This window comes from Panthera leo, chromosome A1 (genome assembly GCF_018350215.1).
Source record: "Panthera leo isolate Ple1 chromosome A1, P.leo_Ple1_pat1.1, whole genome shotgun sequence".
NCBI classification, from domain to species: domain Eukaryota; kingdom Metazoa; phylum Chordata; class Mammalia; order Carnivora; family Felidae; genus Panthera; species Panthera leo.
Window position 1 is genome coordinate 19174084 of NC_056679.1, and position 279721 is coordinate 19453804.

General features: G+C 43.5%; 5 protein-coding genes and 2 long non-coding RNA genes across 20 annotated transcripts; 5 read left to right on the forward strand and 2 right to left on the reverse strand.

The window, feature by feature from the left end:
- The first annotated feature begins 1851 nt into the window (after window positions 1–1851).
- On the forward strand, window positions 1852–18431 carry CKAP2 (cytoskeleton associated protein 2). Of its 2 annotated transcripts, none has more exons than XM_042907373.1 (9): window positions 1852–2007; window positions 2950–3031; window positions 9305–9383; window positions 9495–10357; window positions 10805–11009; window positions 12246–12416; window positions 14595–14664; window positions 16176–16428; window positions 16921–18431. In XM_042907373.1, exons 1-9 carry the CDS (start codon window positions 1938–1940, stop codon window positions 17174–17176), a joined length of 2049 nt encoding a protein of 682 aa, XP_042763307.1. In that variant the 5' UTR covers window positions 1852–1937; the 3' UTR covers window positions 17177–18431. The 2 variants fall into 2 exon arrangements, with proteins under 2 accessions (XP_042763307.1, XP_042763342.1); XM_042907408.1 differs by having other exon boundaries at window positions 9308–9383.
- A 4634-nt stretch (window positions 18432–23065) lies between these two features.
- Window positions 23066–48173, forward strand: NEK3 (NIMA related kinase 3). Of its 2 annotated transcripts, none has more exons than XM_042907553.1 (17): window positions 23066–23160; window positions 25974–26145; window positions 28375–28468; window positions 28556–28653; window positions 30419–30502; window positions 31075–31142; window positions 31227–31313; window positions 33378–33432; window positions 36265–36465; window positions 37110–37182; window positions 40142–40188; window positions 43535–43634; window positions 44157–44297; window positions 44552–44686; window positions 47050–47176; window positions 47610–47690; window positions 47800–48173. In XM_042907553.1, exons 2-17 carry the CDS (start codon window positions 26029–26031, stop codon window positions 47825–47827), a joined length of 1536 nt encoding a protein of 511 aa, XP_042763487.1. In that variant the 5' UTR covers window positions 23066–23160; window positions 25974–26028; the 3' UTR covers window positions 47828–48173. The 2 variants fall into 2 exon arrangements, with proteins under 2 accessions (XP_042763487.1, XP_042763399.1); XM_042907465.1 differs by having other exon boundaries at window positions 23068–23160; window positions 40139–40188.
- Window positions 48174–52640: 4467 nt separating this feature from the next.
- Window positions 52641–116222, forward strand: NEK5 (NIMA related kinase 5). The gene is made up of 24 exons (XM_042907666.1): window positions 52641–52715; window positions 52825–52963; window positions 60781–60877; window positions 67874–67971; window positions 69633–69716; window positions 69807–69877; window positions 70971–71057; window positions 73018–73072; window positions 74975–75175; window positions 75255–75336; window positions 77195–77328; window positions 79747–79931; window positions 80750–80816; window positions 82089–82205; window positions 83206–83292; window positions 84894–84986; window positions 87312–87392; window positions 87624–87692; window positions 89437–89545; window positions 94875–95024; window positions 96071–96208; window positions 102287–102392; window positions 109987–110242; window positions 116180–116222. Exons 2-24 carry the CDS (start codon window positions 52847–52849, stop codon window positions 116183–116185), a joined length of 2490 nt encoding a protein of 829 aa, XP_042763600.1. The 5' UTR covers window positions 52641–52715; window positions 52825–52846; the 3' UTR covers window positions 116186–116222.
- LOC122201916 lies at window positions 86855–96160 on the reverse strand. Its single transcript, XR_006194377.1, has 3 exons — window positions 95940–96160; window positions 88797–88926; window positions 86855–86988 (listed from the first exon to the last, which is right to left on the reverse strand). It is a non-coding gene; the product is annotated as an uncharacterized LOC122201916 (long non-coding RNA).
- ALG11 (ALG11 alpha-1,2-mannosyltransferase) lies at window positions 96167–129906 on the reverse strand. 4 transcript variants are annotated; one of them, XR_006194368.1, is made up of 5 exons: window positions 129712–129906; window positions 123565–123795; window positions 118966–119897; window positions 116131–116459; window positions 96167–96187 (listed from the first exon to the last, which is right to left on the reverse strand). XR_006194368.1 is itself a non-coding variant. In XM_042907785.1 (4 exons), exons 1-4 carry the CDS (start codon window positions 129753–129755, stop codon window positions 116188–116190), a joined length of 1479 nt encoding a protein of 492 aa, XP_042763719.1. In that variant the 5' UTR covers window positions 129756–129906; the 3' UTR covers window positions 116127–116187. The 4 variants fall into 4 exon arrangements, 1 of the variants encoding a protein (XP_042763719.1); XR_006194358.1 differs by lacking the exon at window positions 96167–96187 and adding an exon at window positions 96413–97816; XR_006194343.1 differs by lacking the exon at window positions 96167–96187 and adding an exon at window positions 111232–111438.
- Window positions 129907–130079: 173 nt separating this feature from the next.
- ATP7B (ATPase copper transporting beta) lies at window positions 130080–211179 on the forward strand. 9 transcript variants are annotated; one of them, XR_006194414.1, is made up of 25 exons: window positions 130144–130376; window positions 130690–130794; window positions 163085–164339; window positions 171262–171519; window positions 173572–173735; window positions 175537–175698; window positions 177865–177941; window positions 179683–179857; window positions 181520–181753; window positions 182454–182545; window positions 189862–189989; window positions 190104–190258; window positions 190477–190611; window positions 193498–193692; window positions 195610–195792; window positions 197055–197223; window positions 198863–199006; window positions 200295–200437; window positions 202085–202288; window positions 202388–202505; window positions 202970–203072; window positions 203680–203818; window positions 209121–209301; window positions 209817–209965; window positions 210953–211179. XR_006194414.1 is itself a non-coding variant. In XM_042908122.1 (23 exons), the coding sequence occupies exons 2-23, from the start codon at window positions 130744–130746 to the stop codon at window positions 209211–209213; spliced, it is 4377 nt and encodes a 1458-aa protein (XP_042764056.1). In that variant the 5' UTR covers window positions 130144–130376; window positions 130690–130743; the 3' UTR covers window positions 209214–209329. The 9 variants fall into 9 exon arrangements, 7 of the variants coding, with proteins under 7 accessions (XP_042764285.1, XP_042764056.1, XP_042764441.1 ...); XM_042908122.1 differs by lacking the exons at window positions 209817–209965; window positions 210953–211179 and having other exon boundaries at window positions 209121–209329; XR_006194399.1 differs by lacking the exons at window positions 209121–209301; window positions 209817–209965; window positions 210953–211179 and adding an exon at window positions 208013–208303 and having other exon boundaries at window positions 130145–130376; window positions 203680–204759.
- Window positions 211180–219709: 8530 nt separating this feature from the next.
- LOC122202303 lies at window positions 219710–227374 on the forward strand. The gene is made up of 3 exons (XR_006194597.1): window positions 219710–219839; window positions 220392–220537; window positions 226922–227374. It is a non-coding gene; the product is annotated as an uncharacterized LOC122202303 (long non-coding RNA).
- Window positions 227375–279721: the final 52347 nt, after the last annotated feature.

A 279721-nucleotide genomic window follows, 5' to 3' on the forward strand; every position in this document is an offset into this window, starting at 1 on the left:
TTAGGGTTTCTTTAATTTCTCTCAGCAATATTTTGTACTTGTCTGCAGAATGCTTTTGCCAGAACTTCCTAGCTTCTGAATCCAATGGTTCCTTTCAGTCTCAATCCTACTAGACCTCATCAGTGCCCAACGCTGGACTATTACCTCTTTCTTTAGCCACCTTCCTCCTTGGACTTTGTGTCGTAGCCCTGCCTTTGTCTTCCTTCTATCCTTTGGATGGTCCTATCCTGTTCTCCCATAGGGGCTCTCCTTGTTTCACAGGAGGATGGTCAGAGATACTCCAGGTGGCTGCAGTTAAATGGTCAGCTGTGTTGTTGAAAAATTGTTCTGAAAGGACTTCTTCTCTTGGATCTTTTTAGAGAATGGTCTGCCTTTCCCGCAACAATTGTAGGATGACGATATTTTTAGAAAAGTGTCTTTAAAGAGATACCACTCTTGGAGTGGGTAAGTCTGGAGACTGTGGGGAAAGTGCCATGTTGGAAAACCTAGCAGTTTTGCAGGATTTCCAACCTGCCATCTCAGCCTCTTGAGCTCTTCAGGGTTTTGTTTGGGTCACTGTTTTTAACCATGCCCCACACACATACACACACACTTTAGTTTACATAACATAAAATTACCATTTTAAAGGGAACAGCTCAGTGATCTCTCCCTATTCCCCCCTACCCCTAACCCCTGGCAACCACCAATCTGTCTCATTTCTCTATGAATTTATCTATTATGGATATTTCATATGGAATCATACCATATATGTGACCTTTTGCAGCTGGTTTTCACTTAGCATAATGGGTTAAAGGTTCTTGAGTCACTCTTTTTACTGTTGTATTTTGTTAAACTGTTCTCTGTCACTTAATCCCTGGCTACCCAGCCTGTCCCATGAAACTTTAGTACATAACTGACAATATTAACAGTAATATACAAACAGCAGTAATGTCTGAGGGATGGTGATGCGTGCTGTTTGGCTGTTAGTTCTTCCAGAACTGGCCTCAAGTGCAGGCAAAGTTACACAATGTTACACTTAACATTTCATCAAGAAAAAGCAGCAACAGAATATAAAATCCCAAACTTCATTAGCAAGATGCTACCATATGATGCTTTCAGGAAAAAAAGCAGAGAAAGACGGCAAGAACTGGCAGTTGAGAGCCAGCTCGGGAGCCTCTCAGACCCGCGCCAGGGATACAAAAATTGTATCCTCCAGTCTCTGTCTCCATGCTTAAAACCCGGCTGGAACAGTTACGTAGAGTGGCACCTTCTGTGGGCCTGTCAGCTCTACTGCTTAGCTAAAGTGTCTCCTTCTGTGCGCCACTTTCGTGACGATCAGAACAAGCCATCCTGCATTGTGGTCAGGGCATACATGAACCTTCAGGGGTCCTGGAACACGGATCCGGAGGGAAGTCATTGCAGGAGCATAAACAGGATGGACTGCCAGAGGAGTCCATGTTGTCAGGGGTCCTACAATCCCACTCCCAGTCGTCCTATGGCAACGAAGTAATGTTTGTGAAAGGGAAATACACATGCTTTTGTACAGCAGTAGATGCTTACAGCCTCCTCAGCAAACACGCCCTGTTTAATAAGTGCAACCTATAGACAATTTTCTAGTCTGCCTTCCTCCACGCACTATGGGCGTCCAAAGACAAGTCCCATCTGCCACACAGCAAGGACTTTGCAGGCCCACCCCCCCAGGTCGCAAGTCAAACACGGAAACAGCTGATCAGGTTTGCCAGCCCGGGGACTCAGCTGAGCAGCTCTAACTGAACCCAGGGGAGGCAAGACCCGCCCCAGCAACCGCGGCCCAGGCTCCGCCCCCTGCGCCCATTGGTTCATTCAATTCACGCCGCGCCTCCTGCAGCGGGGCAGGCGGCGTGTTCAGTTTGCCGCTGCCTTGGCTTGAGCAGTGCGGGACTGTCAGGGCCGAGACGCGTCCTCCGCCCGCAGTAGCCATGAGCACCCCAGCAGTGCCCCGGGAGCTACAACTGCCCCCGAGCCAGAGGGCCCAGCCCGAGTTCAGAGGTGAGGGCCGCGGTGGCGGGAGCGGCGCGACCTGCAGGAGCCCGGGTTTGTCCGAGAGGGTGGGGACGCGGACGACCGTGGGGGAGGGGGTGGCTCGGACTCAGCGGCCGAGGCCTCGGGTCCCCCGGCTTCAGTCCTGACCAGTTGTGTGAGAAGCCTGGACAGATCGCTCGGCCTCTCGCAGCCGCATCCTCGGCATTTTCGAAATGGACAAACCAGAGCGGTTCCCGGTCCGTGGTGTCACTGTGCGGGCTAAGCGCCTCCCGTGCGGTCGTTACTGGCCGGGCGTGACCCACTGGCGGCGAGGATGGGCCTGCAGTGAAGACGTCCGTTTAGCGAGGGAGCGTGCGTGACACTCCAGCCGGCCCCTGCGTTCGGGACGCGGGACCCGCGGGGGCGGGGCCGCGCCCGGACCGAGAGCCCACTGCGCTTGCGCAGGCCTCTCCCTCTTCCTGAGCGCGAGTATTTGGAGAGGTGGGCTGCCTCATCTGATGCTTCAAATTAAAGACAATCAATCAACTTTGTGTAAATCCAGGGTTGGCTGGGTCTTCAGAAATAATGTTAATTCTTTGTCCTCCACATGGGAAAGTAGAGGAAAGAAACTCTCACCCAACCCAGTACTGGTAAATTAGAGCTTAGAGTCTGGTGTCTCTTATCTGCTATTTAGTTTCCTAAAGCTTGGCTTTCAGTAACCGTGTATTGAAAATAATTTTCTCCAGATTTTTCACTTAAAGACAGAGGAAAAGGTGATTCTTGTGCAGTAGTTGTGGGCACCATTTACGGTAACAATTTCTTAGAAATGGGATTATTTCTGAATTGAGAAATTTTCTGTTGTATACAAGATGTGATCTCTAGTAGAACATTTTTTGAAGATCTGCATTTAGTGAATATTTGATGTTATCGTTGTAACCAATGTTGACTTGTCGCCTTTTTGTTATTTAGAACAAAGAAGACAGAAACTCAAGGAACATATGTTAAAAAGAAAAACGTTTTTTGCATACAAGGAGGAAAATCACATATCCAGGTGAGGTCAAATTTTCTGATTTCAGGTCTGTAAAATTAGAGCTGTCTAATAAAAATGTAATGGGAGCCTCAATTGTACTGTAATTTAAAACTTTTTAGTAGCCACATTTTTTAAAGGTGAATTCTAATAACATTTAATCCAATATATCCCGTGTTATCATTTCAACATGTAATTCTTAAAAGTTATTAAGATAATTTGCATTCCTTTTTGGTAGTGAGTTTTCAAAGTCTGGTGTGTATTTTACACTTTCACAAGTCAGTTTGGACTAGCCACTTTTCAAGTGCTCAGTAGCCATACCTTCTTGGATAGCACAGCATTAGGTCATCGCTTCCTGTGTAAATTAATTCACACTCTATGATGAAACAATTTTAAAGCAAAGTGTTTGTATATATCAAAATACTGACTGTGGTCTATACAGTGCTACAAAGGTCGGTCTTTCTTAATTTAGCAAAGTTTTTACTGTGTATGTGTCAGAGAGAGAGCATTCCCCCCAAATATTTGAAGCACATTCATTATATTCTCAGTTCTCCATAGAAATATCTTGGTGTTATTTTGTTAAAATTTTAAAAATAGTACATGGTTGTGGCTAAAACAAAAACCCGTGAAAGTATATAAGGCGGAAAATCAAAAGGTCTCCTCCAGAGAGAACTGCTAGTAACATCCTTTAGGCTCTTTCTGTGCAATCGAAGAGCATTGGCTTTAGAGTGATTAGGACTGGAATCTGTAAGTCTGCCATTACAACTACGTAACCTCTGGAGAGTTACCTGGCCTCTTTGAGTCTGTTTACTTTATTAAAATGGGATAGTAATATGTGTTTCTTGGGGATTAATTGAGCTAGTAAATGCATTGTACTATGCCTGGTATATAGCGAGAGTGCAATAAGTGATGGCTATTATTTCATGATCTCTCAGTGGCTTTCCACACAGACGATTGGTTCATGAGTTATTCTATTCTCCTGATTTCTCTAGTTTCTTCCAACAGTTATTGATATATTTTGTCTCTGTGAATGCTTCATACCCTTCCTCATGGTTGAGTGGTCCGGTTGTGTTTATATTTGGGAGGTAGAGATGACAGGACTTGGTGATGGAAGGGTATGAGATGTGAAAGAAAGCAAGGAGTTTAAGATGACTCTGAATGTTCCAGATTAAGAGATACCATTCAATCCAATACCTGACCCTTGTACCCGATTGTGAAAGGGGAAATGTTATAAAGGACATTATTATGTCAGTTTTCAGCTAGAATATAAATAGTAGATTAAGGGGTATATCAAGTTGAATTTATTAACTTGATAACCGTGTTACAGTTATGTAAGAGAAAAATCACCACTTGTAGGAAATGAACATTGAAGCATTTAGGGGTAAAGAGCAATTGTGTATATATCTTAACTTGAAAGGTTCAGTTAGAAAACATTGTATATACTCCACACATACACATGTTCAGAAACAGTGCAAATTATAATACATATGGAATAAAAGGCTGTCACTAAACAAATCTGGGAAAACAGTATACGGATATTCTTTGAACTATTTATAATTTTGCAAGTTGATGTAAGTTTGGCATTAATTCCAAACTTTTAATAATCTTTTTAATTTTACATTAGTGTTACTTTACTTGAAATGTTTTACATTTACATGTAAATGGTTATACATTTTCTTTCACAAATTCCTCGTTTCTTCATTTAAGACAAAAAGATGATCCTAGATTTTTTATTTGAATAACTGAGTGGCTAGTGATACCATATATCGAGATGGGGAAGACTAAGGGAGGGATGGGGTAATCAGGAGCTCTGTTTTGGCCATGCTAAATCTGAGGCACCAACAAGACATCCAAGTGGAAAGGCCAAAGAGTTACACATCTGAAGGGCTGGCTTGAGATTGGGATCAGAGATATAAACATGGGAATTGCCAGTTGGTAGGTGATATATTTTTAAAACCTTGAGGGGGAATAAGATTACTAGAGAGTAAGCAAAGAGAATATTAACTCAAGTAAGACAGAGCATGACTCTCAACTACTAACTTAAATAAGGAATCTAACTGGGTCATGGGGTTTATAATACTCTTATACACAATGGGAAGAAAAGAAAATTCTGAAATTCTTCTGGCTTTACAAGAAATCTCACAAGTACTATATTCCTTTCAGAAAACAGATGTCAATTTAAATATTACTTGAGCAACAAATTGTTAAATAGACAGCCAATCAGAGTCGCAGCTTTTCAAAATTAAATCATTCTATTTTACAATCTCTAGCATGGGTACTTTAAGATTCCTATGTGTAGATAAGGCTTGTGAGGACAGTTTTATCATCACAAGGTAGAATAGCATTATATATATATATATATTCAGATGTATTTTCATATAACTCCATACTGGACGGGTGAATAAGGTGGATTCTCCTTATCCTGATGTGTTGTTTTTTTTTTTTTTAGCTAGCAGTTAAAAAGGCCAGCAATTTCAAGACCAAGCGCTAGGATTCTGTTAGCACAGACAGAAATAGAGGAGTCCCTGAGAAGTATAAAACTAAAATAAAAAGGCAAAAGAAAAGTTTAAAATTTGAATGCAGCTTTGAGCCCCAGCGAGGTCAGGAAGAAGGGAGACAGACTTGAAAGAAGCGGACCACCGAGGTAGGAGGAAAGGAGGAGTTGGTGATCCGGCAGCAGAGTGAAGAGAGTGTTGAAAGAAAGAATGACTACCTGTCAGGTGCTGTTGAAAGGTGCAGTAAGGTGAAAACAGAATTGATCCCTGAGTTGTAGAAAGACAGAAGGAGATGACACTAGGAGCCTCCAGTAGAGTGGTGAGGACACATTCCCAATGGATATGGGCTGGAGAGAGAATGTAATACGACAACATGGGGACAGTGTGTTTAGATACATACTTTTGAGGAGTTTTGCTATAAAGCTGAAAGGGAATGTGGGGTTTAAGGCTTTTAAGATGAGATATAATATATAGTGTTTATATGCGGATGGGAATGATGTAGCAGAGGGGTAATTAATGATGCAGAAGAATGAATAAAAACAAGAACAAAGATCCTCAGTGCTCAAGCGAGACAGCACAAATGGAGAGTTTGCCCATAGGTCAGCATGGTGTCAGTTTATCTGCCAAGGAAGGCGGAATGTATGGGTACAGAGGCACATAGGCTGGCAGTCTTTGGTGGAGGAAGGAAGGGCTATTTCTTGTTAAGATTGCTTCCGATGTTCTCCATGAGATAACATCACAGTATACTGTAAGCCCAGAAGTAATTGAGGGTCTGATTAGTTAAGGTACCACATTGGGAGCACCTGACAGACTGACCGTGAGCATCGTCTCCCACCCCGCACCGGACTACAGGCCAGTGAATAACAAGAGGAGTATTTACCATCAGGCAGTGAATGCAGGGGTTTAAACTGGGGAGACATTGCTGTGTTCACTGATGCATCTTGACTCTTTGCCATCATTCAAAATGTGTAGTACAAATGGAGTATTACTTGGCAATCAAAAAGAATGAAATCTTGCCATTTGCAACTACTGGAGGGATGGATGGAACTGGAGGGTGTTATGCTAAGTGAAATTAGTCAGAGAAAGACAAATACATGACTTCACTCATATGAGGAATTTTAAGATACAAAACAGATGAGCATAAGGGAAGGGAAGTAAAAATAATATAAAAACAGGGAGGGGGACAAAACATAAAAGACTTAAATATAGAGAACAAACAGAGGGTTGCTGGAGGGGATGTGGGAGGGGGGGATGGTCTAAATGGGTAAGGGGCATTAAGGAATCTACTCCTGAAATCATTGTTGTACCTTATGCGAACTAACTTGGATGTAAATTAAATCATAAAATTTTTAAAAATGTGTAGTACAAGCTATGTCAAAGATCTGCCCCTTGTCCGAGCAGACTAAGCAAAAAGATGCGAGAGGCAACGTAACCCAAATTATCAACTATAGGGGTAACAAGTTTTGTTGATTCTAAAATGTACCCTTTTTTTACATTTTAGCATCTCTGAACTTGGGAACTGTCTTAGAATCAATGGGATGTCTAATTGATCCTCTTTTTTCTTTTCTTTACGGAATGCAAATTGTTATAATGACTTGCTAAGAGAATCTCATGGCCTGTACTAACCAGTCTGTATCTGTTAAAAGGAGTGTAGGTTAAATTCTTGAGGAAGCATTTGTTTTAGATAACATATTCTAAATGCATTGCTATCTAGAAACTGAAGTCCATATTTATAATGAATTGGGCTGTGTGTGTATGGAAAATTTTGGATTTCTTTTGGGAGGGCTATTTTTTTTCTTTCCCTTTTTTCTTTTCTTCTTTTTAATCAAAGTATAATTGACATATTAGTTTTAGGTATACATCATAGTGATTTGGCAGTTGAATACATTAAATGCTTACCATGGAAAGTGTAGTTACTTTCTGTCACCATAAAAAGTTACTATAATATTATTGACTATATTTCCTATACTATACTTTTCTTTATTTACTTTATACTTATTTTCCCATATATATATATACTTATTTACCCTTTACCTATTTTCATCCATCTCCCACCACCCTCCTCTTAGGCGGTCTGTATTTGAGTCTGTTTCTATTTTTTGTTTGTTGTTTGTTTTTGTTTTGTATTTGTAGATTCCACATATAAGTGAAATCGTATGGTATTTGTCTTTCTCCAACTGCCTTATTTCACTTGGCGGAATACCCTCAAGGTCTATCCATTTTGTCACAAATGGCAAGATTTTCTTTTCTTTTCTTTTCTTTTTAAATATTTATTTATTTTTGAGAGAGAGAGAGACAGAGAGTGTTGGGGGGGGGGAGGGGGCAGAGAGAGAGAGAGAAAGAGAGAGAGACACAGAATCTGAAGCAGGCTCCAGGCCCTGAACTGTCAGCACAGAGCCCGATGTGGGGCTCAAACTCACAAACTGTGAGATTATGACCTGAGCTGAACTTGGATGCTTAACTGACTGAGCCACCCAGGTACCCCAAGATTTTCTTTTTTATGGCTGAGTAATATTCCAGTGTATATATATGCCACATCTTCCTTGTCCATTCATTTATTGATGGACACTTAGGTTGCTTCTATCAGGGATATTGTGAATAATGCTGCAGTAAACCCCGGGGGTGCATGTATCTTTTTGAACTAGTGTTTTCATATACTCTTCAGGTAAATACCCAGAAGTAGAATTACTGGATCATCTGGTATTTCTATTTATGAATTTTTTGAGGAAACTTCATGCTGTTTTCCATTGGCTGCACCAATTTATATTTTCATTGCACAAGGTCTCCCTTTTTTCCACATCCTTTCCAACACTTGTTATCTTTTGTCTTTTTGTCAGTAGCCATTCTGACAGGTGTGAAGTAATATCTCGTTGTGGTTTTGATTTGCATTTCCCTGATGACGAGTGATGTTGAGCACCTTTTCACGGGTTTGTTGACCATCTGTATGTTTTTGGAAAAATGTCTGCTCGGGTCCTCTGTGCATTTTTTAATTGAGTTTTCTTCATGTTGAGCTGTAGGAATTCTTTATAAATTTTGGAAATTAACCCCTGATTTATCAGATATATCCCATGTAAATAACTTCTCTCACTTAGTAGATTGCCTTTTTGTTTTGTTGATGGTTTGATACTGTGCAGAGGCTTTTTAGTTTGATGAACTTTCCATTATTTTTACTTTTGTTTCCCTTGCCTGAGGGGACACAATACATCCCACAAAATATGGCTAGGGCCCGTGTCCAGGACTTTCCTACCTCTGTTTCCTTTTAGGAGCTTTATGGTTTCAGGTCTCAGGTTTAGGTCTTTGATGCATTTTGAGTTCATCTTTGTGTATGGTGTAAGAAAGTGGTCTAGTTTCATTCTTTTGCATGTGGCTGTCCAGTTTTCCCAGCACCATTTATTTGAAGAGGGGCTATTTTTAATTTTTTTTTTCAATGTAAATCTGTTACTAAGTACTGAAAACTAACCAAAGGAAGTGTGGCTTAATAAAGGTTTTTGAGGATTTGTTTGAGTGACTAAGAAGAGTGGTTTGGAATGAGGTTATCAAATGTGTTTACCTATTCTGTATGGAGAGGGTGTTAAGACTTTTAAGAAAATATCCAAATTCTCCAGCCATCTTGTTTACACTATTAAGTCACCCTATAATAAAGAAAGAAGAGTTTTGCTTCATAAATAAATCTCGGCTCAGTTCTTGCCTTAATTTAAAATTACAAAGTCAGATGATTGTTGATATCCTCCCATTCCTCCTGCCAAAGACAAAACTCACTTGGTCTGTGGTTAAACTTTTTTCCCTTTTTTTTTTTTTAAAGTAGTAGAGACCAGAAAGTGATGACCTCTGAGGGCCAGGTCCATGAAGAGACAAAAGTTCTGAAATTTAAAACAAAAATGGTAAGATATGGACATAGCCCTCATAAACTGTCCCTTTTCCCCCTTTCCCTTTCCTAAGCTCTTAAAGAGATGAATTCTGAAATACCAATTTGTCATAAATCACTCTTCTAGGCTGGTAAAGAAAATGTCAGTAGACCTCCCGGGAGCAAAAATAATATAACAATGGAAAAAAATTGTATTCCTTTAAGGCCTTCTAATGAGCTAACCAATTCAACTACAGCAATTGATACACCTAATTCTGAGGATAATAATCAAACTGGGCAGTTGGTACCAATTAAAGGTGACCCTCCAGGTCAACACATGACATTAAGCCAAGTGTTTCATCTTAAAAACAACAATAAAAAGAAACAAATAATGACAGAAAAACCAAAGCAAGATGCTAACATGTCCAAGAAGCTTGTGCTTGGATCTTACCGTGGCCAAATTGTTCAGTCTAAGATTAATTCATTTAGAAAGCCTCTACAAATCAGAGATGAGAGTTCTGCAGCAATAAAGAAACTTTCGACTACAGTCCCTAAAGCTACAGAGCCTCTGGGCACAAACAGCAGCAGTGTGACAGCGAAAAGGGATAGAGCCTCTAATGTGACGACTACCACTAAACTTGTGAGCACTACAATTCAGAACAGACAGCTTCTGCGACCTCCTATTAGAAGTCACCGCGACAATGCTCAGGACGCTGTGAGACCAGGCATCGGTAGAAGCTCGGCCAATGTTACGATTCGGAAAGGGCCTCTCGAGAAAGAGTTAGTGCAATTAAACACAGTTTCATCTAGTGCCAAAACCGGTTCTCAGGATATAGAAAGAAAGAAGACACTAACAAGAAGCGTGAAGTCTGAAATCGTAGCCAGGCCTGTTTCGTCTTCTAACACCAAACTGATAGAAAAGTCGAAAAACGTTGACCCTCGCAGGCATACAATAGCAAAAGCAACTATTGATAGATCAGCTCAGCCCAAAGAAACAGCAGAAGAGAGAAAGTAAGTAAATGTAATTTTATTAGCTTAATTTTCAGCAGAGTAGCTCTTGTGGTTTGGCTTATCTCCTTGAATGTATTAGAATTTGTGTGCAAGTGTAGATTCTCTTCTGTCGTGTGCAAATTTAAGCAAATTTATGTTGTGGAACAGCATGACCTAAGTTCTTGTGCTTGAGTGTCTTTCATTAGGTCTGATGTAATCTAAGTTATAATGCTTAATACAATTGGGAAATATTTTATAACCTCTCCATTTAAAAATGCATTCTCAGGGTCTTTGAGCATATAATTAACATTGATATGTTCCATATTCCTCTTTCTTTGAACTTGTGAACTTATGTATGTGCCACTAGCATGGAGCTACTTCAAGACCTGAGCTATTTTTTAACTTCTCCTCTGAGAGAATTCTATCATCAATATCACGGTAATGCTTGTATCCTGCTTCTAACTGTAGAGCTCGTCTGAGTGAGTGGAAAGCTGGCAAAAGGAAAGTCCTGAAAAGGCCTCCTAGCTCAGGAGTTACCCAGCCTGAGCCTGAAGGGCAACACGAAAACCCAGTTGGGTCCTTTTGGACCACCATGGTAGAAGAAGACGAACAGAGATTATTTACCGAAAAAGTGAACAAGACATTTTCTGAATGCCTAAACCTGATTAGTGAGGTACAGTCCTTATATTAGTATAGTAGTTTATAGTTTGTAAATTATCTTATAAATGTTATCTCACCAAATTACCTTGTCACTCTTTGACCATGTAATGTGTTAGTGGTGTTATGTAGATTTAATGTTAATTATGAGATTGTTTATCTTTAGCCTTTAATGGACTGCATTTTCATTGAGTTCATATAAATAGATCAAAGGGATAATTAGGTTTTTACTGGATTTTTTTTTTTACTTATAAATATTATGTTTCTGTAAGATGTTAATATAAAATGGGCTGAGGGTGGATATTCACTCTGATACTTCTGTTTTTTCCATTCCTTCAGCATGTTTTCATATTATTTTTTCCACTCATTACATATTTTACCAAAGACTAGCTACATAAATTAGTCATTATCTCACATGAAATTCAAGTTAGCTAAAATATTTCAAACAAAATTCCATTAATCTAAACCAACATCATCATGGTCTTGAACTTATTGTAGAGTTTCACTATTTGGACCAAAATCCTACAGAGTATAATAACTCTAGAATGTTTCCTTTATTTCCTGAATACTTTTTAATCTTGCTTTGGTTACCCACGGTGTCCAAGATCCACAGCAAGACTGAATCTATGAGTATGATTTCAAACCTTACTCTGGTCTTCAGGAGCATCTTTAGACTTTTTGTGATTCTGAGGACCAGTAAAAATTAGACTCGGAGTTTCTCTGGTTATATTCTTAATTCTGCTTAGCTAGGGTTTGTCATTGAAACTGTGGAGTTTTTCTGCCCTACTATATGTGTCTAGCCCTTAAGTACATACATCGTAACAGATTCATTTTAGCCTTAATATCAAGACCTGATAAAGACAATTTTTAAAACCAGAAGCTGTTCTCCCCCATAAACATTTCGTAGATGCAAAAATTCCCACTCAAATATTGAATGGAATCCCACAATATGTAAAAGGATAAGGATAAGGAAAAGGATCAAGACCATGTAGAGTGTTGGTCATTTTTGACTTAATGTTTTTCTCAACTTAATTTCATTTTTTCCCTGCTTTGTATTCATGACTAATATGCTTCTTGTTAGCCATTCAGAATAAGTTTGGAGTAAGGAAGAGAACAGTGAATATTCTTATGAATAATATTCTATCAGTTTTTTCTCTCATTATCATTGATCTTGATTATAGATCAAGCTTACTTAATTGTTCATAATTTGGAGGCTAAATGAGATCACTCATTTCACTTCTTGCTATTTTAGGGATGCCCAAAAGAAGAAATATTGGTCATACTTAATGACCTGATTAAAAATATTCCAGATGCCAAAAAGCTTGTTAAATATTGGATATGCCTTGCACGTATTGAACCACTCACAAGTCCTATTGAAAACATTATCACAATCTATGAGAAAGCCATTCTGGCAGGCGCTCAGGTAAGATTAAAACTTAATAATCTTTATTATTACAGTGTAAAAGATTCAGATTTATTTTGGAGCACATTACAAAATAACTTGATAAAAGTGTGGTTATATATGTAGTAGTAATGAATGTTTAAAGGCCACAATGATTGCATATTATAAAAGCTGTTTCTTAACCTTCTAAAACTTGCTTGTGAACTAGGGATAATTGGACTTAGAAGATGAATATAAGCTGAAATGTAAATTTCGTGAAAAATGCTGTGAGAAATATTTTAGTACAACATGTCATTTTACACATTTCCTAGTTAAGACATCTGGGATATTGAATTTTTAATATTAAAATGTATTTAACGAATATAAAGTAAGTAGAATTAACATCTAAATGTTAGCGGGTTCTGTGGCTTTGTGAGAGAACCCGATTGCTTTAAGAGCGTTTCTTAATGTACTTATATTTTTATGCCCCGTGTTTGGTCCTGCCCACACATAGAAAATGGCAGTCACCTAGTTTCTCTGACACATAACCACCATAGTGATTTGATACCATACCTCTTGCCTCTTCCTGGTCTATTGCTACAAAGGCCCTGGCTCTAGAATAAGTTGTATCTCCAGTTTTTTTATTTGACTGGGATTTTGTTTTTATGGGCAAATATTTCTAAAATGCATTTCCCTTTGACCAAGTTTCTCAACATGCATTTTTAGAGATTATTTATAAAGAGGGTTTTTTAAAAAAATGTTTTTCTTCAGTCTTTCTTTAAGAAAGGTCTACTCACTTTATTCTCAGCAAAGCCAGCGGATACTATTTGACCTTTCACCTGAATCAAAAATCAAATATTCAGCAGATATTCTCTCAATGGCTATTACGTATAAAGCGCTTTGCTGACGGGAAATTGTATTTGACAGAATCCCACCTGGAAGGGAGTGTTAGGTTCCTACTGCGCTGAACCAGAAGGGGCGTTACTTAAAGTGGCTTAAGGCAGATTAGCTGGATGCATAACCGGGGCCAAAGGTTCACATAGAAAGCAGTGTGTAAAGAGGAAGATGTGACACTGGAGCAGAAAGTGGAAAAACAAGGATTAAAATTTGCAAAAGAAAAGTGAAAGCAGGATGAGTGAGTAGGTAAGGACTATGTGCTAGAACTAAGAATATGAGCCAGAACTTCCTTTTTGTATAATGTCTTGAATATGTTGCATTAGCAGTCAGGGCAGTTCAAAGGAACATAGTAAGTACTTATATGTTCTAGAATATCATGGACACTTAGTGAACTGTGGAATTTGAATGAGTGAAATGTTAGGCTGATCAACCTTGAGCTCTTCAGAGATGCATTTAATAGCCTGTGGAAAAAATATATAACCATGGACATAGGAGAAAAGGTGTAAATCTCATATTAAATTTACTGTATATTATTAGCTCTTTAATAGAGATTAGTGTTACTTGTTACTTGTCCATGAATTTTGTTTATATCCAGACAAGCAGTCTTAAGAAAAATTGTGGGGAAAAGTTTTAATCTGATAATTCTACCCTTTAAATTGGAAAAGAGCTGGGGCGCCTCAGTGGCTCAGTCAGTTAAGGGTCCGACTTCAGCTCAGGTTATGATCTCGCGGTCCGTAAGTTGGAGCCCTGTGTCACGCTCTGTGCTGACAGCTCAGAGCCTGGAGCCTGTTTCAGATTCTGTGTCTCCCTCTCTTTCTGCACCTCCCCCACTCTCACTCTGTCTGAAAAATAAACATTAAAAAAATTTTTTTTTTAATTTTTTTTTTTTTAATTTTTTAAAGTTTATTTTTGACAGAGACAGAATGCGAGTATGAGCTGAGGAGGGGCAGAGAGAGAGACAGGGAGACACAGAATCCAAAGCAGGCTCCAGGCTCTGAGCTGTCAGCACAGAGCCCAACATGAGGCCTGAACCCACAAACTGTGAGACCATGATCTGGGCCGAAGTGAGACGCTTAACCGACTGAGCCACCCAGGCGCCCTCCCCAACCCCGAAAAAATTTTTTTTAAATGGCAAAGACATTTTTAAAAATTTGAGTGGCCAAAATAAGTATTTTGAGAAAAGAGACATGGTCTAAGAACCACTGCTTTGTTTTATTAATTGAAGTATGAAATGTAATCACTGTTTAAAATATTTTTGACTTGGACAATCTCGTTAATGTCTGAGAATATAAAACTTTTATTTCCCTCACTAAAACAATTAAGCCTATTGAAGAGATGCGACATACCATTGCAGATATTCTGACAATGAAGAGTCAAGAAAAAGTTAAATATGGTAAGTTTTTTATTTTCTTCAAGTGAATTGTGATTTTATTAAAATTCATTGAATTATTTTTCTTTTATCTTTTTAAACTTGTTAAATTTGTCAGTTGTTTCTCTCCTCTTACATCTATTGGCATACCTCCCTCCAAGATTCAGTGGCTTTATGTAGTGTAAAGAATTTTTAATTAGGAGATCTGGTTCAAAACTCAAATTTGTCATTGAGTGTCTGTGAAAGTTACCTTACCTCTCTAGGCCTCAGTTTCCTGTGTTAAAAGTGAGGCAATTTGATTAGATCATCTCTAAAATTTTACCTGTGAAATTCTGTCATCTGTTCTGTGCTCTAGAGAAGCTCTTCAAGAATTCTCTTTGCTAGGGATAGGAGATAGAGGTAAGAGATTCATTAGCTGTCAGGTTTATGAAATGTAAACATTTTCTAGATTCAGATGTATCATATAACTGAAACACCTCTTACTAAAAATCTCTAATAATTTCCTACTCGTCAAATCTAGAGGTCGTCTCGGCTTGATGGATTTACCAGGACGTCTCCAGTGTTTCACATCTAGCATGTTTTATTTTGGACTCATTGTTGTCCCTCATTGCTTCCCCATACCATCATCTCTTCCTCCCAAAAAAGAAAATCCTCTGTGGTTAAAGAGGCCTATGCAAGAAATTTTGGAAGAGATGCCCCCACTATACCTGCACACTCATTCAGACACGCACATGCATCCATTTGTTAAGTCCTAACTTAGAAATAACTCTTAAATCGAGCCCTTCCTCCTCACTGCCTACCTCTCTGCCACCTTGCTTAAGACAACCATAGCTTTGTCTTCTTATCATCACAGATCATTCCTTTTCATTCCTTGCCATTCTAAACCATCTGTTGTAGTGATCAAACCTTATTGTATCTCTGTCGCTCCAGTAGAGATTTTTTTACCAAACTTCTAGCATGTAGAGGTCATTACAGTCCAGCCCTTCATACCTATCTGAACCCATCACCTCTTCCCCACATTCCCACCTTGCTTCTTACCGTGTATTCTAAGCACTCTGGCCCTTTAATGTTGTCTTAATAGGTCATTTTCTTTTAAGCTTCATACCAAGATTGTCTTCCTAGGTCTTGTCGAGTACTCTTTTCTCAAGCCCCAGCCTAAGCGTCACTTGAAAGCTTTCCATAGCCATCTCGCTGTCTCTCACACAAAGGTAGTTATTCCATTTCATAGGTTCCTATGACCCCTTATTCTTACCTCAGTTATATGGCATTTTTCTCATTTTATAATTATTTTCAACTTCTTAAAGGACAGGAATGGTTTCATTCTTATATTTGTATCTACAACCCCTGACCCACAGGCGACAGTAAATATTTGTCAATAGTTGTCAGCAGTATTGGCTTAGGAAACGAAATGGTTAGGAGATGGCAGTTTGTTTCGTTGATTTTGAAAATCTGACCAACTATGAATAACTTTAATGCCTTCTGATTTTGCTCTTTCAATTTGGCCCAAAGCTTAATCTAGAAATGTATTTCTATAGGAGAAAATATTGAGGAGGCTTGTGCAACCAAGGAATACATCCATGAAGTCAGCACTGAAGATAGAGGGGTTAATCTAGAGTCAGGAAAACCAGAAATGGAAAAGAAAACTAGAAATGTGGTATTTCAAGATGATGAAAAAGAGCAAGATGACAAAACAAAAGATTCAACCAATGATGTTAAAACCCCCAGTACAGAAACCAGGGGGAGTTGCTTAATTAAATATAATGTGTCTACTACACCATACCTACAAAGGTAAGCTTTCAAAATGTACTGTGCTGTGATTTGTTTTTATGTTTAGGAATAATAAATATGGTATCTAAAAATATTTCACTTTCGATTAGAACTATCATTTATTAATAGGTAAAGGTTTCAAGCAAATCAATATCATTGGGACATTTCACCCTTTAAATACTGGATTTGCTTTGCTTTTCCCTAAGTATTGCCATTTTGTGAAAGAAAACTTTGATATTTTACTTTAATGTCTGTAAGCTATTGATAATAGTAGGTTTTGGAATTGAGCAAATAGCCAATTGTACAGATTTTCAAGAATCTGTTGTATATGTGCTGTGACAACAAATACAGAAAGGAATAAGTTCCTAACTACAAGGAGCTTTGGTAACTTTTTTCTGTAAGACAGCCAATCACACGGTTGTCACATACAAGTTATAGTAAGATAAATGGCATAAAAGAACAAGTAAAAATGTTAATGTTTTTTAACTCTGGGAATAATTTTTGTCTTTTTAGTGTAAAAAAGAAGATACAGTTTGACAATACAGATTCTACATTTAAAGAGCTAAAGTTTCTAACACCAGTGAGACGTTCTCGACGTATTCAAGAGAAGACTTCTAAATTGCCAGATATGTTAAAAGACCATTATCCTTGTGTGTCTTCATTGGAACAATTAACAGAGTTGGGAGGTGAAACCGATGCTTTCGTATGCCGTCCCAATTCAGCACTATGCCCAATGTTCTCAGAGCCTGGAACAGCAGAAGAGAAATAAAGTGATGATGAGAAATGGGTTTTTTTATTGTTCCTGGGGTATTTTGTTTGCTTGTTGTGGCTTTGTGTGTCTCTTAGGAGTGGGCCAAGTACCTAAGTATTCATGGCAGTAAGCTCTCTTACTGATGTTCAATACCTTATAGCAGGTATTGCCTTCTGGGCAGCAGAGAGCTAATCCTACCTTTTCGATCTTAGCAGAGGGAGTTTCTAAGATGGTAAATTTGTCAAGTAGTTTACTATATTCCTTGGCTATAAACAGGTTTCATCATAATGTCGACTTGTTCACTTTTAATCGTCTTAAGTTAGAGATAAATTTTTAGTCATTAAATATAAGTACAGTAATGCTGCATCATCAGAAAAGGTGTTCTAGATAAAATTGATGTATTTGCATAGGCTTGTTCTTGAAATGTGTAATATACATGACAGCCTTTAAACAGAATGCTGACTTTTCATTGCCTTTCCTTGATTCTATAGATCAGTCGAAAAGTCGGTAATTGTAATGTGTAGAGTGACTCCATTCAAATGTGAAGACGTGGAAGATTTAGCTTGCTTTTCCACCCAGTTGTTGTTACCCAGACTGCTGTGGTCTGTTGTGCTTTGGCTCTTCACTATCGCTTTCCATCAGTGCTAGTGAGTCTGTGGTCTCTGTTGGCTTCTTTCTTTTTTATTGTAGCTGAGGTCACCAGGAAGGGTAATTAACTGAATACCCCATGTCTAAGAGCAGATACTTTGTACTAAGAAAGAAAAGGTGTGGAACTCAGTGGGTATTTGAAACTTTCAATCTGAGTTTCTTTAGTTCCTTTTGTAACTTGACTATCTAAAATGCTACAATTTTAAATTTTATCATTTCACTTGATATAGTTGGAATTAGAGCAGGAATATATAATGTTATTCTAATGTAGGTAGAATTTCTAAAATAACTAATAGTTTCTTATAAAAACTTTCTTGTTAAGTCATGTCCCTTGAAACGTGATAGTTATATGCGATAAACAGTTTCTTCTCCCCACACATAAATATCACCAATAAAATTGTTTTGTAAGTCTCTGAACTAATTCTTTAATACATCGCCTACCAATTCTACAGGTTCAAAGATATGTTAGTTTTAAAACTGTGTGTAATATAAATGTGCTTAAGAATCACATAGTCTTATGTTCACTCATTCCATTTGTATAATAGCACCTATCTTTGTTCTATAATAGTTTTGTGTCCTAGAGAGGATTTTTAGTCTTTTATAAACTGTGTACTAATATTTATAAATAAATATATCTGTATTTCGATGTTTCAGTGACATTTATTTCAACAAATATGAAATGCAGTTTAACCACAGTCAATGAATTTAAATTTCGCTTTTGAAACACATTATAGTGAGATCTGACTTGGAGTTTTTAATACTTAAATATGTGTTTAATGGTGTATTTCTTTTTGAAAAATTATCAGTCTATCTAAAGGTTTACCTTAATTTTTACCATATTTTTTTTCATACTTTGTATGAATGGTGCAAAATATGCCATTTTGAAATAAACTTCAAGCTGGCCTGTACTCCTAGCTTTATAATAAGCATACCATATGGTTCACTTAGCCATATAACATAGCTTCAGATACCTCAGTGATAGGGAGCTTGAGATAAGTTGTTCTATGTTTGGACAAGTTTCATAGAGTGCTTTTTCCCTCCCTTTCCTCCCTTAACTGCAGGAAAATCTGTCTCTTTAAATAGTCCTGGTGCTAACCTTTCCAGACGTAGGTAATTGCTCCTTTTCAGGTGCTCAAGGACGGTTATCATGGCTGATCTCAGTTTGTTCCAAGATAAATATCTCCAAGCATATGATATATGGTGCATAAGCTTTAAAGTCCAATGGATCTACATTCAAAATCTCAGCTCCTACCTTCCCCTAAAAGTTATGTGATCATGGAGAAGTTTACCTAGTTGAATCTCATCTTTCTAAGGGGTAAAGTGGAGATCATTCCCTTTGTCATTTTTGTGCTATGTATTATCTGGCTGTCCCCCTGGTTGATTAACCAGAATGGGTACCTGACCCAATCTGGACTGTCAGGTTCCTTTCCATAGGTATTTGGAATCAGGACTGAGAGTCAGTCTTTTCTATGTAGTTATACCTGAAATATGTAAATATGAGGCACTGAGTGACCAAATGAAGTTTGGGGAGCAAAGGTCACCAGTAAACAGAATGATTGAAGTAACTACAAAGCAGACAGAGACTCCTTTTTTTTTTTTTTTAATTTGTTTATTTTGAGAGAGACAGGGTGCGCACAGGGGAGGGGCAGAAAGAGGGAGACAAAGAATCCGAAGCAGGCCCCAGGCTCTGAGATGTCCGTGAAGAGCCTGATGCGGGACCCAAACTGAACCCAGGAACCGTGAGATCATGATCTGAGCGGAAGCCAGACGCTTAACCAACTGAGCCACCCAGGTGCCCCACACCACCCTTCTTAAATGTTGCTAGTTTTAGTAACCTTCCAAATTTTTTCTGTGTATTTAACATATACACAGACTTGTACACCTATAGACACGTGTATGTGTGGATTTTGTAGGTTTTGTTTTGCTTTGTTCATAAACGGTACCATACTTCATATATGGTTTTACAACTTGCTTTTTCTCTAATTTACTAAGTCATAAGGAATTTTTCATTGACCTAGATCAATGTAACATTAAGACTACATGGGAACTTTGTAACTCAGCTTTTGACACTGTTTACGGCTGCAAGCAACATCTAACACTGAAAGGATCATGGTTAAGAATCAGACTTGAGGGGCACCCGGGTGGCTCACTTGATTAAACGTCTGACTCTTGATTTCAGCTCCCGTCATGATCTCACAGTTCGTGAGTTTGAGCCCCGCATCAGGCTCTGTGCTGACAGTGCAGAGCCTGCTTGGAATTCTCTCTCTTTCACTGTCTCTCTCTCTCTGTCCCTCCCTGCTTGCGTGTGTGTATGTATGCTCTCTCTCCAAATAAATAAACTTTAAAGAGAAAAGAGTCAGACTTGAGTCATACCATACCGCTGGGGTTCTAATTCCAGTTTTACCACTTACTAGCTATGGGACCTGAGACAAAAAACCTCTCTGTGCTCCAGAGATAATAATTGTAACTTTAGGGGTGTTTTGGAGATTAAAATGAGTTGATAGCTGACACTTAGCGTTATCTAGTCCTATTCTAAACACTTTACATGTATTGATTCACTTAAAACAATGCCTAGTACCTTGTATATGTTACCTATAGCAACATTTTATTTCCAATCACTACCCAGTTCAGAAGCTCCCCTGCCTGGGAGCCATAGTTTGGCAACAGCTATAGAGAAAAGGGGTCAGATCTGTTCTATTTCCTCTTCCCCATGCTCACTAGTCTCTGCTTGCTGCTTGTTACAGATTGAATTATATCACACCAAAAAAGTTATGTTGGAGTTTTAGCCCCCAGGACTTCAGAATGTGACCTTATTTGGAAATAGGGTCATTGCAGATGTAATTAATATGAGATAAGACTGGACTAGGGTTGGCTCCTAGTCTAATATGACTGGGAAGGTGATATGAAGACACAGGGAAGAGACAGCATTTTACAAGCCAGAGAGGCCCAGAACAGGTCCCTCTCTGAGTCCTCAGCAAGAATCCTGCTGACACCTTTATTTTGGACACATAGGCTCCAGAACTGTAACAGGATACACTTTTGTGGTTTAAGCCACTCAGTTTGTGACACTTTGTTTTTGTTAGGGCAGCCCTAGAAAACTAATACATTCATGGAACAAGATAAAAGAGTCCCTTTCATGACTATTGACACAGGGCAAGAAAGAAAAGAGTTGGGCGGTTTTATGACTTTTGCCCCAGCGCTGTCAGGAATATAAAGTGGTTGAAGTCTGTGCCTGCGGCTTGAACAGCATGAGCATTAATTAGTTCATGGAAACTAGTAGCATTCTGGGCATAGACATGTATAGTAGTTTTGTTTTTGTTTCTTTAATTGAAACCAACCAATGCAGATGTTGCAAATGTTGACCATTCAGAAAGAACATTATACTCCAGAGACCCTGCTCTTATCTCTACATTATAGAATGATAGCATATTAACGCTGCCATATTATGGTGAACACGTTCGGCACAGACAAGTACAGACAGAAGTTGTTCTAATATGTATATATTCTAATACAGTGAAACCTTTGTTTGCAAGCATAATTCGTTCCAGAAACATGCTTGTAATCCAAAGCACTTGTATATCAAAATGAATTTCCCATAAGAAATCATGGAAACTCAGATGGTTCGTTCCACAACCCAAAAATATTCATGTAAAAATGATAACAATACTGGGGGACCTGGGTGGCTCAGTTGGTTAACCATCTGACTTTGGCTCAGGTCATGATCTCGCCGTTCATGAGTTCAAGCCCCACTTTGGGCTCTGTGCTGACAGCTCAGAGCCTGGAGCCTAATTCAGAGTCTGTGTCATCCTCTTTCTCTCTGCTCCTCCCCCGCTCACTCTCTGTTTCTCTCTCAAAAAAATAAAAAAAAATTTTAATGATAACAAGATTGTAATATAATACAAAATAATAAAGAAAATACAAAATATAAAGAAAAATTAACTGCACCTACCTTTGAAAACCTTCATGGCTGATGTGGGGAGACAACAAGAGAGGAGGGTTATTGTGTAGGACGATTTTCAATATCACTAACAGAATCACGGCTGTCTCTTGGCTCAATGGAATCTTTTTCTTTTTGTGCACCTTTAACAAGGAACCCATCCAATGACCTAGAATGAAGCAAAGTGTTCCTAAGCTTACTCTTGTATGGAAAAGCAAAGGACTGTCCATTGGTGCTTTGAAGTGACAAAAAATACACCAGTGCCAGTTGTGGGCACCTTCCAACATTCTGAAAAATCACTGATTTCTGCCAAACACAATGGCCTGAGACCCAGCATCGGAGCATGGGAGACATCACCCACAATCCCAGAGAGAGAGAGAGAGAGAGAGAGAGAGAGAGAGAAGAATCTTTGGCTCAGTTGTGATCATGTGACTTTCAGCATCATGTACTACTCGTATTACAAGACTTAGCTCCTTTATCAAGTTAAAATTTATTAGAAATGTTTGCTCGTCTTGCAGAACACTCACAGAACAAGTTACTCGCAATCCAAGGTTTTACCATATACCCATTTTGATTTTCACACTACTCCTATGAGGCAGGTCCTATACTCATACACAGAGAGGTTTAATGACTTGCTGTATGAGTTTTCTAGACTTGCCCTTATAACAAATCACCACACAGTGGCTTAAAACAACACAAATGTATTCTCTTCTGCAAGTCAGAAGTCTGGATTAGATCTCACTGCACTAAAAACAAAGTATAGACAGGATTGTGTTTCTTCTGGAAGTTCAAGGGGGCAATTTGTTTCCTGGCCTTTTCCAGCTTCTTGAGTCCTCCTGCATCCCTTGGCTGATGGCCCCGACCTCCATCTTCAGATCTCTCTGACCACTACTCTGCCCCTGTCTTCCACTTGCAGGGGCCCTTGTGATCACCCTGGGCCTGCCTGGAGAATCCAGTCATCTCCATATTTTAGAGTTAGTTGGTTAGCAACCTTAATTCCACCTGCAATCTTAACTGCCTTTACCATGGAACCTAACATCCACAACTTCCATGGAGAAGGATATGGACATGGGGGTTGGGGGGACTGTTTCCCTCTCCACACTTGCCCAATGTCACTCAGCTAGTAAGGGGAATGCTGGGCCCAAGAAACTGGTCTACATGAGCCGTTCGCTTAAATTGGAGGCAAAACTCACGTTGCTGGAAGATTCTTTCCCCTCAATGTTACTGGCATTGTTCTAGAGCAACGTGGATCAACAATTTTTAAAACGCGCCCTTAGTAGGCCCGGCTACTCCGATAACAGCGCCTCCCGCCCAACCCGGGGACCTTCCTTCACCGGCAACCCGAGAGACGACCTGCTGGGCCCGCCCAGCGGAAACGCGCGGACGCAGAAGCCGGCTCGGGTCGCCGGGGAAGCTGGTAAGCGGTGCCACCGCCGGGCACGGAGACTCTGGAAGAATGAGCGCGACCGCAGTGGCGGCCTGGGGCCCCTGGAGTGGGCGATGCCCTCGCGCGGCGGGGGCGAGCGGGAGACCGGCTCTCGGCGCTCGAGGATCCACACCCCAGCTCCGCCCCGGGCCTGGGCCGCTCGCCCGCAGGTCCCCTCCCCCCTCTCCCTCGCAGCCTCGGGTCCTTTGGGCGCCCGGCGCCGCGCAGGTGCACCGCAGGTGCAGGTGGAGGACTGCGAGGTGGCGCGGCTTCTCCCGGAGGAAGGATTTGGGCGCGGCTGGCCTCCCGCACGCGACACCTTCTAAGCTTGAATGCCAAGGTTTTGCACCCGTGCTCCCATTTCTGGCCATTTGCAAATCACTTTTACTAGTTTTTGATTGGGAGAGGCATGCAAAGGGACTTTGTGACGCTCAGAGTATACACAGGTCTTTTACCGAAATATGGGTGTTAATATTGAGTAATGGGCAAATAGGGCAGAAAGGACCAAATAAATGCTGGTTTTCAGTTAAGAAAAATCAGTGATCGCCCTTCCTCATCGGTTACTGTCCATTACATAAAATAAAGACCCTGAAGAATAAAAGAATAGGAACATGGGAAAACTTGGCCCCCTTGTTAAATCGGGTAGTACCAAGAGTCAACTAGAATAGTGGCAAAGAACTTTTCTTTCAGATCCCTGAATATACTGAAAACCTGAATGTTCCTGAAAAGAATTGGTTTTGAACACAATGCATCTAAGTTAGTCAATATGCAGAAATTTCTAGAGTTTCCTGGCCCTTCTATGACACGCATGAATATAAATGGCATTTTACAGGTCCCTGTACTATGTAGATTTTGGTTTGTGAGTTTTGCTTTACCTACGGAGCTCTCCGTGCCTCATAATTCTTTGTGGTGTGATTTTATTTTATTTTATTTTATTTATTTATTTATTTTTTTTTTTGTGGTGTGATTTTAAAACAAAAACAAAACTACAAGTAAGCTTTCTAAAAGCTAAGGTAATTCATTCTAGTGAGTTTTTTTTTCCTACAGTGAAAAAAATCGCATCATCTTTCTAAAATTGTAATAATAATAATAATAGCTGCCATTTATCCAGGGTCTCCTCTGTACCAGGCAGAGTGTTAGGAACTTTATATTCATTCTCTTTTACCTGTGATCCATCCAGCTAACTGCTTCATCCTAGAAATACAGAAAGGGACACTGAAGTTCAAAGGCTCTACGTATCTCTTCTTCTTCTTTTTTTAATGTTTCTTTAATTTTGAGAGAGAGAGAGAGATGGAGCGAGCAAGGGAGGGGCAGAGAGAGAGGGGGTGCATAGAGGGAGGGAAACACAGAATCCGACACAGGCTGACAGCTCAACACAGAGCCCCACTCAGGGCTCGAACTCACCAGCCGAGAGATCATGACCTAAATCAGAGGCTTAACTGACTGAGCCACCCAGCTGCCCCAGTATTTATCTTTCTTAATCCCAGGCATCTCCAACTCAACGTGTCTTAAAATGAACATGTCTCCCTTCACCATGCCTTTCCCCGCCCCTGCCACACTCTCACTGCCAGAAACATACACACACACGTACACACACTACCACCACCACCATTGTGGTTTTCCTTTCTTTCAGGGAATGATGTCATTCACCCAGTTTATACCAGAAACCTGGGAGTCTACCTTGTCCCCTTCTCCCAGCTTGTTCCCCATAAATGTATTGCTAAAACCCTTGCCAATTCTTTCTACATATTTCCTTCTTGTTTCTTCATCGCCATTGCCACCACCCTCTTCTACTCCATCATCATTTTTTTGCCTTTTTTATTGTTGGAGTCCCACTCCAGCCCTCAGGCGCCCTCCCCTCTGCGATCCATTCGCTCTGCAGCCAGAGTGAGTGAGTTTTCTAATATGCTCTCTTGATTAAAATCCTTCAGAGACAGCACATTAATTACCCCAAAGAGAAAATCCAGCCACCTGAGCTTGACGTACAGTAGCTTTCATACAAGGCCCTGTCTGCCTCACCAGCCTGTTACAGTTTTTTCACTTCCTTGAACTGAACAGTCTCTTTTGCTCTTAAAATATGCCAGCCCCTCTGCCTACATCACTCTTCTCTCTTTCCCTGGCCAACTTCCATTCATCCTTCAGACTTCAGTTAAATACCATTTTCCTAACTCCTCTGGATATTTCTGCCGTGTGCCAGCGTAACTCTGTGAGACTCACCACCCTGCATTTGTTGAGGTCGGAGGTCTCTGCTTTGGGGCACGTGCGATGGCAGGGACCATGCGAGATCAAAGTGCAGTGTTGTCAAACTGCATCTAGCACTGAAGTATACAAACCACGCTTGACCCTTGAACAACACGAGTTTGAACTGCTTAAGTTCACTTATGCATGGATGTTTTGATAAATGCAGTACAGTTCTGTAAATGTATCTTTAAGGTTTATTTATTTATTTATTTAGAGAGAGCAAGCATGATTGAAGGAGGAACAGAGAGAGGGAGAGAGAGAATCCCAAGCATGCTGTCGGTGTGGAGCCCAATGTGGGGCTCCATGCAGGGCTCGAACTCAGGAACTGTGAGATCATGACTGGAACCGAAATCAAGTTGCTTAGCTGCCTGAGCCACCCAGGTGCCCCTGTAAATGGGGTTTTTATTCGGGATTATAAAAGCTGGCGTGAGTGTTCAGTGTCTACCTGTTTAACGGTAGACAAGGAATAAATTGCTGTCGTCCTATTAGGGTGATTAGAGCTACTTTGAATTGATTCTGCCTTTTGAAAATACATTTGTCAACATTTCTGTTTTTGAATACAGGTTGGGAGAGGCTGTGGTGACGGTGCGAGTGGAGGAGGGCTGTGGGGTGCCCAGCATGGATGGCTACTCGGTCCTAAGAGTAATTGGAGAGGGCTCCTTCGGCAGAGCCCTTTTGGTTCAGCAAGAGAACAGTAACCAGACGTTTGCCATGAAGGAAATAAGGCTTCCCAAGGTACCTCCTGAAGCAATTAGCTCATGTCGAAAGTGTACATGCAATTTGGCCAGGGAAATAAGTTCTTGAGATTTAACATGGAATTGCTTTTGTGAGCAAAAGATGTAATGAGTTTATTCATTAGCTTTACAAGGTCTTGATATATCTATATATCATATATATATGATATATACATATATATACATATATATGTACACACATATATATATGTACATATATATATGTACATATATATATGTGTGTACATATATATATATTTTTTTAAGTTACATTTGCTTAATACAACTTATTAAATGTCTACACCCAATGCGGGGCTCAAACTCATGACCCCAAGATCAAGCGTCAGATGCTCTTTTGACTGAGCCAGCATGTCTTGATATATTTTATATGAATTTTTGGATATTGTAATTAACAATAAGGGAGAAAAATAGTCCAGGAGGCAATTGCTGTTGCTTTTATCTCAAGGAATAATTTGTAATAATTTCCAATTTTGCGTACCTAAGAGGGTAAGAATCTTTGCCAACAGCAGCTCAGGTGTCATATTAATGAAAATGGAGCATAAAAATGCCATGAAGAGCAAAAACCTAAAGTGCCAACCTTCGGTCTCAGGGAACGTATTCTGTGGCTCAGTTTTGTGTTTTATTTCCTTGTAAGATGAGGAAGGTGCTGACTTATCAGTGTTTATCATAGTTGTCATAGAAACAATGTGTCATAGAAAAGAATGTGCCATGGAGGCAGCTTGATAATGTCTTGATCAAGTTTTTAAAAATACATTTTAATAAAATTCTCAGAATTGTATTTCCCCACTGCATTCTTGACCTCGTTTAGTGATTCTCAGGTGGGCTTCAGAGTCATCTGGAGGTGAAAACACAGATGGCTGCCCCCCCTTCTGGTTGAGTAGGTCCAGGCGGGCCTGTGAATTTGCATTTTTAAGGAGTTCCCAGATGGTGGCGGTGCTGCTCTGAGAACCCTTATGCTAGTATGTAGTCAATGGCAGTTTCTTAATTGAAAGATAAGTCATTCAGGATTTCGTCCTCAGAGAATAAGTGAGGGGACAAACAGCTTTGGAAGCTTCTTTTGTAAATCATCTCCTTCCATCCTTACCACAGTAACGCATCAGTCTCCTTTTTCATCTGGGCCAGTGGTCTGGAAAACCAAATGCAGACAGTAAAACATGACAGCCCCAGGTTTTCTTTAAGGATAACTATTGTTAATGGCATCTTGGCTCCCCCAAAAATTTATGCTCAGGCTCATGTTAAAAAAAATGTTTTAGGGGCACCTGGGTGGTTCAGTCAGTTGAGCGTCCGACTTTGGCTCAGGTCATGATCTCACAGTTTGTGGGTTCGAGCCCCACACTGGGCTCTGTGCTGCCAGCTTAGAGCCTGGAGCCTGCTTCGGATTCTGTGTCTCCCTCTCTCTCTCTGCCCCTCCCCCACATGTCTCTCATGTTTTTATTTATTTTTGACAGAGAGAGAGAGACAGAGCAAGGGCAAGTGGGGGAGGGGCAGAGAGAGAGGGAGACACAGAATCCGAAGCAGGCCCCAGGCTCTGTGCCGTCAGCATAGAGCCCTAGGAGGACTTGAACCCATCAACTGTGAGGTCATGACTTGAGCAGAAGTCAGATCCTTAACCGACGGAGCCACCCAAGCACCCCTCTTAGACTGTATTAAAACTGGTTTATATTCTATGTTTGTAAGGATATAAGGGGTCAGCTTAAGCATAATACAGCCATAATTAAAAAATCACCACATTTTCTCTTAAGAGTTTGATAAACATAAGTTGGGTCAAAGTGCAGTGCTTTAAAACTGCATCTAGCATTGAAGTATACAAAGCACACCTGACCCTTGAACAACACAGGTTTGAACTGCATGGGTCCACTTATATGAGTATTTTTTTGATAAACGCAGTATAGTAGTATAAATGTATTTTTTCTCCCTTGTGATTTTCTTAATAACATTTTCTTTTCTTTAGCTTACTTTATTGTAAGAATACAGTATATAATACATAAAACATACAACATGTGTGACAACTGACTGTGCATGTTATTGGCAAGGCTATTAGTAGCTACATTTTTGGGGAGTCACGTATCACATGTGGATTTTCAATTGCACGGGGGCCATTGCCCCTGACCCCCGTGTGGTTCAGAGGTCAACTGTATACTGTATTGTTGTAAAGCTATCTATTTTAAAATGAAGTATTACATTTATGCTGTTTAAAATCTTTTTCTAGTCTTTCTCTGGTACACGGAATTCTAGGAAGGAGGCTGTTCTGTTAGCCAAAATGAAACACCCCAATATTGTTGCCTTTAAAGAATCATTTGAAGGTAAATATGAATTCCCCCAAATACATGCAATGTAGAATTTGATTTGTGGCCACCAGGCTTTCCTAAAGAGTCTTCTTTTTGTTTTAGCTGAGGGACACCTGTATATTGTGATGGAGTATTGTGACGGAGGGGACCTCATGCAAAAGATTAAGCATCAGAAAGGAAAGTTGTTTCCTGAAGATATGGTAAGAGACTGACTTATATAGTTTCTCTCAAGGTTTGGAAGCAAACTTTCCTTGTAAAATTTGTAGAAGTTCAAATAAAGGCATTGTACCTGTGATTACCTGATACACTTGTTAGATTCACACTTGTTAGAAACAACTCATTTCCGTTATCAGTGCTACAGCTTTGTGTTCAAGATCTGGCTGCCTGAGATATCTTTAGGAAGTTAAATAGATATGTTGATAAAATATCAACATTAAAAATTTTTTTTTTTTTAATTTTAAAGAGGGAGAGTGCAAGCGAGGGAGGGGCAGAGAAAGAGAGAGAGAATCCTTGGCAGGCTCCACACCCATCACAGAGGCCAACACAGGGCTTGAAGCCACAACCGAAATCAAGACCTGAGCTGAAATCAAGAGTTGGGTGCTCAACAGACTGAGCTCCCCAGGCACCCCTGTTTATAAAATATCAAGGAATAAAACTTATGTGTTTAGAAGAATTTCAAAATTGTCTGATTCATATATTGCCCTATATATTTAAAATTCACAAGTGTGTTGTATTGAAATTTCAGAAGGTGGATGGATTTATTTTGCATTAAGGATCATCCAAAGAATGAAGCGTAAATTCCTTTTTCTTGACAGTATATATTCTCACTCTTTTTCCTTTTACAGATTAGCACATTCCCTTAAGTCTAGTACTTCCTGCCTTTTTAATGGAAAAGTATTTAATATGTATTAAATTAAATTAAATTAATTTATTAATTGTAAATTAATTGTATTAATTAAAAGTATTTAATGTGTATTAAATACTATTAAAATGAATTGACTAAGGAAAATATTTAAATAAACAACCTTAATGAGATTTAGTTTGATTTAGGGAATAATGCATGTTATGAAAGTATATTGGTATAAATATTTTTCATTTAGAAGTTGTGGTATTAAAAATATGGGTTCCAGAGAAGGAAGTCAACCTTGACTTCAAAGGAATGAATCTCCATAGCAAAAAAGAAAAAAAATCGGGGCGCCTTGGTGGCTCAGTCGGTTAAGCATCTGACTTCCGCTCGGGTCATGATCTCACAGCTGGTGAGTTTGAGCCCCATGTCAGGCTCTGTGCTGACAGGTCGGAGCCTGGAGCCTGCTTTGGATTCTGTGTCTCCTTCTCTCTTTCTGTCCTTCCCCCCAGTCTCACTCTGTCTCTCTCTCTCTCAAAAATAAACATTTAAAAAACATTTTATTTTTTAAAAATTAAAAAAAGAAAAAAGAAAAAGAAATCAGTTTGACATTTAAACATAGGCTCCCTAGGCACCTGGAAATTCTGAGTACTATTGACTGGGGATTTATGAGCAGAAAATGCTGACCTCACAGGATTGTTGACAACAGAATGAAATCCTTTAATGTTAACATATGAACATTCTGACAAAGTAAATGAAAATCTGACATAATGATTACAAAAAGGAGTAGTGTATTTATTCCTTAGTGGTGAACTATCTTTATATACATATTTAAGAAATACTTTTATTTGGTTGAATTCAAGAAAACCATAGCAAGAGTTTTATTGAACTAAGTTGTTATTTAGATCATATGTAAGATGATGAAACATGGGCTTCACGGTTTTTCTGAATTTCTCCAGGCAACATTGAATCTTAGTTGAACTATGTAATTTTTAGGAGTTCTGTATTTACATTATGGAAAACCCAGGTCAACTAAGGCCTAGAGACGATTCTTTGGGATTTGGGGTTAACACAAACCAGTTATTGCCTTCCTGCAATTATTGCCTCCTTTTTCCTTCCAGATACTTAATTGGTTTACACAAATGTGTCTTGGAGTAAATCACATTCACAAGAAACGCGTGTTACACAGAGATATCAAGTCCAAGGTAAGTGGAATACCTTGTGGGGCCTAAAAGCAAAAACAGAAACAAAAACTGTTCCACTCGGTCTTTTTTCTGTGTTATTCTGTTTCCTTTGGGGACATTTTTATTTAGCTTAGAAATATTTGTCATCCTAATATTTATACAAGCCAGATAAGGTACTACCTGAAAAAGATCATTAAATCTCTTTAGTAGTATATGTTAATATGATCCACACCCTCTTTGCGACTGCTTACTGTGACCATATGATCTCTGATGGAAAATGGTCAAGACCTAGACCAGCCACACGGAGGCATCATGCTGACACAGGCTCCCAGGCGGTCCATCAGGCTCTGCTGATACAATCTTAAGCTCACTTGTTTGATTTCTAAGCAGGGATCCTGAATTTCCAAGCAGGGGAATATGTAGCTGTCAAGAGGGTATCTTGTCCTTTTGTGTTCCACTCAGGGACTCAGCTGTCAGCATCTCTCCCCTTAATCTCTGTCATCAGTGGGCTTTGAAAGACAGCTTCTCCGGAAATCTCTGCCTTATGTGTGAATGATGGAAGACATAATCTGAGGTCTTCTTTTTTAACGCAGAATATCTTCCTCACCCAAAATGGAAGAGTAAAACTGGGAGATTTTGGATCTGCCCGTCTTCTCTCCAGGTATGTACTTCTGTTCTGTAGCAATCAAAACCTCCATTCTTCAGGAATGCTCTATAATCATTCTTTGCCTTTTTATGGTTTCAGTCCTATGGCGTTTGCTTGTACATATGTGGGAACACCTTATTATGTGCCCCCAGAAATTTGGGAAAACATGCCTTATAACAATAAAAGGTAAGTAATGTATTTAATTCGATGCAAGCATGACCGCTTGGCGACAGGCACTGCAGCCTTCAAGTGAAGTTTGATCTTTAAAATTACATATTTGAAAGCAATGTAGAATGCCCAGGCTTCTAAATGAAAGTCACAGTTTCCCAACTGTTTTAATCAGAGCTGAAAGGAGCCAAAGGTAAATGCTGAAGGAAAGGCTAGTCATGTCTAGGGACAGTGTGAATGATAACACTGCTTCTCACACTCTGCCGCTCCCACTTTTGAAAATCCCAAGGCACAGGTTACAGCTCTGCCCTTTACATCAGAATGTCTGGGGGTGGGAAGCAGGCATCGGTAATTTCCAGGATCCCCAAATGATTCCAATGTGCAGCAGAATTCGGGGACCACTGGGTTATGTCAATGAGTTAACATTATAGGACTGGATAATGAGCACTTAACCGATAGGTTAATTAAATATAAGGAGAGAATATTAAGGCCTTATGGTTTAAAAAATAATATTTTTCTGAATACAAGTAATACGTGCGCATTGATGGAGTGGATGAGCAGGGAGAATTTTGGAAATAGAGAGATATATAAGAAAGGATATGACTGTCACTTTTTCCCTGCTATTAATAACATTTTGGTGTTTTTTCCATCCATTCACTTCCCCCCCAAACCTAGTTTATGTACTCTATATGCAAGTTGGCTTCCTGCTTTTTTTTTACTTTACATTATATCATATTCATTTCACCATGCATTTAAACTCTTCATAAATAGTGTTGTTGATCTAATGATATATTTCCAATTTTCAGCATCACAAACAGTATTGTAATTAATATACCTGTTGTGTCTAAACATAGGTCATTATTTTCTACACATTCCTGGCATGAATTCTTAGAAGTAGAAACACCTAAAGGCTCTTGTTACCTTTTGTCGAGTTGATTTATGGAAAGGCATGATAATCCATACTGAATAGGTTCCTTTAAGAGTAAAATTGAGTGAAATGGGAATAGAACAGCTGTCCAGGAACTTATGAGGACAATTGGGGAAATTTGAGTTTGGACAAATATTCAATAATATTACTGAATTAAGGTTACATTTCTTGGACGTGATCATGGTTTTGTGTTTATGAGGAAGAGTGTTCCTTGTTCTTAGGAGATACGTATCGACATGTTAGGGGTGAAGGCTTTGCTGTCTGCAGTCTTATTTTCAAGAGGTTCAGATTTATATGGAAGAGGGCAATAGCCTGCAAACGTGGCAAATGTTAACATTGGGGAGTCTAAGAAAGAGCATGCGGGCATTTACTTTTCTGTAGGTTTGAAATTAAAAACAAAATAAAAAGTTGGGGGAAACGGTTGCTTAAAGCCATTAGCTAAAATGCAAAGAACATCACATAGAAAAAGTCTGGGGCATGGCAACCAGGCGGTGAGAGCGATGGAGGAAAAGGGGATGCTTCGTATGCAGAAGGGTGGGCGTGTGGAGCAAACTAGAGAAGTCAGTTTTCTGATTTTTGAAGAACTGTTTTGTGGAGGGATGAGTAGGCTTATTCTCTTTGTTTAGGTATGTGGAGCTAACACGGGGTGGTGAGGGTTCCCAAGAGACACATTTTAGCTTCTGATAAGGAAGACGGCCAGCCCACAGAGCCAGCCAGCAGGGGCGTGGGCCCCACCCGAGGTTGAGCGCTGTTCATCAGGGCCTGGGGCTGTACACGGGTCTGAGTGGGAGCTGCGCTGCATGACTTCTAAAGTCCTTCCAACTACGCTAGTCTGAGTCCACAGATACACCCTCTTGTACCACATGCTGCTGAAATCATACCGGAACCACCCTGATTTGGGAGGGTAGGGGCTGGGGAACACAGAGTTGTATTGTGAACATTCCTGTTAGTAAATATCTAAGTGTTAGACCAAACTTACCATATAGTTTATTTTATCTTTTTTATTATTTTATCATATGTTTTATTGTAATGGCTAGGAATTACTTATGACACCTATTCTTATTAAAGGTAATATTTCTTTTTGTTTTTTTTTTTATATTCCACATATTCACTCATAACCCATTTGTCATTACGTTGCTTCTTTATGCTTCCAGTGACATCTGGTCCTTGGGATGCATTCTGTATGAACTCTGTACCCTTAAGCATCCAGTAAGTATGGTGTGCAAAATGGAAAAGGCAGCCTCTTGTAATGTCTGGCTATGTCCTCAGGAATGTACCAGATTCCACTTGGCAGTTGGCTTTCCTGGGTTAATGTAGGAGTGCTGACCGCATAGACTCCATCTTTGGCCTTCCGTCTTGTTCTTCCCTCTGGCTCACAGCTGGCACCACTTTAGATAACTGCCTTGTGGCCTCACCACCATGCCCCTCACTCCATAAAAGCTGGGGGTTAAGTCAGCATAGCTGGGGAGAAGGGGTGAAGAATGGGGACAGAGAATAGTTGTGTAGTGCCTGGATCCGCCTCCTGCCTCACCCGCCCGCCCATCACCCCCCTCTGTAAGTTACCCTGCATAAAACTCGGTGTAAATGGTACCGACTTGCTTCGTTTTTCAGTACTAAAGTACCTTGTCAGTCTGGAGGATACATTACCCTCCTCCAGCTTCTCGCTGATGAGTTCATACACAAGTTTTCATTCCATTGGTATCACTTTTGCCTTGAGCCCCTTTTGTAGCATATACTAATAGGAAATTTCCAAGATTTAGTTTTTGTAGTTGTATATTTAGCTTGCCTGCTTGACTGCCTTCTTTCCTTCCTTCCCTCCTTCTTTCCTTCCCTTTTTCCGCTATTCTCAATTTTTTTTATGTTGGTAAAATATATATAACATAAGATTTACCATGTTAACCATTTTAAGTGGCACCGATTACTTCACAATATTGTGCAGTCATTACTACTACCTATCTGCAGAACTTTTCCATGGCTCCAAACAGGAAACTCCGTACCCATTAAACGATAACTTCTCATCCCTGTCCCTCCCCGCCAGCCCCTGGTGACCTTTAATCCGCTTTTTGTCTCTGTGAATTTGCATATTCCAGATATTTCATGTAAGTGGTATTACACAGTACTTTTCCTTTTGGGTCAGAATTTCATACCTTTCTGTACTGAATATTCCATTGTGTGTTTATACCACGTTTTGTTTATCCATTTATCTGTCGTTGGACATTTGGGTTATTTTCACCTTTTGGCTATTGTGGAAAAAATTGTTTTTATATTTATTTTTTCAAGATATTTTAAGAAATAATGTAGCAAAGAAGAGGCTAAATGACTTGCCCTGCTTATTGAGCACTTGTTTATTAACACAGAACTAACAATACGAGTCCCTGTTAGGTCTTAGCCTTGCGTAGTAATAAATTCTGTTCTTTGGGCACAGATTGAAACTTGGCTCTAACCAAGCATTTTTTTAATTTTTGATTTTTAAAATTGTAATTGAAATATGGTTGACATAGAGTCTTATATTAGTTTCAGGTGTACAACATAGTGATTCAACTGTTCTATACAATGGAAAATGCTCACCGTAAGTGTAGTTACCCTCTGTCATCACACAAAGTTATTACAATATTATCGACTATATGCCCTATGCTGTACTCTTCATCCCTGTGACTTATTTATTTCATACCTGGAAGTCTGTGCCTCTTAATCCCCTTCACCTATTTCACCCATCCCCATCCCCCTCTACCAAGCATCTTTACAGACGTGCTTGAGAACATATGAGAGTGAATGAAGGAGAAAAAGCCTTCACCACCATTAGGTGAAAGGAACTCACAGTGAAGGCACATGAGGGTAAGAGGCTGTCTTCCTTGAATATGTGTGGTTTATAACGCCAGCTGCATGATTAGAACAATTTGGGAAACCTTAAAAAATGGTGACGTCTGGGCCTATGCCAGACTAATCGAATTAAAATCCCTGATTGTGTCTTGGATGGTAGTGGTTCTAAAACAGTTAATTCTAATGTGTAGCTCAAGTGGAAAACCACTGTTGTATACAAATAATTTTTAAAATTCCAGTATCTTATTTAGGATTATATTCTTTATTCCCCTGATTTTGTCTTTTTTTTTTTTTTTGTAGACTTTCATATACCTGTTCGTATTTTTTTCTAGCAAGAATAAGAATTCAGGAGTGTAGGGCCTCGATGTTCGGCACACCGTCTGTTCTCTCATCTGCTTTGAGGCAAAAGTAGTTCTCCAACCTTTAGGAAATGCAGAAACCTGGCATAATGGTTCCAAAGCAGATTCACGCTTATGTTTCACTACCTGAATTTTTCTCTTGTAATGTGTTGATTTTTTTCCTTTTTCATATCTTCACCTGTATATTTCATCCATAGCGTAGCGCCCTTCCAAGGCAGAATGCCAACATGTTCTTACTTGAGTATTACCGGGGCTAACCAACATCTAATCTTCATTCCAGTGTCTATTATGCAGTAGAGATTTTTTTAATGTTATTCTGGATTGTCATTTTGTATCCCATTCTATTGCTTATCAAATTTTAAAAGCTACTTTGATGACATGAAAGGTAAAAGGGATTTGGCAGTAGAGGTCTAAAGCTGGAAAAGTCTGGAGTACGCATCACAGGGGGGCAGGCCTGGGAGATTTTGAGGTTCCAAGGGATGTTACGCTTATCATAAGGCTGTTAGTACCGTTGAGTTCTTAAAAAGCTACATGTATGTGTTACTTTGATTTTTAAAATATGTTAAAAATGTGTATCTGCAAACACATTGATTATGAATGAGAGTGTACCCAAAGCTGGCACTGATGCTAAGACTTTCTCTAGGTGGGGAAGTTTTGCACTTTTTATGCTTACCTTTCTTCTGAACCCAATGTAAGATTTCAAATAGTACCTTAAGGAACCCCCTCCCCCAGGAAGAAAAATGACCAGGCAGCAGATACATTTATAAAATTAAAATGATTCATGAGAATTCAGTTGAGCTGGTAATTTCTTACTTCTCCTCTCCCCTTGTATCTGCTCTTACAGTTCGGTTTTACCTTTTAGTTTCAGGCAAATAGCTGGAAAAGTCTTATTCTCAAAATATGTCAGGGGTCCCTGAGGCCACTGCCTTCTCAGTACTCCTGTGAGCTGCAGCATCTGATCAAGCAGATGTTTAAGAGGAACCCCTCACATCGCCCTTCTGCTACAACACTTCTCTCTAGAAGTTCCTTGGCTCGACTTGTCCGCCAGTGCTTACCCCCAGAGGTATGATACGTGTTGGATCCGCTGTGAGCAGTTTTCGAGTGTGGTAAAGTGATTTGTTATCTTTTAAACACTGACATGTTGTACATGCTTATAAAGATGCAAATAATGCAGAACTGTATTAAAAAAATACACACTTCCTTTCCTTTCTTCTCTCCCTTCCGCAATGCTATTCCCTGAGAATAGAATAGAATCACAGAATCTGTCTGTGTAAGCTTTCAGATATTTTTCTAGACCTACAGAAACATCTACTTGTGTGCCTAAATGATATGTATTTTCTAAATGGCATTTTTACTTCCCTTTTTTTAATTAGAAAAGTTTTTTTAATGTTTATTTATTTTTGACATAGAGAAAGAGAGACAGAGTGAGTGGGGGAGGGCAGAGAGAGACACAGAATCTGAAGCAGGCTCCAGGCTCTGAGCTGTCAGCAGAGCCCGACGCGGGGCTCAAACTCACAAACTGTGAGATCATGACCTCAGCCAAAGTCAGATGCTCAAAATGACTGAGCCACCCAGGCACCCCAGTATTTTTACTTTTCAACTGTAAATATGATTGTGGGGAAGAATGTTGATAATTAAATGACATTATGGCAATGTCTATAGAAAAGCCTATTCCACATCTTTAAATTCTCTGCTTTAAATTTTCAGATCATCACAGAATATGGTGAACAGGTATTAGAAGAAACCAAAAATTCCAAGAATAGTACACCAAGAAAAAAAAGTAAGAATTTTGGACAGCTTATTTTTTGCTCAGTGTTCTTTTAAAATGTAGTATAACAAAAAATAAAAATATGATTTTCAAGTTACTGGAGACAATTTCAGAGATACTCCTAAAAGTCAAATTTTTCTTATTGCTATTTCTGATGTAATTCTGTACTGACTCTTGTATATTTAGTCTGCTAGGAATCAAAAAGCCTAGTTTGGAGATTTTAGGGGTGTGAAGATTGTTCTCTGTTTCATTATTAGTACCATGTTTACTTTGGTCAGGTAGAAGGCTTCTGTGGGCTAGCCTAGGAATACAACCATGAAAATGCAATGTTAATCTAGGAAGTTATCCCCAAGTTTCCAAAGAATCATCTGGTAAACAAAATTTTAAAAACAGCCTTTTCGGAAGTTGGAACTGTCCACATAATGGCTGCACAGAATTTCCATACATGTTTAGTCAATCCTGAACAAATTTCAAATGTAATTTATTGTCTCTTTGGAAATTGTCATCTCTTAATTTTTTCAAAGCTATTATTGTCCCTTTTATTTAAAAAAAAATTTTTTTTTAAGTAAACTCCATGCTCAACGTGAGGCTCGAACTTACGACTCTGAGATCAAGACTTGTTGTATGCTGTGCCCACTAAGCCAGTCAGGTGCCCCTGTTTTGTTCCTTTTTATTTATCATCAGTGACTCAGACCTTCCATCTGATGAGATCCAACGAAGATGGTAGCTATGACCAGAATAAGAGAGGACAGAAATAGAAATAGATCATCCAGTCACTGTAGGGACATGTTGCAAAACCTCCATTGTTTGGTTCTCACTGTCTTCGCGTTGGATACTCCAAAAGAAACACTCAAAAACTGTACTGCTTTCTGAAAGTTAAATTTTAAATGTTATTTTTGTAAGAATGTAATGTGAGCCCTTTGGTCTTGTAATTCAGCCTTTTCTCCATTCCTTCAGGGGTGGCCAGTTCCCTTTGTTTCAGCAGTTTGCTTTAGTGTTAATTGTACTTTACATACTATTTTGTGGCTTTTGTCCGCATCCCAGGGGAGTGGCAAATAGTTTTAAAATGCTGAGCAACAACAATAAAAAAGTCTTAAGATAAGTTTCAAGATAGTTTGGCTAAGTGTAGTTTTACAACTTTCTTTCTTTCTTTCTTTCTTTCTTTCTTTCTTTCTTTCTTTCTTTCTTTCTTTCTTTCTTTCTTTCTTTCTTTCTTTTTTACTTACCTTGATAGAGAGAGTGAGCAGGGGAGGGGCAGAGAGACACGGAGACAGAATCCCAAGCAGACTCTGCACTGCCATCAGGGAGGCCGACGTGGGGCTCGTACTCATGAACCTTGAGATCATGACCTGAGCCAAAATCAAGAGCTGGACGCTCAACCGACTGAGCCACCCAAGCGCCCCTAGTTTTACAGTTTCTAAAAAGAGGAATAAAGCAGTGGAGAAGTGCTACCATGTCAGACCGTGTGTCTGGTGGCATCTCCACCCGATCAAGGGTCAGTGGCAGCAGAACAGTGAACGCTATGTGAGGGCGGGGACTGGGTCTGATTTACTCACTGTCGTATCCTCGGCACCTGTCATCACAGATGCTCAATAGCAATTTTTTAAAATGTTGAATGAATGAGGAACATGGATGGCAGGGCTCTGCCAGGGAAAATCAGCCACTCTTACCAAAGGGACCTGGTGCCAGCTCCCTGATGGCTGCTAGTGCCTTGTGACGGAATAAGCAGCTCAATTTATTTTTCTCCAAATTTTAACTTAAATTCTAGTTAGTTAACATACAGTGTAATATTTGTTTCAGGAGTAGAATTTAGTGATTCATCACTTACATACAGCACCCAGTGCTCATCACAACAAGTGCCTGCCTTAATACCCATCACCTCTTTTGCCCATCCCCCACCCACCTCCCTCCATCAACCCTCTGTTCTCTATAGTTAAGAGTCTCTCTCTTTTTAAAAAGAATTTTTTTTTCGTTAAAAATTTTTTTAATGTTTATTTTTGAGAGAGAGAGAGAGAGCATGAGCAGGGGAGGGGCAGAGAGAGAGAGAGACACAGAATCTGAAGCCGGCTCCAGGCTCTGAGCTGTCAGCACAGAGACCGAGCGGGGCTCGAACCCACGAACCACAGATCATGACCTGAGCTGAAGTCAGATGCTCCTCACTGTCAGCACAGAGCCCGATGTGGGGCTTGTACTCACTAACTGCGAGATCATGAGCTGAGCTGAAATCAACAGTCAGACGCTTAACCCACTGAGCCACCAAAGTGTTCCAGTTAAGAGTCTCTTATGGTTTGCCTCTCTCTCTTTTTCTTTTCCCTTCCCATATGTTCATCTGTTTTGTTTCCTAAATTCTACATATGAATGTAATCATATGGTATTTGTCTCTGTCTGACTGACTTATTTAGCTTAGCATAATACTCTCTAGCTCCATCCGTGCCATTGCAAATGGCAAGATTTCATTCTTTTTGATGGCTGAGTAATATTCCATTGTATATGTATGCCAAATCTTCTTTATCCATTCATCAATTGATGGACACTTGTGGGCTCTTTACATAGCTTGGCTATTGTAGGTAAGGAAGCAGCTCATTTCTTATGAGGGATACCTATTCCAGCTGCTATAATAGCAGGGAGAGCACAGACTGCATAGCTAGCCTGAGCTGAAGATGATAATGACCTTCCAGGTATGCAGAGTGTTTTACCTCCTAGTGCCTATATGGGCTGGCATAAGTGTGTACTGATGCCTTACCTTTAAGATGTTAACATTAGGAGTAAAACAGCAGAAATAGCCTCTTTTCTAATTACTAGGTGACTAAATCTTGATATCCCTATTCAGGCTAATGCTTTGGCCCTTTGACTTTAAAAACTTCATTTATCTTCACTTGTCTTTCAAGCTTTGTGCAAATCACATTAGGAACTTAATAATGTGAGCCTGTACATGCTTTCTCTTCCTACCTTCTCTTTTCTTTTTTAGCAGACTCCAGCAGAATCAGGATAGCTTTGGAAAATGAGGCAACCACAATGGTAAGTGCTTTAAAATTACGTTTGTGAAACACCTGTCTGCTGGGTACCATCCAGTGCCATGAGATGTTTATAAGACTGGGACCTGGTCCGTCCTGGCCGGTAGTTTTTCATCCTTTGGCACATGAAGTAATTGGTGGCTGTTGTCCTGCACCGCCAGCTGAGCCACTTTAGGACATCAATCGCTGGTTCATTTACTTTGCTTTTTCTCTTTTCTTTGTTTCTTCTTTCTTCCTTCCTTCCTTCCTTCCTTTTTTCTTTCTTTCTTTCTTTCTTTCTTCCTTTCTTTCTCTTTCTTTCTCTTTCTTTCTTCCTTTCTCTTTCTTTCTTTCTTTCTCTTTCTTCCTTCCTTTCTTTCTCTTTCTTTCTTCCTTCCTTTCTTTCTTTCTTTCTTTCTCTCTCTCTCTCTTTCTTTTCTTTTCTTTCTCTTTCTCTTTCTCTTTCTCTTTCTCTTTCTCTTTCTCTTTCTCTTTCTCTTTCTCTTTCTCTTTCTCTTTCTCTTTTTCTCTTTCTCTTTCTCTTTCTCTTTCTCCTTTTTCTGCCCCAAACCCGTTTTTTTCATTTGTATTCTTGATGACAAGTGGTTTCAATATAGATGTGAGAGAACTTTGTTCTGCTTTCCGCCATGAAAATTTTGTTTTAGTCTGGCTGTGGTTTGTTTTTCATTGTGGCAAAACATGTATGACATAGGATTTTACCATTCTAGCCATTTTTAAGCATGCGATTCAGCAGCATCAATTATAGTCACAATGTTGTACAACCAGCAGCACACTCTGTTTCCAGGACCTTTTCATCCCCATTACAGAAACTCTGCCCACTGTCCAATAACTCCCCATTCCTCCCCGCCCTGCACAGCCACCCCAGCTCCTAGTGACCTCCATTCTACTTTCTGTCTCTATAAATGTGGCTGGTCTAGATACTTCCTAGGTGCGGAATCATACAATATTTGTCCTTTGTGTCTGGCTTCTTTTGCTTAGCATAGTGTTTTTAAAGTCCATCCATGTTATAGCCTGTATCAGAATATTTTCCTTTTTATGGCTAAATAATACTTACATCTCTGTTTTGATCTTGACATTTTTCTGTTCAGGAACTCTTAGTGCCTCCCCATTATCTGAGAAAGCAAGCTGACACTTTTCAGCCTGGCATTCAGGGTTCCGTTTGTCTTGTTTTGCCCTGGGTGGCTGGGAGCTCTTTGATACTAAAACTGCAGTCAAGTCCTGAATAGGAACAGTGGGTCCGCTTCCTAGTGTTACCATGCCCAACTCAGTAACTTGTGTCACACTGATGATTTTTTTCTTTCTTCAACATTTTAATCAACCTTTTAATTCCAAAAAGAAAAAAAATTTGCGCTAACAGCAAAATTTTCTGTTTATGGAATGGACTACTAATTAAACTTGGAAATTTTTGGAATGGAGATTTGGCTGTAAATAAATAACAGCATCCACCATTATGTGGCCAAATGGAATAGATCCTGCCCCTGTACTTTGTTTTTTAATTTTGTGGGCATATCTATTTTTTTTCCCCAGCTTGATTGAGGCATGATTTATAGACAATAAAATTTACCCATTAGTATAGAGTTTGATGAATTTGGAAATTTTATACAGTCCTATGACCACCACCACAATCAAGATCTAGAAATCCCAGCCACCTAAAAAGTTTTCTCTGGGCCCCTTGCAGACAATCCTGACTCCTGCTGTAGGTGACCACCACTGTCTATTTTATTTTATTTTGTTTTTTTTTTTTGTTTTATTTTATTTTGTTTTGTTTCATTTTTTTTTTTTTTAGTTTATTTATTTTGAGAGAGAGAGAGAGCGCACGCACAAGTTCGGGAGGGGCAGAGAGAGAGAGAGAGGGAGAAAGAGAATCCCAAACATTGGTGTGGAGCCCAATGTGGGGCTCGAACCCACAAACTGTGAAATCATGACCTGAGCTAAAGTCAGACGCTTAACTAACTCAGACACCAAGGCACCCCCACCACTGTCATGTTAATACCTACCTATAGTGGACATGTCCATGTGTTCTCGCAAGATGAAAAGGGAGCAAAATGTATGCAGATTGAAGAAAGAGCCAGAAAGTAAGCCGGCAAGATATGATGGCAGGAGGGCAGAGCTGAGTGGTGTGGAGCCACGAATGGTGTCGGAGGCTGCTGTCTGTGGAGCAGTGACTGTTAATGGGAATGGAACATCGGAATCCCCTCAAGGCTTTGTTTTTTAAATATTTTTTTAAGTTTATTTATTTATTGAGGGGGGAGGGGCAGAGTGAGGGAGAGAGAGAATCTCAAGCAGGCTCCACACTGGCAGCACAGAGCCCAATGTGGGGCTCGAACTCAGTAAACCGCCTGAGCCAAAACCAAGAGTCCCATGCTTAACTGACTGAGCCACCCAGGCGTCCCCCTCTCAAGGCTTTTAAAACTGCTCATCACCACTACCCAGCCGAGATTCTGACTTCTTTGTCTATTGTGGGTCCTTCACCATATGGGGAGAGAAGTTTGAGAACCACTGTATAGAAATAAGGAACAGTGTCCAGCTACAGCCTACTGTTTATTTATTCAACAAATCATTGAGAACCTATATGCTGGAAACCGTCGAGGCACAGGATATGTATTCCTTCTCAAATATATTCAGATTTAGTGGCATCTAGACAGTGTGTTGCTATACTTCATGAAATCAGAAGCTTAGATGATTTGGAAAAATACTGAAAAGTGGGAAAATTTAATTTTTTTTTTAATGTTTATTTATTGTTGAGACAGAGAGAGACAGAGCATGAACAGGGGAGGGTCAGAGAGAGGGAGACACAGAATCTGAAACAGGCTCCAGGCTCTGAGCTGTCAGCACAGAGCCCGACGCGGGGCTCGAACTCACGGACCGCGAGATCATGACCTGAGCCGAAGTCGGCCGCTCCACTGACTGAGCCACCCAGGCACCCCGAAAAGTGGGAACGTTTTGAGTATATATAGCAACTTTATAAAAGATCTCACTTTGATATTCCAGCATGAAAAGCCCAATACAGCAAACCGTATTGAAAATTTTCATTCCTCATTGCTTCTGTGAAGGCCTCTCAAAGACGTCTGTCGTTTTATATATCCTCTTCATAGTTGCAACGATCAATATTAATGATTAGTAATGTGTATGACTTTAATATACATAAATAGGTATGTATGTGTTTTTTAACTTACATATGTATGATGTATATGGCTTCTACATACAGTTATATATGGGGTCCTATAGTTATTAATGTTTTTTTAATTCATTAATCTTTATTTAAAATTTAGGTAGCTGACTTTGCACACTTTACCTTGTTTATAGCAATTCAAGCATTGCTTCATCTTTATTTTTAATCTCTTTTCAAGCAAGGGGAAGAACAAGGTAGAAAGTACAGCGACACTGATTTAGAAAGCATTCATAAAAATTCAATCGAAAGTGCACTGAGGAGAGTAAATGAAGAGAAAGGTAAGTTATTCAAATTTGAGTCACTGTGTAAGTGAGGAACTGGGAAATATGGAAGGAATACTAACTTTCACCTTACTTGGTTGTAGGTATCGTGAGCAAGTGGGCTGGCAGATTTTTGTTTGCTTATCTAGTGATTTATTTCATGGTACAGGAATATTTTATCACTCACAAAAAAAGAGAATAGTGTTGATCAGTAAGAGCCTTTAGAAAAAACAGTATTTGTTGCACTATCTACCATAGAAACCATGTCCAGAAATATACACCCTCTCAGGGCTTCATTCTTTGTACATTGTATAGTATATAAATATTTTTAAAAATTCACTTTAATGATTAGCTTTACTTTTTCATTTGGAGGTTTTTTTTTTTTTTTTCCATTCCCTTTACTACTTAGAAGAACATCGTTGTGAGTGGAGGTGAGTTTAAAGAGAAAAGAAAGACTTCCGTATAGTTGTTCAAGCATATATGTGCATATAGATGAATAAATAATATGCTTAGCAGTCCTTTTTAACATTTTGAAATCAGATAAATCAGTCCATCCGAAGAAAGCCAGTTCACCAAGTCCTCTCAGGCGACAGTGGGAGAAAAATGTACCCAACACAGCTCTCACGGCTTTGGAAAATGCAGCCATCCTCGCCTCCAGTTTAGGGGCCGGGGATGATAGAGGTCAGTAGTCCGATCGAACAGTGTTATTAGAGAACATTTTCTAATGGTTGTTTAATGGGCTAGACGTCATTCTTGTTGTTTTTATTATCACTCTGTGAAAGATCTTAGGTGTCATGCATGAGAGCAGTGCTCATGGAGACAAGTGAAATAGATTTTAGTAGAGAGTAAAATATAATTAGCCTAAAATATGGTCTGGAAGATATATGCTGAACATCTCTTTTACGTGGCACTAACAGTTACCTTTTCACAACTAGGTGGTTCTGTAATAAAGTACAGTGAAAATAGCACCCGTAAGCAGTGGCTCAAAGAGACTCCAGAAACTTTGATGAACATCCTCAAGAATGCTGATCTCAGCCTGGCGTTTCAAACATACACAATATATAGACCAGGTGACTCAAGTCTATTACGTAACCGTGGAAACACTTTGATTTTTTTTTTAAAGTGTGGTAAAATATGCATAAACTAAAATTTACCATGTAAGCCATTTTTAGGTGTGCAGTTCAGGGGCATTAAATACATATATGTTGTGCAGCCATCATCACCATCCATCTCTAGAATTTTTCCCATCTTCCGAATCTGAAATTACGTACCCATTAAATAATTCCCTATTTGTCCCTCCCAGAAACTTTGATTTTAAAGTTGTAAATGATTTTATAAAAAAAAAAATTTTTTTAATCTTTATTTTTGAGAGAGAGAGAGACAGAGTGTGAGTGGGGGAGGAACAGAGAGAGAGGGAGATACAGAATCCAAAGCAGGCTCCAGCCTCTGAGCTGTCAGCACAGAGCCCAACTTGGGGCTCCAACCCGTGAACCAGGAGTTCGTGACCTGAGTCGAAGGCAGACGCTTAACCGGCTCAGCCACCCAGATGCCCCAGAAGTTATAACTGATTTTAAAGTTATGAAATGATTCAGAACATTGTATTTTTTAGGTTTTCTTGAGTTTTTTTTTAGCCAGTCTTGAGCTATAATTAAGATTTCCCATGGAGCTTCATTACTTTTATTTGGTTTTTATTTATTTTTTAAATGTTTGTTTTTGAGAGAGAGAGAGTGTGTGTGATAGCGGGGAAGGGCAAAGAGAGAGGGGGGCAGAGAATCTGAAGCAAGCTCCTCACACAGCACAGAGCCCGATGCAGGGCTCCAGCCCACAAACCATGAGATCATGATCTGAGCCGAAGTCGGATGCTTAAACTTGGACTAAGCCACCTAGGCGCCCCTTCATTACTTTTTATTGTTTACTTGTTTGTTGGTTTTAACAAGGGTGGGACTACTTTGGAGGGTAGTCCGTTTTTTTTTTTTTTTTTAACGTTTTTATTTATTTTTGAGACAGAGACAGAGCATGAATGGGGGAGGGGCAGAGAGAGAGGGAGACACAGGATCAGAAGCAGGCTCCAGGCTCTGAGCCATCAGCCCAGAGCCCGACGTGGGGCTCGAACTCACAGACTGTGAGATCGTGACCTGAGCCGCTTAACCGACTGAGCCACCCAGGCGCCCCTGAGGGTAGTCCGTTTTTACCATGCAGAATACACCACTGCTTTACTGACTTTAGTTCAGACTCCATCATAGTAAACTTGGAGGAACTTCAAGATTTCTTTTGCTCTGTGCTTGAATTCTGCCGAATTGAATAGAGCTCAAGAAAGAGAAATCATTAGGATTTGATTTTTTTATTGTTTCTACAGACATTTTCACTAAAACTGCACGACATCACCTTTTGTAATACTCTTTTTAGGAATCCAGGCCGAAGCAGTGCATTAAGGGTGTCTACATGTGTGTACATGTGTGTATAAGTTTGATCATTCAATTATTAAGCCATCTTGCTAGGTTAAGATCTAAGACAGATTATGCCAAGTAAAGCATGTAATGCTGTGGCAAGTCTCAACTGTGTTTACTGTAACAGATTTAGTTGTATTTGTTTATTTGGTTAGTGTTTATTGAGTGCCTAACTTATGCTAGGTTAAGATTTAAAAAAGAAGAAGGAAGAATAAAACACAGTTCCTCCCCTGAAAGAGTGTGGGGGGAACGTGGCCCTCACGTCAGAGGTTTAGAGGAGTGTAGGTGAATTGTGGAGATGTGTCCTGATAGAACCGCCCCGCTGTGTCACAGGAACCCTGGGCGCAGGTGGATACACGGGACGGAGTGTTCAGGAAGGTTAACGGTTGTGAATTTTGTTTTAGCGATTGTAGGTCCTGGGGTTTGTTTTTGGTCCAATGATAAAGGTTTTGTCGTTTCAGGAAAGTCACTGTTCAGAAACTCTGCCATAGCTCTGTTTTGAAGGGTTTTATAAAGATTTAGCCCACATTTTTGTGTTAGGTTATTGTTGCGTGAGCAAAAAATAAAGCGATTGCCATCTGGAAAATTTCTTGAAGGGACGCTTGTGGTTGCCATTCCCTAATGTTCTTCTCCACCACTGGAAAAAGTTGGGGGTGGGGAGCTTAAAGGAAAAACAACTGTAATACAACCATCCAAAGGTAACTTTAATATAGGTTCTTATATTTGGAGGTTTTAAGTGTACTTTTCTGCATTCTTCTTTTGAAGAAAGTTCTGCTTATAAATTTAATAGCGATACTGATGCTTCATGGGCCTGTTTTATGCCAGAAATCATGCTGTGTAATGTGGGGAGGCGCTACAGAAGAAATACAGGGCCTGGCATTGTCCTCAGTTAGCCAGCTGTCTTCTGGAGGATTTTAGTCCTATGTTCACTAAATAAGTAAATGCTGTTAAAATTGGCATAATTTCTGTTATTATTCCTCTTGAAGGCTCAGAAGAGTTCTTGAAGGGCCCCCTCTCTGAAGAAACAGAAGCATCAGACAGTGTGGATGGAGGCCACGATTCTGTCACTTTGGACCCAGAGAGACTGGAGCCTAGATTGGATGCAGAGGACACGTATGTTGGGATATACCTAGATGGTGTTAGTCGGTGTGCATGATGTCAATTATACCTTAATTTCAGGTTTAGCAGGAACTGGTTATATTACTTGACATCACAAATGAATGTTTATATCTTGATCTTTTGTCTGGGATGGGTAATGTGTTACAGTATTATTACAGAATTCCTGACTGAGCCGTATTTTATGATCGTTTAGCTTGGACTTACTATTTTTTAATATGTTGGATTTTATTTGCAAATGTTGTAGAAACATGAAAGAAGCAATCCTGTGGAAGGGATAACAATGTTTTCCCTCCGTTCGGTTGCCTTATGGAGCTCGTTTTCCAAAAATGTGAATATTGTGATGGTGGCGTTCTGTTTTGAGCCATCAAAAAAAATACTTGCTGTGCCCCTAATATGGAGGCTTAGTATCCAAATTGTTTCTTCACAGGGATTTTGAGGAGGACGACGACAGCCTTGACTGGGTGTCAGAACTGAAGCTGCGAGCTGGCTGGCCAGGAATGTCTGATGGGTAACGCCCAAGAAGTGCTCTGTCGTTAATATCGCGTAGATGTTTAAAGTGAGGAATTAATGTTTGGATGGTATCAGCTCACAGGATGTGTATTTTTCTTTGGACACAGAATGAAGAGGGGGAAACTGAATATTTAAAACTGTTCCTGATCAGTGTCACAAGGTTTAAAATATCTGTAACTCTCGTTTTTGAACTCAAAGAGAAGGCGTGGACGAATGGCTCTGAGCTTCAGGCTTGCAGTCAGAACAGAAATGGGATGCTGCTGCTTACATTTTGTGTGATTGTGGGAGATTATTTAACCTCTTGGAGCCCCAGTGTCCACAACTCTAAAACGAGGATAATAATGCCTTCCTCATAGGGACGCTGAACATAGACCATGGCAATGGCCCATAATGTTATTTCTGCGATTGTTATGATTTGTGTTTAATTGCTGCACAGCTCTTTTTACATTTCCTAAAGGTTTGAGGATCAAAATAAATTTAATTAGACCATAATGATGTTGTCCAGTTTTCCAGTAAGACTTATTTCTGGTAGTGATCCATGATCTTCAGTGATCTTCACCAACAATTCCCCATCCTTAAATATGGCCCTTCATGGCACCCAGGTCAGCGGATCAGCTGTGGGACGGGGTGAGGGGGCTACAGATCTTGTCTGCAGTTGGCAGTCCTGGGCAGGAGAAAGAAACAGGCCAGAGGCGGGACGTATTGGACACTAGAGTGTGCCGTGGAACTAATGGGATGCCAGTATGTGTGGGGCATGACACACACGTGCTGGGGTCCCGTCAGTCCATTGTCATTCCATCGTGGGATGCTGTTGTGAGGTGAGATGTTTTACTATAGAAGAAAGAGGCTTCTCCCAGGGGATCTCCCCGAGCGAGTGTGCAAACAGCAGAAGCCCGAGGCAGTACGGGGAGCAGTGCTCCAGTGAAGAATGGGAAAGCAGTTGAATCTACAGCAGGATGGTTACTGAGCATCTCCTGAAAATGTGGAATACATGCATCTTGTAGATGTAAACCATTTTTTTTTTTTAATTTTCAGGAACAAAAACCATGGTATAGCCCTTCACCCCACACATTTTATTTACCCTTAGACATCTAGTCAACCTGATTTGTTACTGCTGCTGTTAGCTTTGATTGCTTGATGAAGGTGATGTCTGCTACAAGGTTAAACTGTAAGGTTACTGGTTTTCGATTTCTGGGTCCTGTTCATTGCAAGTGAGTCACCAAGTCCAGCCCATACTCAGGTGCTGAGAAATTAAGCTGTACCTCCTGAAGGGGGCTGTAATCCAGAGCTAAGTCATTTGTATTTTTGCTTAAACTGTTCCAGCTTTGGCCATTGGGAGTTTTTTAGGTTACCTCTATGTTCCTTTGACATGCCCTCATTCTTTTGTGTTTTGGGAACACTTTCTGGTACTTTCTGGTACTACAAGAAGACGGTCTAGGCTCATCTTGAAGCGTCTCTGTCCCAGCTTCAGAATCAGCCATTTCTCCAAGGAGCCTTGGTTCCTGTCATGGTTTCAAAACCAGGATCCGGGTGCTGGGTGTGCTTGTTGCTACTGAAGTGTCACTGCTCCTAGGCCCTCCGAGCAGACAGAGCTAGGAAATCCATCTGTGTTTACTGTCCTGTGCACATGCACACAACTATAGTCGTTCTGTATCTCTCCATCTGTATGTATATTAAGCTAAGGGTGAGTTCATACTGATGTCCTGGAGTCTGATTTAGTACCAAAGGTTCACCCTGGCCTTTCCCCTCGCTCTTCTGTAGCTTCTCTCTCTGATAGTGAGAAACCTGGCCCGAACCATCCACTATCCACTTAACTGCTCAACCCCAGGATACAAATGTAAAGCAGTTTCCAAATAATTAGCCCATACTCCCGTGAGAAACAAATTTCCCAACTAGAGTACAGCATTTATGTGTTGTTCCTAGTGCTTTTAACCTTAGGGTTCCAGTTAAAACACCATTTCCCAGAGTTACTTAGGTTAGCTCCTTTTTAGCCGCTCTCTTGAAGACTTTTCAAGAATTAAGGTAGGCGGGGGTCACTTTAAGGATAGTTCCGGATACTCAGCTTCCATAAATAACAGTATTGGGTACCTCTTAGTCATCTCAAATTTTAGCATTGCCCCAGGGTGTAAATATTTCCAAACCACCAAACAAAGGGAACTTGGAATTATGTATAGTTATTGAGAGACTGAATCTTGATTAGATGACAAATCCTTTCAAAAGTCAGATGGTTTGCAGAGTTTGCTTTTATTATTTAAATTTTTTTTTTTTATTTTTGGGAGAGAGCAGGGGAGGGGCAAAGAGAGAGGGGGACAGAGGATCTGAAGTGGGCTCTGTGCTGATAGCAATCATCCCTGTGTGGGGCCTGAACTCATTAACTATGAGATCATGACCTGAGCCAAAGTCTGGACACTAACCGACTGAGCCACCCAGGTGCCCCCAACAGAGTTTTGCTTTTGAGGTACACTTTTAACAAAACTTCCTATTATTTATTTAAATGAATGAGATTTCTTAATACTTACAGCTGGGAGGAAGGAAGGAAGGAAGGAAAGAAAGGAAAGAAAAAAGGACGGAGGGAAAGAAAAAAGGAAGGAAGGGAGGGATGAAAGAAAAGCAAGAGAATCATTGTTGAACCTTGTCGATTCTAGCAAAAAGTTAGCATTCATCTGTGGATACTAATTGGGAGGAAGAGAAAAATCCATTGACATCTTTAAGAGATGAATTTCCATAACAAATTTACTTTTTATGTTTAATGATTATTTATCAGTGTGATTCATTTTATTTTTACCAGTTATATACTACTAGTAATGTTAATAATTCAATAAAAAAATAAAAGCCTATGATCAGGAAATGTAAATTTCCATTTATATGATAAGGTGATCAATATAACTTTGAAGCAGAAAAACATTACCTATGGGGATACGAGTTTAAGGAGAGAAAGAAATGATGTACGCTTTGTGATTCTCAAAAGAAGCTTAAAAAAAGAGAATGATTGTTGGTTTCAAATTGCTGCAGTTTTTAGATTCCTTTGGATATGTCTTACTTGTGTCAATATTTATAATTGCTGGAAATTACATCCTTTTCAGCTACTTAGACAGGTAATGAAACGTTTTAGACAGCAGCTTGGTGTGCAATGGGGAGTGGGGAATGGGGAGGAGGAGGAGGGGGCCTGTTCGCAGGCCTCAGGGCGGCATCCAGTTTTGTAAAAGAACCCCCATGGAGGCCGCCAGCTGTAGACAAAACAGTCTCCAACCCTTGACAGTATTTGAGACCTTGCACAAAAAACTCTCCTTGACTGGGAGACCACAACCTTGCTGGGTTGTTGCAAACAGAGATAAATATCAAAAACCGCAAACCATCTGGTACGCAAGAAAGAGGCGCGGTGTGCTTGTGTGCTGGGATAGGCGCTGGAGTCCCGACCTACGACAAAGTAACTCCAAACTCCCTGGCCCTGGACCCAACTTCTGGGTGGACTGCGTAGACCCCTCCTCTCGCAGCTTGCTCCCGGAGCCCCGCCTGCGTTTTCCCGGGCGGCTCCGCCCCGGCGGTCCGGAAGCGGGGCGGTCCGGGGACCCAGATTCCCCCGGGACGCTTCCCAACCTGCGGAGTCGTCTGAACAGGTATGCTGCGGGCGGGACGCCCCGGATCCTAATCCCGAGCTGTCCCCGGAGCTCCGGGAGCCGCGGGGAAAGGGACGAGCCCCTGCGGGGTAGATAGGGTCTGCAGGGGAGCCGTCCGAAGTCCTGGGCCCGCGTCATTCTCCGTGGCAACGTGCGACACGCCGCGCTCCCGCCAGCGCGCAAACTCGGCGCAAGCTCGGCCGCCCACCCGGCGGCCGCCTCCCGGGGTGCTTCTAAGGGAGAAGGCTTGTCCGAGAGCTGGGGGCTTCCACCCACTGGTGTTGTCTGGGCGGTGGGTCGCCGTCTCTCAGGTACGGGGCTGGTGCCCTCGAGTTCCGATTCCCCAGCCACCTTACTCAAAACCCGATCCTCGGGTGTCTCGGGCCTCCCCTGGCAGCGGGGCTGGTTCCCCCATGCCACCCACGCAGTTGTCCCCCTTCCTACCCTGACACAAATTATCGAAAACATAACCTGCCTGCTCACGCAAGTTTTAAAAGTGGGCATGATGCCCTAATTGCAGTATAAAGAGGAAACGCAAGGGAACCGTTTACAACAAAGTCTGCATTTCAGTCTGCAAATGCTTGGTTAGTCCACACTTGAAGACGTCGTGAAGTAGCCAAGTGCCCGCACCTGGGCAGGGAGGCACCTGACGGTGACCGCCGCCCGCTGTTAGGTTTCGGCTACCAGGAGCAGCGCGGCCAGCGGGGGCGTGATTTTCCACACCGGTGCACGGTTCTTGGTAATTTTCTAAACAAAAAGTGCGGTCAAGCCTTGATTTACATGCAGTTGCATTCCTCGAAAATTCAATGTTCGTTAAAACTGCAAAAAAAAAAAAAAAAAAATCTGTATTTACATGTAAAATGGAATTTGGTTCTAGCCGCAGGTAATTATAAACGGATTTTTCCACGCACCTGAATGTGTGTGGGGATTTGCTAAGGTTGTAAGGCCGCAGGATAATCCTTTATCTTCAGGACTGTTCCTCGCATCGCAGGACATTAGTATCTGAGGCCCAAGCCACTTCTAAATGCCAGAGTGCTTCTCCAACTCTGCCGAGAACAGGAAAACATCCACAAATTCCCAAGGTGTCCCCTAGGGGGCAGCACGTCCCCGGTGAGAAGGGCCGAACTGTAAAACTGCGCGAGCCTTAAAGACATTCCTGCTTTATAGAGATGCCAAGACCCGAGGTGGTGTATCTTTGATTCTCAGAACAATCTTGCACATATGGGAATTGTTATTTCCATTTTAGGAATTGGGAAAGTGAAGTTTTCAGAGATTAAGTGACTTCCCCAAGATCACAACACTACAGTGTATCAAAGCTGAGTCTGACCTGAGATTCTACCAAAAAGCAGTTTCACTTTGGTTGTCTCCTGTGGCCACAAGGAAAGTTATTTGACTGTCTTGGTGAGGTTGGTAGGAAAATTTTAGCAAAATAAGTTCTTTTACGTTGTAGTGATCAATTTTGTGACTTTATGTTTATGAACAGTGTGTGATAAAATTTCATCGCTCTGATTTCAGGAGCCACCGTGCATTCGAGACCATGGATAAATATGATGTGATTAAGGCCATTGGGGAAGGTGCCTTCGGGAAAGCATTCTTGGCTAAAAGGACATCGGATAGCAAGCACTGTGTTATAAAGGAGATTGATTTTGCAAAGGTAAATTGAAGAAGTTCACATTCCTGTTCATTTTCAGTATTACATTCAACTGGCTTTTAATTAGGTATGAAAAGGAAACACATTTTTTTTTTTTGCTTGTTTGTTTTCATAGTATGAAGTTTAAGCTTCAGTTAACTGGTTTACTCAAACTCCTAAGTCCGTGGTCCAAACAGCAACCAATGATTTTATTAGAAAAAGGAAAGGAGAGGAGAGGAGAGGGGAGGGGAGGGAAAACGAGGAAAAGAAAAATAAGATTATAGCATCTGGCTCCTGTGGCACTTGAGGGTGGCCTGCAAGGTCTGTGAGATTTCTTCTGCTCTATTGCTTGACTTTTCTGTTTGGCCACAGGGTGGTCCTCTTCCTCTGGCTGTATCTCCATCATCGGGTCCCCTCCACAAAGACTCTTTCTCTAAACGTGAGAAACTGAGGTAGCAACACACCCTCAATCACTCCTTATTGCACTGCCCCATTTTCTGAATGGCATTTATAATCAGGAATTACTTTGCTCACTTATTTCTTCATGCGTTTCTTGTCTGTCTCCTTCAGCATGTAGGACAGTGCCTGGCACGTGATAGGCGCTCAAAAACATTTATTGAATGCATTGAATGAATGGAGGAAAACAATGTACTTCTGTTAGCTTAACGATTTTGGAGACTAATGAAATATATTTCATTGAAAAGGAATCATTTTTGTGGAATTCCTCTCAGCATTTGTGTCACCCTCTCTAGTGATGTGTGCGTTTCAAATGTTGGGACAACAATGCCCATCGCATGCTAGAATTAATTTTAAGGCAAGTGTTGTTGGTTGTCTTCTGGAGGATTTATGATTGAGGGTAGCAGAAGACCTTCCATACAAAATGTCTGCAAAATGGGGCTTCTGGCTGGCTCAGTTGCTCAATCGGTAAAGCATGTGACTGTTATAAGTTCGAGCCCCACGTTGGGTGTAGAGATTACTTAAAAATAAAATCTTAAAAAAAAAAACAAAAGCAAAATCCCCAGATGTGTGCAAAATGGACTTCATAAGTTGCAGCGTGAGCGTACTTAATGCCACTGAATTTCTCATTTAAAATGGTATATATTTATGTTCTATATACTTTACCACAATTCTTAAAAGTTGCAAAGAAAAAAGGACTTCCCAAACTTATGTGAAAGCTCAGATGTAAGTTTGCTGTATAAAACTCAGGGGCACCTGAGTGGCTCAGTCAGTTAAGCATCTGACTTCGGCTCAGGTCACGATCTCACGGTTAGTGGGTTTGAGCTCTGCGTTGACAGTGTGGAGCCTGCTTGGGATTCTCTCCCCCTCTCTCTGCCTCTCCTTGACTCATGCTTTCTCTCTCTCTCTCAAAATAAATAAACAAACAAAAGAAAGCAAGCTCTGGTGTAGATGGTTAGCCTCAGGGAGAATGCTTTATTTACCAATATAAGTCCCTTTTCATGGCTCCGGTGGCATACTTCTACAAGTGTCCTATTATTCTAGCGGCCTGTCAGAGCTTCCTTCTGCAACATTGTTCTGCTCACACTCTCTCGTTTATCTGACTGCTCTTTCTCAGGCCTCCCTGTTTCCTCATCCTCTATCTGTCCCAACCATCTGTTCTTGGCTGACACTCTTCTCTTTCCCTGGGCCATCGCCTCACTGCAGACCTCACCAGGTCGCAGGCCACACTTACAACTCTGTCTCCAATGATGATACCTTCCAGCACCCTGGTTCTTCATTTCATCTGCTCTGTGCCACACCATGCTCGTGACATTAGTGTCCTTGTGATACCGAGGCTCAAGACTGAGGAGTCATCTCTGAGTTTTTTCTCTCTCCACATCCAATTACTTGCTAAATACCGTTGGCTCTTTCTCTCCCTCGAGTTTGTCTTACTCCTTTCACCAATTCCCTGGGTTACCCAGTAGCTTTGTCACGGCTCCAGCAAAATTTTGGTAATGCTCCAGTCATGTCCACAGACCTTCCCGTAGACAGAAGTCATAAAGGAAAAGATGGCTAGATGCATTGTCATCTTTGACTGCATAAAAACATCAAACTTCTGTATGACAAAACCCACCACGAATAAATTCAAAGTTGACAGAATGCCAAAAATATTTGCCAAGTATTGACCTAACGGTGCTAGCCTTTTGTAAATGAATAAAAAGAAAAAAACCCGTAACTGAAGAAGTAATCATACTTACTCCTTAGTAAACTAAGAAATAGAAGTCAAACAATTTCACTTTTTGCGTACGCATTTGGGAAGGATTAGAAGGAGTATGAAAGTGGAGGAAGTGGGCACTGTCTCCCTCTACTGGGAGGAAGGTAAATTGGTATCACAATGAAGAGAACTCTGTGTATCAAAGCCTTGGAAGGATCCATGCTGTGTTTGTATTATAGGTCCGCAATATGTTGTGATGATGAAAACAAAATCAGGCCACCAGCACTTGTGTGTATGTGTGTGTGCGTGTATGTACTGTTAATGTTACACACACACACACTAACTGATTATTGCTGAGTGATGGGATTTCACCTCCACCATTCCTTTCTGCCGTGTCAGAATTTTAAAAATTTTTTAACGTTTATTTGTTTTTGAGAGGGGAGGGGCATGCGTGGGGGAGGGGCAGAGAGAGAGAGGGAGACACAGAATCCGAAACAGGCTCCAGGCTCTGAGCTGTCAGCATAGAGCCCAACACAGGGCTCGAACTTGGTTGGGAACAGGGAGATCATGACCTAGGCTGAAGTCAGATGCTCAACCGACTGAGCCACCCAGGTGCCCCATGAGTTGTATTATTTGTATAAGCAGGAAAGCTGTCTTCATTTTGAATTTTTTTAATGTTATTTATTTTTGAGAGGGAGAGAGAGAGACAGAGTATGAGCAGGGGAGGGGCAGAGAGGAAGATGAAGACACAGAATCTGAATCAGGCTTCAGGCTCTGAGCTCTCAGCATAGAACCCGGCATGGGGCTCAAACTCACAGGCCATGAGATCATGACCTAAGCCAAAGTCGGTTGCTTAACCTACTGAGCCACCTGGGCGTCCTTCAAAAAGGAAAGGAAAAAAGTATACATCCTAGGATCTAGTACATCTGTTTCTGGGGGTTTATTCAAAGGGAAATCTTCAGAGATGTACAGTTAGAAAGCAACTTAAATGCCCAACAGCTGGGGATTGGTTACATAATTTATGAAAAACAAAGCAGTTCTTAGAAATCATGTTGTAGGTGAAATATTGACATGAGAAATGTCATGGCTTCTGCAAATTGGGAAAACAGTATGTGCACAATGAGGCAATCTTTGTAAAAATACATATTATCTCTCTCTCCGTCTCAGTATTTATACACACACACATATATTCACATTCGTCAAAGGAAGATGTCCTAGATTGCTATAATGTAGGTGGAATGTGGGATTATACTGTACTTTTATATTCTTTCACTCTTTAGATTAGTTTTGACACTCTCGCTGATTTGTTCCCACATTCCATGTCCAGCATCCCTCCCCCGCATGCAAACCCTTTGCACCCTAGCCTCGGTGCTCACCCATGGGGCTCTTTCTTTCAAGAAAGTCTTTGCCCATCTCTAAGCATCAAGATCCCACTTGTTTAGGGCTGAGCTCCAGGAAACCTTCCAGGACCTTCCGACTCAAAATAATCTCTCTCTGTAAACTCCATAGCTTTTTATCCATCATGTTGTTATGTGCTGATTGCCTTCTAGTCTGATGTGCTTTGGCTGGTTTGTGTGTGCGTCTATGCCTTCTCCCCCTTATTAGACTGTGTTTTCTGTGCAGGCAGAATCCAGGCTTTACTCATCTTGGTATTCCACACAGCACTGGTAGGTGTTCAGTACGTTGTTATTGCATAAATAATTCAATTGATAGATACCTTCAGGCCTTCTAATTCTGTTAAGCTGGTACATACTTAGGGATTATAACACCATTTTAATTCTAAGTAAAGAAGAAACTATTTGGGAGGTGAACCCTCTTTAACAATGTATATTAATGCAGTTCATAACGTCTCTCCCATTCTTTAGTATAGATAATAAAAAATTGACCATATTTTTCTAATACAGCACTGATTTTCTTTCATCCTTTTTCTCATGAACCACTCCGGTATCCATGCCATCACTAAGGAGAATGTTATGTTAGGCCTCGTCCTTCTTGCTTTTTCGTATGTCTTTCTGTTATTAAATTTGCCTAGCAATGCCTGTGTCCCAGTATTAACATGTATTACTCTTTCTCCCTTTTCTACCCTAATGTAGTTTTTCATCACTTCTCAGCTAAAGAAATCTATGTTTCTTTTCACATCTCCAATGCCTCTCCTCGTAGTAAACTCTAAACGCCAGAACGTGAATTGCTCATTTTTTTATAGGTACCAAAATTTTTTTCTCTTATCATCCTACTATTACCAAGCATATTATTTTGATTCTTTTTTTTTTTTTTTAAAGTAAGCTCTATACCCAAGGTGGGGCTTGAACTCCTGAGATCAAGAGTTGCATGCTATATTAACTGAGCTGGCCAGCCGCATTATTCTTTTGATTCTTGCTTCCAAATATGTGTTGTATATTTTCTTGATTATAAAATAAAAATGTTCATTGTAGAAATTTTTGAAAAGAAGCAAAGGGGAAATTAAGACCATTTAGGGGAAAATAAAAATCATTTATAACCTTTCTCTTAATCACTATTAACATTATGGTGAATTTCTCTCCAAGCTATTTTAATTTTTTTTTTAGAGATTATTTATTTTGAGAGAGGGAGCACGTGTGAGCTGGGGGAGACAGAAGGAAAGAGAGAATCCCAAGCAGCCTCTGAGCTGTCAGCGCACAGCCTGATGCAGGGCTCAAACTCACAAACCCAGAGACCATGTCCTGAGCTGAAATCAAAAGTTGGACGCCTAACCAACTGAGCCACCCAGGCACCCCATCTCTGGGCTATTTTTTTTTTATTTTTAAAAATGTTTTTATTTATTTTTGAGAGACAGAGAGCACAAGTAGGGGGATGGGGTACAGAGAGAGAGGGAGACACACAGTGCGAAGAAAGCTCCAGGTTCCAAGCTGTCAGCACAGAACCTGATGCGGGGCTCAAACCCACAAACCGTGAGCTCATGACCTGTGCCAAAATCAAGAGTCACGCACTTATCTGACTGAGCCACCCAGGCTCCCCTAATATGAGTCATTTTTATTAAACAGACTATGTATGTGTGTTTACCTATATGTGCATTAAATAAAAAGGTTTAGCCTGGGTGGCTCAGTCAGTTAAGTGTCTGGCTCTTGGTTTCTGCTCAGGTCATGATGTCACAGTTCATGAGTTCAAGTCCTGCATCAGGCTCTGCACTGATGTTGTGGAGCCTGCCTGGGATATTCTCTCTCTCTCTCTCTCTCTCTCTCTCTCTCTCTCTCTCTCTCCTGTGTACTCTGTCAAAATAAATAAATAAACTTAAAGAAATAAAATTAAAAGATTTATAGAAAGGTTTAGCAATTAACAGCAATTACTCCTACGGCATAAGAATTCGTGGAATGAGTGGGGTTGTGGACAAGGGGAAGTTTCATTTCCATTGTGCTCGCTTCTGTCTGGCTTCAGATATTTTTTAAAATCACAAGTGTGTATTATGATAGTAATTAAAACACTAATAATAAGAGTGCCTGCTCAGTCAGTTGGGAGTTGGACTCTTGGTTTCGGCTCAGGTTATGATCTTGTGGTTTTGTGGGTTCAAGCCCCTCATCGGGCTCTGTGCTGACAGTGCAGAGCCTGCCTGGGATTCTCTCTCTCTCTCTTGCTCTCTCTGCCCCTCCCCCACTCGCACTATCTCTGTCTCTCTCAAAATAAACAAAATCAACTTAAAAACTAAAATTAAAGAAATAAAAAACTAATAGTAAAACATGGTGATGAAGGTTGTCATAGGAGAGTGCTGAAGCACGTTTCTGATTATTTTCTTTGGATAAATTTCTGGAAGAATTACTAAGTCAGATCCTGGAGCATTTTTAAAGTTTCTTAGTACGTCTTATAACACCTCCTTCCCAGAAAAATTTTACCAGTTCATATACTTAACACCAGAAGTCTACGAGTGCTGTTTTGCTGCTGTTTGGATAACCCTGTGTACTAAAATTCTTTTTGTCTTTGACCATGTTTTTGATGAGACATGCATGCTATCAAGTTTTGTTTTCATCCTTGCTCTTTTGATTATTGAGTGAGGTTGAATATTTTCTTTTCTCTTTATCAGTCATTTTTGTTTAGTTTTTGTGAGTTGCCCATTCGTGTATTTTGCCCTATTTCTATTGGCAGATTTGCCTTTCTTTGCTTGTTAATTTGCCGGGACTCCTTTATATATTGTAAATACAGAACTATTTGTCACATACATTGCCAATATTTTTACCTAACCATCAAAATGCAGTGACCTACCTGCATTTGCCTTTTGATTTTGTGTATAATGTTCTTTTGAAAAATAGCAGTTAAAGTGGTTGAGTAGCCAAGTCTATCAACCTGGTAAGAATACTTCAGTTTCTTTTTTTTTTTTTATGTTTATTTATTTTGGAGGGGGAGAGAGAGAGAGAGAGAGCAAGCGGGAAAGGGGCAGAGAGAGAGGGTGAGAGAGAATCCCAAGCAGGCTTCACGCTGTCAGTGCAGAGCCCAACACGGGGCTCAAACCCACGAACCACGGGATTACCTGTGCTGAATTCGGATGCTTAACCGACTGAGCCACCCAGGTGCCCCAGTTCCTTTTGGTTTTGAAGCTCATTTGCACCAGCTGTGCAGTTTAATGGGGTGGAAGGAACTGAAGCTTCAAAGCTTCAAAGGCCTTGCTGAAGGGCACACAGGTAGGAGGCAGTCAGGCTGGGATTGAGAACGTTAATTTTTACAAAATCCTTAAATCTCAATGAGGATGAGAAATTTGGGAACTCCCACATCAAGTGTGGGCCAGTGTCGAAGAACATTACAGAGGGAGCAGTGGAGAGGAACCGGGGACCTGCAGAGGCCAGAAGCCAGGGTGGAAATGACAGGGTGGAAATGATGGCAAAAGGTTGAGAAGGAGGAAGTAGAGGTGAAAGCGAAGGGTGGCCGCTGCCGCTGCCACCAACACCATCGAAAAATACTGGGCAGTAGATGATATATTGAATAGTAAGAAAGTACATCAAATCAGAAATGAAGTCACAAGAGACAGTTTTTATTTGCAAGTGAAAAATGTTGTCATCTTAACATAGAATTTTACTGGTCTGATTGATGTGATATATGACCTTCTTCTTAAGATTTCATTTGATTCTTCTCAGTAGCGATTGCTGCTGGAACATTGCATTTTTATAAAGAATGTCATTGCTGCTGAAAGATAAATATTCCAATAAGTTTCCTCTAGATGCCTGAATAATTAACACAATGCCACCAATGCAACTGAACCTTTTTTTTTTTAATGTTTATTTATTTTTGAGATGGAAAGAGACAGAGCACAAGCAGGGGAGGGGCAGAGAGAGAGGGAAACACAGAACCTGAAGCAGGCTCCAGGCTCTGAGCGGTCAGCACTGAGCCCGACGTGGGGTTCGAACCCATGAACCGTGGGATCATGACCTGAGCTGAAGTAGGACTCTCAACCGACTTAGCCTCTCAGGCGCCCCACAACTGAACCTTTAAGACAGCACACCTTCACCAGAAATATTTATTTTCTTGTTTACAATTGTCATAAACCATTGGTTAGATACAGATCTGCTCTGCTAATTCTAGGGATGTCATTTCCTGCCACTGTAGATCAGTTTCAGAAGTGGCATTAGGAGCCAGTGAAATTCTGAAGAATTTCAGATGACAGTGAGCAGAACGCATGTTCTCGAAAGCAAGTTATCTTTACAGACTATCCTCTCTTAATATACTTTAGATGCCCACCCAAGAAAAAGAAGCATCAACGAAAGAAGTAGTTCTCCTGGCAAAGATGAAGCATCCCAACATCGTAACCTTCTTCAGTTCGTTTCAAGGTTTGACTTTCTAATGTGCTTCCAGGGTTTTAATAAAGTGTAGTCACGTAGACATCTATAAGGGATACGTTCCTGGGAACTGTGCATAAATTAGGTTTCGTAAACAGACTCGTTTTCCCGTTTACTTAAATGGTCATTTGAGACATTAACTTTACTTCTCTAGTGAGTTTTCGTAGACGACTTTTCCAAGTTTGCTCAAGTTTTCCTACGTGTCCTTAATTCTTACCATCTCAGATAGTTAATGATTGGTATGCTAATAACTCCTAGATTGTGGCCTCCAGTAATACACATGTATGTCTCACAATGCACGTTGGCTGTGAGTGGGCAGGGTCTTAAGTCTGGGCCCCAGGTGATGGAGCCGCCCAGGTACGGAGCACGCTGTTCTCCTGAGCCAGAGAAAAGGGCGAGACACAGGGTCCACCACGCCATCACCGTCGGAGCCCTGCTAGGATGTGGCCTGTTTCTCACGATCGTTCTGAGCTCACGGTCTTGTTGGCACAGCAGTCCCAATAACATGGTGACGAGGAGGGGATATCCTGCCTCTGAGAGTCCTTGCATGCGCTGGGGCAACAGGTGGGCTGTCCAGTCCTCTTACAGAGAGGCGGCGAACAGCCACGCACCGTGGCCAAGCAAACAGCCAAAGCAGAGGGGGAGAAGCTTTAAGGAAGCAATTCCCTTCCTGTGGATGCCTGAATACAACATCTCTTCTGCCTTCATCCACCACTTGGCTCCAGGGGTAAAAATACAAAACAAAACACGAAAGGAGCATTGGTCAAAGACCATTCACTCACTTAACAAAGTTTTATTGAGTGCCCTCGATGCCAGGCGTTGTTCTGAGAGCCAGGAATATAACAGTGAACAAAACAGGCACAAGGTCCTGTCCTCATGGGGCCTCCATTCTAGGGGGAAGAGACAGACAATAAACACATATCCTGTATGTCAGGTGTGTGTAAGGCTGCACACGGTTCACTGTGGAGCATCCCCGTGCCAGCCCCCAGCACTGGGGTGGGTGCTTCAGTTCACACGTGCTGAGTAGTTAATGGAGCAGGAATGTTACCTAGATGCCTTCAAGCACCCTCAGGGGGTGTAAACATCAGTAAATAAATATACATAGCCCCTACTGTTTGAGCTTTTACACTGTGTAGGGCACTGTGTTTCTTACAATTTTTTAAATATTTATTATTTTTAAAGGGGGGGAGGGCAGAGAGAGAGGGAGACACAGAATCTGAAGCAGGCTCCAGGCTCTGAGCTTGTCAGCACAGACCCTGATGCGGGGCCCGAACTACGAACCGTGAGATCATGACCTGAGCGGAAGTCGGACGCTCAACTGACTTAGCCACCCAGGTGCCCCATGTTTCTCACAAATTAAAACCTCTGCATTCAGTGTGGCCCTCTTCAACTCCTGGGTATGAACAGGGTTCTTCTGAGGTCTACTTGGGACTTGAGCAGTACATCTGAGCAGGGAGTTGGGTTATTTTGAACAACTTCTAAGGGGCAGCCACTGAGTAAGGGCCCTACATTTCTATTCATCGATTCCTAACAAGCCAGAAGACAATCTTTTCCTTATTCCTCGGGTTATTGCTATTAATCCCTCTGTCTGGCTAAAGCTCACGCTCAGGCTTTCTCCGAGATCCCAGTTCCCGTCAGAGCCCCCTTCCTGACCTTGCACCGCACCTCTGCACTTTGTGTGTGTGTGTGTGTGTGTGTGTGTGTGTGTGTGTGTGTGTGTGTGTGTGTGTTTACAGGTATGAATTGGTGTAAGATAGTCCCTGTAAGACAGTAGATCTATTGAATCCTTTTCTCAGCACTGGATCCTCAGCATCTAACACATAGTAGGTGCTTAATATACAATTGCTGAATGAGTACATGGACTGGACCACTTTCACAGAGTGGAATATGTCTTTATGCAAGGTAAATATTTGAGGACCGTTGACATAGATACTGTTTTAAAATCAGAGGTCATTTGTACAGCAGAAATGACCTCTACTGAGTCTGTTTATATTGTAAGCTTAAACTTTCTTATGGCAGCTTTATTTTTTGTTTTTGAAGTGTGTGTTTAGGAAAACTAGAGCAATGAGGACAATGGGTTTGCCTGCAGGTTGTTGGGACTTGAAACATGGAGCTTATCTGAAAGCCACAGAACCCTTTGTAGCCCGGGACAGCTCAGAGTCAAGATAAAGCCTTTGTTTACCCTCAACAGCTTGTCTCTGAACAGAACCATGGCTCTAGTTCAGTAAATGTTTATCTATAAAAAGTATGAAGTTTTTGTAAGTTTGAAACAACATATGAATAATAAGGCGATGTAGTGAGATTTTTCCTGAAGCTAAGTTAATTCCATTTAAATTCTTTCAGTAAATATTTATCGAGTGCCTGTTATATGCTAGGCATGTTCTAAGTTTTAGGGATCATCGGTGAACAAAATTGGCCAGTGTCCCCCACACTGTTGTTTTCTGTTGCTGTGTAACAAGTGACCACAAATTCAGTGGCTTGAACCAACACCCATTTATCTTTTCCTAACCTCTCTAGATCACAGGTCTGGGTTTGGTTCTCTGGATTCTCCGCTCAGGGTCTTTCTCTCCACTGGGTCTGCTGTCTCATCAGAGGCTCAGCATTGTCTTCCATGCTTATTCACAGTGCTGGCAGAATTCATCTACTTCACTAGGGTGGGTATGGGCTTCCAGAGGCCAGCTGCCCTTTTGTAGGCCTTCTCTCCCTTGGAATCTCTCACTTCCTCTGTCTCTGACCTCTAGACTTAGATTTGGATGGATGCTGTGTTTAGGTCAAGCCCACCGGTAAAATCTCCTTTTCTATTAACTCAAAGTCAACTGACTTCAGTTATATCAGCAAGATCCCCTTCGCTGTATGACATGACATAACCATGGGAGTGATAGCCCATCGTATTTACAGGTTGTACCCTCACTCTGGGGGAGGGAGTCCATAAGGTGTGTGCACTGGGGCCATCTTAGAATTCTGCCTGCTATCGACTGTGGAGTTTTATAGGCCCAGAGGAAAGGGTGGGGAGGGTTGGACAATAAATGTTAACTTAATTAATAAGCATATTGTGTCGTATACTAGAAGGTGATAAGTGCTGTGGCAAAATAAAATAGGGTGAGGCAGGAGTGAGGAAACAAGTTAGAATAGGGCAGTCATTTGAGCAAAGACTTGAAGAGCCATGCTAAACTCTGGGGAAGAGTTTCCTAGGACAGAGCAACAGCCACTGCAAAGGCAGGAGGCAAGAGCAGGCCTGATGGGTTAAAGGATTGGCCAGGAGGCTTTGGGGAGAGGCAATCTGCTGTGGGCCCTGAGCATCTCACACGCGCTTGCTGGGTGTGCCAGGAACGCAGAGCCCTGACCGCTGTCTACCCAGCTACATATTGTGTTTGTAGTGAGCGACACTGACGGATGAGACATTTCCCCCAAGGCGGAGCTGGCTTGTTCACTGCTCACTAAAATGCAGCAGATTCCTCAAGGTCAGTGTTCCTTTCCTGTAACGTGGCCCACTGCAGTGCATATGGTTGTCTAGGCTCACATGTTGTACCTCCGTGGAGTTGGGGGGACACAGAGAACGAGCGCTAACGTGAAGCTCTGACTCCTGCTTTTGCCAAGAGTAATAAAGTCCTTTGCCTCTGGCCCAGGAGTCGCATGTCCTGGCATCCGTGAAATAGTCACAGGCTTGTAAATAGTACAGAATCTCATACCTGGCACAGAGCGCACTGGGAAGTCAGTGTGAGTAGAGTACAATGAGCAAGGGAGAATAGCAGGAGGTATTTTTATTCTTTAGGCCGATTCTGTGTCCCTCCTTGATGTGGGGTGCTAAAATGCTTTTATTTATCGAATGATGGTGGTAATGGATGATATTTCATCAAATCTAGAGGCCATTAGTTACAAGATACACCATTCTGTGCTAATTACAAGAAACAATACTGTCAATTAGACCCTAACACAGTGCTTTTTTTTTATCACAATTTTGTATTTAATGTGTACCAAAAGAGCCTTTGTAGACTTATTTACTTTCTATTACTCTTGTGCATACATAAAAAGGCAACTATAAGCAAATTAAATTGGTTAAGGTGTAAAAGTTATGCAGGCGGTATAATAACACCAAGACTGCTGGGCCCCCAGCAACCGATTAGAAGATGCCAATGTCTGTAAGATGCAATCCTAACTTTTTAAAAGTGCAGTTTAGAATGAATTAATTACAGCAGTTGTTTTTTAAGTGTTCGAATTTGACAACAGAAAAGTTGCTTAATGTCAGTCCCTACTGTTAGTGTCCCTAAATAGTTTTGAAAGGTCAATGACCCATGAGCTCTATAGTTCCAGAAGTTGCTGCCCTACGATGTGTCTTGTACTTCCTTTTTAGAGAGCATCCTTTTCCTCTTCTCTTCATTTTCAAATATTCTTTAAGATTAAATACAGTCTTAATATTTGCAGAAAGGGACCTCTGTCACCTCTGCTCTGAGCACCTCCAAACCCTTGCTCATGTGGCATATAATCTACTGTATTATTGTGCCAGTGTATTGCATTCTTTATTTCCATCAATGGGATTGGAGGCCGTGAGAACAAAATTCTTTCTCATACCTCTTCCCCCTCCTACGGTGCTTATTCTTCTTAAACAGATGGAAAATTTGAGAACATAAATGATATTTCCAGACAGTTCTAACCCCATTTAAATATGAAATTAACAGTAGCTGGTGGGGAGGCAATGGATATTTAGAGCCAAATGGTGCTCATTGACCCAAATAGTTTTTTTTTTAACGTTTATTTATTTTTGAGACAGAGAGAGAGCATGAACAGGGGAGGGGCAGAGAGAGAGGGAGACACAGAATCCGAAACAGGCTCCAAGCTGTCAGCACAGAGCCTGACGCGGGGCTCGAACTCACGAACTGTGAGATCATGACCTGAGCTGAAGTCAGACGCTTAACCGACCAAGCCACCCAGGCGCCCCCCAAATAGTTTTTTTAAGATGGCTCAGCCATGATTACTTCTGAACCAGCCAATTAATCTCTTTCACGGAAAGCCAGTGTAAGGCTGAGTGAATTGTAGGTTGGTGGAAAGTGAGTAAAATGGAACCCTTTGTCCTTAGCTTTCCTGACTTTGACTGTTCCGTGGTTTTGAGATTGTCATCCCTTCATCACTATGGCAGCCCTTTCAATGACTCAGCTATGAGAAACAGTAGGTCTCCTAAAAGTAATATGTTCCTGAAAATAACTGATCCCTAGGTGATTAGGGTGTGTCAGGAAATACCTTCTTAAGACCCTCGTAGACTCCCCAAGTCTGTCCTCGACTGGCTCTTGTCCCCTTTGCCCTCCAGGGCACAGACTTCCACTTAGCTCTTCTCACGTGTACTCACTGATTTGCCAACTCTACGGTCCACGCCTTGTGCAGGAAGGATGGCTTATTTACCTTTTATTCCCAGCACCACATTCCTTGGCATGTCCTCGGTAAAAGTCTGTGGATGAATGAATGGATCTGTCCCATTTGAGGAGGGAGGTGGACATTGAAGTGTTATGTGAAAGGAGCACTGAGTTTGTGAATTAGATGCAACCACAACCGAGGGCAGATGCTGTCAGGATGCTCGCGGCCACTTTAAAGTTGGTTTGAGCTACTTGAAAGAGAGAGGTAGCAAATGATAGCTATTTGGCAAGAGATTCTGGCATTTAGCGGATGTTCAGTCACTACAGGGCAAAACACTAGGGAGATTCACCCCTGATTTTGTGCCATGTTTTTGTGTTCCTTACATGTTTTATGAAACCACTTAACCAAACTTGATTAAGCCCCTTCCATGTGCCTTCTACTGTGCTAGGTGCAGGGAATACAGAAGAGCAAAGTGTGGGCTCTGTCTGCAGGGAACCCATAAAATAGCAGGAGACGTGAATAAGTGAGTAGGAGCCATTTCCTAACAGGAGCCCCACTGGCAGCTGGCTGGTTAAGGGGAAAGGCTGGTTAAGCAGGAAATCATACAAACGTGTTTAATTTTCATCTATAAATGCACAATCACTTGCCAAACTTTTGACATAAGACCGAAGCCTCATCTTTGATTATGCGTTCATTGCATAGAGTTCTGAATATTCTTACATAGGCGACTCTCCTCCATTTCTTTTTAGAGCTTTTTAAAGCTTTCTTTTTAAAGCTCCAATCTTTTTAAAGCTTTCTTGGTTATTTTCCACTTGTCTTATCCAACGTTTAGGTCGATGGCATTTTTTTTTTAAAGCTATTCGCTTTTATTGAGTTCTCCACAGTATTCAACATAGGTTTTGTAGAAATAATCACATCTCTCTTTTTCCATTCGTATTTCATCAGTTCATGCAATAATTGTAATAACAAGTATAATTGGCCTAAGCAGATTTGGGAATGCACACGATGATCTTGGTGAGAATTAGTGGGAACAGAGGTAGCTGAGCAGGCTAGAGAGGCCAGTAGCCACGAGTGGAAACCCTGAGTGGGCAGCAGGAATGGAGAATGCGCATTACTCTAGGAAGTAGGTCAGGCAGAGGTCAGTTGAGAAGAGTGCGTATTGTTCTCAACAACATAGCTGAGTACGTGCCATATAAATAAAAGGTTATACTCAAGTTCAAAGGTCTATTAATTCTTCCTGGGGTTTTGGTTAAGATTCCCGGCTGCTATTTTACAGCAGATTTCTCACATCTTGCAGGAATGTGTTAATAACAATTGTTAACATTGATGGAACTCTTCTTTATATGCAGGCATTGTTCTAAGCATCTGACATGGATTAACTTGTTTAACCTTTATGACACTCCTGAGAGGAGTTTCTATATTATGATCTCCACCTTACAGATGAGATAATGATGCACAGAGAAATTTAAATAACTTGCCCGCAGTCACAGAGCTAAGAAATGTTAAGTGGTGAAGTGGGATGAGAACCCAGTCCATCATGATTCTACAGCCAGAGTTTTTAACAATTGCATACTGCATTTTTCTGTTATATTCTCCATCTTCGGGAACATGAAAGGTAATGAATGATGCCTTTTCTTACAGAGAACAATAGGCTGTTTATTGTGATGGAGTATTGTGATGGAGGGGATCTCATGAAAAGGATCCATAGACAACGGGGAGTGTTATTTAGCGAAGATCAGGTAAAAACACCTCCATTTTGCCTTTTAATTTGTATGAGGGGCAATTAGATTTATAGTGCTGTAAGTAATAGACCATATTTATATACAGCATGATTGCTGGTAGAGAAAATTTAAATCATAAAACAGTGTATCAATATTCTTGATAGATTTAGTCCAGAACATGTTTGCAATTGAACTGAAATTGAATCTCTTTTTGAGAGTGAACTTTGAGAAACGATAGTGTATTTTTGGACAATCTCATGTAGGATGCCCTTGAGATAAATCTTCCTGGCTAAAAAAATGTGAATGTGGATGTTCCTCAGCCATTTCAAATGTGACATATTTATAGCTTTACTCTTCTTCCTTTTACCATTTAGTATGCTGTTTTAAAATAGCTATCCCACTTTGCTAGGGAGCATGGAAGGCCTTCGTGGCAATTGGCTATTTAGTTTCATTGATTATGAAGAAAGAGGAGAGAAAAGGTGAAGAATAATGGCCGCAATTCCCATTCCCTCTTTGCACAAACACATTTTTCTTCCATACTCGGAGCTTCCTCTGGAACCCTCCTGGGAGCTGTACTCATGAAGGAGACAGCAAGTATGTGTGTGTAGAAGGGATTCTGAATCGGGCCTGTGTGATGGATAAGGCAGGCCACTGCCTGGAGCCGTGCACAGGAATGGCCTGCCATCTTTCTTTCGGCCATTTGTTTCTTTGTTCTGTTCTACCATGTAAGAGCCTCATGCCTATATCATTTTCTACGGCACACAATAGAATAGTTTGAATAGACAGATGATTCAGGAATCAGGATCTCTACAAAGTTTGCAAATTTAATCACGCATTCTTCCTATGTTCATTTACATTTTATATTAAATTCCATATTTGTAGAAACCCTCCTTTCTTCCTATCCAGGTATTATTTTGCTTCATTTAATAAAAATACTTTTCTCTACAAAATTTTGAGTTACATTTACCTCTGTTGGAAAAGAATGAAAATTATAACAATCTTAGCATCTGGAGTATAGGTTTTTTCCTTGTGTTTTTCTTTTTCTGTGTAACCTGGCATCCAAAGAACCAATGAAATTTTAGAATAGTTTAAGGAAATCTTTACAGGCCTAGAACACATTTTTAAAAAGAGGCTCATGGCCAGCTACGAGAAAATAAAATCAAGACTAAGAAAGGAAATTAAGTTTTAAAAGTAAGATATTTGTTGTTTTTATATTAGATACATATTGATAATTCATTAAAATTGTTAACAACCTCATAGATTCTCTGCCTCTTCTGCTTTCCCTCTCTGCCCTGGGCACCCTCTTTCCACTGAAAAGGAAACCCTCATGGCACCAGGGTTATCAGGAAATGCTGCTTATCTACTGTCCTAGAGCAGTTAGCAGACCAGCGTTAAGAAAAAAGAAAATCATGAACTGCCTCCCTCTCTCCCCTGCTTCTACTTATCTTTTTCTGTACTTTTTCTGTACTTTGATACCAGTGCATTCAAATTGCCTTTTGCAACCTCCATTTTTCTAGCTATAAAAAGAGAATAATGTGATAAGATGGTATTTCCAGTAGTTTCATTCATATAAGTTCGGACACACAAATGTGTCATTTCTCTCTTTTTGTACATTATCATGAAGACATTTCAGTGACCACCAGACCACTGACCGGTTTCGTTTAATGTTCCCTCTACAGATTCTGAGTTGGTTTGTACAGATTTCTCTAGGACTAAAATATATTCACGACAGGAAGATCTTACACAGGGACATAAAAGCACAGGTAGGAGTTCAGAGAGAAGATCAAGACAGGAAACGATCTTGTTGTTTTCTTGAAATATCTCCCACAACATAGCATTCTCTCTATTTATAGAACATTTTTCTTAGCAAGAATGGAATGGTTGCAAAGCTCGGGGACTTCGGGATAGCAAGAGTTCTGAACAAGTAAGTGCTTTTAAAAATCCTTTTTCTTTCTATTCATAACAGCCAAAATATGTATTTTTAGGTATCATGAATTAAGATATTAAAAGCTTGGTTTCCAGATAGTTTGAGATAACTATTTCTATAAATGCCTTAAGTCATTCAGATGATACTTGGTCTGAGAGTAAAATTTCCAAGATAAATCTCGGTATAATACAATGATGGTGGCAGTATTGTGTAGTGTGAGATAAGCTTATCACAGGAGCTGTGACTGAATACGCACAAAGCTAGTGCATTTAGTGAAACAGGCAAATTCACACATGCTCCGGGGAATGTATCGATGCAACTGCTTTGGAAGACAATTTAGTGGTAATAAGTATCAAGAGATTTTTAATCATTCTATTCCTGGGAATTTGTTCTCAGGGAATAGTTTGAAATTTGGAATAATTTAAATGCCTTATAATTGGGAAATAGGTAAATTTTATAAAACACGGCATAAGCGTGGACCTGAATATTATGTAGCCATTTATATTTATGATTTTGAAGACTTCTTGATGACATGGGAACAAACTTTGTCATATGAAGGCAAAAAATGGAATTCTGAATTTTAAATACTCCGTGATCACAGTCATATGAAAAATATGCCTGGAAAAAAGATGAGAAGGAAATATATCCAAATTTTAAATAATAGCTGTTTTGGGGTAGTGAGATTCTGGGTAATTTTTTTCTTCTTTATTCACTTTCGTGTTTTCCAAATTTTAAGCCGTGAGATTGCATTACTTTGGTAATTGGAAAGGGAGAATTCTTTCTGCATCTAAGAGTTTTATAATATAACAATTGTACTTCTTTGTGGAGTCTTTGAGCCATAAATTTGTTTTATGTGTTGATTTTGGGGAGGTAAATTATAAACTTAAAAATCAACTAACTTTAAAAAAAATCAACTAACTTTATTATTCTTGTTGTTAGTATGCAATATGTTTGCTTTATTTCAGTATGTGCATTCATCAAATTTTGTGTTATCCATTTTTATACTTTTTTTCTTGCATGTCTGTGTCTTAAGCCTTTTCTTACTCCAGTAATAAACTGTGTTGTTTTATTATTTAATATGATTTGCTAGTTCCATGGAACTTGCTAGAACTTGTATTGGAACACCTTACTACCTGTCCCCAGAGATCTGTCAGAATAAACCCTACAACAATAAAACGTGAGTTACCGACTATTGGTTTGAAAGTCTCAGTACTGACGCTGGTAGGTTCTCTTTTTCTTATGGTACTTATGTAATTGCATTTTCTTCATGTGTGAAATGGGGACCCCAGTGACTATCTTGGCCACTTCACTTAAAAATACAGGTGATAAAAGGAATATTGAAAATTGCAGTCACTGTGATGTCCATCTTTCTATTTGCTCTTCATACCTTCTGAACGCTATTTAGCCAAATACGGGAAAGTGTTGTGGATGGGTCAGATAGAAGGCAGGGAGGTCTGGTGGCAGAGCCCCGTCACCAACTCGACCAAGTCGGTTAACCTCTGTGGGCCTCAGTTCCCCTAGCAGGAACAGAGAGTGTGGGCCAGGTAATTGTTAAGGTATCTTCCAGCTTTAAAACCCAGCTAGTTTTATGAATACGATACTAAGCCCACTGTTCAGGAGTAATATTGATATACGCAGTAGGAAAAGGTGAACATGAGGTAGTTTTTACTTCTATGTAAGAAGGGGAAAAAAAAATCCACTTTTCAAAGCTGGCTGCCAGATGAACTTGTTGGCTTATCAGGAAGACTGAGTTCCTTCTGGGAGTTAATTTTCCATTTGTTTAGGAAAATCCCCAAGAGATGTTTGGCTGTTTGACTTTGCAAGAGATAAGTGGAGGGCAAAGCCCAGATGGCAGAGATTTCTAAAAAAGAATAGTAAACATTTCTCTGCATAGAAAAACAGGCTTTTTTTTTTTTTTTTTAATAGCCTCTAATACCAAGAGGGGGTTTGGCCTCAAGTTAAGCAGCAAGGCAGCTGGTGCAACCTGGGTGGGAGGGCAGACTGTCCAGAGAAGAGCCCTGGGTCAGCAGCATTGTTTTGTTTCCTTGTACTGCTTTTTAAGAATTTGAATCAACATTTAAGTAAACTGATTTGGTGTTTCTGATAATTGGAAATCTTAGCAAAAATCAGCTGGGTACCCCGCTTGAGCTCAGAAAACCAGTCCCTGGTTCACCATAGTCCGCACCACAAACAGGGTGGTGTAAGACTTGTACATGTTCCCATCCGGCCCGGTGGCTGCATTCCCTGTTGGACCACCCTGGCTATAGGGGGCGCTCTGGGACAGGGGAGGGGACCTACAGATGACCCGGTGAAGACAAAATTCTGTGTGATCGTAGGAAGTGGGGCCAGTGAGTTTCTAGAAACTCTTAGAAAAATGCTAGGAAACAGCTGGAAGTTGTTTCCTACCTGTTCTATAATCATCACCCTTCATTTCCTCAAGCCTTTAGGATGTCTTTCTCGGCTCCTGCTGCACACAGAGGAAGTATTGCGAAGCAGTGGAACCCTTTTCCTCACTGTACTGAATCCTTGTTTTCACTTTTTTTTCACTTCTCATTATGTTTTCTTCAGTTTTTTTAGATTTAATGATGCTTTTTGTTCTATAAAGTAGCTCCTTATTAAACCAGTCATATATAAGTACTAAAGAGCAAGTCTCCAGTCATGTATTGTTAGCACATTTTTCAGTTTATGGAGTGCCAACTGCTATGTCCTTACTTAGTAGAACTTTGGTTCTGTCAATAGCCTGGAGTAGAATATACCTTTGTAAATCAACCCGATTTTCCCCTTTGAATCAAAACAAATCTGTGTTTGAGTCCTGCCTTCTTCCTCTGAATTGTTCAAAATCCCATACATACACACATTTTCTTTGAGCACATGAAGCTGAAGTAAACCCTGAGCCCTCAGATTGTAGCAGAGTTTGTGTATCTTTTCTCTGCTGGGATTCTGACAAACTACATATTGTTTTAATTGTATCTCTTAGGACTAAGAATAGATGACGTATCTGAACTCATTTGTAAAAAAAAAAAAGCTGGTCAACCTATAAAATTGTAAAGATACACAAATACAGAGCACTGTAAGGATAAAGGCTTTAATTCGGAATTATGGATATTTCTTGGCATGTGAACTCTTGTCTTCCCCAGGGATATTTGGTCTCTTGGCTGTGTCTTATATGAGCTTTGCACACTCAAGCATCCGGTAAGTATATTAATTGTCAAATTAATCTTGAATTATTGAAACTGTGTAAGTGAAATTAACTTTTGAGAGGAACAAGGTTAATGTTTGGAGTTATTAGATTGTTAAAAATTATATGGACAAGATATTAAGACGAATGGTCGACCTATATATACTGACATGGAAAGATGTCCAACTTAAATATCCAGGTTAGAGAATAGTATACATAGAATATTTTCATTAAAAATAAATCATGTGAGGGACACTTGGGTGGCTCATTTGATTAAGTGTCCGACTCTTGATTTCAGCTCCGGTCATGATCTCACGGTTTGTGAGTCTGAGCCCCACATGGGGCTCTGTGCTGGCAGTGTGCAGTCGGCTTGGGATTCTCCCTCTCCCTCTCTCTGCCCCTCCCCTGCTCACCTGAGCGTGCGCTCTCTCTCTCAAAATAAATCAACATAAAAAGTTAATTGTTAAAAAAATAAAAATAAATACACTGTGTGCAAATATAATCAGCAAAGGGGAAAGGTGCATGGGGTGAAGTCTATAGGAAACCAAGCACAAGCTTCTAAGAGCCTCTCCCAATGGAGTCACACAGGATACGCTAATTTCTCCAGCAACATGTTGTGACAGCACATGTGACATGTTAGCAACCAGAGAAGCTCTTTAGAGACCCAGTGCCCAAGGTTTTTATGTGGCACTCGTCATGTAGGCACCCTATATTTGGCATATACTAAGCTTCCAGAGTCCCAGGAAGAAGGCAGGTGATCAGCGTAAACCATATTATTTGCACAAGTGGTATAGGCAAAGAAAGCCACTCTGAATATTTAGAGAGTGGTGGGAACTCTCCTGCAATGTGAGTTCCCAGATGCCAGCCAAGGTGCAATATAGTTAGCAGGTTCTTCTAAGGAGAGCAGTCCTTAACCTGCTGTGTTAACTCTTTTCTGCTGTTATTACTGTTATTATTAATTATTACTATTATTGTCAATGGCCACACAGCTAGTAAGGGCCTGATCAAAACGGGATCTTTACAGCCACCCCAGGCTGCTGAGCATTATTATTATGTGTAAATAACCAATGACTTCACAAAATGGAAGGTTTTCTGGTTCATGAGGAATTTTTGAGGAAATGTTTATGTCATATTAATTTAGAAAGCAAGATGTAAAATTTCATGTTATTATGACCTCAACTCTGTAAACATTATTTTACTTTTTCTTTCTTTCTTTTTTTTTTTTTAACGTAAGCTCTATGCCCAACATGGGGCTTGAACTCATAACCCTGCACTGAGCCAGGCAGGCACCCCAATAAACATTATTTTGAAAAAGACTAGAAGGAAATATACCGCTGGCCGGGAAAATCATATGTACTTGCCCTCTTTGTAGCTTCCTATACCTTCTCGTTTTTTAGAATGAATACATATTATTTTGATAATAAGGAAAAATTAAAACTAAAAAAACCTTGTTTTACGTAACATGACATCACATTGGGTAACTACCTATAATACCTACTCATGAAGTATTAGTTGATGGCAGCAATTTAGGGGGACTATGGTGCTTCCAAATGAAGCTTTAAAACATTGTTTTTTGTTTTTGCATTTTTTTTTTTTTTTGAGATTCAAATTCCACTTTGTTTATTTAAAAAGTCCGGATTGGGCAAAGGCAAAGGGACTGCTTTCACAAGGGTCCCTCAGCCGGAAAAGGGAAGGGCGGTCAGTTCTAGCACCCCCAGTTCTGGAGTGCAGGAATCTGAGGGCGACAGGCAGAGGGCCCCACCCCAAGTGTGAGAGTGTGTCCCTGCAGCGTGCCCGCCGATGGGGGCACAGGTGGTGAGCACCTGCTGGAAACTCTGTTTTGTTTCTTATTATTACTTTACATGCAAGTACTGAATTCTTCTCTGACTTAGGATCATTATTCCTTGTCCTTCCAGTTTGAGGGTAACAACTTACACCAGCTGGTTCTGAAGATTTGTCAAGCACATTTTGCCCCAATATCCCCGAGGTTTTCCCATGACCTGCAGGCCTTGATATCTCAGCTCTTCGAAGTCTCTCCCCGAGATCGGCCATCTATTAATTCCATTTTGAAAAGGCCATTTTTAGAGAATCTTATTGCCAGATACTTGACTCCTGAGGTGAGCTCTGAGGTGATTCTGTGTGGATTTTGACAGAGATTTTGGTTAGCAAGTCCTTGACACATGTGTTTCATCTTAGGTCATGCACGAGGAATTCAATCACAGCATCACTCATAAAGCAAGATCATTGGCTTCTCAACCTCCAGGGAAGGGGATCCAAGGTAAGAACGATTTGACCGTGTGATCAAAACACCTGTCTTATGTGCATCTCACACAGTGAGTTGGGATATATGGCTGGCAACATTAGGATGGAAATTCCACCAAATGCACCGAATATGGATGTTTAAAGAATATGAGTAGTGGAAGCAGGAGAAAAATCATCTTGTTGAATGGTGACTAATGGTGGTGCCTGTATATCTAGCCGACGCATGATCTGGATAACTTATGTCCTCTCTTCTCATTAGTTAGGGAACTTCAAGAAGCAGTGGATTTACGAATAAAGAGACACTTGAAGAAGTAGAATCCTGGGGTGCCTGGGAGGTGCAGTCAGTTAAGCGTCTGATTCTTGACCTTGGCTTACGTCATGATCTCACAGTTTGTGAGTTCAAACCCCACACTGGGCTGTATGCTGATGGTGTAAAGCCTGCTTGAGATTCTGTCTCTCCTCCTTTCTGCCCCTCCCCAGCATATTCTCTCTCTCTCTCTCAAAATAAATAAATAAGTTTAAAAAAATTAAAAAAAAAAAAAAAAGAAATAGAATCCTAACCTAACTTTTGCATAGGAAAGAGACAGTAAGAGAAGGTTCACAGACAGGCCTGGGACAATGAGATGAAGCTTATTTTTTAAAAACAGAGAGGATAGACTGGCGATTCGGAATTCTCTTGCAAAGACCCCTTAGAGCTGAAGTTAGTACCTCAGACATAATTGGTAATAGTGTGATCTTTATTATATGACCCCTGAAGGAAGCAGGTAATACTTTATGGTCATGATCAATAGAAAAACAATTTTAGTGGTGGTTTCAGGAGTCAGCTGATGATGTGCTCTGTGCGTGTGTGTGTGTATGTGTGTGTGTGTGTGAGAGAGAGAGAGAGAGAGAGAGTCATTAAAGGAGACAAAATTACCAATGTCATTGATGTTGTGAAATAAGAGCAGCATAGACTTAGTCATAACCAAATGTCTGAACTGAAAGGGTGAAGAGGAGGAGAAAATCTCCCCAATGAGTCAGGGAAATCTATCTACTGTGATAGAGAAACTGAACTTGAGGAAAGTTGTCAAGGGAAGAAGAGTGAATGAGTCCCTCTGCCATGTGTAATTTGGTCTGGTGTAGTTATGTGTGGGCCTAGATTGAGGACATTTCAAAAGTGGATAAGTGGAGGGTGAGAAAAAGCATGCTGTCCACATTTCTAATATAAGAAAGAAAGGAAAACAGGAAAAAAGCCTGATGGTGACAAACACAGACATGTTAGAAACCTGCTCATACACTGAAAACAACAATGTGGCATGAGTGATGTGGCCTATAACCCAAGCTGTGATGACTATATGTAATTACTTGTACATGTCTGATTATTGTACATATCTGGTTATTACTTGTACATATCTGATGCATGCTGTCTCTGTAAATGTTAGCATTAATCCCTAATTTTTTAAAAGTAGTGTTATATATTACTAGAAATATGTGAAGGAACCCTGGATAGAACGGTTTTCTCTGTTCAAAGAAAAAGCATGGTGTGGGGCGCCTGGGTGGCTCAGTCACTTAAGCGTCCAACTCTTAATCTGGGCTCAGGTCGTGATCTCACAGTTCGTGGGATCGAGCCCCGCGTCGGGCTCTGCACTGACAGTGTGGAGCCTGCTTGGGATCCTCTCTCCCTTTCTGTGCCTCTCTCTCTCAAAATAAATAAGCATTTTTTTAAATGCATGGCGGTTTTCCATCAGCACTTGTCCCACTGGGTCTAAATATCTCTGGCTAAAGTGAGCTTACTGTGTTACGATATGTCCCTTATGTTTATACTCTCACAAGCATCGATACTAAAATGCGAACATTTTAAAGAAATTGAAGTTGTTTTATTTTGGTTAAATAAGATTCTAAAATACAGAAAGCAAGATTCCAGGGAAAGTGCCTACCAAGATCAAGGATATCAGTGCCTGTTAAAAGGAAGGAAATATTACATAGAAATGAATGGAGACCACCAGCTGGAGCCCAGAAGCCCATAGCCGTAAGTTGTACTAAACCCTTTCTCTAGTTTGTTAGCAGGTAGCGTGTTCTATGGATCTACTTGCACATGTTCGTGAAGTACAAGCTCATTACTTTGGAGTCTCCTTATTTTGTACTTTCAGTAAAATCATTCTGTGATGAGCATTCAAGTGGTATCTCATTAGATAACTTCTAGTTATTATATTTTTAAAAACAATGCTGTAATTTCTTATAAGTAGTCTATGTACTAGTTTTAGTTTTCCTTTTACAACTCAAAAATCTTTAATTTATTTAAAGAAATAACATTTTTCTATATAAAACAAGTGAGTAGCATAACTGCAGAAAACATTATGCTTTTTTTTTTTTAAAGTAGGCTCCATGCCTGCGTGGAGCCCAGTGCAGGGCTTGAACTCATGACCCTGAGATCAAGACCTGACCTGAGATCAAGAGTCAGATGCATTACCAACTGAGCCACCCAGGAGTCCCAGACATATGCATTTCGTTCTCTTAATTCTAACGTGTTATGTATAATTGAGAAACTTTTATTATATAATCAGTGATTTTTTTCCTAGAGATTCTTTATGCTTATTTATCTGAATCCACATTAGCAGAGCATTGAATCTCTTAGTTGATGCTAGTGAAATGCTTCTGGTATATAAATGATTAAATGGCTATTGTCTTTTAGTTGAAGAATTGTATTTTTAAAGAAGGCTTATGGTATAATTAGAGGACCATTTGGAAATACGTTTACTCAGGTTTACTTGCTATATAGACATTTTAGAAAATGTGTGGTTTATAGATAGATTTTGAAACTATTTATTAAATTATTGTTCTTCATTTGATAGACCATGGTTTAACTTTGTTAAAGAAATTTAAAAGTCAGGGCACCTGGCCGTCTCAGTCGGAAAAACACGTGACTCTTGATCTCAGAGTAATGAGTTCAAGCCCCACGTTGGGTGTGGAGATTACTACAAAAATAAACAAATAAACTTAAAAAAAGAAATTTAAAAGTATGTTGTGATTTAGAATACTCTGTAGCAGACTCCTAGGAGAGAGAAAACATCTAAAAGATTCAAGGATGGATTAAGTTAGGAGAACAAGTTGATGTTTTTCTAATCAATCCATTGAAGGTTTCTGCTAATGCAATGGAATGAGTGGGTCTCCACAGGGACCACCTGTGGTGTTCTCATTACCATTTGGGGTTTTAGACAAAACCCTAAAGAAGCTGTTAATTTTCTTCAATACTTGTCTCTATTTCTAGACACTTTTCAACAAGTCATCAGTAGGACCTTGTTTGGGGTTATATATAGGTAAAATTGCAAAACTAAGAAACGTAAGTCATACTTTAAAAGATTTTTAAAATGAATACATAATTTATGTTTAGACTAATAAACCAGATTTTATACACTTATTTTAATATCTAAATAAAACCATATGAAGTTGCCATTTTTTGTAAGTTAAAAATCGTCCAATATCTACAATTCGATGTGGTTCAATTACCATATATATGAACCACAGAGCATTAAGAAGAACAGAGGAGATAGTGTGTTACTTCTTCACAGCGAGGAAATTTCAGTTTAAACCATTTGTTTGGGTATTTATATTTCCAGCTACCAGTTCTAGTCCTTTCCAATGGTTTGAACTTCTTTTACTCTTTTGTTATCATCTGTTCAGTGGGCAGAATTGTCCTGGTTAACGTTAAATTGACCCTAGTTTGCTGTTCAGCAACAGGGTCCTGACTGGTTTTCATGTGTTAATTTGGCCTTGTTCTTGTCTTATAGCTCGGTGGCCTTACTTAACTCCAAGACAAACACTTGTTTCTGGTTCTCCTACCATTCTATTTTGTTTGGGAAGGGTGGTGAGATGTAGCTTGGGGTGATAATATGCCTGTGGCAGCTGTTACATGACTTTCCTTGTGTTTCCTTGGGAAGAAGGACTGAATGATTCAACATTTTCTTTCCTTCAAGTCATGATGACATTTTGTATTTAGTCAATTTATCAGAACCTAAAAATGTTGCGAATCCCCAAATTTGTGGGTGGCACAATACCATTTGTTCTCCCATAAAGTACAGCAAGATGTAAATAAGCTTATGAAAATATAAAGTAATAATTCTGAGTTTAGTTTCAGATCTTGGGTTGACTAGGCATACTCACTAGCTAAGTATTTTTGGTAGACCAATCATGAAGTATGCAAGATTCCTATTCATACCTTAATAAAATGATAAACTACTGTGCTATAGTACTTAGACTTCTCAAGTATTTTCCATTTCCAGGATTTGGGGATTCTAAGATTATTTACCTCTGAAAACCAGTCTAGAGCAAAAAAACAAAAACATACCTTCAGTGCCTTGTCCTAGCTATGGTCACCATCAAACTGTCAATTATTAGAGATTTTAATTATGTGTCTTCAAAATCTTTCCTCTTCTTTTTGATCCTTCAGATAAAAATGGTAGAAAGGCCCAAACTTCCTGCACTCTGTGGTCATTATGATTATTATTATGCTCAACTTGACGTGTTGCGGAAGAGAACTCATGAACCAAGTTACCACTGTGTTCCTCCAAAAGATTCTGGAGTGGAGGAGAATTATAAACAGGAAGAAAGCCACAGTCCATCACCAGGTCAATGGTAATGTCAGAATCTTAGTTAAGCTTTGGTCCTCTGAAAGTATCTTGATATATCAACATTTATTCTGAAGCCCTTCCAAATTTTCCTAAAACAAATAACCCAAGAGGCACTTCCAAACTCTTCATCTTGAATACTCGAGTCAGAGTTTCTTTTGCTCTTTTTCATCTCAATCTGATGTAGCTTGTCTTCTTTATCATGGAACCATGAACATGTATGTATGTTATTTTCCAAAGAAATTATTAATATTAATCAATAACAATTGAATTGTAATCAGATTATCATTTGAGACATTAAAAAGACATACTGAAAATTCAGCATGTATTTTCCTGGGATCTTTCATTTGTGTGCCAGCATGAAGAGCCTCTAGAGGTACAGGAATGGCACACAACCATGGCGTCGTGGAGCTCAGAGTGTAGTGCAGGAAATGGACAGGCAACTGGCAGTCAAATCAGGGGTGCAAGGCCATCAGTCAGATGCCTGCCCAAAGCGTGAGAATATCATGGTATGGATTTTTCTTTTTCCCTCCAACATATTGTAGACCATGGATGGACTGATCCTGTCCTGAAGAAAAGTCACTGCATCAGAATATGTTTCTGTTTTATCCTCTCCTGTATCCCCAATTGGTACAGTTCTCTTTGCTTCCTTTTCTTCCTGAGTCCACAGAATGCATTCTGTAACTCTGAACCACTTCTTGAACTCAGAACTTTAAGCCACAGGTGAACTGTGAATCGCATTCCTGAATTGAAAATCCACTCCTCAAATTGGTGCCTAAGACTAGTAAAAGTTTCTACTCAAGCTGAACATTTTTATTTTCTAAGGCCTGCTGAATACCTTCAGAGGAGATTTGAAGCTCAACAGTATAAGCTGAAAGTGGAAGAGCAGTTGGTAAGTAAAATACCGATCGTCAGAGGCAATCAGGAACTTCCTGTTCACAGATATTCATGGGTCCTTATGTCCAAGTGCATTCTGCATAGAAGATCAAGACTACTCTCCACCTTCTCCAATTTTTATTTTTCTTTTCTTTTTTTTACTTTAGAGAGAGAGAGAGAGAGAGAGAGAGAGAGCCAGCAGGGGCAGAGGGAGAGAGAAAGAGGATCTTACACAGGCGCCATGCTCAGCATGGAGCCCTATGTGGGGCTTGATCCCACGACCCTGGGATCATGACCTGAGCTGAAATCAAGAGTTGGACTCTCAACTGACTGAGCCAACCAGGTGCCCCTTAATAGCTAAAGAAGAATAATGGGAATAGGCTTGAATCAGAGTTTGGGCGGCCTGGTTTCTTTCCTGGCTCTGTCCCTTGCTGTGTGACCTTAGGCAGGTCATACAACCTCTCTGAGCTTCAGTTTCCTTTTTATAAGTGACAGTTTGGGAGTAGATGAGCTTTGAGGTCCCTTTCAGTGCTACAATTCTTTGATTCTATTTTATTAGAATACTACACATCTTTTAAAAAGTGACTATTGTATTTTATTTGAAATGAAAGTTAGCTTTTTAAAGTTTAACCTTTATTCTTTAGTGTCAGAGTTCCTGGGTGGAGGCTGGATATGCATTCTATTTCTATTACTCTTACTTTGAACTACTCAAAAGCTCTAGTTCTGTTCCCCTACCTAACCTGATGCTCCAGTGATGGCTCAACTTTTACAGAACTTTAATTTCGCAATCATAGTTTACTAGTTCAGAAAATGAATCTGGGTGTCTCACATGGTAGCATAAAATATTGATTGCTTAGGATAACAACATAAGTGGCTTTATTAAATTTCTTTACTTTTTAAGTATTTCATATTTAAATTAAGAAAATTCTGCTCATCCCAAATAGTGAGTTTTATTCACAATATAATTCTTGTTTAAAGAAAAAGGTCAAATGAGAAGATGTTTCTAAGATGCAAATATGCTTTAAAATTATTTCATTTGAGGGGCACCTGGGTGGCTCAGTCGGTTAAGCGTCCGACTTCAGCTCAGGTCATGATATCACGGTCCGTGAGTTCGAGCCCCGCGTCGGGCTCTGTGCTGACAGCTCAGAGCCTGGAGCCTGTTTCAGATTCTGTGTTTCCCTCTCTCTCTGACCCTCCCCCATTCATGCTCTGTCTCTCTCTGTCTCAAAAATAAATAAATGTTAAAAAAATTTTTTTAGTAAATAAAATTATTTCATTCGATTGATAGGGTCTTCGTCCATCTTCTGCTGAGCCAAATCACAACCAGAGACAAGAGCTAAGAAGTAATGGAGAAGAGTCTAGATTCCAGGAGCTGCAGATCAGGAGAAACAAAATGAAGGAACAGGTTAGAAGCAATCTAATTCCCGGGCTCCCACTGTACTTGCCATTGTCTTTTGTGCTGTTCTGTATATTACTTTTAGTGTTCCAACAGTACACCTGAAAGGCGGAGCTCCCTTGCCCAGTACTTGTTGGACACACTCGTGTGAACCTCCATGCTGGGAGTTCGAGGGGTTACCGAGATACATATTTCACCTCCTTGGAGAATGTGATGTGGTGAACTTCATAAGGCTTTTTACCTTGGATTGATAAAGTAACCACCCATCATTAACATTTTTGAAATATGTATTCGCTTTCTGGGGCTGCCTTCACAAAGTACAACAAACTGGATGGTGTAACACAACAGACATGTATTGTCTCCCAGTTCCGGAAGCTGGAAGTCCACAGTCAAGATGGCGGCAGGGCCATGCTCCCTCTGAAAGCTGTAGGGGAATCCTTTGCTTCTTGCCCACTTCTGGTGGCTTGTCAGCAATCTTTGACATTCCTTGGCCTGCAGCCGCATGACTCATTCTCTGCCGTCAACACATGGCATTCTCTCTCAGTGTCTCTGCCTTCACGTGGCTTTCTTCTTAAAAGCCCACCCCCCCCCCCCATGTTGGGTTAGGGATCCGCTCTACTCCAGTATGACCACATCTTCGCTTAACCAGCTATATCCGCAGTGACACTATTTCCAAATAAGGTCACATTCTGAGGTACTGGAGGTTAGGACCCAAAATAGCTTTTCTAGGCGGGTAAAACTCAACCCATAAAAGTGGATATATGAAGTAATTGTATGTCATGAGCACAGTTAGGGTTATATATAAAAGTGAGATCACCCCAAGCCACCCCATCGAAGTAACAGGGAGGGAAGTACCACAGCTAAGACATAGATTATCATCTTTAGGAACAATGGGTTTTCTGATTCTTACTGTTTGTCACACATTCTTTAAATCGTAGGCTGTATAAGAGATTACTTTGTTCAATTGTTCACCAACATTTCAACCTTTTGAATTGGGATTGCTTTCCAGGAATATTGGAAGCAGCTAGAGGAAATACGCCAACAGTACCACAATGACATGAAGGAAATTAGAAAGAAGATGGGGAGTGAACTAGAGGTGAATACATTTTTCTCCCGAAGGAAATATGGTACTACTGATTTCGATCTACCTAAAGTGAGCAGGGTTTCAAAAGCAGCGTTCTCCTCATGGCAATTAGAAAATATTATCATGCAACCTTTTAATGGGAAAGCTAACAGATCTAACTGAAACTTTTAATATGGTTTACTTGCGACTACACACGATGGCGAGGGTATCTGAGATTCTGTTAGGACCGGCCATCCTTAAAAATACCTGTTCGTTGTCTGCCTCGTGAATTAGTCAATACTGATTGACTTTACACCAGAACTAGGTCAGAAGCAGAAGGTTAGTCCAGGCCCATAAGATAGGAAAAAAGATGAGCACTTATTGAATTCAGCAATGCTGGAATAGCCTCATATGCAGGGGTGAGGTTTGAAAGCCTGTATCGGGCCACATTTGAGTGCAGTCAAGATGATTCTTGAAAATCTCTTAAAGGCGCCACTTTGGATCTCTCAGATCTCTGAGAGAGAGAGATCCATCTCTCAGATCTTCCATCTCTCAGATCACTGCTTTTTCAGTAGAGCTCCAGATGAGGTAGCTAGCCTGTGTTTGTAGACCATGTCGCATGAAAAACACACGGATGTTTAACCAGTGAACCACCCTCACTGCCCTGGAGTGCTACTCCTGTGAGAGGCCTGAGGTTCTGAGGCCGGCTGAGGATACAGCTGGCCCCCGGCTCATGCTCATGAGCGGAACTGGCCACACTACTGGACTTGGTTTCTTTTTCCCCTCTTCCCCACCCCCGAGTGCATATAGATGAATTAATACAAATGAAGTGAGCATGTGGTACAATTCAGTTATACGTACGGACTTCTGAACTAGTCTTCACACACTTTATCTCATTTTACTCCCCATAATAGAGAAGTTAAATAACTCACCCAAAGTCACTTAGATATTACCAGGCAGACTAAATATCTGATTCTGAAACCTCTACTCTTCTAACATACGTACTTCTCCTCAAAAGAGTTGGAAAGATACGGCATGTATGAGCAGTGATCGAGTAAGACTGAATATAGTTAAGCCTTGTGCACAGGAGTAGATGAGCCCCGTGAGAGTTTTCATGGAAGAACGGAGGTGGGATCTAATCTGCTCTGAGAAGAAGAACAGAGTTTGGAGAGACAGGGCTGAGGGGGAGGGCATTCTGCAGGAACCACAAAGAGGTTCACGCAAGACTGGGGGAGCTGGAGCGGGGAGGGTTGGAGATGGTTCTTTCTAGAGCAGAGGCTTGGTTAACGGTGGGGAGTTTTGAGTCATCATCTGCCTTGTTTTTAAGGCAGGTCTGTGATGGGAAACCTGAGTCCAGGAAGACAGAGAGCAGACTTTTCTAGAAAGACCAGGAAAGATGCGTGTGGGGAAAGATGTTGGTGGGGGATGCTGAGGCGCCACCGGGTGGGGGGATGGAGGAAGGGGGAAGGAGCGGGAAGGAGAGCGCTGTGCAGCCATTCCCGCCGATGGCACCTGCGCAGTGGGAGTGGAGCGTTTCCTCACTAGATCCCGCTCAAAACGCCGCGATTCACAATGTGGACCTCAGAACTGACTGAGAACCACTCCTGTTGACTGTGTGTAATTTGTATTTTTAGGAGGACTCAAAAATAAGTTATAAAACCTATTTAGTGAAGAAAAGTGACCTGCCCGTCCCCCAAGAAGCACCTCAGGAAGAAGCTCCTGTACAGGTGATGGTTATTAGTAGGTGATAATGTGTTTCCCAGTGAGGTGGCTCTAGCCTGGGTGGTCTTTTTTTTTTTTTTTTTTTTAAGTTTATTTAATTTTGAGAGAGAGAGACAGAGCATGTGTGGGGGAAGGGCACAGAGAGATGGAGACACAGAATCCGGAGCAGCCTCCAGGCCCCGATTTGGGGCTCTAACCCACGAACCATGAGATCATGAACTGAGCCAAAACCAAGAGTCAGTGCTCAACTGACTGAGCCACCCAGGTGCTCCTCTAGGCCGGAAGTTCTTACCCCTCACTGTGCAGGAGAGCTGTGTGCAGAAGTTCTTAAAAACTCAACACCTAGGCTCTACCCCCAGATGGTCTGGGGTGGGGCCCAGGCATCCTGTTTTCAGAAGCCGGCTGGGTGATTTAGTGTGCAGCCATGTGTGAGAAGGACTCTCGTGTGTGTGTATAAGAGTTTAGCTTTCTGGATGGTGTTCGAATCAGTGTCTCAGACACCTTGGTCAGAAAGCTGATGGTTAATGTCTTTACTTCAACCTTACGTTTTTGGTGGGAGGAGGGAACTGGGCAGAGATGAATTATCAAATGGCTCCCAAGAAGGTTTTTTTTTTTTCTTTCTGGGAGGTCTTTCACCTTTATCTTCAAGGTGCCACGAGGGCTTGGTTAAGGGTGGGTGAGGGGGGCCAATGTTGGTGAAGACTGAAAGGCTCCCCGAGTGTTTTGCTTGGGACCTTCCACGACGTGATGCCAGGAACTTTAACGTGAACCAACTTGGGGGGATGGGGCTCGGGAGTCTAAGATGGTTGTATTTTAAGGAAAATAAAGCCATAGGACACTTCTTGTACAAATGAGACAACCAGACCCCACAATCAAATCTAGACAGGCAGCTTCACAAAATCAGTAAGATACAAAAGTCACAGTCCTGTTTCAGAGTTCGTAATATTGCAAGGCAGAAACGTGCCCTTCCCAGGGCTGCAGGGGAAGCAGGGATTAATGATTCAAACTAACACCTGCTGTATGCAATGTACCTACAGATGAGGCAGCACTGAATTCTAAGGGAGAGATGATAGAGACCTCCTGTAACATGGCGGAGAGAAGAGAGCATTAAAACACACACACACACACACACACACACACACACACACACTGAAAAGACGAAAAGACTCCTGTGTTTCTGGCTTAAAAGTAAATATCATTTACTAAGATGGGGAAGAGTGGGGAGCAAGGTTGTGGGGCGGGGGGTTGTACTCTGGACATACTGAGTTGGAGAAAATCTGAGGGACTCCATGCCTGCTTCAGGGCTCCCCACACACGGAACATGCTTTCCCCAGACCTTCATATATGCAAGGTGCAACATCGTTCCAGGGATTCCATCACATGCCAGGACAGGCTTTTCCTGCATTACTCTCCTCCTCTCCTCTTTTTCTGTGCTGTCACCCTGTTTGATTTCCTTCATAGCACATAGCACTTTCTGCAACGAGTTGCTAATTGAACTCATTTAGTATCTATGTTATTGCAGTAAAATGGAAGTTCCATGTCAGCAGGGATCTTTGGTCACATTCACCGCACTAACCCAATGTGTAGGACTGTGTCCGGCACATGGTGGGTTCTCTGTGTGAATGTGTGGAATGAACGTCAAGGTGAAGATGATGCTAAGTAGGCAGTTAAGTAGGTGAGCCTGCCGCTCAGAGGGGAGGAAAGAGCATCCCTGGAGGTGCACACTTCAGGGTCCTTGCATAAGGACCCTTAAATCCATAGCAACTGCTAACACCCTGCACTGAGGAAGAGAGGGGCAGAGGGCCCCGGACTGCATCCCAAGAAAGCCCAGTACTTACAGTTCACCTCTCACCTGTTCCTTCGACAGTCTCGTCATCTACTTTCACAGTCATCTTCTCTTCTTTGAAATTGCCCAGCAATTTTTAGAGCCCTCTCCTTCCTTTTTACTATTGTGAGCAGTGCACTTGTTTTCCTGGTTACAATCGTAAGCCTCTTAAGGGAGGGATCCTGTAGCCAAAATTATATTCTTGAATTAGATTAGTTGTACTGGACCAGAGTGATAAGCATTGCCACATTATGGAATTTTTGCCATTGCAATGCCAGCGTCCAATGTATTGCTATTTCAAGTTAATGGATGTTGTGTCCAAGTTTTTAGTGAATTATTATTAATTTTCCTTTACAAAGGCATGTTTTGATGCTCAAATTAATCATTGGATTCAATCCAGAAGTCAAGTAATGTAAACAGACCATGCTGTGAATTCAGGGGTTGTGAAACTATCATTGTTTGATCAATGTTAAATGCTAGATTTAATTTTTCTCTAAACTTGCAGGATATTGAAAGAGACTTGAAACAAATTAGAGTTCAGACCATAAAGGAAAGTAACATTCCAGAACAGAACTGTAAAGCTAAGGTAATAAACATTTGATCTTGTGGGTCATATTAAACAGCTCGCTGTGGCGGGGGGGCACACCTTGCAATCTGGGTTGCCTATAAGACTTTTCCCCCTACTATTTTATGGAATTGCCTTATTTTGTGATGTTCAGCTAACGGTTTTAAGTATCTGTAATGTCAAATAGGAGTTGTAATTTTAACACTTTTATTAGATTGCTAAACTAACATTATTTTCCTTGCTTTCTTCTAGAGAGGAGTGAAATTTGAAATTAGTTTAAACCAATGTATTTCTGATGAAAAAACCCTCCAAGAGGAAGAGGTATGCCATTAAGTATTTATTTCCATTAATAGGTATGAGAAAAATGAGTGTCTCAATAGCACATTTAATGAAGTTTTTCAATAGGCCATAGGGAGAATTTTCTTAAGTCTTCCTAGAAGGAACTCTGGTGTTCAAATGAGTCTTCCAAAAGGCTTTTTATCTTACCATTCTTTTTTTCATTGAGATTATTCCCTTAGATGGATTATTCCAATCTAATTTACTTTTCTCTTGTAAAGGAATTATTTTCTCATGATATGACCTGTTTGTCCTTGCCAAATTGAAATAGAAGACTTAATTATAGTCAACAACTAATATACTTACCTAAAACATTGAGCAGATATCCTGAAACAGTGCACATTTCTCTTAGGTCTTAATTAGTTATTGATAAGTTTCTGCTGATCTTTGGATAAATCTCAGTTATGCACTTGGGCTCTCATTGACATAGTGACAAATGCACGGATGCGATAAACTCAAACTTCATTTCATTACTTGTGTTCAACATCTTTTTTAATCCCACTTTTTACCAGACCTGTTCACAAAAATCAGAATCAACTGATTTGTGTCTCCATTTCACCTTCACTAACTCTGCCTTTTAAATTTACCAAAAGTTACGTGTAAACACATAGGAGCTATATCACGTCTGATACTTAATTTCTTTCATTCATGTTCTTCATTAGCTGCAAAATTTTTAATGCTATCATTTCTTTTAGATTTTTTTGTTTTGAACAGACTTCATGTGTTAGAGCGTTTTTGGGTCCATGGCAAAAATGAACAGAAGGTACAGAGATTTCCCATCCATTCCTGGTTCCACACATGCACAGCCTACCCCCCTCCCCGCCCCGGGGTGGAACATTTGTTATACCTGATAAACCTAGATGGGCACATCATAATCACCCAAAGTCCCTGGTTCACATTAGGGTTCACTCTTGGTTCTGTACATTCTGTGGGTTTTGTCAGACATATAGCGACACGTATCCATCATTATGGTACCATACGGAATAGTTTCCCTGCCCTAAAAATCCTCTGTGCTCCAATTACCTTTCAGATTTTTATTAGCATTTTGCCACATAGAGACTTCTTAGAGTGGTGATAGTTAATACTCACTTCTCTTTAACCACTAGGTGTCTTAGCGTCCCAGCCCTATGGGGACCAGAGGGGGCAGATCCGGGGACCTATTTCAGGGCTGGAGTGGTACATCCACGGCACTTCTATGAAGACAGGTGCCAAAGCTGGCCTGTTAGTATAAAGGAAGAGAGTAAAAAAAAAGTGTTATCTGTCAGGGTTCTTCACCCTTTGTTACTCGATGCTTTGATGTGCTTAAAACAGAGTGATCATTTTAGTATTGTTTGTGGAGTATTAGGAGCAGTTTTAGGGACCTGATTGGGAACATTGTGCACTTAAAGCAGGGCGTGGATGAGATAACCTTGAGAGTTCTATAGAATGGAACTGCAGGAGGATAGAATTCAAGGCAGGAAGTCTGGATAAAATCAAGTTGCCCTATGATTGGTGCTTGTCGCTGTTGAGAAAGGAGGAGAAGAAACAAAAACATTCCTGTTTCTATCTTGTTCCAACATAGTTCCAGTTTTAAAATGCTACTAACTTATTTGTTTAATATACATATGTTGAATACTTCTCACATGCCTTGGTAAATGTTGTTACTGAGAACACACACAAAAAATTTTCAACGTATTTCTTTCCAAAAAATATGGCTTATTTGTCATGAAACACTGTGGAATTGCTTTAGGTAACGGATGTGCGAAATGAAACTTTGACCTTTGAGGATGACATGAAGCTTAAGGAGTATGAAGATTATACAGACAAAGCATTTGAAAAACTCTGTTGTCCAGAAGCAGGTACGTGTTGTGGCTCTTGAAAGCCGTAGATGAGAAAGAACGTTTTGTTGGCGATCCATCACAGTCCCTCTCCTCGCTCACCTGCAACTCCGTGTCACCTGCCCTGCTCCATGGGCCCTAGCTGGCAGAGCCCTGGCTCCTCTGCCCCCAGGGACCCAGCCCTTTGCACCTGCTCTGTGCTGTCTCCTTGGGCACCTGCCCCCAGCCGGCAGCTCCACACCACCCACGTTCTCATTGTCTGCTGGACTGTTCCTTGGACAAGTCCCACTAGCCTCTCGGATTCATCAGTTGTCACTTGAATTTTGGAGCTCTTCCTTCCCAGCCATCCTTTATTGTGGGGACTGCCAGCATCAGGCTGACCGTTCCTGCTGCACACCGCGCTGGGTTCTCCTCTGAGACGTCTCTGGAGTTTTCCTCTTCCTTCAGCCCCTCGGCCACCGGTTTAGGGCCCGGTCGTCTCTCAGCAGTGTGGCGAGATAGTGAATGCGTGGAGTTTGGATCCGAGCTGCCACTGCCACTTTCTGACTGTGTGACCTTTCACAAATGACTACAGTGCTCTGAACCTCAGCTTCCTCCTAGGAACGGGGATAATAGTACTTGCCACACAGGCTTACTGTGAGGACAAAAGTGAAATGTGATATATCGAGTACCTGGCACATAGTAGGTGCTTCATAAATGCTGTTTCTAACTTGTCTTTTTCCTGTGCCTCACTGCCCTGCCCTATTCTCTTATGTGTCCTTCTTTTCTCTAGTATTTTCCCCTTCGTTCTCGAAATAGCTGCCGGAGTTATCTTGCTATATGACTCTTCTACTTAAACTTTTTCTGGATAATGCTTACAGGATTCCTCACAGCCCATTCCACATAGTATCCTGTTTAACATTGTGGGACCTGAGCCTGTGCTCACCCACCTTTCCTGCCCCAGCACCCCTCTTTCCTACCGCTGATGATGGGATGCATGCAGCCTCCTGGAGCACCCCTCTTCCCTTACAGCTGTGTGAGCATTTACGTGCCTTCGCTTGGCTTGGGGTCTTCTTCCTAGAATAATACACTTCACCTCATGTCCAGGTGATTCCAGAAAATAAACCTTTATTCAGTTCAGCAGGCATCTTCCTGAGAATCTCCATGTGCACAGACCGTGTGAGGTGGTAAGGATCTCAGCGATGAATGAAAACGGAGTCTGCCCTCGACATCTCAGTAGCATCGAGCCAAAGAGAGGGGGGACAAAACATGTTTTCTGAGCCCAAATACTAATCATCATTACAGTGCCAGCTGGCTGGAGAGTCAGGGAGGTACCCGCTCCTACAGAGCTTGGCATGCTAAAGAGCTTGGGCTTTTCCTGTATGGTGACCTTCAACCAAAGGGAATTAAGTGCTCTTTGTGATGGAGAAAGACCAGGCTGGCTGCAGTGTAAGGATGGTGTGCATATAAGTGGCCAGACTGCAGGCAGGAGACAAATAGCTCAGGTGTGAAATGACAGGTGCACAGGCCAGAGCGGTGCGGTGACAATAGACACCGAAGTGTGAACCCCTGAGTGTGGTGGCTGAGGAAGAGAAGGAGGTCAAGGATCCTCCCAGTTTTCCAATTCAGGTGGATGAGGCTGTTACCAGCCAAATAGGCACACACATCGCGCTGAGGGAGGTGAGCGGACATAGTATCACGCTCTAGATTTGGGACACATTGAGGTTTAGGTCTTTCTGAGCCTCGGCTGGAGATGCTTAGAAGACGCTAGCTGTGGAAGACTGAAGCTCTTGGACAAGTCAGAGTCTCCATAGTATACACACGGTATTATCATAATCACCTTAACGATGGTCGAAAATACCTAGGCAGAGGGACTAGAGTGAGAAGGAAATAGAGCTTGGGACAGACCCTAACGATGTTTAGACAAGTTTTGGAAAAATACAGAGAGAGTGAAGCCAAAAGAGGAAAGTTCTAGAAGGAGGTGCAGGGTTGGCAGCATCAACTGGAAAGGCTAAGTGAAGTGGGTTGAATAAGAACCTATAGGTTTGGCCGTCAGGATCTTATAGTGGCCTGAGCGAAAGTTGCAGAGGAAGGGACAAATTCCAAGGTTATTCTTTGCATTGCATAAATTTTCTGGAAAGAGGAGACTGTAAGTTGTAGGTCTCACAAGATGTAGCTGCCTTTTTTTTTAGATTAAAGAGATTTCAGTTGGGTACAGAAAATGGTCTTTAAACTTCTCTGCATTCCTGTAATTATAATTCAGGTTGAAAATTTTTTCCCATATGTTTTGATCATCCATATTTCTCTTGTGAATTATGTGCTTTCATCTTTCATTCATTTATCCACTGAAAATGGCATTTATTTTTCGCTTTATAAGACTCTTGAAGTTAAAGCGTTACCTATAATATGTATCGCAAGTATTTTTCTCATTTAGTTTTCAGATCTCATTTCCAGTAACAACAGCAAGTGTGTGTGTGTGTACACATATATAATTTAGGAATAAACTTTATAAGGGTTTTGCAGAGCATGTGAAGAACATTATAAAACCTTACTGAGGTAGTTATAGTTAAAGATCACTTGAGTAAATGGGGAGAAATAACACTGTTCTATATTAGAAATATTCTTTCCAAATATATATATGGATTTTGTCAGTTTCAATCAAAACCACAAAAAGACGAGAACATCTTGGCAGTTTGGAGAATGTTGGAGATTCGAAGGGGCACATATGGCTTTCAAATGTCAAAATATATTCTATAAATTATAGTCATTGAAAGAATATGATACTAGCATCAGAATAGATAAAGCAGTGAAAAGAAGAAATAGTTTAGAAACAAATCTGAGTGTGGATAATAACTTAGCATATGCTGAAAGTTATATCACAAGTTAGTGGGAAAGAAAGGCTCAATCAAATAAATGTTGCTAGGCCGATCAGTTAACAATTTGGGGGAAAGTTGTGAAGTCAGACCCTATATAATGATACAACAAAATGAAAATAAAAATTTAAAAAGCCAAAGAATTTATATGTAAAAAATGAAGATATATATTAGAAAGTTAATTAAATGAACAATTGAAGCTAAAGGAAAGCTATGGAATAGAGAAGATGTTTGCAAATAACATACCCGATAAAGGGTTAGTATCTGAAACATATAAAGAACTTATAAAACTCAGTACCCCAAAAATGAATAATCCAATTAAAAAATGGCAGAAGACATGAATAGACATTTTCCCAAAGAAGACAGACAGATGTCCAACAGACAAAGATGCTCAACATCACTGATCATCAGGGAAAAGCAAACCAAAACCACAATGAGATGTCACCTCACACCTGTCAGAACGGCTGGAATCAACAATACAAGAAACAACAGATGTTGGCGAGGATGTGAAAGAAAGGGGAACCCTTTGGTGGGAATGCAAACTGGTGCAGCCATTCTGGAAAACAGTATGGAGATTCCTCAAAAAGTGAAAAACAGATCTAGTCCTATTAGATAGAAATATCCCAGCAATTGCACTACTAGGTATTTACCCAAAGAATACAAAAATACTAATTCAAAGAGAGATATGCATCCCACTATTTATAGCAGCATTTTCTACAATAGCCAAACTATGGAAACAGCCCAAGTGTTCATCAACTGATGAATGGGTAAAGAAGATGTCACACACACACACACACACACACACACACACACACACACACACACAGTGGAATTTTACTCAGCCATCAAACAGAATGAAATCTTGCCATTTGCAACAACATGAATAGAGCTAGAGAATATTATCCTAAGTGAAATAAATCAGAGAAAAACCAATATACGATTTCACTCATATGTGGAATTTAAGAAACAAATGAGCACTGGGAAAGTGAGAGAGAGAAAGGCAAACCATGAAGCAGACTCTTAACTATAGAGAACAAACTGATGGTTACCAGAGGTGAGGGGGCTGGGGGGAAGGGTTAAGTAGGTGACGGGGATTAAAGAGTGCACTTGTGATGGGCACTGGGTGATGTATGGAAGTGTTGAATCACTACATTGTATACCTGAAACTAATATTACACTGTAAACTAACTAGAATTTAAAACAACAACAAAAAAAGAAAAAGAAGTAAGAGAAAATATAGGTGTTTTTCTTTTTGGTTAGGGAAAACTATTCAAAATACATGGAAAACAATCATGAACAAATTAGTAATAGAGTCCACGTTAGCAGTGAAAAGCTTTGGTAAAGCAAATAATCTAGCTCCTAGAATTGTCATCTTCTGTAGTTTTTCTAGGGTAAATAATCATGAATGTCCACAAACATTTAGCTACGATGATCTCATTATAGTATTATTTATAAAAGTGAAAACTTACTAGCAAACTAAACATCCAATTACAAAGAATTCTAATACATCCGCAAAACAATACTATATTTGCTTTAAAATGGGCATATAGAAGAGTAGCTAATAAACTGACTATGATATGTTACTCATTGAAAAGAGTAAGTTCTGAAGGTTACGCATAGTGTGAGGCCCGTTTTTGTTTCAAAACACAGAATCTATATTCAAGGAGAAATTTTTAAATTTTTAATAGTCTCTAGATGGTGAGATTATGGGTAACTTTTATTTTCTTCTACTTATCTGATTTTCATATTTCCTATAGTGAAACATAGTAGTAAATAAAAAGATTTTTAAATTAAGATAACAGAACTGAATGCATTTCCATGGAAACCGACTGAAGTAAAATGCTCAGAAGTACCTCAAGGAATTTGTCCATTCTTGTCACTAATATTTACTAACATTTGGATATATTGGCTAGTCAATCAAATATTACTAATAAAAATGGAACAGCTCGTAAACCTGTTTAAAATTTCAGTCTTGTAAGTTATGATGTATGCCTTAGTCTGTTTGGGCTGCTATAACAAAATGCCATTAACTCAGTGGCTTATAAACAACATTTATTTCTCACAGTTCTGGAAGCTGGAAAGTCCAAGATCTTGGTGCTGGCAGAGTTGGTGTCTGGTGAGGGCCCAGTGCCATGTTTTCACTGTGTCCTCACTTAGCAGAAAGGGTGAAGAGCTCTGCGGGGTCTCTTTTATAAGAGCACTAATCCCATTCATGAGGGCTCCACCCTCATGACCTCATCATTCCCCCCGCCCCCGCCCTGGAAAACCCCACCTCCCAATATCATCACATTGGGCATTAGGTTTCCACATAGGAATCTGGGGTGGAGACTGGGCACAAGCATTCAGTCTGTAACAATCTGTGTTCGAATGAGGTGGTCATTTCTCTGTTTTTGAGTGTACCAGCTGATGGACTGCCTCCAGGGTTCCTGAGTACTCTTTGGTACAATTAGTTGCACTTTGACTGCTTTTAAAATAACGAGTCATTTTCTCATACTCAGAGTTGTTCATTCAAGATACTGGTGCTGCTGCAGAGAACAGGAGACAGTGGGACGCACGAGCTCCTCAGACTCTCCTGGCGATGATGGCAGCCGGTGACATGACCTCCACCTGTTCCACTCTGCTGGGCGGGGAATCTACACTCGTTCAGTGTAAGTTGCCAGCAGGGGGAGACAAAGCCGCAGCTGCAGCTTTGTTGCTGGTGCTCAGCTTGATGCCACAGTCCTTTTAGTACAATCCCTATACATTTGGTATCAAATATATTTCAAAGACATTGTTCTGGTATCTGCCCCACCTCCTGAGAAACTTGCTTGCTAATTATGCTAGACAACTGATGACTCCAGTTCATGAGAATAGAAAGGAGGAAAGATCCAGAATCCCCTTTCCTTGTGGGGAGGGAGATTGTCTAAGGAAGGACAGTTGGCTTGACTTGCCTTCCCTTGCTAGCCCCATTACTTCCTTGGAATTTCTTGCAGGGGTTGTTTTTTTTCCATCAATAAAATCTGAATTAAGATGATGGCTATCCACAAAGGTTAGAGTTAGCAGTACAAAAATACATATAAAATTACTTTGTAAACCAGTGTGCTATTGAAATGTTAGGAGTGTTTAGAATATGATATTTCCAACCTAAATTCCTTCATTTACATCTGAGCTTCCGTCATAGTCTTTCCATAGGAGGTGTTCACAGCAAAGTCTGGGTGTTATTTTTACAGGTGGTGAAGGTTTTTCTTACTTCCTATGTTCCTCTTGATAACATAGGGTTGGAGGAGAGCTGAACTTTATACCCATTTCATAACTTGAAATGTGTAACTATATCACAGACATTTATAAATGTGTGAGTTGACTTACATTTATACCATTAAAAAACACTAAAGTCCTCAAACTTGCAAGAGGGGGCTTGCAAACATAATACAATTTCATCTGTTTGAAGCCAATGAGATGATAAGAAGGAAAACCTAGTTTAAAATAAACAAGTGGAATAGAAATTTTAACATACCAGTGTGGCTAGTTTACAAAGCACAAAAGTGACTCTCCTACCCATCAGCCATGTGTCATAAGTCACTAACCTTTTCTGTATCTCCGTTTTCTTGCTGGTAACATGAGGGGTGGGATTAGGTCACCTTCTAACATTCCGTGATTTTATAAGAAGTCAAATGAAGAAACATTTTTATTTTCAGTAACACAGTTTCCTCTTCAGGTGGCCAAGGGATTGTGACCGAAGGCGTTCCAGAAAATAGGAAACAGTGGCGGCACGAAGTGCCAGGAGCTTTAATGAACGCTTTGGCTGCAGCACGTCTAACAAGTAGCTCGTTTTCTGCCAACGAAAGAGAATTGGGTATGCAGTTTATTTTTAAAAATATAACCAGTCGCCTGAGGCACTTTGTCAGAGACCTGTAAATGTAGAAAGGGGATAAAAATACCTTCAGCCCGGAGAGAGAACGGTAAAGGTCTCAGCCTTTGCAGAAGTTGATTTGCTTTGTCCGAGCCCATTCCAAATGCTGCTAACAAAAGACTCGAGCTTCTGAGAAAAGTGGGGTAATTTTCTTTAATCAGTTGACAACTGGTGAAAATAAGTAAGTAGGGCAAGTGGCTTTGTAGATGATCAGCTGGTCTTGCTTAGCTCTACCTGACAGTATATTTCTGACAGCTATTCAGTAGACAAATTATTATCCTATAGGCAATGAAAATGCATCATAATAGAGTTTCTTGGCTTTGGGAAGGTTTTTTTATTTTGCCTCTGATTTTTAGCAAGATTGTGTTTGTGTTTACCTTATGGAAAGCCAACCATCATTTTCAAAAGTTTGAGGCAATTCCTATTTTGGGATTTTGTCTTTGCTCAGGTGTGCAATGCTACAAGGAAGTCGCCATAGGCAGGCAGGTGCCTCGGCACAGATGCGAGGTTAGGGACCCTGTGTTTCAGGGTGAGATTGAGGTGGTAAGGAGGCATAGATACAAGCTAGGTATAACAGAGGCTGATAAAGAACGATGCAAAAATGTGTACAACCTTGAGAATAATGTAAGATAGGCACCTTCCTACCCAAGAGTGAGTCGGCCAGTTTGTGAAGCCTAAACTTCACAAACTTTGTGAAATCTTCGTGAAAGTTGAGTCTTCAAGAATGTAGAGAAGAAAGAACGTATCAGGTGGGAAGGACATACAGGTACACGAGTCTGTGTCAGGCCCTGAGAAAAGCAGTTTGACTAAAATCTAGAAGAAGTAGAGGGGTCCAGAGTCCCTGAGTGTAAGAAGTCCTTCGAAATCCTTCGCTCTTACTACTTCTGTCAGTTGACACACTGTTACTTAAAACTTAAGAGGAGAGAGAGGGAGAAAGGGAGAAACTGCCTTTAAGACTCTCTTTCCAGTACTTTCAAATTATAAAAAGTGATGTAATTGCCTGTTTGTTTGCTCCCTTCCCTTCTGTGCTGGGCTAAAAGCGTTGTCCCTGAGGATGGGACTGGAGGCGGTAAGGAGGAAGCTTTGGGCTGACCTGGTTTGGCCTGGAAGCCAAGGGCTGGGACCCCAGGCCAGGTAGGAAGGATGGTGTTCCTCTTTCAAGACACTGAGGTGGGGACATACTTGGTGGCTATGATGCCTCTGCTTCCATTTGTGCCTGTGATTCTTAGAGAGAGTCATAGAAAACCTTCATTTGGTCTGTCATGCCTAATTAATTAATTAGTTCATGAACTTCATGTATTTTTACACAGATGGCTTTACATTGGGCATGTATGAACAATTGATCTATCAAGTGAGATTGGAAATAGGAATTTGGCTCCACAGGTGCATTCAAAGCAGAGTGCAGATGTTTTCTTTTGCAACCTGCTCAGGACGTTGACATGCCTCCTGCCCCAGCTGTGCTGAGTGCTTGTGGCCTCTTGACTTCCTGTCTCTGGTCATCTTTTCTTCCTTCAGCTCAACCCTTTGCACTCCTGCCTGATAATCCTCCTCCTTAAAAAGACCAAATCTCTTTTCAGCTTAAAATCCTGCACAAGATTCTCTCTTACCCCCAGAATAAAATCCAGTCTCTTTGTGGATTCTAAGCACCTTAAAGATCAGGTCGGCCTGTTGCAATGCCAAGGTTTGCTTGCATTTCTTCACCATCATATATTCCTCCCTTGGTTTGGAATGCCTGCCTCTTTGATCAGAATTATACCTCCTGCAAGATTTCCCTCTGATGAACCTCCTACCATTTCTGTTAGTATGTTTCATCAGCAGTTACCCTTCTCTTCCTTCTTTTCCCTATAGTACCCAATGGGGCTTTTTGTAAAGGGGTCTGAAATAAAGTCAAACCTTGAATGCTCTTTTGCATGAGTGAGTGGAAGACCCTGTATCTATATTAATATGTTTCTCTTTAATCCAAAAAATTCTAGGAAGTCCTCAAGTTTGTCTACAGTCTCCCCACCTTTTCTCTTAGCTGCTTCTGACAATTTCACATTCATTCGGTCTGACACTTAAATTCATTCACGCTCAAATTATTTGTTAAACGCATGCAATATTGACCTTTCATCATTATATTTATTGTTTGAATTCATGTCATAAAAAAGATGCTGTCGTGAATTTATTTGCATTTTTATGATTGCTATGAAAAACCTGGGTCTCAAACTACTGCCTGGGTCCCACTGACGGGGAGCCACTGCTTTAAATGATTGAGAAAATATCTAAGCATGTTTCCCTTGCCTGCCTCTAGGTTTGGCTTCCCCGCTTAATACCCCAAGAGACACTATAATTGTCTGATCATGAAACTAAAGTTCACTTTAATTTCTTATTCTTACTATCTTCCTCCCTAGACTATAAGCTTATGAGAGCTTTGTCTTGATTACCACTCTGCTTTGTCTCTCTATCCCTAGTGCCTAGAACTTAGTAGATGGCCATAGTCTTTGTGAATGAACATAAAACCACAGCACAGCTTTAGTATAACTTTATGCAAGAGCATGTAATTACCAATATTTGTATGGCCGTCAAGTTGGAGAGGGAAATTACAATGTGAGAAATAATTCTTATGGCTGTATAGAATCTTCATGAAGGCTTTCTGAATGTGTAAGTTTTACTAACTTTGATTGCAGGTATAATAGACACAGTTTATAAAGGCTTGTAAGGATTAGCTATTGGTCATACATTTAAGCATTTTTCATATACCCTTCATCAGTCTTTAGCTTAAACTTCCAATTTCTTTCATGCTTCTAGCCCTGCATTCCATTAAAAAATGAAACTATCAACTACGTGTTTAATTTATCCTCACTTTGAGATAGCAAGACTTTCATAAAATCCTTTTCAATGACTCTTACTAATAAAAGCTACACTCTTTAGATGAGGACAAGTACTTTTTTTTTTTTTTTACATGTGCATAATTAATTCAGGTCAGTAATTTTGTTTATCATTTAACCACTCCAAGGGGATCCTTGGTGGGAAGGTAACCTCCATGTTTCTTGTGTAAATTTTCAGGCCACAGAGTTGCCTTGGTAACATCATGGTTGCACATCCTGATAACAGCTGATTTACATTTCTACAGTTAGCTATAGTCATTCTTTCTTCTCTCTTGTTAAACAAAAAATAAAAGCCTGCTAAAATTGTCTTCCTAAAACAGGAAACCAAAAACTATGAATCCCATACCAAGTGGAATATTCAGGCTGCTATTAATCAGCCAGACAACCTCATAGATGATATGTATCAATCAGTTCATTTATTTTATAGTGCACTTTAGGAAACAATATAAGCTATGATTTGGGATGAAACATATTGATTAAAAATAGGTAAATATTTTATTACAGTGTGGTGAAATTTCTACTTGTAGTTATGTACGTGAATAGTTTACCAGAGAGAAAAAGCCACACTTTGTTTTTAATTTCACCTTTGGAGAAAAGTTACTATTTCTAATCCCACTTGTTAGCAGTGGGTGGGATTTTTTCCTGGAGACTAACGTGAAACACTGTTTAGACCCCTAGGAACCAGATGGTTGCAGAGGACATGTGGGAGACGTAGGTTATGGTGGGCTCCCAAAATGGGCATAGTCCTTCACTCTTCCCTGTATCTGTGCCCTTTTCAATATGACTTTGCAGCTTCTCCATCATTAAATGGCTTTTTTTTTCTTTCCCCTTAAATATCAATTGGCCTTTGTAATTTGCTTACGTGGGTAGGATGAGTAGAAGTGGTGGTGTGCCAAATCTGAGTATTCAAGGCACTGCTGCTCTTTTTTTTTTTTTTTTTTTGGAACTCTGTCTATCTCTCAACTCCCTCCAGTTGGCCTGCTGGAAAATGAAGAGACCATGTGGAAAAGAGAGGCAAGCCACCCAAGAGAGGCCACAGTAGGCCAGCCAGCCTCCAGCTGGCCTGGCAAGTGACCGCACATGCATGATTGGGCTCAACCAAGACCAGAAGAGCCAGCCAGCGAAGCCCAGTCCGAGCTGCCTAATGGCAGGGTAGTGACCTAAATAAATGGTTACTGTTTTAAACCACTAAGTTACGTGGTAGTTTATTCTGGAAAAGCTAACTAATGTAGACATGTATAACAAAATTCCCAAAGTGGGAGTCAAACGGAGGCTAAGCCTTTATAGTTTTAAAGCCAGCTTAGGAAGCCAGCATTTTAAATTTTTTTGTAAACCCTTTTAGTGTTTTAGATTTTAAGAAAATATGTCTCAACATTGCTATTGATCGCACCAAGGTTGAAGTTATGCAGGAAAAAAGCCTAGACATCAATGATAAGCATATGAAAAGATGCTCAACATCACTCATCATCAGGGAAATTCAAATAAAAACCACACAGAGATATCATTTCACATCTGTTAGGATGACTGCTAGCCAAACAACAACAACAACAAAAACAACAACAATAACAAAAAACAAAACAGAAAATAAGCGTTGATGCGAAATAATTAGAGCCCTTATGCACTATTGGTGAGATTGTAAGATAGTGCAGCCATAATAAAAAGCATATGGAGGTTCCTAAACAAAATTTAAATAGATTTTCCATATAATGCAGCAAGTCCTCTTGTGGGTGTATGTCCAAAAGAACGAAGAGATATTTTTGCACATCCATGTTCATTGTAGCAGTATTCACTATAGTCAAGATGTGGGAGCAACCTGGAATGTCCATCACTGGATGAATGGGTAAGGAGAATGAGGCATATTCATAGCATAGAATATTATTCAGCCATGAAAAGGAAAGAAAGAAATCACGTCGTATGCTACAACATGGGTGAAACTTGAGGACAGTACGTAAGTGAAATAAGCCAGTCACAAAAAGACAAACACTGAATGAGTCCACTTGTGTGAGGTATTTAGAGAAGTCAGACTCTTAGAAACAAAGTAGAATCGTGATTTCCAGGGGCAGGGGAGAGTGAGAATGGGGTCTTCTTTAGAGTTTCAGCCATGCAAGATGAAAAAGTTCTAGAAATCTCTTATACAGCAGTGTGCATATAGTTAACAATACTGTACACTTAAAACTTGTTAAGAGGGTAAATTTATGTTACGTGCTTCTTATCATAATTTAGAAAACACAGACATTAATGAAAGAATAATTCAGAATATCTTAATTGTCTCCTAAATCATTTTATTATGGTATCTCTGAATCAGGATCCAAAAATTTTGATTGATAATATAAAAAAATAATTCAGAGGAGTAATACTCTGAATGTGAGGCATTTTAATTATATGTTATTCAATTTGTTTAACTTATATTTTCCTTTTTAGGAATATACAAGACTGATACAATATTTAAAATGTATGCTTAGAAAGGACTAAAAGTTCTTATAATAGTTTATGTTTATAAAATATAAATTCTAAGGGCTAAGGAATCATTTTGTCAGTAACATTTTCTTTGCTATTGGTGTGTAAAATAATAATGCATCTTATAATCAGTGGATGAAGAATAGTGTGATCCAATAAAAATGGCAAATCTTAAGTTTTTACAATAGAAGATTTTCTTAAATTTTCTATACAATCAAAGCATCTATCCCCAAAGTGGGAGTATTTTGTCTTTTCATCTCTCTCTCTTTTTTAAGTTTATTTATTTTGAGAGAGGAGGGGAAGTGGGACAGAGAGAGAGGAAGAAAGAGAATCCCAAGCAGGCTCCGAGCTGTCAGGGAAGAGTTGGACATGGGGTTCAACCCCACAACCGTGGTATCACAACCTGAGCCGAAATCAAGAGTTGGACACTTAACTGACTGAGCCACCCAGGCGCCCCTTGTCTCTTCATCTCTGATCCTGATTCCTCTCACTTCTCTTTCTGGTCTTGTGTTGCCTACCACCTTCAGACAATGTGCGATTGTTGGGATGTCACTTGTCATTCCTGTCATATTCTCTGATTTAATGGAAATGATTCAAAGGCTTTACCTTTATGGTTGATGTTCAATACAGGATTTGGGTATACCCCTCATTGGGTATATAGGCTGGGATGTTTTAATCTCTCTTATTTCTTTAACAGTGGGAACATTAAAACAGTGGCTTCCTAGAGAAGATGAGGGAAATGTGGGAATGGCCCCTGGCATTGAAGTAGATGAGGAACAACCAAGATCGGACGATGATGATACGTAAGTAGGTCCTATCCAGATGCCTGAGTGAAGCGCTGGTAGAAAGTGAAAATGCTGTTGTTGAGACTTGAACAATAGTCTCAGAGACCTAGCTAAGGAGACCAAGTTTTACTACACATGTGGGTTTGTTTCCAGGCTCTCTGTTCTTTTCCAATGGCATTGTTTCCTATCTCTGCAGGAGTGATGTTCTGTCTTAAATTACTGTGCATTTACCATATCTCTTGGTATGTGGTAGGACTAGTTTCATACCTTCTTGTCTCCATATCTTTTTCTTCAAAGTTATCTTAGCTATTGTTGCCTTAAGATATACTTAACACATACATCTTTGCATTTTATTGTAAAGTGTCATGAAAAGCTTTGTTGGGATTTTGATGACAATGACATTACATTTGTTGAGTAGTTTATAGGATTTGACATCTTTATGATCATAAATCTGAACATCCATGAATATAGTATAGCTTGCATCTCTTTATGTCTTTTCATAAAATATCCTTCAGCATTTTTGTAGTCTTATTCACAACATATAGGTACCACCTAACTTTTTTTGTTGTTGCTGTTGTCATTATTAAGGGGGTCATTTTTCTTTTACTATGTTTCACCTTGGCTACCATGAGTGCATAGAACACTACTGATGTTGTATCCTGTAACCTTACTGAATTCTCTTATTAGTTCTAAAACTTGGAGTCTTTTGAATTAAAAAAATTTTATCATGTACTTTTTAAAAAATGTTTTAATTTTTTAAAATTTACATAGGTAATATAGTCACATGGCTCCAAATTCAGAGGTTAAACTTTGTCATAGTCTTCCTGCTATGACAATTCCTCTTCCCAGAGGCATTAAATATGCCTCATGTGCACACCTCCCCTGAGGAATTGCATTAAACTGTAAGCCAATATGTGTATCTTGTGTATGTGTGTATTCTTTTTCTTTTTTGTACGAAGTTTCATAGTGCACATACTCTCTTGCAGCTTCCTTTTATCACTTAACACTGTAGCTTGAATACGTATCATAATGTACAAATAGTAATTTACATACTATTTGTATGTACATTTGTAATTGAATATTGTCAGATTGCCCTTCACAGAGGTTAACACCTATGAACACTTCCACTGACAGAGTACAAAAGTGCCTGTGACCTTGTACATTTTCTTGTTTAGCGTGTTACCAAACTTAAGGACGATTGCACAACTGATAGGTTAAAAAGTGACATTTAAGGTTACGTTTAATTAGCATTTCTTTTCTGAGTAAGGTTGTCTTTCCAAATGCTTAAGAACCATCTTTATTTCCTCATTGGAGACAATTATTCATAGCCTTAGCCATTTAAAAAATTAGGCTACTAGGGGTGCCTGGGTGGCTTGGTCGGTTAAGCGTCCGACTTTGGCTCAGGTCACGATCTCGCGGTCCGTGAGTTCAAGCCCCGCGTCGGGCTCTGTGCTGACTGCTCAGAGCCTGGAGCCTGTTTCAGATTCTGTGTCTCCCTCTCTCTCTGCTCCTCCCCTGTTCATGCTCTGTCTCTCTCTGTCTCAAAAATAAATAAACGTTAAAAAAAAAAAATTAGGCTACTAACATTGTATTGATTTGGGGAACCTTGTGTATTTTAAGGAGATTAATGTTTTATCTATAATATGGCTCTAGAATATTTTCCCGTTTTTTGTTTGCATTTTGATTTTATTTATAGTGGCTCATGATGTAGAAATTTCTTATTTTTTATCTAACTAGGTTTATCAATTATTTCATAAGAAGTGATACCAGAATTTTTAAGTACTTTTATGATTTAATTTTGTTTAGTTAAATATTTTAATCCTCTTGGATTTCACTCATATTACACTGCAAAGTGTGTCTCTAACTTTATTTTTTTCCAAATAACTCCTTCCTTACTCCAACACCATTTATCGAAAATCTTTATTTTTGCTACCAATTTAAAATGTCACTTCTATGACGTGCTACATTTTTATATGTGCTTGCATCCAATTCTTATTCTTGCCAGTCTAATTATTATATTATAAACATATTCATAATATGAATTATTATTTTGGAGCGCTAGTTCCCTTAAATACTTTGCTTTTGTCAGTATTTTTCTATCTAGTTTTGCTTGTTTATTTTTCCATACGAACATTAGAATCAACCTGTCTAGCAAGTAAAGGAGGGCAGGAAGGAAGGGAGGAGAGAATTTTCTCAGCCTGCTTCCTGGCAGTAGAATTTTAGAGTCCAGCCATTTCTTTCCAATTAGGATTGTCTGTGTCCCTTTTGGTTCAACCTGGCTATGTTTCTGCGTATATATTTCTTTCGAAAATCATGTAGGTTTCTGCAAATCTTACTGGGATTCACTTCATTAGACAAAAGCCAGTTCCACAGATCTTTTTTACATAAGTGCTTCCCTGTCTTGAGCTTTTGCTTAGATTCTGAGGGACAACACCCTGAGGCTCTGTGGAAACCCTTCCGTTTGAGAATGATTTTGAGATTCTTCCACATTGACATGTGTATCAATTAGCCACTTCTTTTTATTGCTAGGTACTATTCCATTATATAGAATATATATAATTCTATATATTATATAGAATTATATATATATAATATATATAATATATATTATATATATTATATATTACATATATAATATATATAAAATATATAATATAAAATATATAATATATATATTACCACAATTTAGTAATACATTCACCTAACCATTGATGTTTGGATTATTTCTAGTTTTGGGCTATTATAAATAAAGCTGCTATGAATATTTATGTACATGTCTTTGCGTGGACATAAATTCCATTTCTCATGAGTAAAACTGTAGGAGTGGAATGACTGAGTTGTTTGGTAGGTGAATGTTTAACTTCTTAAAAAACTGCCAAACTATTTTCCAAAGTGGTTGTGCCATTTTACATCCCCCTGTTGAATGGTGTATAAGATTTCTAGTTGCTCTACATCTTTACCAACACTTGGCATGATCAATTTTTAAAAATTAACCAATCTTGGGGCGCCTGGGTGGCCTAGTCGGTTGAGTGTCCGACTCTTGGTTTCGGCTCAGGTCGTGATCTTGTGTGTTTGTGTGTTCCAGCCCCGTGTCGGGCTCTGTGCTGGTAGCCTGAGGCTTGCTTGGGATTCTCTCTCTCCCTCTCTCTCTGCCCCTCCCTCCCTCACACTGTCTCTGTCTCTCTCAAATAAGTAAATAAACTTTAAAAATAATAAAAATAAATAAAAGTAAGATAAAAATAAAAATTTAACCAATCTAATGGGTATGTGTGGTGTCTATGTAGTTTCTGAGTTACAGGCATTATTTAGATAGCCTTGCCACCAGTTCTTTGTTAGATATATATATTTTGCCAATATATATTGGCCAGTATTTTGCCAAGATTTCTGTCTGGGATTTCTTGTTATGGTATGATTCAGGTTTGAAGTTTCTGACTAATGCATTTTTTAATCACTTTCAAAAATCAGAGTTTCCAATTTATTTGCATTTTGGACAGAGACCATCATCTGAGTTTTAGTGGTTTGGAAAAGTTTATTGGGACTCCCTTTGCTATTCAGTGCGGTGTTAATTTTATGACAGTTATATATGTACTTGAAAAAAATGCATATTCTTACTTTTCTGGGGGTACATATGTTCTATATAATTATCAAGCTTAAAACATTTTTTTGTTAAACTACTCTATGGATTTTATTTCCTTTATCACTTCTAGATAGAAGTACATTAAAATCTTCCTCTGTGTTTGTGGCTTTGATAATTTCTCCTCATATTTCTATCTCCTTTCAATGTACTTTAAATATATAGAAGCTGTGTTCTAATTTATGATTGTAATATCAGTTTGATAGAGTATCCCCCCCTTTTTACATTATGTATTGTAATTTTTGTCCCTATTAAAGCTGTTTGCCTTAAATTCTGTTTTGTCGGACACTGACATTGCTATTCCAACTTTTAAGTTATTTTATTTAACTTTTAAGTATTTTTCTGACATGAATTTTATTTTTATAATTTCCATATGGTTTCATTATAATGTGTTTCTTTTTTAAAAAAAAATTTTTTTAAGTTTGTTTATTTTTGAGACAGAGAGAGACAGAGCATGAACGGGGGAGGGTCAGAGAGAGTGGGAGACACAGAATCAGAAGCAGGCTCCAGGCTCTGAGCCTTCAGCCCAGAGCCTGACGTGGGGCTCGAACTCACGGACCGCGAGATCGTGACCTGAGCCGAAGTCGGACGCTTAACCGACTGAGCCACCCAGGCGCCCCATTATAATGTGTTTCTTACAAAATGCATGTAGTTGGTTGATTTGCTTCTTGTCCTGTAATAACCTCTGTCTCTTAATTAATTTAATATAATAAAATCATTAGCATTATTGACATATTTGGGGTTCACTCTATATTTTAAGCTTGATTTTGTATTTTCTGTTCGTTATCATTTGTCATTTCCTTCCCCTCCTGTTTTCTAACCTTATGTTACAATCACAAACTTTTCTGTATTACTCCTGTTTTCTCTGTACTAGTTTTAAAGATACAGATTATATTTCTATTCTTTTAATAGCTAGCTTTTATGTACTTCCTACAGATTTATCTAACAAATTCAGAAGTTGTTCAGTTATCTTTTTTCTTCCCAAATATGATGAACACCTTTAACCGCTAACACTTCCATTCTAATATTGTTATCTAGGGTTACAATTTTACTTAAAAAACATTTTTTTTTTTTTATTGTGGAAAACTTCAAACATAGTGAAAGTATGGAGAACAGCATAATGAACCCTCTTGTATTCACCATCTTTACTGCCTGCCCCCTGTACCCCTACACTTTTTTTTTAAGGTTTGGAACATTTTAAGTCTGAGACATCAAATCATGTAATCCAATTTTACCCTTTTTTTTTTTGATGAAATATATATATTTTACTCTCAAACCTAACTCAGTTTGCCATTATAGTTTATCATTCTTTGAATTTGCCATGGTTTTTTCTAGTCTGTGCTTTTCTTCCTATTTCAGTTTTCTTCTTGCTGATGTATATTCTCCAATAATTCTTTAAGATAATATTATCTAATAATTTGGTGGGTGGTAAATTTTGGATATGTTTGCATATCCAAAATTATTTTATTGCTTTATTTATAATTCAGCTGGGTATACAATTTTAGGTTGACAATGGTTTTTCTCTTGATCTTTATTATTGTTGATGAGAAATATGCTGATTGTTTTTCCTTTATAGATATGCTCACTTTCTCCCCAGCATGTTCATAATTTTCTTTTTATCTTTGTGTTCTTATGTTTCACTGTTATATGTCTGGGTCTGGATTTCTCTTTTATCCTGCTTGGCTCACTTTCTTGTGAGGACCTATGACTGTCTTTAGTTCTGGAACATTTTTACTTATTACTTTTCCAAATGTTTTTCTTATTCCCTCCATTGTGGCCCTCAAAACAGATATGTTTTGGAGCTTCTCAATCTGTCCCCAGTAACATCTAATTGTACTTTTGTATTTTTTATTCATCTCTGTTCCATTCTGGGTGAATTCTTGAATACTATTTTCAAACCTATCTGGGTATCATCTATTAAGTTTTTTTTTAGTTTATTTATTTTGAGAGAGAGAGAGCATGAGCAGGGAAGGGGCAGGGAGAGAGGGAGAGAGAATCCCAAGCAGGCTCCATACTGTTGGCACAGAGCCTGATGTGGGGCTCAAACTCATGGACCATGAGATCATGACCTGAGTCAAAACAAAGAGTTGGACACTTAAACAACTGAGCCACCCAGGTGCCCCATCATCTATTAAGTTTTTAATTTAAATGATTATGTATCTCTAAGATTCATAATTGTTTATATATTTATGTGTTGTTTAATTATTGCATAATTATTTCCCCTAATTTGAAAACATTTTAAAATGGATGCTGTGCTTTAATTTATCTTTTTGAGCATACTTAAGAGCATTATAAAAATCCTCCATAAAAGTAATAAATCTGGACTTAACCCCTGCTCCAACTTTAAATAAAATTTCTCGCCTATCTTTCTTACCATTAGATTTATTCATGTGTTTTGGAATTTTAGTTTATAGGCTTATTTTGTTTTAGAAGTTTCATTTTGAAGTTTTGTTTTTTAAATTTTCTTTCTTCCCTTTCTGTCTCTGTGCTCCTCCTGTGTATCTGCCCTGCACGCTCTCCCACCATCCACCTCACTGTTGTCATGTGACCATGCCTCCTACCTCACAGAGATAGCATGTGGTTTGTAAGCAGAACGGTCTTGATTGTCTAGTTCCATAACTGCTCTGTCCACAGAAGTCCTCATTGCCTTCTCTCTCCCTATCTTCCTTCTCAGACAAAAAAATTGTCTCCCTTCCTGCTGAAAGCACATCCTGGTATGGGTACTCTGAATCCCAGCTTTTTTCAGAGAACTTGTTCCTGTCTGTTATCTGTCTCTTTTTTTTTTTTTTTTTTTTTAGAGAGAGAGAGAGAGACAGATTGTGAGTGGGGCAGGGGCAGAGGCAGAGTGGGGGAGAGAGAGAATATTAAGCAGGCTCCATGGTCAGCATGGAGTCCAATGCAGGGCTCTATCCCATGACCCTGGGAACATGACCTGAGCCAAAATTAAGAGTTGGGTGCTCAACTGACTGAGCCACACAGATGCCCCTCTCCGTTATTTTTAATGTCTCTCTATTCCCTACTTTCTCTCAGCATATAAACATGCCCAAATCTCTCCCATCTTGAGAAACACCAAAAAATCACTGCCTTCATGTTCTCAAGTTAACACTGTCCTTTCAGAGCCAGGCTCCCCTCAGAGGAGTTTAAGCTCCTTGTTGTCACTTGCTTACCTCCTACTGCTTTCTTGATCCACTGTAGAATCACTCCTGCCACACAGCAGGCCAGAAATGTTCTTGCAAAGGTCATCTATTACCTTGAAATTGCCAGGTCCAACTGTCATTTCTGTCTTCCTCTTACTTGGCTGCTCCCTATCTGGAAATTCTCTCTTCCTTGGCTTCCATGATGAACACTTTCTTGGCTCTTACCAGATCTTTCTCAGCCTCTTTACTTGCCATGTAGATATCTGGGATTGTTGACATGGTTTTCTTGGTCTCTTGCCTTCTTCCCTTCTAAAAATATCAGTGTTGAGGTCTTAGATATAATTTCAGTTCCTCGTCCTACTAATTAGTATCTGTGAGACCTTGGGCAAGTTTTATTAACCTCTGAGCCCAGATTCTTAATAAATTGATGGTGAATATGTCTACCTCAAATTGTTGCTAGTATTAGATGAAATACAGTTATGTAAGTGCTCGAGGGCAGTCACTGGTATATAATAAGGGCTCACTATATGGCAGCTGTTTTTTATTCTTTTATTATTTTTTCTCTTCTTCACTTTTTAAACATAAGAGTAGATGGGTATTAATAAATATAATTAAAATTGTCAAACACAAGTCCAACTAAATAGAATACTGATTATCCCAACATTGGTTTTTTGTCATTCTTAGGAAAACCAGACGGATATAATAAATAATGCATTACGTAGGGGAAAATGCATCTATTAAATTGCTCAAGTGGGAGTGGGAAATGAGAAGGGAAACTACCTTTCATATGCATTTTTAATTATTTTGATATCATAAAGTTAATTTTTAACTCTTATTTCAGAAATTTTGAAGAATCTGAAGATGAGTTGAGAAATGAAGTAATAGAATCCCTAGAAAAACTTGCTACTTCTAAAGAGGAAGAAAACAGAGAAGAGTCTCCTGGTTTTTCTAAGGGTGCTGGAAAGTTAGGAGGAGAGGAGATAAGCATACAGAAATATGCAGAATTCAGTGAAGGTTTAGAGAATATTTCTACTCGATCTAATGACAAAGTATGCATTGCTGATGAAAACCAAGAAACATCAACAACCCATCAAAATGTACAAGTATGATTATTGTACTTTTTCTTAAGTGATAAGTTAGTATCTATTAGGTATAGTGTCTGGGCACAAGTCATTAATATTCATTCTGTAAGAGTTTTCCAGTCATCCCAGGGGTTTATTAATTTTTCTCCCAATTTAGACAGTAAGGCTGACTAATTTGAGTATAGAAATTAGTATTTTTACTTTAAAATTTCTATCAAGAAATCTTTCAGACAGTAGATGTGATAGGCAGAGTAATGAGTCTCTCTTCCTGCCACCCTGCAGCACACCCAGTGATGTGAATATATTGTCACATGGTAAAGGGGAATTAAGGTTGCAGGTGGAAGTAAGGCTGCTACTCAGCTGACCTTCAAATAGGGGAGGGTGTTTTTGATTACCCAGGTGGGCCCAATATAATCAAAGGGTGTTTAACAGCGGAAGGAGGCAGAAGAGAGAACCAGAGAGATGTCAGGGTGAGCGGGGATGAGCCTGGTGCTGCCGCCTTTGAAGATGGAGGAACATGCCATATGCCAAGGAATACAGGCAGCTTCTAGAATCTGGGAAAGGCCAGGCCATGGACTTTCCCCAGAAGCCCGCAGAGGGAACACAGTCTTGCTGACATCTTGATTTTGGCTTCTGGAAATCCACTTTAGACTTCTGACCTACAGAATTGTAAGATAATAAATTTGTGTTGTTTTAACTAAATTTGGTAAGTTTAAATTTGATAAATTTAAATTTGTTAAGACAATGGTAGAAAACTAATACAATGTACAAACAAATTCATTTAGAATAATCTGCCATTGTAGAAAACTGTGATTTGGGGATTTCTGAAGTCATACTGAATACACTTTTTTGAAGCTGATGTTGACACTTAAGAGAGTAGGGTAATTGAGCAAAGAGAGGATCAAGGCCCATCATGTTAATTACGCACCAAATATTCATTTTATTATGTTTTATTGAATTAATTTCTGATAGCTTCAAATGTAGAGATTATAAGCTTCTTGAAGGCAAGAAGCCTTCATCTTACTTACATCTGATATCTTACTTACATCGTACGCTGATCTTTTTATATATATGGTGCTTAGCAGAGAACAATCCCAGTGTTGAACATGTGCCTGGAGTTTAATAGATATTTGTTGATTTATTGTGTTGCTTCTATGAAGGACAGAGGGGTTATAATTCTAAGTGGTAGAATTCTCCCTGAAATAGATGCTCTGGAATAAAAATAAAACTGAAATTACACATTAATACATTGCTAAGCCAATGAAACAAGGATGAGGAGGGGTTGGCCAGAATATTTCTAAGGTCTGCTTAGTATTTACATTTGATATAATTTTATTAAATGTGGGGAAAGTATCAAGATTCCCCTAACTGTCGGATGCATCCTGTATTTTCCTTGGTGAAAGTTCCTTTCAGCTTGGTGTATAGGGTTTCAAGCTGCTCTTTAAGGGAGATGGCTCAGTATGGTCACATCATGAGGCTGAGAATATTTAAAAATTTCTTACCACTGTTAATTTCAACCATGGTAACACATGACCCCGAAAGATTAAAGCATCATTAATCCTACTGACTCTTACTGGTCAGCGTATACGTGTTTTACTTTTGGAACATTCTGTGGTTAAGGCATAATAAATCTGTTAATATGCTTCATTTAATCCTCATTCTAGATAGTAATTGAATGCATGGAGAATGAAACTTGGTTCCTGAAAATTCCAAAGATCCAAAGACCAGTCAGTTATATGCAGAGAAAAAGGAAAAAAAGAATGAATGTTTAGGGTCAATGTTTAAGGGGCACGTGGGTGGCTCAGTCGGTTAAGTGTCCGACTTCAGCTCAGGTCATGATCTCCCAGTTTGTGGGTTCAAGCCCCGTATCGGGCTCTGTGCTGACAGCTGAGCCTGGAGCCTGCTTTGGATTCTGTGTTTCCCTCTCTCTCTGCCCCTCCCTAGCTCACGCTCTCTCTCTCTCTCTCTCTCTGTCTCAAATAAACATTAAAAAAAAACTTTTTTTAAAAAGGTCAATGTTTAAGAATAAGCCTATCAAGTTTGCTCCAATGACAAGATGTGTGGCTAAAGTCTCCTTTAGCTAACAGCCACCAACCCTTATTCACTGTAAGATTTTAAAATCTTTGCTGTAAAGTAGGAGGTATTCATTGTGATAAGTATACATATCTTCAAGGTTTTTCAACCTACGTCAGCTCCTAATTCACCTTACCCATCTTACGTACACTGTTATCTAAATCATGTTCTTGAGGCACAATTGATTACTTTATTCTGGGTTTAGACGTAGCTGCATTTGTTAAGTTGAAACTATTGATTACACCTGCATGTGTTTTTAGAATAAATTTTATTAAAAATTATGCATGTTAGTAACTATGTATCCTAGCTATCAAACTGATCATTCTTTAAATGTGTACAAACTTTTAACTTCCCTTTTAAGTATTTTGTAACATGTATAGTCCAAGTGAGCACGTAGCACTCGAATATTAGAACTGATGCTTCTTTGAAGCCAAGGGTGGCCTTAGATTTAGGATGGGGACAGAGGAAAAACAATTAGCTGAGGAACAGTGGGAGAGGTAGGGGAAATTACAGGGGCATAATGTGATTCTAGTAATTTGCAGAATTGCTTCTCATGGTTAACTTTTTTGTTGTACCCACTGAAAGATTTAGCACAGACACCCTATTCATATTAGAGTCCTGGAGTCTAGGGTACATTCACATAATTAAACACAAATACTCTGAAAGCACTGATAATTACAGGGGCTACTCTCTCAGAATTTTGTCTATGACTTTGTAAAAAAGAAACCCCAAAATTATTAAAACATATGAAGTTCTGCAGTGTTTGGTAGGTCCGAAATATTCATTAAAAGGAAAAAGTCTATTAAACCTGACAACCTATTCTTCTTGGGTACTAGAGGCGAGACAATTTTAGTTTATCTTTAAATTTTTCATTTTTATTTTTTAAATTCTTGGCATGTGGAGCTTAGAAGTACTGGTAGTAGATAACAAATAATTCCGAATTGAGAGCCTGCATGAGGGGACAAATACACCACATGCGGAAAAGTATCCAAGAGACTGAAAACCACTTCCGATCATACTTAGAGACAAACAGATTTTGTATCTATTAAAGTCATATTTAGATACAAGTAGATATACAAAGAACAGGTATTTTGTTATGCACAACTGAAATAAGAATGTGCATCCCCACTGCTGTGGGTTCAAAATATACTGTGTTTGGACCACTCAAAAACAATGTTTTACAGGAATAGTCACTCAAGAGTTCTTCAGACAGCAGACATATTGCTTTGATGCTTTCCATGGTTATCAGTCCTTCCAAAAAAAAAAAAAAGACATGTCCTATCACATTAGGAACAGGGAAGATGAACATATATGCAAATTATGTTTCCAGTGATGTTTGTGACAAATGAAAAAATAATTTTGAAGAAACAAGATTAAGAAATGCTTTATGGGATTTCAGAAACCTTCCTTCCTTTACTTCTTAGTCCCTTTCAATTTCTTTATCTTTATTCTCATGATTTTCTATGGGCTGATGGGTAAACTCAGGGGGCGGTGGTATGGATCTTACCACAAAAGACCAGCTGTAAGATAAGACAGTGAACTGGGCTGGAGTCAGAAGTCCCAGGTTATAATCCCAATTTTTGTCCTTAAACAGCTTTGTGAAATGGAGTCTTTAGGTCTTTAAATTATTCTTGTCTGTAAAGTTGAAAGGAAGAAAACTGGATTAGAGGATTTGTAGGGTTCCTTCCAACTCCAATGTCCACTAGTCTTCTTTTTCTTTTTAAATGTTTATTTTTTTTTTTAAGAGAGAAAGAGCACAAACAGGGGAGGGCAGAGAGGGTGACAGAGGATCCAAAGCAGGCTCTGCGCTGACAGCAGAGAACCTGATGTGGGGGACTCGAACTCATGAACTGCGAGATTATGACCTGAGCCAAAGTTGGATGCTTAACTGACTGAGCCACCCAGACACCCCCATCTTTCTTTTCTAAACTGAATCATCTCCACCCAAAGCTATGTTGGTGTGTAATATCATCCTGGGCCTCTGTTTTGCTGCTTTTTGACCTGATGACAGAAGGTGGCCTGTAGATGAGTCAACGACTGGAAGTAGACGATGAAGCTGGCCAGGTCGGTGACTGGATGAGAGGAGTTTGGAAGTGAAAAACATACCTCTTTCACATGCTCCTAACACAAAAATGTATCAGATTGACAGAGAAAGACAGATACATGATTTCACTCATGTGGAATTTGAGAAACTAGATGACCATAGGGGAAGGGAAGGAAAAATAAAATCCAGAGAGGGAGGCAAACCATAAGAGACTCTAAATACAGAGAACAAACTGAGGGTTGATGGTCATGGGTGGTTGGGGGGGCGGGGAATTTGGGTGATGGGCTTTGAGGAGGGCACTTGTAGGGATGAGCACTGGGTGTTGTATGTAAGTGATGAATCACAGGAATCTACTCCTGAAGCCAAGACTACACTGTATGTTAACGAACTTGACAATAAATTAAAAAAAAAAAAAAAAATATATATATATATTTATATATATATATATATATAAATATATATATATATGTATCAGACTGTGCAGGAGGTGGATTCCCTGAACTAGAAGGAGCTAATCATGTGTGCAGAAAATGCCAAATGCTGTAGTTCTCTGTAACTGCATCTGCACAGCCACATACTTTTCGTGCTAGTTATTCAGCACAGAAGTCCCATTAAATGTGTACTGATTCGTAGCTACTGACTTAGTAACCACTCGCCTACACTGAACCCTAATGCGTTAATAAGGAGGATTACGAAAGACATATACTATAAATTGTTATCTTTAAAGTACTTTATAAAGGTACCTTTAAAAAACTTGGATAATTATCCAGGTATTTTTCACATACTTTCCATCTCAGAATCACTAGGAGGTAGTGAGGACAGGTATTAGCATCTCCAGATTATAGATGTAGAATGTAAGTTTCAAAAAGATTAAGCAGCGGCTTAAGTATTAAGAGATCAGATGTTTGCAAATGATGACACAGGGATCAGGCCCAGGTGTTTTGGTGCTCTTTTCAAAATGCCACCTCATCATCTTACAAGGCATGATGCTGATAACGGAGACTGGGTGGTTGGATCTGGCTACTCTATCATGGCTATCAGAAAAACAACTTATCAAAGCCATCTCACTCAGACCTTCTGAACAACTTAAAGCTAGCTTCCAGCCTCCTGCGATGTGGAAATGTGAAGGGATGATGAGAGTATCCTTATCAAATGTACTGATAGCACCAAACAAAAACCTAATTTCACAAATATGGAGCTGTGGGAAGGATCGCTGGAGGCCTCCTGGCCCCTGCGAGCCGACACATGCCCACAGGGCGGTCCCAGTCCCTGCCTTTTCACTACAAGCTTTCAGAACATGATTAAGCCTGCCAAAAGTCTCTTTTCTCTTTTAAGAGAATCTTTAGATATATCCAAGAAGGCCATCCACAATTACTATTTAGGATTTAAATGGACTAGAATTTTTCTGTGTTCCCAAGATAGCAGAACATTTCTAAAGTACCAAACTATTAATTATCAGTCTTCCATTTTCCTTTCGACATTTCCTTTTTTTCTAAAGGTAAATTCTCTTTCCTGGGTTCTAAAGTACAGTGATTTGACAAATAGGACTTGAAAAATGTGAATTAGACCAAAATTAAGATGGTTGGTTCATTTTTTTCTTTCAGATCCATATTTTTCAGAATTTGAGACAAAATCCTAATCTAAAATTTTTTCATTCAAACAATTTAGGTAATTTTGACCTTTGTCATTTTCACTGAAATAAATATCCTGTCTATATACATACTGCTGAGAGCACTGCTTAGGTGACTTTATTACAATACAGAAAAAGCTTAGAAAAATTACTCACGAATGAAGGTATGTCTCCATTTTATATAAAATATCTTTCATCCGTACAGATATGACATTATTTGAATAAGCTCTCCACAGATGACAGGAACGCCAGTTCAAACTCCTGATCAGAGAATCTGCTTACAGATGCCCGAGCACTGCTTCGGATTTGGAGTCTCTTTTCCTCAGACATGGAAAGAATATGAGCCATGGTTTCCGCGTAGCCTTCTTCGCTTTCAGCCAGAAATCCAGTTATCTCTCCTTCGTGAGGGACGACAATGTCAAGCTTGGGGCCCCCTGAGTTGTGTGCGAGGATAATCGTGCCAGCTGCCATACACTCGACAACTCCTGAGAAAGAAACAAAACCACGTGGTCTTTGAACTTTCTGAGAGTGTTCACAAGAACAAGGATGAGCAGAAACCTCTATAAAGTTTAGGACACTCATGAGAAATTTAACCACATGTCTGTTGGGCCTATAAATCTGCTCACTAAACTTCCATGGCGTCAAGTAATTTTAAGTTTTTTAGTTTTTAGCCTTCACAATAATGCTACTTGGTTCTTAATTGAAACAGACAAGCAGGCGAGAGAACAGTCTGTAAAAAACAGATCCCTGCAGGTAATAAAACGAAGTAGACTACAGCAGGCTGGCAAGATGGCAGACTGAAAGGTAAAAGGTGTAAAGAGATACCAAAAGCAAAATTTCAGGAGTTCCAGTTACAGCATCAGGAGGCTGCCCTCCTCCCTCTACTTCTTCTTCTTTGCTGGCTCCTCCTCTTCTGCCCACTTCTGAACCCTGCTCGTTCTCAGCATTTTGCAGCAGGGGCCTCTTCTCACTGGGCACTTTCGCGAGGCCACCTGACCCTCTTCCGTGGGGCTTCCGTAACGACCCGGACGGCAACGAGCTCCTCCGTCGGTGTTTCCTGGTCCGGTCCCTCACCTGCACTGCAGACTCGTAGAGACAAGTGTCCACCGGACACACCCACCTCCGTGTCCTGCAGATCATTCTAACTCTACCTGCTGGGAACCTGGCTCATCAACTGCCTCTCCTCTTGGGAGTCTGTCTCAAGGTGAGAGCCATCCACTGTTCATACATTTGCCTACACTCAAAACCCCAGGAGGTCCTCTTGGACTCTTCTCTCTCCTTCACGTAAGACATCCAATTAATCACCACGTCCTGTTCAATCCTGCCTCAGAATTTCCCTCGAGCGCGTTCACCTACCGTGTTTGTACCACAGCACGTCACCCAGGTTGCCAGGGCAGCCCGACACATCCTCCTGCCTTCCTCCCCTGGCCCTCCCTGCTCCTCACTGATCCACCCCTCCACGGCAACACAGTGAACTTGGGGAAATACAAAGCTTTTAAATCCGATACTCAAAATCAGTCTATCTTTTCCCACTGGCTTCACCTGGCCCCAGCTCCCCTCTCCATCAGCGTGCTGTTCCTCCTGCGTGCTCCGGCCATACCGAACCCTTAGTTCCCTGAGTGCACCTGCTAGTGCCCTTATGGTCCCACCTGTCATGATGCTGTTCCCTCTGCTGGATATTCTCCCATCTCTTGCAAGGCTAACTTCTAATTACCGTTCAGGTCCCAGCTTACGTATCACACCACTTCCTTGGGCAACTGTTCTCTGACCTCACAAATCTGTTAGGTGTTTCTCTTGGGTGCTTCAAATCACCCTGCACTTGCCCTGGCACAGCACTTAGCACCGTGTCCAGTAAAGTGCTGTTTAACTGGTCTTTATCACACACAGAGCTGGAAGTCTCAGAAGGGAATAACAGGTCCTGTCTCCCAGTCATTTTCCCAGCACCCGCCACGTGCCTGGCACAATGAATGCTCCAGTAAGTCTCCGCGGGAGGAGGCACAGGGAGTCAGACCCTGTGCAGAAGGTCTGAATCAAAAAGTTCTTGCTGTATGTCTGGGCTCAGTAATGTGCGACCCACTAGGGATAGACAGGAGGGTAAGAGAAATCATAGCCTTAGCACAGGAGACTTCACTTTATGTTTTTCCATTTTCCCTGAACACTTAGCAGTGTGGACACAAAGCAGCCATTTGAGAAATAGATGTTGAACCAAATTAGATACAAGACAGCAGTTGACTTTATACCAAATGTATGCATAACAGGAAGTCAGGATATAGAGAGCAGCTTGTGCTAGAATAAACAAGAAAGGCTAAATTAAAGGCTAAGGAGATGAAAGTCAGACACTTATAATGGGATTTGGCAGAAAAAGGAGGGTAGGCCATTTCAATAATGGGCAGGGAATCAACAGAAGAAACAACAGAATTGCCATGAGGAGCCCTGTCAGCTCAGCTTTTGGTGTACATGAAAATCACCTGATGAGCTTTACTGAAATACATCTACCTGGGCCCCACCCGGAGATTCGGATTTGGTCCTTCAGTGAGATTAGGCCAGGAATCTGTACCAGTCCAGACATAGGGTTAGGTGGGGCAGAGAAACTGGTAGGTAAGAGCAGGGGCTGAGTTAGGATCCAAGCTCTATCTCTTATTGCTAAGGCTGAACAAGGGCAAGTTCAAAACCTCTCTGTGCCTGAGTTTCTTTATTCGTCAAATGGAAATAACAGTACATCAAGCAGGGTTTCAGAGAGGATTAAATCAGATAATACTTGTAAAGATCTCAACAATGACTTATGCACGGCAAGCTGTCAATAAATATCAGCTATTATTATTGACTACATACTGTTATGTCCTGCGGGGTCTCAAATGAAAAAAGTTTACTTGGCAGACTGGGAGAGGAGAATTAGACCTGATGTGAACTTCTAGAGTATTATTATTTTATCAAGAGAACCCAAATGTACACCTCATGACACCAAACGAGTTGCTGAAAGGACAAACTCACCAATCCCAAAATGCTCGTTCCACATGGTGTGCAGACCAATTGTTGCTTCAGACAAGTAAGTCTTTAACTCATCAAATGGAATGTTTATTTTAAATTCCACATCTTCTTGAACTCCCAGATCCTCAGAAAGCTTTCTCAGTTGGTTTACCCTGAGCTCATCATCTTGGTTACGACACCCTCCAATGAGGACAAGTTTAAGGGAAGGAAGTGACCCAGCCACCTTCTTATTCAGCAATTTAGCAAAGGCTTTGATCTGCAAAGGATGATTCTTTTCAGGCCGGAACTGGCCAATGGAAACCAGCAAATGTCCTGGGGTTGTCTTTTTCTCATGTAAGGGAATGTCCAGAAAGGTCTGTACATCACAAGGTGGGTAAACAATATTAGTGCAATTCCCGACTTTCCACAGTGAGAGAATGTGGTTTAGTGTCCAAGAAGAATTGACCATCACTACATCACTGCAAGAACCCACAAGTCCATAAATAAAAGCAAATAAATAGTAATAGATGAGCTTTACTTTGCTGAGAAAAGGATTCCTGGTAATGAAGGCTGCGTTATTAAATCCGACATTTTGGTTCTTCACTACAGACAGCATATCCGTGCTGATCGTGGGATAATGAACGTAGCTGCCAATGCGACAACCACCTAGATACTTAAACAGAGGCAGTGTGAACGCGTATCCCATTGAATCGATGTAAACGTCAGGAACACACTGCATTAGAGCTTCCCAGCCAAGAAAAATGGATCCTAGACTTTGGCCCAGCAGTGTGAAGTGAGGATAGAGCGAATCTTCCACAAGGTAGCGTTTCCTCAGGAAAACAAACTTCACTGGGTGAGTGAGCCTGATGTTAAATCTTCGGAAAGCACCTTCTAGTATCTGTTGACCACTGACGTTCACGTCACCAGTATACACAACATAAATTGCTTCAGGATACCTAAAACAGAATGCAGTAGTTAAGATTTTCACTAGTTTAGGTTAAAATCGAGCAGAAAAGTTGGAGATAATTATTTTGTCACAATCATAAAGAAGGTTATTTCTATATTGAAAAAAAATGTTTTCCACTGTTTTTCCTTCATTGCACTTGGTCTACTGATCCCGAGTCCTCTGCTGTCCTGGGAGTTAAATGTTAGTCCTCCAAATGAGACTTCGAGTTCTTTGCTATTTCCTCTTCTGAGAGTTTTGCATAGAGCAGACATCAACAGAAATTGCTGACATTTCCGCTTTTATGAAATACACAGAAACTTTATTCTGACGATCTTTTCAGTATAAAATGGTAATATCAATAACGTACTCCTAAACAAGAGTTAAAACTTACTAAGTGTATCTTTAGACAGGATCATAGATGCTAAAGCGTTACTCTATTTTTATCTGAGAAATGCAATAAGATTCTAAAAGCTAGATCAGGTGCCTGCATCAAAATTAGATAGGGTATAATAATAATGGAAGTCTTTAAAAGTATATATTCTTATGACTATGCTTTTGGCATTTGCTCTGGTGTTTTTGGCTATTGAGTCATAAAACATTTCTTAAGTATCTAGTATGAGCTACTAGGTTCTGGGGATTCAGGGATTAGAGGGTCTTTACCCTCGAGGAGCTGAGTTCAGTGGGGAAAACAGATATATAAACAGAAAACTGCAAAACTGTGATATGTGTTGATAAAGACAGCCATGGGATGCTGTGCAGACCCAAAGGATGAGCATCTAATTGCACTTCCCCACAGGCAGAATGATCCTTAGACTGAGGTTTTTTTGTTTGTTTGTTTGTTTTTAATGTTTATTTATTTTTGAGAGACAGAGAGAGAGGGAGAGAGCTTGCACACATGAGCAGGGAGAGGGGCAGAGAGACCGAGAGAATCGCAAGCAGGCTCCGCACTGTCAGTGCAGAGCCCGAAGCGGGGCTCAAACTCAAGAACCGTGAGATCATGACCTGAACTGAGATTAAGAGTCAGATGCTTAACCCACTGAGCCACTCAGGTGCCCCTGGAATGATCCTTATAAAACGTAAAAACGATTGTCATCTCCGGTTGCTTAAAGATGGCCACAGATTCTTTGACACTTATCAAGTGGTGGGATCTATGTCCCTTCCCCTGGAATGATGGGCTCTGTGACTGCTTTTACCAATAGACTATGTCAAAGGTGACATTTTGCCAGTTTCGAGAGCCAAGTTCTATGGGGATGGTAATTTCTGCTTTGCTCTAGAGAAGTCAGCTGTCACATGAGACATCCAACTATCCTGAGACTGCCATGTTGTGTGCAAGCCCAAGCGAGTCACGTAGAGAGGCTGCGGGCGACAGAGATGCCTGACCAGTGTTCCCCACCCTCACCCACTGTCGCTGTTGCAATCATCCCAGCCCAGGAAGCAGGTATGTTAGTGGAGAAGCCTTCAGATGACTCGGAGCCAGCTGCCATCTAACTGCAGCAGCTTGGTATGCAGGATTTCAAACAGGGCCCATCAATCCCCAAACTGTGAAAAATAATGAGAAATTCTTGCTGTAGCCATTACGTTTTGGGGTGGCTTGTCACGTAGCAACGGATAAGCAGAATATCATCTCTCTGTCTGAAACACTCATATAGTTTCCCACAGCACTTAGAATACCACCTAGACTCCTCACTCTACTCACTCAAGCCCTGAGTAATCTGGACCCTGCCTCCGCTCTCTCACGTACCCACAGGGTCAGCCAAACTGGATTCCTTTCTCTGAACAAGACAGGCTCCTTCCAGTCTTAGGGGACTTGCAAGAGTTGTTCCCTCTGTTTTGAACTCTCTTTTCTCATCTTCACTGTGTTTTCCTGAGGCAGACGGTATGGCATGTGATTTACAACATGGGCTCTGTAATGCAGTTCCCTTATCTGTCAAATGAGGGTAACAGTAACAACCTCGTAAGGTTACTCTGAAGATTGAATGAGCTGACACGTGTAAAACACTTCAAACAATGCCTGGCACATAGTAAATGCTCAGTACACATGAGCTGCTTTTGTCATTTAAACTTCAGAAGTATCACCTCCTTGGAGATTTTCCCTACTTACTCAGTCTAAAGTACGGAATCATTCCCGGGGCACCTGAGTGGCTCTGCCGGTTAGGCATCTGACTCTTGATTTCGGCTCAGATCATGATCTCATGGTCATGAGATCAAGCCCCAAGCTCTGCTCAGTGCAGAGCCTGCTTGGAATTCTCTTTCTCCCTCTCTCTGCCCCTTTCCCGTTCTCTCTCTCTCAAAATAAGTAAACATTAAAAAAATAAAGTATGGAGTCCTATTTTAATTTCTTGTGTAACATCTCTCACCATTTGGTATTTTTCTTTTTAGATATTATTTTGTCTCCTCTCCACTAAAATCTAAGATCCATGATCTATTTTGTTCACCATTCAATCTCAATTCAACAGTGCCTGACACAGAGTAGGTCCCCAAGAAATATTTCTAGATCGAATGAAAAGTGTATTGTAGTTTATGCTGAGTCAGGAGAGGCTTGTAGAAATTAGCTGAGGAGAAAAAGGTCAGAAAAAAAAGGAACACCGTATGGAAAGGCAAGGAATCTATAGAGAGAGCCTGATGCTCCTAGTTCAGTGTGCTGAGCAAAGTATACATGAAGGAATGGGGAGGGATGAAAAATAAAATGTGGCAAGAACAAGATGAAAAAGTATCTTCTAAGTCCTACTGAGGATTTGGACTTCTTTCATTGCAGGTGACTTGGGAATAACAGAGTTTGCTGGGGACTACAGTAGAGCTATCACAAAACTTTACCGCTGCCCTCAAGAGTGAGAGAATCCAGGTAGACAAGCTAATGCACAGAGTTAGGAGAAGGAAAGAGCAGTAGTGATTAGAGAAGGAGCAGGGAAGGCCTCAGAAAGGCGGGCAGTAAGCTGAGATCTAAGAACATGTTTTAGATCCAGGGAGTTATGGAAGATGGCAGAGGAAATACAAGGGTGGTGGCTGGAAGCCAGGATGAGCCGAGAAACAGAGATGTAGAGTGAAGGGAATTCTGTGTGAAGGCTCTGGAACTGGATGGAGGGCATGTGCCAGGAAGTAGCGTAACCAGGGAAGAAGAATAGTTTCCTCCTATGATAAAACCACAAATGGAATTTGTACTTTACTGTGTTTATTCCTTCTACGTCTGGAGATGCAGGTGGAGAGAAGGAAGCCTAAAACATGAAATGACCGGGTAGTAGCATATTCTTTCGAACATGGTAATTTAAGACTAGCTGGTAATGATATCAACATTAAAATCAGATAGATGCTCTCACAGAGATTATCTCCTGTGTGCCACTATGGACTAAATGTATTCAGGCTTAAAGTGTTCCTCGGTATTACTTGATATATTTCTGTTTACTATTCAACTTCTCCACACGTTCTTCCAAGGTGACAGTTATCCCCGCTAAGTTTTGTCATTAAAGGGTGGACACTTTCCCTTTCCATTTCTTTATCATATCAACTAAAATTCAACAGGATCTTGTAAGGCAGGCTGGCACATAACAGAAGCGTTTCCTTATTGAAGAACAATTAATTCCTGGCCACGAGTAAGGTGAGAGAAAGGTAAATTTCTGGGCAATGATTTTTTTTTTAAAGGTAATACGAGAGCAAATGACCTAAGAAAGATGCATACCTACTTTTTCTGCAGAGCCCTTAAGGCACACCACAAAACTCTTTCTCCTCCGCCGCCAGCATTGCAGTACGGATGAAAAAATGCAATCACCAGTTGATTTTTCCCATTTTTGCTAGTTGCTACTGACTCTTTCTTTCTTCGTACCAGCAGTCTGATTCCCCAGAGGATAATGAACAAACATATGCATAAAATTCCACATACTGTCAGGCCAGGGAGGAATAATGAATACAAAAACCTGAAACAAGAAGGAAAATATAAAAATCAACAGAATGCCCATTCAAAAGAAACAACAAATTAAAGTCTACTTTTACATATCCACTTTATGTATCAGTAGTAAAGACAGATTTTTATACCTGGGAGTCTGCTAACGAAATACTTTTTAATCAGCAGTAAAAATCAATGTTGAGCCACTTTTCTCCTAACAGTGTATGTGTTAGGGGACTAAAAACAGGGGCACCGGGGTGGCTCAGTCGGTTAAGCGGCCGGCTTCGGCTCAGGTCATGATCTCGTGGTCCGTGAGTTCGAGCCCCGCGTCGGGCTCTGTGCTGACAGCTCAGAGCCTGGAGCCTGTTTCAGATTCTGTGTCTCCCTCTCTCTGACCCTCCCCTGTTCATGCTCTGTCTCTCCCTGTCTCAAAAATAGGTAAATGTTAAAAAAAATTTAAAAAAAAAGGACTAAAAACTAAAATTTAATTATTAACCTAAACAAGACATGATCAGGAATGGCATCTGACCCTCAAAAATCACGACACAGAACCCGAGCAGTATGTCTTCTGAATGATCAATAATGAACATTTAATTAGTTAAAAGTTTGGTGAGGTAGCAAATCATTTTTATTCTTTCACTTCGCCTCAAATAGAACCATTTCTGGGGTGAGAGGAACTTAGATCTCTCCATTTCTATTACAAGTTCTGCATCTGATCTGTTTCTATGGCCCTAGAACACTGCCTTTCCTTATGTGCCTCTAAATGAGTTGCCATAAATGCTCTGACAACCTACTTCTACTCCATACTCACTCCCCCACTGACTGCTAAAAGGCTCTTACTGCCAGGCTGACTGAAGCTCTGCAAAGGCAAGGAAGGACCCAGGCTTCTTTACCACTGGATGCCAACGCCTAGCATAATGCCTGGCCCAGAGAAGGCATCCGTGTTTGTTGACTGCATACAAAATTCTTTACCTCTTCACACGTCTCTTAGATGATGTTAAAATAATTTTTCAAAGTGTGTTTTTCTGTTACCGTTGGGCAATACAGTTGGTATCTAGCTTCATATTTTTTATTATCCTGCCTACCCTTTATAAAGGATCCGGGGAGCTTGTAACACATAAAAACACTAAAATACTAAAACTTAAATAATGAAAACTCAGGGCCGGGGAGTTCAAGTATTTGGTGGAGAGCAGTGACAGGTGGGAGACATAGATATACAGACTCTAAGTTTGTACGTGGTAGTGAAAAGCAGGTTGGGCTCTGAAGGGCTTAATGATCCAAGCATGTATGGGGATATTTTGTGTACTTGCATAGTTTTCATTGTCCATAAGTAGAAGACATAAATTCTTCAGAGAAATAACTTTTTTTCTTAATTTTTAAAGTTTTATTTATTTTGAGAGAGAGAGACAGAGAGTAAGTGGGAGGGGCAGAGAGGGAGAGAGAGAATCCCAAGCACAGAGAGAAAATCTGACAGTGCAGAGCCTGACGTAGGGCTGGAACTTACGAACCATGAGATCATGACCTGAGCCAAAACAAGAGTTGGATGCTTAACCGACTGAGCCACCCAGGAGCCCCGGTAGAAATAAATATCTTATTTATATTTAGTTTGGAAACAAACTTCTCATGTGGGATTTCCTATTGTGAATAAGTGCACTATTTGAAGACGTATTTGACTTATTAGAATGATTGATCTCAGGATATCTTTAAACTCTTAAAAATTCCTGAAGACCCCATACAGCTTTTATTTCTATCAGGATTTCCCAAACTCGGCACTGCTGACATTTTAGACCACAATAATTCTTTGTCTGCAGGGACTGTCTTATGCATTATAGGATGTTTAGCTGCATTCCTGGTCTCAACCCACTGGATGCCTATAGTGCCCTTCCAATCATGACCATAAGAATTATTTCGACATTGCTAAATGTCCTGCAGAAGTTAAAATCACCCCTTGTTGAGAAATACTCATTTTCGTTGATTATATCTACCAATATTTAGCATATCAGAAATGAAACTGACGAATTTAATGAATTATTCTGACAATGACAAATCCATTACAAGTTAATATAAAACACATTTTTATTTAAAAAAAAACCCTTTTTTCCAAACAAACAAAAAAGAAATTCAGTAAGAAGGGTATTACTGTTTTAGATATTTGCAGATCTCTTTAATGTCTGGCTTAACAAAAGATAGTGGCTTTTAATATCTGCTTCTGCATTCAATCTTAGTGATATGTTGTTTTACTTGAAGTATATGAAGGACATCTAAGCTCACTCAGATATGTAGTAGGAAAAGGGAGTATGTTTAAATACCCTTTTCGGATGGTTACAGCATTTTTCTGTGATGTTATACCAAATTAGACAAGTGGTAATTTCTTAATTGTCAGGTACAACATGGAGTTTGAAAGCCAATCAATGCCTCTTCATACTGTGTTATACTGAAATCTTGTACTTTAAGTGGATCTTTTACCTATACATGATTTTGTAATGTCATGACTTGATTATTTGGAAAATATTGGTTCATGACTCATGTAGACTTTCCAAATGTGGGCACATTTTTTCACTGTATAATATCCCCAAATCACATTTGTTAATATCACTACCCATCTCTTCAGGAAAATCTTTTAATTATTGGAAAGTGGTCAAGCTTTGAATGGCAGATACAGGTTCTCCAAAATTCTAATTTTCACTTGAAAGTTCAAACTTTATTATTAGCAATAAATTCTGTCACTTGTTTTCTTTGAACTGACAGGGTCACTTCATTCATTTTCAAATACCCAAGTCAGAAACCATACTTTGTCAGTCATTCTTTCAAGTAGAAACCACATCCCATAAAAAAGTGTCTAATTCAGCTTTCAACTTAGCAATCATGCAAGAACTTTTCCTTGAGATAACCATCATACTTCAGTATGAAAACATTATATGTATTAAAAAGATATGTATTCAACTCAAGGTTAATTAACAAAATTAATTTTTACTGTTTCATCAAGGACATTCTTAGTAAAACTGGCCTGAGCAAGTACACGGTGGTGAAAAACACAAGACTTCTCGTATACTTTGATGTCATTGCCTCGATTTGTAGTAAGTAGCAGTTTTATCCACTATTACTTTTGCACCATTGGTGCAAATGTAAACATAATGAGAAAGCAAATGTTAGCTTCAATTATTATAAAAATAGTTTTGATCTTGAAGAACTATTAAAAGGGTCTTGAGGACCTGTCAAGGTCTATGGACCATACTTTGAGAACTACTAAATTAAAGGATGAACAGGGTTTGACATAAGTGGTAAGATTTGTCAATTATTTAATGTTTGGAATATATCTGTTCATAAAAAGAATATTATACAGCTTTCCCAGGAAAAGTTAAAAGCCCATTTAATTTAAAATGAGGCTGATCCATAGAATCCAAGGATTTTTATGGCATTTCCTTCTAATGACTTAAGTGGGAAGATTCATGTGATAGGATTTTCAAACTGAACTATTTAACTTAAAATCAGAAAAAATAAATCCTACTAATAACTAAAGTTGAGCCAGTCCTTTATTGAGTCTCTTAGTTTCAAAGATACAGACTAAATTTATTAAACATCCTACAGTACTTGCACATCAAAACTATCCATTTTAGAATTTGTTTAAATCTAACTAAAAATAGGGGCGCCTGGGTGGCTCAGTTGGTTGAGCGTCCAACTTTGGCTCAGGTCATGATCTCATGGTTCACGAGTTTGAGCCCCACATAGAGCTCTGTGCTGACAACTCAGAGCCTGGAGCCTGCTTCAGATTCTGTGTTTCCCTCGCTCTCTGCCCTTCCTCAACTCATGCTCTCTCTCACTCTCAAAAATAAACATTAAAGTATACAGTATACACACACACACACATACATTTTTATATATATATATATATATATATATATATATATATATATACTAAAAATATGTGCCATTAAATAATGTTTACCACAGAAACCCAAGGCTTTAAAAGATAACTAATCAACAGTGACTCATTCATTCAACAAACATTTATTTAGCCATTGTAATGCGCAAAGCACAGAGTCAGGGATATTTCAAATGTCAGGGAAGAATAGGAAGCCTCTGAAAATAGACTTTCCTGTTCAAAATGTTTTAAATAATCATTATAGAAATTGGAGTAGAGGGGACAAAAATGAAGAAACAATACCTGAATTTTGGAGAGAATATGTATACACTGCAGGATGCTATCATGCTAATTACAAATTTCAACCTGAACAAAAATAGGTAGGTGTTAAAAGAACTGTGTAGATGGAATATAATAGGTCTTTTTTTTTTTTTTTTTTTTTTTTAATAAATTTAGGGCAAGTCAGGTAAAAAACAGTAGTATTATGGGGCGCCTGGGTGGCTCAGTTGGTTAAGCGGCCCACTTCGGCCCAGGTCATGATCTCGCGGTCCGTGAGTTGCAGCCCCGCATCGGGCTCTGTGCTGACTGCTCAGAGCCTGGAGCCTGTTTCAGATTCTGTGTCTCCCTCTCTCTCTGCCCCTCCCCCACTCGCGCTGTCTCTTTCTCTCAAAAATAAATAAACATTTAGGGGCGCCTGGGTGGCTCAGTTGGTTGAGCAGCCGACTTCGGCTCAGGTCACGATCTCACGGTCCATGAGTTTGAGCCCCGCGTCGGGCTCTGTGCTGACAGCTCAGAGCCTGGAGCCTGTTTCAGATTCTGTGTCTCCCTCACTCTGACCCTCCCCCGTTCATGCTTTGTCTCTCTCTGTCTCAAAAATAAATAAACGTAAAAAAAAAAAAAATTAAAAATAAAAAAAATTAAAAAAAACCAAAACAGTAGTATTACAACAATAAAAGTAGGGGGAAAAAAGTCTGGGTTTTTTTTTTTTTTTCACCAAAATGTTAACAGTAGTTATCTCCAGATGGTAGCACGCCTGGTCAGTTTTCTTTTTTGCTCCTCTATTTCCTAACTCTTCTATAAGAAACAATGTATTACCTATGTAATACAATTTTATATTACTCCTACATCAACCGGAAATAAAGATCAATGGATGATCATGAACCAGATGATTCAACATAAACGTTTTATTTGTGAAAATAAAGAGAAATCTCACTGAAATGGAGTCAGGAGGCCAGAAGGGGGAACGCAGAAGAGCCCTATCACTCAAATGTCAATTTCATGAAGAACTGTCAAGGACAGCATCCAACAGTAGAATCCTAAACACGATAGAATGGCCACTAACAGGCCCCAACAGGGAGAGATGTACGTCGCATTTCCTACAAGAGTACTCCTGCAACTCAGCCAATGAGAAACCCTCACTACTCTTGCTTTTCTCCAGCGGACTTTACTTCAACCCCCCACCCCTTCAACTTCCTCCTTCTCCATAAAACAACGGTCCTCTCGTTGGTAGAACTTGCCAGGTATGGTTTTGTCATAGCTTGTATATCCAGAAATGCAATTCTCTGCTACTCCCGAAAAAAACAAACAAAACCAACCAAACCATTTTTGCTGGTAAGATAGCTGTTTTATTTTCAAGGTTAACATATTTAAGTGACATATGTTAACAGCGACCATTTTGGTGAGTGAAAGAGGGGAAACTAAGACGTGACAAGAGCCAGTTTATTCTTTACCAAAAAGAGACACGATAGTTTGGAAAATGATCCATGGCTCCATTATAAAGGAAAACGAGAAATGAATATGGATAATTTATAACAGAATAGTTGGAGTGCGAACAAAAAAGAAAAAGGAAGGGAAACTGCACCCTTCAGCCAGAAGTGGGGCAGGCGAAGAAAACGCGGTTAACTGAGTCTTTAACCCAGTCAGCTTCAGTCTAATTAAAAGACTCCGAAGTGAGAATAGCGCTATCCTTGAGGCCTAGATTCGTGACTAGAAGATCCCCTTCCCCGCAAACTTCAGTTGCCCTGGGCGGACAGGAACCACCGCGAAACAGAAAGCGCCTGCGAGCCCACACCACCAGCTCCTCACCTCAGTAACTCGCACAAGCACCAACCCCCTTTGGTGGTCGCCATCTTCCCTCGACCCCCGAACTCAGGAAGCGCTTCTCTGTTCCTTTTCTCTATTGGCTCCAGAGGAAGCGGGCGGTGTTCTCTCCGCCCCCATGGGGCAGGCTTCGCGTTTCAATTGGCTGCTGATAGTAGCTTCCCACGGCCTTCCAGTCAATAGAATCTCCCGGGGAGGAGACAAGTTTTCGGCGTGGCGCACAAAGGTCCCGCCCCCCCAGCGGGCGGGGCCGTAGTGGGAGTAGGGCTGGAGTGGGCGTGGCCTGTGATGGACAGCCGGGCACCCGCCCTCGGCCCCCTCCCCCACTGGAAGCCCCCAGCCCGGGGCCCGCCGGCCGTTGAGACCAATGGGAGGCCCTTGCGCATCTCGGATCGATTTCCCAGGTGCGGAGTTCACTCCCGCGGCAGCTGCGGCATTTGGGACCCGCGACGCCCCGGAGCGAAGCGCGGAGCTGAGAGGCAGCTGTGCGGAGCGGACCCGAAGAAGGTGCCCGCCACGCCGCACCTCTCTGCCGGCGGTTGGCGAGCCCTGGGATCTGCATCTCCGGCTCGGCTCTGCGCCGCTCGCCCGCCCTCTTGTCCTTCACACGCCGGGGGCCTAAGACCAAGTCCGCAGCGTACCGGCCCGAGGTAGCGGAGACCTGGGAGGGAGGACCGGTCCCCGCCAGGGGCACGGGCAGGGCCGCCTCCGGGTGTGAATGAGGGTCCGAGGCCAACCCTCCGCCCTTGCGCTTATCCCCGCACCCCCCCCCCCCCCCTCCAAGGGCCAGGGCGCCAGGGCGCGCAACTTTGAATTAGCCGGTGGGGCGAGGGCTGCTGATCCCCTGGTCTGAAATGCAGGAGACCTTTTCCAGACCCTTCCCCGGGTGAGAGAGCCGAACCGCAGAGATGCCACCCACAGCCCGCTCCCGGGGTTTTAACACCGCACTTCTCCACTAACCAGGTGACCTGTGGGCTCTGGGCGGATCACAGAAGAAATTGGTTCCTCCGGAGGAGGATGCTTGAGCAGGAGAGGCAGCTTACTGCTAGAGTAGGGGCCGCTTGGAAAGTAAGTTTCCCTACCCGAGCGCCGCGTGCTCACACCTACCTGGAGGACTTTCCACGCCCACCTGCCTGCCTTTCTCTGCGGCCTGGCTTGCTCCGGGAAGGCAGGGGGCTAGAGCCCTAGCTCCAGGAGAGCGCCCTTACAAATGCTATGCCTTTAACGGGTTTGCAGGAACAATTTAAAACCCAGCACTTTCCCACTCCTCTTTATGTCTGAAGCTGGATTTGTAAAGTGAGCGTTGAGTTGCTGTGTAAGAGCCCTAATTGCCCAGGATGAGTAAATTAGTTACCCAGAGAAGTTATGAAGAGTGCGCGGGTCTCTTTTTATCCAGGTCCTGCAACTGTTTTTTTAAAGAACTGTTTTGAATTCATTTTAATTATACAAGTAACGCATTAATGTGGTGACTTAAAAATGCAAACAGCACAGAAACACTGAGCATGAAAAGCAGATCTGCTTCCTAATCCTTTTCTGTACATTTACATATGCCATCCTTTGTTCTGCAAACATTTATTGAACACTTACTGCATGTTTCAGGCATGGTACTGAAGAGCTGAAAATACAGTGGTTAAAAAATGTGTGTGTGTGTGTGTGTGTGTGTGTGTGTGTGTGTGTATCTCCAGATAAATCTTTAGGTTTTGTATGTATGTGGTTTTAAAATTTTTGTTTGTTTGTTGTAAATGAGATCACATAGTGTGTATTCTTCAACCTTTCTTTTCTTCCCACCCCCCCCCCTCAATAGAACTGTCTTTTGGAGATTGTTTGATATCAGTACATAAACATCTATCTTGTTGTTCAGTTTAACCTCTATACAATATGGATGCATACCATAGTAAGTTTTATTTTTTCCCTGTGGGTGGACATTCTGTGTATTTCTAACTTTTTTTCCTCCCTTCACAAGCCATGCTGTAGAGGACATCCTCGTACATGATTTTTAATGCTGACACTTGAGTATTTCTTTAGGATGGACATGTAGGCCTGAATTGCTGGTCTACAGATTTCTAAAGTGAACTCAACAACATTATTTTGTGCCCTTTTGTAGCGAAATTTGTCTTAGGCTCTGGTGGTACAGAAATGAAAGGGAAGTGGATTAATGGATGGGTAGACAGAGGCTGGTCAATAGATGCCTCTAAGTGTGATGGCTCTGCATTTAATGGAGGTGCAAAGAACACATGGGGGAGGGTGGCTCAGACAGGGGCACACCTCTAACTCCCTACGGTGCCCCCACCTCTCTACCCATCAGAACAATCCTTATCATTCCAGATCAAGCTCAAGATGCTTCCTCCTTGAAACTTTGGTGACTGCTTCTCCCTGTGTTGACCTCAGCCTCTTCTGGATTTCTTAGAGAATAGTATTAGCTGATGTTACTGAGCCTACTACCTGCTAGGCACTGTACTAAGCACTTTATATTCTTTTATGTGCACTGTCTTATTTAATCCTCACAAAACCCTTTGATGTAGTATTATTTTTTTGTTATCGCCACTTATTTAACAGTTGTTGTTTTTTTTTGAGGGGGGGGCATGAGTGAGTGAGGGGGTGAGAGAGAGAATCCCACATAGGCCCCACACTGTCAGCACTTCACCCAAAGTGGGGCTCGAACTCATGAACAGTAGGATCATGACCTGAACCAAAGTCAGATGCTTAATTGACTAAACCACCCAGGTGCCCCTAACAATTTTTTTTTTTTTTTTTTTTTTTTTTTAGTATTTACTCTGTGCCAGCCATTCTAGTTAGTTCTAGGCACTGGGGATCCAATTAAGACTAAGACCCTGCCCTCAAGGAATTTATGTCCTAGTGGGAGATGGCAGAAATTAAAAAGGGTAGACAAATAGTGTGATTTTTGGCACTGGTAAGTGTTGTGGAGTAAATAAATCCGAGTATGGGCATTAGGCAGGACATGGGAGGGGAGATACTATCTAGGGCAGGTCGTCAGGAAATTATCTCTGAGGAGGTTGTATGAGTAGAGACCTGAACGGTTCAGATTTGGGAGGAGCGTTCTAGGTTGAGGAACCAGAAGGTGTCAATGTCCTAAGTCCAGAGTGAGCCGAACAGGGGAGGAACAGTAAAAGAAAGCCAGAGTGGCTGGAACAGAGAGAAGGAGAGGAAGTAGTACAATACGAGGTCAGAATTCATCGTCTTTACAGGTGAGGGGACTGAGGCAGAGAGAGGTGAAGTCACTTCCTCAAGGTCCTACAACTAATAAGAGCTAGTAACAGGGAGATCTGGAATTGAGTCCTCGCCAGGCTGCTTTGACTTTCTTGGGTATATATTTTCTTTCAAACTTCCTTGACACCTGGTCATATGGTATGATTATTTAAACTTATCTGAATATAGCTTTTTTTTTTTTTTTTTTTTTGATCAACTCTGTGCTTCTTGAAAGTAGGGACCAGGTTTGTATCTCTTAAAAAACATTCTCCAAGGGTGCCTGAGTGGCTCGGTCGGTTGAGTGTATGATTCTTGATTTCAGCCCAGGTCATGGTCCCAGGGATGGAGCCCTGTGTTGGGCTCCTTGCTCACTGTGGAGCCTGCTCAAGATTCTCTCTCTCTCACTCTGCTCCTCTCCCCTACTTACCTGTTCTCTCTCTATCTCAAGAGAAAAAAAATTCTCCGTAGCTATTATAATAGGTGCACCAGAGTTGTTCTTGAATGAATGAGTTCTAGCAAGATTTTTCCCTACCCCCACCCCCAACGCATTGTTTTCTCTCCGGAGGCCTGTCTGAGGCAGCAGTAACCCTGAAAGGGAGGTGGTCCATGAGCTGGGTCATTCAGCCTTCACTCTACAAACATGGAGTGCCTTCTGTTTCTCTGACGCTGGGCCAAAGCAGAATAGAAGTGCAGTAGTGGCACCAAGATGAATAGAGGTCAGCCCCTGTACTCTTGGGGCTGACAGTCATAGGTGCCAGAACAAAGACGTCTGTATACAGCATAGCACGCACAGGCAAGAGCGATTGGCCTTTCCTGGGAGGAAGGGATGCAAAAAGAACTTCAAGAAGAGGTATTTCATGACTGAGGTTTTGAAGGAGAAATGTGTCAGCTGGGCACTACAGAAGAATGAGAAGAGGGATGTCGCAGGTAGAGTCTGGCATGTGCAAAGGTGCAGAGGCCAGAAGTGGAAAGACAGATTTGCCCTGAGTGGCTTGACAGCCTGGGAAGTGGTTGTGGAAGGCTCTGTTTCTCAGGCCTTTGGACTTTATCCCACAGACGGGGGAGTTTGCACAGGGGGAAATGGTGTATGGTGCTCTTCGGAAATAAAGGGCAAACTGGGAACAGAGGTGCTGGAGACCTGATCAGAGGCCTTTGCTGGGGTCATCCCATCCAGATCCAAGGTGGCCAAAGCCCTACAGAACTGGGAGTCCCGTTCCCAGTGTCATGTCAGGAGACAGTGGAGGTTTTCTGCACTCTTCAGTGTCCAGAGCATCAGAGGCAATGGTAGTCCTTCTAGCAACAACACAGAGAATAGTTGGTCCAGGACTAACTGGGAGTAAACTGCGGTGGGGGAGGGGTGCCGGGGTGGTTCAATCAGTTAACCACCCAACTCTTGATTGTGGCTCAGGTTTTGATCCCAGGGTCGTGAGATCAAGCCCCACGTCGGGCTCTGCGCTGATAGTGTGGACCCTGCTTGAGATTCTCTTTCAAAACAAAGAAATAAACCCAAAAAAAAAAAAAAAAAAAGCTGGCGGGGGGGGGGGGGAAGAGAATTGGATTTTTAGTGCTTCTTTATCTGACATCTTCGTTGCAAGGATGGAGATGACCCAAGTCCATTACTGTCCACTGATGCCATAGCACAGGTAGCAGAATGTGTCCATGTTCAAGCCTGTGCAATATTATTTTATCAGTAGGATTAGAAATCCTTACCCAGTGAAATTCTCGAATGTCTGACTTTTTTTTTTTTTTTTAAACTAAGTTAAAGGAAAAAAATCTAAGCAGATCAAAGGTCGATGAGATAAAGTAGAGGGCAAAGCAGAGAGGGACTTTTCATTGTGATGTAACCAGCATGGCAAATAAGATTTAAAAACACCAGTGGTTTGAAACCTGTGGATTCAGAATGCAGCAATTCTGTTGAAGCCTCTGTTCCCACAGAAACTAAAAATTACTATTATAAAAGTAATTTAATTCTGTGACTGAAATTTGGAAAATAAAGACCAAAAGGGGAAAATTCACTTTTATTCTTTCTTACTCTTAGGATGGCTGTTAGCATATTTGTAAACTTCCTTCATTGCTTGCTTTCGCTGCATCAAGTTACTAATTTTTAGAAATAAATACAATCTTGTTTCTGAAAGATAACCAACATTAACGTCTTAGGCCTATTTCAGTCCAGTGAGCTCAGTCAGTCTTTCCTGTGTGTGTGTGTGTGTGTGTGTGTGTGTGTGTGTGTGTGTGTGTGTGTGTTTCTTTCTCTCAACTCAGTGGTGTTGTTTTTTTTTTTTTTAATAGGCTTTAAAAGCTGCCCATCACGGAGGCTGTTATTATTATCAGTAAACTTGTATGCCCTCTCCCTATCTTGGAGGACCACTTGGTGTAGTCTGAAGTTTCCTCCCAGGCTCCCTCCTGCTGCCCCCGCCCCCCAGTCCAGGGTCCTCCAACTGCTGTCCCAGGGCCCTGCTGCCACACCACAGGGACAGAACTGCTGGGAAATGCAGGCAACCCCCCCTTGATGCTGCTAGTGGTTTCTTGTTTCTCATCTCATCTGTGCCTGCTTTTCACTTGTTCTGTGTCAACTTCTTGCGACTCTTTCAAACCTTCCCTGCTTGCTCATCTCTGCCTTCCTTATTTTCAACAGATGACCTCAGTGCTTACTTCAAGAAAGCTGGATACCATTGTATATGGTTTTCTTCATCTTTCTGCCTCCCTCAGTGCCTCTTCTTCCAGAATTTTATTTATATCTACAACGTATTTTCACTTCCTCATCTAGTCTCAGGACAGGCTTGCTTTCTTTTCAAGGTTCTCTCCCTGGCCTCAGTGCCCCTGTCCCGTATCCCTTCTTCTCTACCTGTTTTGGAGCCCTTACTGGTCATGTCTTTTCTCACCTCCAGTCTTTTCCTCTTTCTGCAGACTTCTCCCTTTGGTTTATAAACTCATGCCATTTGCCTTCATTTTAAAATCTCTCCCATTACCTGTGTCTCCCGTTTGCTCTCGTACTATTTCTCCCCTCTCCTTCTTTCTCAGTCTTCCAGAAAGAATCATCTTCATTTGCAGGTTTCCACTCACCTATTCACTTTAAGATTTTTCTTTTATTATTCTATCAGTTTATTGGACATAAAAGAAATGTCTATAACCATATATGTAGTTATAAAGCATAGTAAGATAGAGAATGCCTGTGAACCTACCACCTGACCCAAGAACGAGAATGTTGTCCATGCCAACATGGACATGAATGGCATCCACTCAACTGTTCCTTCTCTGGTGTCACCGTTAGAAGTACCCACTCTAGAGGTAACTGCCATCCTGTTCTTTGTTCGTTGTAACTCAGCTTTTGTTTTTGTTTTTGTAAAATTTTATCACACATGTATGAATGCCTGAACAATACATTATTTAGTTTTGCTTGTTTCTGAGCTTTATAAAAATTCCGTTGTCGTGTGTTTAGTCTTCTGTGCTAGCTTCTCTAAGTGGATATCACATTAAGAAAATTATTTATTTTAGGGGCTCCTGGGTGACTTGTTTGGGTGTCCCACTTCGGCCCAGGTCATGATATGTGATCTGTGAGTTCAAGCCCCATGTCGGGCTCTGTGCTGACAGCTCAGAGCCTGGAGCCTTCTTTGGATTCTGTGTCACCCTCTCTTCTGTCCCTCCCCCACTCATGTGCTCTCTGTCTCTCTCTCTCTCTCTGTCTCTCTTTCTCAAAAATAAATAAACATTTAAAAAATTAAAACAAAAAAATTATTTATTTTAAATAAAAATTTTTAATTTTTAATTCCAGTATAATTAACATACGGTGTTTATGTTAGTTTCAGGTATATAATATAGTGATTCCCCAATTCTCTACATTATCCAGTGCTCGTCGTGATGCGTGTACTCTTAATCCTCTTCTATTTGCCCATCTGCCTACCTACCTCCCCTCTGGCAATAGTTTGTTCTCTCTGTTGAAGAGTCTGTTTTTTTGTCTCTCTCTCTCTCTCTCTCTCTCTCTCTCCTTCTCTTTTTTTTTGCTCATTTGTTTTGTTTCTTAAATTCCACATAAGAATGAAATCATAAAGTATTTGTCTTTCTCTAACTGATTTCACTTGGTAATATACTCTCTAGATCCATCCATGTTGTTGCAATGGCAAGATTCCATTCTTTTTTTTGTGGCTAATACCCCATTTCATATATATACACACATATACCCCACATCTTTATCCACTCATCTGTGGATGGACACTTGGGCTGCTTCCATATCTGGACTATTACAGATAATGCTGTGGTAAACATAGGGGTGCATATGTGTTTTCAAATTAGTGTTTTAGTTTTCTTTGGGTAAATATCCAGTACTGGAAGTACTGGATCATATGGTAATTCTATTTTTAATTTTTGAAGCAACTCCATACCGTTTTCCACAATGGCTGCACCAGCTTGCATTCCCACCAACAGCGCATGAGGGTTCCTTTTTTCTCCACATCCTCATCAGCACTTGTTGTTTCTTATGTTTTTGATTTTAGCCAGTCTGACAGGTGTGAGGTAATATCCTATTGTGGTTTCGATTTGCCTTTCCCTGAAGATTAGTGATGTTGAGCATCTTTGCCCGGGTCTGTCGGCCACCTGTATGTTTTTTTAGACATATGTCTATTTAAGTTCTCTGCCCATTTTTAATTGGATTATTTGTTTTTTTGGTGTTGAGGTTGGTGTGTTCTTTATACAGTTTGAACATCAAGCCTTTATTGGATATGTCATTTACAAATATCTTCTCCCATTCGGCAGGTTGCTCTTTTGTTTTGTTGATGGTTTCTTTCACTGTGCAAAAGCTTTTTGTTTTGGTGGAGCCCCAGTAGTTTAATTTACTGGCCATTACATTTCTGAGATTCGTTGTTGTGCAGTATGCCATTGTGGGAATATAGCACCGTTTATCCATTTTGCTTGAAGGATACTGGGTGGTTTGGGTGCTTTTGCAATTATGAGCATTCTCCTGGTATATACACTGGCGCTCTGTCCACTTCTGTTCCTGTTGCTTCACCTCTTGTCTGGAACCTCCTTTGTTGAGGATTCCATGAATGCCAAAGGCAGATCCTCCCTAATTCTTATTTTAATGGTGTCTCTAATGATGTCAAAAAAAAAAAAAACAAACCGCTTAGGGGTGCCTGGGTGCCTCAGGTAAGCGTTAATCGTCCCACTCTTGATTTGGCTCAGGTCATGATCTCTAGGTAGCGAGATCAAGCCCTGCAGTGGGCTCTGCACCGACAGCGACAGTGTGCCTGTGTGCTCGTGTGTGGGTGCTTTCTCTCTCTTTCAAAATAAATAAACACTAAAACATTTGAAAAACAGCTTTATTAAGATGAGTCACAGGTACATGCAGTCATCACAACAATCAGTTTTATAGTATCTTCATTACCTCAGAAACAAAGCCTACACCCTTCATCTATCACTCCCCACCTCCACATGGTCCCCTTGCCTAAGCAACCACTAATCCACTTTCTATATCTTTAGATTTGCCTATTGCAAAGATTTCACGTAAATGGAATCTTTGTCTATTTCTGATCTTAGGGGAAAGCTTCCAGCCTTTCGCCATTAAGTATGAGGTTAGCTCTTGGTTTTGCAGAGATATGCCTTACCAGGTTGAGGAAGTTCCCTCCAATTCCTAGTTTGTTGAGCGTTTTTATCATGAAAGGATTTTGGATTTTGTCAAATGCTTTCGCTGTGTCTGTTGAGATGACAAAGTGTCTTTTGTTTTTTATTCTATGTCGTGTATTCCATGAATTGATTTTGGATGGTAAGCCAGACTTGCATTCCTGGAAAGATCCAACTTGGTCATGGCATGTAATATTTTTTATATGTTGTTGGATATGGTTTCCTACTGTATTGTTGAGGAATCTTTTTGTCCATATTCACCTGAGATATTGGTTTGTAGTTTTCTTGTGATATCTTTGTCTGGTTTTGGTATCCAGGTAATGCTGTCCTTATACATAGAATGAACTGAGCCGCGTTCCCTTGTCTTTTGTTTTTTGGAAGACTTTACTGAAATTTTGTATTAATTCTCCTTAATTAATATTTGATGGCATTCAGTACCTGTCTGAATGCCTGGGCTTTTTTTCTTGGAAAGCTTTCCGATTATTAATTCAGTATCTTACTTCTTAACAGTTGATTCAGATTGTCTGTTTCTTCTTAACTCAGTTTTGGTAGTTTTTCTTTTTAGAATTGGCTGTTTCCATCCAATTTACCTAACTTGTTGGCATATAGTTGTTTCTAATTGTATCTAATATAAACCTTATTTCTTTAAGATCGTGATAATAACCCCTCTTTCGTTTCTCATTCTAGTACTTTGAGTCTTTGTTTCTTTGGTCATTGGTCATTCTAGCTAAAGGTTTGTCAATTCTATTGATCTTTTCAAAGAATCAGCTTTTGGTTTCAACAGTTTTCTGTATTTTTCTATTCTCTATTTCATTAATTTTTTTCTCTAATCTTCATTATTTTCTTGTGTTGTGGGTTGAACGGTGCCCCCAAAAGATAGGTTGAAGTCCTAAGCCCTCGTACCCGTGAACGTCGTCTTACGTGGAAATAGGCTCTTTGCAGGTGTAATTAGTTACATTCAGATGAAGTCATACAGGATCCTGGTGGACCTTAAATCCAATTACTGCTCTCCTTATAAGAGTACCATATGAAGGCACAGAGAAGAGAAAGCTTCCTGATTACTGACACAGAGATTGGAGTGATGCTTCTATTAACCAAGAAATGCTAAGGATTGACAGTAACCACCAGGAAGTAGGAGAGAGGCATAGAACACATTCTCCTTCAGAGCCCCCCAAAAGGAAAATCTTTGACTTCTAACCTCCAGAACTAGGAGACAATAACTTTCCAGTACTCAATTTGTGGTATTTTTTTACAGCAATACTAGGATACTAATATAACTTCCTTATGCTTCTTTAGGTTTAGTTTAGTTGTCTTTTTTTCCCAGTGTCTTAGGCAGAAGGTTAGGTTATTGATTTGAGATCCTTCCTTCTTAATACAGGCATTGACAACTATAAGTTTCCCTCTAAGCATTGCTTTAGCTGCATCTCATACATTTTGGTAAGTTGTGTCTTCATTTTCGTTTATCTCAAAGTATTTCCTAATCTCCCTTTTAGTTTCTTCTTTGACTCATTGGTTATTAGGAGTGTGTTGTTTAATTTCCACTTATTTGTGAGTTTCCCGGATTTCTTTCTTTACTGATTTTTTTATTCTATTATGAGTGAAGAACAGACTTTGCATTATTTCCATTTTATTAAATGGGTCTGGTTGGTTTACAGTGTTGTTCCTGTCTTCTGTTTTGTGATTCTGCTACCAGTTCCAGCGTGTGGGTGTTTTTCCCCACGCCAAGCACTTCTTGGGCCAGCTGGGTGTTCTACAACCTAACTTAATTAGCTTTCTGGAGATAGCATCAGATCCCACAGGTTAAGAGCTCAATTCTGCAAGACTGAGTTCTAAAGACTCCTGCTTCGCCAGTTCAGACACCAGTTGCAAGTCCAGACTGTTACCTGTGCCTCTGACTGACTTCTGACTCCTTGGGTTCAGTTAATTTGCTAGAGGGGCTCACAGAACTGAGAGAAGTACCTACTTATATCGTGTGTTATAAAAGGATGTCACTCAGGAACAGCCAGGTGGAAGAGTTGCATTGGGCAGGGTATTAATGAGAATTTTAATCTGCCATCACTTAAGAGATTCCAAGGCCTTTAGGTTTCCTATAAACCACAATGTCACATGTTCCCTTGTTGATATTCTGCACAGTTTTGTTCATTTTTGAAAGTGGGTATTGAAGTCTCCAAGTGTCACTGGTGAATTGTCTTTTTTTTAAAAAATGTGTTATTTATTTTTTAAAATTTCTTTTAAGTTTATTTATTTATTTTGAGAGAGAGAGAGAGAGAGAGAACATAAGCAGGGGAGGAGCAGAGAGATGGAGAGTCCCAAGTGGACTCTGCACTGTCAGCGCAGAGCCCCATGCGGGGCTCGAACTCACGCGATCATGACCTGAGCAGAAATCAAGAGTCGGACACTTAACCACTGAGCCACCCGGGCACCCCTGAATTGTCTTTGCTCTTCTCATTTCTGTCCGTTATTTTTGTCTGGGAACCCATTTTGTGTTCTGTTTTTAGATGTATATGTTTATAATTTTTACATTTTCCTCATGGATTGACTTTTGTCATTATAAAATGTACCTCTTTATTTCTGGTAACATTGTTTTAAAGTCTGTTTTGTTTGGTATTAGCATAACTACCTCAGTGTTCTTGTGGTTGCCATTTGCCAGATGTATCTTTTTCCATTCTTTCATTTTTAATCTATTTGTGTTTTTGAGTCTAAAGTTCATGGAACTTTTTGGATGTGTAGGCCATTAGTAGTAGTAGTAGTAGTAATAGTAGTTTTTCATTAGATTTGGAGAAGTTTTCAGTCAATATTTCTTTGAGTATTTTTCCTACTTTGTCTTTCCTGGTCTCCCATTACACCTGAGTTGGTATGGGCAGTGGTGTCCCAAATTTCTATGAGTGTAACCGAACCCAAATCCATCTGCCCAATACAAAGCAGAACCGATCACCAAAACATTAGGTTTGCAGCCAGGAAAGGGTTTATTTGAGAGGCAGACAAGTGAGGAGACAGGAGGGCAAGCCTCAAATCGGCCTGCCTAAAAGAGGAGAGAACAAGTTTTTTTTTTAATAATCGTAGGGGTTGAGATTGCATACATATTGATGAATAGGGCAGGGAAACTTATGACTGTTCATGAGGCACAATGTAGCATGTGCATTGAGCAAATATACATATAACATATATCCCATGTTCACTTTAGAGGAAGACTTAATATTCAGCCCTGATGTCAACAGGTTATCTTATATCTTAGGACACGGAGACGGGGTGTGGGCATGCTCCAAGAGCTAGTATAAACTGGATGGGGTCTTGGCTTGTTATCTTGGGTAAGGAAGGCAGGGCCTTGCTTGTTCATAGGCTGGAACTGTATCAGTTGACCACGAGCCCAGGCTTCTGCAGAGACAACTAGTGGGTTTGATAGCGGGGTCTGAAAAGACACAACAGGTGATTAGGGGGAAAGAGTTCTCTGGAAACAAGCTTTAAACTTTATGCTAGTTTCAACCTCATTAACCCTGTGGGTCACAGTTTCATGAGGTTCTATTAATTTTTTTGCATTCTTTTTTTCCTCTCTGAGATGGCATTATCTCTTTGAGCTCTCTTCTTGTTGGCTGATTCTTTCAGCTCAAATCTACTGTTAAACTCAACTAGTAACTTTTCATTTCAGTTTCTATACTTTTCAACTGCAGAATTTCCATTTGGTTCCTTTTTTACGATTTCTGTCTACTTACTGATATTTTCTATTTGATGTGATATTGTCATCATCCCTTTCTTTATTTCTTTAAAATGTTTTTAATGGTTTCTGCCTTTGTATATTAAATCCTACATCTGGTTGCAATTATAGGCTGCTTTTTTCCCCTGGTGTATGGGTCATACTCTTTTTTTGCGTGTCTCATAATTTTTTGTTAGAAACTGGACATTTTAGACAATTCTGCATGCTGCTACTCCCTCACCACCCCACCCAAGGGGTTGCTTTTGTTTCTTTAATTTTTTTAATGTTTATTTTATTTTTGAGAGAGAGAGAGAGAGAGAGACTGAGACTGTGAGTGGGAGAGGGACAGAGAGAGAGGGAGACACAGAATCTGTAGCAGGCTCCAGGCTCCAAGTTATCAGCACAGAGCCTTACGCGGGGCTCAAACTCACAAACCATGAGATCGTGACCTGAGCCAAAGTCGGTTGCTTAACTGACGGTGCCCCCCAAGGGCTTGCTTTTTTATTATTTAGTGACCTACTAGATTATTTTAGTGGAGACCTTTTTTTTTTAATGTTTATTTATTTATTTTGAGAGAGAGCAAGAGTGAGAGCAAGAGAGAGAGAGAGGGAGAGAGAGAATCCCAAGCAGGCTCTAGCTGATATGGGCCTCGATCTCAATGACCATGAGATCATGACCTGAGCCGAAATCAAGAGCCAGACCGTTCACCCTGGCAGTATTGAGCCTCTGTTGTTGTTTCTCAAGTGCACAGCCCTGAGTGTGCCCTCAGTCACCTTGTAATAACAATTATTTTGTCTTTGTGGTTTTTCCTGGCTGCACCTAGCTATTAAGCTCCACTAATTGCTGGCTGATCTATTGTTTTCAATAATGCCAGGGGCATACATTGCTCCACAGCTGGGTCCATTCAGACTCAGGCTCCTTTGATGGGATGTTCCTGAGCTCAGTGTTTTGAGATTTGTTCTGACCCTGGTCATATTCTCCCTCGTGGCCTCTTTTCCCAGGTCACTCCAGCAAACTGGCCAGCCTATAGTTTCATCTATATGTCCAGTCGATCCACCTGTCTCCTCCCAGTTGCCTCACCCAGGCACAATTTCTGAGCCAAGGCTCGAACTGGGGATGGCAATGATGTCACACTTTTCTCTGGCTCTCCCTCTTTTAGAGTTGAGTGCGTGGAGAAGGGAATTCGCCAGCGGCACGGGGTCGGCAATACCCTCCGTTCTGCTCAGCTTTCCCCTCTTGGGTTGGAACCACAATGTTACGAACCAGAGCAAGGGCAGTTGAGGCCCCATATTCTGGGTGCACCATGCTCAAGGTAGAGCCTTTGTACCACCAGCGGGGACTAGTTGGAAGAAGGGAACCTCCACCTCTTGGCTGCATCAGCCTGCAACTTAGCTTCAACATCAGGATGAGATGGACAGGGTAAGAAGTGCCGATGCCTTGCCCCTCCTGGGAAGAAAGCCCACCGACTGGTTGCTGGGTGGAGAGTGATCCCTGTGTTCTTGGCTGCACCAGTCAAGTGGAGTTTCCACCTCGCTGAGTTCGGAGAGGTGAGGGAGTGAGGTCTTGAGTCACACAGCGCGGACTCGGGGCTCCGGGGTAGGGGGCGGGGAGGAGGGCCTCAGTCAATTAAGTGATTAAGCATCTGACTCTTGATATCGCTCAGGTCATGAACTCACAGTTCTTCATCAGGCACTGTGCTAGCCAGGAGCCTGCTTAGGATTCCCTCTCTCCCTTTGCTCCTCCCCCCACTCTCTCTCTCTCAAAACAAGTAAATAAACTTAAAAAAAAAAAAAACAGCACAGACTCTTGCTGTTTTTAACTAATGTTAGTAGGTTTTCAAAAAAATTTTTTTAAAGTGCTTATTTTTGAGGGAGAGAGACAGAGAGAGAGACAGAGAGCAGGGGAGGGGCAGAGAGCGAGGCAGACACAGAAACTGAAGCAGGCTCCAGGCTCCGAGCTGTCAGCACAGAGCCTGACGCGGGGCTCGAACTCACAAACTGTGACATCACGACCTGAGCTGAAGTCAGACACTTAATCGATTGAGCCACCCAGGAGCCCCTAGTAGGTTTTCTTGAATTAAATCGTTTCTTCATTTGCTATATGTCTTTAGGATCATTTCCAGCTATTTTTCATATTTGTTCGGTTTCTTTAAAATAATTTTCAAAGGCACCTGGGTGGCCCAGTCGATTAGGCGTCCACTCTTGATTTTGGCTCAGGCAGTGATCTCATGGTTTGTGAGATCAAGCCCCGCATCAGGCTCTGTACTGACGCATGGAGCCCGCTTGGGATTCTCTCTCTCCCTCTGTCTCTGTCCTTCCCCCAAATAAATAAATTTAAAATAAAATAATTTTCGCCAATTTCACTGGGGAGCTGATCTGCATAACTCGTACTGCCATGCCAGAAGTTCCTACTCCTCTACCGCATTTGACACTTATAATAGAATTGTATTGTGTTTGGCTGTGTATAAGAGAAAGCCCAAAGCAACGTGGCTGTCAGTGAAGTCTAACGGCATGTGTCCCAGGTTGGTTTGGCATCTCAGGGTCATCAGGGATTCCGCCTTCCTTCTGCTCTAGCAAGCTAGATTCCGCTCTCTCTGCTCTAGCAAGCTAGGATGCAGCTGCATGTTCCTGAGACCTCATGGCCTTAAGCTGGCTGCCAGGACTCCAGCCATCTAATCCATGTTATACACAGCAGAAATGAGGAAGGGGTAAGGGCAAACCCACTCTCTCTTTTAAGGCGCCTTCTCAGGACCCCTGACAAACAGCTTTTCCTTATGTTTCATTGACCAGAACTTTGTGTCTGTTTTCAGCATTTTTATTTTTTTAATATTTATTTATTTATTTTTAAATGTTTCTTTATTTTTGAGAGAGAAATAGAGAGGAAGAGAGCACAGGGGAGGGGCAGAGAGAAAGGGAGACAGAATCCCAAGCAGGTTGCCATGCTACTAGCCTGTCAAGGGGCTCAAACCCACGAACTGTGAGATCATGACCTGAGCCCAAATCAAGAGTTGGGCTCTTAACCTACTAAGCCACCCAGGGGCCCATGTTTTCAACATTTTTAAGTTAGAAGATTTTATTGTGTAAAATTGCAGCTACTTACCTTCTCTTGGAAGCTCTGACAAGGCCCTTTGACAATAATTGGCCAGAGCACAGGAGTAACTGCCTCTTTTAGGTGGAGCAGGTTAACAAGAAAACCACAGGATCAAAATGGTGCCACTTAGGTTAAGGCCCCAAGACTGTGTAAACCAGGGGTTCCTACCTAACCTAAGTGAAGTTTCAACCTCCTGCAGAAATACAACCCTTAACTGGTTAGGAGTTTTCTGATAAGCACCAGTGAGGTATTCTGTCACGCGGGTCTTGTCTGTCCCCTAAAGGAAGATGAGGTTCGGCACATAGTAAGACCCTCTCCCCTTCCCTCTCAGGGAAGATGATCTTGTCTGAAACAATCCTTTCAGTCTTTTCTTTTCTGTTGCTTACAACTTTCAGGCCCCACCCTCCTTCCCTTAAAACCTTCCATTCTGTACAACCCCTTGGGGTGCCCCTTTACTTGGTCGATGGGGTGCTGCCTGATGCATGAAGCATTCCATAAAGCCAATTATATCTTCAAATTTACGCAGCTGATTTTTCTTTCTTTCTTTCTTTTTTTAATAAGTCCTGTTCTCAGTAGTAGTTGAGTTTAGACTGTTGGCTTAGAGGAGAAAAGAAGTAAGGGAGAAGAGAGCCAGCCTAGGATGGGGTACCTTCTGAATGTTGAATACTTGTTTGAAAGTTTGGCAGTCTGTTTTTCATAGCAAAAAATTACGTGAGTTGTTTTTGTTTAGTTTTCTGTGTCATTCATTCAACAAATACTTATCGAGAAACGTAAATGTAAGCACTGTTGTAGTGCTGGGAATACAGAGGTGAGTAAAGAAAACAGACAAGGGTTTCCTGCGCTTGTGAAACTTACATCCTAATGGAGAGACAGTCAGTAAATATATAAGTAAGTAAAATATATATTACCGTATCAATGGTAGTTGAGTACTCCAAAAACTTGGCAGGAAAGGATGGGCAGCGGCAGCGGGAGTGTTTGAAATGAAAAGGGGGTAACCGGGCAAGTCACTGAGAAGGTGACATTTGAGGAAGGTGAGGAAGTGAACCACCTGGATATGGGGTGTTGGAGGAGGGTTGTTTTTAAGCTGAGAGAGTAGAGAGTAGTGGGCACAAAGGCCCTGAGGGTGGAGCATGCCTTTTGCTTTGTTACAAAAACTGCCGGATCAGAAGAGATTTAGCCCAGTGAGTGAGGGGTGAGCAGTGTGTGGATTGGTTGCAGAGGAGACGGGAGTGGAGCTGACTGCAGTCGTCTGACTTCCCCTTTAAGGGGACTCCTCTGGTTTTTGTGTTGAGAATAGACTTTAGGTGCCAAGAACCACCTGGGGGATTGTTTTAGTACCGCAGGTGAGATGTGCTGGTGGTTTGGACCTGAGCTGTATGTAGTAGGGGGTACACATGGATGCTGCACATACTTAAACATGGAACTGACAGGATTTGCTCAACATTTACCTGTGGGTTTGAATGCAGGACGCAGTTCTTATCAAGGGTTAATGCAAGTGTTTGCGCTGGGCGAGTGGAAGGGAGGAAATGGGAAAGACGGTGGTAGAAGCAGGGAAGGGGCAGAATACTGGGAGCTCAGTTTTAGGCAAGTTTCACATTTGAGATGCATATTAAATAGCCAGCAGGGGATGCTGGTTGAGCCTTTGGATCCCTAAGTGTGGAATTGGGAGTTACTGGGTATAAGTGGTATTTCTACTGGACTGAATGAGTACAGACGGGGAAGGGGTCCAAGGGCTGAGCTGCAAGCCACTCCAGCACTAAGGGGTTTGGGGACCAGTAGGCTCCTGTGAAGGCCTCTGAGAAGAATCTATCAGGGGGGGTGGGAGGAAACCCAGGAAGGGGTGGGTACTTGGAGCCTGACCTCGGGGGTAAGAACAGTTCACCCTACCGCCAGAGGGAAGGCGCTAACACAGGTGGGCGGGTGGTTGAGATGTTGGCAACTTGTTTTGCTTCTGTTATTTCAGCATAGTAGAAAGCAGGCTCATCAGTGGAGAGAGACTGGAGCTGGGGGTAGGGAGTGGAGGTCAGAGGAGCAGCGGGGGGGGGGGGGGGGGGACGGGTGGTGAGACGTCTGGCACGTCCTCCAGGAGAGTGGAGAGGGAGGGGACTAGGGAGGTGCACAGTTGGACGGCTAGTGGCCTCTCCAGGTTCATGGTTTTGAGGCAGCATGGCCGACCAGCCTGGCCATGTTTGGTGTCATCCTCATTCAGCTGGGGGCCGACAGACCCAGAGTTTGGGGTAGTCTGGGGCCGTGGAGGAAACCAGGGCTGGGGTTGCACCAGGTGGGCATCAGATGACCGGAGCAGCCAAGGGAGTTGAAGGTGTATGTAGTTAACTGTGGAAGTGAAACATTGGCCTTTACTCTGACAATCTCAACTGTTTCTCTTTTTGGCCCTGTCCAGTCTCTTTATGGTTTAGAACTATTGTAATTTTTTTCACTGTAGGCTATCAAGCCAGGCATGTTTTTTTTTTTTTCGTTTTTGTCTCCTGCTAGTAAGCTAATATAAAAACTGTGCTTAGCTAACTGTTTCAGTCTCAGAAACCACCAATTCCTGGGGTGTGAGGAACAGCCCCCCAGTCCTTCCCCTGGCAAGTCTCCCAGGGTAATTGGCCTGCAGCAACCCCTCCCACCCCGAACACCTAATGTTTGAAGGATGTCTTTTATACTTTCATACTGTCCTCTCCTGTTCTTCTCTCCTAACCTGCTAATGAACTCCTGAGGGCAGAGTATGTCTTGTGTCTTCTGTTGCACATAAGCGCCTGAATGGTTGGCTCTCAGGCTGTAAATTATATTCATTTATTAACATTCCGCCTCCGTTGTGAGGGATGTGCTGTTTGTACTGCTCATGTTCTCTGTATGGGAACCTTCTGGGCCACTGCTTCCCAGCATATGGCTTAGTGTCAGGTTCTGTTGTCCTGTCCTGTCACAGGATCTGGGGTTCCTCTGCCTGTCTCGGGAGGACTGGCCCAGTGTTTTTCCTAAGAAGCCCCACCCAGGGTGAGCCTCGAGCCAGGCCAAGCTGGTCATCTTTGGAAAGTGCTGAAATATTTGAACCAGATGGCCCTCTTGCATATAGGGTCGTCTGTCCCAGAGGCCATGGAAATGTGAGCTGCCCATCTGCCTTTGGGCCCAGGATCCTCAGGTTGCAACAGGAGGGTTTAGGACATCAAAGGGATTTTTATTTTTATGCAAACAAGATCCACAGAGACTGGGAAGGTGAGTCGGAGATAAACAAGGTGAATTTATTTTGGAAAACCGCTGAGATAATTTGCACATGTGGGAAGCAAAATAGTTTAGCATGAGGAGACCCTTGAAGACCTGTAGTTCTGGAAGGAATACGTGAGAGGTGAGTGTGCCCTTCCCCCGTGGTAACGGGGACAAAAACCACCGTGCAGTTCTAGGTGGAAAGCGTATTCAGATCTGTCTGTACTTCATCTCTGTGAGCATGTATTTAACATCTGGGGGATGATATTTGTTCATCACCGTGTTAGGTAAGACGGAAGAACCTCGTCTTCGGGAGCTTGCAGTGTTTCCTGCCACTGGGCGCAAGGGCTGGTCCGGATACAGCCTCAGTGGAGAGAGAAGGCTTGGCCTCCTCTAAACGTAGAGGCTCCGTACCTGCCAGGTCTGTGGTGTTGCATCAGTGACACTGGAATTCGGGTGAGGGAGAGAGAGAGCCCTGCTGGCGTGAATAGAGGCCAGTCCGCTGAGAGCAGGACTTAAAAGGATAAGGAGGATTAGCCAGACAGAGGAGGGGACCCGGCGGTCAGGTGTGAGGAAAGGGGGAGGCGCAGGAAAGAGGAGTTTGGACTTAATACTCAACCAGGGAAAATGGCTTATGCTTTGGCTGTTTGGCGGGTCCCCTAGAACTTATGGGAACAAAGGAGAAGGCACCATGTTCACCCCAGAGGTACCTCCCCACCATTCCTCCTCATCTCTGCCAAATTGGAAATGGCTCTGTCCGCCTCAGGTCCTCGCCAGCTGTGATCACTTGATCGCTGAGCCTGGAGGCCCTCCTCATTTGTTTAATCCTACTCTACTATTCATTTTCTCTGCTTCTTGTAACCTGATAGTCCCCTCTTCTCTGAGTCTTAGCTCTCATGCCTGCCCAAACTGTATTTCTAAGTCACAAATAAGTCCTCTGTGTTAAAAATTGGCAATTCTCTGCTGTCTATTGGACAAAATCTAAACTTCATGCCTCTTCTAACCTGGCCCCCAGTCTCCTTTTTCTTTTCTTTTCTTTTTTAAACATTTATTTTTTGAGAGACAGAGACAGAGCGTGACTGGGGGAGGGGCCAAGAATGAGAGGGAGAGACAGAATCGGAAGCAGGCTCCAGGTGCTGAGCTGTCAGCACAGAGCCGGATGTAGAGCTCGAACTGAACTCATGAACCGTGAGATCATGGCCTGAGCCGAAGTCGTACACTTAACTGACTAAGCCACCCAGGCGGCCCTCCAGCCTCCTTTTTCTAGCTGTGTTCTGGGTCTGAGTGGCCATTTAGGAGAAGTAAAAATATTTTACAGTAAAGCATTTATATTTTCCATAGGTCATGGAACAGGATAGACTCTTCAAAAGCACTTGGGATGTATGATGCCAACTACTTTCATTATTAACTATTCATATCTATAACACAGAACTAGTATTTATATTTAGAATGATCCCATATCACCAAGGAAAATTTGAAATATGGTAGTAACTCAGGTTTTAAAAAGACAGCAGAAATACACGGCATATTTGGGGGAGGATTTCTACCCAAAATGACAAAAATTTTTTAAATATCTGGTGCTTAGGGGCGCTTGGGTGGCTTAGTGGGTTATGTGTCCTACTCTTGATTTCGGCTCAAATCCTGATGTCACAGTACGTGGGATCAAGCTCAGAGGTAGGTTCTGTGCTGACAGCATGGAGCTTGCTTGGGATTCTCTCTCCTCTCCCTGCCCTTCTCCCCACTCACCTGTGCTGTCTAGTGCTCTCTCTCTCTCTCTCAAAATAAATAAACATTAAAAAAAAGATCTGGTGTTTAAAGAGATCAGATTAGGTTATCTGGAGAACACACTTACTATGCCCAATAAAGGAAATGTGGGGGGGGGGCGGGGGGGTCGGCAGGCACACCCAGACCCTGGGTCTGGACCTTATCGGGAAGACCAGAGATGAGCAAGATTTGAGTGATCGCGAGAAAGCAGGGGCAGATATACCGGACTCCTCTGTGCCAGCGGCCCCTATGTGGAGTTGGGCCCCTAGCATCACACATGCCATTCCTTTGTTGTCACTGATTTGAATGGCACTTCTTAGAAATGCAGGCAGATTCTTTTTTGACTGAGCACAAGGAGGATAAGAAGCCAAGGGAGACACATTTTGGAGCTGGCTGCCTGGAGCGTTTTTCAGAAGTGGGAGCAAACACATAGTCACATCCCCACAGGGTAAATAAGAGGCAGAAGAGGAACAGGTCTCCTAGGACGTGTGGCTCATGGGCCAGTGGTGAGGCCGCCTTCCCTCAGGCAGAACAGGGCTCTTGCTCAGCATTTCTGGGGGCAGCAGTGGCAGTTTAACGGGGAGGAAGGGTCACTGTAGGTAACTCCTTAGGAGGCAGAATCCTCAGGGAGCTTGAGCAGAAGCGGATGTGTTCTAAATGCCCTCAGGGACCTGCCACTGTGACCTCACCCTCCCCTGCCAGGGGCATGTTCATTCTGCGAGAGGAATGTTTTTACCAACTCAATTCAGTGGGCAGCATGGACACTTTACACACACTGGCAGGGGGCGGCGTTGCCAGGATTAGTGGCTGGCGGAGCCTTTCCTTCCCTGGGTGATGAGGTTGCCTCCTTCCCGGTCTGTGAGCCGGTGGGGGTGGGAAGGGAGACAGTGCTGCCCAGCCAAGTGGGAGGCTGCCTGGATTACCACACTGCCCCCTTCTCTTAATCCTCCTGTGGACAGCGGGGGGTAGCTGGAGAAGCCTGAATTGTGGGTTCGTTCCTGGCTGTCCTCCCACGTACAAAAAAGGATAACAAGGATGAGCCTTTGTTATCCAGTGCGTTTTTGCAGTCAGTTCTTACTGAAGCCAAGCCAAGTTGGTCCAAGGGAAAACAAAGCTGCAGGAAACATGGACCTTTCTTACACCTTCTTGAAAATGCAAGTCATGTTGCCTAGGAAATACTTCTGTCCCCTAGCGTGCTGCACACCGCCAGCATTGGAGCTATGGAAGAGGCCGCTGAAGTTATTCCAAGAAAGCGTTGGAAGTTTGGTAATGAAGGGAAGTGTCATTTCTCCCCTGCCTCGAGGCTGGGTTTCTGGGAGTGCACACGGCCAAAAGGAAACTGTGCTCAGCTTTGGGAGGTGACTGTGTGCCTGGCTCCTGCACACGCTGGCCGGGTGTTCTGGCAGGGCTGGGTGAGGGCACGCGTGGGGCCGTGTGCAGAGATTCCCAGGGCCGAAAGCAGTGTGGTGAGTGAGAGGGTGCCAGTTGGTTGGAAGGATGTAGGTAAACAAGAGTAAATATACATACAGCAGTGTGCAGCCTGCCCAAGTTCAGAAGCTGGCTGCTAGACTTGGCCGGCAGCCTCTCCCCCGCTGGCTCCAGAGCAGAGGGGAATCTGCAGGACTGACAGATCACAGGTGCCACCCCCTGCTAGTTAGGAGGACACTTTTAAAGCATTTCCTTCTCACTCGACCAGGTAGTCTGGTGAGGGTGAACAGCTTGCTTGAATGGTGGGTAAAGGTGTGACCGTGGACATAGCGATGGAGAAAGCCGGGGGTGACACGCCCGGGAGCCCTGAGCCGTCCTTCCTGGCGACTCTGGGTGACCCACAGGTGACCCTCGTGTCCGTCCACAAGCGGTGGTCCTTCAGGAGGAATCCTGGGACCAGGGGCTCCACCAGGCCAGTGACTTCGGAGGAGGAAGGAGAGTTTTCACAGAAGGTTTTGAATGGAACACGGGGAATCCGTTCCAATCAGGTCAGTGCAATTGCAGAAGGGCTAAAAAGCCGAGAGGGAGTTGGACGGGCTTTCAGATGGAGGTTCCTCCCTTGTCTTACGAATGGGGGATCAGGGAAGCGCGGCTGGGGTGGGGAGCCAGAGTTGAGAGGTGATTCTCCAGACTTTATCCAGAGATAAAGTCCATCATGGTAACTGTTGGGTTTCTCGCTTGTTTTTAGGATATTTTGTAAGCCTCTGTGGGGCAAAAGTTTTCCGGAAGGCAGATCAGACAAAAATGGAGTTTTGCCCTCTTTTTGCTTTTTAAAATGTGTACCTTATTTTGTTAATCTCCGTATTTCGACTAAATAAACATTTTGAATGTGTTGCTGCAAAACGAAGCTGTTCTTCTTAAGCAACTGAACATTTTGTTAACCCAGAGGTCAGGTCATGTTCAAAAGTAGGGCAGTGTAACGTTTTATAAGAGCCTTGTAGTAACATTTCCGGGTGGGACTGGTGGTTTGTGTGGGGTCTTTTTCATTGATCAGGGCAGATGAAAAAATACCAGTTAGCAACAAAGGAAAAGTTTTTGAAGTCCTTTGACCCTTTAAGAGTTATGTTTGTTTCTCCTGGGTTTTATTGTTTAAAAAGTCCCCACATTTGCTAAAGGAAATTTTGTGAAAAGAGATTTTTGAAATGTACTATACAAGAGATTTACATCTGTTGAAGGAAATTTCTGAATGCCCTTATGCAGTGCATGGTTAACTTTATATTTTTAGCTGAGTGTCTAAGACAAATATTAGATTGGGATGGGAATGCTTAACATTGCTTTAAAATGTTCAGAATACTACTTCACAAAATCCAGCCTATGTCTGAGATATTTGAATGTGAAATATCCTAATTTTTAAATGGCCATTACTAATCTCATGTAACTAGGGGAGCAACCTGAACCTGGCTGGGGGAGCCTGTCTGAAAGGAGGACCCAAGTAGAGACCCACGTCGAGGCTGTGGTCCCGGGGATCTGGTGCAGATCTGGGCTCTGCCGTTGTGGGTCTGGGGGACCTGGCAGGTGAGGCCCGGGCTCCTCCAGCTCCAAATGCCCCACTGCAAAGTGGAAGTAGTAAGTGCCACCTCACGGGATTGTGAAAGCACTTTGTGGAGTACTACGGAAATGCAAAATGGTATCGTTTCTGCCAAAATTATGATTTTCAGTAGAATTCCCAACTCAAGATGTGTTTGGTGCCCTCTGAATGTCTGGTAGAACTGTGTCAGCCAATTAATCTGTCGGAGCACAGTTCTAGCTATTTTTTTCTAGAGCTCTGATTACACAAGTAACGTGCTCATTATACAAGACAAATTTCGGATGAGGCAGGGGGAATAGAGAAAAGTATTAGGAAGAAAATGTAAGCAACCGTATGCCTTAGCCATATATGTGTACATGTATCTATTTATTTATTTACAAACAGAGGATCAGGCCGTGCATGGTATTACCTACCTTACATTTTTTACTTAATATTTTGTGGGCATACACCCACACACACACACATGATGTATATACATCTATATTTATATACACATCTGTATCATCAGGTTTAATTGCAGTCCTGCTTTTATTTTTTTATTTATTTTTTTTTTTTTTAAATTTTTTTTTTTTTTTTCAACATTTATTTATTTTTGGGACAGAGAGAGACAGAGCATGAACGGGGGAGGGGCAGAGAGAGAGGGAGACACAGAATCGGAAACAGGCTCCAGGCTCTGAGCCATCAGCCCAGAGCCTGACGCGGGGCTCGAACTCACGGACTGCGAGATCGTGACCTGGCTGAAGTCGGACGCCCAACCGACTGCGCCACCCAGGCGCCCCCAGTCCTGCTTTTAAATTTAGGATTACTTTTAGAAAGAATTTAACTATTCTCAAATGGGGGAAATTTGTAGTAGCTGGTTTAGGATGAGAAGAACCAAGCTAAAAGTCATTTGTAACTGAGTATTTGTTCATCGTCAACAGTGTATTTACTCAAAGTCTATTATAATCAAACTTTGGATCTACTTGAGAGTTAACTTGTTTAGTACTCAGTATGTCTTTTTGATGATAGCCATTTTAACAGACCTGAGGTGCTATCTCATAGTGGTTTTGATTTGCATATCTCCGGTGACTGGTGACGTTGAACACCTTTACATGTATCTGCTGGCGATTTGTACATCTTCTTTGGAAACGTGTCTGTTCATTTCCTCTTCCTATTTTTTTGTTTGTGTGTAATTATAAAAATAAATATAAATATAAATTTTGCTATTGAGTTGTATGAATTCTTTATGGATTTTGGCTATTAACCCCTTATCAGATATGTGGTTTGCAAATATTTTTTCCCCATTCTGTGGGTTGTCTTTTCATTTTGTTGATGGTTTATTTTGCTGTGTAGAAACTTCATAGTTTGATGTGGTCCCACTTGCTTATTTTTGATTTTGTTGCTTGTGCTTTTAGGTGTCATATCCAAAAAATCATCGCCAGGATCCATGTATGTCAAGGAGCTTTTTCCTGTATTTTCTTCCAGAGTTTTATGGTTTCTGGTCTTCCATTTAAGTCTTTAATCCATTTAGGGTTAATTTTCATGAGTGGTGTAAGATAGGGGTCCATTTTCATTCTTTAAATGTGAATGTCCAATTTCTCGAGCACCATTTATTGAAGAGACTATTTTTTCTCTCCACTGAGTATTGGCTCTCTTGTCAAATATCATTTGACCCTATATTGTTATTATTTTTTAAAAGGTTTATCAACGATTTGCACTTCTTTTTCTGAGGATTCTATTTCGTAGCAAGTTCCTACTGTGCATTACAGAGTAGCATACATTATAAATATGCATCCACACCTAAGTCTTTCAAAGGAATATACTTGTTTTATGTTTAGCTGATCATACCTATAATTCTAGGCATAAACTTACATTTGTTAGCCATTCTAGAATACAATTTTGTGTGATGAAATGCTAACTAGATTATTTCACCACATGTGACAATCACATGGAATTTATCAATAATGATGATAATAATAATAATAAGCAAAAATAATGCCAAGTTCATTGACTTCGGTCATATAATTATCTGAGTTCATAGCGTTGCTGTGACATTTCTTCTAACCAGTGGTACTGTTGCATGTATTTAATGTAGGTCTTTTACATCCTGATCTTGTAATTCTGGCAAACGACCTAAGGGAATTATGACCTTATGATTCTGGCTTAGACCGTTTCATTCAAATATTTAAAAATATTCCAAAGAAAAAAATATCCCAAGATACTGACAGTTGCTTGGTAGTGACAGGCTCGTTATGTAAAATTTCTTTGACGGGAAGGGCTTGCAATGTAGTGTTATCAGAGAAGCTGAAAAAATGCTTTTGATTTGGTAAAAGTCTGATGGAATATTTGTTAGGATAGATGTAAGTTAAAAGCAATGAAATTCTCTGAAACTGTTCATACTAAAGCTATTTGGAATGAGATTGCAAACAAGTTCTCTGAGGTAATAATCGTGAAGTGCTTCTTGGAGAGGTCTTATCGTTTGTGAATTTCTAAATTTTATTTTGTTGTGTGTAGAAAACAACATGCATCGTATGTATATATTGAGACTGGTTTATTTTATTTAACTTAATGCACTGTTTCTCCCAAGAAAATGGATGTACTGCACCCAGTTTCTCAGTAAGAGTTGATATTTTTCCTTGCTGTGGTCAAGAGAAGGAAATAGGCAATACATTTGTCCAGAATTTCCCAGGAACAACATAGTCAACCCCACAGCTGGGGTGGCCCTCGAGGGCAGAGTTCCAAGTGTCACACACAGACAGCCCAGGTATGTAGTCGGCACTCATCAGTGTTTGAATTAGTGCCTGAGTTTTGGTTGGTTCGTTTTTTCAGTAAATAAAGTTGAAATAATAGTTGGTGGAAGCTCTTTCTGGACGCTTGTAAGACATCCTGGAGGGACAGTTTGAAGGGGTTGGAGTGGGGGCTGGGGGATTATGTATACTAGTTGTAATCTTTAGTTTTCCTTATCAGTTAAAGGGTGGAAATAGTAAGTTCCCTGCCTACCTCCTTGGGCCACTTTTGAAGACCAAATGAGCCATGTGTGTTGTCATAGTCCCTGTCACACATTTATTATGTTAGCCTTTTAAATCTTTTTAGCTTTCCGGCCTTCCTGCAAAATTGTAGGGTGGGTATTTTTACTACCCCACTTTAAGTGGAGCTAAGAAAACGGAGGTTCGGGTTTGCTCAGACGTGGCTGGAATTCATACCTAAGACTGTCAGATGTACCCTCAGTAAATTCCCAGCAAGTAGGAAGGACAGATATTTACCCAAATATGTGAAAGTGTGTTGTAGAGTATGAGACCATGTATATCACTGGTGCATCATTGTTGTCATCTGTATCACAGTGATTAATAATGTTTACATCGTGGGGTTTAACAAGACATTTTCTGGGGCGCCTGGGTGGTTCAGTCAGTTGAGTGTGGGACTCTTGATTTCCGCTCAGGTCATGATCCCTGGGTCATGGGATCAAGTCCTGATTCTGGGTCCACACTGGGCGTGGAGCCTGATTACAATTCATTCTCTCTGTCTCTCTGTCTCTCTCTCTCTCTCCCCCTCCCCCCATCTGTCCCTCTTCCCCGCTCACATGCTTTCTCTCTCCCTTGCTCTAAAAACACAAATATAGAACCCAAGACATTTTCTTCTTTGCCTTAGAAAAAGTACAAAACCACATGTGTTTTTTGATGGAAGCTTTTTTTTTTTAATTTAAATTTTAAGAACTGAAAAACATAGACAGTCTCACCCGCAGGTAACCTCAATTTTATGTATTAATAAATCTGCATACATACAGGTTTAGCAACAAGACATTGATTCTTCCTCAGTGGAGGTTTTAGAGACTGACGCCAGTCCGCCTGGGTGTTTCATGTGGGATCTTTTCTTGAGTCAAACAATCTCTTCGGACCCTCCCTCTCTTAGGAACCTCTGACATCCAGGGATTTCTCAGATAAGGGTAGGGCCTGGCAGTGACTCATTCACAATGTATTCCAGAGGATGTGGAACGTCCCAGAACCACCGCCACCTCTCCTTGCGTCCTGCCTCCTCTTGCAAATGTAGTTGCCTTGAAATGCATTTGCAGTTAGGAATATTGAAGGGAGCAGAATGAGTGCCAGTGTTCCGCTGTAGTTTTTCTGAAGTACCAGAGACCCCGAGAGGTGACATACTAAGGGGCGAAGGCCCGACTCAGAAGCCAGCGGCCGGGCTCAGGGCTCCCGGCCGCTCTTCTGCCTCCTCCTTACTTTGCTCACTTGCTGAGGTGTTAGCCTGTTCCTTATTGTGGCAGGTAAGATGTGGCTGTTTTTCCGTGTTTTTCTGCATTTTGCTTTTCTGCATTGCAGTCTCCTCCTGTAATTAACATGGCTAAAAGGAAAATGTAACCTTAAATGTTGTTTTTAAAAAAATAGCCTGCTGGACTTTTGAGCTGGATTTAAATCCTAGCTGTTACTTAAATTGCTTTGTGACCTTTGATAAATCGGAGTCTGTTTCCACAGTAAAATGGTGATAAGAATATCTCTTTGTAGAATTATCTTGAGCATTAGAGATGTAAAATGCCATCCCCATAAAATACCACTGAGAACCATTGACTATTTTCTCTTATTGGATCTGCGTGCGTATGAAAGAACCAGGACTTCTCTGTATTTTGAAAGCTCGGGTGCGTAGAGTTGTGGGGGGTGGAAGTTATATGCTGGAAGAATTGCATGCCTGTATATCGTTTTTGCCTTCAAAGTTGTTAAGGGTGGCACACACCCTTCAAGGTGAAAGAAGTCTCAAGGATAAATGGGCGAGCGGTGTCCTTACGGTTGACGGAGATCCGATAAGTGAGACTGAGAGCTCTCAAAAGTGGCTCTAGCGGTCCTTGCTTTGTGCACACGGTAGAATTGCTCTTTGATTTGTGGTCACGGGCATTTTCTACAAGGCATGCCATTTCTGGGCTTTTCAATTTCAGTCTGGCTTTGAAACCTTTCATCAAAGCGTGGCACCCCACTTCCAATTTCTTCATACCAGGCTGGCCTGTCTGCACATCTTATTTTCCTTTCCTGGCTCCATCTTGGTGAACCGACCATTTGTATTCCTTTACCCGTCTTTTCTTTTACAAGCCCTGGCACTCACAGCAAAGTCCATGTGCCCTGGGTATCCAGAGAGTAGCAGAGAATTGAAGTTCATGTTTGGATTCCCCTCTGTGGAATTTCCCCCCTCCTCCTGTGTTTCCAGTCCCTTCTAATCCTGATGCCCAGTATACTGATAGTTTGTTAAAAATTCCAAAGTTAGTTCTTCCCCAGTGTGTTGTTGGGCTTGCCAAAGAAGTAAGTCCCAGATGTCTGTTCTCAAGAAATATATAATTCAGTGAGAATTAGGCAACATTAGGGCTTCCATAAAGTTTTCCCAGGACACACTTTGTTCCCTGGACCCCCTCTCCAATGTGCCCTTAAACCTCAACGTGTTTGTTTGAATTCATTTGAGTTTCCCCCTGACAAAGATTCTCCTCACTGAGGAATGGAATTAAAACCACACACACGTACCGATTGTATACACTTAAAAACTATCCAAACACCCAGCAACAGTTATGAGGTTGCTTCTAAACCAACAGAGACTTTCGTGTTTCATAAAGTGTTCCGTGCAAAGCAAAGCTTTGTCTTTCGTAACTGCTTGTCTTTAGGAACCTGCCTGTCTAGAAGGGGGGCCTCTGAGTATTGTTTGCTACAAACAAATAGCTTCTAACGCTTCTGCAAACCCTTTTGGCCGGAGCATAGAATCCATAATCCAGGGATTAAGAGCTAGCATTGTGGCCTGGGGTTTGGTGAGTTAGAGCTAGATCTAACTCAGTTGGGTTAGATCAGTTGGGTAGTAAATCATTAGGGATTTGTTTTTCCAACAGACTAGGTGATTGAGGGTTATGTCTTGTTTTAGGGAGGCAATTCTACTTATTAAGATACTGTATTAAAGCAAGTGTCCTTGAATATCGTAGTTTTTCTTTTAGCTTTTTCAATTAATTATTTAATACCGGTTACAATCAAGTCACGGTTCTGGATCTCCTTTTACTCCTGTGTGGTTTTTTTTCTTTAATTTTCAGTTTTAAACTAATTATTTTTTAGAATTTGGTAATGTGTGCGCATTGTACAATAGGTTATACGTTGAAAAATAACTCTTCCTCCCCTCTCCTTGCCTCAGCCGATCCTCCTCAGACTCTGTACCAGTTTCTTATGCCTTCTCCCAGAGCCCGTCCATGTATATACAAGCAGCTATGGGGATAATACTCCTTTGCTCACAAATAGTGCTAGCATGCTATGATAGAACTAACTTTGGTGGCTCTCCCAACGAACTACAGCTCCTTGTATTTAAGCCCTTATATAATTCCTTCCCGTACTGACTGAGCTTGGCCATGTGCCTGGCTGTGGCCAATGGTGAATTAGCAAGCGTGATGCTAGCAGAGGCTTGGTAAGCGCTTGCATACTGGGACCTGTTCTCTGGGAATGTTCACTATTGTGACACTCCCTCTCAGAACCCAGAAACCACCAGCTGTGAGGTACCCAGCCTAGCCACGTGGAGGGGCTCCATGGAAGAGAACTGAGGTCTCTGCTAACAGCTTCCAGTCACCCACATCAACCTGCCAGCCATGTCACGGACAAACCGTCTTCTTGGAAGTGGAACCTCCAGTCTCACTGAGGCCGCCCCAGACGATGCCATGAGGAGCAGACAAGCCTTCCCCGCTGAGCCCTGTCCAAATTGAAAAATTGTGAGCTATCTCTCTGAGCCACTAGATTTGGCTTGTCAGGCAGCAACAGATAACTAAAACACTGTATTCACCGTAAATTCTGTGTCTTGCTTTTGTTCACTGAATGATATATTTGCTATTTCAGTATATTTAGAGCTGCCTCATTCCTTTTTTAAGAGCTGGAAACCATTCCTCTGTATAACCGTTCAATAATTTAGTTAATTGACCTCTTATTGATGGGCATTTATGTTTCCAGTTCTTTGCAGTGTTTAATATCTTTGTTGCATGCTTGCTTTTTTTTTTTTTAATTTTTAAAAAAAAAATTTTTTTTTAACATTTATTTATTTTTGAGACAGAGAGCATGAACAGGGGAGGGTCAGAGAAAGAGGGAGACACAGAATCTGAAACAGGCTCCAGGCTCTGAGCTGTCAGCACAGAGCCTGATGCGGGGCTCGAACCCACAGACTGTGAGATCATGACCTGAGCCGAAGTTGGACGCTCAACCGACTGAGCCACCCAGGCGCCCCTGTTGCATGCTTGCTTTTATACGTGAACAAATATATTTATTGAGTAAATTCATAGAAATAGAGTTGTTGGGCCAAAGAATATTTGGATTTGTCATTTTCATATGTAGTGCCAAGTTGCCCTCATGAGAGGTGATGCCCTCACCACCTCTAGGGACTGCGTGGATGGTGCCAGCCTGAGTGGTGAGAAGGGCCACCGTGCTATTGGAGTGTTACATTTCTTCCTTACTATTGTTTCTGCAGATGTTGAAAAGGCGTTTGCGTTTCCTGTTTGATGGACTGCCTCTTTTCTGTTGGATTGTTGGCCTTTTTCTTTTTAGAAGGAGCTCTTTACATTTTAACAAAATTAGCTCTTGCTTAGTATGGAGCAAATCTTCCTCCGCCCCCCCCCCCTTCCCCCCCCGTTTCTCATTTATCATTTTCCTTGGTCAGAGCCATATTTTCTCTTACTGTGGTTAGATTTATCAGTCTTCTCTAGCTTTTGGATTTTCTTGTTTTTCTGTTTCTTTTCTTGTATTTAGACCTGCCCTTGCCTGAGATTGTAATGGGTATTTTCCTGTGTTTTCTTGTATTATTACTATCTGAGGTCTCAGAAATATCTCTTGGTGTATAGGTCCCAAATTGTGTTTTTCCCAGTTATCCACTTAATACCATTGTGCTATGTCATCCTTATCATATACTGCACTTCTGTACCACAGGTAATTTGATTTGTACCACAGGTAATTTCAGTATATTTATTGAATGCAATGAACGCTTGAGTGGCTATCCCGTAAATTACTTGTTTACTTTTTTTTTCTCTACTATTTTAGGGAATACTACAATGAATGCTGTTAAAACAGTTCTTTATAATTATTAATCCCAGACTAGTTTCGGATTTCCTTTGTGGATGTACAAATGAACATTTATAGTCTGCTTTAGAAGTTATTTAAACTTTCAGGGCACCTGGGTGGCTCCGTTGGTTAAGCATCAGACTCTAGATTTGGGCTCAGGCCATGATCTCATTCTTTGTGGGCTGTGGCCCCGCGTCGGCCTCTGCACTGACAGTGTGGAGCCTGCTTGGGATTCTCTCTTTCCCTTTCTTTCTGCCCCTCCCCAACTTCTGCTTTCTCTCTCTCTCAAAATAAATAAATAAACTTTAAAAAAAAAAGGTTAAGGTTTTGTTAAGGTTCTCAAAAAGCTGAAGTTGGAAAGATAGGCATTTTATTTTATGCACAGGGTTACGGAGAAGGTCAATCCATGTAATGGAGATTCATCTGAAGATCTAAGTAGGATCGTGTAAGCACAGAGACTGGCATGCTTTTTTGTCACATACTGTATGTAAAGGCCTGTTCCCGAATTTCTGAAGCATGGAATAGTACTGGTATAAAAACTGTATCTAATTAGGAGAGTGGTGAGCCTGGGACCCTGTGAAAGGAGGATTTGGTTTTGTGAATGGAACAGGTGAAGCCACATCATTATGAGAAGTCAGGAAATTATGCGTATACTCTGGTGCATTAAGAAGATGGGTCCACTTAATTTGGTAAAACACTTTTAATTTTAGGTAGTGACCACAACTGTCCTGAACACCCAGGAGGGCAGTGATGCTCAGTGGAGGCAGAACAGAGAAGTTCCCCCAGCTCTCTGCCTCCTGCCCCTCTTGGCCCAGCCACTCATGCTCATTTCCCTGGCTCAAGGAGCATACCGCCAGACCTTTTTCCCCAGGCATGTGGTCTGACCCCACGGGGCCTCGGAGGTCGGCATTCAGAGCAGGTGCCCTACGGTTGTTGAATTTAACCCCTGCTGAGAGAATGACAGGGACACCCCTAGAAGGAGATACAGAAGTCAGGTGTTGCCTATTCTGTGTATGTGCATTGCAGCAGCACCCCCAGCGTTTGAGCTCAAAGGACCACGTTCTGCAGGGAGATTTCAGGTATCAGCCAGAGGTGAGGGGGGCTCTGCTGAGAGCCTCCACCCTCCCGTTGTGGGCCACTGTGCTGTCTGCCTCTGCTGGGGGCCTGCCACGCTCATTCTGTGCACATGAGCTGCATCACGCTCCCCTCCTTCCCTGTAGAGACCTCCGCATCTTCGAGGTAAGGAAAACAAGGTGGGCAGTTGACTTCTAGGTTCAGAGTCACAGAATGTTCAAGCTAAAAGAAACCCATTGGAACCATTTCATTAGATAAATAATGTCTTTATATCTTCCTTTCCCTGCATTTAATGTTGTTATACTCTCAGGATGTTTTGACACCAGTGGCAATGTTTTCCATTTTCTCAGTGCCAGACAAGCTGGGATATTTTAGCAAATATTAAGCTTTTTAAAAAAAAAATATTTATCTTTAAGAGAGAGAGAGTGTGTGTGTGTGTGTGTGTGTGTGAGTAGGGGAGGGGCAGAGAGAGAGGGAGAGAGAGAATCCCAACCAGGCTTCCCACTGTCAGCACAAGCCCGACGCAGGGCTAGATCTCACGAACCTGGGAGATCATGACCTGAGCCAAAATCAAGAGTCTGACGCTTAACTGACTGACCCACCCAGATGCCCCACAAATATTTAGTTTTAAGGATAAAAAAGTGTTCTTTCTTTTCCTTTTAGATCCTGTCTAAACATTCTTTGCCCGCTCGTGTCTGGGAGCCAGCAATGCAGCAGAAGCAGAGTTTCGCCTTTGACAATGTTGGCTACGAGGGTGGTCTGGACAGCATGTGCCCCTCTCAGACGACCACTGGCACCATCAGCATTTCGGGCATGACTTGCCAGTCGTGTGTAAAGTCTATCGAGGGCAGGATTTCGAGTTTGAAAGGCATCGTGAGCATTAAGGTTTCCCTGGAACAAGGCAGCGCGACTGTGAACTATGTGCCGTCGGTCCTGAGCCTGCCGCAGGTATGCCGTCACATCGAGGACATGGGCTTCGAGGCCAGCATCACAGAAGGAAAGGCCGCCTCCTGGCCCTCGAGATCCTCGTCTGCCCTGGAGGCCACGGTCAAGCTTCGGGTGGAGGGCATGACCTGCCAGTCCTGTGTCAGCTCCATCGAAGGCAGGCTGGGGAAGCTGCAAGGGGTAGTGAGGGCCCGAGTCTCCCTTGGCACCCAGGAGGCAGTCATTACTTACCAGCCTTATCTCATTCAGCCCCAAGACCTCAGGGACCACGTAAACGACATGGGATTTGAAGCTGTCATCAAGAACAGAGTGGCACCCGTAAGCCTGGGACCAATTGATATTGGGCGGCTACAGAGGACCAACCCAAAGACCCCTTTGACGTCTGGTACCCAGAATCTCAATAACTCTGAGACCTTGGGGCACCAAGGGAGCCGTGTGGTCACCCTGCAACTGAGAGTAGATGGAATGCACTGTAAATCTTGTGTCCTGAATATTGAAGAAAATATAGGTCAACTCCCAGGCGTTCAAAGTATTCAAGTGTCCTTGGAGAACAGAATTGCCCAAGTACAGTTTGACCCTTCTCGTGTCACCCCCGGGGCCCTGCAGAGGGCCATTGAGGCTCTTCCTCCTGGGAACTTTCAAGTTTCTCTTCCTGATGGAGCAGCAGGGAGTGGCACGGATAACAGGCCTTCCACGCATCTCGCCCCCGCCCCCGCCCCTGCCCCCGCCCCCGCCCAGGGAACCCGGATGCAGGGCCTGTGCAGTACCGTGGTGCTTGCCATTGGTGGCATGACCTGTGCGTCCTGCGTCCAGTCCATCGAAGGCCTGCTCTCCCGCAGGGAAGGGGTGCGGCGAGTATCAGTCTCTCTGACTGAAGGGACTGGAGTGGTGCTCTATGATCCCTCTGTAATTAACCCGGAAGGACTCCGAGCTGCTGTTGAAGAAATGGGATTCAAGGCGTCAGTCGTTTCTGGTACGTAGTTGACCCACGTGAAGCACACCCTGGGGTCCTCTCCTTTCTCCTTGCATCTTAGGACAGAGTGACAGCGGCCACACTCACTGCTCACCGGCCAATGTTGGTGACAACATTCTGCAACTTTTCCTTGCGTGTCAAGTGTATCAGGATAGAAGAAGTCGAATTTCTGGGTGTATAGCTTTTGCCCCTCGTGTAGCTGGGAATGAAATGCTAAGTTCTTTGCATTTTTCTGAAGAGAACTCCTGATTCTGTGTTGTTTTTAAAAAAGAGTCCTGTGGGGCCAGGGGGAACATCAGGCTCTTCTGTCTCCAGAAGAACCATCATCACACTCTCTGAGATTTCTCTGCCCAACCAAACAATAAAAACAGAACCTTAGTCTCACCTGGATCCCATTCTGTTGAAAGTGGGAATTGAGGGGATTCAGTGATGATTGCCCTTGCCCTCCTTGATGGCTGTGGGTAGAGGGGTGCATTTCTGCCGGGCGCCCGGGCCTGGGAGCGGTGGGCTGGTGAGTGAGTGAGACTCTCCTGAGAGCTTATGTTGTAGCCCCGCGTGAGCCGGTGAGCTCCAGGATGGGACGGGGATGCTGGAGGCCAGGAGGCAGCACAGTGTGCTGGGGTTGCTGACAGGAGCCCGAGCAAGCATGAGGACTCAGGAAGGTGGAGAGACGGGCGGGACAGCAGGGGGACCACTCTGAACGGGTCTGAGTGTCAGCTGAACTTGGACTTGACTGTAAAGGCCAGGGGGTCAGCAGTGGATTTCTTTTTTAAGTTTATTGACTTCTTTTGAGAGAGAGACAGAGCGAGCAGGGGAGGGGCAGAGAGGGAGAGAGAGAATCCCAAGCAGGTTCTGTGCTGACACTTGGGGCTGATCTCACGAACTGTGAGCTCGTGACCTGAGCCAAAATCAAGAATCGGACGCTCACCCGACCTCGCCACCCAGGCATCAGCAGTGGATTTTCATCAGAGGAAGCGCAGGCGAGTTTGCACTTGAGCTGGCCAGTCGGTGTCAGTGTAGTGTGGATGGAGGCACGGAGGCCGTGTGGGAGGCTGGGTGAGAGGAGGTGGGGCTGGAGGGCAAGAGACGGAATAGGGTGACATTCAGGAGGTTGGGTCCAGCAAGCTTGGTCCAGAGGAGGGGTGTGATGGGGCAGGCCGTGGAGGAAAGGGAGAGCCGGCGGGGAGCCCTAGGTGTGCAGTTGCCGGAGGCCGGCTTGAATTCCTGGAGAGTGGGGCTGGAAATGCAGATTGGAGTGGCAGGAGCCAGGGGAAGTGACGGAAGACCAGGGAAAGCGAGCGTGACCGGGGAAGGGCAGAGGGAGGAACGTGATGGCACTGGTGTGGAAGGAAGGGGTGTCCGGAGGAGGAAATCGTCACAGACAGGGACGGCACCCTGGAAAGAAAGGAAGCCGTGTCAGGGGCCTCAGGCTCCGTGCAACTAGGAGGCGGGGGAGGCTCCGGTGAGCCCAGCTGCATGGTGGAGCCGCAGACCTCCAGGAGACGAGCCAAGCGGCGGTGGAGAGGTGATGGATGGGTGCAGCCTTCAGAGCCAGGCCGGAGATGAGGAAGCGCGGGACATGCCACAGCCAGCTGTGTGGGCAGCAAGGTTTTAACCGTTTGGGTCCCAAGGTACTGGCCCCGTGGGGCGGGGCGAGTTGCAGGTAGACCGGGACGATACAGTGCCAGCTGCGGGCACTCAGACTGTGCTGCAGGGCGGTGGCCAGCCCGGCACCAGGAGGGGCTCGTGGGCAAAGCCCCCCGGCCGCGCCCAGGGCCAGCCGGACTGGGGCTTCCCACATGTACTTTGCAGCGGCCGCCGAGATAAAGTGCGTCTCCTTGGAAAGGTCCCCTGTCAGTGGGGCTGGCCTGCACTTACACCCTTAAAGGCAGTGGGTAAGTCATGTGGAATGACTCGGCCCCGTTCTGTACTTTGTCTTTTGTACCACGTTTCAGGAAGGAGTTTGTTTTTAAACAAAAATCAGTAAGGAACACACAGTGGAACACACAATGGAACAGTAAATCCTGTACTTAAATGGTAGGAAATGTAGTACAGAGTCATCATCTGCTCTATTTGTGTGAGGTTTCAAGTCTTTAAACAGTAGAGTCAGGTTGTTGGCAGTAAAAAGAAATTTGCATTGAACTGCATAATCCAGAATAATTGGATTTGACCAAGTAAGCCTAGAAAGAAAAGAACAGTGATTTTTATTGGACAGAATTATGTGTTTAGCCCAAGAGGTATTTAGTGTACCAGATTTAGCAAATAAAATATAGGACACTTAGTTCAATTTGAATTTCAGATCAACAGTGACTAATGTTTTGGTATAAGTATGTCCCAGGCAACATTTGGGGCACGCTTATACTAAGAAAGTATTTGTTGTTTACCTGAAATTCACATGTAGCTGGGCGTCTTGTATTTCACCTGGCAGTCTTAATTTAGGATAAACCGTAAGTGTGCCGGTAACTATCACTGTAGCCACTTAGATATTAAAAAAGAATTACGTGTATTTGGTGGGTCATTCCGGATTGACCAGGGAGAGGGGCTTCTTGAGCACAGTCTTAAAACCAGGTGATTTGTTTCTCCTTGGACTCAGCAGCACCCAGCACATAGTAGGTATTTGTGAAGGAAGCGAAAGAGAAAGAAAATAACAGGCTGTGACAAGCCGGGTCGTGGGGTAGCTCAGTGACGGGATTTAATCCAGGAGCTACTCAGACAAGTTAGAGAGCCGAATAACCAAACCAGGGAATGGGAAGGAAACCCAAGAGATGGCTGGTAGCAGAAGCTGGCACCCCAGGCAGGAGGGTGCCACCAGAGCCCAGGGGCTGAGGTCGCCTGGTGGGAGCTGGCTCACCACCGGAGCTACTAAGGGAGAGGCCGTGGCCAGGAGCTGGGCTCCCAGTAGGTAGATGGGAAACACATTAGGTTTCCCCCATTTCTGTCCTGTTTCCCACTTGCTACCTCCAGGATACCAAATTTAACCAGAAACCAGTTGACAAGGGAGCCTGGGAAAAGTGGTTTTGCAGGGTCAGCCCCCTTGATAATGGAACAGGGAGAGGAAGGGGAATGATCAAGAGCATGTAGGCAAGCGGCAGACACTGAATTTCAGTCAGCTTATTTGACAGCTAAAAATACAGTAAGATCTGGTTTTTATCTAGAAATCAGCTCTGCATTTGTGCACTGGTTGCCTGGTAAATGTTTTTTGTATGAATGAATTAATGGACAGGTGATTGGATATATGAATACAGCGTGAGGAAAAGTCATCTATCATGTATGACATGTTCCCCTCAGCCTTGTAAATGGATAATGTCACTTCTGGGGCACTGTTCCCTCATCCCAGCACGTACTGAGGGTCTTCTGGGCCCCAGGCACTGTCCTGGCCGCCATGAGTACTCGGAGGCCGTCCAGGACCCGCCCACATACAGCTCATACTCTAACAAGGAAGCAGATCAGAGACCCATCATCCAAGGCAGGTTGGAATACATGAGACAAGGCAAGTGTAGGTAAAGCACTCCTGAGATTCAAAAGATGAGGAGAAAAGCCGGCATCTGGTTGTGGGGCTCCCAAAGACCGGATAATGGAGGTGACATTGGAGCTGGGCTCGGGTAAGACTTCAGAACGCGATGGCATCTCAGCAGGCAGAGAGGGGCAAGACCACACACCGGGAAAAGTCGGAGGAGACATGAGCTCCAGCTTGTCTCGGGAGCAGTCTGGCTTGGGTGGAACTTGAATATAAGTAATGGAAGATAAGGTCAGACGGGCCAGCATCCTGGTACAAGCCACCATCAGCTGTGTCCACTAGACAGGCTCTGAGCTAGTCTCTCCTTCCCGCCTTTCAGCCTTACAGTCTGTTCCCTGCCCAGTATTCACAGTAATCCTGTTACTCTGTTAATACTCTGAAACCTTCCCATCTTAAGAGGGAGTCCTTAGGGTGATCTAGAAGCCCCCTCCCTCCCCCCCCCCCCCGACTCCCTACCTTTCTAACCCCTTTCCAATCCTCATATCAGGCTTGTCCTCACCTCAAGGTCTTGTACCTGCTATCCCTCTGTCTAGAATATTCTTACCCCAGAATCCACGTGGTGTACTTTATTTCACATATACTTTTCTGGGCTTTTCCAAAGCATGTGTAATTTATATTTAGAAATACATAGATTTGTATTATACATAGTGGTTTTGTAATCTCTTTCACCCCACAATTTATCATAAACATACTTATAGGTCCGTCCATATGTCTGCAACACCATGTTGAGTGGCTGCAAATCATTCCGTCATATGGATGCACCGTAACTTAGTCATAACCAGTTTCCTACTGGACTGTTCCCATCTACTTCATGTGCATGTGATTGTAAAGAATACTGATGGGCATCTTTGAGGCTAAATTTTGTGCACACAGTTATTTCCTTACGGTAAATACCCGAAAGTGTAATTGCTCGGTCACAGAGAGTAAACATTATTTCATTCCATTACAAATACTTATTGTGCCTCTACTAAGTGCCAAGCAGTTAGAGGTACTGTTTTTGATAATATTGTCAGGTAGACTTCCAGAAAGCTGAATGCCCACCCATAGTATTAGCGTAGATTGATAAAGAAAAACGACCCAATAACACAGGCTTGTTTGGGTCTTGTTAGTTTAATTCAACTTTCTTTAGCAATCTCCAGAAGCCCCGAATTTAGTTGAGTTAGATCTCAATGTGGAAGAAATGGCAATGTGTAAATTATAAGTTAGTAAGGGGGGTATGAAATTCTCTGTAATAGTACCAATATTAAAATTGTTGACCACAATATTTGGATAGACACGCAGGTGAATCCAGAAAACAGATGATGGACTGGGAAAATCAGGAGAGGTTGGACAGGTGCAGGAGGGTTCATGGGTATGGGAGGGGTTGATGGGTACAGGAGGGGTTGATGGGTACAGGAGGGTTGGACAGGTATGGTTGGGGTTGTTGGGTACAGGGGGTGATGGGTGCGGGGGGGGGGTGATGGGTATGGGAGGGATTGATGGGTATGTCAGGGGTTGATGGGTGCTGGGGGATTGATGGGTACAGAAGGATTGGATAGGTAAGGGGGGGGGTTGATGGGTGCAGGAGGGTTTGACAGGTAAGGGAGGGGTTGATGGGTACTGGAGGGGTTGATGGGTGCAAGAGAGTTGGACAGGTAATGGGAGGGGTTAATGGGTGCTGGAGGGGTTGATGGGTAGAGATAGAATGTCGAGAGGCTGAGGCTACAAAACAGCTTTTGTGAATTTGAGATCCAAAGGCCAGAGTCATTTTGAACAATGACAAAGACCAGGAGAGTACACCTGTGCTGATGGATGAGGTGTGGTCTCTGCTTCCGAAGGTAGAGGGGTCCTGTAAGGCCAGGTCCTTGGAGGGTTTTCACTGAAGGTGCTGAAAGTGTTGATCAACTGGACTCTTAGAATGAGTTTCGGAAGTAGTTTTTAGCACCTTTCAGAAAATGAGCAAAACATCCCAGGATGTGAGATTTATTTAGAAGAAAGACTTTGCAAAGTCATGGCCTATTGTCAGTACAGGTTAATGCCAACTTCTATCTTCTGCAGCTGTGGATTTTCAAATAGCGAGAGTTCGTTTTTTAAATGATGTAATTATCTTTTGTATATACTCTTAAAGGTCCTTTCTGTTATCAAATTCTGTTATCAAAAGGTCTGACTTTCTGGAGTGATGAAAACTTTCTACATCTTGACCTGGGTGATTAGTTACGTATACATATATACACACATGCGGTGGGGAGAAAAATGGTCCCCAACAGCATCTGCACCCTCATCCCAGAACTCGGTGGGGGAGAGGATGGTCTTTTCGGTTTATGGAGCTGGTTCCACTGGATATCCAAGTGGAGAGAAATTAACCCTAACTCTTACCTCTTACCTACACAAAGTTAAAATGCAGGTATCATAGGCCTGATGGGGAAGTTCATTAAAATAGCAGCTTCTAGAAGAAAGCAGCATGAACATTTTCACTGTTTAGGTAGCACGAAACATACTAACCATGAGAGTTGGTTTAGTTGGTTGATAAGTCAGACCTCATTAACATTCGGGACTTCTTTTATCAAAAGAGACACCATTAGATGAGAGTGCAGGTGCGGAGCACAGACCGGGAGCAGATACTTGCAGTGCGGACCCACGACAAGGATTCGTGTCCAGAGTACATACAGGACGTAGGCAAACGATAAGAAAAAGGCAAACAACTCAATAAAGGTGTGTTGGTTGTTTTGGTTGTTGTAGGGAGGGAGTGAAGGACTGCTAACCAGAATGTGACCGTGGTTAAAGGGACAGATCCTGGAGGTAGAGACCTGGTTTAGAAAAAGCTTCATTACTTATCACCTGAGGAATTCGGGGCACATTTTTAAATTTCTTGTAACTCAGGGGCGCCTGGGTGGCTTAGTCGGTTAAGCATCTGACTTCAGCTCAGGTCATGAACTCGCGGTTCTTGAGTTCTAGCCCCGCGTCGGGCTCTGTGCTGACAGCTCGGAGCCTGGAGCCTGCTTCAGATTCTGGGTCTCCCTCTCTCTCTCTTCCTCCCCCACTTGCACTCTGTCTCTCTCTCTCAAAAATAAAGAATAAAAAAAAATTTCTTCTAACTCAGTTCTTTATAAAATGGGGGCGATAGTCCTATGTACCACAGCTGTTTTAAAGGACGTGTGCTTCGCAGAGGGCCTGGTGAGTTCTTCTTGTTGTCATCATCTAATTAGAGCACTCATCCAACTGGAGCATTCCATTCTTGAGTATTGGCATCTTTTCATGTGTCTGTCACTGTGTGCCTGTGTCTGTAGTTGTGGGGAGGTGGGGGACAGTGATGGAAACACCAACCTTCATGGAGCTGTTTTAAGAACTTTGTCAGGCTCGAACCTCCTGTTGTAAAAAAAGTTCTTTGTCCTTTTAATCTGAATGATTTCTTCCATTTTATCCTAGAAAACTGTTACAGCAACCATGTTGGGAACCGCAGCGCAGGTAATTCCACAGTGCACACCACAGCTGGCGGACCTGTGTCTGTGCAGGGAACGGCTCCCCATGCTGGGGGGCTCCCTAAGAACCACAACCCCGGCAGCTCGTCAAAGTCCCCGCAGGCCTCTACAGCAGTGGCACCACAGAAGTGCTTTTTACAGATCACAGGCATGACCTGTGCATCCTGTGTGTCTAACATAGAGAGAAACCTTCAGAAAGAGGCAGGTAAGCCATCTACACACTGAACTGGGGAAGCCGCGTGTAGGCTGTGAGCCCCTGCGGTCAGCAGAATGGGCACTGTGCTCTCCCTTCACGATCCTCATTGATTCAGTTTGTCAGCAGCCCTGATACTCTGGCAGCAAGTTCATTAGGTGATGGTAGAGATGTTTGTCTGATGTTCTTGGGCAATTGGCATTCTGCTGCTTAGGAAGTGTTTAGTTTGTTTAAGATAAAATGTCTCCGAGTAAGTTAGTGAGGGGCAGTCCAGTTTAAAGGTCAGGGACATTCCGTGGGTAACTTCCTCAGCTTGTCCTAGTGGTGGTCTTTACCTCCTCCACCCCCACCCCCAGTCCCATCCGTCAGCCTCCAGCTAGCACATGAATACGTAGCCTGCAGTTTGCAGAGAAGTTGCAATTTTGAATATTCTGTCCTTTGTCCCTGTAAATCATAGAGTGTTAACGGAAGTGCCCAAGTTTTGTCCTCTGAACTACGTTTCCAGTACTGTCTCTGAAACCTGAAAGTGCAACAAAGATCCTGTCCCACTTTTGTTTGGAAAATATCTTAACCATGACGACTTTGCCACCGGAGTCCCTTTCTCTCTTTCCATGTATCTCTCTGCTCAGATTCCTTGGCCATCACAGGCAGCCCCAAATTGGGATGATGTGTCTCCAGCCTCTTGTTCCCTATGTTTTATCGTGGCTGGAGCTCTAGAAAGACTCTTCTCAAATTTAGGTGTTCTAAGAGTTTCTTTGTCATCCATGGGCTGGCTGTTCATAAAATATCCTACATCTCATGGTTCCTGTGTTTCTTTTCCCGACTTGCAGCCCTCATTTTTATTCCTTATGGCATCCTTTCTAAAGCACGTTTCTTTCTTTTATGTGAATGAGTCTTATTTTCCCCCTCAAACTCACAAATAATCTCACTGGATATACAATGGCATCATGTCCCAGTCAATGCATCGTATGTTAAAAATATTGTAAGTCAAAAATGCATTAAAGCCTAGATGGCTCAGTCAGTGAAGCATCAGACTCTTGGTTTTGGCTCAGGTTCACAGCCCCATGTTGGGCTCTGTGCTGATGGTACGGACCCTGCTTGGGATTCTCTCCCTCCCTCTCTTTCTGCCCCTCCCCCCTACAAAAATGCATGAACGTTTAAAAAAATGCGTTTAATACACCTAACCGACCAAACATCATAGCTTGGCCGAGCCACCCTGAAATGTGTCAGAATGTGTATCTGTCGCTCATTGTCATGATGGCGTAGCCCCAGGAAACATCCAAACCCAAAATCTGAAGTCTGGTTTCTAACGAATGTGTATCGCTCTCGCACCAAAATGAAGTTGAAAATTTTTAAGCCAAATTAATTGTAAGTCGGGGTGGTCTGTAATCTGTAGGATTTCTCTTCCACTTCTGAATGGGATCAGAGCCTGAAAAAGAGTAAGGACAACCACTTTTGAAAGAATTTTTTTCTCCATGTATGAAAAGTGTCTGAGGGAAAAGGACACCATTTAACTGACATTTAGTAGTTGCAAGCTGCAGACTGTATCCCTTGCTGTGAGGTGTGGACACGGTCCGTGTCTTCTCCAGCCTGACTCAAAGCCACCCACCCCACCCTCCACCCCACCCTGCTGCCATCCCGGTGCCAGCAGCACAGGCATCACCTGGGAGCCGGGTGGACCTACAGAACCTCAGACCCACTCCAAACCTACTGAGCCGGAATCTGTAGGTTAACAAGGTCCTCGGTTGATTTGCTCATCAACGTGTGAGGAGTGCTGTTCTAGAACAGTGGTTCTCACACTTGGCTGGTACGTTAAAGTCGCCTGGGGAGCTTTACAAAAAGATGCCTGGCACCCACCCTGAGGGGTCCTGGTTTAACTGGTTTGGGTTTGGGGCCAGGCATGGTGCTCGTTAAAAGGCCAGGTGATCCTAAAGTGCAGTCTGCTTTGAGAACTCCTGTTCTAGAGGCTTCTGGGAGCAGATGTGTTTCTTTGTTAGGTTGTGTTGAATGTGTCATCCCAGAGGCCCTGCCTGGAGTGTTGTAACTGTGGCCCGACGGTTCCAGGTATTCTCTCGGTGCTGGTCGCCTTGATGGCTGGAAAGGCAGAGATTAAGTACAATCCGGAAGTCATCCAGCCGCTGGAGATAGCTCAGCTCATCCAGGACTTGGGCTTTGAGGCTGCAGTAATGGAAAACTACACAGGCTCAGATGGTGACCTCGAGCTGATCGTAAGTGCAGCGGCCAGGCGGGCGCTGGGGCAAGAGGGCTGCAGGCGTCTGACAGGGGCCGGGAAACTTCTCCCATTTTGCACGTATCCTGCATGTTGTCGGAGTTGCGTTCTCCTTTGAAGCCAACAACAGTGACCTGTTCATTTTGTGCAGGAATGTCAGTTATGTCAGAGAGTCATAGGGGTACATCCCACTGGGCGCCTTCAAGGTGTGAGGGGGAGGAGGAGGTGGGTGGCGGGAGTGTGGGAGGAAGAGGACCCCCAGAGCTTGGTCTTGAGAGAGTTGAATATGACCACATTCCATAAGGCCCAGAGGGAAGCTAGAATGCAGAGATGTGGCAAGGCCAGGGGAGGTGAGTCGGTGTGGTAGCCAGTGTCAACCAGTGCCACCACAGCGGGGGAGGGCTGGCTCGTAGGCACAGGGGTGTCTAGAAGGTAACTGGCGACCGGCGTCCTGAAGCACACGGTCCAAGATGAACGGTAAGGATGGTTGCTGTGCCTAGTGTGGACGGGGAGGGGATGGTACGGGGCCTCGTTTTTCCTGTCTGTCTACTGTCATCTGCACATGACCGCAAATCACTGAAACATTGGGTACATCTAGCATTTCCAGTATGCTGTGTTCACAGGCACTTCCGTACAAAGCTTTTTATGTGTAAATAAGGGGAGACTGTGAGTAATGCTGTTTTACTGAGGTGAAAGGGTCTTGCTTCCTTAACTGTGTTCAGTTACTGCTGTTAGTAGTAAGTAAATGTTTAAAGAAAGAGTACTAAGGACACGAGTGGCACTTTGAGCTCTTGATAAGTGACATTCTTTGTAGAGCAAACCCTTTGCCCTGGACAGGCCTCCCAGTGTGTGGTCAGGTAACACGACCTGCTCTCTGGGTTCTAGCCCCGGTCATGCCCGCCACAGGAGCAGGACCCTCGCTGCAGACCCTCAGCCCCAAGGGGATGCCTCTGTCTCTCTCAGACTACTGTGGAAAATCTAGATCACAAATATTATTGGGAAAGGTGAAAACATTAAAAAAAGATTGTTTTTAATGTTTATTTGTTTTTGAGAGAGAGAGAGAGAGAGAGAGACAGAGCATGAGCACGGGGAGGCAGAGAGAGGGAGACACAGAATCTGAAACAGGCCCCAGGCTCTGAGCTGTCAGTACAGAGCCCCAAGCAGGGCTCGAGCCCATGGACCTCGAGGTCGTGACCTGAGCCAAAGTCAGACGCTTAACCAACTGAGCCACCCAGGCACCCCAGTGAAAACATTTTTTGAACAGTGTTTTTTATCTTAAACTGAGCAGTGTCAGTTATATCGTTATCACATGCTCAGACACCAGACATTTTATGTCTGTATTTAATTAGTATTCTGGGAAATGTTGACCTCTGATACTTGGAAGAGCGACTCATCTGACTTGCCTAAATACATATCCAGGGATGGCATGTCTCACTCCGTGATGTGAAGACACACAGCGTGGCGTGGCAGCAGTGGCCTCACGGAGAGGGTAGGGTGGCTCACGAAAGCCCATCACTGTCAGAGCTGGAAGTGAAGCCTCGGTCTGTTGCCATCTGCTCAGTGACTGGCTACGTCTCTTGTCCCCGAGTTAGGGAAGAAGCACTGTTTCTATGCCCACAGCCCCTGGGGGAATGTTCCGGGTGAAAGTCCTGCACACAGGTCTGGAGGTGGGAGTCCAGGGCCTCAGGAAGGGTGCTGTGGAAAGAGGAAGGGCTCGTGGCTGCCTGTTAACCCAGCCCCCCGTGTGCCTTTGACGGGATCCTCTCAGTCCTGAGTAGTATTTTTGTCTTGTGCGGCAGATCACGGGCATGACCTGTGCATCCTGCGTTCACAACATAGAGTCCAAACTCACCAGAACGAACGGCATCACCTACGCCTCTGTGGCCCTTGCCACCAGCAAAGCCCACGTGAAGTTTGATCCTGAAATGATTGGTCCGCGGGATATTGTCAAGATTATCGAGGTAAGTCGTTCATTTAAAAACATTATACGAACTAATGTAGCGTTGTGCATCAACTATATTTCAATTAAAAAAAAATACCTTCCTTTTTCAAAACAGTGATTTATATGCACTGTAGGAAAATGAGAAAATATAGTTAACCAAAAAAATTAAAAAGAAAAAAGTCACCTAACCTCTCCTTCAGGTTTTCCGATGGAAATAAAGGTGGATTGTTTTAAAATAAACTGTGAAATCAAGTCAATATCAGACAGTCTGAGGGTGAAAATCAGTGAATGGGTAAGAAAAAGGATATTATTGTCTTAATTGCAGATATTCCTGGAGAAACATCAGTATCAGCAGGATACCTGGCACATGGGGTTTAATTACCTAATTGTAATTATGAAGTATTATTTAAGCCTGGACCAAACATCTATAGACCGAAGGATTGTTGGAAATGAGACGAATTGTACTGCGTTTTGCCACTATGTCAGGACTGCTCGTTGATGGGAGAGTTTGGTCGTTTCTCTTTTGGAAAATTACTTAGTGTTCATGCACTCCCTACCTCTGTTCCCTCCCTCGCTTTGTCCACAGACACTGCCATTTCCTTTTTAAGGCCTGTATTCTACCACACCGTGAGCGGGTGAACATTAGTGCTGAGCTGAATGGGTGAAGATAGTCAAAACTGAACGAGATTAACTCGTAATAACTGATGGTCAGGATAAATGGAGTTCAGCAGGAAGTTCTAACGCAGGGAAGCATCTTGTGGCAGGCTTGAAGTTGTCATCCATTTTCTCTTCACTGCGCGCGTGTTTAAGGGAGATGTTGCCTGTTCTGTGGCTTAGCAGAGCTCTTTGATGTGTGTTACGTAGGCTGCTGCTGCTGCTGCTAATAATTCTGTCTTAGAGGCACACAACACAGCTTCTTTATCAGATGGAGAAAGATCCCCAGAGAGGTTAAGTGACTTTGCTCGCTGGTACCCGGCTAAAGGTTGCAGGACTGGCCCTCAAACCCAGACCTTACAGTTCCAAGCTCAGCGGCCTTTCGAGTTTTGCCACACCACAGGTCATACAGAACAGCAGTGATGTGGCCCTGATGAGGCTAAGAAGTCAGACTGTTGTGCTCATAGGCGGGAGAGTCCCAGGTGGTGCTTTGAGCACATGTCAGTCACCCTTCTTACTTACCATGCCCGTCCCGGCCCCCATTCTGCCTGCCGATCTCAGGGCGGTGCCGCCTTTATCCGTGTCTGAGGAATATTACCAATGTCTGGCCTCCGTTCTTGCATCTCTGGTGCATCTTTTCCTAATGAAATTAGGTTGGTATTAGTCGTAAAAGGATTTGTCTTTACACGGTCCTAGATGCTCTTTCTCCAACCAGAACTTTTAATTTTTGTGTGAAATCCCAACATGAGAGTCCGAGGCCCCTCTTTATATTGTGCCGACTCTTGGGACATTTCCCCTCTTTATATTGATCGGGTGGGTTTATATTGTGCTTTTCCTGTGTAATTTCGTAAAGGGGTCAGATCAAATAAGGAAGAGAGGGTCGGGGAGCGAGGCAGCGCAAGAAACACTGAAAAGAACCAGCAGATTGCGGTACAGTCCCCATCTGGCTTCAGTGGGAGCCGCAGCGCGCAGGTGTTGAGGGAGCCAGGGTCTGCTCAGTGGGAAGAGGCCTGGGCTGGGAGTCCGGAGACCTGAGCACCAAGCACTGGGCCTCGCTCTTCTGACAGCACGATGGCTCTGGGCAGGATCTCTAACCTCTGACCTTCAGTTTCCTCATGCAGGGAATGAGTGACAGCCCCTGACCCCTCCATGTTTGGGGTTCTTCACACAGCAGTTCTGTGTGTCTAATTCAGCATTGACCAGCCTCGGGGCATGCTGAAGTTTCTTCCAGAACCTGCTGCCTTAACCCACAGAAGGAATAGGAGTCACCGTCTGGGGCCACCTCCTTGGGGATGACACAGTCTGTGAGCATAGCTGGTGCTGGACTTGTAGTATGACAAGTATGACAAGTATGACAGGACTTGTAGTATGATTTGGGAACGGAAGTCATGAACGGAAAAACCAATCCAGTCTTTTGAGCGATTTTCGAATGACCTTCTAATTTCAAAAGATGTAAAATGCTTTCTACCAACGCATGTTTTAACCAAGTGCCTTCCTCCCTCTTTCTCACTTTTCTTTTTTTAATAACAAGGAAATCGGCTTTCATGCTTCCCCGGCCCAGAGAAACCCCAACGTGCATCACTTGGACCACAAGGTGGAAATAAAGCAGTAGGTAGAACAGAAAAGAAACGCTGGATCTCTTGTCTAAGTGTCCCCCCCCTCCGCCCGCCCCACTGGGCCTGACTGCCTCGTTCTGTGCTTAAGGGTGTCCCTGCCCACCTGGCTTCCCACAGTGCCGTCCACATGGACTAGCTGCCTTACTACCCTTGTGACATTAACCCTCTAGAAGAGCGCTGTCCCGACAGACCTCCTCGCGATGACAGAAGTGTTCTCTACCCTCAGGGCCCAGTCTGGGAGCCACCAGCTGCTGAGCTGCTCATGGGACTAAGGAACTGAGTTTTTAATTTCATTTGATCTTAACTGATTTTAATTTAGATAGCCACTTACAGCTGGTGGCTAACAGACAGGACAGCACTAAGTTGGGATGGGAGGGAGAGGGTGTGGGTTTTTCCTTTTACAACACAGTATCTTAAGACTTTATTTGAAAGGGTTCTGGAAGTGGGGTCTGAGGGCAGGAAGCCTGGTCACTGGAAAGAAAATGGCCTGGGAAGAAGGAGGCCTGAGTTTATTCGTTGATGCAGACGTGCACTTACTCATTCAGCAAACACACGGGCACTGTCGTATGTAGGGCGCTATGCCTGGTGTTAGGAATGAGTGGGATACTGTCACGGCTGGGCTAGGAAAGAGTGGGTGGGAGGTGGATCAGGTGGGTTAAGGGCGTCTGGGAAACCAACTAGCAGGAGACACATGATCTGAGCCTCAAAGAATGAGTGGAAGTTGGCCAGGCAGTGGAGGTGGGGGTTGAGGTGAGAGTTCTCAAGGGGCATGGAGATGACAGCGGGGGGACCCTCAGGGACTCCTGTCCTTTGCTCTGGTTGGCATGCCTGGAGGAGGCAAGGACTGAAAGGAGATACACCTGGAAGGCCAGCGGCCGGGCTAATTCCAGGGCCCTGGCGGCAGCCTGAGAGTGTAGACTTCAGTGTTGTAGGCCAGGGTCTGTGGGCCAGGGTGGAGACGTGTCAGAGCTTCCACAACAGTCGGTGGGAATTGCATGGATGCTGATGCTGACAGGAGACCAGAGCTGTCACTGTGGTGTCCATCAAGAATGCTTTACGGTTCTCACTATTATTTTGAGAGAGAGAGACAGAGAGACAGAGAGAGAGTGTGAGCGGGGGAGGGGCAGAGAGAGCAGGAGTCACAGAATCGGAAGCAGGCTCCAGGCTCAGAGCTGTCAGCACAGAGCCTGATGGCGGGGCTTGAACCCACAGACGGCAAGATCATGACCTGAGCCGAAGTCGGACGCTTAACCGACTGAGCCACCCAGGCGCCCCAGTCACTGACTCTATTTTGAAGGTCAAACGTATAAGTATGTTCATACTAATACAATTTTGCTCTTATCTGTTTTTTACTTGGGAGTCTGTATAAGATTTTATTTTGAAGAAAGAGCAGCAGGCAGCCATATGGACTGGGATGTTCAACTTCCTGGGTCTAGATTCTCAGTTCTGGGCCTCAATTGCCTCCCCTAGAGATTAGAGGCAACAGGTCAGCCATGGGCAGGCAGAGGCTGCCTGTATGTCCCTGGAACAGCCCTGAGAAGTGTGAACGTTTAGATATCCTCTCAGGTGGCGGGCGTCAGGGAGAGAACCTTCCCTTCATTTTCGTACCCTTGGCCGTCCATCCCAGACGTGTGCCAAAGGCAAGTCTTAACCTGAGCCCCCAGGAGGAGACTAGCCCATAACCCAGCTGGCAGGTGGCACCTAATAGGTTGCTGTGCTGCTTTGCTTTGCAGGTGGAAGAAGTCTTTTCTGTGCAGCCTGATGTTTGGCATCCCTGTTATGGGTTTAATGATCTATATGTTGGTGCCCAGCAATGAGCCCCACGAGACAATGGTCCTGGACCACAACATCGTTCCAGGACTGTCCATTCTAAATCTCATCTTCTTTATCCTGTGCACCTTTGTCCAGGTGGGTATCTTCCCTCCCTGCCTCTGTGTGGCCAGCAGATTCTCTGCTCTGTCATGCCAGACACAGCCCATCAGCTTGGCTTAGGCGGCATTTTATCACAGCTTTCCTGCAGGGGCTGCTGTTTTCCTTTAGGACCTGCGGGGGGCACTGAAAGGACCTGGTTTCGCTGTCACTTTCACAGTGGTTGTAGGTGGTTGTAGGTGTTGGTGACGCGGTGTGTCCCTTATTTGTTTATTGTTTAGTTTGCATTGCCTTTGTTGTCAAAAGCAGCGGCTCGTGCCCCGAATAACAGGGCTGTGGTTCTGAGGAAATTATAATTTACTAAAAAATTGTTTCTAATGTTTATTTATTTTTGAGAGACAGAGAGAGACAGAGCATGAGCAGGAGAGGGGCACAGAGAGAGGGAGACGCAGAATCCGAAGCAGGCTCCAGGCTCCGAGCTGTCAGCAGAGAGCCCGACACGGGGCTCGAACCCACGAGCCGTGAGATCGTGACCTGGGCCAAAGTTGGACACTTAACCGAATGAGCCACCCAGGTGCCCCCTGAGGAAATTATAATTTAGAAGAGATGGGCCTGCTGGAGCTTCTACTCTAGGGACGATATTTAGGAGCTGGCTGTGTTTCTGGTGGGAAGTGTGCCCTCCCATCTGTTTTAGAATAAAAAATAAAACTCCTGAGGTAACGTGAGAATGTCTCTGGTTTAAGACTGAGTGTAATTATTTGTCAGCTGAATTTGCTTTTCTCTGTATTTTCTTTTTAATTATAAATGTAATATATATTTATTGTAGGCAATCCAAACCATACTGAAGTAGGAGAAGCAAAGGGGAAGATATTCTTTTGCTAGAATCATACCCTGCCTCCAGCCTAATCCTGTTCCCTAGGGTTACCTTAGTATTTTTGCTGGTTGGGCATGTGTGTTTACAGATCTTCATCTATGTAGAAAAAATACTCATTTTCACGTATATGTATGTGTGTACATGTTCACATAATATAGCCACACGGACTTTGTTTTTTTTTTTTATTTTTTTTAAATGTTTATTTATTTTTGAGACAGAGAGAGACAGAGCATGAACGGGGGAGGGTCAGAGAGAGAGGGAGACACAGAATCTGAAACAGACTCCAGGCTCCAAGCAGTCAGCACAGAGCCTGATGTGGGGCTCGAACTCACGGACCGCAAGATCATGACCTGAGCCGAAGTCGGACGCTTTAACTGACTGAGCCACCCAGGCACCCTGGGACTTTGTATTTTTTAACTGAAATAGGATCATACTAGATAAACTGATTTATAACTGGCTTTTTCACTTAACCATGTCTCATGGGCATCTTTCAGGTGAGTGGTTTATAGACCTAGCACACATCCTCTTTTGGGACTGCATAGCACTATCCATGTTATAAATGAACCATGATTGATGTCACCATTGCCACCGTTCTCTGCTGATGGACATTCAGGTCATGTGCTGTGGGTTTGAAAGGTCCCCCATGACCTTGACCCTCCGTTCCTGTGGCCAGTAGTCTTATGAATCAGGAAATACTTTTCCTACATGTCACTCGCAGAGTAGAAAGTAATGTCTAAGCATTTGCAGCCCTGAGGGGCCCCCAGGTCTCTGGTTGCTCCTTGGACTGGATGCCTGCTCATGCACTGTTGCTGTCCTCTGTCTTTCAGCTCCTTGGCGGGTGGTACTTCTACATCCAGGCCTACAGATCTCTGCGGCACGGGGCGGCCAACATGGACGTGCTCATCGTGCTGGCCACGAGCATCGCCTATACCTACTCAGTCATCATCCTGGTGGTGGCCGTGGCTGAGAAGGCGGAGAGAAGCCCCGTGACCTTCTTTGACACCCCCCCCATGCTCTTTGTGTTCATTGCCCTGGGCCGGTGGCTGGAACACGTGGCGAAGGTAACTGCAGCTCCGGGTGAAAAGAAGAACTGTGTCTTCAGTAATATAAGTCTTAATTCACGTGAACGCCTTGTTTAGAATTACTAATTATACACAGTCTGGCAAAAGACTTAAAGAAATGTGAAACCGACATATAATTAGGTGTTCTGATCACTAATCTCCAAACTGATTGCTACTTCTGAAATCCCAGCTAATCTGGTTAATTACTGAAACCTTTATTCAGGCGCATTGTGTAATGAAAAGAACCCCGGATTTCAGGCCCGCACGAATACTGCCTCTTCGTATATAACTGAGTATTTGGCTCATGAGTCTAGAAATCCATGTTTCCATCTTACGGTCAGGCCATTTTTAACACCCTGCATTTTAATGTATTCTATAAAAGAGTAGGACTGAGGCCCTAAAAGAAATTAAATTGAACCTTACAAAAAAAAAAAAAGAGGCAGTTAGTAGGCAGACTGGTCCTGTCTTTTCAGCTGAAATGTAATTCATAGAACTTGGTGGTATTGTACCTTCAGTGTGGAGATGACTGCAGTGGGTAACATCCATCCTGGAGGAGCCTTTTGATGTGCACTGTGTGTGTGTTATGAGGGGTCGGCCTCTTTCCGCAGGGGTTTTCTCTGATACCCGCCTGGTAAGCATTGGTCTGGGTTTGCACCGGTCAGCTTATGATAGCTTGTTTTCCATTCTGGCCATTTCCTAGAGCAAAACCTCAGAAGCCCTTGCCAAACTCATGTCTCTCCAAGCCACAGAAGCCACCGTTGTGACCCTTGGCGAGGACAACTTGATCATCAGGTGGGTTGTCTTCATCCAAAGTTTTCGACCAATTTATATCAGACTGTGTAAGACACCTGAGACACCCATTGTGTTCATGACCTTACGCTAGACATTGTGGGGGCCAGCAAAGACTTGTGTGGTCAGGTCCATCCTGTTGATCCAGGTAGTTAATAAGGCGTTTACAGATTACGAGAGCCACGAGAATTCAAGGTGGTGTGGTTTGCTGAATGACAAATGAGAGGTCTAGGTGATTCGTGTTTCTGGAATTGAGAAGAGGAAGGCTAGGGGTGTTCAGGGAAAGCTTCACAGAGCACGGAGCACGGTCCACACGTTGGGCCTTCCTTGCAAGACCTGAGGATTTACAAGGCTGAGGGATGAGGTTCAACTTGCCAAGGAATACAGATGGGAGAAGTATTTTTCTTCTTCATATAGTTAGCAGATACTAAAAATAATATGGTGGTTATTATTATTGCTGGAACTTATATAGCATTTATTGTCTGTCAGACACTTTTAACCTCTTTATAGTACATCTAAATTAAAAAAAACTGTAGGAGAAGGGGACTATTATTACCTTTATTTTGCAGATGAGGAAAGTGAAGTTCAAAAAGGCTAAGCAAGTGGCCTAAAGTCACACAGGTATTCAGTAGTGGAATTGAGTTATAACCCAAGCTCTTGGTTCCACAGCCCATATTCTTAACCCTTACACATACTGGCTTTTAAGGCATATTTACTTATTTTTTTTAAATTTTTTTTATGTTTTCTTATTTTAGAGAGAGAAAGACAGAGCATGAGTGGGGGAGGGGCAGAGAGAGAAGGAGACAGAATCCAAAGCAGGCTCCAGGCTCTGAGATGTCAGCACAGAGCCCAACGTGGAGCTCGAACTCATGAACCGTGAGATCATGACCTGAGCCGAAGCCAGATGCTTAACTGACTGAGCCACCCAGGCACTCCAATGCATATTTAATAATACAGGCATTTTTGCGAATTCAGGCTTCTGTATTTCCCTGGTCAGCCTCGTTTTCATATTCTAGGCAGTGCTTATTTCAGACCTTCACATTCCTGAATTCTCTCTCCAGCCCCACCACTCTCCCCTTTGGACTGTGATCTCACTCTGACTCCGGGGTGGGAAATGCATCAGTTTCCTGTCACTCAGCCTACAAAGCTAGCCTTCCCTCTGTACGCTCCCTTCCTCTCCTTCTGGGCCTCTGCTCAGGAACGTCCCTCTGTCAGTGTCTCATTGCTCTTCAGTGTGTCTGTCTTTGCTGCTTCTTACCATCCAGCATGACTTACAGTCCAAACTCCTGTTGTCGAAGCAGCCCTGTGCCCCACCCCAATGGTACTGCCCGTTCTGCATGCCGTGGCCAGTGTGGGTTCGTGAGTGTGTGCCCCAGGATGGCCGTCGGAGGCTGAGACAGGCCCTCCTCCGTTGCTTCCCGAGGGGGTACTCGGCGAGCCTGCGCCCAAAACATGAATCAGAGAATGAGGCACCGGCCGACCACGGCCTGGAAGCACTGGTTTTTGCCCTGATGCTGGCTTTTGAATATGAGTCAGAATTACAGTAGCGATAGTTGAGATTTGAGAACTTACAGGATACCATTCCCAGTAGCGACCAGTAGGTTAAACTGCCTAATTTAACCCGATCACTCCCCTGGGAGGTGGGTGCTCCCACGGCCCCATTTCTTTAGGAAGAACCCGAAGCCCAGTGGGGTGGCGTGACTTGCCCAGAGTCCTTGGCGGGCGGGTGAGTGGCAGAGCTGGGACAGGCGCCCTCTCGGCCATCGGCTCACCTGTCTTGCAGGTGGGTGGACACTGTGTGACAGCAGCTGGCAGGTGGGGGCTCCACGCACTCGACTGCCGTGGCTCCACAGTGGTTGCACACCTTGGCTTCTTTTTCTCACAAATTAATGACCTGAGAGTTTCTGGGATGCGGGAATGTTCCGGCTGGGAACAAAGCCATGGACCGGCCGCTTTTACTGGTCGCCTTTCATTTTGAGGTGCTCCTGAAGGCACTGGCTGCAGGTCCAGGGACTCCTGCCTTGATTTGAGTATGAGGGGACATGCGTCTCTGCCAGGAGACAGAAGCTACCTGAAATGGCCCAAGGATGGTGGGGCTCCCCCCGTCACAGCTCCGTGTTTTTCCAGAGATGGTGATTAGTATTTGCTTGTGGACACCCCGTGGGCCCTTCTACTGCCGTCATCACTGTGGCGGTGCCATTTTCAAAGCCAGAGTTCCTTCTGGCTTTGCCGCAGACGAGCTGTGTGCTGGGAGAGCGTCAGTCAAGGCCTGTGAGGCACGATTCCCGTCTGAAAGTAGGGTGCTTCTTCCCCCCCCCCCCCCACCTTCCTGAAAGGGTGCTTCAGGCCGCTGGGAGGTGACAGGCCCATAGCCACACACTGCCCTCCCGAGGCATTGACCTTCTGTGTAACATGAGGCCTACCAGTGCTGTGACCCCCGAGTCAGCCTCTGCCTTCTGCGGGGTCTTGCCACGTCCGGGCCTCTGCCGGTGGGGACGTGTCTGTGGTGTCTGTTTTCACCACGCCTGCTCAGACCACCGCTCTGTCCCCTACAACACTGCAGCAGGGTCTTCATTGGCCCCCTGCTTCTAGCCAAGGCTCTTTCTAACTCTTTTCCCACATTCAAACCAGTGGTCTCTTGGACACCCGGATCTGATTGCATTCCTCTGTAGCGCTTCCCTGCTGTCCTTAGGGTGAAGTCTGTGAGCGCACACGTGAGATTCGGCGTCCGCCGGTGTCCCCAGTGGACCCAGCCCCTTGTGTCGCCGTCCCTCCACCTCGTTTTGGCCACACCCCACTGGCAGCTCCCAGAAAGGGGCTCTCAGGTCTCCCCCGACACCTTTCTTCTTCCCCTTCACCTGTCGTCTTGTCCTTCAGGGCTCGGCTTGGGGGTCACATCCTCAAGAAGCCTTTCCTGTCCCCTGGCCCACTTGGCTGTCACTCCTCTGTGTACTCCATGTCTCCACTCACCCTGGGACACCCATGTGGCAGGTGCTCAGATACTCGTTGAGTGAATGAAGTGACTGTGAAATTACACCGTGTTTGTGCTTGACCTTAAAAGGTCCACACAGCCTGGTCCCTAGGCTCCCGCATTGAAGGCTCCTGTTAGAGTGGGGAAAACAGAGTTACAAATCTTACCTAGGTTTGTGTCTGTTCTCCTCTAAGTTTTTCTTTGTCTTTTTACTTTGTGTTAGATGAGGAAGGAGAGGAGAGAGGAGACAGGTGAGGTAGACAGACTGCTGGCAGAAACTCTTAAAGCAGAAGAAATGCTAGGGAAAACACCGCCTTTCCATTAAATGTATTCCCGCAGGGTGGTGTTTTGCGGGGGACACAAGCTTCTGAAGAAGAAACGCTGGGAACTCGCTGGAAGGAGCCACCTTGACTCCCAGAAAGTGCTGTTCACCTCAAATCAAGCTGTTTAGGCTTAGAAAGATGTGGTCAATTCAGATCAAAGGGGCAAGTCACAGATTAAGCGAACCTTCCAAAGCTTGGTAGTTAGGTTATGCTGGGGGAGAAGGTTCTGATGTCAGCTCCCTACGCCCCTTTGCTAGTGAGCAGGCGTTCCTTCTCCTGACACAGGCCTCGGAAGAGATCTTGTGTGATGAGAAACTCCTCTGGGTTGTGTGGACGGGCCCCAGAAGGGCAGGGCCTGGGCGTCTCCCATCACTGGAAGATTTGAAGAAGCAGCAGAGAACATTCTCAGATTATGGAGAAGTCTCCTCTTCTTGTTTGCCACCCTGCCTGCCCAGCCACCAAACAGATTTCTGCACATCTACTCCCAGCACTTGAGACTTCAGGGTGCCACTCCCTGTCCTTTTTTTTTAAATTTTTTTAAAGCTTTTTAAAAAAAAATTTTTTTTTTAACGTTTATTTATTTTTGAGACAGAGAGAGATAGAGCATGAATGGGGGAGGGTCAGAGAGAGGGAGACACAGAATCTGAAACAGGCTCCAGGCTCTGAGCGGTCAGCACAGAGCCCGACACGGGGCTCGAACTCACGGACCGCGAGATCATGACCTGGGCCAAAGTCGGCCGCTTAACTGACTGAGCCACCCAGGCGCCCCCACTCCCTGTCCTTTTAAAGGGCCCTTCTTCTCCTGCTCCATTGATTGTATTGTGGCCATTATTGAACTTACATACTCAGATCTGCTTGTAGCTTCTGGGCAGTAAACCTCCTGAGAGGAAGGCTCGCTTTGTCCTGTTCGTACCCAAGCCCAGCACGGTGCCTGCTGCGCAGAGGCCCGTCAATAGTGAAAATGTCCATTAGGTGATATAATAGAAGTCACCAGCATTCACTGGGCGCTCACTGTATGTCAGGCACTGTGCTCAGTCCTTAACACGCATCATCTCAGTTAATCCTGGAACAAAATCGCCATTGTTGAATGGAGGACACTGTGGCTTTGTACTAGGACTTGACCCAGATGGCACCACTGCCCTGTGACTCACCAGGGCCCTCACGAGGACTCTGAGCTCCCAGGGTCAGGGCCGTGTCTTCTTTTGCTCACCACTGCGTCCCTGGCACCTGGTGCACACAGTGGCACATGTGGCGCTTGGTCTGGGGACACTAAACGCTTACTGCGTCCGTATGCTCCTGGGGGGGCAGCGTGCGCTCACAGCCTTGCAGGGAGGTGGTGGCATGGAGCATGGAGGCAGCACCAGACCTTTGGAGACAGACGGACAGACAGACAGACTCTTGAATCCTCGTTATGCAGACGGTGCTCCTGCACAGTTTTTAAAAAAGAAAGTTTTGATGTCAATACTTAACATCTCTGCACACTTTGGCTCTGGGGTTTTATACGCTTACACATAGCAACGTTGAAAGAAATGGGCATGTAGGTTCAATTCTGTGCCTTCCTAAGAAATCTTCAGGTTTTTGCTCAAATGGGAGTGAATATCACTTACCTCATATACTTTTGGGAAGATTCAATGAGAAAATAAGTAAAAATCTAGCACAGGACGTGCACTCAGTAAATGTCCATTTTACCTTCTCACATTGATAAGGCATCCTTAGCATCTGATAAGAATGAATCATTATAGAATGAAAGAAGTGTGTAAAATAACCCCAGAGCCTGCTTAGCATTTGATCACGAGGCACGGTTCTCAACAGTCGACCCTTGAGCAGCGGTGGGGGTTTGGGGTGCTGACCCAGTGCAGAATCGAAAATCCGAGTATAACTTTTGACTCCCCCGAAACGAATCAGCTACTGTTGACTAGAAGCCTTACCGATAACATAAACAGTCAATGAACACTTACTTTGCAGGTTGTTATATACTCTATTCCTATAATAAAGTAAGCTAGAGAAAAGAAAATGTCAAGAAAATCAGGAGGAAGAGAAAATCTGCTTACAGTACTCTGTTGTATTTATTGAAAAACCGCGTATATGTGGACCCACGTGGTTCAAACCCGTGCTGTGCACAGTGATGTGTTATGTGGCCCCTGGGTGGTTCTCCAGCGGCCTCCCTTCGCTCTGTCCTTCCCTCCTCTCCCCCACCATGTGTCTCTGTCTGTCTGGGGACCGGCATCCAGTCCACACACACACCTACGACTCACTCGCGCCTGTCTGACTCCACTCTCTCTTCTGCAAAACCTCCTGTGAGAGCTTCTTGAGCCGCGGCCTGTCTCCTCGCTTCGCACGCTCTCCTCTGCCCATCCCGCTGGGCTGCTGCCTCCATCGGTTGCTGAAATTGCTTTTCCTTCACACGTCAATTCATTTCCATTGCCCCGACCCAGCCATTGCTGATTTTAATGCCTCTCCACCAGCATTGCCCCTGCCCCCCAGTGTCTCCATTTGAAACTTCTTGTTGGTTTTCTTTTTTATGAAAGTGTGACTTACCTTCACGGAAGTAGGCAGATCTTAAGTGCAGAGTATGATGAAGTTTGCCCATATCGCGTCTGGGTAGTGACGCCTGCTGTGGCTGAGGCTAGGACGTCTGCTCCCGCAGTCTGCCATCCCCACTGGCCCATCTGCCTCCCTGCCGCTGGCTGGCCCTCCCACCTGTTCAGCCTCGAGTGTGGCCCCGGCACCAGGGCTTGGATCTAGAACTCCCTCTCTTTTCCACTTATGCTCCCAGGTGACCTTGCACCATTTCAGGGCTGTAGGTACCATGTGTATTTTGACAACTCTGGGATTTGTACCTCTAGCTCTGCCCTCTTCTCTCAGCTCCAGTCATATTTTCTGCTCCCTACTTGACTCAGATAGGCATCCCACACCCGACATGTCAAAATGAAGGTCTTTATTTCATCTCTTCTCTCTCTGTCCTTCAGCGGCTTCTGCACACTTGTCTCCATCTCAGTAACTGAGAATTTCGAGCTCCTCTTTGCTTCTTTTCTTTTCTTTTTTTTTTAAACGTTTATTTATTTTTGAGACAGAGAGAGACAGAGCATGAATGGGGGAGGGTCAGAGAGAGGGAGACACAGAATCCGAAACAGGTTCCAGGCTCCGAGCTGTCAGCACAGAGCCCGACGCGGGGCTAAAACTCACGGACCGCGAGATCATGACCTGAGCCGAAGTCGGCCGCTTAACCGACTGAGCCACCCAGGCGCCCCTCTTTGCTTCTTTTCTTTACTCATTTGGCGTATCTGCACGTCCTGGAAATATCCTGGGTGTTCACGCCATCTCTGGCCCACGCCACTGCCATCTTTTGCTTGCCCACCTCTTCTCCCAGCCTCTGTTATTGTCCCTGCCACCCTGTGCTCATGCAGCAGCCAGAGCGATGACTTGAAAATGTGAATCAAATTATGTCACTTTCCAGTAAAACTCTTAACGTTTGAAGCCCGTACTCTGTTCTGCAAGACTCAACGGGATCGGGACTCTGCCTGCTTCACTTCTTGTTTTTCAGAGGCGCCCTTCCTTCCTGCCTTAGGGCCTTCGCATTAGCAGAGTTTTTCCCCTTGAACTTTCCTTCCCCTGTATGTTGGCCCTTCTTGTCTTCCAGGTCACAGCATGTCTTCCAAGTGAACCCCCCCCCCCAAAAAAAAAGCCCTTGAGTCACATTATTTGCATCATAACACTTATTTAATACCTCGGACTGTCCTGTTCATTGTTTTTTTCCGCAGAATTGGTCTTCATGAGGGTAGGGACTTTGCTGTCCTGTTCACAGCTGTATTTCCAGTGTCTAGTACAGCACCTGTCACTTAGCTGTGCACTAAATATTGACTCAATCTGTAAATGAACAGATAAAATGAATACTGCCAGTCAGTGTAAAAGCCAAGAGTGTAACCAGTCCAACACGTTGTCTAGAACCCGACCCGGGTGGCAAACCAGCAGGAGTGAGCTCCAGTTAATTGCTGTGTGCATAACTTGAGTGGCATTTGTTTCAGAGAGGAGCAAGTACCCATGGAGCTGGTGCAGCGGGGCGACGTCATCAAGGTCGTCCCCGGCGGAAAGTTCCCGGTGGATGGGAAAGTCCTGGAAGGCAGTACCATGGCTGACGAGTCTCTCATCACAGGTTAGGTGGCTTGTTTCATGTTCCCTTTGGGTGGGTATCACAGCACCTGCCAGGTCACATGAGTGCCAAGTGGGGCTGAATGCATGATGGTTGGTCTCTTTTCTCCCCCTCTAGGAGAAGCCATGCCTGTCACTAAGAAACCCGGAAGCACAGTGATTGCTGGGTCTATAAACGCACATGGCTCTGTGCTCATTAACGCCACCCACGTGGGCAATGACACCACTTTGGCTCAGATTGTGAAATTAGTAGAAGAGGCTCAGATGTCAAAGGTAATGAAGAAATTTAACAAAATAATACAACTTCAGCTTCCTCATTTTAGGAATGACTCCAAGAGCTTCATAAAATCAGGCAGATTTTGCGGAGTAGAGATTGATTAGTAAGCGTAGTTAACGAGGGGGCTCGGAACCCCAGTTCTTGCTCATGCTTGTGGTGTTTTATTTCTTTGTGGATTGTAATTTCCCCTGGTCTTGGTGTTTTGTTTTCATAGGCACCCATTCAGCAACTGGCTGACCGGTTTAGTGGATATTTTGTCCCATTTATCATCATCATTTCCACGTTGACGTTGGTGGTATGGATTATAATCGGTTTTATCGATTTTGGTGTTGTTCAGAAATACTTTCCTGTAAGTTGAATGCTTTGGGCAGTATGGTTGCTGTGTTTTAAATAACCTCTTGCCATTAACCCTATTCTCTCATGTCTTAGATTCATTGGGCTTTAATTACCCATTACATTTATTTGCTTGTTTTGCTTACTTAAGGCAGCAAAGTCTTAGCCAGGATAGGATGATCAGTCACTCTGTTCCTGCAGGTTTTTTTAAAGATCCTCTCGGTTCTTTAGTTAGATGATTATACAGATACCAGTGGGCTCTCGGTTGTAATGCTTAAAACATTTACATTATGTGATCTTGGCCATTTCTGGGGTTATAAGGCACATATCGTAGATCACTTCACAATTTTGATGGCATGATAATATTACTTAACAGATTTTAAGAAAAATGTTTTTTGCTGTCTATGTCCATCAATCATTCCTCAACCTTGCAGCCTCCCAAGCAACGCCAAAGCTTCTTAATAATTAAATATTTATTAAACATAACATGAGACCATGGAATATACTTTCTTGAGTTAAAAAGTGATTAAAGAATATGATCTTAGGAACGACAGTTTTATCAAACTTCCAAAAAGGGTGTAAAATACAAAAAAAGCTTTTCTGCCTGAGAAATAGGAACTGTGGTGATGCTCAGTTGGGAGTAATTTTGTTGCCCCCAGAGACATCTGGCAACGTCTGGAGACGTTTTTGGTTGTCCTGACTGGGGAGGGAATACTACTGACATCTAGTGGGTAGAGACCAGGGATGCTGCCCGATGGCCTACCACACAGAGCACAGCCCCCCACGACAAAGAATTATGTGAGCCCAAATGTCAGTAGTGCTGAGACTGAGAAACCTTGATGTACATCAACAGTGAATGGCCCACATGGTGTAGTATTTGATAACTGCCCAGTGAGTGGAACAGTGTTTTATATTCAGCCAAGTCTAATGCGTATTTTACCTTAGGGCCATAATATAAGAAACATGGACCAGAGCATTTTTTTCTTAAAAAAAAAAAATGCCCATAATTAAAAGCACATCTTACATTCTCAGGGTGCATGTCATATACTAAGATGTCACTTCCTGTCTCTAATTTCCTATCTTAAAATGAAAAATGTCCATGTTAAACTCTTCCTGACATCTTAAGGAGACCTCAGTGCTTTTAAGAGTAACCTGGGACCGTATTCCTAGAATTTGCCTGGGGCTGTTATGGCACCTGACTGCCCCCAAATGTCCACTTTTGCGGGAGAGCAGCTCCTTGGCATGTGGCTGTGGGAAAAGTCATTCCCAAACAAGTTGGAATATGTGACTTTCTGCTGGTCTCTGCCTTTCCATCTTACGTTGGCTTCTTTTGTTTTTATCTGCAATATCAGGGAGGATGCTGGCGCATGAGGTACTGCATGTTCCTTTAAGATACTGTCACCCTGCTGTGTGATGTCACTTGTAGGGAGACGTTCATGTCACCTTCTAGAAGTCCACCCAGTCCCGTCGGAGTGTCCGGTGTCATTTTAACGAGAATTACTGTGTTTTTTTTTTTTAATCATATCATCTTTATCTCTAAAAACCACAATTATGTCTTAAATACTGCGCCCTTCTATCTAAATGCAACTGTTTCTAATCAAAGTGAAATGACCCTTTAATAATGCACCTTATTTTAGGATTCTGCCTTTCAAAATCAAGGAATATAGATGAACGCTAAAGAGATTGTGCTCTGTATCCTTGATTTAGAAAACATACTATAATTAAAGTGAATATAATGTCTCCTGATTGTACCTCAGAGACAGCCGCCATTTTGAAAAATAAACCAAGATAAATCACAATGTCAGAATGCAAAGAGTAACAACCTTGTGGGTCGCTAGGTAACTGGAAAAGAGACCCATATTTTGTTTGTTTGGAGTTTACCAAGAAAACAGTAGTGAAAAAAATAGAAGAAAATAAAGGTGGCTCCAAATCCCGTCCCTAGGAGTAACAATTTTTTGCACTTTGGTGAACATCCTTCCAGTATTGTTGAAGGACTATGTAGAGATATGGGCAGATAATTTCACACTAATTCAGTCACAACACATGCCATTTTGTGGTTGCTTTTTTTATCCAGCAGTGTTACTGATGTCTTTCCATGTCGGCAGGGATAGATACACATCATGATTTCAACAATTGCATAATATTCCATTATGTACATCATACCCACAATTATTTTTTTCATACCCACAATTTAATTAATTCATTCCCTATGGGTTGTCTCTAGTTTTTTGCCATTATAAAAACGCTGTGATAAGTATCTTTGTATCTTTAGCCGCTTGTATGATTATCATCTTAGGGTAGATGCCTTAGAGATCTATGATTTTTTAAAGTTTTCATAAGAATGATAAAAATAACATGTAATATTGTTACTATGTAATACGGAAAGTGTAATAGTTACAATTTTTAGGTGCCTTTCTTCTGCTAGATATTGTACAATGCACATTTATATGTTTATATGTATATATATATATATATATATATAATCTCATTTAACCCTTATAACAACCAGCTGGGCATTATTGGTATTATTGTCTCCGTTTTGTATGTGAGGGAGCTGAGACCCGGAGAAGTCAAATTAGTGTCAGGGCCAGGAAATGGACATACCTAGTCCGATTCTAGAGTCCATGCTCCTTCCTCCAGCAGAGTTTCATATACCTCTCATCATGCCTCTCTCAGAGGAAAGCCTGTGGGATCAGGTTGGAAAACTGGGCTGGGGAACAGTGAATGAACCATGTGATAACACAACACTGAGGCAGAGTGGAACGCGCCATGTTTCCCAAACCCCCGCTCGTCACACAGACTCAGGTCCCACTGCCTGCCTTGAAATGTTCTCATGTGATTAGGAGTCTGTGGGATCCCTCATTTAACCCTCAGCCTGCCTGTATCTGTTTCCTCTTTTCAGACCCCCAACAAGCACATCTCCCAGACAGAGGTGATCATCCGGTTTGCGTTCCAGACATCCATCACGGTGCTCTGCATTGCCTGCCCCTGCTCGCTGGGCTTGGCCACACCCACGGCGGTCATGGTGGGCACCGGGGTGGCCGCCCAGAATGGCATCCTCATCAAGGGAGGCAAGCCTCTGGAAATGGCCCACAAGGTTGGCCTTGCTCTCCTGCCTGTCCTTTGGGGTCTTGGCTGGAATGACTTTGTAGCTGTTGCTGTGTGATTTTTTTTTTTTTGAAACTTAGTCCTCGTGAAAATGGTATCTGTTTAAATTCTGTATTAAGAGGACAACCTGGAAGAGGCTCGAGGGCACTCCGTTAATTAAATAAAACAGAAAGCCAGGACTGACGGGGAATGATAGCAACAACAGCTAAGAGTTGTAAGATTAAATACAAATTGATTTCGTCTCATTAACAACTCTTTGAGGTGGGTGCTTATTATTCCCGTTTTGCAGATGAGGAAGCTACAGCGGGAGGAGGTGAGGCAGTTTGCCCAAAGGCCTACAGCTTTGGCAGAGCTGGGACTCTCGCCCGGGGAGCCGGGCTCAGACAGTACTGGAGCACAAACATGTGATTAGCAGAGGGATCCTCACTCCCGGGAGTGGAATAGGCAGCAACCGTGTTTATGAAGAATCTTTCTTCGGCCCAACATGCCCATCCCTAACCTTCCGTCCCTCCGTTTATTTACGTTTGTTGAGCATTTACTTTGTGTGTGTGGGTCCTGTCCTAGGCCTTGGCAATGGCCATGGGCCTCTGCTGTGAGGGAGCTCACACGTTAGTGGGAGAGGCAGGTGTGGAGTATGCAGACCACAGATCCGTGAGAGCGTGTGAGGCTGGCAGGGTGGTTTAGCAGGGACCTAACCTGCACTTGTGTGTGTCGGCCTGGGGGTGAGTGGGTGCAGAGGCAGGAAAGGAAGTACAGGGGGTTCACCTGGGACCAACCAGTAGAGCCAGAGTGAGCCAGACAGCGGAGGTTGGGAAGGATGTTCTGGCAGTGGAACAGCCTGGGGAGGCTGTACTGTCCTATCATAGGCTCCATAAGATCAGGGACTGGGAACTCTTTTCTCACCGTTGTGTCCCCAGCATCTTGCCCAGGGTCCGGCACATCGGAAGCGCTCAGCAGTTACTTGCTGAATAAGTAATGAGGGACCAGAAGGAAATGAGAGAGAGAGAGACTGACAGGAGAAGAGGCTGCTGAGGGAGAAAGGCAGGGAAGGCAGGGCCTGGGAGTTTCTGTCAACTCCAGATTGGATCCGGAACTTAACCCCAAGAACAGCAAGGGGCCGTGGAGGGGTCTGAAGCCCCGCAGGATGGAACTGGGTTACTTGTTGGGAAGACCGCTGTGCCTGCAGAGTGGAGGGAGGGACGAAAGGCGGCAAGAATTGTTGGAGGAAGAGCAGTTGAGTGCATTGCTGAGGCTGGCGCTCGGCATCAGAAACAAAGAGCTGAGTGTTGTTTGCTAAGTGAGGGAGAGCCGGGCCTGTGGGGCAGTCTGGGCACGGCGAGCAGCTGGCCTTCGACGGGGCCTGGGGGAGTGTGGAGTTCAGGGGTCGCTGGGCTGTGGCCGCGGACACAGGGACCGACCAGCAGAGCCCAGACCCGTGGGGACCACGGACCCAGTGGGACAGGCGGAGAAAGTGGCTCCGGTGGTTGGTTACATGGCCAGGGGCACCGCCTTCCCCTCCCTCCAGCTGCAGCGTGAGCGCCTTATTCTCAGGCGGCCGCAGAGACACTGCAGGGCGCTGACACGGACAGATGTGCGTGGTGGCATTGCCCAGAAGACGGTGCCATGCCATCTCCTGTCACACTGGAGTGACAACTTCTGGCTCGACCTGGCAAGGGTCAAGTCACAGCGCGGATTGTTCCAGCTGGACTGAGAGGGAGACAGTGTCTCTGTCGCGGGAGTGCGTGAACCCGGGATTGATCGTGGAGGATTGAGTTAATGGAGTCGTGAAGGGATGTTACTCACTCGAGCTTAGTTGAGTGGAGTTCTGCCTCAAGGTTGTGTGGACTCTTCAAGTCCCTTCCATCTGTATACGTGATCACCAAGGTGTGGTTGGTTGTTTTGGCAGATAAAGACTGTGATGTTTGACAAAACTGGCACCATTACCCACGGGGTCCCCAAGGTCATGAGGGTCCTCCTGCTCGCGGATGTGGCCACGCTGCCCCTCAGGAAGGTTCTTGCTGTGGTGGGGACTGCGGAGGCCAGCAGCGAGCACCCCCTGGGTGTGGCGGTCACCAAGTACTGTAAAGAGGTATGTCGACCTGGGCATTGCTCGCCCCGCCCCGCGCCCTCCCCTTCCTCCACCTCCCCTGCTGTCACCGGCTGGGCTGGAAGCCTCCAAGCGCCTTCCTCCTCACAGGCCTTTTCTCCTTGACCTCTGTAACCTGAGTCAGCTGCCTTCCGGGAGGCCTTGGCTTGTGGGGTCCGGAAACCCCTCAGCAGCCCCTGCGGAGCAACAGGTTGGAGATACGGCTCACAGCGCTGGGTCCCTCATCCTGTTGCCAGATTATCACAAAAGCAGTTCAGCGTTAACACTCATTTACTGAGAACGTACCGAGCTTCTGTGCTCTGGGAGCTGGTGGTCGGGTGGGAAGGACAGATGGAACAGTTCGGTCCCTTACGAGCACTTAGTGCAAGAGGGATACGAAACCAAATGAGGGGTCGGGGTGAGGCAAGGAGGGAGCCCTCAACTGGGGACGGGGAAATGGAGAGGAACCAGCAGCCGTGAGCGAAACGCCCCGTGGGTTCTTGGCAGTTAGTGGGGAAGCGGTCATCCTTCGACCTCTCCAGAGGAAAGGCCTGTGTAGTTTTCCGTTTTCAGTCTAAACATAGAGGCAGCGGGATGTGCCGGAATATTGCCCTGAAAAATTTTAAACGGTCTGGGCGAATAGGATTATGTGAATGTAGAAAGGTGGTGTGGATGCCTGGGGGAAAAGTGGACAGCTCCACCTGGACAGGGACTCTTCCAGAAATCTCCTTTGGCATTTTGTGTAGGGTCCTTCGGACCACCATGTCCCCTCTCTCCTGATGTTTCAGGATGAGCTGTGCTCTCTCAGCACTTCTCTGCTGTGTAGTTAACCCAGATGAAACAGCTCCTCAGTCCTTTCTCCTGCCACTGTCCTCGTCCCCCAGGGTCTGTAAAGGGGTGGTTACCCTCCTGCTGGGCTCAGAGCGGCTCTGTTACCATTTCCCCATTCCATCGTTTTCATGAAATGATTTGCAACATAAAAATAATCTTTCCTCTTTTTGCTCTCCCACCTCCTTTAATTTGAGGCATTTGCTGTGAACTGCTCTCCTCCTTTCAGTCTGCCCTTTGTCCAGTATCATGAGGCATCAGTTTAATAATCATAGTGTCGGTGTCGGATAAGAGAAGGGATTGCAGAGTTATTAGTCCGTCTCCTCCCCTTCCCGGTCCTGCTTACCCCTCAGTTCTGGCTGGTGCTTTGCCTTCCTGCCCCGCTCCCGGGTCTGTCCTCCTTCCTACTCACCTCCCCTCCCTCCCTGCCTCCACAGGAGCTGGGAACAGAGACCTTGGGGTACTGCACAGACTTCCAGGCAGTGCCAGGCTGCGGAATTGGCTGTAAAGTCAGCAACGTGGAGGGCATCGTGGCCCATGGCAAGCGCCAGTGGAGCACACAGGCTGGGGTCTCAAACGGCGTTGGCGGTGTCCCTGAGGAGACAGGTACCCCTGGCTCTCGTCTCTCTGCCCGGCCTGCCAGGGGTGGGGTCCGGCCGGGTCAGGTGGCGGCATGCCAAACCAGGGAGCCCGGGCCAGCACCGCTGGGTCCCCTGCTATGGATGGGGGTGGCTCATGGCTGGGGTGCCGCATGCCCGCCTCCCCCAGGAAGACCTGTGGCTTCTCTGTTGTGTTCTCTGATGTATCTGAGTCTTGACGCTACTGAAATTCATAGAGGGTTGTTTCTGCGACCTGTAATCTTGAGTCTCCTCTTTTTCATCCCAAGTGGGTCTTCTCCTAAGCTACAAAGCAGACAGATGGGAATTCTGCTTTTGCCCTTCCCGTCTCCCTCCCGTGCGGTGGAGCTCTGATGGGATGTGTCATGTTTACAGAGCTGGCGGCAGAGAATGCAGAGGGGAATGGTCTGCCCAAGCCAAGAAGGGGTACTGCGTGGAGCGACAGCTGTCTTCAAATAGCGGCTTTTCTGACTCTAAGCATAGCTTGCTAGCCACCGCCGTAAGAGTGTAGAAACCCTCCCAACCCCAAAACCCCGTGTCTAGTATTCTCTCTTAAGTGCATTGGTAGTTCAGTCTTGCTTGGGAATGCATATTGCTAGAAGCCACCTGCCACCTTCTAGCAGTTTAGAACCCTAGAGTGACCCTTCCATTTAGCTTCCAGGGACTGGTCTGTGTGGTGACACCTAAGTTAGTGGCACACAGAGTTAAAAGGTGACAGGAGATGGGGTGCCTGGGTAGCTCAGTAGGTTAAGTGTCCGACTTCAACTCAAGTCATGATCTTGTAGTTAGTTCAAGCCCCGCATCAGGCTCACTGCTGTCAACACACCCGCTTCAGATCCTCTGTCCCCGTCTCCTCCTCCCCAGCATGTGTATGTGTGTGTGTATGTGTGTGTGTGTGCGCTCTCTCTCAAAAATAAATAAACATTTAGAAAGAAAAAGGGTGAGGGGCACCTGGGTGGCTCAGTTGGTTGAGTGTCTGACTTCAGCTCAGGTCATGATCTTGCAGTTCATGAGTTCGAGCCCTGCGTCGGGCTCTGTGCTGACAGCTCGGAGCCCGGAGCCTGCTTCAGATTCTGTGTCTCCCTCTCTCTGCCCCTCCCTCTCTCTCTCTCTCTCTCTCTGTCTCAAAATAAATAAACATTAAAAAAAATTTTTTTTAGTAAATCTTTAAAAAAAAAAAAAGGTGACGGGGAAGCCTCGCCTAGACTTTTAGGAGGAACAGCTTTAAGACATTTCCTAGATAGAGACTAGTTATTTGCTGATGCCCCTTGGGCCAGGCATCTGTACCAAGCTACAATTGCTGCTTCAAGTCTCTGCAGAAAAAGAACCAGCAGATACCTCTTAAAGGCAAATTCACTGCCTAATGGTTAATGGGCTCATAACATTTTCACACGTACTGCATGTAGCTTTTAATCCACCCCCTTTTAATCCACACGCTCACATTCCACACATTAATTACTCTTTTTTCCCTGGTCCTTCAAGGATGGTGCTACGAGAGGGGCTTACTAGGTACAGTTTTTCAGAACGGTTGAAAGGACATTCTGCTGTTCAAAGGATCCCACGGTTTTTAGTCCTTTCTCACAGTAAAATTGGACTCTTTGGGAATAACCACAAACTCTTTTGAACAGATGCAACCCCCCAGACCTTCTCTGTGCTGATTGGGAACCGCGAATGGATGAGGCGCAACGGCTTAACCATTTCCAGCGACATCAGTGACACTATGACAGATCACGAGATGAAAGGCCAGACAGCCATCCTGGTGGCCATAGATGGTAAAACGCCCCACCCACCCCTGCCTTCTGCTCTCAGAAACGAAGTTTCTTAGGGCTATCTGGCAAAAATAGACTTTCTCGGGTTTTTTTTTTTAAATATATTTTCCTGTCTGTTAATTTAAATTCTATAGCCCAAAAGGCTGCCTTGCCAGTTTTTCACTTCGTTCTCGGTCTGGAGGTGTCTCTCTCGTTGTGTCCCTCCTTCCCCGACACCCAGAGCGAGGCGGTGTCGGCCTCCTTGGTCTTACGTTCTCCACTGCCCTCGCTGTCATCGTCTGCGTCCATCTGAGCCCGACGTTCGGTCGCCCGCCTCCCCCATCACTGCAGACGCAGCCGCGGTTTGCTGTCCGGGAAGGTTGGCCGCGGGGTGCCCTCCAGTAGCGAGACCCACTGCCCACTCCACCGAGCTCTCCGGGATTGCATGTGCCTCAGTCCTCAGGTTATGTCCGCGGCTTCACGCCTCAGTGCATTGGAACCTTCCTTTGCTGGTGTTCCCTCCTATAGAAGTGAAAATGTATGCAGATGAGCAACAGAAATTATTCTCCTTTTTACTGCTGCAACCAGACATGTCCTCTGTCACTCTTTTCTCCTGCTCACACCACCATGCCCTTTCCAAAGTCCTTATAAGCCCGCAGTCCCCTCAGCTCCTCAGACCGGAATCTGCTCGGCTGAAGGGGCCGTGCCCTCGGTCACACCACTCGCCCGCATCTGACCCCCCCGCACCCCAGTCCTCGAAAGCCTTCCTGCCTCAGGATCCGAAGATTCACGCAAAACAAAACAAAACAAACAAAAAAGTTATACAGAGATGCGTTCTATAGGAAGGAAGAGAAAAAGGAAGGACTGATTTTCTGTTTGGACATTCATCACTTTTAAGTAGCATCTGTTGTACTTATTCTGATTCTCATGTTCCAAAAACAATAGCTAACATGCATTGCGTTATTATGACCCAGACACTCTACAAAGTGATAGATGTTCCTTGCAGAATATTTGGAAGATTCTGAGAACTATAAAGAAGAAAATGAAATTATTCCTTATCCTAGCCTTCGGAGAGCCACTGTTAGCATTTCATGTTCCTTCCAGACTTTTGTATGCATCTACAAATGTAGGTAACTTTTAAGAATGCAGAATCAAAGCCACGTTATGTTTTGTACTTTGGTGCTTTGCTTTCGCGTGTGATGTTGCATTATAGAAACCATCACCGGTAGTGGAGCCTCCTTTCTTTCCTCCTTTGCCCCTCGGGCCACCCAGCGCCCGCCATTGAGGACTCACCTGAGGGTGTCCCCTGCAGGCGTGCTCTGCGGGATGATTGCCATCGCGGATGCTGTCAAGCAGGAGGCAGCCCTGGCCGTGCACACGCTGAAGAGCATGGGCGTGGACGTGGTTCTGATCACTGGGGACAACCGGAAGACCGCCAGAGCCATTGCCACCCAGGTGGGGGCTGGGGGCCGGGGATCTTTGCCCTTTCAAATTGATCTTAAGCCCACTGGAACAGTTTGAGGGGGAAAAGTCAGCGACAGCCAGCGCATCCAGTGCCCCACCTTGCGTCTGGTCTTTCGCTGTGCTGGGTGCATTTCTCTCCTCCTGCTCTGTTCTGGCCCAAGCTGTGCAGCATCCCACGGGAGACCACTGTGCTGCCGTTGCAGAAGGCAATTCCAACGTCCTCTGCATCTGTATCTCCAATGGGGAAAAAAAAATCATGGCTTGAGAGTTGAAATACACAACTTTCTAGATTTGGGGTTTAAGGGAATGTTTTGTCAGCTCAGCTCTTTTTTTTTTTTTTTAATGTTTATTTTTGAGCGAGAGAGAGAGAGTGCACGCATGAGTGGGGAAGGGCAGAAAGAGAGGGAGACACAGAATCGGAAGCAGGCTCCAGGCTCCGAGCTGTCAGCACAGAGCCTGACGTGGGGCTCGAACCCAAGGACCGTGAGATCACGACCTGAGCCGAAGTCGGACGCTCAACCGACCGAGCCACTTGGGTGCCCCAGCTCAGCTCTTCCCAAGCGTGTGCAGCCGACACGGCTGGGTCGCGGGCAGTTCTCCAGCAGCGCTCACTCCTAGGCACTGCTTCCTGTCTGCCCGACTCCGCCCAGGCCGATGGCTCCGGTGCAAATTCCTAAAAATTACACAGCCTCCCCAAAGAGGTGTAAAGTGTATGTTTTTGAAAATGAACTGCTTCCTATAAGGGAAGCCCCAGTACCTCTCTATACGTGGCCTTCCTTGCTAACGATGGTCTTGTTGAGTACCCATGCCTCTTCCTGGTTAAAAATCATTTATCAGTTCAGCAAGCACTTCCTAAGCACCACCTATGTGACAGGCTACAGAGCAGAGTGAAGAGGGCACCTGCCCTCCAGCAGCTCACTGTCCTGGGGGGAGGGTGGACCAGTGGCCAGGGTTGAACTGAGGGCTCAGTTCTCCAACAGAAAAGTGCACAGGACATGTGGGGGATGCCAGATCACACCCCCCACCCCCGCCCTGGCAAGGGCTGGAGACCCCTTCCCAGGGGAGGAAATGCTTGAGCAGGGGTGGTCAGATGAAGAAAAGGGGGAGGGATGGAGAAAGGGTAACTGACGGATCCAGGACAGAGCAGGCAGCCTGAGCTCCCCAGCAGTGGGCTGGAGAGCTGCCAGGAGCTGAACGGGGCAGAGTCCAGGCTGGGCCTGCTGGGCCACAAGGCAGAAGGTCAGAGACACGCAGAAACCAGTTATGGGGGGGGGGGCCTTGGGAGGCAGACCGAGGAGTGCGGTTGTCATCCTAAGGGGAAGTGGGAGCCACTGGAAATCTTTAAGCAAGAGAGTAGCGTGATCGGCTGACCACTGCTTCGGGAAGACCACGGTGGGCATAGGGGGAGGGGAGGCTGGGAGGTGGGCAGGGAGACCCGCAGGGGCCTAAGCCTCCGTGGAAGTGGGGGAGGGCACCAGGATGGGCACGCGTGCCCTGGGATCTGCAGGGTTTGGTGACTGACGTCATTGACTGGACCGGGGGAAGATGACTCACACATTTCTGCTACTGTTCACCGTCCTTTGCCAACAGCAGGTGTCGTGTATTTGTTCCTTGACTTCTCTTTTCCTTTCCCTTTAGGTTGGCATCAACAAAGTCTTTGCAGAGGTGCTGCCTTCTCACAAGGTGGCCAAGGTCCAGGAGCTCCAGAATGAAGGGAAGAGAGTCGCCATGGTGGGAGATGGGGTCAACGACTCGCCGGCCTTGGCCCGGGCCGATGTGGGCATTGCCATCGGGACAGGCACAGATGTCGCCATTGAGGCTGCTGACGTTGTCCTCATCAGAGTGAGCTTGGCTCTGTCTTCTCCCGCCCTGTTGTCCAGGTCATGGGAGTGGTGAGGGCCGTGGGACAGACTCCTGACTGACCGTGTGTTCCTCCTACAGAACGACTTGCTCGACGTGGTGGCGAGCATTCACCTCTCCAAGAGGACCGTCTGGAGAGTACGACTCAATCTGGTGCTGGCATTGATTTATAATCTGATCGGGATACCCATCGCAGCAGGTAGGGTGGCTCTCACCTGTTTGCTGACCTTTGACTCCAGCTTCTTTGACAGCAGGCTTCTGTCTGCCTGCTGGGTTCCTGCCAGCCTAGTGGGTAACCTGCTTAACTGGCTGCCAGAGTGTTTTAGAAAGAGTTTGGTTTCATTATGTTCTCTGCTTCATAAGTCTCTAAAGGTAAACGAAAGCTGCAAAGAGGGTCCCTGGGGTTCCCTGCTCCCTTGGAGCTCCTCCTGAAACCCGCGATGCCATTTGGGCACCGTCCCGGGAAGGCCAGGGTGGGTGGGTGAGCCCAGTCCCTTTGACGGCACCCCTACCCAGCTCTGAGACTGCCTGTTGGCACATGGTCATGACGTGGCAGCAGGGGCTTCTGAGCCACCCCAAGGAGGAGAACTTCACAGTGGGCAGCCCAAAGCGGTGCCCCTCGCCTCTGGGCTGTGGCGTGAGTGTCGTCCTTCCCTTGGCCAGGGGTCTTCATGCCCATCGGCATCGTGCTACAGCCGTGGATGGGCTCAGCGGCCATGGCGGCCTCCTCCGTGTCTGTGGTTCTCTCGTCGCTGCAACTCAAGTGGTGAGTCCCCGGAGGCGGGAGCATGTGCCACGGCGGCACCCCCCAAGCCTTCTCCCTCCACCCAGCCACCCCTTTCCCTCTGCCTCCTGGGCTGGCTGGATGTGTGCCATGTGCAGGTTCCCAGCGCACCTGAGGCAAAGACAGGACGGTGGAGCTGTGTGTGTGTGTGTGTGTGTGTGTGTGTGTGTAATGGCTTCATCAGCACCACGAGCGAGTAATTCTCCACCTCACAGCCATCATCACATGCTCGGCTGTTATAGTTAGTCGGCTCAAGAGTTGTTGACGTGGAAATGTCACGTAGACATGGGATCCTCATGCATTATTATTTTATCTTTTTTGAAAAACATATTTGTTCATGCTTTCACTTAACAAAAGTTAATGGCAGCCTACTATGTGCCAGGCATTTAGATAGCAAGTTTCTGAATCAGGTGAACTTTACCTGAATCCTGGGAGCTCAATACCCTCCCCTTTAAAATCCATGAGGTTTTGATACTGTATGTTATTGAAAGACTTTGATGAGAGGTCTTTGCCAAGTTCCAAAAAGAAAAAAAAAAAAAAAAGCCTCTGTCCACAATGTCTCAAATGCTCTTGGATCCTTGCCTTGCAGCTATAAGAAGCCCGACCTGGAGAGGTATGAGGCCCAGGCCCAGGGCCACATGAAGCCCCTGACTGCGTCCCAGGTCAGCGTGCACGTTGGCATGGATGACCGGCGACGGGACTCACCGAGGGCCACGCCCTGGGACCAGGTCAGCTACATCAGCCAGGTGTCTCTGTCCTCACTGAAGTCGGACAGGCTGTCTCGGCACAGTGCTGGGGCTGACGACAATGGGGACAAATGGTCTCTGCTCCTGAATGACAGAGATGAGGAGCAGTGCATCTGAAAGCTCCGGGCGGGTACGATCCCGGGGCTCGGTCTCCTTGCTGAATAGTCGGGCCGGCTTTCCTGGTAGACGAGGCTCGGGCCGGTCAAGTGCGGCACCAGCAGCAAGACGGACGAGGCTCCTGTCTGGCCTCGGGGACTTCCGCTCCCTGGACATTCCTGGTCATCTCTCCTAGCACGTGCCGCATCCAGACGTGGCCCCTGGGTCGGCCCACCCTGCCTAGATCCCACTAGCACAGGGGCCAGGCATCCTGGCCAGACCCTGCTGTTGGCACGGGCTTATCGGGAACGTGGCTGGACTCTCGCAGAGGAGGGGACAGCCAGCCCTCCGCACAGGCCTCTGCTTTTGTATTTGGGATGATTGCTTGTAAAAGGACCAAAAACTTGGCTGGGCCTTCCCTTGAAACTCATGAAAAGCCGTGAGTTTTGACAAGACCCACACGCATCGAGTATCTGAGACCGCAGTTTACCTCAAATGCACCCCATTGACTTCTGCCGGCACGGTCTCTTCCTTTTCTGTTCTTCACACTGGGGATGTGCCACCCCCCCCCCGCCCCCCCGAAGCCCTGCCCAGTCTCTGAGGGTATGGCTGATGCCGTAGTGATCCCTGCTGCTGCTCCTGGGCACTTCTGCCAGAATCTGCTCCCTCACATGCTTGGCCGGAGAGCCTGCCATGCTTCTCTTCAGGTTGAGGAGAGTTTTCTTTCTCGCTAGTGTGCCGCTTGGCCACAGAGTCCTGGCCACGTGCTCAGCGGCCACGGTGGCCTCCTCCGTGTCTGTGGTTCTCTCGTCGCTGCAGCTCAAGTGGTGAGTCCCGTGGGGCGGGAGCGTGCACCACAGGCGGCACCCACTGGGCCGTCTCCCCCACAGAATGGCCTGCTGTTGTGGATTGTCGCTGCCCCGCTGGAGGGAGGGTCTCAGAGCCTGAGACCTGAGAAATTCTGCTCCCTGTGGGGTCCAGGCACTTGGGACCCTGGGAGGCCTGTGGTGCTTGAAATGGGTGTCCCACGGGGAGGTGTGTGCGCTCACAGGAACCTCCTTGCAGGCCTCCGGGAGGCCAAATTACGTGGTCTGCTGCGTGACCACCAAATTACGTGGTCTGCTGCGTGACCGTCACCTCGTGGCATTCATTCAGAACTCCTGCCAGGCGTGCCCCTGGTGGTGTGCAACTCCAAGCAAACAACGATACCCAAATCAGAGGAAATCAGTTATTCTCCATGAGCTCCTACTTCTGCACCCTGAGTCAGTGCCTTAGGAAAGGAGTCACCACACCTTCCCCGAGGGACAGTCTTTCACACTTTGAGTGGCTCTTTGTGGTGGGGCAGGAATGGGGCCAGTTTTAGACTCTAAAGTCGGTGGTAGTTGACAGAACTACATGGGAGTAGACGAGTAGGATGAAATAAATTTTAAGGTAGAGCCCTGATCGCATACACAGAAGAATTTTATTTATTGAGTATCAGTTATTTTTCAGGGACAATATAAGCACTTTCTATAGGTTACCTCTAATCCTCCCAGCATACCAGCAAAGCAGATACTATTGTCCACATTTTATAGGCGGGGCAGTAGGCCCAGAGAGGCTATGTATCCTGTCCAGGATCACACAGCCAGCACACTTGCCAAAACGGGGATCCAAATCCATGTCTCTTGGCTCTGAAATCTTTTCTTTATTGCCACTGCCACCCGATTATCAGTTTGGTAAGAATCAATAGGAAAAGGGCACTTGGCTCTTAGAAGAACAAAGCTGCCAGGCAATATACTCATTGTTATCAACTGGGCATGAAATTTGACCGTGGGGTCAACTTACTCACCTTCTCCTTGGATGGTTTGTTTCCATTTTCGCATATGATTCCATTTTGTTGGGTCTTGCCCTCTAAAATGCAAGTGCAGGGTTCTGTAGTGCCTCTATCATTTTCAGCCTTCCTCTCCTTCCAGGCCCCTTCCCGTTCTTCCCTTCCTTTATTCCTGGCTGTGCTTGGGAGTGTTTCTTGTTTTCTTAACTAGGTTAATCATTGTCTAAAGAATCTAACTGCATTGATTTTTTTCAAAGGCTTTTAGGACCATAAACATCATGTGTATATGGCCATGAAAATATTTATATAATTGCACAGAATGTAACCTTTAGATGTTCAAGGGGTAAGGATTTTTGTGTGCGTCAGATAAGAGCAGTCCCTATTCCAAAAACTTTCCATGCTGCATTAGAATAAAGTTTATTTTTATTCATCTGAAAGTCTGCCTCTTGCTGGCTCCGCGTGTGTGAGAAGCATAATTGAGGCCAATGTGGCTCCGTCTTCACTGAGAACTTCTGCAAGGTGCCGGCTTTGGTCTGCCTCATCAGGGCACAGAAGGGCAGGGTTTTAAACCGTGGAGGCCGTGGGGGGTGGCCAGACCCTCTGATGTGCCACCCCTGGCACCTTGTGGGCCCCTCTCCCGGATACAGGGCCTGCCTTGGTGGTGTGTGGAGAGAACCCTGGGGGGCAACCCCATCCAGGTATCTGTCCCACCGGGCCAGACACGGGCCTTGATCTGCCCCATTAAATGCACTTCTCTCATCGAGAGGAATTGTCAACAAAATGCTGCGTCAGACACATGTGTTTTAATCCGGAGGGATGTGTTTTGGGTCCCTTGGCCCTAAGGGAGCGGGGCAGGGGGAGTAGTCGAAGAGTCTGGACCAAGGGCCTCTGCTGGGAAGGCTCTGTGGGCATCTTGGGGTGGCGAGCGGGCCGCAAGCGAGCTCCAGCTGAGGCCGAGGTGACAGAGTAATTTATCATCCAAACCAGGACACTTTTAAGAGTGAAAGGAGGCGCTATTAATACTTGGCCAGGCCAGCCAGCCTGCAGTGACACTAGCCAGCAAACTGGGACGCGTGGTCACCTTCCCAAAAAGGGAGATAGACCTTGTGAAGTCACTGACACAAACTGCATCACTTCAGAATGCTGCTCTCATTGTAGATTCTGTGGACATGTTGGTGACATATCCTTTATCCAGTTTGAGATTTTTCCCTCTGTCATATCCTGAGACCAACGCTTCTCCGTAGAATCACTGAGGTGGTCATCTTTGTGGCCCAGTATGACCACATCAAGAACCAGTCACAGATGTGTCGCACTTCCTGGTGCCCTACGGTTTCTCCAGCACACCATGTAGGACTTCAAGCCAGGCACCCTTGACTGTTTTTCTGGAAGCCCAGGTGTGGGGGTTTCGTTGTATGCATGTCTCCTTGTGGGAAGAGAGGATTCCATGTCTTTAAAAAATAGATCTTTCTAAAATTTGAGCAGATCTCCCTGATACGATTCCACACGCACCAGAATAAATCACAGCGTCTATCCATTTCTGATAAGTTTTCAGCCTTTAAGATCTTCGTGAAGGCTTGTGAAGGACAGAATCTACAATGAGAGCTTATAGGGGTCACCCTATAAGCAAATAATAATTGTAGTTTTCTTGGTGAAGAGGCACCGGGAAGCTGACGTGTCAAGAGGTAGATACTAAAGTTGTTCTGCTAGTTTACTAAGAGACCAAGATTGGGGTGCCTGGGTGGCTCAGTCGGTTAAGGGTCTGACTCTGGATTTTGGCTCAGGTTATGATCTCACAGTTTATGAGTTCAAGTCCCACATCAGGCACTGACAATTGTCCACTGACAACGTGGAGCCTGCTTGGGATTCTTTCTCTCCCCCTCTCTCTACTCCTCCCCAGCTCAAGCTCACGCTCTCTCTCAAAATAAATAAACTAAAAAAAATTTAGAAACCAAGAATAATAAAAGTGGCCTTTATTTTAAGAAAATCCAGCATAGACCAAGATCAGCCCACCAAATAGGTTAATTAGAAAAAGATTATTTGAATTTGAAGGTATTTTTTTTTTTATGTTTTAAAAAATTCATGTCAATATTTCAGTAGGTAAATTCCCTAATGCATATAAAGTTCTCCTTGAGTTAGGAAAAGTTTTATTTTGCATACAACTTTTTCTTAACTGCATCTTTTATTTAAAGACAACAAGCAGATACAGAGGAATGCATATACAGAGAAATGCTCTCAGCAAGCATTCACGCTGACTCAGTTTCCCTTTGCAGATGACCCTGTATGTGGGAGCGTGGATCTAGTTTGGGATGCACTGTGGAGCTGCTGGGAGCGAAACCACTCTGCTTTCTGCATTTTCTCACTCAGCTCAGGCAGGGACACATACGCCACTGTGTGGGTTTATCCCAGAGGGAGATGTCTACTTGTCTGCTGTTCTCCTTTGTGTGAAGACAATGGCAACGGTTGAAATTACAGGATAGAGTACGAGAATGTTAAATAGTGCCATGAAATCCCAGCGTCTCCTTTATTCGATTCAAAGAGATGAATAAACACATGTGAAATCATCCAAGGGCTAAGATGAAAACAAGGATTGATGGAAATGTAACATTTTTTCCTCTGAAAAGGAAATAGCTGTTACCTCTTTTTACTTCCTATGAATGTGGTAACCACTTACAGCAAGATTTAAGCATAGAGAGATCTGTAAACTGGGGAGGGCGGGGGGGCTGGGGAATAGCACCCAAAAGGAAACCCCACGAGCATGATTATGTGGAGGGCGTCCTTCGTGGGAGAACCACATGGAGACCCGGAGGGAGCAAAGCCTGTCTGTCTCCGGGGACCCAGCGTTCTGATCTAGTGGAGGGAGAGGTGCTGTAACGTGCTGGGGACAGAGCTGTTGTGAACCGACTGGTACCCAAGACCCCGTGACAACGTTCAAACCCTGGGAGGCCAGGCCGCCAGCTGTGTGCTGGGGCCACAGTGGGCTCTGTCTTTCCTGCTCACCCTGTCCTCGCAATGACAGTAAGAGCAGTGGGCATCAGTCAGTCTCATTTCCACAGATGGGGGTGACCAAGCTGAGGGGCCTCCAGCGGACTGTCCAGGGAACAAAGCCGGGAAGGGTGTTTAAGCCCACTCAGCTCTGGCCCTGTGGGGCCCACCCACCTCCCTGCAAAGGTGATGCCCAGTGCTCTCGGCAGGAGAAGCCGGGCCTCCCTGGCACCCCTGGTCCCCGTCACATGCTTGGGGGAAGAGAGTGTCCTTTCGCAGGACTGTGTGGTTTATCTCAAGAGCCACCAGGTGTCTCTCTGACCAAAACAACCTCCTAGTTGGCAGCAGGATCCTAAATTCTCTTGATCATTTTTTTTTTTTTTTTTTTTTTTGGAGCATCTGGAAATTCAAATAAACCTCATCAAAATGAAAATGGGAGACGTGGCAGAAGGTGAGGCTGGAGTCTGGCTCTGGCAAAGGGGCCTCTGAACTACGATGTATTTGTGCTGGCAGCCCGCGTTTAGCCGTGCGGAGTACGTGGTGGGGACGACTCGGCAGTGAATTTCTCCATCACCATGTGCGTCTGAGCTTCATGCTATTTCCAAGTTAAGGCTTTTTTTTTTTTAAGCTTGAACATTAAAAAAAGAAAAAAAAAAGAGTTTTAAAGTCTCATAGTGATTTTCAATGGCCCCTAGCTCTAAGTTCTGAGACTCCTGTGTTTGCCTTGGGTTTATAGGACTCCACCCCAACCCCCTGGGCAGAAGTGTGTTCCCCGCAGTGTCCAAACGACACCCTTGGGAGGGTCACTTGATCCTGAGCAGGGCTTTCCTGCCGCGGACCTCTATTTCTTCTTCTATTCGGTGGGGAGCCCCACCCTCTTTCCTGTCCCGAGATAATGTGGATAAGGGGCAGTCCGTAGGAAACCCCCACACAAGTACAAGGTGGCCGATGGTCTCAGGAACCTTACCAGGCAATGCAGGTGTCTTCTATAGAGCCTCCTACCTCGTTGCGATTGAAAAAATAAAGCATGACCTGGGGCCTCGGCTCTCTCATCTGTACAAAATGGGCAGAATTACAGTTTCCACTTCCCAGGATCATGTGAGGATACAATGAAGTCATCTGAGGAAAGCACATCCTCAGCACGCCACAAATGTCAGCTGCCGTCGATGTCACGGGTGATGGTGGATGTCACGGTGGATGTCATCTAGGATGAAAACAGCTCAGCCTTTCCTCACAAGCAGGTAAAAATCACCCTATATATTCCCTCACTGGGCCGGAGGAAGGCCCACTTACGGGTCTGCTTCTCAGACTTCATGGACCATGTGGCTTGCTTTAAGAAATTTTTCAATGTTGGGGCGCCTGGGTGACGCAGTCGGTTGAGCGTCCGACTTCAGCCAGGTCACGATCTCGCGGTCCGTGAGTTCGAGCCCCGCGTCAGGCTCTGGGCTGATGGCTCGGAGCCTGGAGCCTGTTTCCGATTCTGTGTCTCCCTCTCTCTCTGCCCCTCCCCCGTTCATGCTCTGTCTCTCTCTGTCCCAAAAATAAAAAAATAAAATAAAATAAATAAAAGTTGAAAAAAAAGAAATTTTTCAATGTTTATTTATTTTTGAAAGAGAGAGAAAGAGCGAGCACAAGCAGGGGAGGGGCAGAAGGAGAGGGAGACACAGAATCCAAACCAGGCTCCAGGCTCTGAGCTGTTAGCACAGAGCCTGACGCGGGGCTCAAACTCCTAAAAGGAGCACTCTTGTCCAGATGCCGGGCACCGGGCTTGACTCCTGCTTCTCAATTCCTGGTGGTTCTAGAGTCTGATGCTCTGCCGTGGCATGTCCAAAGTTCCAGGAAGAACAGGGCAGGGGGAGGCCATACAGTGGAGGAGAGGGTAAAAGCATCCACTTTAGACCTGAGTTCAAAGCAGGATTCCATCCCACGAGAAGGTCACTCTGCCTTCTGAGCTCCCGAATCAATAACTCCTACTTCACCTGTTTGTGTGGCCCGAATGGAATTGTGGATATGAGTATGTATTGACGGTTTGCATGATGCACAGTGGGAATTAGGGAAATAAGTTAAGGGAGCTAGTGAGCAAGAGGCGTGAAAAAGGAAAGCGGCTTCTTTTTTTGGTCCTATCAGCCTGGTTGAGAAGGCAGGACCTTGTCTCAACTCGTCTGCGTCCTATTTAGGACTTTGAGCATTTTTACCAATCTCTTTTGATGTCTTTCCTTTCTCTCCAGGGTAGAATTACATCACTTCAGGTATGGTGTCCTAAAGAATATACTGATATTTGATTAAACAGAACAAGCTTGCTCTCCTGTTTCTGATGACTCAGCTTTGGTGGCTAAATATGCCCCAGGCAGAGGTGTGCTACCTCCGTCACAGAAGTACAGAGGCCATGACATCATGTGGATTTATCACAGGATAACCTGCCTTTAATAAAGGTCCACTGCAGGGTGGGGGCAGAGAGGGGATCTTGTTTTCTGGAAGATTATACATGTTTCATAAACTTCTGTTTTCCCCTTCCTGTTAAATGGTCAGAATTAAAGCTAAAATCCATATGAGCTTAGAATCCAGCTAAATCTTGGAATTTATTACTTTGGGGATTCTAAAAGAAGCTTATACTGCCAGTCCCTGACTTTAGGGATACTTAAGTTTGGTTCTAGTGGGGTGTCCACTAAAGTGTGAAAAATACTAGACACCTCAGGGTGACAGCTTTGTTTTCCATTTAAGGCTCTACCCATTTTTAGGTAATGTTTAGTATATATGTGGTTTTCACCATCAGTTCTCATTGTTGTCCTGTCCACTTGAAGGACAGTCAATGCAAATGACTCCTTCCTTCCTCCTCCTCTTGCCTCCCCAGTGTGCACACACACACACACACACACACGGCCCTAATGGGCAGAAATCCTCTCACAGGATGGTGATGACCCTCAACAGCCTGCCTCCTCTCCCAAGAACTGATAAGGAAGGCAACAGTTGGGGAAAGAGAGTTCCAACAGCATCTTGGCTCCAATCTCCGGATGGTCGCCCCGGGTGGCCCAGGGTGTGGGCGCTGAAAGGCAGGGGACACAACAGACTTGTCCATATAGGGTCAGAGGCTGAGGAAGGTGTGATTTCCAGACTCAGCTAGATAGGAAGTTCCTCCTCTTCCCTACCTACCCCTGAGCCTGGAGTGGGACTGATGTTCTCTCATTCATGAAGTTCAAAGGATGCTTCTTCCCAAAGCAGGAACAAAACAGATACACATGCAGAAATATGGTTCAACTGGATACATTAGGGCTAGAGTGCACCTGTGGAAGGAGATACACCTGCCATGAAAGCTGAAGAGCCTCCTGGCTTCTCAGCTCTGCAGGAGGATGGGCTGAGGGCCTGGGGGAAAGGTTGGCGGCGGGGGGGTGAGGGGTGGTTGGAGGGGCTTTTCATCCCCTCTCCTTCTGCCCTTCCCCTCCCCCCTCTTTTCCTTTTCTTTCTTTTACTCCCCCCTCCCCTCTCTCCCTCCCTTCCTTCTTTCCATCCTCCTTTTTTATCTTTCTTTTTTTTCTTTTCTTTTTTTGCTGTTATTTTCTAACAGGCAGCTTTGGAGTTGTTTGTGTCACAGGATTCTTTCTTTTTTTTTTTTTTTTTTTTAATTTTTTTTTTTAACGTTTTATTTATTTTTGAGACAGAGAGAGACAGCATGAATGGGGGAGGGGCAGAGAGAGAGGGAGACACAGAATCGGAAGCAGGCTCCAGGCTCTGAGCCATCAGCCCAGAGCCCGACGCGGGGCTCAAACTCACGGACCGCGAGATTGTGACCTGAGCCGAAGTCGGACGTTTAACCGATTGAGCCACCCAGGCGCCCCATGTCACAGGATTCTTTCAAGTCCTGGTCCTCAGTCCTCAACCTCAGTCACAGGGCAAGCCCACTTTCAAGAAGCGCCCCCCCGGGGAGCTGCCCGCGTGGACCCCCGAGATGAGGTACTCTGGCTGATGCCTTTCCCAAACCTCAGTGTGGATCTGGCACAGCTGATTCTGTTTTTGTTTCTCCTGACATTAACAAGTCACCGGTTCCACCGCTTCCCCGGCTCATCATGACCTGGGACACTGAGGCCATGTCAGGTCCACAAAGCCAGCTCCTCATTGGCCCATTTGTATCTGATTTCTTGAGACACTTCATCAAATAGCTTGGAAGCAGGGCCTCTATAAGAGGTAAGGAGGCCCGAGTCACAGCCCAGATCTCGGAGTCTAAAACCAGGGCGGGTTTGTCAAAAGTTTGTCCCTCTATCCCTGCTGGCATAGGCGGGCTGCAGTGTTGAATTCCCAAGGCCCTGTCTGAACTTGCCAACAAAGAGGCTTGTCCAAGAAGCCCACCCAGTCGGCTCCACATGAGGTGACATGCCACCACCTGAATCTAGTCAAGGCTTCAAACAGCCCACTTCATCCCTCCAGCACCACACACTCTGGTTGACAGAACAGTGGTCCCCACTGATGTGCACACCCTCGTCTTCCAGCCCTGTGAATGGGACTTTGCGGGCGTGATGGAGTGAAAGATCTTGAGGCGAGGAGAGGGTCCCGGATTACCCAGCTGGGCCAGTATCCTCATGAGGGTCCTCACAAGTGTGACACAGGAAGGTCAGGGTCAGAGAAGGACATGGGAGGACAGAAGCAGGGGTTGGGGTGTTGTGCTTGAAGCTGGAGGATGGGGGCTCCAACCAAGGAATGAAGGTGGCTTCAAGAAGCTGGGAAAGGCAGGGAAATGGACTCTTCCCTTGAGCTTCCAGAAGAAAACACCCCTGCCGATGTCTTGATCTTAGCCCATAACACCCATTTTGGACTTCTGACCTCCAGAACTGCAAGATAATAAATTTGAGCTGCTAAGTTTGTGATAATTTGTTTCAGCAGGCATAGGAAACAAAGCCACCCCACTAAGGTCACCGAAGTCCCCTGAGCCAACCAGTGCCAGCAGTCACAGCCTAAGCCTGCCCGCTGGGCCCACTCAAGCTTCTCCAAAGAATCTCCGGAAGCCAGGTGAGTTTGGAAAACCCTGGTGTATAAACAGGACTCCTTCATGGAGACTCCTTAATGGAGCTCTCGGAAACTCTCATGCGTCTGTCTAAAAAAGAATAGGGCACAGGCAGAGGTTCTCCTGATGCAGTAACTGTGGAAGTATTTCAGGTAGTAACTCCAGGGGGTGGTCTGTGAATGAAGAGTTGTCCACCTCTCCCCAGCCCATTTGTCTCCACCCCATGACCTCTCCTGCATAGAGGCCAGTGTTGCCCGGAGAGAGGTGGGAGGGAGGACCGGGAGAACGACGTCAGAAGTCTTGCTTTTATATTTCAAAATGGCCCAACCCAGATGAGTTAATGGGAAGACTACACATCAGGCTCAACTTGCGCACCTTTCCCGACACACACACACACACACACACACGCCACAACCCCCCACACTGGTCAGAGGGAGGGATGATGGCATGGACGTGTGAACCAGGAGAAGGCTCACCTTCGGTTGAATTCGGAGAAAATGCATTGGACTCTGCCCCCGCCCCTCAGGCTGCCCCTCCTGGCTGAGTTGGAGAGAGGGAAGAGGAGGGAGCATATATGTGGGAGAAAATGCTTGAACCCCTTTAGTTCTGATGGCTCAAAAGTAGAGCAGCCCATCCCCCTCCAGGCTGCGTTTTGCTGCAGTGGCTGCGGGCTGCTCAGAACTCCCCTCGTGGCCGGGGCTAGCAGAAGACAGGTGCTGCCTGGCTGTCAGGTGGGCTTGTGATGGCACTTCCGAGGCAGAGGCCACCTGGCGTGTCGTAGAGAGGGACAGCCCCAGGACAGCCAAGCCTCAGAGGATCCCCTCGCCCACACGCAGCCTGGAAGTGGACTCCCGGGCACTGCTGGGAACTTAGACACTGAGGACTGAGGAGCCAGCCCGCCAGGCTCAGGAACAGAGGGTCCCTTAAGGCTCCTGGATTCCTGTGTGGAATGACTGACGTGTAATTTCTAGCCAGGTGGAATTGGCAGTTGCAAAAGCAATTACCCGGCAGACCCACGTTTATGGACAGAGAGGAAACTGCTAGATACCTGAATGCCTACTCCACACCAGGTATTGAAGGAGAAACCCAGGCTTGCCTCCCCCATCCCCTGATATAAGCCTTTAGTGCTCACAGTGGCCACACATACTTGACAGCCTGACGATCTGTGGCCACTTCTCGGTCCTCAGGTCAAATATCTGAGTGTCGAACAGGATGGACACTCCAGACAGCTTCCTCTCTGCCCGGCTCCTCGAGGCTTACTGGAACTGTGAACTACACATATCAGAAGCCAAACCGAGCAAGTTCAAGCCGTGGGGGGATTTATAATCGGGATGAAGGGGTGTTGAGGGAACGCAGTCGAGCCCCAGGAATATTTGGGGCTGGGAATCTGAAGGCCACCTGGAACCCATTCCTTCATACAACAAATACTGACTAGGCACCTATCCCAATTGTGGGCGTTGGGGCTACAGCAGGGGTATGAAACAGACAAGGCCCATGCCCTTCAGAAGCTGAAATTCTGTTGCGACAGAGAAAGAGAGCAATAAACAAACAGATAATATCATCTCTGCTAGTGCAAAGTGCTGCAGAGACACTGTAGCAGGACAGTGGGGTCGAGGTGATGGTGCTGAGGGGTGGGGACGGGGTATTTTAGCTGGGCAGCAGGAGAGGTGTCCCTGCAAAGGAGTCAGTAGAAAGATGCAGCCCTTTGAGTGTGAAGGACTTAGGGGACCCAGCTGGGAGGGTCCCCGGAAAGTGCCAGAGAGTAAGAGGGAGCATGGTTGGAAGGGTGGGGCCAGATCTCAAAGGGGCATGCTCTCCAGAGCAAGAAGCTGGCCTTTCATTCCAAGGCTGATGGAAGACATCAGAGGGTTTGGAGGAGAGGAGTGACGTGATTTCATTTTTCTTTTAATTTTTTTTTTTAATGTTTATTTATTTTTGAGACAGAGAGAGAGCATGAACGGGGGAGGGGCAGAGAGAGAGGGAGACACAGAATCGGAAGCAGGCTCCAGGCTCTGAGCCATCAGCCCAGAGCCCGACGCGGGGCTCGAACCCACGGACCGCGAGATCGTGACCTGAGCTGAAGTCGGACGCTTAACCGACTGAGCCACCCAGGCGCCCCTCATTTTTCTTTTAAAAAGACCAATCCAGCCGCTGTGTGGGGAGGGGACTGCAGCCAGGACGCCACCTGAGAGCAGCAGGCAGGACACTGCCTCATTGTGGTCAGAGATGGAGAAAGGCGGGCTTCATGGCTTTTGCCTAACCCCAGCTGTAACCAAGATGGGGGTACCTGGAGCAGACAAATGGGGCCCTTGGGACCTGTCCTCTCTCCTTGCCTCCTGTCCTGCATCTCCGCTGTGTCTGCTTCTGCCCTCTCTTCCTTCAAAGGGCTTCCCCTGCCCCTGGTCTGACAGCATGGCTGCCCCAGTGTGTGGTCCTGAGTCCAGTCTCATGGAGGGACTAATCCTTCTTTAGCTCCATCTGCTCTGAGGTCCTCAGTCCTGTCCCTGGCTTCCCCTTGTGCACAGTGTTCGAAGATCTCCCCTGGGGCCAGTCCTGTCCCTGCCCTGGCTGCCCAGACCTCTTGTGGGTCTGATGTTCCAGGCCTTACCTGTCCAGGAGACAACCTGTACCTGTAGGAGGTTAGTGAGTGACCCCACCACCCAGCAGAGCTCTGAAGAAGCCCGAGACCAAGTCCATCCTGGGTGCCACCCACCCCCACCTGCCAGCCAGTCAATAATTATAGCTCCAGTGACTCTCACAGTGACCCCCTTCTCATCCTGAGGCCTTAGTCCAGACCGTCCTCAGAGTTCACCTGAGCTGTGCCTGGCACAGAAGCTAAGTGCACGTTTGTTGAATTACCATGAAATCTTGTCCTTTATCTGTCTACACTTGGCTGGCTGAAGACAATGCAGTTGTTCTTCATCTGAAAAACTGCACGAAAGACTCTAACTATACCCGGCTTTTATCAGAAGCCTAAGTACCACAAAGTACAAGCAGTGGCTCTCATTTTTTTCTACTGAGAAGTAGAAAGCATGCTGAGAGTATGCTGTTTGATCCTAGGCATATAAATCACTATTACAATGCCTCTTGGACTCCTCACTACCGACTTCATACCTGAATTTCCACGAAATAATGCCCCTGGCTGCCTAAGTCCTCTGATCTTGACCTTGGTGGTGGGAAGTTCTATGACTTCCTTCCCTCCTTCCCTTCCTCCCTCATGTTAATCCACTATGAGTTAGGTATGATGTGATAATAGCAGAGAGATGAAATGAATGTATTCTGCTTGGGGTCAAGTGGGCGAAACAGAAAGCAAACCAGCACAGCAAAGGGTTGAGCGCCTCCGGGAGACGATCTATTGTGTAGATGCTCACGAATGTGTGCGCAGGGAGACAGTCATTACGGCATTGTTTGTACAGGGAACAGCCAAGGTGTCCGTCAAGAGGGAAAAGGGTAGACGACCTGTGGCATGTGTCATACAGCAAGAGGAATGAGCTGAGTCTGCAGGTATCAATATGGAGAAATCTCAAAAGCACAATGTTCGGGGAAAAAAGTTGCAGGTGGAAAAATAAAGTGAAATTGCTTTGTGTAAATTTCTAAAAGAAAATAGTTCCATATATTGTGGTAGACACAGGCTTTTGTAGTCCAAGTATAAACATGGTGTGGAAATATATGCTGAGTTCAGAACAGCGGTTTCCCCTGAGGAAAGAAGGAAGAGGAAGGGGTCTGGAAGAGTCTGAGAGGTATTTAGGCTCTTCAGCTATATTTGTAACATGTTCTTTCTAAAACTATGAAGCAAAAATGTCAGCACTGGTCAAATCTGGTTGTGAGTACATTGGTTTTATTATTCTACTTATACATATTTAAAATATGAATAATTTTTTTCCAGATGTTTATTTTTGAGAGCAAGAATAGAAGAGGGACAGAGGGGGGGGGGGCAGAGGATCCAAAGTAGGCTCTGCACTGAGAACAGAGAGCCCGATCGTGGGACTCGAACTCACGAACCATGAGATCATGACCTGAGCCGAAGTTGAATGTTTAACTGACTGAGCCACCCAGGCACCCAAAAATATGAATAAATTAAAAAAAAATACATGGGTGTCTGGAGTTTGGAGAGAGGCCAGGCCCAAAGCTGCAGACAGAGGAGGGGTCATCTTTACCAAAAGCTCGGGTTGAGCTGCGGGATAGATGCACTTGCCCAGGCTCTGCGCCTTGATTCGCTACACCGATGGGAGCAAATACCTTGGGAATCACTTATTTTTAAGGGAGGATGTGGTGGTAAAGCAGAGATAGGTCTCAGAAGGGGACTCAGAGAAGGAAAACAGCCAGGAGGGATGATTGATGAGGAGGTCCAGGAAAAACACATTTTTTTTCCAGCTCAGTATATAGAAACACAGAGAAGAATGCAGTGAGTCTCCATACACCTGCCCTTAACCTCTCCTTGAATTAAATAATTTTCAAGATTTTGCCAAGATTGCTTCTTCTCTTCCCCCTCTTCTTTCCTTTTTTTTTTTTAATTTTTTTTTTTAACGTTTATTTATTTTTGAGACAGAGAGAGACAGAGCATGAATGGGGGAGGGTCAGAGAGAGAGGGAGACACAGAATCGGAAGCAGGCTCCAGGCTCTGAGCTGTCAGCAGAGCCTGCTGTGGTGGCAGGAGGAGGGGTTGACCCCAGAGGCATGGCTGGAATTGGCAATAGAAGGTAGTGGAGGCTGCCAGCTACAAGAAACGCAGCTCATCACTTCAAGAAGCGTGATGGCAAAAAGGAAGCAAAAGGGAACATCATGTGAGGGTGGCAGGGAGGAGGAAGGTATTTCCAGGATGGAGAGACATCACTATCTCGGGGCTCAGAGGACAGATATGAAAAAGGGAGTAAAACTGACGGAGCAAATTTCTGGGGCAGAGGGGAACGAGGCAGAGTACAGTGGGGTTAATTCTTCCGTAACCAGGAATGAATCACTCAAAGATCTGGGGGTGGGAAGAGAGAACGTTGACAATCTTTGAGGACACCAAGTCTGCTGTTTGGGACATGCGAGTTTGGAGTGCCCCACGGGCAAAGGGACCAGGGGTCAAGACAGGACGGTGATAATACTGTGATTTACTGGGCACCTGATGCAAGTCAGACACATTTGTGAATCTCATTTAATCCTCGCACACTTTACAGTTCGGGAAAATGGACTCCCAGGTGGTAAGTACTTGCACACACACTTCGTAAATCGCAGAATTGCTGTGACCCCAGGGCTCTTCTGCACAGCCCTGAGGACCCGTTGTCCATAAATTGCAGGACTCCGGGAGGCACGGCTCAACCCCTAGGAAATAGCCAGCTGGAGTGGCTCAGGTGTGAAAGTACCTGGGACCCGGGCAGTGTGGAGGTGGCAGATTGCAGATCCAGGAACTTTGGGCTCTTCTGTCTTTGCTGTTGACCCAATCTTGTTCCAGTGTCTCCCTCTCTTCCCTACCCCTGAGCATCCTCTCTGGGGTAAGCAGGACTGTCTGGGCACCCCTCACACCCTCACACCTGGGCTTAGCTAACCTTGCCCTTCTATCCTGCAGGGTCACATCCCCACTGGCTTGTCCCCTTTTGTTTAGAAAGACCACGCCCATGGATGTTGCTGATCTGTTGGAAAGCCTTTTAGAAATGGAAGGAAAGATTGCTCTGCCGAGCTCCATTGTGATATTTGTCCCTTTCAGGGGTATGTTACAAAACAAACAGGTGTAATGTGGGGCTGGGAGGTGCGTGGGCTGTGACCCATAAACCACATCCTCCTTGTAAGAAGAGTCTTGGCCTGGCCAGTAGGAGGGAAACAGAGCCTCGCCCACAGTGAGTGTTGAGTGGGGGGCTTGATGGTGCTCCTCTAGGCAGTGGAGTGGACCAAGCACTGGATTTGGACACAGGCCTGCGTTTAAATCACTCTACAGATCACTTTGGGAACATCAGTCAGTGTTCTGGAACCTGAGGATAAAGGGAGAATGCTGCATGCCAATGCTTGGAGGGCAGATGAATGAAGACAGGGGAGGAGGGTATGAATGATCAATCAATGCTTGCTGAAGCTAATTGGAGTGGACAGAGTATGTTTGATATGATCTTGAGAAGCAAATCACCGAGGCGAAGGAGAAATTTCATGTGGGTGACTTAAATGCTCAAATTTATTTATCTACCTGTTTTTAAAGTTTATTATTTTGAGAGAGATGGAGACAGTGTGAGTGGGGGAGGGGCAGAGAGAGAGGGAGAGAGAGAATCCAAGCAGGCCCCGCGCTACCATTCTCGAAGCTGTGAGACCAAGCCAAGAGTCAGACGCTTAACTGACTGAGCCACCCAGGCGCCCCTTAAATGCTCAGATTTAAGGATTCCCTGGGTAACTGGCCTGAGGTGACCCTGAGGGCCTCTTGGCTGAATGTTGTCCAGGGAGCCAGGCCCTGCCTGGGAGATACACCCTGGGATGAGGGGCTGCCCTCGTTCCTGCAATGAAGGCCACAAGTGCCAAACACAAGTCAGAGCCTGGCTCCGTGTGACTTTTTTCTCTAACCTGAAATGCAGCTTAGAAGAAAAAGGGTTTTCCAACAAGGGAAGAACTGGTTGAAAATAGAGATCACTAAATGAGTGTTAAACATGTTAGTCACCATGCTATGTACGAAGAAAGGCTTTCTGTGTCTCTTCTGCCCATTTCTCACGCAGCCACGTGTAAAATACTGCTGTATTGGAGACTCCAGGGGCCGTTCACTACGAGCCAATGCAGCTTCAGCTTCAAGGCCCCGCTGGTGCACAGGCCCCTGCCAGCCCGGGTAGGGGTCCCTCATCATGTTCTCACGGTCATGTGTTTTGTAAGTTTTGCAAAGCAAGTTATTTCAGTTGCAAATGGTTGGGGCCGGTCTCTCTTTCCACGTGATGTCCCCTCTAGCACATGTTTCTTGTGTCAGGTGACATTGGATGATCACAGTAAGTTTTGGGGTGAGGGATGTCAAGTACAGCATACGCTGACTTCGAGCAGAGTAAGATAAGTTTATGTGATGTGCAGTCACTTCTGTGTATGGTTCAAGCCAGCTCCTTGTGTAGATGGCTCCAAGGACGACTCTCCTGTCCAACTTTCTGACTCACCCAGTGTCATGGCGGTACGAGGGTTGCAGTATATATGGAGGCATATGGATATTGGCAGAGGCACAGGTCTGGACGCTCAAAGCTACTCTGTGGAGAGTTCTCCCAAAACTTGCTAGCAGGGAAGCTTATTCTCATCGATAGAAGGTCTCTCCTGTCAGGAATATACTTGATAGTGCGGTCTATACAATTATAAACAACTGTAAATGATGAAAACATTCCCATCAACCATACTGGAGGAAAGACTGAATTATCTTTTATAACGTTGTCATATGAAGAGGCAATCAGAACCCTCAAATAGAGAATGAAGGTATTACACAAGGGTGTTAATTTATTTTTCTGGATTGTTCTGGATTGTTGGTGTTTGTGGCATTTAACACAAATGGCTATTCTTGTGTCAACTCTCTAATATTTGTAATCTGTTTGCATTCTAAATTGTCACTTTCGTACCTAATTTTTTGTTTGTAATTTTACAGCCCTTCTTTTTTTAAAAAATGTTTAATTCACATTTTATTATTACTATTATTTTTAAGTAGGCTTCATGCTCAGCATGGAGCCCAGTGTGGGGCTTGAACTCACGACCTTGAGATCAAGTCCTGAGCTGAGATCAGGAATCAGACGCCTAACCTACTGAGCCACACAGGCACCCCGAGTCCTTTTCCTTAAAGAGAACGTACCCAACCACATAACCTTTAGGCCACACAAGACTTGGATCTATCCCTAATAAGGTCATTAAGTCACAGGCTGAAGTCATAGCCACAAAGTGGTCCAAACAGGATTCAAATCCAGAGTCCAAGCGCTGGCCTCACAGTGTGTCTCAGACTCCAACATGCACTGGTTCACCTGGGCTCTTGCTAAAATCAGATTCTGATTCAGTAGATGTGGGCTGGGGCCCCAATGGCATGACGGCCATTCTGTGGGCAGCACTCTCGGGACCCAGGGTCTCTAAGCTAATGCACGATTTGGCCAGCTCTCAAGTGGTGTGATTGGGTCACTAGAACTGCTTCCTTAGGAACAGGGTCTAGCTCATCTGATTTCCTCAATCCTGGAGGCATGTATGGCATTAAGAAGTTGCTCGAATACCACTTTTCACTACCTAACTTCCCTCTCACACATTTATGGAACGCCTATGAGTGGTCGAGTAGTTTCTGTTGACCATCACTGTGGCTGCAAGGAAGCATGTTCCCACCTTGTGGACGAGGACACTGCCATCCAAGGAGATCACGTAACTTGCCTGCGGTGGCAGGGTCAATGGTTGAACTCACGTCTCCGGCCCTTCTTCACCTGGTGGCAGGGGGCTAAGTGGGGAATCCAGAAGTCAGCCTGTGTTCCCAAGGAGCATTTCCCACCAGGCCCCTACTGTCAGATGGGAGCCACCTGTATCTCTCCTCTCTCTAGGTGTCCTCTGCCTTGGGATGGGCCCTAGATGCTTCATTCCTCCATTCCTGTCCATTACATGGGCTTACTGTGACCCACCTCAGAGAATTTTATGGGGATTACATGAAGCTTTACCTGATGGGGTACATGATACTACTCATGCTGGCCCAGAACCCCCATCGAAGTGGTCACTGTTGTCCCCGGGATAAGCTGACCTTGGCAATCAAGTGGGTAATCCTTGCAGCTTGTACCCCGGGCTTGCTTTCTTCCTGGTGTGTGTTAAGAAGAGACTGTGTTAAAACACAAGGACATCTGGAAACATCTCCAACCCTGCAGAGAGCTGAGCAGAGAAGGGCTTGATGGCAGCCACTTGTTCCCTGGCAGATGTCAGTTTTGCCTGTCAGGGCCTCTCAGTGTTTGCAGCCCAGGAGCAGGCTGACAGCCTCCGGCGTCCCCTTCCTGTCTTGGTCCTCCCAAACGCACCCAAAGCCCAGCCACGCGGCTTCATCACCGCAGGCCCACCTAATGACAACATGCTGCAGTGATTTTGTCATCTTCAGAACACGTGAGGCAATGTTATTTTCAGAAACTTCCGACACTTGTCCTGTGGATACATTTTCCAGGAGAAAATGCCGACGGATGGGGACAGGCTGCGTTCTCTGGCCATGCCCATCCTCTGGAGGCTTCTGTTCATTAGCATCCCCTCAAAGGATATATGCCATAATGGCTGCAGACTCCGGGTGGTCCTGCCTCAGGCTCTGTAGCCCAAAAGGTCCGACTTCCACATCCGCATGCAGCCTGGCCTGGATTTGGGTTATTTTAAGCTGCCCCTGCAATGCAGCTGCAAATCCAGAGAAAGAGGAACGCGGGTCCTGCACACCAGGGAACAGCTCGCTAAGCACACACTGTCACTGGCCTGGAGAGTAGGCAGACAATATAATTACAGTCATTCCAAGAGATGCATTCTGCTGAATTGCCCCTTTAGGGCCACCCCTCCTATTTCTTTGGTACCAGTACAATTTTTTTTCAAACCCTTTGGTAAATTTCAAAATGTTACAGGTAAAAGCAAACCTCTTCACTTAGCTTCTTGGTTATCTGTTTAGGATTTTATGTATCTCATTAGAATTTTTTTTTTTTTTTTTTTTTTTTTTTTGCAAATGGATTGAGGCCCCTGGCCCTGCCTTTTGGGGGAAAGAGAGGGTTCCAAGAGTGAAGCAGGGAGATGACCTCAACTGTACTCCACGTGGAACCTTAGCTTCAGGACAACAGTGTAGACCAAGCCCTGGGGATGCAATTTGTTTTCCCCTCTGGTTGTTAATTTGGTGTCTGAATCAACAGGGTTTGCACCAAGAAAGAGGAAGAGAAGAAGCCATGGAATGTCTTTCCTTGGAAAGCTTTGTCTAACGGACACCTATTAGCACTGGATGCCAGACAGCGCTCTGGGCTCTGGGGGCGAATTTCAGAACCCTGAAGTCCTTTCTCCTAATCATTTCCATCAGTGTACTTTATAGATTCCAAAGTATTTCTCCTGCTTCATCTGTTCATGTATTCATTCATCTGCCCAGTGAGCATTTATTACATGTGAATGGATTTATTACAGGTGCCGGGATGGCACTGGGCCCTGGGGATACTGTCCCTGCCTCTCAGCTGCCTATAAGCCAATGTGGGAGGCAGACACACAGAAAGCATAGTACTGCTCTTGGGAGAAGCCCAGGGTGTGGGGTGCATGGGGTGACACCTACTGAGTGTAGGGGGGCATATGAGGCTCCCTGGAAGGGACCTGGATAAATAAGTAGGGGGTTGTCTAGAAAGAAACTTTGGGGAAAGAACAAAGATATTTAAAGGGAGATTTTAAAAAGTGTGGCCAAATGATGTACCATGGAAACCCTCTTTCCAATCTTACCACAGTCTTTAGAGACCCTTCTCTGTGAATGCACTGTGGCTGGGGGCTCTGTCCAGGATGCACAGGAGGTGCTGATCTTGCTGCAAGAAGGGTGTGAGTGACACCTGAGGCTGCCACTTCCATGTGAGACAGAGAAGGCTGTTTGCAGAGTGGTCACGGGCAGCCACACCAAGATAAAGCCTGTGAACACAGGTCACAGGAGCTCTGTGTCCCTTGCATTTATTCAGTCTTTTCATATTAACTGAACACCTGTTGCATGCACTGTGCGAGGCACCCAGTGAATACCCCTGGATCGCTGCCCTGTCGGACCCTTATGTAATATGGGGGAGGTTAACAATCGACAGACAATTACATCTATGGTCTTCCAGATGGTGATGGAGGAAGACAAAGGATGGAAACGAGACAGGGTAGGGCTGAAGTGGGGGTGGGGGCACACCCTGGCAGTTGACATTTGAGCAAACACTCAAGGGAGTAAACCGTGTGGATACCTGAAGTAAATGAGTCCCAGGCAGAAGAAATGGTAATGCAGAAGCTCAGGCAGCAGGGAGAGGCAAGGGGGGTTGGGAGTGTGGTAGGAGAGTGGCGGGGAGAGGCACCGTGAGGGGGTTGCCTTGGTGGCTCTGCATCTGAGCGAAGTGAGGAGCCAGCGGAGGTCTGGGCAGAGGAGTGGCATGATGTGACTTTGTTTAATAGCCTGTCCACTGTCAGGTCAGTGGGGGGCCCGTCTTCAGAGCCCCAAACTGGTGCCTAGCAAAGAAAAATCAGGAGCCTACAGAAACTGATTACACAAAAATATTTCTAGAATGTCTAGTACATGATGGGTACTTTGCTAGGCAGTCTTGTCCCTATCCTGAGGGAGGGAGCCCCCTGGATGAGTGGAGCACATGGGCACACAGGGAGATGACAATTCAGCACAGGGCAGTGCTTTACATACATTCAGGGAGGTGCACGGTCTCAGAAACAGCGCCCAGAGTGGGTGGGTGTGCCAGCAGCCCCCGGAGCGCCTTGCGTCTTCTTCTGGGGATGGGCTTAGTGTGTGTCAGTTGCACGTGGGATCACTGAGGCTCATGTTTGGCAGAGGTGAGCCACTCCACCCTTTGCCAAAGGGGTAAGTCTAGAAGGTATAATCTGTCTCATTTGGAAGGGGCTAAGTAAACGGCTCTTCAATAAAGCAAAGGTCAGTAAGAAATTTGAATTTTATTTATGAAACTACCTACCAGGCTTTGCCATGAAGAGTAATCTCAGTCAAGCACCCAAATCAATAATCTCAGACCACAAACACTGAAACACCAAAGTGATAAGGTGCTGGGTGCTTTGGTTAGCTATTGTGACTTAACGGATGACCTCAAAACTTACTGACCTAAAACAACAATTTATTATTCCTCATGATTTGGTTCTCTGGGAGGTTCTTCTGTGGGTCTTGTCTGGGCTCACGCGTGTGGCTGTGTTCAGCTGGGGGGGTTCAGCCTGGGGATGCAAGCAGGTGAGATGCTGTGTCATCTGGGCCTTTCTCTCCATGCAGTATTGTCCTAAAATATAGGTTTTATTGTTACTCAAGCATGGTGAGGGCAAGCGATCAGGAGATGATTGACACTGAAAAGATGGTTTGTTATACTCACAAATCCCCAGAGAAGAAGGCATGCTGGGCCACAGAGGGCTACACAGGGAAGCATCAGGGTCAAGTCAGGAGGCAGAGGAAGTGAAGGGGAAATGTGGGCAAGGGCCTTTGTTGTGGTTTCCATCGGAATGAATGGGTGAAGCAAGGCAAACAGATTTAGAATTGGCAAGTTGGAATAATTTCGGTAGGCTCTGGGGCATAGGGACTGTCCCGACTTGTTTGGCATGATTCAGTCAGGTGGATAATGGCCCAGAGCATGAGAGCCAGATAAAGGAGGGGATTGGGGTGTGGGCCCAATCTGTATGTTTTCTGTATGAAAGGCATGCTCATGGGAGAGTTGCTTACTGACTCTCACAACTGACTGGCCCTGGGAAGGGAACCCCCTCAGGGTCAGCAAGCCAGATGTCAAAGCATCAGAATATAGAAAACAAAAGACATGATGTGTACAGGTCTCAAGGCCTCTCTCCACACGCTCTCTCAGTAACAGCTGTAGCATGGGCTTCCTTAAGTGGTGGTCAGGGCACTCAAGGGAGCAAGAGCAGAAGCCACAAGGCCTCAGCTTGGAAGGTGTGCAACATCACCTCACTTGGTCACAGAATCTCAGAGACGCTTCAGAGTCACGCCCTTGATGAGAGGAGAGGACCACTTACTGTGCCAGCTAAGACAGTTGTTGTAGCCATCTTGTCACATAATCTGCCACAGGTATGCTTCTAGAATATTGCCAAGGCCTTTTTGAATTGATCAGATCCAACAGGAAGGACAGAAGGATGTGGACTTCTAGCTCCTTTGTCTCTACTGGTGTGTGGAGAGGGCGTGACTTCCTTCCACTGTGGGTTCCAGCCTCCAAGGTCCGTTAGGTATTTGCCCCAGAGTCCACAGGGACCTTTTCTACTTTTAGAGGAGGGTGGGTGTGGTTCTGAGCAGCTCTGCCTCAAATGGCCTGGAGGCCTGGCCACCAGGGAAGACCCTGCCTGCTCTGGCAGGGAGCCCACGGCTGTTTGCAACCTGTTTGAAGGCCAAGGATCAGGCTGTCTCGTATTATTTTTCCTATGGAGGGAAAGTAACCCCATTACTTCTCCCACAGAAGTGCAGATGCTTTATTATACACATGCTGTTCATACAGCATGTGGAGTTTGGCCAGTAAGAGCCACCTTTCACCTCACACTTCAGACCCATGAAGCATTTTCTTACGTGTTCTTTCATGTGTTTTCACAGGCCCCCACGGAGGACGCATTGTTATCCTGCTTTTTCATAGGAGGATACTGTGGCTCCAAGGTCTCAGGGACTCACCGGGTGTCTACACTGGCTTGGGCCTCAGGAGGTGCCCTGGACCACTCGCTCACTGGGTGAGGCTAACGGAGCCTGACAAATGCTCTCACTTCATTCACATGGGTGCTTCAGTGAGTCACTTCTGCCTCCTTTTACTGCTCTCCTCTCTGGCTGTTCTCATTAGATTATTTCCCCCTTTGAATCAGATGCTTCAGAGAGTCCCCTTGTGCCCTGAGGAGTTACCCGTGGCCAGGGGATACCGCCCTGACACCCCTAGAAACAGCCCGGCCCTGCCCACTGCTCCACCCAGCTCTTGCCCCAAAGTCCCCAGCCAGGCCGGCCATTTGCTGGGAGCAGATTTCAGTCCCTCAAGAACACACAGCCTGTGGAAAGCCAAGCTGGCTCTCCACTCCGGACCCCTAGATCACCTCCCTGGTACGGGGGTGGGATTCATTCAAGTAAGTGAGTCATTTGTTCTGCTAAGAGTCTGAGCTAGACACCCACCTGTTTGCTTCTGAAACCCAACAAGTGAGGCGGTGCCTGCCAGTCCGTCTCGAGGTAAGAAGACTGAGTCATTGCTGAGTCAGTATCTAGCAGAGTACCACGGGCCACTTTCTCCAGACACAACAGGACTTTCACTGAGGATAATGAGGGCAGAATCTCTCAGTTAGATCCTGTTTCTTTGGAAACCAGAGGGCCGTCTTTCTTAAAGGCTTCACAGCCCACGATCACATTCTGCATTTCCTGGAATGCGGAGGCTTCTACAGTCCCTACAGTGGACACACCTCAGGATTCCGTTTTCTGCTTGGATGCTGACTCAACCATGAGGATTTGCCCGTTTGCCTCTGTTCTCTCGGGGCTTCCTTTGTGAACAGAGGTAACTCACCTGCCACAAAAAGATTTGACAGAGCTGCTCATGAGGAATCCAGGTTTCCCTTAGGACATCCTGAAAAAGATTCTGTCCAAACAAAAGGGTCCCAAGATGCAAAGCCATCTCCCAGACTAGGGGCCAGGGTGGGGTGCAGGCCCAGGCCACAGGTGCTGAGACTTCTCCAAAATCACGCACTTCCGTGGCTGTTGCTCCTAACGTCATGTTTATGGGTCTTGCTCCTGTTGATGGTTATTTTCTCCAGAGAAGGACAGTCTCTTCCTGTACAAGCTACCCACGAAAGTCAGGCTGGGACCAACACTGCTTTGCAGTGTCTGCCTTCCCCTGAGGGTTCTCAACCAAGGGTGATTGTGACCTGCACCGGGCAATATTTGGCAGTGTCTGGAGACATTTCTCCTTGTAGCTGCTGGAGGTGTTACTGGCGTCAAGTGGACAAAGGCCAGGGATGCTGCTAAACATCTTACAGTGCCAGGAATGCTCCTGGCTGGCTCCCTTGGAGGAGCCTGTGACTCTTGGTCTTAGGGTCATGAGTTCGAGCCCAAGCTGGGTTTAGAGATTGCTTAAATAAATAAACTTAAAAAAAAAAAAAGAAGAAAGAAAGAAAAACTTAAAAGAAATTATCCAGTCCACAGTGTCCATGGTGATGAGGGCAACCCTTCACCTGCAATGAAGTCCAAGAGTGTCCCCCTCTCCATCAACACTTTTCACAATACTTCGAACGTGGGCTGTGCTTGTTTTCTCTCTTCTGAGCTACAATCTCCTTTTTTCCATGCTCATACTAGCAATTCCCAGTCAAGCCTGGGGAAAAGTATCCATTACCATTATTCATTACTGTCCATTAGCTACCGGAGGCCAGGTGATAATTTCCCCGATCTACCTCCTATTCTCTATCATCATCACCATCATTGACAACAACGAAGACCTCATAGTTGTCGTAAGTATTGCATATAAGCTAGCTAACAGTCATCAATCAATTGCCCGTGGCTGGATGCCACTTGAATACACTTCCTGCCAGTGCGTCCTTCTTAACTCTAAAGTAGGCAGCACCAAAACCGGTCCACAGGCTCATCAACAACCTCATTGTCATCATCATCATCAATACCAGTGTTGTTGTTATCTTTACAAGCCAGCCAACAGGCAGTCTTTAAGTCCATGATGATGGTGGTGGTGGGGAGTGGGGAGCGGCTCTGTAGAGCATCACTGAAGTTCCAGCAGCCAAATGCACGGGCATTCTGCTCAAGTTCACTTTTGTCCAGTGTGAGCACATTTTTATTAGGAGTTATTGGCATCTGAGCCTCAAGTGACCAGGTCCTGTGTTCTGCACACACACACACACACACAGTGCTTTGTCTTTTTCATTTTTCAGTTCCCACTAGTGGAGCCTGGTAATTGCTTCCTTCTCTGGTCCCCCAGAAATTGAGACTTTGGGGTGTTTTAACTTAACATTTGACTCAGTGAAATGCCCAGGGCCTCCTGCTTCTACCCCCAGGGACTGGGACAGAGTATGTTGGAGTAGGGGTGGGATAGGTAGAAGGCAGTTTGCCCTCACTTGGTGACTTTCCGGATCTATCCAGTGGAGATAGCACCCAGAACCCGAAATGACAACTGAGGCATTGTCAGCCACAATGTAGAGTCCCTTCCCCCCGCCCACTCTTCTCTGTGCCTCCCCTCCCAACCTCCCATAGTGCACTTAGGAATGATTTATGAAGTGTCACACTGGGAAGCAGACTTGAATAGTAATGAGGGGAAAGCACTAGAGTTAGTTATTATTGATCATCTCTGTATGCACTTTATATATTTGCAAGCACCTTTCAGGACCTAGTTGGTAATAAATAAAGTGCCTCCAGATCACCTTGCTGCTTCCCACCGCTCCATTTCTGCTGACACTCTTCATGAATGCAATTTTAGTCGTGTGCCTCCTGGCACACAAACTAAGGACATGGTACCCACAAACAGCATGTAAAATACTTCCATGGTAGTGAGTGTGTGTGTGCACACACAGAGCTGTCAAAATCCTCTTTAGTTTATAATCAACACCCACAGTGGATGCAATTGGCACCCTGCCCAGGTCCCCTCCACTTCCCCCATCTTCCAGCTTCTGTGACTATTGGCTCACAGCAGCTGTCCCTTTCTGGAAGAACTGTCCTTGACAGAACAGGAGCCACAATGCTCAGAAGGTTATCTGCTCTGGTATCCCTCAACCAATGATTGATTGTTGCCAGGGCTATATTAGCTATCTATTTCTCAAAATAATTACTGCAAAACTTAGTGGCTTAAAATAACTTCGGAAGTTTAAAGTCTTGCTTATTTTTTTTCTTTGTAACAGCTTTATTGAGATATAATTCACATCCCATCAAATTCATCCCTTTAAAGTTTATAATTCAGAGGCTCTTACTATATTCATAAAGTTATGCAGCCATCACCACTTCTGAATTTTAGAGCATTTTTAGCCCTACCCTTTAAAAAAACAAACAAACCCTGGTGATCGTTAGGACTCACACCCTATTCTGTGGTGACCATGAGTCTACTTTTTGTCAATTACGTATTTACCTATTCTGGATATTTCCCAAAAAGGTAGCCATACAATAATGTGGACTTTTGTGTCTGGCTTCTTTCACTTTAGCATAATGTTTTATCATCTCATCCATGTTATGGAATGTTGTAGCAGTACTTTATTCCTTTTTTATTGCTGATAATGTTCCGTTTTGAGGATACGCCACATTTTGTCTGTCCATTCCTCAGTTTGATGGATATTCGGGTTGTTCCTACACTTTGGCTATTATGAATAATGCCGTGAGCATTTTCAAACACATTCTTGTGGGGACATATCCTTTATTTTGCTGGGGTAGACATGTAGGAGTGGCACTGCTTGGCTGATATGGTAACTCTTAACATTTTGAGGAATCAGCACATTGACTGCATCATTTTACAAGCCCATCAGCAATGTATGGTTTCCAGTTTTCCACATCCTTGTCAACACTTATTATTGTCTGTCTTTTTTATTTTAATGAGCGTGAAGCGGTATCTCATCATGGTTTTGATTTGCCCTTCCCTAATGACTAACGGCGTTGAGTATCTTTTCACGGGCTCATTTGCCATTTGTGTCTTCACGGAGAAATATCTATTCAAATCCTTTAGTTATTTTTAAGTTGTATGATTTGTCTTCTTATTGTTGGCTTTTAAGAATTCTTCATAGAATCTAGACTCAAGGCCCTTATTAAATAGATGGTATGTCTTCTCTAGCATCCATGGAACTGTAAAGCTAACCTGTGGCCGACTAGCTCCTGTCAAGGTGCTCATCAAAATCACCTGGCGAGGAGCGTCAAAATCCGTACTGCTGGGGTTCCACTCCAGCCATTCAAACTCAGTAGATCTGGAGTATTTGTTAAGTTCCATGCGTGATTCTGATGCACACTCCTAGCGGTGGTCAGGGAGGCAGGCCTAGGAGTCTGGCGGAGCTTCTGACAGGAAATAGGTCACAGTCAGAAGGATCCAGCACGGTTCTAGAGACAGTGAGAAGGTGGGTGCGATGGTGTCCCATAGGACAAGATGGGCCTCTCGGACAGTATCGGATTCTGCGTGGTAACACCTCGTACCTCTCTCAGGGCATCAGGTTGGGTGAGGCAGCATGGATTGTGCACCCACAACTTCTCAGTGAACAATTGCTCCCAGAAGGCAGTGATGGGGCTGCCCGTGGGCCTGCCTTCAAGAATTTTAGCTGGAAGGGTGAGGGGAGAAGAGGGTGGAGATGAAGAAATGCGAGATCTGTTGGGCCTCCACAGTTCTAGCTGCAACTCTGTTTGGCAAGACTCTGTGTCAACGTCCCCAAGTGGATCCTGCAGGGGACATTCCACTCCTCCCCCTCCCACCCATTTCCTGCCTGAAGCATAGAGAATCTAACTCGAATCTTTTGTCGTGAGGCTAGATTCCCCTGCAGTTACCACCACAGGTGATCCGCATGTGCAGGGTGACCTCTCCACCTGCTGAAGGATTCAGAAAGCCACCTCCAGAGGCAGCTCCCACCCAAGCCGGCCGCTGAAGGGGCAATGCTATCAGAGCCTATGTCTGCTTACGGGTTCCCTGCCTCACCTCACAAACCACCACGGATACCACGGGCGTCCCAGCCAGGCTGGCTCTGCCTTCTTTTTTCTCAGAGTGACTGTAATTTCCATCCACATATTTGGGTTTGCCCTTTTGCCAATTTTTCAGCCTGGAGGCTACCAGGAATGCGGCCCCCACCCTCCAGCTGGACAGAGCTTCGAATTACATGGACACATGACTCCTACGCAGCTAATCTTCATCTTATCCTCAGACACAGGGATTGGCTGGAGGGATGAATATGTCACCCAAAGCCAGCCAATCAGAGTTCTAGCGAATTTCCACCCCCTTGGTCCTCTCCTTCATCTTGGCTCATCTTTAGCTGGGAAGGCATAAATCTGATGTTACCTGTGCTGATTCCCCTGTCCCTTGACACTCTGATTTGAATGGTTTCTGTCACTTCTAACCTCTAAAGTTGTGATTAATACAAATTTGTTTCCTATGTGATTTCCCTGTGCAGGTGTTGGTATGTCTCTATCCATTTAATCTCTATTTGAAAATAAACAAATGTTGCTGGCCTACCTCCAGATCCTTCAAGCTCTGTTCTGTGTAATGAACCCTTCCTTCCTCACTCTGCTTACAGCACTCTGCTGTTTTTGCTGATTATTATTATTACTGAAGTCATATAAAGTTCTGTATTGAGGATTTAACATGTTTTCTGCACAAGATAACTTTTCAAAGCAGCTCCCCCAGGACTGACCTTAATTCTGGGCACATATCCAATGTATAATAATATCAATGAAATAAAAAAGATTTTTCCAAAACACAGAACTCCTCAGAAGTATCACAGTCCCTAGCGATCAAGCCCTTGGCTGGTGGCGATCATTTGACTGTTCATATTCTTGGGTTGGAGCAGCTGAGCCGAGGTACAAATGGAAAAAAGCCAGAGGAAGAGATTTTTGCACAACTTTGCTGAAATAAAAATTGTCTTTGGAGAGCCCCAGTAAAGTGCACATTCATTGTTTCTGACCAGTTGCAGGACCAAAGTGATTGTGAGGCAGCAAGACTTGGTTAGCTAGAAGAAGGGAGGGCAGTCTGGCATGGGGCTGGCGGGGGGTGGGGCAGGGGGGCGAGGGGGCGAGGGGAGAGTCTGCTGCACCAGAACAACCCCCTGGCTGAAACTTTGACCTCTTCATGATCTGTCTATAGAAGGCCAAAACTTTCTGATTTGGGATCTCTTTTTGCTTCTACTTTCTTCCTGAGGGAGACAGAGCTTTGATGCATTTAATACAGCAAACTGTTTTTAAATGGCTAGAATAGATACAGTTTAAATCTTCTCGATCCCTTAAGCAAATATTTGAGAAATGCCAAGAAAGTAAATTAAACCAGTCTTCACTCAAGAAGGTCTTCCTTGGTGCCTTCCCTTCTGTAAACCCTTGGAGAAATGGAAGCCCAGTGCAAAGCCCCTGCCAGGATGTTCAGTCATTACTGCAAGACAGGTGGGTGTTTAATGAGCGTGTGCCTACAGTTTAAGGAGAAGGAAGGATGGACTTAAACACCGTTTGTCAGAGAATAGAAAGAGATGTGAACAAATTAGCTAAGAACTGGGTTAACCCTTGTGTGTCAGTCTGGGTACAGTCAATAGAGCAGATCCCCGTGCCCATATGATCCAAAGCTCAGTTTAGTAGAAGGAATTGAATACAGCAGGCTAGTTAGGAGGGTGTTACAAGAGCTGAAACCAGGGGAGGGGGAGGGAACCCAGAGATTAACAACTGCAGGAAGGCACTACTACTCCTAGGGCTGGAGGAGACTGAGCTCTCAGACCCCATGCACCAAAGCTAGAACCATCTAGTAGGTGTTGCACAAGGGGCTACCTGGAAGCCCCATGGTTTCGGCTGCCAGGCAAGGGCTGTGGCTGCAGGGACAAGGCCATGGAGGGGATGGGGTGCAGAACCAGGGCAGGGGCTGTGTGGGCACACCTGGGTCCAGGCAAGAAAAGTGGTCACTGCCAGAGATGTAGCTACTAAGACAACACTGAAAATGTGGGTAAGGCAGGATGAGCAGGGGTATACAAAGTTCTCCTCCTCTACCACCCATGCCCTCCCCCACTAGCCCAACCTAACAGAAAGCAAGTGGGCACAGAGACTTAGTTTGCAGGGGTCAGCCCCCAGCAGTCTGAGCAGAACAGGGAAAGCGGGGGACGGGTCTGAAAGCAAGTAAGCAGGTGATCTGCCCACTTGTGCCAGCTATTTCCCTGCCACACAAGTCTGGGGTACTTGGGGGCATAGCAGGTATCCCTGATGCCAAAGTGGCAGGAGGAATTGGCGATGGTGAGGGAGAAGGCCGTGTCCTGGAGAGTGAGTGATCTTGCTTCCAGGCTTCAGGGAACACGACCCGCTCTATCGATAGATGGCTTATGGGAATAAAAGATCCCAGTCTTCCAAAAGCCTCAGACTAATCCCGTCCTCCCCCAGTTTCGCCACAGTTAGTGCTGCTTCAGGGATTCAGATGAGGTAGGGAAAGAACAGACTTTCAAATTCCCTCCCTGACATAAATGTTCTCCACTCCTTCTACCTCTGGGCATGAAAATGAGCCTTTCTTGGTATAAAATAAACAAGCAAACTGTAGCAAAATCTTTAAAAATGATTTTGCATCACAGTATGAATCCATCTGATCTTCAGAGTTCTGGTTAACCCAATTTTACAAATATTTTTCAAACCTTGTTGACCTTTGGGGCATCCGGATGGCTCAGCTGGTTAAGTGTCCGACTTCAGCTCAGGTCATGATCTTGCGGTTTGTGAGTTTGAGCCCCGCATCAGACTGTCTGCTGTCAGCACAGAGCCTGCTTCAGATCCTCTGTCTTCCTCTCTCTCTGCCCCTCCCCTGCTCATGTACTCTCTCTCTCTCTCTCTCTCTAATAAGCACTAAAAAAAATTTGTTGACCTCACAAAGCTTTTATTTGACTTTCAGTTCCATTCCATAGACTGTCCCCTGCCCGATGCCTCAACAATAGTCAAGTTCACCCTCTCCACCTCCAAATATTCTATCCAAAAACATTACTTGGGCATCTACTAAGGACTAGAGGCTGGGAATTCAAAAATGAATAAGGTACAACCCTGCTTCTTTCTCCGGTTTGCCTATAATGGTAGTTGGCCCTTCTCCCCAACTCACCCCTGAAGAATCCTTCCTTCAAATGTCTTGTCACTGAGGAAAATAATACACAAAGCTAGGAAGGTGCAGCCAGGAATGCCACCTGTCTCCAATCCCTGTCTCACCCCTCCCAACTGTGGAGCTGGGGTAGGTGGGGGAGGGGGGTTCGGGGGGCCCTAAGGCACATTCAGTTTACAAACTCCTGCTCCAGGGCAACCAGTGAAAAAACAGAGACTCTTTAGCAAATCTATTTGGGGACAGAAAGAACATAAATTAGACTTGTCATAAAAATTGCTAAATTTTCCTTTCTGTGTGCCCTTTGGCAAATATGAGTCTGACAGCTGAGGCAAGTAATCCCTAAACAGGGGGTGAGACTTTGTAGGAAAGAACCAAATGACATAATCAGTTTGAAAGTGGTTTGCAAACTGTGAGCTTTAAACAAGTATCAAGGTTTTTCTTTCGGTAATTTTTCTTCCTTGACAGAACTTTCCAAGGCTGAAGAGAAAGAGAATGAATGCAAGAACCTCATAGCGGGGGCTTTTCCTCTGGTTCGAGCTGGTGGAATGATCCCTGGGTTAGGGATGCCGGCACATTCCATGTAGGACCCAAACACAAGCCCCTTACTTTAGGTTCATGTCCGCTCAGCAGCTTGGCTGCTACCCTCATTACAGGCCTCCTGAAAGAGACGTGGCCACAGTGACACCTTCCTTGGGCCCTCACCGCCACCCAAGAGACTTATGCATGACATTCACAGAAGGAAATCTGTACGCACGCAACCCTGGGGGTTCAGGCACCTTGTTTCTGCACGCAGTGGCTCTTGCTGAACCCTCCAGGCTCTGGGCGCGCACCGCGAGAGGGCTCTGAGAGATCCCTCCACGCCCACCCCCTCCTCCAGCATCGGTACCCTCTCTCTGGCAGCTTGCCAGAAGCAGGGCTTCCCATGGGGGCTTCACACACTCAAGTTCACTGTTCTAAGATTCTTCCTCCTTCCCAGCATGGAGGACATGAACCCGGGTGGAGCAGTGGGGCCGGTCACGTCTCCAGCCCAGGCTCTCCTCCTGTTTTCCCTCCTAGCTCGCCCTCCAGCCCAGGGAAGGGTTTGTTGTTTGTTTGTTTGTTTGTCTGCTTTTTTAAGTCTCCTCTGTGTCTGGCCCTGACATCATGATGTAAAATCTAGATTTAAAATTCTTTAGGTTCTGGTCGTAGGAATTATAGGCGAGGAAAATTTTCTCTCTACCCTTCTGAGCTGTTGGCTGAGACTCCCTGTAATAAAAGACAGATCTACAAGGCAAAAACAAACAGAAGTGTTTAACATCGTTAAAAGATAAACTGAGGCATATTAAAAATGTTGAGAGTTTTGTGAACAAAAAGGAATTTGAATTGGACAGTGCCGAGCCGGAAGTGGTTAGGAGGTGTTCCACAGACAGAAGCTGAGGAAGGACGTTTATGAGAAGACACGGGTTCAAAGCAAGGACATTATGTGATGGGCTGTAGCTTAAAGTAATTGATTGCCTTTTTTGGGAAAACACCAGTTGGCTACCTTGAGGCATTCACAGGTTTGGGTGAGGTATTAGAACTACCTCAGTCTACTGGCCTCCTTGTTTAATTAATTTAACAATTCCCCCTTTTTGGTCATCCTCTCACACAGGAGAGATCGAGCAAAAATTTGGTATCAGTGCCACTCTCAGTCACCATCAGGGTTTTGTTCTTGTCTCTCGTGAAACGTGTGGCTTATGATGTGAGGTTCCTGGAAGAATTGTTTTTGCTGTTCATCTTGTTTCTGTTCCTCTAGGCTCAGTGAGACCATCCGATGTACTGCCGATGACCCCGAACACACTGAAGACCTTGGAGAGAACACAGCACACCGGGGAGCACGCGGTGATGACCATCATGAGGATGATGCCAACAGACTGGAATATGGTCCTTTGCGAGGGCTCCTTCAAGCCAAACCAGGTGGTACCAAATAAATGAGAGAATGTACCTGAAGGATGTAACCTGTTCTAGCCAGGCTTGTTTGTCAATTTCTCACATTTGCAACAATACCACAGGTGTTGATCCTGGTACAGCAGGAGGTATTTGCTATGGCACATAGCTCCTTGTTCAGCCAGTAAGTCATCTAAAGCAGTTCTATTATCTAAAACCACCTTAGCAAGAAAGCCTAGGGACTTCCGTTGTGTGACTATGGCCTTTCTGGTAGATCCAGTGATAGTTGCCAGAGTTAAGGAGCCTTGTTTCCCCGTGCATTAACAGAGAGGAAAAGCAAGTAATGAAACGACAAAAGGAATACAAATTTCATATTGATGAAGGTCTTGCTCTGTGATCCTAGGACAGCTGCTCACTGCATGATGTCTGCTTCTGAGGAGGAACCTCCCTTGTCCGTTTTAATTTTCGATCTCCCACTGGTGTGCAGTTCCACGAGTCTGGAGATATAGACCCAAAGTTCAAGACCCCAATGTTTGACTGTGGTCTAGAGGTGAGGGGGCTCTGGTGTATGGTCCCTTCTAGTGAGATTCAAGGCCAGTCTTTGTTCCAGTTCAGTGGGATGATCTTAAAATTATCAGCAATCTATCTTTTAGGGTACTTGTCAAGATCTTTTCCATGAGTCTCTCTGGAGATGAAGCACTTTTACAAAAGCATCAAAGTAAAACGATAACTGTCTGTAAATGACAAAAAGGCTTTCAAAAAATAGCCATGGTTAAAAATCTGATAAAAGTTTATTCTATAAGGAATTTCAGTTATTTCTGGAGCATAAAACAATTTAAGATCATAATTGGACAATGAGGGTATTGAGAAATTTCTATAAACTTCAAACAAATTCTGGAATGCCAGAATAACCCTCGTGCCATAGAGGCATATTTTGGAGTGGCATATTCTGCTGATCTTCAGAATCTATACATGCTTGTTTCTTTGTTTTTTAAGCACTTTTTTTTTAAAGTTTATTTATTTATTTTGAGAGAGAGAGAGAGAATGCAAGTTGGGGAGGGGCAGAGAGAGAGAGGGAGACAGAGAATCTCAAATAGGCTCCTCATTGTCAGCACAGAGCCTGATGTGAGGCTCGATCTCATGAATTGTGAGGTCGTGACCTGAGCTGAAATCGAGAGTCAGACGCTTAATGGACTGAGCCACCCAGGTGTGCCTGTACTTGTTTCTTTCAAGATGCTTCCAAATTAAAAATACTTTGGTCTTCAATACTCCTGCCTCAGCTTTGAATTTCAGGAGGCTATTTGAGAATAAAAATAAAACTTTGGGTCTTTTGTTCATGCCATAATCTTTTGAGTTTTCTCTTCCCTAGAGCCCAAGACTCAGACTCATGATCCAGTTTTTATGTTGGAAAGGGTATATAATAAAAAAGAATTAAGGAAAAGAAAAATACATAAGATGACATTTAAAATAGTGTCCTAATGAAAGTGATCAAAGCAGGGCTTCTGAGGTTAATGTAGAAGTCTAGGGCTGGCATTCCCCACTCTCCCACCCCTTCCCTGTCCCCTGGGCCCTCTGTGAGACCATGGAAAACCATTGTACCATCCACAAGCTTCAGTAGGGGAAGGCCATGCACCACTCACAGTTAGTAGCACATAATAGATGTTCAATAAATATTTGGGAACCATGTCTCTATATTTAACAGTATGTTTAACTTAAAAAAAAAAAACACCAACTACACCAGATTTTTTTTTACTTAATAAAATTGAAATTAGAGAAAAATTTACTTTTTTGAGACGTATTTTACTTTGCTTTGACTGTGGGAAAGAGGGATATAAAGTAAAGGGCTGGTAAGGAAAGGATGTGCGTGAGTAAGGAGAGGTCAAGGATGAAACAGGCTATGTTTAAATATAATGAAGAGGATTCCAAGGCGGGATCAGAGGCTCAGTAAAGACAGGTGGATGAGGAGGGGAGGAGCCAATATGGCGGAACAGCATGGAAGTTTTTTGTGTGTCTCACGTCCACGAAATACAGTCAGACCAACAATAAACCATCCTACACACCTAGAAAACTGATTGGAGGATTAACACAACAATCTGCACAACCTGAACCACAGAATTCAGCAGGTACGCGGCACGGAGAGCAGGTACGCGGCGCGGAGCAAGAAGCCGCGAAAGGTAGGGAACCGCTTTTGGGGGCGGAGAGAGGATGGAGACTGGGGAGGGGGGCAGAATACGGGAAAAGCACCCCTCCCCAAAAGCAGCTGGAGAGAAAGTGGAAAGTTGGAAACAGCCGCAGGGACTAAACTAAAAAGGGAGAAAGGAGAAAGGAGAGGGTTTAAATTCCATTAAGACTGTAAACGAGGGGAGCGCAAAGGCTGCAACTCCGCAGCTCGGTACCTGGCGGTGCTCTGGCGGGAAGGGCGAATCCCCAGGAACAGAGTGGGTCCGGGAGGTTCTCAGGCCACACGGGGAAAAGCGGTTCCGCTGCTGGAAGGCCATTTGGTAGAGATGGTTGAAGCCACCTGGTCCCAGCAGACCCTGGAAGGCAGCCACATTCGCTGGTGCTGGGGCAAGGTCGTTGAGGGTGAAGCATGTGCCAGATGTGTGTTGTGATTTTCCATAATCCCTGAAACGCTGCTGCGACACCGTCTCGCGAACTTTTGCTGGGACGGGCTGGCACCTGGCCGCAGTCTTGGGGTGCCAGCAACAGCAGGGTCCAGCAGGCATTCCTGAGTGCAGACGACATTAGGCCATTGCTCATTCCGCCATTGCTCCATGAGACCCGCCCACAGAGGGGTGGAATGGGTGAAAGCCCCAGTCCTTCGGAAGCAAGGGGCTGGGGAAAACAGCCACATCTGAGACAAAACTCGGGAGAGAGTTACTGCCTGCAGCTTGGTCACGGACAGTGAAGAAGAGGGGAGTGGACGAGAGCTGAAGACAGAGGATGGGTGCACAATTGCTGATTCGGGAGAACAGACTGGGTGGCTAGGTGGCGCCATTTTTCACTGCTCCCGCGCATGCGCATACGCACCTATGAGTGCCGAAACACTCCACCCCAGGAGGCTAGCAGCGCCATCTAGTGGAGAACAGAGCCGTTACACTGAGCCCCACCCAACTGGGCCAACCTTGCTCTCAAAAACACAGGTCTCACCATGGGCTTAGTTTTTGGACTATAAAGCGCTACACAGACTGACCTCTAGGGGGGAAAACGAAGCAATTTCAGTCCTACTTCAATCTGTTAGCAGGTTCATCTATTCAATTTTCTTTCTTTTTTTTCCTTTTTTTCCCCCTTTTTCTCTTTTACACTTCTTTTCTTTTTCTTGAATACAGAAAGAGAAAAAATTCATTTTTATTTTCAGTTTCTTTAAAAACATTTTTCTTTAATTTTTTTTACTATATTCTTTACTTTTGTGTATATTTTTTCAAATTCCATTTTACCCCCATCATCTCATTTTAGTCTACTTCAGTATATTCATTTTTTTCAAATTCTCAAACGATTTCCTTTTTTTTCTCCCCTCCTTTTTTCTCTAATCTGTCAAACCACTTTCAACACCCAGACCAAACACACAAATAGATCTAGCATCATCTATTTGATTTGTGTGTGTGTGTTTAATATTTAATTTTAATTTTTTAAATTTTAAACATTTTTTAATTTCAACTTTTCTACTTCATTAATTCCTTTTCTCCCTTCAAAATCACAACATGAATGACTTCACCCCAAAAGAAAGAGCACAAAGAAATGACAGCCAGGGATTTAACCAACACAGATACAAGCAAGATATCTGAACCAGAATTCAGAATCATGAAAATAAGAATACTAGCAGAAGTCGAAAATAGATTAGAATCCCTTTCTGCAGAGATAAAAGAAGTAAAAAATAGCCAGAATGAAATTAAAAATGCTATAACTGAGCTGCAATCACGGATGGATGCAGCAGCGGTAAGGATGGATGCGACAGAACAGAGAATCAGCGATATAGAGGACAAACTTATAGAGAATAACGAAGCAGAAAAAAAAGAGGGAGATTAAGGCAAAAGAGCACGATTTAAGAATTAGAGAAATCAGTGACTCATTAAAAGGAACAACATCAGAATCATAGGGGTCCCATAAAAGGAAGAGAGAGAGATAGGGGTAGAAGGGTTATGTGAGCAAATCATAGTGGAAAACTTACCTAACCTGGGGAAAGACACAGACATCAAAATCCAGGAAGCACAGAGGACCCCCGTTAGATTCAACAAAAACCGACCATCAACAAGGCATATCATAGTCAAATTCACAAAATACTCAGGCAAAGAGAGAATGATAAAAGCAGCAAGGGGAAAAAAAGCCCCAACCTACAAGGGAAGACAGATCAGGTTTACAGCAGACCTATCCAAAGAAACTTGGCAGGCCAGAAAGGAGTGGTGGGATATATTCAGTGTGCTGAATCAGAAAAATATGCAGCCCAGAATTCTTTATCCAGCAAGGCTGTCATTCAAAATAGAAGGAGAGATAGTTTCCCAGACAAAAAAAAAATTACAGGAATTTGTGACCACTAAACCAGCCCCGCAAGAATTTTAAGGGGGACTTTCTGAGGGGAGAAAAGACGAATATATATATATACCAAAAGCAACAAAGATTAGAAAGGACCAGAGAACACCACCAGAAACTCCAACTCTACAAACAACATAATGGCAATAAATTCATATCTTTCAGTACTCACTCTAAATGTCAGTGGATCAATGCTCCAATCAAAAGACATAGGGTAACAAAATGGATAAGAAAACAAGATCCATCTATCTGCTGTTTACAAGAGACCCACTTTAGACCTCAAGACACCTTCAGATTGAAACTAAGGGGATGGAGAACTATCTATCATGCTAATGGTCAACAAAAGAAATCCAGAGTAGCCATACTTATATCAGACAATCTAGACTCTAAAATAAAGACTGTATCAAGAGATGCAGAAGGGCATTGTATCATAATCAAGGGGTCTATCCACCAAGAAGACCTAACAATTGTAAACATTTATGCGCCAAATGTGGAAGCACCCAAATATATACATCAATTAATCCATCAATTAATCACAAACATAAAGAAACTCATCGATAGTAATACCATAATAGTAGGAGACTTCAACACCCCACCCACAGCAATGGACAGATCATCTAATCAAAAAATCAACAAGGAAACAATGGCTTTGAATGACACACTGGACCAGATGGACTTAACAGATATATTCAGAACATTTCATCCTAAAGCAACAGAATATACATTCTTCTCCAGTGCACATGGAACATTGTCCAGAATAGACCATATACTGGGACACAAATCAGCCCTCAAGAAGTACAAAAAGAATGAGATCATACTGTGCATATTTTCAGACCACAATGCTATGAAACTCGAAATCAACCGCAAGAAAAAAATCAGAAAGGTAACAAATACTTGGAGACTAAAGAACATCCTACCAAAGAATGAATGGGCTAACCAAGCAGTTAAAGAGGAAATTTAAAAGTATATAGAAATCGATGAAAATGATAATACCACAACCCAGAACCTCTGGGACGCTGCAAAGGTAGTCATAAGAGGAAAGTATGTAGCAATCCAGGCCTTCCTAAAGAAGGAAGAAAGATCTCAGATACACAACCTAACCTTATGCCTTAAGGAGCTGGAAAAAGAACAGCAAATAAAACCCCAAACCAACAGAAGACAGGAAAATAAAGATTAGAGCAGGAAAATTAATGCTATCAAAACCAAAAAACAGTAGAACAGATCAATGAAACCAGAAGCTGGTTCTTTGAAAGAATTAACAAAATTGATAAACCACTAGCCAGTTTGATCAAAAAGAAAAAGGAAAGGACTTAAATAAGTAAAATCAAATGAAAGAGGAGAGATCACAACCAACACAGCAGAAATAAAAACAATAATAAGAGAATATTATGAGCAACTATATGCCAACAAAATGGGTAATCCGGAAGAAATGGACAAATTCCTAGAAACATATACACTACCAAAACTGAAACAGGAAGAAATAAAAAATTTGAACAGACCCATAACCAGTAAAGAAATCAAATTAGTAATCAAAAATCTCCCAAAAAACAAGAGTCCAGGGCCAGATGGCTTTCCAGGGGAATTCTACCAAACATTTAAGGAAGAGTTAACACCTATGCTCTTGAAGCAGTTCCAAAAAATAGAAATGGAAGGAAAACTTCCAAACTCTTTTCTATGAAGCCAGCATGACCTTGATTTCAAAACCAGACAGAGACCCCACTAAAAAGGAGAACTATAGACCAATTTCCCTGATGAACATAGAGGCAAAAATCCTCAACAAGATAGTAGCCAACCGGATCCACCAATACATTAAAAAAAAAAGTATTCACCATGACCAAGCGGGATTTATACCTGGAATGCAAGGCTGGTTCAATATCTGCAAAACAATTAACATGATTCACCACATCAATACAAGAAAGGACAAGAACCATATGATCCTCTCAATAGATGCAGAGAAAGCATTTGACAAAATACAGCATCCTTTCTTGATAAAAACCCTCAAGAAAGTAGGGGTAGGAGGATCATACCTCGAGATCATAAAAGCCATATACGAAAGACACAATGCTAATATCATCCTCAATGGGAAAAAACTGAGAGCTGTCCCCCTAAGGTCAGGAACGAGATAGGGACGTCCACTCTTGTCATTGTTATTCAACATAGTATGGAAGTCTTAACCTCAGCAATCAGACAACACAAAGAAATAAAAGGCATCCAAATTGGCCAGGAGATGTTGGCGAGGATGCAGAAAAAGAGGATGTCTTTTGCATTGTTGGTGGGAATGCAACCTGGTGCAGCCACTCTGGAAAACAGTATGGAGGTTCCTCAGAAAACTAAAAATAGAACTACCTTACAACCCAGCAATTGCACTACTAGGCATTTATCCATGGGATACAGGTGTGCTGTTTCAAAGGGACACATGCACCCCCATATTTATAGCAGCACTTTCAACAATAGCCAAAGTATGGAAAGAGCCCAAATGTCCATTGATAGATGATTGGATAAAGAAGATGTGAGATATATATATATATATATATATATATATATATATATATATATATATACACACACACACACACACACACACACACACAATGGAATATTACTTGGCCATCAAAAAGAATGCAATCTTGCCATTTGCAACTATGTGGATGGAACTGGAGGGTATTATGCTAAGTGAAATTAGTCAGAGAAAGTCATATGAGGACTTTAAGAGACAAAACAGATGAACATAAGGGAAGGGAAACAAAATAATATAAAAACAGGGAGGGGGACAAAACATAAGAGACTCATAAATATGGAGAACAAACTGAGGGTTGCTAGGGGGGTTGTGGGAGGGGGGATGGGCTAAATGGGTAAGGGGCACTAAGGAATCTACTCCTGAAATCATTGTTGCACTATATGCTAACTAATTTGGATGCAAATTTTAAGAAATAAAAAATAAAATAAAAAAAAGAAAGGTGGATGATGAGAAGAGGCAACAGGCCTTAAAAAGTTATACAAAGAACAAGGTAAATTAAAATAAGCTAGAAAGAGAAAATGGAATAGTTTTCTCACTTATATCTCTAGTTGCTTATTGCTAAAACAAAGAAAAATACTCAAGTTTGAATATTTATCTTCTTTTTTTTTTTTTTTTTTAAATTTTTTTTTTCAACGTTTTTTATTTTATTTTTGGGACAGAGAGAGACAGAGCATGAACGGGGGAGGGGCAGAGAGAGAGGGAGACACAGAATCGGAAGCAGGCTCCAGGCTCCGAGCCATCAGCCCAGAGCCTGACGCGGGGCTCGAACTCACGGACCGTGAGATCGTGACCTGGCTGAAGTCGGACGCTTAACCGACTGCGCCACCCAGGCGCCCCTGAATATTTATCTTCTAACCAGCCATCTTTCTTTTTTTTTCTTTTTTTTAATGTTTTTTAAATTTATTTTTGAGACAATGAGAGAGACAGAGCACAAGCATTAGAGGAACAGAGAAAGAGAGAGAAAGATAGACACAGAATCCGAAGCAGGCCCCAGACTCTGAGCTGTCACAGCACAGAGCCTGATGCAGGGCTCAGACCCACGAATTGCGAGGTCATTATGTGAGATCATGACCTGAGCTGAAGTCAGCGTAACCAACTGAGCTACCCAGGCGCCCCTAACCAGCCATCTTTCTAAATCTCATCTTAAATTTAAGTTGTTTTTTTTTTCAAACTAAAGTCTCTGAGTTTTCCAAGCATATAATCACATTATCAGCAGAAAAGGAGATATCTTGATACCATTTCCATTTCACGTTTGTTATTTTATTTTTTATTGCATTTATTAGAACCTCAGACAAAATGTTAAATAGCTATTCATAGAGAATTGATCCTGAAAATTTATGAAATAGCAGAGAAAAGCTAATGGAAAACAGGTGATTTTCAAAGCTACTAATTTGAGAATTCTAATCAAAGAGATGAAACCATTGGGATGCTAATTAAGATTAAAAAACAGAGAGCCAAAGTAGACAAGATTAGGGATAAGAAAGGAACACAATAAAAACAAAAACACACAGAAAAGCATCAAATAGTTATAAAAATGTCATGGACAACTCAATGGTAAAAAAAAAATGGTTTGAAAAATTAGAGAAAAGAAAAATTTTCTAGAAAAATATACGTTTTCCAAATGTACCTCCTCCAAAATGATTACAGATAGAGACACAAACCTGTAAAATACTAAAAATAGATGTAACAAGGAATGCACGGGACTTAGATAATTAGGACATGGGATGGTACAGGGGCCTTATTAGCTTGCCAGGCTGTCATAACAAAATACCAGAGGTTGGGGGCTCAAACTAGAGAGACCCCACAGTTCTGGAGGCTAGAAGTCCAAGATCCAGGTGTCGGCAAGTTTGGTTTCTCCTGAAGCTTCTCTCCTTGGCTTGCAGATGGCCGTCTTCTCCTCATGTCCTCACATGTGCACCTCTCAGGTGTCTCTTTCTCTTCCCATAAGGTCACCAGTCATAGTGGGCTGGGGCCCCATTCTTATGACCTTATGTAACTTTAGTTAATTCTTTAGGGGCCTGTGTCCAAATATATTCACATGGAGGTTAGGGCTTCAATACATGAATTTGGGGAAGACAGTTTAGTCCATAACAGGGAGGGGGGGGGGGATATGAGGAAATGTGTAAATATCATAGCCTTTTAACAAAGTAATTTGATAATTTGTTAAATATGTTTTAAAAAATACACTGTTCTGTGGGGTCTCTCCCAATCAGATGGGGATCTCCAAATGTGGGTCATTCCCACTCAGGAAGCTGGCAGCACAGACAGGGAAAGGGTTTACCCCATACAGAACAAACTAGATAGAAGTTTGTTAAATACACTGCAAGGGTGTGGCAGGCAGGACAGCAAAGGAGAGACTGTGACGAGGAGGTGGTAAGATGCCACAATTATGGGGCTGAGTGATGGAATGTGGGAGCGTACGGAGTTTTCCCTTTTTTGGTGACTGTGCCTGGGTCTAAGTAACCTGTTGGTCAGTTAGGGCCTATTGCTCTTTGGAGGTGGGTCACTTAATGAGCCTGTTTGCATTCAGCTCAGTGGTCACTGTGGGCCCTTTTGCCTTGCTCTACATTCCATTGCTCAATACTGCTGTCTAAAAGAGGCCTCTACATCTACTCAGCAATTTGTTCTTAAGAAATATGTCAGGGGCACCTGCGTGGCTCAGTCCGTAAAGTGTCCGACTCTTGATTTTGTCTCAGGTCATGACCTCATGGTTTGTGAGTTCGAGCCCTGCATCAGCCTTCGCACGCATACATTCTCTCGCACCACCTCTCTCTCTCTCTTTCTCAAAGTAAATAAATAAACTTAAAAAAATAATAAATAAATGTGTTTTTTAGAGAAATATCTCATAGCTAGAAAACCACCAGTAATAAAGGACACATGTCCGAGGGTGCAGCAAAAAGCCATACCCGCACACACGTAAATGCCCATCGGTGGGAGAATGGTTACAAAATTACGGTGAGGTACACATCACCAGAGATGATTCAGCCATGAAAAAGAAGGAATTAGAGCTGTATTGGAGGGGTTTCTATAAAATGTTGGTGTGGGAGAAAAGCAAGACAAAAGCATGCATATGGTGATTACAAACAATAATAATACAAGACTTATGTGTATCTCTGCTGGTGTATGATTGTAAGGGCTGTTAACATGGACTGCCTGGAAGGTGATGGGGAGAGGGACCGACGTGACGTGGCGAGGAACGGAGAAGCTGCAGAGGTAGGAGGAGTAAAGGAGAAAATGTTTTAAAAAGCACCTGGGGGTCTCAGTTGGTTAAGTGCCTGACTTCAACTCAGATCATGATCTTGAGGTTCATGAGCGCAGAGCCCGCTTCGGATCCTCTGTCCCCCCTCTCTCTGCTCCTCCCCCTTTGCACTCTCTCTCCCTCTTTCTCTCTCTCTCAAAAATGAACATTTAAATAGATGATAGATGATAGATAGATAGGTAGATAGATGATAGATAAATGGATAGATAGATACATAGATAGATGATAGATGATAGATAGATGATAGATAGATAGATAGATAGATAGATAGATAGATAGAGAAAAAGGTTGCATCAAGGGGTGCCTGGGTGGCTCAGTTGGTTGAGTGTCTGACTCTTAACTTTGGCTCAGGTCATGATCCCGGGGTTGTGGGATGGAGTCCCGTGTCAGGCTCTGTGCTGAGTGTGGAGCCTGCCTACCAATCTCTGTTCCTCTCCCTCTGCTCCTCTACCCCACTTACACCGCCCCCCCTCCCCTCTCAAATTAAAAAAAGAAAAAAACAGGTTGCATCAAGGAAAAATACAGTGTGTCTAATATCACATTTTATCATTTATGTAAATTTAGATAGGTATGTATATTTTAGAGATATTTTTAAGGTGAAATTAAAAGAAATAAATTCAGCTCTGGCCTAGGAAGCTAGGATGGCTGGGTATTACAGAGTTAAGAGATAGTCATCAGATGAACAGGCCAGTTTGTCTTTCCACTCGGTGGCCCTCTGTGGACTGGTGGGCCTGAAAACCTCCAAAATGGGAGAAGAAAGTAGAGGATAGAGAATCATTGACAGAGTCATTAAGAATTTACTGTCCCGGGGTGCCTGGGTGGCTCAGTTGGTTAAGTGTCCCACTTTGGCTCAGGTCATGATCTCATGGTTTGTGGGTTCAAGCCCAGCATCAGGCTCTGTGCTGACAGCTCAGAGCCTGGAGCCTGCTTTGGATTCTGTGTCTCCCTCTCCCTCTGCCCCTCCCCTGCTCACTCTCTGTCTCTCAAAAATAAATAAAAAACATTTTAAAAAATTTTTAAAAATTTACTGTCCCAAAAGACTCATGTTTTTCTCTCCTGCTGTGGTCTGGTTATGGAAACAAATACCTCTAATTCCCTGTTAGTAGGATAGAAAATGAGCCACATAAGGCTATACATTACTGGATTAACAGAAAGGAGAAAGCTCAAAGCCAGCGACTTTCAGTAATAGAAACATCCATTGTCTGGAATGTTCTCTTTGTCCTGGGCAGGCTTTCAGCTAGTAAAGCAGGTTTTACAGAATGATGGACTTAATTGTGAAAGGCAATGATTTTGTCAAGGTCATCACTTGTTATTCCAGAAAAGAAAACAAGAGAACTAAAACCAAGAAAGCTTGAATCACTCTTTGCCCTGAATCTCCTCTGCCAGTCCTGTGGCCCCATTTTTCACACTTCTGCAGCCAAAGCATGTCTCACAATGGAACTGGTGCTCAGGCAGTTCCTTGATAGTTGACCAGGGTAGTTAGTTAATGGTGTTTATTGAGTAACTCAAGGGAGTGTGGCCAACCAACCACCAGTTGGTAAAAGCATTCCCACTGGCAACTAATGGCCCCCAAAAGATCACCAGACAAACCTACATGACAAGCAAAGCCACGTTTATGACAGCCTGAAATGAGGAAGTACGCCACATTGTAGAAACAGTAGTGTCCGAGAAAGGGAACATATGGGGAAAATCTGTAGTGTAGAGTTTTAGGTCCTGGGCTGAGTGATTTTAAGGTAGGTCTTACAGGGGTGCCTGGGGGGCTCATTCTGTTAAACATCTGACTTCAGCTCAGGTCATGATCTTGCAGTTCGTGAGCTTGAGCTTTCTTGAGTTCCAGCCCCATATCAGGCTCTCTGCTATCAGCACAGACCCCGCTTTGGATCCTCTGTCCCCCTCTGTTTCTGCCTCTCTCTCTCTCTCTCTCTCAAAAATAAATAAACATTTTACAGTAGGTCTTATAAGTGGAGATCTGGTTGGAACTGGGTGGAATTTCTGCCATCACAGCCTTGGATTGGTGAGCATAGTAAACGAGGATTTTGAAGTTAGTTTTGAGGGGCCAGCTAAGAATAAGTCAGCTATTTTAGTTGGGTGGCAATCTTATCTTCCAGAAACAAATGCTTCCCGGAGCAAATAGCTAAGGTAGATTTGCGCAGTCTCAGAATTATTTCACACCAGGACAGAAAACTGTTGGTTTTGGATGTCACCACTTAATCATTTGCCAGCCTGAAATTTTCAGTAACTGGACACTTGCTGCAGCTGGAACTCATGACAGTAAACTCCAAGATACTGCCCCAAGTCTTTGCTTGTAATGGGTCATATTGTGGTCACTACATGTAGAGGTTGCTTTTAGGCAGCAGGCTTGAGCAATGGAATGTAGAGCAAGGCAAGGGGCCCACAGTGACCACTGAGCTGAATGCAAACAGGCTCATTATGTGACCCACCTCCAAATAGCCATAGACTCTAACTGACCAATTACAAGCAGGCACAGTTCCTAAGGTTACCAAAAAAGGGGAAATTCCATATGTTCCCATAGCCCCTCACTCTGCCCTGTAACTATGGCCCCTCACCAGTGCCTCGAAGCAGATAGTCTCTCCTTTGCTGTCCTGCCCGCCACCCCCTTGCAGTGTATTCAATATACTTTTATCTCTTTTCTGCCTTGCGTGAATTCTTTTACTCCCCAGGCCACCAGCCCCCACCCGATCAGGACACCCCACATTTGGGGGCCCTCATCTGATCAGGAGAGACACCACATTTGGTGGCTTACGTATGGGGAGACTTTGTGGCCCTCCCAACTATGACTTGAAATAAGAATGATATGGGGAATTTAGGGGCGCCTGGGTAGCTCAGTCGGTTAAGCGTCTGACTTCAGCTCAGGTCATAACCTCACGGTTTGTGAGTTTGAGCCCCACTTGGACTCTGTACAGGCAGCTCGGAGCCTGGAGCCTTCTTCGGATCCTGTGTCTCCCTCTCTCTCTGCCCCTCCCCTGCTCACACTCTGTCTCTCTCTCTCAAAAATAAATAAACATTCAAAAAATTTTTTTTAAAAAAGAATGATATAGGGAATTTAGAAAATTTTATACCTATAGGAAAAAAGATCTTTATTTATTTAAGATGCCAGTTGTAGCAAAGTTAAGAGCATTGGTTCTGGAGATAGACTGCTTTCATTTTTTTTTTAATATGAAATTTATTGTCAAATTGGTTTCCATACAACACCCAGTGCTCATCCCAACAGGTACCCTCCTCAATGCCCATCACCCACTTTCCCCTCCTCACCCACCCCCCATCAACCCTCAGTTTATTCTCAGTATTTAAAAAACCTTTATTTATTTAAGATGCCAATTGTAGCAAAGTTAAGAGCATTGGTTCTGGAGATAGACTGTTTTCAAATCCTAGTTCTGTCATTTGCTAGCTGTGTGACTTTGAATGAGTCACTTAACAGCTCTGTCTTATTTTCCTTATCTGTAAAATGGGAATAATATAAATCCCTGAAGTATTTAGGGGGTTAAGTGAGTTAATGTATGTATAACATTTAGAACATTGCCTGGCTTATATTAGCTATTCAACAAATGTAAATATTTTTGCTTAATAACTTGAGGGTTAACATTATTTAAAACTAAAACCAAAGTCCATCACCTGCTGGCTCTTAGACCCCAGCTTTTCCATCGGTGCTTCCTTCCTTTTCTCCAGACTCTGTAGTCATTTGGCTACTTGCCACCCGCATCAATCTCAGTCACTTCTCTCTCTAGATCGCCCATGCCACTCTCCCAAACCAGTATCATGAGACTGAAAGCTTTACAGCAAAGAAAGAAGTAGGATAGTTTCCACTGGAGGTCCAGGCACCAGGTGGGGAAGCTGAACATGCAGGGAAAACCTTCTGAAGATTAAAAGGTTCTTGCTATCCGGAGCTTTGAGTGACCCATGTAGCCTAGCTTCTCCAAGTTCTTGTTTGGGACATAAGACAAGCTTCGTATATGCCCCTTGCCACAGTTTTTAACAAACTTTCTGTCCTCGTTAGACATTTATTTGCTGGGCTTGATTTCAGGTGGGCCAGAGACTCAAAAACGGGATCCTGTGTTTGGGTAACAAGCATGTGTTTCTAAGATTTCTAGTTCCATAAGATCAGCACGTGACTGTTAATATCCAAAAGGAAGGGTCCCTCAGAGGACACCTCCTTCCGTAAGAAGATGAAAGCCAGTCCCATGCCCAAGCTTCTTTATAAGTGTTTTGGTCTACAGAAATTTTATTTGACTGTAATTTACTGCCAATCACCAATTTTATACAATTGTATCCACTCCTGTGCTCGCCATATGAGAATTACGTATGTAATGGTGCTCCATCCAGATGCCAATCAGAGATTGTCTCCCCCTGTGGCTCTCTCTTAGGACAGGTGAAAGATTCCATGGAAGCCTCTAGCAGACTTCAAACCTTATTAGACAGAAATGGGTCAGATGCTCATTCCTAAACCTGTCAGTGGCGAGGGGGTGGAATGACCATGACTGACTCTGACTGACATAGAATAGGACTCATGCAGCCAGCCACAGTGGCCCCTGAAAGCACCTGCTATGCCCCAGGCATTGTGTGAGGTGCTGAAATATTATTTCACTTAGTCCCGTAGCAGCACTATGAGCTGGGTATCATTTTCCCCATTTTATAAACACAGAGACAGAGGCTTGGCACTTGTAATCATCATCATCCTCACTGAGCATTTACTGTGCTCCAGGAGACATCCTTCGTGTTTTACATGCATCAGTTTAGTTAATCTCCACCGTTACCTTTTCAGATAAGTTCTGTTGTTCGTTCGTGTTGTAGATGAGGAAACAGGGACACAGAGTAACTTGTCAAGCTTCCACAGCTAGCTGGGGGCAGAGTCAGAATTCAAACCTAGGAAGTTTGGCTCCAGGGTCAGGGCACTTTGTCACACACTGCTGAGGTCACACAGCTGGCGGGTGGAGGAGTCAGGAATCACAGACAAGTTGGTCTGGTTCCAGTGTCCAAAATGTCAGTCTGTCCTGTATTCCACCCCCCGCCCCCTCGCCATTCATCAGTACAGTGCTGTAAGGTTATCAAAAACACAGTCTGCATGTTTGTTTAATTATCACGTTAGCCCTGTGGAGTGCAGTATGGTACACAGAAGAAAGGGTTAAGCCTGGGAGCAGGTAAATAGAGTCACAGAACAGAATGGCAGAAGCTGTTCTTGAACCACGACCCCAAGAGCTGTCATGACATGACCCCAACCAGCTTGCCCTATTCTGATTCCCCGTCTGTGGATAACATGAGCTACATCTTTAATCTTGTATAACCCTCAATACAGGTGCTGGGCATTCCCTTATTTACTATAGAAATTATAGGAGAATGGGTGAGTAGGTTTTTCTGCAGGCAAACCGTAAGCGTGGCAAAATTCTGGCCAGAGTCTGCATCATTTATTAGTACTGCATGCATACTGGTCAATAATCAGTAGTGATTACATACTTGCTATCACTAATAGTGATTAAATCCCTGATGGCTCCAGGATGCTAATGTTTCCCCCACACTTGGAACCTAGGAAAACAACAACACAGATTTTCATTTTGACATCATTTACAAATATTTTAGTTACAAAGAAGAAAAAGTGGAATAGATGATATGACAAAGGAATGGATGGACCAAGGGAGGCACAGCTTCACGTGGGGGGGGGGGGGGGGGGAGGGGCGGGGCGGCTCACAAGTTCATCCGAGCCACACGGAGACACAAGTGTGGTGTCGCGGCCAGCCATGTTGTAAGCTGTTCGTGGTTTTTCTTGTCTTGTTTGATGAAAAGTTTGTCAGAGTTCTACTTTCACAGAGTAAATAGAACCATCACGTCTGAGTGAACCCAGAACCATCATCACGTCTCATGATTTCTGAAGCCACTTTTGTACATTTGCGGAGGTTTCCTCATGGTCCTCATGTTTAATCCTCCCCCCCTCCCCTGCTCTTGTGTTCCTTCAACATTTTTTTAATTGCTGAGTTAGTTCAATGATTTAACTGGATTGTCACCTACTCTGAACATGTTTTGGTGTTTCTACTGGTCTGATATTTAATTCTTAGGAAGTTAATTTTTGCTTTAGCGACTTACAAAACCAGAGTTAAAGTCAATTGAAGGAAAATCATCTGGGATGCTAATGCTTCAATAAGCTGTTTAAGAACCAACAATAGACTCACCTTACACTTGGGGATAATGTATCCAGCTTTTCCTTCCATAGAAATTAGGAGGCACCAGCAACATAAAGGCCCAGCAGTCCAATTCCAAAAGTGTCACTAAGCATACATTAGGCAACGTATGTATTAATTATTGAATACACCCAAGGGTGACTAAATTACACAGTCACAGAATCTCAGGCACCGTGCTCAGCACATATCAGACATTTAATGAGGCTTTGATGAGTAAATGGCTGGCTACTTACAAAACCTAATGAGATCAAAGCCTCATGTATTTCAGTCCCAGAACAATGTCACATTCAACGACACACAGTTCAGTGGTACAAAATAACGTAAAATAAATTTTTCTTTGTTATCTGTCTTTACGTTATTTAGACGAAAAACACATTTGGTAATAACCCACTCTTAACACCTAAGTAGCCCTGATAATCCTCTACATCCTCTGTTCTTTTTCTCTCTTCTCCTCATTAGTTAATCTCTTGGACACCCAAACCAGGTTTTAGAAAACAACCAATTCTTATTTCCAAATATTTTAGTACTACAGTCCCTCCGGATAGTAACATCCAGGAAGGAGAAAGGTTACAGGTATGCTTCAAGAATTTCAACTGATTCTCAGTTCTTCTTTGTACACAACTTAGCTTAGAATTCTTACTTTTTTTGGGTAGAAAGAATTGACTATACCTTTTCTAATGATTGTTTCCTAGTGTTACTTCCTCTTCTGTGTGGATCGTCAGCTTTCTACCTTTGTTTATTAAACCACAGAGTTTTTAGCATTGTTCCTACCAATTGAATGAAGATTTACCCACTTAAAGGTACTGTCTCCTGCCTTATTGCTGCAAATTCTTTTCCCAATCTGCTGTTTGTTGTGTTATTTAGGTTCTACTGAATGATTTCACTTCAGGGATAACTTGGTCACTTTTAATTTTTAAAAAGCTTGCAGTTGCTTTTTTTTTTTCTGGAAAATTTATTCTTAGAATGTTCTCCTCCATACACAGACTTGATAAATCTTCACTTTTATTTTCTTCTGGTTTTCCCCCTCCAATAGCTTATTTTGAAGTGTGTAACCCTCGAATGTACATGGAATTAAATTAGTATTTGGTATTGGAGAGAGGTAAGAGACAGAGATATGTTTTGAATTGATAATTAGGAATTCCCTCTCAATATATTAAAAAACTCTTCCTTTCTCTGTTATATATGAAATTTGTATGTAATTTGATATTTGTATCAATATCTATCTAATGCTTTCTATCTAATGCTTTAATACATTAGTCAGAATTTCCAAGAGGACATTACATAAAAATGATGACATATTGGGCTTCCTGGTTTTGTTTTGGGTTCTAACACCAGGCTGATTTACTCAGAGATTCAGGAAATTTAAGGCTTACAGCCACCCTTCCTTCAACCAGGCAAGAGAGGTCCTGGGTGTGGGCCCCACAGCTCACAGATACCAAGAGGCAAAACCGTTCCTTCGCTTGTTTTTTTTTTTTTTTTTTTTCAACCTCAGTAGAAAGATTTTTGAGTTTCATGGCCACTTTGGTAAATGGGAATTACAGGGGAGGGGGCTATGAGCAGAAGCGGGCCTCTAGGGGCGGGAGACAGCGAGTGCCCAGCCTTGGTCTTAGAGCCTGTGTAGACTTGGGAGGAGAGCCTGTGTAGACCTGGGAGTTCTTGGCAAGGGGCATCTTCTGTTCACAGGGGCTGAGAAGTAGAGAAAAACAGTCTGCTGCAGGAAAAAAAGAACAAAACATACTTAGTGAAGTGGAGAAAGAGACGGGGACAGGGCACTCCTGGGCTCCTTGCAGCACATGGCCTTCTGGCCCCTGACCTTCCACAGCTAGGCTGCTCTCCGAGGTACTCTTGTGTCCTTACAAGACTTTCTCTGTTTTGCGAACATTAGTTCAAGTGGGTTTCCATTTCCTGAACCTGAAAAAGTCCCAAGGAACAAGAATTGCCATTGTGCAAAACCAAAGATCTTAGGGTCTCCACTACGGACTGGATGAGCTGCCGGGGCTGTTGGCAGAAGCCGCCCATCAGACAAGGGGTTGGGACCATGGCTGATGACTCTAAGGTGTTCCCTGTGTCATCCAAACCTGCCAACAGAGACTTTAACAATCCAAAATGTCTAACACGCAGGGGCGCCTCAGTGGCTCAACTGGTTAAGCTTCCGACTTTGGTTCAGGTCATGATCTCACCGTTTGTGAGATCAAGCCCCACATCAGGCTCTGTGCTGACGGTATGGAATCTGCTTGGGACTCTCTCTTCCCCCCCCCCCCCCACTCCTCTCTCTCAAAATAAATAAATAAACTTTTTTTTTAAAAGGAAAGGATAAAACATGGGGTGAAGTCACATGAAGTCATCATGGATGCCTCAAACTGACACCCTCACTGACAGCAACAAGTCTGGTGCTCCAAATATCCTCTTGGAACAACTGGAATTCGTGTCCCCCCCACTCTGCCCTGCTCTACTTGGCCTGACCTAATGTGCTATGTGAGCAGGGGTGATTGACAAAGCTGTGGAGTGTCTGTTTTCAAGCTTAAATTTAATTTGAGAACATCAGTTATAGAACAAGTATGGTTAATAAATAGTAGCATCTGTAGTCTTCATGGGTGCTTATTTCTGGAAGGTAGCAGGCGGTCTCAGTAATTGTGAAGTTCCTAGATTGTTGACTTTTAAATTCAATTCTTTCTACCCAAAAAAAGTAAGAATTCTAAGCAAAATTAATGCAAATTTAAAATCCAAAATAAGGCCCCATTTTCACTTATTTTCACCTTAAATTTTTTTTTTTTAGCTTTTAAAGAGAGAGTGGGGAAGAGGGGCAGAGGGAGAGAAAGAGACAGAGAGAGACAGAGAGAGAGTGAATCTTAAGCAAGCTTCACGTTCAGCACAGAGCCTGATATGAGGTTCCATCCCATGACCCTGGGATCATGACCTGAGCTGAAATCAAGGGTCAGTTGCTCAACTGACTGAGCCACACAGGTGTCCCTGCACCTTTTTTTTTTTTTAATGTTTATTTATTTTTGAGAGAGACAGAGTGGGAGTGGGGAAGAGGCACATAGAAAGGAGGACAGAGGATCCTAAGCAGGCACTGTGCTGAGAGTGGTGAGCCCAACCTGGGGCTCGAACTCACAAACCAAACTGTGAGACCATGACCTGAGCCGAAATTGGATGTTCAACCAACTGAACCACTAAGGGGCCCCTGCACTTTTTTTTTCAATGGCATTACTCAAATTTAATGAGTGGGTAGTTGTAGGACAATAAAAATATTATCGGTGTCTGCCCCCAGTTCCTTGTGAGTTCCTAAGTGATGGGAGCACGAGGAACCTCTTTTGTTCTATTGATGCGACTCTCGGTGTGCTCCTGGTTGGCTCCTGGATGGGGCCTGGTCTTCAGAAGGACCAAGCCATAATTAGAAGCGGGAATTAGCAGCACCCCTCCTGCCTTCGACTTCTCCAGGGAGGGAGTGGGGCTCGAAACAGAGTTAATAGTGGATCATGCCTAAGTGAGGAAGCCTGCACTGAATGCCAATAACACGGGGTTCAGGGAACTTCCAGGTTGATGAACACACCCACATAGGGAGGGTGATGAACCCCAACTCATGAAGACAGAAACCCCTGTGCTCAGGACCCTCCCAGATCTCATTCTAGGCATTTCTTCATCTGGCTGCTCATCTGCATCCTCTCTCCTACCCGCTATGAAGCTGGTTAACGTAAGTAAGTGCTTCCCTGAGTTCTGTGAGCTGCTCTAGCAAATTATCCAACCTGAGGAGGGTCTGTTGGGAACCTCTGATTTATAGTTGAATCAGACAGAATTTTGGGGTAACCTAGAGACCCACTATTTACAACTGGCATCTGAAGTGGGAGGCGCTGAGCGAATCAGACAGAATTTTGGGGTAACCTAGAGACCCACTATTTACAACTGGCATCTGAAGTGGGAGGCGCTGAGCCCTTAACCAGTGGGATCTGATACTATCTCCAGGTAGACAATGTCACAGTGAATTAAATGGTGGGTTGCAGAGTATTGCTTGGTGTGGGGGAAACCTGGTCACATCTGGTGACCAGAATGGTCAAAAGTGAAGTGTGAGTGGTAAAAGAGACACAGCCGGGTGGAAAACTGAGTGTCTCTGACACGGTAGCAAAACCAACGCCATTTATACAGAGCTGGTAGAATGGTCAATTAATACAGACATGTCAGAAAATAATTTAGGGAACTTTACCCCTTGACTCACAATTTCTACTTCCTTGAGTCTAAACAAAAGAAATAATCCAAAATAGGAACAAATATATTCATTGCAGTGATTTTTATAATAAAATATATTTTTAATGTTTAGTTTTGATAGAGGGAGAACATGAGCAGGGAAAGGGCAGAGAGAGAGGGAATCACAGAATCCAAAGCAGGCTTCAGATTATGAGCTGTTAGCACGGAGCCTGACATGGGGCTCAAACCCACGAACCTTGAGATCATGACCTGAGCCAGAGTTGGATGCTTAACCGGCAGAGCCACCCAGGCGACCCTATAATGAAAAAAAAATTAAAAAACAAACATAATGTTCAATGTTGCTAGAAGGGCTTAGTAAATTATGGTTCATTCTCTCATGACCACAAATATTTATTGAGCACCTACCATAAGCCAAGCTTTGAGGAAAGAGCTGAAGATACAAAGATGGGCCAGACAAAATCCCTGCATTGCCTTACAGTGTAATGGGATGTATTATATGAGGTGGAGGGGAGAAAAAGCAGGGAGTAATTTGTTGAGGAATTACTCTGTGTTTGGTATTTTACATAGATGATCACATTTAATCCTCTGAAGTCCTGAGCCACATAGTCCTTAAGTGATAAATTGGGAACAGACAGGAAGAAGCCAACAGAGAGGGGTCACACTGTGCCACTCTGTGGAGCCCACCTGCATTTTGTCATGTTACTTTCTCTCTTCCATCCCTGGTGCTCACTTTGTGCTTTTCAGATCACTCCTGGGAACAATGGCGAGTGTCAAGTTTTGGCTGGAAGAAGGGGCTTTAGCTTCAGGCCTCTGTTCAAACTGAATCTCCAGTCCCTTTGCAGGGTAGAAATTCTACCACCACCAGCTAAGGATTCCAAAGACTTTTCCCCTTAGCATCCAGATGAATTCCTCTCTCCCTGCCCCTGCCTTCCAACTTGCATCTCAAATTCACTATTCTGCTGACAAATGATGCTCTGTTTAACAGAATCCCGTCTTCTATAAGCTAGTTGAGGGAATAAATAGCAAAAGAAATTTTCACATGCAAAAGCAAGCAAACAAATAAAAGCCTTTAATGGTTCTCTAATACCTAATAATAAATTTAGACTCTTAAAATGGGTTTTCTAGACCCTCCAATACGTGCTTTCTCATCGCCCATTACTCCCCAAAACATCATCTCCATTCCAGCACATTCCATTTATAAGCCACTTTGCAGCCAATGGCTCAGTTTTAGAAATGAGGATATAAGCCATCACGATAATAAAAGTTAACAGTAAATGATAACATAAATGCAAATGAGGTGGAAAGAAGTTAACTGAGCATTAACCAAGACATAGGGTAATCTTTGGAGCATGTGTAGGTCCATACACATTGAAGGGAAAGAAAAATTCTTCTCTACCCTCAACGTCTTCCAGCTGGATTAAATTAAATTTACACGAGCCAGGTTAACAGAAAAAAACCCCAGAGTTTTATTACCTATGTGTGGACGCCCAATAATGAAATTGAGACCTGAAGAAATGACTAAGGCAAGCAGTTTCTGTGATTTTTAGGCAAGGAGACAGTAAGTCTATGAGGGCTTGACAAGACAAGAAAAACCTAACTTTGGGAGCTTCAGTTAGTAAGGAATTCTAAAATGTTTTTTTAATTTAATTTTATTATTTTCGAGAGAGAGAGGCAGAGCACAAGTGCAGGAGGGGCAGAGAGAGAGGGAGACAGAGAATCCAAAGCAGGCTTCAGGCTCCGAGCACAGAGCCCCACATGGGGCTCAAACCCATGAACTGCAAAATCATGCTCTGAGCCAAAGTTGGACACGTAACCAACTGAGCTACCCAGATGCCTATGAATTAGTAAGGAATTCTAAACAGCATTTGGGCTGGTGTTGTAAATTAGTAAAAAAAGTAACAAAGACTGTTTATACAGCCTTCTCAGCCCTGAATTTCCCATCTCTGGAGATAAGGATATTTCTCACCTCCTGGTACAGGCAGGGTACCTCTCACATGGGACATTCATTTCATGCTTTCTGGGGGACAGAGGAGGGTCAAAGTGTCCTGCTTGCACAGGCTGTCTTTTAAGGAACTTTTATTTAAAATATTCAATATGACAAAGTGGCACATTTTGGGGCAGCCTGCCTTTGGCCCCTAGGATATGTAATGATGAGGAAGAACCTAACAGTATTTCTGGTACTCACAATTAAGCTCAGTTTCAGTTTGGTGAAAGGCTAATGGAATGACTTCACGACTCCCTGAATTCCCTGCCTGAGGACCTCTGGATAGACAGCCAGGACTGACCGTGGTCTACTGACCACCCTTCAAAGGGCAATCCAACAGGGACTATTGAAAGGGAATATAACTTGGGAAGAGGTCAAGTTAGAGTCTAGGGAGGATGTAGGAAATGTTCCAGAAGCCAAGAGGCCAATGCTTTGGCAAATGGTTCCTGGTCTCCCTCTGGCTCCCTTCTTTCCCAGGGTACTCCCAGGAGAGCTGCAAAGAATAAATTAGAAAGAGGGTCCGGGGCTGAGGATGAAAAAAAGGGCAGTAGGAGAGGCCCCAGCTTAGAAGAGATCTGTGCTAGGAAGCAGCAGCCCGGCTGATGAGAGGCAGACAGTTCAGTAGCTAGAATAGAGTTGCCAGGGGCTGAAGACCCAAGATGATGAAAGAACAGGTAAAAGGCTTTGGTTTTAGAATCTGGGTCTAAACAAATCTTTGTGTCTTGGTAGGAAGAGACAGGTGTCTACCACCAATCTCATACCCAGGGGCTTCATTAAAATGTATCCTGGGTAGTTTTCCACAGGCAAGCATGAACTGAAGCTTATCAGGGGATTGTATTTGGGCACTGGGGAGGGGTGTGGTCACCCTCCCCCTCCCCTCCCCATGTCAGCACCTTCTGCAAAGAGATTCTTTCCTTCCAGTTTTCTTTCCCCAGCCAGGTCCCTCGACCAGCCACAGATTTCCATCACCCTGAGCCAGGTTTAGCCTTGGGGACATCAGGGTCAAGAAATGACCTCTGGTCCAGGTTCAAGTTTAGCTGACATTCTACTGAGTTTGGAGTGAGGTGGGTAGAGAGTCAAAAGAACTGTCAGAATGTCTTTTGGTGGTGTGCTATATGTGGTAAGTTCAATCATCGATAAGAGTACTTGAGATATGAGGGGCCTAAGAAGCTTAGCTTAACTTTTTATGGGGCTAAAGAACACACAACTGTCCATTGGTAGAGCTCTCTGTCTTAGCAGCAGTTGGGGACAGGTGTCCAGAATGGTTACTGAACAGGGCATTTTAACTTAATTAAAAAAAGGTTGGGTTCTAGAGCAGAGACAACCTGGGTCCAAATCCCCATTCCGTCTCTTACTGGTGGTGTCACCTGGGGCTCCCTGTGCCTCAGTTTCCCCATTTGTAATGGAAGCTAATACTAGTGCCACCTCCATGGGTTGCTGTGAGGGTTCACTGAGTATAAAACGGTGCACAGCACTTCCAACAGTGCCTAATGCAGAGTGAGCTCTCGACCAACATCAGCGATTATTCTCTCTTCTCAAGTCTTTGCTGGGGTCTTTCTTCTGCATTGATCAGGGAAATGTGGATCTCGAACTAGTTAAACCAGCATCTCATTTTGTTGCTAAGCAACCAGCTCTGAGTTCTGCAAAAGTGCAGTGTGTCGTGCAGCGACACAGCCCCCCAAGCAATCGAGCCTCAGCCAGGCTGTTGCCAAGCACTGTTGTGTGTTACTTAGAAGCTCATTTGAAATTGTGGACCAGAAGGGAGGCACACACAGGCAGCACAGTCATAACCCATGAGCAAAACCAGCCTTTCCAGCTGGAGGGGCTCACGATGGGCAAAAAAAATAAGAAAGCAAGTAGTGATGTGTGCTTGCACCCACCTGCAGGAGTTAGGGAAGTCACCCATGCAATTCATTCTGCGCTGGAGTTAAAAAGATTATTATAGTGGTATCTTCCATAGACCAAGGGGGTATCTTTCCTTCACCCCGTTTGGATCTGGAGTTGTCAGGTCTGAGTGCAAACTGGGTTATGTGGCTCCAAGTTGAGGAGGGGCAGGGCCGGAAGCACCCACAGGGCACCCACACTCTTTCTCTCAGGGGCATTAAGGGTCAGTTCCGCTGACTTCAGGGGAACTGTTCTCCCCTCATTCATTCATTCACTGACCTGTTATCATTAAGCATGATTGAGTGCACGAAGTGCTCAAGATTTGCTAGGCACTGAGAATAGCCTAAAGCAAGACAGTTACTCTCTGCCTCATTCTGGTACTTAGGCAAAAAGAACCAAAACCCACTCTGGCTAGTTTAGCAGACAAGGTATTATTGAAGGATTGTAAGATGCACTCAGAATTTCCCCTAAAGCCACAGAATTGGGGTTGGTGACTGCAGAGCTGGGAGCATTGCCTAGAATCCAGTTCTGGATTGACAGTTTGGCTGAGTACAGAAACTCGTAGCTGGGAATCATTTCTCTCAGATTGTTGAAGTCATCACTCCATTGTCTTCCATTGTGCCATTTGGAGAAATCTGCAGCTATTCTGATTTCTGGTCTTCCGTGCGTTGCTCTCCCTCTCCCACTACCCTTCCTCTCTCCTTTCTGGCTTTTAGTGTATTCTTGTTGTCCTCAGTGTTCTGAAATTCCTGGTTTAGAGCTATTTTCATTTACTGTTCTGGGCACTCGAAGGCCTCTTCAGTCTGTAAACTTGTGTTTTGGGACATACTCTTGAGCCGTTTCTTGGATAATTCCTTCTACATTCTTCTTTTCTTTTTGGGTCTCATTATTTGGAGGATGGCAGTTCTGGGTGAGGCATTCATTCATTCTTTCTTTCATTCATTCATTTTTAACTTCCCCTGATCTATTTTCTTGTCTTTTTGCTCATTTTTCTCAGATAATTCTTCAGTTTTATCTTCCAACTCACTTCTTGCACTTTTTATGCCTGCTAGGTCATATTGCCAGTAACTCTGTTGATTTTCTAAAAATTTCTAACCTCTTATTTACTCTTGTTTCAGCTACTCAGTAGCTTCTCTTATTTCTCTAAGGACATTAATGATAATTTATCTCTCCCTGCATATTCTCTATTTCCTCCAAGTTACAGTTGTATGTTAATTTTAGCCTATGTCATATTAGAGGCTTTCTAAAGTACCTGGTGATCCTTGAACATCTATTCATATTTAAGGAGGGCAATACAGAGTTAGCTGGGAGCTCTGTGTGCAGAGGGAAGGCCCCAGGGCTACACTTTTAGGCCTACTCTCCTGGAATGGTCAAATTTCCCTGAGAAAGCTCTTCCAGTCTTGTGCCTAAAAGGTACAAGCTTGGCTGACATCATTCTGAAAGCTGAGTGGGGAGAAAAAGGGTGTGTGTGTGTGTGTGTGTGTGTGTGTGTGTGTGTTATTAATCTATTGCTGCATAACATTACTCCAAAACTTCATGACAAAAAAAATGTGTTATCTCACAATTTCTGTGGGTTAGAAATTCAAAGATAGTTTGAGTGGTTCTGGCTCAGGTCTCTCATGAAATTACAGTGAGATGTGGGTCTACAGTCTTCTGCCTGGGCCTGGAGGTTCTGCTTCCAAAGTGGCTCACTTACATTCCTAGCAAGAGATGCTAGCTGTCGGCAGAGGCCCATTTCCTCCCCATCTGTCTTCATGACATGGCAGCTGCCTTCCCCTGGAATGAGTGATTTAAGAGAAAGCAAGGTAGAAGCCATAGTCTCAGAACTCATGCTTTGTCATTGTTCACACATCCTACTGGTTACACAGATCTGTTCTATTCAGTGTGGGAGGGAACTACCTCAGGGCATGCATAGGGGAAGAATCACTAAGTGCCATCTTGGAGGTTGGCTACTACTAACTAGGGTGGGGTAGGATGGGGACTCTCAACACTTTGAATGTACATTTTTACTTTTTAGTCATTTTTAGCAAGTAATCACCATCTTTAGCTATACTCAGTGTCTCCAGTTCAAGGACCCTGAGTTTTGTCCTCTCCAAAGAAAAATTTCCAAACCCCTGCAAAATGAAGGAGCAGCAATCTCCTGGCTTCCCTGATTGGGGAAGAGGGTCTGGGAGTTTGCTTCTTAAAAAGACTTTCATCCAGTCTTCCTGTCATTAGCTCCCCCTTAACCCATTCTGAAGGAAGTATCTGGCCTGCAAATGCCTGAGTCTTTGAGGGAGGGAGGTGACTCTGCAGTATAAATTGGGTTGGTTCTTGGCTTTTCCCACTGCCAGTTTAAAATTCAGCTTTGCTTCTGCTAAGTCAGCTCTATTCATCCATCTACTTTTCTGCTTGCAAAATTTTGTTGTTATTGGCCTTTCTTTTGTTCTCTTTTTTCCTATGGATTTATATCTTTCTAATAATCTCTTTACCATTCTTGACTGGGACTTAGGGAGGGAGTAGAAGCTGGCGCATGCCTCCTTTTTTTGTAAACTTCAACTGGCTATATGCCTCCTCTTTTCATCCTTGCTTTTTCTGGGCTGGGCCTTTTGATTGGAAAATTCTCTTTTCTTTTTTTCCCACCTCTCATAAAGCTTCTGAAATGAATCTTAAAAAATTTTTTTAAATTTACATCCAAATTAGTAAGCATGTAGTGCAACAATGATTTCAGGAGTAATTCCTTAGTGCCCCTTACACATTTAGCCCATCCTCCCTCCCACAACCCCTCCAGTAACCCTCAGTTTGTTCTCCATATTTACGAGTCTCTTCTGTTTTGTCCCCCTCCCTGTTTTTATATTATTTTTGCTTCCTTTCCCTTGTGTTCATCTGTTTTGTGTCTTAAAGTCCTCATATGAGTGAAGTCATATGATATTTGTCTTTCCCTGACTAATTTCACTTAGCATAATACCCTCCAGCTCCATCCACGTAGTTGCAAATGGCAAGATTTCGTTCTTTTTGATTGCCGAGTAATACTCCATTGTACATGTATACCACATCTTCTTTATCCATTCATCCATCGATGGACACTTGGGCTCTTTCCATACTTTGGCTGTGCATGTGCATTGGCCGTACATTGGGGTGCATGTGGCCCTTCAAAACAGCATACCTGTATCCCTTGGATAAATACCTAGTAGTGCAATTGCTGGGTCGTAGGTAGTTCTATTTTTAATTTTTTGAGGAACCTCCATACTGTTTTCCAGAGTGGCTGCACCAGCTTGCGTTCCCACCAACAATGCAAAAGAGGTCCTCTTTCTCCACATCCTTGCCAATATCTATTGTTAGTTGAGTTGTTAATGTGAGCCATTCTGACAGGTGTAAGGTGGTATCTCATTGTGGTTTTGGTTTGTATTTCCATGATGATGAGTGATGTTGAACATTTTTTCATGTGTCGATTGGCCATCTGGATGTCTTCTTTGGAGAAGTGTCTATTCATGCCTTTTGCCCATTTTTTTTTTCCACTGGATTATTGTTTGGGTGTTGAGTTTGATAAGTTCTTTATAGATTTTGGATACTAACCCTTTATCTGATATGTCATTTGCAACTATCTTCTCCCATTCTGTCAGTTGCCTTTTAGTTTTGCTGATTGTTTCCTTCGCTGTGCAGAAGCTTTGTATTTTGATGAGGTCCCAATAGTTCATTTTTGCTTTTGTTTCCCTTGCCTCCAGAGATGTGTTGGTTAGAAGCTGTGGCAGGCAAGATCAAAGAGGTTTTTGCCTGCTTTCTCCTGGAGGATTTTGATGGCTTCCTGTCTTACATTGAGGTCTTTCATCCATTTTGAGTTTATTTTCATGTATGGTGTAAGAAAGTAGTCCAGGTTCATTTTTCTGCATGTTGCTATCCAGTTTTCCCAGCACCACTTGCTGAACAGACTGTCTTTATTCCATTGGATATTCTTTCCTGCTTTGTCAAAGATTAATTGGCCATACATTTGTGGGTCCATTTCTGGGTTCTCTATTCTGTTCCATTGATCTGAGTGTCTGTTTTTGAGCCAGTACCATACTGTCTTGACGATTACAGCTTTGTAATACAGCTTGAAGTCCAGGATTGTGATGCCTCCATCTTTGATTTTCTTTTTCAAGATTGCTTTGACTATTCGGGGTCTTTTCTGGTTCCATACAAATTTTAGGATTGTTTGTTCTAGCTCTGGGAAGAATGCTGGTGTTACTTTGATAGGGATTGCATTGAATATGTAGATTGCTTTGGTTAGTATTGACATTTTAACAATATTTGTTCTTCCTATCCAGGAGCATGGAATCTTTTTCCATTTTTTTTGTGTCTTCTTCAATTTCTTTCATAAGCTTTCTATAGTTTTCAGTGTATAGATTTTTCACTTCTTTGGTTAGATTTATTCCTAGGTATTTTATGGTTTTTGGTGCAACTGTAAATGGGATCAATGCCTTGATTTCTCTTTCTGTTGCTTCATTGTTGGTGTGTAGGAATGCAACCGATTTCTGTGCATTGATTTTATATCCTGCAACTTTACTGAATTCATGAATCAGGTCTAGCAGTTTTTTGGTGGTATTCTTTGGGTTTTCCATCTAGAGTATCATGTCATCTGCAAAGAGTGAGAGTTTGACCTCCTCCTGGCCAATTTGGATGCCTTTTATTTCTTTGTGTTGTCTGCTTGCAGAGGCTAAGACTTCCAATACTATGTTGAATAACAGTGGTGAGAGTGGACATCCCTGTCTTGTTCCTGATCTTAGGGGGAAAGCTCTCAGTTTTTTCCCATTGAGGATGATATTAGCTGGGTCTTTCATATGTAGCTTTTATGATCTTGAAGTATGCTCCTTCTATCCCTACTTTGTTGAGGGTTTTTATCAAGAAATGGTGCTGTATTTTGTCAAATGCTTTCTCTGCATCTATTGAGAGGATCATATGGTTCTTGTCCTTTCCTGTATTGATGTGATGAATCACGTTAATTGTTTTGCAGATATTGAACCAGCCCTGCATCCCAGGTATAAATCCCACTTGGTTGTGGTGAATAATTTTTTTAATGTATTGTTGGATCCGGTTGGCTACTATCTTGTTGAGGATTTTTGCATCCATGTTCATCAGGGAAATTGGTGTATAGTACTTCTTTAGTGGGGTCTCTGTCTGGTTTTGGAATCAAGGTCATGCTGGCTTCATAGAGTTTGGAAATTTTCCTTCCATTTCTATTTTTTGGAACAGCTTCAAGAGCATAGGTGTTAACTCTTCCTTAAATGTTTGGTAGAATTCCCCTGGAAAGCCATCTGGCCCTGGACTCTTGTTTTTTGGGAGATTTTTATTACTAATTCGATTTCTTTACTGGTTATGGGTCTATTCAAATTTTCTATTTCTTCCTGTTTCAGTTTTGGTAGTGTATATGTTTCTAGGAATTTGTCCATTTCATCCAGATTGCCCATTTTATTGACATATAATTGCTCATAATCTCTTATTATTGTTTTTATTTCTGCTGTGTTGGTTGTGATCTCTTCTCTTTCATTCTTGATTTTATTTATTTGAGTCCTTTCCTTTTTCTTTTTGATCAAACTGGCTAATGGTTTATCAATTTTGTTAATTCTTTCAAAGAACCAGCTTCTGGTTTCATTGATCTGTTGTACTGTTTTTTTGGTTTTGATAGCATTAATTTCCGCTCTAATCTTTTTTTTTTTCAATATATGAAATTTATTGTCAGATTGGTTTCCATACAACACCCAGTGCTCATCCCAAAAGATGCCCTCCTCAATACCCATCACCCACCCTCCCCTCCCTCCCACCCCCCATCAACCCTCAGTTTGTTCTCAGTTTTTAAGAGTCTCTTATGCTTTGGCTCTCTCCCACTCTAACCTCTTTTTTTTTTTCCTTCCCCTCCCCCATGAGTTTCTGTTAAGTTTCTCAGGATCCACATAAGAGTGAACACATATGGTATCTGTCTTTCTCTGTATGGCTTATTTCACTTAGCATCACACTCTCCAGTTCCATCCACGTTGCTACAAAGGGCCATATTTCGTTCTTTCTCATTGCCATGTAGTACTCCATTGTGTATATAAACCACAATTTCTTTATCCATTCATAGTTGATGGACATTTAGGCTCTTTCCATAATTTGGCTATTGTTGAGAGTGCTGCTATAAACATTGGGGTACAAGTGCCCCTATGCATCAGTACTCCTGTATCCCTTGTCTGCTCTAATCTTTATTATTTCCTGTCTTCTGCTGGCTTGTGGTTTTATTTGCTATTCTTTTTCCAGCTCCTTAAGGCATAACGTTAGGTTGTGTACCTTGAGGTCTTTCTTCCTTCTTTAGGAAGGCCTGGATTGCTATATACTTTCCTCTTATGACCACCTTTCCTGCGTCCCAGAGGTTTTGGGTTCTGGTGTTATCATTTTCATTGGCTTCCATGTACTTTTTAATTTCCTCGTTAACTTCTTGGTTAGCCCATTCATTCTTTAGTAGGATGTTCTTCAGTCTCCAAGTATTTTTTACCTTTCCAAATTTTTTCTTGTGGTTGATTTCGAGTTTCATAGCATTGTGGTCTGAAAATATGCACAGTATGATCTCATTCTTTTTGTACTTGTTGAGGGCTGATTTGTGTTCCAGTATGTGGTCTGTTCTGGAGAACGTTCCATGTGCACTGGAGAAGAATGTATATTCCACTGCTTTACGATGAAATGTTTTCAATATATTTGTTAAGTCTATCTGGTCAAGTGTGTCATTCAAAGCCATTGTTTCCTTGTTGATTTTTTGATCAGATGATCTGTCCATTGCTATGAGTGGGGTGTTGAAGTCCCCTACTCTTATGGTATTACTATTGACAAGTTTCTTTATGTTTGTGAGTAATTGATTTATATATTTGGGTGCTGCCACATTTGGTGCATAAATGTTTACAATTATTAGGTCTTCTTGGTGGATAGATGCCTTAATTATGATATAATGCCCTTCTGCATCTCTTGATACAGTCTTTATTTTAAAGTCTAGATTATCTGATATAAGTATGGCTACTCCGGCTTTCTTTTGTTGACCATTAGCATGAAAGATGGTTCTCCATCCCCTTATTTTCACTCTGAAGGTGTCTTGAGGTCTAAAGTGGGTCTCTTGTAAACAGCAGATAGATGGATCTTGTTTTCTTATCCATTCTGTTACCCTATGTCTTTTGATTGGAGCATTAAGTCCATTGATGTTTAGAATGAGTACCAAAAGATATGAGGTTTTGCCATTATGTTGTTTGTAGAGTTGGAGTTTCTGGTGATGTTCTCTGGTCCTTTCTTGTCTTTGTTGCTTTTGGTATTTATTTATTTATTTATTTATTTATTTATTTAAATCTTTTCTCCCCTCACAGAGTCCCCCTTAAAATTTCTTGCAGGGCTGGTTTAGTGGTCACAAACTCTTTGTTTGTCTGGGAAACTTTTTCTCTCTCCTTCTATCTTGAATGACAGCCTTGCTGGATAAAGAATTCTTGGCTGCATATTTTTCTGATTCAGCACATTGAATATATACTGCCACTCTTTTCTGGCTTGCCAAGTTTCTTTGGATAGGTCTGCTGTAAACCTGATCTGTCTTCCCTTGTAGGTTAAGGCCTTTTTTCCCTTGCTGCTTTCATCATTCTCTCCTTGCCTGAGTATTTTGTGAATTTGACTGTGCTATGCCTTGGTGGCGGTCGGTTTTTGTTGAATCTAATGGGAGTCCTCTGTGCTTCCTGGATTTTGATGTCTGTGTCTTTCCCTAGGTTAGATAAGTTTTCCGCTATGATATGCTCACATAACCCTTCTACCCCTATCTCTCTCTCTTCCTTTTATGGGACCCCTATGATTCTGATATTGTTTCTTTTAATGAGTCACTGCTTTCTCTAATTGTTAAATCATGCTCTTTTGCTTTAATCTCCCCACTTTTTTTTCTGCTTCATTATTCTCTGTAAGTTTGTCCTCTATATTGCTGATTTTCTGTTCTGCCTCATCCATCCTTGCCACCACGGCACCCATTCGAAATTGCAGCTCAGTTAGAGCATTTTTTATTTCATCCTGACTAGATTTTACTTCTTTTATCTCCGCAGAAAGGGATTCTAATCTATTTTTGACTCCAGCTAGTATTCTTATTATTGTGTTCTAAATTCTGGTTCAGACATCTTGCTTGTATCTGTATTGGTTAAGTTCCTGGCTGTCATTTCTTCCTGCTCTTTCTTTTGGGGTGAAGTCCTTCGTTTTGTCATTTTCAAGGGAGAAAAGGAATTCATGAGGTAGAAAGAAATTAAAATAAAAAAATTAAATTAAAAACATAAAAATTAAAAAATTAAAAACAAACACACACAAAATCCAATAAATGATGCTAGATCCTAGGTGTGTTTTGGTCTGGGTGTTGAAAGGGGCTTGATAGGTTAGAGAAAAAGGGGGAAAGAAGAAAAAGAAAAAAAAGAAATTGTTTGAAAATTTGAAAAAGTGAATACATTGAATTAGACTGAAATGAAATGATGGAAGTAAAATAGAATTTGAAAAAAATTACACAAAAGTAAAAAACATAGTAGAAAAAATTAAAGAAAAAATATTTTTAATAAAAACAAAATAAAAATGAATTTTTTCTCTTTCTGTATTCAACAAAAAGAAAAGAAACAAAAAAGAGAAAAAAGAAAGAAAGAAAGAAAATTGAATAGATGGACAGGTGAACAGACTGAAATACATCTGAAATTACTTGTTTTCCCCTAGAAGTCAAACTATGAAGCGCTTCATAGTCCATAAGCTAAGCAGGCGAGAGACTTGTGTTCCTGAGCGAGGTTGGCCCAGTTGGGCGGGGCTCAGTGTAATGGCTTTTTTCTCCACTAGATGGCGCTGCTTAGCTTACTGGGGTGGATTGTTGTAGCGCTCGTAGGTGCGTTTACGGCTGCGCGGGAGCGGTGAACGAGGCGTCACCCAGAAATCCAGTCTCTAGTATTGAAACTCTGTTCTCCCCGATCAGCAATCGCGCACCCGTCCTTCGTCTTTGTCTTCCGTCCACTCCCCGCTTTTACACAGTCCGTGACCAAGCCCCAAGCAGCACCTCCCTCCTGAGTTTTGTCTCAGATGCGGCTGTTTTTCCCGACCCCTTACTTCTGAGGGACTGTGGCTCTGACCTGCTCCGCCCCTCTGCGGGAGGGTCTCAGCGAGAAATGGCCACGTGCCGGCTGCAACCAGGAACGTTCGTGGGTCCTGTGCTGCTGCCAATGCCCAGAGACTGCGGCCGGGTGCCTGCCCGCTCCAGAAAAAGCTCGCGAGATAGTGTAGCAGCCACGTTTCAGGGATTATGGAAAATCACAACACACATCTGGCACCAGCCTTCACCCTTAACGACCTTGTTCCAGCACCAGCGAATGTGGTTGTTCTCCCGGGCCCATTGGGGCCTTGCCTTTGGGGGACCCACACAGCCTCTACCAGGTGTCCTCCCATCCGGGGAACCGCCTCTCCCTGTGTGGCCTGAAGAACCCCGGAATCCACTCCGCTCTTGGGGATTCGCCCTTCCCACCAGAGCACCGCCAGGTATGGAGCTGCGAGCTGCAGAGTTTCAGACTCTGCGCTCCCCATGTTTACAGTTTTAATGGGATTTAAATGCCCTCCTTTCTCCTTTCTCATTTCTCCCTTTTTAGTTCAGTCCCTGAGGCTGTTTCCGCTTTTCCACTTTCTCTCCAGCTGCTTTTGCAGGGGGTGCTTTTCCCGTATTCTCCCCCCCAGTCTCCATCCTCTCTCCATACACAAAAGCCGCTCTCTGGCCTCCCAGCTTCTCTCTCCCCGCCGTTCACCTCTCCGCGCCGCATACCTGCTGAATTCTGTGGTTCAGGTTGTGCAGATTGTTGTGTTAATCCTCAGATCACTTTTCTAGGTGTGCAGGATGGTTTAGTGTTGGTCTGGCTGTATTTCATGGACGCGAGACACACAAAAAACTTCCATGCTGTTCTGCCATCTTGGCTCCTCCTGAAATGAATCTCAAGAACCTATTTCAAAAGCCAAAAACTGAATAAAGATTCTTTCAGTGTACATTTTAATCTTTCCTAAGGAAATGGATAACACTGGTTAAATAGGAAGAAAGTCACATGCAAAAAATAAGGTATTATACATCCCAAAATATTATCTCACCAGAGGAACACCATCATCCTAGTAAAAGGGTTACCAGCAAAAGAACATCAGGTAAAAGAAGGTAACTAAAGCAAGTATGTTGAGTGTTCTCACATTGAACTTACCAAACTCCCTCACCAAATCTCATTGCTGAAACTCCACTATGAAATACAGGGCATACTCCTATGTAAAGAAGTAATTTGTATTGATTGATCATGAAAACTCACAACCTCTTAGCTAAGGATATCCTAACTGAGAAACTAGTTGTTCTCAATGGAGCAGAATTGCCTCCCTTGGATCGTTTGCAAATGGTGGGCTAATTTTTGGTTGTCATCAGATAAGATTGGGTAGCATTACAGGCCTTGGTGGGGCCAGAGATGCTAAATGTCATAAACGTTTTAGAAAATACTGAACAATGAAGAATTGTCCTATTCCAAATGTGAAGTCACTCTCATTAAGAAACACTGCATAGAAAGATACCTTTGTTGGAGCTTGAAATTATAGATACAATAACTAATCCATAAAGCACTAGAGCTTGAATAGTTAAGTAATTAACTTGTCTCTATCGAGATGTAACAAACTATTCAAAGGAAATTTTGGCTCAAGTACTGGGAAGTAATAGATACCAAATTCCAGAAGAGGTGCAAAAACATATACAGAGGTGACCAAAAAAGTTTCCAAAAGCTATTTACGTAACTCTTAAACTCTCACCCACGTTGAAGGTGCTAAAGGGTCAGGACTAGGATGTTTCAGGAGAACTTTGGAAGATTTCTTTATAAAAAGCCTATACTGTGAATCTCTTCCCCTTCCCCCAAAGGGAAAGAGGTAGGAGGGGTTATCTCCCCCCCAAGTCAAGAGAGAGGAGGGCTTGAAGTATGGCACGTCACTTACAGGCTTAAAATATGGCACTTAGAGGTTGGGTGACATGGTGGTCTGGTGACCAAGTTATGCCCGAGAAATCCAAAGGGCAAGAGGCTGGCTAGAGCTGCCAGTGGCATCAGAGTAGAGAGCTAAGGTGTGGGAAGTCACTGCCGTCCAGAGTTTGTCAAAGCCAGAGACGAATGAATGCATACCCATGGACCAGATGTGGGTTTTGTAAAAGAAAGGAGCCAGTATCTTAGATTCTATGCAAGAGGACTTTCTGGGGAGGTTGGGGGATCCCACTGATTGGTAAGGGCCATAGTTAGTATAACAAGAAAAAGGCTGAATAGTTACATCCCATGCCTGTGGATGGGAGGTTAAGAGTGCTCTTCCTTTTGGTGTGTGTGTGGGGGGGGTGGGTAGGTATGTGGGGGATGTGGGGGTGTGTGTGTATGATGGGGGGGTGGTGACCAAGGAAGTACAAAAGCCACCATAAGAGAAATAAGCCACTTTAGACAACTTCAAAATCCAGAGAAGGTTGAAGCTAAACCCCCATCATAGGACCAGTGAAGGAAGAACTTTACTGTCCCTCTTCCCTTTCTTCTGTCCCTTCTTCAACCCTGGAAGGATTCAAACCCAAGGCAAGTAAGGTGGAGAAGGAAGAGTACAATATCTCGGAAAGCAAAGGAAGAAGATGGCTGCTTCCTCTCTTCTTCAACTGCAGGAGAGACACCTTGGGGAGTTCAAAGCTTTGATTACTTTATGTGGGAACGGAACATCTTAATTACTAATTGGGATTGTGTTTTTTAACTTAAAGTGACCAGGAGGAACCATAGCGTCTACTTGAGTTTTTCTTTAGGGACAAGGGTAGAGCTAGCCCTGTTGACAAAAATAAAGGGACAATGGAAAGCAAAACCAAAAATGCTTTATGATTACACCTCATGAATCATGCCTGTCTGAGGTAGGGTTACCAGGAATGTGTAATGGTGGGAAGTCTGATTCTGGCACATAGGACCATAGGAAATGGCATTCTTCTTCAATCATGACACAGCTCCACCCCTGCAGCCTTGGGCACAGCTCCTTCATCTACACAATGGGGGTTTTCAACCACCCGATCCAGTGGGGTGTCTTCTCTATCTAAACTCTTACGTGACTCTAGGGACGGCCAGGTGAAGAGAGGTTGGGTGAGGAATTTGTTTCCTGGAGATGATTTAAGACCTAATTTTTGGAGGTCTTCATTAGAGACCCCGCTATTGTCAGGCTGTATCTTAAGCATGTCCCATTAATGATCACTGTTCAAAAATGAGAAGATGGAACTTCCCAGATATCACCAGCTATTAAAGAAACAGCCAGTCCTTCCCTCCTTGTGGGCCCTCTGCTCCTAGATAAAAGTGAGATATGAAGGGGTCTCCAGAGGTTTAGTGGTGGGTGCCACACAGTGACTGACAGTGAGCCTTTAGATGTCTATTATCCTGGATTGGCGGCGGGGGGTTGGGGCGGAGCTCAAAACCTCTTTCTTTTCCTTTTTTTCAAGTTTATTTATTTATTTTGAGAGAGAGAGAGAGAGAAAGCGAGCGAATGCAAGTGGGGAAGGGGCAGAGAGAGAAGGAGAAAGAGAATCCAAGCAGGCAGTGCAGTGCAGAGCCCCTGCTGGGGCTTGCTCCCCTGAACTGTGAGATCATGACCTGTGCCGAAAACAAGAGTCTGATCCTTAACTGACTGAGCTACCCGGGTGCCCCCAAACCCCTTTCTTCAAGCTTTGATCCCATGAGGCCTTTAGCAGGTGCCCACAAAACCCCATTCCTCCACCATGCTCAGGGGCAGCAAGAGAAGGGATCTTAACTGTATTTTGTGTTCTTCACATTCTGCACTGCTTAGTTGTAGATTTCACCATGATTCTAATAACATATGCCAGTTGGGATAATGAAAAAGTTCTAGTGTTATTTATTCACACCAATCTAAACAAAACCAAAAACTCCTACTTAAAAAAAAAAAAAAATCTACACTTGGTCTCTCCCTTTGTGAGAGAAGAGTTCAAGGCAGGCCCCTCTTAGACCCCATTCAAGTATCTCAAGTCATTTGTCACATCAGTCACAGGGCTAGCTAGCTTCATTGCAGATGCTTCTGGAACATTCCTTTGATGGAAGAACATTCACCCACACCAGGATGTGTCCTGAGAGGTCATTGTGATTATTTTTTTTTTTTTCTGATGTGGTCCAAAGGTCAAATACTATCTGTTTGATAATGTCTATTAAAGTATATCCATGTGGCCACACCTATTGAAACGTTTTAAGAGAGATACACATAAGGCTAGGAATTCACTAAGTCTGACAGACTGGACCAAGAAATAAACCATCCAAAGCAGCTAGAAAGCAAAAGGAAGTGGAAGAATCTAGAATTTATTGAATGATGTATAATGTGCTAGGGATTTTTACATTTATTTTCTCTTTTGAACCTCACCACATATGCACAGATCAATAGGAAATTTGTCAGAAACTGTTGACAAAACCCATCTTATTCTGTGGGTGTTACCATTATCATTCCCATCTTACATATGCAGAAACTGAGACTCAGAGGGTTCAAAGACTTTTTAAAGTCACTGTAGTAGGTTGAATTGTGTCCCCCTAAAAGTCCTAACCCCAGGTACTTGTAAATGCAAATTTACTTAGAGATAAGATCTTTGTAATTAAGGATCTTGAGATGAGGTCATCCTGGGTTTAGGGAGAGCTTTCAATCCAGTGACCGGTGTCCCCGTAAGAGAAGGGTGGATTTGAGAAATAGAGACCCACAAAGAAGGCAATGTGGGGGCACCTGGGTGATTCATTCGGTTAAGCATCCGACTTCGGCTCAGGTCATGATCTTGCGGTTCGAGAGTTTGAGCCCTGCGTTGGGCTCTATGCTGACCGCTCAGAGCCTGGAGCCTGCTTCAGATTCTGTGTCTACCTCTCTCTGTCTGTCCCTCCCTCACTCACACTGTCTCTCTCTCAAAATTAAATAAACATTTAAAGGTAAAAAATAAAAAGAAGGCCATATGAAGATGGGGGCAGAGATAGGAGTGATGCATTTATGTGCCAAGGAATGCTAAAGACTGCCAGCAGCCACCAGAAGCCTATAGGATCATGGGATGGGTTCTCAGAGCCTCTGAGCCTTCAGGAACGTCCCCTGCCAGCACTTTGATTTCAGACTTCTGATCTCCAGAACTGTGAGATGATAAATTTCAGTTGCTTATGACTCCATGTTTGTGGTTATTTGTTAGAGCAGCTCCAGGAAATTCATACAGCTGCCCTCTGCTAAGTGAAGAAGCTGGCACCAACACTGGAACAGGGGTAGGGGTAGGGGTAGGGACTGCCCGTCTGAGCCCTAAGCTAGGTCAGGTCCTGCTACTTTTGTGACTATTAACAGTAATGAGGTATGTATGTCCCTTTGTTCTTCTGGGTCTGAGTTAAATGAGAAACTACATCATAAGGGCCAAAGATGAGAATTAGACCTGTCACGCCGTATGGTTTTTGAAGAACAGAAAATGCTATTCAGCTTTAGGGCACCCACTAGCTTTTAAGAAACACATAGATGTGCTGAGAAGAGTCTAGCAAATTCCAGGTTAACAAGCATTTTTTCTCAATGTGCCATTGGCCTGTGCTCCACAGTAAATTTTTACCAGCTGGACATTTTTTTTTTCTTACTCAAAGTTTGTATCACTTTGCATTTTGTGTAACTCTGCCCACCTCCCCGGAGGTGGGTCTAGACTATGGGGACAGTATCCAGGCTTATGCAGAGAGGACAGAGAAGTTAGCAAGGACTTCCTTGGGTCACCCCAGGTGCCACCTCTTTGATGTGTGGTCTCTCCTCTTCATACGTGTCCAGCAAACAGAAGCTGGATGCGCTGGTCTGGGCCACGTGCCCCTACGCAGGTGATCTATGCCTGGGCTGCAGAGGAAAGGCACAGGACGCTGAACTGTTCTTTCCCATCCTAACTTCTCAGGAGGAGCCTGGGCCTCAAACCAAGTTTCTAACACTTGCCGACAGGGACTTCTGCAGTTAGAAAGTCCTCTACTTCTGGGGCGCCTGGGTGGCTCAGTTGGTTAAGCGTCCGACTTTGGCTCAGGTCATGATCTCACAGTCTGTGAGTTCGAGCCCTGTGTTGGCTCTGTGCTGACAGCTTAGAGCCTGGAGCCTGTTTCAGATTCTGTGTCTCCCTCTCTCTCTGCCCCTCCCCTGCTCATGCTCTGTCTCTCTGTGTCTCAAAAATAAATAAAACATTAAAAAAAAAAAAAGAAAGAAAGTCCACTACTTCTGTAGCTGAAGAAACAGAGGCTCAACCTGAGCCTCAAGCTCTTAGCCATGAGCAGCAGAACTGGAAATAGAATCGGGGCCTTTGATTTCTATCCCAGAACTTTTTTTTTTTTTAACTACACACAAATGTTTTTCTAGAATTTAGCTTGCATGAGAATCATCTAGAAAACATGTTTTAAAATACAAGTTTTAAGGCCTGGCCCTCAGAAATTGTGATCCACTCCGGGGTGGAGCCCAGGAATTGTCATTTTAGCAAGCAATCCTAGGTGAGTCTGATGTGTGTGGCCCACGGCCTAAAGATGTAATGACAGCCCCCATGAACAGATCACCTTTCCCTGAGAAACCCACTGCACTTCAAAAACGCTATCGTTCCCCTTCTGGAAGGTTTAGGGAAGAGCTTCTGGGTGGGTTCAGGCTTGGAGGGAAGACGACAATTCCTCAGAGTGAGTTCAATGGCAAGGTACTAGTTACGGCAATAGAACCTGTCTCCAGCACTCCTGGATCTTCCAGTGTCTGCAACATGATTCTGGAATAAAGATGACTTCGGCTCTCCCAGCTGGACGAGCGGGACCCCGAGATGGCCTAGATGATATGTTCCCCGCCAGAGGATCAAAGGAGAGGCGAGCTGCTTCGAGATGTCTGCCCATGCCTTAGGTCATGGAACACCCAGGAGAACCCTCAGGAGCTCAGTGATGCCATCGTGGTGCCATCTTAAAGAGGAAACCAGCTTTCACTGCTGTTCTGACTGTGAAGAAGTCTATCTGCATGTGGGATAACACTAGTAAAAATAACTCAGAAGTTAGAAGCCGCTTTCACGGACATTATCTGCATCCTTTCTGTGAGTCTATGTGAGGGCCCAGTGATTCCCAGTTATTAGCCTACACAGCTCACTTAACCTTCTGTTTTCTTTTGTCTAAATCTTGGCTTTTGTTTCATATCTCTACAGATCTTCCTCTGTGTTTAACACACTCAAGTGGGGTGCACTGTTGGGGTGCTCTCAGAGAGGCAGTCCTGCCTACCCTCCTCCTTCCTGGTATTGGTCCAATTTTACAAATAATTACATTGTGATTATTTGATGATTGTCCTCCCCTCCGGGCTGCGAGCTTCATGTACACTCCCAGACATAGCCCAGAGCTGGCAAGGCAGAGTGGTGGGTGAATGAATAAACAGATGACGAAATAACTGACGAATCAACCCTTTATGTAACAAAGGGCTGTTGGCTGCACAACTTTTTGTTGGGTGACAAGCGAGAAGGGTTGAGTTCACCCAAGTGCTGACCAGGCTTGGAGAACTTGCCCCACGTGGCAGATAAAAGGGTTCTGCCACATCTCAGACTACACTCTTCATCTCCCCTCAACCTGAATACACCCCATCCTGCTCTCTCTTGCCCTCCTCCCAGTGATGGGCACAGCCATCCCCTTTTTCACATCATCCTTGACACTGGCCTCTCCCACACTGATGAAATCCAGCCCATCCCCAGCTAGGTGACTCTGATCGACCTCCCCAAGCTCCTTCACAAGCTGCCAGCTCCTCTTCACCCACACCTCACTGACACCAGTGTCACTTCTACAGATGTGTGCCTCCAATGTTAAAGGCCCTGCAAATCACCCAGGGACCTTGTTAAAGTGCAAAGCCTGATGCAATAGGTTGGGGCCTGAGATTCTGCATTTCCAACAAAGTCCCAGGTGAGGCCAGTGTTCCTGGTGCACAGACCACACTTTGAGTAGTCAGATGTCATTTCTAAAATTTAAATCTCATTCCTTCCTTCCTTAAAATTCTTCAGTGGCTCCCTATTGCCCACAAGACCTTATGCCATCAGTTTTCTGCCTTCTTGTCCAATCCACGGTTCTGCATATCTCCCATCTTTGCAGTTCCTCAAATGGTGACATGTTCTCTTGTGCCTATGCTCTTCCTTCTGCTTGGAATGCCTTCCAACCTCTCAGGCTCCCTCCCCTAGCTAATTCCCACTGGACTGTTAGGATTCACCCAGTCATCACCTCTGCCAGAAAACCTTTCTAGATTCCATCCACTCACTCCCCAATGCCAGAGTCAGCTACAAGGCATCAAAGGAGCACTCCTGAGATCTCTCACGGGTCTCATCACCTTGGGATGGACTGGCCTCTTTACCTGCTTGTCTCCCCACCTAGACCTAAGAAACAGAGCCCGGGACAGTGCAAGTTCACAGCTGTTTGCTGGAGGAAGGATAGACTCGCAGAGGGACACACCTGTCCTCTCTGGGCTGCCCCTCAAGTTCTCTTCAGTTGGCACCTGTCTCTTAAATTGTTTCTATGGAATGCTGTTAAAAGAGGGGGGGTCTATTTACCACACCCCAGCTCCTGCCTCCACCAGATTTATGTCTCTTTGGCCTTAAGATTAACAATTTTCTTTACTTTTGTTTGCAGCAGAATACTGGGGATCCCTGAATCGGCAGCTCTTGCTGCACTGGGGTTCCCACCATTCTGCACACCATCCACTGGACAGGTCTTCTTGAGTCAGAAGGCTGGCCCTGACTCCTGAGAATCAGACACCTTGCCAGACACCCCAAACTTTCCCAGAGTGATACAGAGCCACCGAGGCCTGGCTGTTCCTGGAGTGAGCCCATTCTCCTATTACCAGGAACGTTTGCTCGGTACACCTAGGGGCCCCCATCCTCTCCTCTCCCTATCTCTTCACTGCTGCCCCAAACTCTGGTGAAATTCCAAAGTGCTGTAAGGCTCACCCAAGCCCAATGCCATTATTGGCTGACCTACTCTAAAGCTGTGTTCCATGATCTAGGGCTGTCATTAGAAAAGGAACAGGACCAAGAGGCAGATGGTGTGAGTTCTAATCCTGGTCCTTCCGTTTGCTACCTGCCTGGCCATATGTAGTCACTTTGCTTCTCTAGGTCCCTGTTTCCACGTCTGTACAATGGGTTTATGTACCTTCCTTGTCCACCCACAGAGTTGTGGTGCTGGCTAC

Coding starts and splice junctions, on each gene's coding strand:
- NEK3 (XM_042907465.1), top strand. CDS start 26,029: ATGGATGGCTACTCGGTCCTAAGAGTAATTGGAGAGGGCTCCTTCGGC. Junction 31,143..31,226: donor TCTGCCCGTCTTCTCTCCAG/GTATGTACTTCT, acceptor TTATGGTTTCAG/TCCTATGGCGTTTGCTTGTA. Junction 44,687..47,049: donor ATACACAATATATAGACCAG/GTGACTCAAGTC, acceptor TTCCTCTTGAAG/GCTCAGAAGAGTTCTTGAAG.
- CKAP2 (XM_042907373.1), top strand. CDS start 1,938: ATGAGCACCCCAGCAGTGCCCCGGGAGCTACAACTGCCCCCGAGCCAG. Junction 2,008..2,949: donor GGCCCAGCCCGAGTTCAGAG/GTGAGGGCCGCG, acceptor TTTGTTATTTAG/AACAAAGAAGACAGAAACTC. Junction 11,010..12,245: donor GCCTAAACCTGATTAGTGAG/GTACAGTCCTTA, acceptor TTGCTATTTTAG/GGATGCCCAAAAGAAGAAAT.
- ALG11 (XM_042907785.1), bottom strand. CDS start 129,755: ATGGCGACCACCAAAGGGGGTTGGTGCTTGTGCGAGTTACTGAG. Junction 123,796..129,711: donor TGCTTGTGCGAGTTACTGAG/GTGAGGAGCTGG, acceptor TTCTTGTTTCAG/GTTTTTGTATTCATTATTCC. Junction 116,460..118,965: donor GAACGAGCATTTTGGGATTG/GTGAGTTTGTCC, acceptor TTTCTTTCTCAG/GAGTTGTCGAGTGTATGGCA.
- ATP7B (XM_042908122.1), top strand. CDS start 130,744: ATGCTTGAGCAGGAGAGGCAGCTTACTGCTAGAGTAGGGGCCGCTTGG. Junction 164,340..171,261: donor CAAGGCGTCAGTCGTTTCTG/GTACGTAGTTGA, acceptor ATTTTATCCTAG/AAAACTGTTACAGCAACCAT. Junction 179,858..181,519: donor TCCTGTGCACCTTTGTCCAG/GTGGGTATCTTC, acceptor TCTGTCTTTCAG/CTCCTTGGCGGGTGGTACTT.
- NEK5 (XM_042907666.1), top strand. CDS start 52,847: ATGGATAAATATGATGTGATTAAGGCCATTGGGGAAGGTGCCTTCGGG. Junction 77,329..79,746: donor GAGCCCAGAAGCCCATAGCC/GTAAGTTGTACT, acceptor TTGATCCTTCAG/ATAAAAATGGTAGAAAGGCC. Junction 83,293..84,893: donor AGATGGGGAGTGAACTAGAG/GTGAATACATTT, acceptor TTGTATTTTTAG/GAGGACTCAAAAATAAGTTA.